This window comes from Lonchura striata, chromosome 2 (assembly GCF_046129695.1).
Source record: "Lonchura striata isolate bLonStr1 chromosome 2, bLonStr1.mat, whole genome shotgun sequence".
Lineage (NCBI taxonomy): Eukaryota > Metazoa > Chordata > Aves > Passeriformes > Estrildidae > Lonchura > Lonchura striata.
This window is the reverse complement of record NC_134604.1, coordinates 30,574,751-30,793,894: the sequence shown is the minus strand read 5'-3', so window position 1 is coordinate 30,793,894 and position 219,144 is coordinate 30,574,751. Positions and strand designations below refer to the sequence as shown.

General features: G+C 39.6%; 4 protein-coding genes across 11 annotated transcripts; 3 read left to right on the top strand and 1 right to left on the bottom strand.

Moving 5' to 3' along the window:
• The first annotated feature begins 3,681 nt into the window (after positions 1-3,681).
• Positions 3,682-16,837, top strand: PARP11 (poly(ADP-ribose) polymerase family member 11). Of its 3 annotated transcripts, none has more exons than XM_021549030.3 (8): positions 3,682-3,727; positions 7,214-7,342; positions 7,441-7,561; positions 8,782-8,857; positions 9,780-9,852; positions 9,940-10,070; positions 13,720-13,871; positions 14,311-16,837. In XM_021549030.3, the coding sequence occupies exons 2-8, from the start codon at positions 7,217-7,219 to the stop codon at positions 14,622-14,624; spliced, it is 993 nt and encodes a 330-aa protein (XP_021404705.1). In that variant the 5' UTR covers positions 3,682-3,727; positions 7,214-7,216; the 3' UTR covers positions 14,625-16,837. The 3 variants fall into 3 exon arrangements, with proteins under 3 accessions (XP_021404705.1, XP_021404703.2, XP_077637398.1); XM_021549028.3 differs by lacking the exon at positions 3,682-3,727 and adding an exon at positions 3,870-4,034; XM_077781272.1 differs by lacking the exon at positions 3,682-3,727 and adding an exon at positions 5,437-6,779.
• Positions 16,838-27,534: 10,697 nt separating this feature from the next.
• On the top strand, positions 27,535-79,551 carry CRACR2A (calcium release activated channel regulator 2A). The gene is made up of 18 exons (XM_031505338.2): positions 27,535-27,644; positions 37,348-37,586; positions 41,898-42,009; positions 44,369-44,537; positions 46,044-46,190; positions 51,668-51,758; positions 54,277-54,372; positions 58,785-58,972; positions 60,871-60,942; positions 63,089-63,134; positions 63,955-64,046; positions 64,776-65,100; positions 68,635-68,767; positions 70,743-70,824; positions 71,728-71,842; positions 73,434-73,535; positions 78,022-78,098; positions 79,112-79,551. The coding sequence occupies exons 2-18, from the start codon at positions 37,419-37,421 to the stop codon at positions 79,200-79,202; spliced, it is 2,106 nt and encodes a 701-aa protein (XP_031361198.2). The 5' UTR covers positions 27,535-27,644; positions 37,348-37,418; the 3' UTR covers positions 79,203-79,551.
• A 13,280-nt stretch (positions 79,552-92,831) lies between these two features.
• On the bottom strand, positions 92,832-149,541 carry PRMT8 (protein arginine methyltransferase 8). 3 transcript variants are annotated; one of them, XM_021548872.3, is made up of 11 exons: positions 149,472-149,541; positions 148,729-148,872; positions 118,453-118,638; positions 115,113-115,268; positions 110,137-110,200; positions 106,880-107,022; positions 106,409-106,496; positions 103,238-103,353; positions 98,598-98,748; positions 96,196-96,317; positions 92,832-94,459 (listed from the first exon to the last, which is right to left on the bottom strand). In XM_021548872.3, exons 1-11 carry the CDS (start codon positions 149,517-149,519, stop codon positions 94,376-94,378), a joined length of 1,302 nt encoding a protein of 433 aa, XP_021404547.2. In that variant the 5' UTR covers positions 149,520-149,541; the 3' UTR covers positions 92,832-94,375. The 3 variants fall into 3 exon arrangements, with proteins under 3 accessions (XP_021404547.2, XP_021404548.2, XP_031361204.1); XM_021548873.3 differs by having other exon boundaries at positions 106,880-107,004; XM_031505344.2 differs by lacking the exon at positions 149,472-149,541 and adding an exon at positions 127,293-127,362 and having other exon boundaries at positions 148,729-148,790.
• LOC110480718 (trypsin I-P1) lies at positions 147,916-207,895 on the top strand. 4 transcript variants are annotated; one of them, XM_077781271.1, is made up of 6 exons: positions 147,916-148,112; positions 204,657-204,746; positions 205,453-205,621; positions 206,222-206,475; positions 207,100-207,236; positions 207,633-207,895. In XM_077781271.1, the coding sequence occupies exons 2-6, from the start codon at positions 204,707-204,709 to the stop codon at positions 207,780-207,782; spliced, it is 750 nt and encodes a 249-aa protein (XP_077637397.1). In that variant the 5' UTR covers positions 147,916-148,112; positions 204,657-204,706; the 3' UTR covers positions 207,783-207,895. The 4 variants fall into 4 exon arrangements, with proteins under 4 accessions (XP_077637397.1, XP_021404551.1, XP_077637396.1 ...); XM_021548876.3 differs by having other exon boundaries at positions 204,610-204,746; XM_077781270.1 differs by having other exon boundaries at positions 203,438-204,746.
• Positions 207,896-219,144: the final 11,249 nt, after the last annotated feature.

Here is a 219,144-nt window from a genome sequence, read left to right as displayed (position 1 = left end):
CCTATAAAATAGCAGGACCATATTCAGGATCTCAAAAGAAAGGAATACTAGGATTTTTTAAACTCCATCTAAAATACTGCATCCAGCTTGAGGCTCATCAATATATGAAAGGTTGATAAAATTGATCAACTGAGGCAATTTCAGCAGAGGAGCGCCAAGACACTCAGGAGGCTGGAGCACTTGCCCTGTGAGGAGAAACTGATGGACCTGGACTTGGTTAGCCTGGAGAAGGCTCAGGTGAGAGCAACTAACTGCAATATTCCAACAGAAGATTCCTTCTGCAGAGGTTAAGAAGACCAGGCCAGGGTCCTCACAGTAGTGCATGGTGGTAGGAGAAGAGGTAGAAGGCTTAATCTGTGATGAGAGGATATAGGGGAAGTTTTTTTACACTGATGAGAGTCAAGTATCAAGCACTGGAAGAGGTTGGCTAGAGAGGTTGTGCGGTCTGTGTCCCTATAGGTTTCAAGACCTGGTTCTGAACAGTTCTGAACAAAGTTATATGATCTCATAGTTGACCCTGATTTAAACAGGAGGCTGTGTGAGATCATATAGAACAGTTGGGGTTGGAAGAGACCCTAAAGATCATCTAGTTCCAACTCCCCTCCCATGGGCAGGGATACATTCCACTGGACCAGGATGCTCAGAGCCCTACCCAACCCATCCTTGAACACTTCCATGGGCCACAATGAGGCCTCCCTGGATCCACCTCTTCTCCAGGCTAACAGCCCCAACTCTTTCCGTTTGTCTATGGAAAAGAGGTACTCCAGCCCTCTGAACACCTTTGTGGCCCTCCTCAGAGATGACCAAGGTGCATTCCCACTTGAATCCTCTTTTAATCCCCTGCCTGATACAATTAAAGAAGCACTATCCTCTGGTAATTGACTGTAATTTTCCTCTGTTTCAGGTAGGTTCCACCAGCTAGGAGACGCTGTGCCTGCTTATTTTCTTGCCCAGGGAAAGGTACTGCCAGGAAGACTGAGGGAGCTCACCTCACAGGGTTACACTGAAAGAGTCAATGTGCACAAGTCGCAATACAAGAAATTCTGGAATAGACAGAAGGACAAAAGCTTCTTGCCCTTGAAAACAGCTCAGAAGACATGCCTGGAGAGGGGGAAAAAAAAGTTTGAATGAGGAATTGAGCAACTTAATCTAAATTTTAAGTAAGGCCTGCTTTGGTAAGGAGACTGGATTAAAGAACTTCACCAGTCCTTTCAAACCTAAATTCTTCCATGATCCTACAATTTATGTACCAGGCAGTACCAGGGAGTTCTCTCTTTCACTTCTATTTGACCATTCCCTGTGAGAGCGGGTTTGTAACTCAAGTAATGTGGCCAAACCTCTCCACTTTCTGCCTTTTTGCTGCTTGAAGTAGAGGCTGATGAAAATCAATTAATGCAGTTACGTTTTCTTCAGACAGGCTGCTAGTCTGCACACAGTACATCACATAGCCACAGAAATATTTGGATTTGAAAGGGTTTTATGTTGTTGTTGCCATTAGAAGTCTGGCATTCGCATGTAGCTTCCTAAGAATACAGTCTCATAACAGGCTGTGTTTTCAATGCAATGAAGACATTCTTATCTCAAGAGAGGTTTATGCTCCATTATTAATTATCAGTCTAAGCATACAAAGAAAGGGAAGAAACACACAACAAAAAAAAATCTCAACTCTATCCCACACTTCAAGGCATAGCAGCAGAAACTCCTTTAAAACTTCTGGCTGCTAGAAAGCTGTGAGTTGTGCTACTGTAACTGCACATACACAAATTCTGCAAAAAGCATGACCCTTATTTCAAAAATACACAACAGACAGTATTAGCAATAGAAATAAATGATTCAAAGAGGCTCACATTAGACTTAAAGCATTGTCAGCATATTTTAATTAAAAAAAAGATGTTCAACAGACATTCAGCAGCAAAGGTGGTAACAGAGTTCTTCCTTGCTTCTAGCCTCTGTATAGATCCATAAAGCAAGGCAGGATATGTCCCAACAAACTTCATGTGATTTCCAACAATGTCAATAAAAAAACTTGAAAAAGATGGCTCTACCTCCAGAAAACTCCTTTATTCCAGAAGCATTATATTCATGCCAGTGAATTACCTCCAGTGATTCACCATGGGCTGCTTGACTTTTTAACTCAAATAGACAACCTTTTCTAACTCTGTATTCAGAGGCAAGGTCAGGACAGCCAGAATCTGGGTAAACATCCTGTTTGACACTCCCTCAGAACTGGAGAAATTAATCATTTTCACTCCACCTGTGTTGTTCTTGGCATGCTACTAATGAAAACCCTTCACTGCAGGATGTGCTGCAATGACTGCACACATATATGAAGACTGACTGTGTTTTGGAAGTTACCAGGCCACTGCCTGACAGCAGAATGCTGTAGCTGGTGTCACTGCCAGCTTCTCCACCCAGCAGCTCCCCTCCTAGAATGTCAGCACAAAAGCATTATCTGTGCTCAGCCCTGTGGCTTCTCTTACTAACTGGTCCCAGATCTGCTGCTGCTGCTGCTTCCAGACCTCACTGTGGCATGGAGCTGCTCATGGGTCCTGAGCGCCTGCAGCATGCTCTGAGTGCTGCCCTCTTTGCTCCGTGTGACCTACGCCGTGCACGGTGTGATGGTCACTTCTGTGCCGTGCCTGGCACCAGCACGGTGTCACGGTTCTGGTAGCACAAGGAACCGGCACCGGTACTGGTACTGGAACCAGCACTGGGACGGTTACTGTTACCGGTCCTGGCCCTGGAACTGAAACTGAGACTGGCACTGATACCGGGACTGGGCCTGGGACTCGAGCAGCTACAGGGAGAGGTACTGAACACATGCTGGCACCAGAGCTGGAACTGGGATTGCTACCAGTCCTAGTGCTGGTACTGGTGCTTGGACTGGGACTGGAGCTGGCCTTGGTACTCGTGCAGGTACAGGGAGAGGTACCAGAACTTGGTACCTTGGACTTGGTACAGGGAGAGGTACCTGAACAACTGCTGGCACCACAACTGGAACTGGGATTGCTACCGGTACTGGTACTGGCAGTGAGACTGGAACTGGGATTGCTGCTGGTACTAGCACTGGTACTGGTGCTTGGACTGGGACTGGAATTGAGCCTGGTACTGGTTTTAGTACTGGTAAAGGTACTTGGACTAGTTTTGGAATTGGGGATGCTGAAACTGGGACTGGGCCTGGTAAAGGTACTGGTATTGGCACTGCCACTGGGGCTGGTATTCATACTGGTACAGGTACTCGGACGAGTTTTCGAACTGGGCCTGGTGCTGGAACAGGGACTGGTGCTCGGATTGGAACTGGCACTGGCACAGGCAGTGGTGATGACACTGGAACTAGGCCTGGTACTGGTGTTGGTACTGGACAGGGGTTTGGACAGTTTTTGGCACTGGGGCGGGAAGCGGTGCTGGGGTGGGCACTCTGCGGTGCCGGTGCTGACACTGCGGCACCGGCACCGGCACCGGCACCGGCACCGGCCACAGGCCGCGGGCCTGGGCCCTCCCCGTCCTTCCTGCGCGTCACGACAGCGGCTCCGCCCCGCCCCGCCCCCGCCTTTATTTGCATGCCCACCCCCGACGGGCCAATGGGGCGCGGCCGCCGCGGCGCTGGCCCCGCCCTCCGCGGCCGCCGGTAAACGGAAGCGCCGGGAGCGGAGCGGGCCCCGCGCGCGCCCGGCCCGCGCGGCGCGGGCGGCCTGCGGGAGCGCGCCCGGCGCGCGCGGCCGCTGCGGTGAGTGCGGGCGGGGCGGAACGGCCGCCGCCGCCGCCCCTCCCCCCGCGCCGCGCCCTCCCCCCGCGCGCCCCGCGGGCCGCCGCCCGCCCCGCCCCGCCCGCCGCGCAGCGCCGCCCGGTTGGGCGCGGGGGTGGGCGGCGCCGGCCGCTGCGTGTGTGGGAGCGGCCTGCGCGCCCCATGGAGCCGTAGTGGTTCCGTGCCCGGCTCGCTCGCCGGGCCGTGCCCTTGAACGCCCATGGATTCGGCTCCGGCGGGCGCGGTTACGGGTGTGGTTGCGACGGCGGCCCCCGGCAGCACGGAGCGGGTGCGTGGGGGCGCAGGTGGGAAGGGCGTTGTCATTGCACCGCGTGCCCCGTGCCGGTGCTAGCGCTGGTCCTGCTCCTCGCCTCCCCTCCCGAGCCCTGCGGGCTCACCTCAGGCAAGTCTCCTCACCAGGCGGCGTGTTCCAGCGATTCCCTCGGCACTGCCTGTGCTCCCGGCAGGATGCTGCTCCAAGTCGATGTCTGTAGGGACAAGAGCCTTTGGCAATAAAGGACGGTGTGCCAAGTGAGCAGGCAGCACAGGAATCCAGACAGAGTAGTCCATTGGGACGCTGCTGTGTTTGTCATCATCTGGGTGGTGAGACCTGGCACAGGTTGCCCAGAGAAGCTGTGGATGCTCCGTCCCTGGGAGTGTTGAAGGCCAGCAACCTGGTCTAGTGGAAGGTGTCCATGTCCAGCAGGGTGATTGAAACCAAATGGTCTTAAAGTTCTCTTCTAACCCAAAACATTCTCTGAGTCTGCTCACTGTAACGGATGTATATCAGGAAAACATAAAGTACTTATGGAAAAAAGAGGAAGTGCATGGCCAGTAGTAGTAAAGCCATTCAGTCACAGCGCCCAACGAGCACTGTTCTTCTTTAGGAGGATGTTTTTCCTAAGAAATTTGTTTGAGCTGTTCTGGTAGCTCCTGAACCAATAGGAGCAGTGCTGATGATGGGAGTTGAGACCATTCTCAAAATGCTACCTAATGCTTATAAATGGTGTGCATTTTATTTTGAATTAGTCAGTAATTCCTTCAAATATTTTGGATTTGTGTCATCTTTGAGAACAGTTCACTTGTTTTTACGGCTTTACATATTCATGCATTCAGATGTTTCCTCCATAGTTTTAAAGTATCCTGGAATCTACTACCTGCTTACCCCAGACTTTGTAATGAGGGTAATATATGTAGGTTGAATGTCATATTTTTGAAAGCCATGGGAATAACTATCTCCTTAGTAAATGGTTTATTCTGGAGGCTGAGATGCCCCTGGAGGACTCTAAGTGTCTTGTCAGGCACAGATAATCATGCCTTCTCTGCTTGTACAGGCATGTCCTCTTGTTCAAAAGGCATCATTGGTTTCACTGAACTAATGCTGGGGTGTGGGGGGAAGCTGAGCTCACCACTTTAACGGGAACATGAGGAAACAAAACATTACCAGGAAAAGCCCGTGTTGCTTTCCTCAGCTTTAAAGAAGTGCAGCCTACCTCTGCCTGCTCTCAGTAGGATAGAACATAGTCAAATACTTATCCAAGAGGAAAAATCAAATTGAAGGTGAAAGATTTCCACCAAAAGGTGTTGGCCAGTTGTGGTTTTAACACCCAGGGAATGTAGGCTCTGTGTCTGTGTTGCTATGGGTAAAAGAAGAGATGTTGACAGATGCCCTCTGAAGCAGAGAATGGTTTTCTTATCTCTTTCAAAATAATTTTTCTGTGCAGCTGATGAACCTTTTGTGTAGTGCTGCTTGAATTTGAGGTAGCAATCCATACACGGAGCCTTGGGTAGGCTTTCATTTTCACTGAAATAGGTTTGCCCTCAGATTCTGCAATTTGGTGATGTTTTGGAGATCCACTTATGATTCCCCTGCTCTCGATGCATTTGGATTTTTGTAACCATTTGGAGCTTTTGGTGATTAGAGTACAGCCACTAGCTATTATCACAAAGAGGTTTCTCAGATTTTTTTTTTTTTTCCAAACAACTACAGAAACACAACTAGCTTGGGGAAAAATGGGGGGTGAAGGGTGTGCTAGAAGTGCCTCCTGCTCTGAACTGCTGCCCCAATAGCACTGGCCAGAACAGGGATGCCTACTTTTAGTATCCTGTATTTGTCTTCTTCAGGTCTTTATTTTTTTCTGGGTTGAAGTGACCAGGAAACAACTGAAACATCCAGGATGCTAACTGCACATTGTTTGACTTGTGCTGGAGGATGTTGTTTCACTTCTTGGAAGAAAAAGTGAACTTGAGGACATATTTGGATAAGAGTGCCAAAGTGTTTTGCTTAAACAGTTAGAGTGGATGAATTGCTGACCAACCTTTTCTGGGTGTGGGGCAAATTTTTTCTCTGTGAAGATTCCCTGAAACTTTCTTAGAATTTTTGCTTGGGGAGGTTGTTGCAGAAAGTTGACACATTAGGAAATACATGCAAATAGGGGTGAGCACTTTCAGAGTTTTTAGAATTTTATTGACAAACCAAGAATAAGCTGAATTCTGACAGGGACTGTTCTTCTAAAGGTATTCTGGTATAGCTCTAGGTAGACTTAAACTTGCCTAGCTACTTTTTGAACTTCCATAACATGAAAAGAAGTTCCATAGGTTGCCATCTGTTTCATGAAGTTTTTCTTTTACTTGCTTTGAACTTGACATGTGCAGCCTTCAATAGGTGTCTCCTCCATATGTCAGAAGAAAATATGATTCTTCATTCCCTATTTGGTTTTGTCATGATTTTGTAGACCTGTGCTGTATCCTTTCCTCAGTTCTTTTTTTTATTCCATCCTTCAGAATCCCCACTGTGGTAGTCATTGCTTGTGTGGGAGCCAGTCTTGCTTTGTGTGAACCTTCTCTATAAATACAAGTACAGAGTATCAGGAATTTTACTGTGCCATTTTTAAGTGGGTGCACTGGGGAGAAATTTTTTCAAGCAATGGAAAGGAATAATCTACTGTGGTCTTGCACAGTTAAATAAATGTATTATTTGTCTTAATTTGTTTTCTTACAACTATTGATGTCCAGTCTGATCTGTTCACTTCTGGTGAGTACCTAGTAGGTGTTTCCATCAAGCTGTTGGATGTAACCCCAACATCTCATTCTTGAGAAGTATGAATGAAGAGCCTGTTGTATATTTCTGAGTGGCCTTGATCCTACAACCATCAGTATGAAATTTAGCACCTCTCTCTGATCACATAAAGGTTATAGCTCTTGCCTTTACTGTCACACTTTACAGACAATTAAGATTTTGAAAGTATTTAGCTAATTTAAAGGATAATACTGGATAAGTAGCAAATTGAGAATTTTTCTGTGGAAAAGCAAGAACAGATCTGTCCTCAGCCTGATAGGATTTCTTTTTCTTTTTCTTTTTCTTTTTTTTTTTTTTTTTTTGGTAGTTATTGCAAATGCTCTTTATTTTGCTAGTTTTATAAGTTTCTCTAAACTTTTTTTTTCTGTGTATGTGTGTGAATGTTTCAGGAAATGCTTCAAGGACCATCAGAAGATGTGTTTGCAAAGGTGGAAAGTTCAGTTGAAGACATGGATACCTCCGATACCCAGTGGGGCTGGTTTTATTTGGCTGAGTGTGGTAAATGGCATATGTTTCAGGTAAATACCTATGAAGTTATATTGGCTCTGATGGATTCCATACATCAAATTACCTATGGCTGAGTTTGTCTTAACGTGCTTTTTCTTTTATTTTGAAGACCGACTCAAACAGTCACTGCAGTATCAGCAGTGAAGATATTGAAAGGAGTTTCCGAACAGACCCCCATGGATCTCTGTCTTTTACCACTGCAAAGTTTAACTACACACTGGACTTTTCAGGTATGTGTCTTGCAGAAGAGTAAATTTAAACAGCAGAAGGTCTCAGATACACCAGCACATTTGTTCATTCAGCAGGTTATTGTCCTCATATCTGGTACGAAAACACAATTAAGAATGTCTTCTTTACTGGAAGGTACATAGGAGTTTTTAGAAACAGCTGCCCTGTTACATTTTTTGTGTAGTTTATTAATGAAGTAGCATGTTTTGTTTAATAGCACTCCATTGGATTTCCTACTGCTTGCTCCAGCTGCAAGTGGCATGTAGGATACATCTCTTGAACTGGGAAGGTTGAACCTTTTTTCTTTCATGTGCAACTGCCTGTAAACTTGAAAAACCTCTTCCATTGTAAATGAGGTTTCCTGCAAAATACTGGCATCAAAATGATTTAATAATTCAGCAGGTAGTTGAAGCCAGTTCTATTCTCAGAATAACAAGGAGATACGCAAAAGGATTTACTAGTATATTGTAAAGATCTCCCTTATGCTGTGCTTGTAAATTACAGAGTATTACATGTTTCTAATGTATGTAACTAATTATAAATGTAATCTGTTCTGTGTTCAAAGGTGTGTTCTAGTAACTTTTGTTTTAGTTTTATATTCATAAATGGTTTGTTTTCTGATTAAATTACAAAACGGCTATATGCTTAAATATAGGAAATTAAGGAAATAAATACATATTCCAATATATGTATCCAAATTTCAAATACATAAAGTGGGGACTGAGTAAAACAGCAATATACTGGGAGTAAGGTGGTATCTAGCAATACCACAACGAGTTTTATGCTTACTTGTGTCTTTTTATAAAAAACTGTGTTTTGTATCCTGAATAAAAACACTACACTTATAAGCAAATGTTACAGAACAATTTTTATATTACTCTCTTTAGGCCATGATGTCTTACACTAAGGATAGTGTATTCTTTGTCATCCCTTTCAAGTCAGTGGAATTTCTTCCTGTGATTCAGTGGGGCTGAATGTTAGATAGATATTTTAAAAATAAATGTTTTCTATGTGTAATATTTGGACATTTTTCCAACTCATATAGATGACAATGCATTTAGAAACATTTATTGAAAATGCTGATTTGTTACTTGTTGAAGTAGGAATTCCTGTCAAGTAGCTTAGGGTGTAGTAACATTATTTTAAAAAATGATACTTAAATGTTTCATATGCTGTAGATGAATTCCCAAAAATTTCATCCTAATTCTTCTTTTATGCTCAGTGATGAAACAAATCAACCTAACTACCCTTAAACAACGTCCAATAAAGCGAGCTCCCTTTGCAATCAATTCATTCAGGTAAGAAAATAAGAGGAAGACTCTTTATTTTTCTTTTATTCCTGCTTCTTCTAAGTAGAATGAAACCAAACTGTTTTATCTTGATTTTTTTTATATTTATTTGTTTTTGGAGTTGCTCTGAATACCTGTTGAATCAGAATTGCTGCAGGGAAACAGCACCAAAAAATGGAATCCATTGACTCCATATATTATTTAGAAGTATTATTGTAACATCAAAAAGAGGTTGACTTACATGTTGTGCCTATATTTTACTCATTTACTCTAAAATGGAGTTTAAAAAATTGTGTTGTAAAGATTCTTTTATGAGTCTAATTGCTTTAGATAGTCAATTTCTTACCATTTCATCAGTCATTAGATGTAAAGCTGAGCTGATGTGAATCTGCTAAATAAACTGAGCTATGCAGTGTTACTATCACAGGTGAAATTGAGTACATGGGATATGTGTGGGTTTTTCCCCAAATAGTTTCTGAGAAAAAATTTAGTTCTGAATTGTAGTGTGGTTATACATTCAAAAAGAAATTTGTCATTTGTCATAAGAAATGTAGTAGCAATCTGTTTACACTGACTTTCAAGAAGACTTTGTTTTCGAAGTGCCAACGTTTTTTCAGTCGATATTTGCTAAATAGTGCATACAATGATGTAGAAATTTTCTTTGTTCTTTGAATAATTGCATCAGCACTCTTATTTCCATATGGTGACATTTTTTACTTTCAGGAGATTCCTTCTTTTAGTCCCAGTTTTAAGGCTTAAGAGCTTCAATATATGTAGTGCATGTGCTTAAACCACTCTTTTTTAGTAGCTCTGTATAAACTTCATGGGGATTTGCTTTTTTTGCATACTGTTTTGTTTGGAGCAGGAGTTTGACAGGAAGAAAATGCCTCATGTCTTTGAAGTGATGTGCTTTTACCTTTTTTGTTTGAAGTTTCATCTGTGAAAATGAGGCTATCCCTATGCCTTCACATTGGGAGAATGTAAATACTGAGGAGCCATACCAGGTAAGAGTTGGTAGGCAACTTGGTCAAAAACATGTGACAATGAAATAATGCATTGAATTGAAATCGCACTAACCTCTTTTTTTCCAGCTTATTCCATTGCAAAAGAAAACAAATGAATATAATGAAGTTTCTAGTCTCTTTGGAAAAACAATGGATAGCCACCGAATTAAAAGAATTAAGAGAATACAAAATCTAGACTTGTGGGAGTTTTTTTGCAGGTGAGATTATTTCTAAAACCAACAGTTTTAGGATTGTTAATGGAGAAAAGTTTTAAGTCATGCAGCAGAAATATGTTTAACTGTTTTTATTACTAATGAAATATTTTGTTACTTTTTAACTTTTAAAAATTTTCTTCTTTGTAGTTTCTCTTTATTTAAAATTTAATTTTTAAGACTGTATAGCTTCTACAGGTGCAGAAATGTAATATTTGTAGAAATGCGTTAGATAAAGCTGTAGCACAGATAATATGTTTAAGATGTTCAGAATATCTGTGTGATAGATGCCCATGATCCTTACAGTGAAGTAAGGAGAAAAAAATAGCTTTTTGTAAAATGATTCCTGGAGAGGCTTGTATTATTTTAATTTTTACTGAACAAAGCAAATTAATATTTCAGTCTTGTTAAATTTCTCAATTTTATAGGAGAAAAGCATAGGACAGAATTAGGTGTCTAATGAACACATATTCATGCAATTCTTTTAAGTTTAATGTCCTGCTAAACCGTCTTCTAAGTTCTCGGCTTTTCCCTCTTCATATTGTGCTGGCCTGGAAGAAGCAGGAAATGCCCAGTTTGGTATCCACTTATTTTTTGGCATCAGTCTTAAGCAATTGTACTTGACAAAAGTTATTTATGTATCTTGTAGGAAGGAGTGCATATCAGAAGGTTTAAAGATGTTTTACTCTAATAAAATAATCTAGACTAAGTTAAAGAGTGATCAAATAACAAATAACAGATGTATACTAAAATCTTGCATAAGTTAAACGATTTTTAAAAAATATATGTAATTTATTGTTAATTTAAAACTGTATCAACATGTGTGAGGAAGTGAAATTCCTTATATATGTTAATGGTTAAGAGAGTTATCCTACTTTCAGTTAAGTTTCCTTTTTTTCTTGATGGAGTAAGGAAGAGGGTCAGCAGAACTGCTGCCTTGGACTTCCAGAGGTCAAACTTTGGGTTGTTCAGGAGATTGTTCGACAGAGTCCCTTGTGAGGCAGTCCTGAAGGGCAGAGGAGTCCAGGAAGGCTGGACACTCTTCAGGAGGGAAATCCTAAAGACTCTGGAGCAGGCTGTCCCCATGTGCTGAAATACAAGTAGTTGAGGAATAAAATCATCCTGGCTGAACAGAGAATTTTGGCTGTAATTCTGACAAAAAAGAGAGTTTATGACCTTGGAAAGAAGGGGCAGGCAAATCAGAAGAAGTAAATGATGTTGGGATGTTTCGCAGGGAGAAAATCAGAAGGACCAAAGCCCAACTAGAACCTAATTTGGCCACTGGTGTAAAAGACAATAAAAATATTTTTTTAAAATAAGTCATCAGCAAAAGAAGGGCTATAGAGAATCTCCATCTTTTGCTGGATAAGGGGGAAACAGTGTAAAAGGATGAGGAGAAGACTGAGGCAACAAAGGCATTAATAGTAAGACCAGTTGTTAGCTGGGCACCCAGACCCTGGGCTGGTAGACAGATGTGGAGAGCAAAATGCTGCCTCATAATTCAAGAGAAAATGGAACCTGCTACCTCACACAAGTCTATGGGAATGGATGGGATCTACTGGAGGGTACCGAGGGAGCTGGGGAGGTGCTCACTGAGCCACTTCCAACCATTTACCAGCAGTCTTGGCTCACTGGGGAGGTCCCAGTTGGCTGGGGTTGAGAAAATGTGATACCCATGCACAAGAAGGGTTGGAAGGAGGATCCAGAGAACTACAGACCTGTCAGGCTGAGCTCAGTGCCAGAGAAGGTCAAGGAACAGCTCATCCTGAGCGCAATCACACAGCGTGTGCAGCAATCAGGGATTCAAGCCCAGCCAGGATAAGTTTAGGAAAGGCAGGTCCTGCTTGACCAACCTGACCTCCTTCTATGACAGGGTGACCCACTAAGTGGATGAGGGAAAGGCTGCAGTTATTTTTTACCTGGACTTCAGTAGAGCCTTCAACACTTTTCCCACAGCTTTCTCCTGAAGAGTCTGGCTGATCATGGCTCGGACAGGTGCACTGTTTGCTGGGTAAAAAACTATCTGGATAGCCAGGTCCAGGAAGTGGTGGTGAATGGAGTTAACATCCAGCTGGTCACCAGTGGGGTCCTCCAGGGCTCAGTGTTGGGGCCAGTCCTGTTTAATATCTTTATCTGGGATCAGGACAAGTGGATCAAGGACACCCTCTGTCAGTTTGCAAATATAACCAAGCTGGGTGGGAGTGTGGATCTGCTGGAGGGCAGGAAGGCTCTGCAGAGGGATCTGGACAGTCTGGATTGATGGGCTGAGTCCACTTGTGAGGTTCAATAAGGTAAAGTGTTGGGTCGTGCCCTTGGGTCACAAGACAGTGCTGTAAGCTTGCACATACTGGTGAAGAAATTATTGCCTGGTAGTATATTACAAAGAAATAGGTATTCCAGCATTTCAAATGCACTTCTTCGATGTCCCAGGTAGGAAAGTTGAAAAAAGGATGATACTTAGTCTAGAATCTCAGTTTGGATTTGTCGAGGAGTACAACAAGTAAAAAAAGGTGTTGGTCAGTGAGATTGCTGACCAGTTTTAGAAAAAGTTTATATGCTTACATAGGCACAAGGAGTATGTCTCTGGATATTTTGTTTTGCTGTAGGTTTTACCTTTTATTGAGTGAATTGGATGAACAAGAATTTTCACAGTGATGGATCAAGTTAATTTTGTTGAACTGGATTATCTTGTCACTGCTTGTACAAGGTGCTAAGATGATGCTTTTTAGAACAGTTGGACTCCTTGATTTCTGTTCCAACCTACCAAAGTGTCCTGCTGTGGCATTTCTGCATTCTGCACAACCAGCTTGCCAGTGTGCCCACTATATTTTACTGCTTAGGAGGAACAATTGCCATTTAAACTTTTATGGTTTTGAAAAAGTGTTTTGTTTAATTGATAAGGGATTACATTTGATCATTGCTTGAATAATTATTTGCATCACTGTAGTGGTCAGAACACATTTGCCTGTTACAATAGTTCCCATATTATGACAATTCTAAATTGGCTCTATGAAATGAACTGGTCAGAGATAGTAAAGGACTGTCACAGAACATCTTTTGTTTGATTATTCATTTTTTCTATAAATTTGTTCCATTCTCCTGTTTCAAAATAAGTTTCTCAAGACTGCATTTATATATTGCCAGAGATCAACAGCCAACAACAGAGGGCTTCTGGATGAAGAAATTTCTGATATTCAGCATAACTAGCCCTTAGATCAGTTTTTGCTGATTTGCCTTGATAATAGTGCTTTATAATCTACCAACTTTGTTATCCCTTCCACCACGACATTAAAGCAGGTGGAGGAAACAAAATGTGCAGATTTACCTTTCTTTTAAAGATGTATCTGCCGAAAATGACCACGCTGAACCTAATAACACATGAACAATGTTGATAAAATTGGTGTAGGAAAACCTTTTTTTCAAATCTTAGACTATGTTGGAAAATAGTCCTACAGCATTCAGAAATGTGTGATTTCTAAATATGTACCTTAAGAATCCCAACATGTTTAAAAACTAGAGTCATCTAGGTTCTTGTAAAGTGGAATGTGTTAGGTCTGTACCCCCAGCAGTGTTTTCACAGTAGTAATTTAGTGTGTTTGTACAACTGTTTATTTATTATGTGCTTATTTGTGTATTTATTGTGTGTTTTTTGTAGGAAGAAAGCTCAACTGAAGAAGAAAAGAGGTGTCCCAACAATTAATGAGCAGATGCTGTTTCATGGCACCAGTAATGAATTTGTAGAAGCAATATGTATTCATAACTTTGACTGGAGAATAAATGGGATGCATGCTGCTGTGTATGGAAAAGGTAAGTATTGCTGTCACATACAACAGTGACAGTGTAAATCGCTGAACATTAGGTTTTCCCTGTAGTGTGCACTTTGTGATGCATGCCTTGTGTTTACCCAGGAGCTGTTTAGATACTTTTTTCCTTGCTTTTATGGCAAGTATAACTAAGGATGCAGTAAGGAATGTAATTGTCACAACTGGTGGGTAGGGCCAGGGAGCATGGGGAGGGGAAGCCCAGCAAAGCAGTGTTGATCATAAGACAATCTCTCTGCTAAAATGTTCCCACTAAAAATGTTTGGTCATATTGTCTTAATACAACAATTGACAACAACAACAAAAAAGGATTCCTAATTAATATAAAAGAACTGACATTTTTCATGATCTTGATAGCTATCCTCTGGTAGTCATGCTGTCATGGTAAGAATGCCATCTAATTTTCTATGTTTTTTATTTGAAAGGGACTTATTTTGCAAGAGATGCATCATATTCCAGCCATTTCTGCAAAGAGAGCATGAAGCATGGAGATACTTTCCAGATTCATGGTGTGAACCTGCAGCCTCATCTGCACAGACCAGATAAAGTCATGTTTCTTGCTCGTGTATTAACTGGTGACTATATTGGTGGTGATTCAAAATACGTGAGGCCTCCTTCAAAAGATGGAAGCTTTGTGAACTTGTATGACAGCTGTGTGGATAATACCTGGAACCCAAAGATCTTTGTCATCTTCGATGCCAACCAAATCTACCCTGAGTACTTAATAGAATTTTGTTAAGTTTGAACTGAGTATTGTTTGTGGTTTTTTGATACTTTTGTTCCTTTTGTAAAGACAGCAACATAGAAATGATGGATGAAAGAGAGGTGAAAGAAAAGCGGGCACACATTTATGGAGGGGGGAAGCTATTAAATATTTAAGAGAGACTGGTTAACTGTTTTTAAAAGTCTGTAAACTTTACTAATGCATTTTTCAAATGTAGAGACTATTACAAATCTGAAGTTGCTTAGTGAGCCTTAAATACATTGAGAATTGGTAAGTTTTCAAAGGCAAGATTTATGTTTTGATTTTCTAAAGTATATTAAAAGTGGTTAGAAATATGCCTCTAATATAGTATGCATATGAGGAAATTAATCTTTTATAAAGATTGCCTATAAAACAGAGTAAGAACAACAACAGCAAAACCCCAGGGGACATGGGGTGTGCATGTGTGTGTGTGTGTGTGTGTGTGTGTCCGTGTTCTGTAGTACGTTACCTTGTTTGGAGGTCTCTTAGTTTGGATTCTAAACCTAAAAAAAGAAAAAGTATCTACAGCTCCTTCATCAATTTCCTCCAGATAAAGTACAACAAAGCTGTATGGTTTAACTTTTTGTACATTTTACTGTAAGCTTCAATTATATACTGGGAAAATAACAAAGCCCTTGCAGTAGGATTTGACCGTTGGTTTTGATGGAAATGAAGCCCATAAGCTTGTGGTTGTTAGTTGTTTGGTATGTAACTGTTGGGACATAGGCAGTACCATACACCTTTCTCAGTTCTTATCCTATGTAATTTTTGCCATCTTGTTGCAGTATTCATGAGCTGCTGTGATTCACGTCTGGTTAGAGTTTAAGATATACTCGGTGCTCACATACTTGGTGTTACTGAAGACAATGTTTATATTAACTTAACTGTAAACAATACAGTTAAACTAACAAGGAAAATTTCAAAATATGCCATCCTTTAGCTTTTAAACGTTACAATAGAAAACTTTCAGTAACATTTGTGTACATTCAAGTTTTCATAACTGGTATGGTTGTAAAGCTGAAGAGTATTTTTCACATGTAGAAAGAGCAAAAGAGACCAAAAATATTCAGGTAAAGAACAAATCTGAGAACCTAAACACATGAAGAGGCTGAGGAAGGGGCTGTTACTGTGAGATACACTGTTGTGTGAACGATCTGCTATGGAACTGTGTCCCTAGTTTGTCCTTTGTTAAAGGACCTAAGTAGCACTAATGGACAAATTCAAAGTTGAAACCTTTCCAGGCTTTTTCTTTGGCTATGGCCAGTAACAAGTCCCCCGTAGAATCAGTATATAATTGCAGCAGATATAGAATGATCTGTGTTGGTTTGTTATAGAATTGTTAATGGACTTTTTGGATCAAAGGCTCTGTTTAAAATTTATTGTGTTTAAAGTCACTGCAGCTGCTGGCATGACCAGGTCTGTTCCAAGTTGTACTAAACCCATGGAACTGGAAGCATCTGACATCGTAACTGAGGACACAAATATCTCTTCCTTCTCCTGTGTGCTGTTACCGTTGTCTGTCAGTGGATCTTGAACAAGTTGTTTATCTGTTTCTGTTTGTAATTTTATGGCATTTTTCCTGTCCCTAAACCATTTAGGGCTAAAATGCATTTTCCTTTATTTTAGGAAGTATGATTTCTGATCCCAGCTGGGAACTCTAGGTTCTACTCTTGTAGGTATGATTTGTGTTTGATTCACTACTATGCTAGCTCTGCAAAAGGCACTTTGTTTCCCACATTGTGTAAAATAATAGCGAATCACGCAGGGAATTTGTGTATTACTGAATCCTTTTTATTCTACAGAGCATACATTTTGTGGAACTAACAAACACATGTGCTGTTGTTCCTTTTATTTCTTCTGTAACAGATGTTTTTAGTTAAAAAACCTGAAGTTTCTTTTTTGGCACCTCATAGACACAAAGTACTACAATCTACTGATTTCTGAGACTTTTCTGACTGTGTGGTGGTGTCTTGTTTGCTGATTAATTTGAATTGAATGGCACAATCTTAATCTTACTGCATTACCTCTTCTTTCAATGTTCAATGTGTTCTGCTTTTTGTGCTGATCAATTTTGTTATTGAAGATGTCTGTAAAATAACTGTCCTTTCTCTGGCAAGGGGAGAATGATTATTATTGCAAGCAAAATGGGAACAAGTAGACAATGCAGGAAATAGTTGGACCTAATAAAAGGAACAGTGAGAAAGAAAGGGAGGAAAATAATTTCTTGGCCTTTAGAGTGTTAAAGAAAAGAGAAGAGATCTTGGTGTGATTCTGTGGAAGGAAGCCTGATATTTTCTGTTACTGTTTCATGTAGTGAAACTGTTCTTCATTTTGGTTTTACGCCTGTGCAAGATGGCATGCCACTCTTTCACATGTCTTGATCTGAGGTAGAGCTTTCTTAGTAAATTATTCTTGTGCAACCTGTTTTCACATGAGCACAGTACTTCAGGATGACATAGAAAAATAAGATCAGCTCATACTGGCCTCCTGGACCAGCTTTGTTTTTTACAATTGGTGTGTACTCAGTTACTGCTGAATGAATCTCATTTCATCCAGAGCAGTTTGGGAAAGTGTCTGTCTGCCTTCCAGTTCATTTACAGGGTCAGTTTGCACAAACTCTTGTTTTTAAGTTAGAATCCAAAGGGAGAAAAAAAGGATACAGCTCTGTTTTTTAATACATGTCCCAGTACACTCACATCCAAGCTAGATGTGAGACACATGACATGCTGGCTGGAGTTGGTGACTTAAATTCAGGACTACATTGGATGCCAGTTCAGCTTGCGGCTTGAGGACAACTCTCACCTTTTTAAAATATTTATCAGCACAGAAGATCATAGCAGGAAGGCTCAAGTGAGTCTGTGCAGTTTACATTGTGGAAATTACTTTCAGGAAGATGAGCACATATCAGTCTTAAAATTCCTTTGACCTAAATGTCCATCAGTGTAACTATTTTTAGGTACTGTCCAAAACGGCAGACTTGTTAAACAGCACAGGCCTACTACAATATAGCCACCTACTGTTCACAAGTCACAAAAAATACTATGGGGGCTGAGAGATGGAATACTTTGCCTCATTTTAAAGCCAGTTGGCCTCTCTTATGCCCCTCTCTGTTAAGCCCCTTTGTTCTCCTTGACTCTGCCTTCCCTTGTTCATTCCCCACCCCACTGATGTGTACAGCTCCGTTGATTCCTGTACCCCTTGCAGTCTGATCCCCCAATACTATTTCCAAAGTCCAGGATGAAATAAACTTTCACACACTTAGATGCTCTTATCTGTTAATATGACTGACCAGGTTTGGTTCTCATCACTGCCTCCCTTATCATGTCAGCCAGGTTTATCCCTATACATACTTCTTCTTGGCTTCCTCCTTGTAATCCCTGTTGTGTCAGAAAAGGTGGTAGAGGAGTTCTCACTCCTTCCACATACTCATATAGATAATTGTGCAGTTTTAGTGCCATGTTTGTCCTAACTTGGGGATTTAGTTGGCAGGGTCACATTTAATTCCTATGGTATTTAATGGACAAAAGACAGCCAAGGTGTACAGCACCAAGACTGGAAATTTGCATGTTTGAGTGGAGTTTTTAATTTGAAAGGACTAACTTGAATGTACAGAAATAGAAGAGTATTTGGTGTATATTGCAATAAGCAGAAAAAAAAAAAATGCAGTGTAGTAGAGAGTATAGGGAAAGGACCTGTTCAGACTGTAATCAGTTCCATGGAATACCATAAAATGAGTTTCTCTTCCTTGTGTGCTTTGAGCTGTTAAGAGTTTGATATTGCTGTCATGTTAAGGATTGCAAACCAGCTGGTTCTGGCTGTTTGCACACTTACTTGCAGACATTTGAAAATTAATTTACTGCTACTACTTTTAGAGTCTTTTGCGAAAGAGATTGTGACACCACTGCTAGAAACAAGTAGAAATAGCTCTTCTCAGCTATTGACTTTATTGACTAGAAATGTCATTCATTTCTGTATTTGTATTTTGTCTGTTACCTTTGAACATCCTTGAGGTGTTTTTGTTTCAGTATTTTCCTTTCTAGAAAAACATTTCTGCAATTAGAGGGATGAAAGAAGTGTAAGAAAGGATAAATGTATCAGCATTTGGAAGCTGCTGGGTTCATATCCCAAGACAGTGCCAATCAGGAAGGCAGGTAGTGGAAATGACATTGTGTTTCCAAACCCATATCAGTTACATCCATTTCCTGTTTGTCTTCTAGCCAATAAATGCCAAAGGGAATTAAATCCTATGGACACCAAAAGGAACAACCTCAAATTTTCTTATCTTTACTCAGCTTCTTCACCTATACCGTTTTCTTCCCTTGGACTCCTAAAGCAATGTAATATATTAACCAATGCAGGCAGTGAGTATCTAACTCATGTCCAGGTTTCAGGAACAACATAAGGCCTCGGTCTGCTCACCTCCCTTTTCCTGTTCCCATGCTTTGCTTGCATTCATGTTGCCATAAAGTGAAACAGATGAAGTATCTGGAGCATTGTTAAAAACTAATTTGGAGTGGGAATATGCTAATGCAGTGTATTGTATTAAGTGATGTGTTTGGTTACAGACCTGGAGGTGACCAAGTAGCTCATACATGTAGTCTTTTTTTTCCAGTCACTATCTACCTTTGAGCTGGTGAAAGCTGTCCAAGAAAGTAATCCCAGCTGAGAATAGTTGGTGCAAATAAGCCTTTCAAAGGATGATTGGATATTGGATACACTGTGTTGTTGTTTACATATTAACTAAGGAGATTACATTAAAAAGACTTATTTCTATAAAGAGACTGGCTGACACAAATACTATCATCACATATTTTGCTTTAACACAGCTGCTGAAAATACTGTAGCTTGACAAAGCTCTATCAGCTAATTACTGGATGTTTATGAAAGCTACTTAAATAGCAGCTCCAGGCGGATATTTTTAAATTGTTTTGATTTTTATTTTTAGTATAAGAAATATGACCCAAAACAATGGGATAAGACAAGGACAAGAGATGGAAAATTTGGGGGTGAGGGGGGAATCAATGGGAGGAAAATGGTTATGTAAGTGAAAGGACGTGAGTGTGCATGTTCACTGGGGCTGGTGATGCGAGAAGGGGACAGAACATAATAATAATACAGCTTTAAATCTGTCCTTCAGAACTTTAAAATTCAGTTTTCATCCTGATGATCTTCCTAGATATTTAGCAATTTTTATATATCCCCAGTGGGATGGAGTACTGGATGGTGAGCCAGGGGACTTTCCTGTAGTCAAATTTTTGTGACTTTTGACACGTTGTAATGAGAGCAGACGTACAGAAGTGGTGCACAAATGATACAGAGCTGTCAGAAGTGAGAGGTGTACCTACAGCACCTCATCTGAGCACTGTTTGCAAGGGGGTAGCCAAGTGCTGCTGTCTGCTGGAAACATAACTGGTTAGTTCTGGCTTCTCATGGGGTCACCATGCTTCCTGAACTATCCCCACTCCAGTGTCATTGCACACATCTTGTCATTGTATCTCTTCCATGACAAGTGTGTGGTATCAAATTTACTGTATTTAATTGACCACTGTAGTAAGACAAAAAGAGCAAAAATGTTATGGTTTGTTTTAACAAATCTGAGAAAACTGCTATTGCTCTAAATTGTCTGCTTCATAAAGTAATTGATTTCTGGAAAGAAACTGTCTTCTGTTGTGTATTACATGAGGTTTTGTAATAGATCTCAATCTTTTTTTGACCTTTAGCTGCTGTGGTGGTAAATATGACTGATTTTCATATTTCAGAATATAATCCTTTTGCTGTCTCTTTGTAAAAAACAGGTTTCTATCAAGCATGCTCATAAAGGTGGTGAGTTTCTGAAAGTTTTTCTTTGATGCACAAAATCCCTCACTGAGCAGAATTTAATAGTCTATCTATGAGAATTGTATTCAATAAGACAATATAATTCTCTTTATAGTAACTATTAATGTAAACTGAAAATCCCTGAGTGGAAGGTATGTATCTATCAGAGCCTTGAGCTCTTTAGGGCTGGAATCTATGTAATGCTTCTTCACAGATAGACAGCTTGTGGACAAAAATACAGTTTACCATTTCAGCATAAACGTGGGGAGAATTGGTAAGGCAGTATGTAATTAATGCTGGATTTGATCCAGGATACCTTTCCCTTAGGAGAGGAGATCAAGATTTTTAGTGACAGTCTTTAAAAGACTGGTTTATGGTTCAGCAAACTGTGGAATATTTAGTAAAATTAGAACTGTATCATGGCACAGACTGAGAGAGAAGTCCTTCCACTGTACTGCTGGCTCCACATCCTCACAGGGAAACATTCTAAAATGGTGTTTTTCTTTTAAAATAAAAATTAAATGCTAATTCTTTTCAGTTTGAGAAATATGAAGAGCGTGGCAGTAAAATGTGATAGGAAAAAAAAAACAAAATTGACTTGAAGAACTGGTTTTAATGTTCCCCTGGGAATGTTGTGGTTTTTAATATTTCAGAAATGGGTTTGCTCAGCCCTGAGGGAAAGGGATTGGAAGAGCATGATAGACATGAACATGCACGAAGACTGTACGTTCAGTATTAAGAGAGAAGAAATAGGTCACTGTGTATTAGATAGCTCATTTGGTTTCCTTTAAAGCCACAAGAGACAGCAACTGCTGAGCTGCAGTTAGGAAGTTACCCTGTGTTCTGAGGGACTGGGCAAATAAGCAATGTAGATGTCCTTGCTTTGGTTATACACAAATACACCTACCTGTTAATTCCTGCTTTCTTGTGGAGCTGATGGTGCCTTACTGGAAAATGTGCCCATTTATGCAACAGCTCTAGTTATTCATGTGCCAATGCTGAGCTGCACATGGCTTAAGGAAAACATTATTAATGCAGGTTATATGAAAGGAAATACTTCTCTTGTTATTTTTTAGTAGTTTATTGTACTTTATGCCTGAGAATGTTCCTTCCCAACACCCAGAAAGTCAAGCAGAAGTGTCAAGATGCCTTCACAGATGAACAAGGAGCTCCTGACTGATTTCAAACATCCAAAAGAAGCACACATATGATGACAGCATAGAAAAGTGGCTGAGGGGAAAACCAGCAATGCTGTCCTGAGCTTGCATGGACAGGGTGAGGAGTGCCAAAGCAGCTGGGAGAGACAACAACAACAATGCTGAATTATTCAACGAGGAATTGAAGGATATCTCTAGTTCATCTGCCCTTGTCCTTATGGAAGATTGTAACTTCCCAAGCATCAGCTGCTTAGAATCCTACAGCAGAAACAAACAGGTCCAGGAAATTGCTGAAGTACATGGAGGATATCTTCTTTGTGCAGGGACTAAGGGAGCCACCTAGGACAGGTGCCCTCCCAGCTTTGCTGTTTTTAAACACAGAGGGTCTCGGGGGTGAAGTGGTGACTGATGGCTGCCTTGATCACAGTGACCACCAAGGAGCTGTGTTTCAAATCACTGGTGTTTGGAGGAAAAAAACACCCGGAAAAATTTGTCCCTGGATATGGGAAGAGCAGATTTTGGGCTGCTGAAGGAGCTAGCTGGTATGGAACTCTGGAGATCTGCTTCTGAAGGTATTTGGGTCCATGCATGCCAGTCACTTTCTAAGAGCCATCTCTTAAGAGAACAGTAGTAATTCCAAAGGAAGAGAAGTCAAGCAAGCAGTGCAAAGGTCTGCCTTGGCTGAACACGTATCTTATAGAATTTAGGCAAAAAGAAACTGTGTAGACACTGGAAGCAAGAACAGGCAACACAGGAGGACTAAGGAGATCGTGTTTGGTATTGCCAGGAAAAAATTCATGCAGTCAAAGCTTGACTAGAGTTCAAGTGGCCAGCACTGTGAAGGACAAAAAAGTATTTTTAAAATATATTAACAGCAAACAGAGAACCAGAGAGAACACTGGTCTGTTTATTGATGGGGTCAGTCACCTCACAAATATGGATACAGACAATGCAGAGGTATTTAATGCCTTCTTTGCCTCTGTCTTTAACACAAATACTGGGCCCTGGGATCCCAGGAGACCTGTGTTGGAAGACTGGGACTGAGGAAATGTTGAACACCCAGCTGGCCCTGAATGTGTTCAAGAATAGTTGTTCAAGCTGGATGCACATAAATCTGTGGAGCCTGACAGGATTCATCCCAGGGTACTGATGGGGCTGGACAAAGTTATCACAGGACCTCTCTGCATTATTTTTCTTCAGTGGTCTTGGAAGTCTGGAGAGGTCCCAGTCAACTGGAAGCTGGCAATATTTCAAAAAGGGTAAGAAGGAAGACCCTGGTAATGATAGATCTGCCAGTCTTACTATTAGTGCTTGGTAAAACAGGGAAGGTTTTTTTGAGAGACAATCCAGTCATTGATTATAGTGAGCACAGGTTCACAAGGGGAAAGCCCTGCTTAACCAACTTAATTTCATTTCATTATAAGGTCACACACCTAATTGGCCAAGGGAAGCCAGTAAATGTGGAGTTTTGGAATTTTACCAAGCTTTTGATACTACTCTGAATCAACTGCCCAGCACAAAGACAGACAAGTCCATAAGATGTTGGGTAAATGGGGTTTCATCAGGCTGGCAGCCAGTCACCATCAGCATTCCCAAGGGCTCAATTTTACAGCCAGTGCTCTTCCATGTTTTCATAAATTATATGGACACAGGAATCAAATGTACAATAAGTAGGTTTGTACATGATACTAAATCAGGAAGAGCTTTGGACTCCTCAGGGGTAAAGAGGTCCCGCAGAGAGATCTGGAGAGCTGAGCCATCACCAACTGTGTGAAATTTAACTGAATTCTCCTTGTGGGACACAGTAATCCTGGTTATTCATACAAATTGGAGGATGAGAGATGGGAGAACAGCACTGTGGACAGGGACCTGAGGGACCCTGGCAAGTGGAACATCAGTCAGCAGTGCCCTGGCAGCCAGGAGGGCCAAGAATGTCCTGGTGTGCATCAGGCACAGCATCACCAGCCAGCCAAGGGAGGGGATCGTCCTGCTCTGCTTTGCATTGATGTGAGCTCACCTGGAGTGCCAGGGGCAGTTTTGGGTGCTGCAATAAATGAAGGATATAAAGTTGTTGGAATATGTCCAGAGGAGGATGACAATAGTGGTGACAGGTCTCAAAGGCAAGACCTAGGAGGAAGTGGCTGAGGTTGGCTTGGTTTGTTTAGCTTAGAGAAGGCTGGAGGGTGACCTCACCAGAGTCTGCAGCTTCCTGAAGGCAAACTGGAGGGGAGGGGCTGATCTCCTCCCTCTGGTGACAGGACAACAGGACACAAGGAAATGCAGTGAAGCTCCACCAGGTAAGTTCAGATTAAACATCAGGCAAAGGATCTTCCCTGAGAAGGTGGTTGACCTCTGGAACAGCGTCTCCAAGGAAACTGGTGATGGTACTAAACCTGTCAGAGTTCAAGGAGCATCTGGATGCTGCTCTTAGTTGTTTGGCTTAGTTTTAGTTAGTCCTGTGGGGAGCAGGGATTTGGTATTACTGATCATTAATGTGTCCCTTCCAACTTGAGATATTCTGTGATTCCAAGTCTATAGAACCTAATGCGATACATCCCCAAGTGAGGGAGCTGGCCAGTGTGATGGCAAGTTTCCTTGCAGTGGAGGAGTGTCTCTGACAGGATTGAGGGAGATGATCCTTCCCTTCTACTAAGCCCTCAGCCACATCTGGAGTGTTGTAGGCAGTCCTTGGGTTTCCCAGTATGAGACATGCATGTACTGGAGTGAATCCAGAGCACAGTTCCTAAAAATCATTAAAGGATAGGAACACTTGAGAAGATACAGAGACTGTTTAGCCTCAAGGAAAGAATGCCTGGGAGGGAGTTTTATCAATGTATATAAATACTTGCCCAGTTGGACAAGACCCTGGACAACCTGCCTCTGCTGTGACCAAAGGGTTGGTTGGAATAGATGACAGCCAGATTAATTTTGTAATTAAACCATGATTTTTAGAAAAGTCCTGCATTTACTTTTTATAGTGTAGCCCAATCAAACTCATACTGCACTGCAGGTGATGTGAGCAGGAAGTCTAATGTGTATCTCCTTTACTCTGTCAAGCAAGATTACTCTAGAGCTGATCAAGCTGGAATACCTCCAGTTTTCTACCTGTCACTTAATGCAATTTCCATTTTGCGATAAATTTCTGGTAAAGTTTACTGAAAATCTGCAAATTTCTTGCAGTCTCCAGTTCTGTAACTTTTCCTCTGATCCTTGAGCATAAAGAAGGAAAACACGATTTTGAATGTTAGTATGAAATTCCCTCAGGGTGGTGCAATTTCATAGGCAATTAAAAGCTGCATTAGAGTGGAAAGACAAATAGGCCTGTTACTGACAGCCTAAATGCAGAAGAAAATGACCCCTTGCATCCCAGCAGTACGATGGCTTTGCAGACTGAAATAAACACACATCACCCTGAATAAACTGTGAAATTCAGCCTGTTTTATTTAAAGAGTGGTGGTTTTATTTTTATATTGCACTTGGCATTTCCTGATTTAAAAGCTGCAAGCTGTCTTCTGCCTACCACATGTTTCTGTTTGTAGTTCTGGCATTTGTATAACCCAGTGGTAGAAACTGTCATCCAGTTTCTAACTCACTGTACATTAAACATAGCAGTCAGGAGGATCCTAGCTCCAGACAATATGTTTTGCACACCAGTATTTTTCAAAATCTCCTGCTTTTAGTCCTTGAAGAAAATCAAGTGGTATTATGTGGAGATTTCATAGAGGACAATTTTTAGACCCATATAAATGGGTTTTATTCTTTCAAGTATTCCATTTAGCACTGTAATTTGTGTTGAAGTGCAATATGTTTTAAGGAGTAGATTCATGCCTGTGCACATTTATTCTTGGGTTATTTTTTCTCTTTGCAGTTAGAGTCACAGTCTCTGACATCACAGTATATGAGTTTACTGCTTTTCAATCCACTTACTTCAGGAGAGAGATATGGTAATGAATTTGATTCTGGCTGTTCATGAAGAACAAATTGTTGCTGCTCGAGACCTTTAGGGTCTTTGGCTCTACCAGTTAGGGAATGGAATGCATATGAAGGTATATGATCAAAACTGCAGAAAGAAATCACAGCAGTACATGAATGCAACACAATCTGTAACTTTTTGCTATGAGAGAGAATAAAAAGAGAGCGATAGACTATGTATAGCTGGCTTTCTAAGTCTATACTCCAAAGTATTCACAGATCTATATAAGAACAGCATTAGCTGCCCAAACAAGACCTAGAAAATTTCATTGACCAGCTCTTCTATTATTGCTTAGTAGGCCCCACAATTTTCTTAGAGAAACTAAAAAGTCTAAATGGCCTCTTGTTGAATGGTAATGAAGAAAATGGAATGACTGGTTGCAACAAGACACCTAAGCAGTCTTCAATTTTAGGATATATTCCCTGGAGTCTTAACCCATGAAAGTTTCCACTAAGCCTGCAAATGCTATTTCAGTGAGCTTTTCTCCCCATGCATGCCACAAATTCTCTGTTGTTCTGAAACTTTCTATATGCTTTCTTCACAAGCTTTTGAATTATGTCTTAGTACTTTGTGCTTCATTTCTCTGAAAAGTCTTGTAAGATTGTCCACACATTTAAAAGAAAGGTAATTCTGTATTTTACCCGCTATTTTACTCGCTTAGTGAAAGGTTAAATAGAAAAGTTAGGCTGAGTCAAATCATCGTGTGCAGAGTATTATAGTATTTAGTAGGCTAATGATTTCATGATAAGTACTTGTGTGCCTGTTTTCACCCACAGTACATACAAGGCAGCTGCTGTGGTAAGCAAATTTCAAATACTTACCTATTTTACAGAGCATGGATGTGAGCAGTAACTGTCAAGTAGCACTTTACTGCATGCTAAATCCACACTCAAGCTTGCCTTGTTTGAGCCTACAGTCAATCATTGTAGTGAGTGAAATAATACTTCCTTTTGCAGAAGCTATCCTAGTTAAAAGCACATAATCAACCTGATGTTCAATAACTGTATTAAATGATTGTTGTAGTGCTTTGTAAGTAGTTTTATCAGGCTTATGTATGTGTCTGTATTTGGCAGACTACCTGCTGGTCTTCCTCATGCTCCCCCTTGTAGCTGCAAGATTTGCAGTTTACCAGGGCTCTGTGATTGTAGCTTATTTTAGGGAGATAAGCCTGAAGGGTTTCAGGCTGTTCAGGAAAGTTGGATTGGGAAGGCAAGTAGGAGGGCTTCTACACTGTGAAAAGGAGTGCCTTGGGTCTGTGAAGCTTTGCCTTGAGACAGTTGTTGAACCCGAGGACAGTGTGGATAAGGACATGACAACAGATAGTGCAGTTGATGTCACAGACGTGTATGCAACCAAATCGTCTGATAAGAAGAGGGAAGTGAAGCCTTCCTTGGCCATTGTGCCCGAGAAGCTCTTCTGCAGTTGGGAGACCTTACAGTGATGGGAATTATGTTGAAGTTTCTTCTCTTCTTTTGGGACTACTTGGAAAATCTGATTGCAGAAGTGGGTGTTTTTCAAAATTTACTTTGGGCTAAGTGAAATCTTTGAATCAAATGTGAACCAAGTCTGTCTCCCGCTGCCACCTTCTGCAAATAGAACTTGAAGAGTTTGAGATGACAATGTGGGGAGATCCTAGTAGGTCCATCTGGACTGATCACCGCCTTAGGACCTTGCTGTGGATGAGTGTTCTGTTGTCTTCCCAAACCTGCTCAGGTTTCCCGTACCCTCACCCCGGAAAACTATCACGCACGCAGTCCTGGCTGCAAGGGAGCCCAGGGAAGGCTCACCCTCACCCTCCTCGCCTTCCCCGGGCTCTGATCTCGCCGAGGGCGAGTCGCTCCCGCTCACGGCGAGGTGAGACCGGGCGGGGCAACCGGGCTCCGGCTGCAGGTGGAGAGAGGCCAGGCCGGGCCGGCCGTCCCGCCCCTGGGGCACAGCCCGCCTCGCCCGATTGTGTCACCCGTGCTCAAAACAAAGTGAGGAAAGTGGTTTCAGCCTTTCCGCGGTCTCGCTTCCAGCCCGGGCTGCGCCGGCCGGGCCAGCCCGAGGGGCCGGCGCCTGCGGCAGGTGAGTCGGGCAGGGACGGCGAGCTCCGTGCCCGGCCGGAGCGCTCTCCCGGCGGGGAGGCACCGGCGGCCGTCCCTGCGGAGAGCCCCGGTGTCCTTTGCCGTGCCCTGCGGAGAGCCCCGGTGTCCCCAGCCAGCCCCGCTCTGTCGCAAGCCGCGCTTCCTGCGCGGGGCCCGGCGGGCTCCGGCAGCCGGCACGGAGCGCGCTCGGTCCCCGAGGGGAGCGGCAGGGGCGGGGGGCTGCCCTTGGCTCTCCCTGCACTCGTTGCCAGGCTGGAAGGCGGCGGGAAGGTGGCTGGAAGCGGCCCCAGCCGGCCGGTGCAGCCCCCGCAGCGCGGCTGCGGCGCGAACGCCCTCACGGCGATGGAGCGCGCTCCGCCGCGGGCCGGGGCTCCGTGGGGAGCGACACTCGGAGCCGGGGCTGGCGTGGGCAGCCAGCCCCGCCGTGGGGAGCGACACTCGGAGCCGGGGCTGGCGTGGGCAGCCCGCCCCGCCGTGGGGAGCGACACTCGGAGCCGGGGCTGGCGTGGGCAGCCCGCCCCGCCGTGGGGAGCGACACTCGGAGCCGGGGCTGGCCAGCCCCGCCGTGGGGAGCGACACTCGGAGCCGGGGCTGGCGTGGGCAGCCAGCCCCGCCGTGGGGAGCGACACTCGGAGCCGGGGCTGGCGTGGGCAGCCAGCCCCGCCGTGGGGAGCGACACTCGGAGCCGGGGCTGCGGCTCCGGACTCCTCCCACGCGCGGAATGTTTCCGAAGGGGTGCCCAGCGGTGCCGGCGGCGGGCGGTGGTTGTGCGGCGCTCCCGCCGTGCCTCGTGTAGCTTCGTGCCGATGCTGTCAGAGAGAATCCCTGGATGGCCTGGCCGCCTCAGGAGCTGCCCCGCTGGTTTTCGCTTCCCTGCAGATACAGATGATTGAGTTTCTGGCTGGTGGCTGCCTTCATGCTCACCGAATGCTTGTTGAAGAAGGCAGTGCTGTTCCTGGTGGTTGTAGAAATGATTCCTGTGTCCCCCTGCAATAGTTTGGTGTCACTCTTACTCTGCTGTAGCACTTATATGGTCTCTGATTTCATTTTCTGTCTTGATACTGAAGGCTTATGATGACTGTAAATGACAGTTATGAAAGAAACGTGCTGCTACCAGGATAATAGATTGATTTCTTAATATACACCAGGAGAACAGATTATTACTGCATGTAGTGAAACGTGGGTAGTGTCACAATCGGGAGAATGGTAAAATCCCTCTGGAACACGTTGGCTAATTTAATGCACTGTTCTGTTTCCTTAGTTGCAACTTTGTGGTTTTCAACAGTAGTTTTCAGCTTAGTTTCACTTTTCTTTTTAGAATAAGTGAATTATTCCGATGCATGGGTAAAAATTTATTGATTTTCTCTGGGTTGTTCTAAGAACTCTGGTCCCTGTGTGTGAGCTTCAGTAATTGCACAGATCAAAAGGGAACCATTACACCCAAAAGTACAAGAGTAAAAATTAAATGTTGGTCTTCTCTAAACTGGATTCTCATTTTTCATGAAATTGAGAAAAGAAATCAAAAGTCAGAGTGTGAACTACAAAAAGGAAGATACATTTCTGTGAATGGATTAAGTAGCAAACGAGATTTAGGGCAGTAATACTTTACAGTTTCATGGTCTGCCAGCTCTCAGAGACTTAAGCTCACTGCTGCTGAAAAGAATGAGGTGTGTTTGGGTTCTTGTGAACTGTCTCTGCCCTCACCACCACTCTTTCCTCTTATCTTGTGGCGGACTAGAAGATAACAGTAAAACAAGTACCAGAAATAAACGCACTAAAGAGCACCACTCTACAAGCTTTGCTTGTGGTTTCTTCAAACCACAGGATGAGTGTGCTGCTTCTAACAGGTCTCTCTTTTCTCCCATTTCTGTTCATTGACAAATGATATGCCATAATGATTTTTAGGTGGTTAAATGGAGGAGTAAAGAATAGTGGTCTTCCCCAATTCAATCTCTACCATTTGCTAATTTGGAGTCTAAATATATATGGGAACATATATATAGTCCCAACATCTGAGTTTGGAGTAACACATCTATTTTATTTTTTAAATTTTAATTCTCATGTTGAGAAATATGCTGAGAAATATTTATCATGTTGAGAAATAGCATATAGGATTTAATTTCTCATGTTGAAAAATGCAGATGTAGTCAGTTCAAGTTAAACCTGATGTAAAAACATAACTGATTCCACTGTTCATGACCTAATTAATGCAGAAACAACAGGGTGTCTGCGTCTGAAACTGAGTTTAAAGATTTTGGACTTATCTTATTCTTCACAGAGGGGGTGTCAAGGAAAGTGAAGGATCTTTCTGGGGAACTTGCATTAACTGAAGAGCAGCACAACCGAAGTCAGGGATCCTGCACAATTGTGAAGATAACTTTCTGAGTAATTGGATCACAGAGGAAGGGGAAGTTGTATGTCTGTTCAAAAGCAGTAGTGAATTAAAATCCAATTTAGCATCTGTAATGATGCATTTTTAATTGTTTGCGTACTGAGACTTTTTCTGTAGAACTGAACAGGATGAAGTACACCAAGCCTCCTAATCAAACATAGATAAGTGGATTTGTTTATATGTGTTTCCAAGGCCTTGGAAGGGAGCTGAGCAGAGCAGATAGCATGAAGGTTATTTTGTTCTGCATGTAGGTAAATATGACTCTTTTAGTATCACATTTTACCATTACTGTTTTACAGTGGAAAACCAGTGGACGAGAAAACTAAATATTCTTGTGCCTCACTGACATGCTTTTGCCCCATAAAACCTGTCCACTGACTCAAGAGAAGGTATTTTCCAAGGGCAAGTTTTTGGTTTTAGAAATTCTGTAAGTTTTGAAGACAATAATTCATGCCAACCCGGCTGCAAACCGAGTGCCAAATAACTAAGGAAACACTTGAGATATGTCTCTCTGCCTTCTAGTGGAATCTGCATTGACTTGGGTCCTCTAAGGTCCATGGCAGTGTAGATTGAAATTTTATACTAACTTTTTTTTCCATGAAAAATGATTCTTATTTGAAGAGCATATTTAACTTGCATCTCAAAATTCTTTGGCTTAGGTTAAAGATATAACATTCCTTGCAAAACTAGAAATGGAGAGTGTATTTTAGACTTCAAGCCAAATTGTTGTTGGTTTTCAGGCAGATAAAAGGTTTTGATTTTTTTCAGAAGTTAAATTTTAGCAAGGGCTTTTAGAGGAGGAAGAATATTTCAAGGCTTTTTTTGTGAAAATGGTGTACTTTAAAGATGTTCTTGTCAACCTGATTTCACCAGCTGAATGTAGCTCCATTTAGCAGTGAGTCATTAGGAAAACCTGAAAGATAAGACAATTAAAAGGGGTTATACTATTTAACTTAAACTTTTTCCAGATCTTTGCACTTCAGGGGAAGGGGTTATCAGTGCAAATAATTTGTCTACAAATAGAACAGCTCATGTGAATTGGCAATATCTCCTGCCAGAACGTCATGTTACACCACTTACTAATATAATGCTGTTATCAATATAGTTAATTGCATTTAATTTCAGTACTTGGAACAATGCAGCACAATAAATTGTTCTTAGAGGCTTTTTCCAGCATAAATGATTCTGTGATTCTTTGCAGTCAGATGGACTCAGCCCAGTTTTGACTTTACTATGTTTAGAAAGTGTTGCATATGTTGTAAGATGCTCCTTAACAATAGTTTTTACATCCCTGAATTAACAAATGATGTTTTAGAAATAAGTTAAAACAATGGTAGGATAGTTCTACATAGTTCTGGAATCGGTTTTAATGCAAGTTCTGTGAGTGCTAGTGTCTGTACAGTTTACATGCAGACATTTATAAAACCTCATGCTGCAGCCATAAATGTTAGCCAGAGTTTTAGCCCAAAATAGGTAACTGGCCGAGCTGTATTTGTATGCAGTAACAATTTATTGGTAATTTAGAGAGATAAAGACAGTGAGGTGAGGAAAACACCCACTCAGATACTCATGCACACATGTACCACCATGCTGCTCAGGTATTGCATAGGTCAGCAATTTCTGAAGACACAAAGTTTTGCAGCCAGCAGCCAGGTGAGGAGAAGAGTTCTTCTTGGAACCAGTTTTCTTGAAATATGGTGGAAAGAGCAGAAGGAGGGAGAGGAGACTCTGCCTGCAGAGACTACAGGCAGGGTGCTCTCAGTTCTGATGATCTTGTGATTATTCTGCAACAGTGATTTCCATGGTGATGGCTACCCCTAAATTCAGTGTCCTTCCATAAGAAGTTTGCATTTCCAGGCAGCTCTTAGCTTTTGACTTCTTAAATACATTAAAAAGGAAGCATCCAAAGCAATGAAGCAAGATGAAAAGATGTATTTCTGTTAAAATCATTATCTAGAGTAGCTTTACTTCTCAAGGATCCTAGCAGCACTTAGCAGGTCGATTTTAATTTAATCCTGCCTTTTCAGTATGGACCCCTAAGAACTGCTTAGATTTAGGCAATGAACATCCTGTTAGTTGTTTTTCATTAGTGTTTCATTTGGAAGAGCAGGATGGTAAATAAATGAATATGCCTGCTTACCCTTGGCATCTGAATTTTAATACACTGATAGTTTTATTTACTACTTGTACAGAAGCCAGCAAGAAGCCAGCCAGGAGATCTTTTGTATTCCTTTCCCTCTGGGGAAGCTGGCCTTTGGGAGGAGAAAATTTCTTACAAGCCCAGTGAAAACTAGTTACTTGAATGCAAATGTTAAAAATAAAAGTTTAATGAAGATATGTTAACCAGTCAGAGTTGGAATTCTGCATCATAGTGCACAGAATTGATGTGGTTTGTTTATTTCCCCAATGTGTGTATTAGTGGATTAATCTAGGGACAAATGCCCAGTGGGGAGTGAGTGGTCTCTGTCCAAAGTTTTTGGCTGTCTGGTTTGGAGTCTGTAATCACTTCAAGCATATTTTCTGGTTTCCTTTTGTTTCACAGTTTATATTGTTGATACACTGCTTCAGATATATAATCTGCATTTTTATCCTTCTTGTTTAGATTTAAGGTTTGTTTGTTTTGGTTTTTTTCTTCCTTAACAAGTAATCTTCTGAAAAGGAGAAATTTCATTTATATGACTCTGGTTTAACACACAGTATCTTCTCCCAAGTCGTTTCCTTCTTGACTTCTGCTGAGCTCCCTTACCTTGAAATAAATTGTAAGTAATTTTTAATGCCTTGTGATATAAATGAAACTTTAAGCTTGCAGATAACAAAGTAGGTGATCCTAATGGTTCCCTTAATCTTTAAAAGCTAATCAGGTCTGGCTGGAGAGTTTCTGTTGAGACTGAATCTAAACAGTCTGCCAAGACTGATTCTAAACAGAGTTTAGTTCTCCCACACAAATCTACTTACACAAAAGGAATTTCTACGTAACTTAGTTTTTCCTTTTACAGGCCAGTGGATGTAGGATTCTTGTCTCTGCCTTTGCTACTCCCCTGAAATTATTTTCATGACACATTCCTTTCAGACTATGTTCTTGTGGTCCTTCACAGGAACTCCAGCCTGCCTCAGATCTCTCCCTCCAGAGTTAAACTCCTCACACCCACTCATGGTGTACAATCTCCTAAGATGAAGAGTCATGAGAGATTGTGTATATCATGAGAGAAGTGAATTCAGGCTGTGTGGAAGAGGCTTTGATGATGATACATTTCGTCATAAGATTTTCTAACTTGCACATTTTTACTTGAAAAGCCAAAGCTGGAGGAATCAATGTCCCCTTCCTTTTTTTCATCCACTTGTGTCTAGGTGTCCATATGGTTAGGCCAAGTTTTATAATGCTTCCATGAGAGCTTAAAGGTTAATTGTCTTAGTTATAATTGAGAAAAACTAGATATTTTCTTGAGCACGCAACTTTGTATCTCTGCTAGTTGTTTTAAGTGTGGGACCTGAATTTTTAGTTGGATGGTCATAAAATCTTTTTTAAATGGCTAGAAGTAACACTCAAGTTCACTGATCTAGTAGTAGTTCTCAGGAGTAATCTCCTCTGCCATTATTTGCAGATCTGTTTGCTCTGTTCTTCCATGATGACAGAACCACACTGCCTTTGCAGCCACCGGTTCAGTGCTCCACCTTCTTTGTCATTGGGTGGGTTTTCATGTCTAGCTTGTCTGACATGTTTGCTTCTTGTGGATTGTGTTATATGCATAAGGGAGCATTTTTCTTCAATCCTGTACTAGAAAACTTCTATGTACTTGAGCTTGGTTATTGTGTTCTCTTTGGTCTTAGCAATCCCATTCCTCTGTCTGTAGGTCCTGCATTTTTTTGATTCTTCCTTGATGGACTACTTGGGCTTAATTAAATTAAATGACCTATAACTTCCCAGTTGAAATGGAAGGGATTCTACAACAATATTCAGTGTCTAACTGGATGAATACTTGTTCAAAAGCAGGGCAGAGCAGTTGGGAACAGAATAACTTCCTTGTGTTGATGCATTTTAGCTTTAGGAGCTTTTCAGCACAATGCTGAATAACTAACTCTGATAACTAACTCTGACATGAAGTTATTTCTGAAGAGGTCCCCGTTCATGTGTCAGGCATGCTACACTGCAGCTGTGGGTTATTTTAACAAAGATCATTTGGTTGTAGAAAATAAATATTCCTTGTAGAAAAAGTATGCAGTCTATTTCTTATTTTGTAGTATTTGTAAGATGTGTTCTCTCTAATAACAGTGTTTTGGATAAATCCAAAGTGACCTTGGTATTAAATAAGCTTATGATATTTTTCAGCTGATGATGTGTTTTGAAGTGTGCTGCAGAAAATTTGTACCTGTAGACACATACTAAGAAAAATATTTAACTGAAACCTAAAGCCAGAAGAGATATGAAGGCAGGCAAAACAGCTGTCTAGGTTTTTAACTATCACAGTTAGGGAGAATGGGGCTGTCACACATCATGACTTGTGAAATCTATGGCTGAACACTGCTCTGTACTTCTAGAGTTTGGTGATTTGCAGTTGACCTGGTTGGAAATGATGAAAATGCCTTTTGGAATATTAACAGTGACCTGCCTTTTGCAGACCTGTCCAAAATTTACCTCTTGATTAATGGACAGAAACCTCATGAATCGCACATCCTTGTTTAGTATTTGGAGCTATGCTTGTTTGCATCAGATCATTATATGACCTATTTTGCATAGTGAAATGTGTTTGTAGCTAAAAGAATGGAAATCAAAGGTCTTAATAGAATTGATTTTGTAAGCTGTTCATTTTCTAAGGGAGATGGATAAGTGAATTGAACTACCTATGTTATTTGAAACTGGCTTTGAGGTAATTACTGAATGCTGATTCAGTAATGTGGGACAAATTGCAGTTTTAATCTTTCATGTTATTACCAGCATTTGCAACATATCAGGGCACTGTAGGAATTATAATGAATTCTATCAGCTTTATAAGCTGCCATAAGGATTAAGAATTTTTGCAGATGCTCTAATTTAATTTTCTGCTGTATTGAAGACACTCACTGTGTAGCAAGTTTTTATGATGTTTATAAAAGGTGGGGCAACTTATAAGAAGGTGAGGCTCTCATGATGCATGTATTTTCATTTTGTGGTAAGGAAATATTTAGAAAGCATGGTGATGTTTGCTGAATTGTACTGTTTGCTAACTGCAAACAACTTTATCAAAGTGTTTTTTTGTACCTTTTGTTCCACCATTTTTAATCTGTTTTTGTATTTCTGTTCTTTCACTAGCAATGTGTTACTTATTCCTTGCATAGTTTTTCTTTTATCCTAAGGAAGTCTAATGGAATGTGCAGAGGCAGGCACTAACAGCACTTATTATCTTGGTTAGCTTGGCCTGCTCCTGAAGTTGTGGCCTTCTGTGAAATGATTGAAATAAAAAATTTAAAAAAATACTGAAAACCATTTTGATTCTGGGTCAGATCTTGCCAAAAGTTAATGAGTTAAGCTGTGCTTGACTCATTGATTTTTGGTATTTTTAAGTTAGCATCATTGATAAGTGGGAACTGATGGTCTGGTTTGTTACCTCATACACTGGTGTCAGCCAGGAGTGAGCTGTATTGATGTAATGAAGGTTCAGGTGTGTAAAAGCAGTATTAAGGGAGAATTTTATCCAGATTATTACACCTGTGTAGTTTGACTGTGGCTTTCCATCTCACCCACTTTTGGGTGCCTATATACAGTGAGAGCAAAGATTCATCTGGCTCATATACTGTTTTTAAGACTGTTGTTGGAAACATCATGGAAGGATTTAAGAAACAGGGCAGTTACGGAGCAGTCTTTTTGTGTATCTTCCCAGCTACTGAATGTTGGTCAGATTTTCTGAGCTAGAAATTTTCCTCATAAGAGATTACAGCTGTTCAGGCAGCTGTAATAGGCAAACCCCCCTTGTCATGCGTGACCAGAATTCCCTGTGACAGCATTTTCTAGCCTTCTTAATTATCCAGGGCTGCTGGCATGGTTGCTCTGGCAGGCTTTGGTGCCTCTTGTGGTATAGAGTGTGGCTTACCCCAGCGGAGGTCTTGGAGTTTATAAGGCACCCCTGACACCTGTACATTAAATTTCAAGCAAGACTCATTATGAGGACTTTCCTAAGGTGGCATGGTACTGAGTGGTTTAGACGTCTCTTGGCCTCTCTGAGAGTGTTTTTTATTCTCCTGCTTATAACACTGTTTAGGAAGATTCTGACATTTTTGGCCATGTAGCCAAAGTTATTTCAGTTCTGGAAAGTATTTGAACAAGAGTCCTGGGGTGATTTGTGTGATAAAAGAGAGGAGTGGGGGAGGGAGGGAGAGGAAAATTACCTATGTTTGCAGATTTTTTCACATGGTTTCAGAGGGGCTGAATGATTTGCTCACCAAAACCTTAGTTTGGTTTCAGGTCATTGGCCTACTTGCAGTAAATTTACACTTATGTGCAATGTGGGAAGTCCAGATGCCTGGCCCATGGCTATCAAAGAAATCACTTTGTCATGGGAAGCTGTGTGAGTTCTGTGAAGATGAACACATCTTAGAAGATGCTGTGTTCCAAGAGTGCCAGGTTTGAAATTAAGCATAGAGTAAAAAAGGCTGAGTTGCTCTATGTGGTCAGAGCCTTTTCACCTTAAGAAGCTGCATAGACAAGCCTAAGGTCTTGTTTCCTCATATTCTACCTTCACATCCATGCAGTGCTGAAGTATTTGCTCTGAAGACAACATAAGTTTTGTATTTAAACAAATTTCATTGGCCTTTGTGGAGCTGTTCCAGATTGTGCCAGTCATACTGGATCAAAATCAGAATATTATATTAGTCAAACATCTTGAAAAATTATTTGGTTAAGCATCTTCAGACAATTTTTGTCTACTTTAGGTGGACCTGCTTAGATAAGAAGTACAAATTCAAAACAAATATTTGAAGTCAAGTTGTAGTGACTTTAAGTTGCTCTTGCCTTTACCTGTATTTCTTATGTTTTCTTGTTCATGTTGATTGATTGTCCGTATTTCTTGTCAAACTGGCTGATTTTACTTTGAGATTCCATTTCAAAGCTAGTTTTGTCTTCTTTCCTCAGACTCCTTCCTTGTTCATCATCCCATTTGCAATGTCTTTAGTGCAGCCCATCAAGGGTAAGCGTTTTCAAAAAGCTTTTTCTTCTTTTAAGTTTTGGTGCCTAATTAAAGAGATGGTTGCTAAGAGATTGTGGAAAGCATCATTAAGAGGGTCTGATTTGCTTTTTTCCTTACTTTTTTTCTGTGCACAGGTTTCAGATCAGAATTTATGGGTAAATGGGATAGCAGTATACCAGGATACTCCTGAGCTGAGATTATAACCATGGACAGAATAAAAGGAGACTACACCAGTCCTGTGCGACCAGGAGATGCAGAGAGGAGGAGCACAGGAGAACAAGACCCAGAACTAACTGTGCTGGGAAAAGCACAGGAGTTCTTTCAGATTTGTGATCTGGAAGGCAAAGGCTTTGTCACTCGTCAGGACATGCAGGTAAAACAAAATTGGTTATGTGAAAGGCACAATGAGAGAAGCTCCTGAAGACCTTAATGAGTTGAGACTGATTATTTTAGAGTTAAAAATGTTAACACCCTTCTCATAACTTTAAAGAGATAGGTGGTATTTAAAATAATATCTTTGAAGTCTTACATAATGCTTGCATTTTTTTCTCACAGACAAAGCAACAAAAGAGTGGAAAATCAAAGTAAATTAAGTTTAAAAAACGCCCCAGGAATTCAATTCTATTCTTGTTGAAAACATTGAAACAGCATTAAATTCATTACTTTGTGATTTGCCACAGTGTCAGGAGTGTATTCAGTCTGCCAATTTTATGATTTTTTTCAGCAAAGTTGTGTAAATTAAGTCTTTCACCATGACTTCACTGTCAAACAATGGTGAACTCTCATCTGGATCACATATATATGAAGGAAGTACAGAGGAACAGTATTTTTAGCATTATTCAGTGTTGGCAGCAATCTTAGGAAATTGTGCTTAATTTGTTTGAGGGCCCCAAATCTGATTTGCTGAATATGCTGATGAGAAAAAGCAAGTATATATAACAAAAGCTTTTGAAAATGTGATTGTGGCACATTACAGAAGTGATAAGATGATTTGAGCCAGTATGTGGCAGAGAAAAGGAATGTACTCATGCTTGATATGCAGAGCATAATTTGTGTTAATCCATTTCTACTTCAGTACTTATTGATGAAACAGAATTGGGGAGCAGGAAAAAAGCAAATTCATCATGATCTACTGCATCTAATAGAAAATTTAAAACTTCCCCTATCCTCAGAAACAAAGATGTCTGTATGTATGAAAACAAAGTTGAAACAATTTTAACTACCTATTCTGGAAAAGCAAAGCCCTCCTAAGTAAACTGTTCAGTTTACTAGTCTCAAGAGCTTTCTTCACAGTTGTGTGTCGCTGTGTTTTCTGATGACCTCTGTAAATTATGCAAAGTTGAAAAAAGGGAGGAATGCGGATGCTTGCTCTGCTGTAGAATTTGCCAGTCTACATTATCTCACTGAAGTAACTGAATTCAAAAAACCAACGATATTGCCAGTGTACTTTTTGGTAAATCCAAAGCCACAGAGAGTTTAATGGCTTACAATTTTACAGTCATTAAAAAAATTTAATGGTATAGGTTTTTACCAAATGGAAAACCCATTTATTTATGTTATGTATGTGTATATAAAAAGTTCTAATACCTGTTTTTGCAAGGAATGTAAAATTATTTGTTTCTGTTTGATTCTACATTTATGCTTAGAGTACTGCTAAATTTATACTTCAGGTTCTAAAACAGATGTTGCAAAAGATGCAGTAGAAATAGTGTTGCAAAGAACAAATAAAATTCTATTTCATTCTTCTATTTCATCATGAGTGTTTGTTTACTATATCTGAAAACTTCATCTCTGTATGTAAGTGTATATAAGTTGTTTAATACAGAAATAAAGGTGTTCAGGACATTTGATATGGTTTCTTTATACTTGATTTTATTTCCTGCATTTTTCATGATGTTTTCTCCCTATAAGGAAAACAAAATTCAGTGAAATAAATCAGGTTTTTCCTTAAAAGGTACTAACTAACAAGGTATTGATCACTTTTGCATTGTGCGGTATTTGGTAGGTCTGTACTGCTTATCATTCCTAAAGCTTTGCTTCAAATATAGGATGCTAATGCTAAGCTTTTTAATCCTTAGGCATGGGATACAAGGCATGATTTCAACAGAGAGTGCTAAGTATCTGCAATTTAATTAATCTTGATGGAACAAATCTTGCAGTGTTTTCTCTTGTATCTATAACTGTAACTACACTAAAGATTTACTCCTCCTTGATTATATCATGTTGTTTATTGTGAGAGGATGTTAATAGCTGGAGATTTTTAAAATTTTTTATTCAGTTTCCGAACACCAAATTTACCCAACTTTCAAACCAGCAGAAGGTTTTCTGAAATGGCAAGAAAGACAGTTCTACCTTAGACTTGAAACCACAGTTTCATCTCTTGGTCCTTGAGGTTATAATGAATAATGAGAATTAGTGCTGTAAAGTGTTTTGTTCTAATGTGGGAGGATTGGGTTCAGATCTTGCTCTTAGCTATTTGACCGCTGTCCTTGTATTTAGCTGAGTAAAAGCTTGGTATTTTGAGAGAATTAAGCACAGATATCATGAGACCACAGACCACTTTTGGTGGCAGTGCAGACACCTTCTTTTGAAGCTCCAGTGGTATCTCTGAATATGTTTTATTTTGTTTTATTTTAAAAATTTTAGGAGCCTCATGTTGAAAGGGCCTGTGTATTTTTACAGTAAGCTTGAAATGAGGAAATAAACAAAAACACATCTATGAGACCAATAACATTCTGCTTTCCTAGCCACAAACCACCTTAATTTTTTATTAAGAAGAAACCCAAGAGGTTGGGAAAACACTGACTTAATCTTAGTAAGTGTGTCCCAGCTCATAAAGGTCTGCAGATTATCTGGAGGGAATTTTAAGGAGCAAAATGTTCATACATTCCTTAGAATCTCCTATTTTCATACCTCCCCCACACAAGAAAACACAAGTAATTGTGGTGTTTTTTACTGTAAATTTAGTGTAATTCTCACCAGAATTTGGACACTGCATTAGGTCACTGCAGCTGAGGTTGGAGAAGCCCATATTTGTCAGGTTTGCAGCAAGACCCTCAGGCCATTGCACTGGAATGGCAGCTGGGTCTGGGTTTTTGGGACAGTCAAATTGGGTGCTCCTTCAGCAGGTCCCAAGGTGGTAAGAGTACAGTTTCTGTTTTTCTGAACGTAAAAAGAGTAAATTGTTTGAAGCACTTTCTCCGTCATCAGTGCAGTGTTGGCTGTAAGAATTTTACAGAAGCAGCTGATTTTAAAAGTTTCCCTTTAGATCTTAGAGATTGAAATCCAAACTTTGGGGAGATGGGTGTGTTTAAGTAAGAAACTGAAGAGAGGTATATCACTGATAAGTAATTTAAACTGAGTATACATCAAGTTTCCCTAGGTTTTATTTTTGGAAGCAGGCAGCAATACACAACTAATCCTGCTCAAAAATCTGTTAGTGACTATTCCAGATAGTTCTGTGCTGTAGGATCTCTGTTGCTTTCATTTCTCAGGACCACCTTGGAATTCCTTTTACCACTCTTCCATTTAACCCATACAGTTCATAAAGCATACCCTAAACCCTTTGCGACAACCAAGGAACTCCTGGTTATTGCACTCGGCCAATTCTTACCTTGCCTGTATGGCTTAGAATATTGGATAGTGATTTCTGCTGTTTTGCATTGCAGGAGAAACTATTTTTGGCCATAAATCCCTCCCCAACAGTGGAACAGATCACGACTTTTAATCTAATGAACTTTATCAACCTACTAGCTTGCAGTTTTAATAGGTTGTATATATAACAGGAGTTTGGGGGGGGGATTAAAATGTTAATTAATAAAGCAGAGGAATGAGCCAGTGTGCATTTATATTGCTTCTTAAGCTGAGGAAAGGTGTTAATTTTCCTAGTGCTGTCTCCCAGTGGAAATACTGGTTATTGGGGTTGTTTGCCACTCCAGTTTCCTTCTGTTTCTGGGAATCTGTCTACACTGTTAAAAGAATTAGAGTAAAACCATTAGAGTCAGTTTTACAGAATTCTTCTGTTTTATGCCTGTCTTTAGATCATCAGGAAAAAATATGTGATATCTGTGGAGCTGGTTTTTTGCAGCTGTGTCTTTTTTGGTGTGAGCATGCTGCATTTCAGAAGTAGAGAGTAATGAACTCCATTGCACTCATTGTGGGAGCAACAGGTTTGGTCCTTAGACCATGAGGCTTTCTTAGCTTTGTTTTATTTATTTATTTATTTATGTACACTTTTTGAATCAGCTTGAATTAGGACAGTATATTCTCTATACTGCAGTCATCTAGAGAGTCTCTTGATTGACTTTATGACGTGGAAGGAACTAGTTGTATAATTCTGCTGCCAAGTTTGTCCAGTAGCCTGATAACCAGGGTTTTTCACCAAGATAATCAAGCCATTTCACCAGGAGGCTGAGACTCCACCTCAAGTTCTTCCCCTTCCCTGTGTGATTGGAATTTGTGGCACCAGGCAGTTGTTCTCCTGGCTTTGTCAAAACAGATTCATAAAGACAAATAAAGGAGTTATTAAAGCAAATGTCCCTCACTTGGTCTGGTTTTGCTCTGTAATTGGGTTTTCACTCAGGGAAGCAAAGGACCTATCCTGCTGTAGTATGGATGTTTTATAGAACCCAGTCTTCTTATCCTGTAGTAATGGATAAAGTTGCTGCGTGTTTTGTCATTACAGAGACTACATCCTGAGTTACCTCTTAGCCTGGAAGAACTTGAAAAAGTTTTTGTTACATTAGATGCTGATGGCAACGGTTCACTTACCCCAAAGGAGTTCATCACAGGATTCAGTGAGTTTTGGAAAGCATGTCCCCTCTTCTGAGCTTTATTCATGTTCTGTACTCTCCACATCAGTCGAGAACTTTGTCTTAACAGGACACTTAATATTGCATACAGGGAGCCAGACTGTTCCCTGAATGTAGAAGATACATGTAGCAGAGGAAGAAGTGGTCAAATTATGTGAATAAATAGACAAAGGGCTATTTAAATAAATAGACAAAGGGTCTTTCTCTTCTGTGTAAAATTGCATGCCTTGACACAATATGAAAAAAGGATGTAATTATCTGAATCACACCTGTTTTAAGCTGTTGAATAAATCTATGTACAATTTATTGAAGGTTTCCCTTGGGCAAGGGGGGTGGGGAGTCTTCTGTGTTATTTCGTATCAGGTAACAGGACATGGAAGATAATTAAAATTATCTCTAATCTTAATGTTAGACAATGCTAGGAATATATTAATGCCACTGTCCTTCGAGCTGTGGGAATGCTTTCTACAATTAATTAATTCTTCAAGTGGTGCTAATTTATTTCAAAACAAACCAGGATGAGGCACTTACTACTTTTGTAAGATAGGATCTGATAAGTTCTCTGTAACAGCTGTTTTTCAACAGCACTCTTACTGTCATATTCTCTGTGTTTGTCACAGGGTGGTTTTCTCCCCACATATGACATTCCAGATAAGATGACAATGTTAGTTAAACTGTGCTTGGTTGTTTACACAGAATCAATTTTGTATTTAAACCTTAGTCAGAAGAGCTAAAATTAAGCATTTTCTCTAGAAAACTGAATCTCATCTAGGTGTGAATTGTAACTGCAAATCTCAATTTAGTTACTATCTACAGCTCCCAAACAGGACCTTCATTTTTGTTTTCATCAGTAATTTGAAACCCTAATCCTTTCATGTCCCAGTGTTCTCATGTCCACTTGAATTTCTTTTTCTAGATAAAACCCCTTTAGAGGTTTTTCTCCCAAAATTGCCCTCAACCAGGACACCCACCTCTCCCATTGTAGAGGTAGATCAAGTATCTTCACAGGGTATGCTCTAATCTGAAAGTTGACATTATTAAAAAATGAAATAATATATACTTTTCATGAGTTAAATTAAGATTCCTTTCATAAGCAGTCCCTGCATAACCAAAACTCTTTCTTAAGGGAGATTGTATTTGGCTGCCATCTCAAGCAGTTCCAGATCCTGGGGATTCCTCCTGCTCAGGTGCTGGAGCCCTGTCCTGAGGCCCAGATGGATGTGGCCACTGCTTTCGTCTTTGCAGGTTCAGCTGGTAGTAAAGTTAAACATGTACCCCAAAGACACCCACACAGGCACACAAAGGACATGGGCCACATCATGTAAAAGATAAGGACAGACAGTATGAAGCATGATACTTTTTAACCTGCTACACAGCATTGACAGATACTTTCCAGGCCAGGTAGTCCTACATTTGGCTAGGTGATGATGTGGCATTCCTGGTAGAAGCAGAAGCTGTGGTGGATAAAATCTGCTTGGGAAGGTGGTGTCTGGATAAAGCTCATGCCGCACCAATTACTATGGGAAAGTTCTAAATGGTGGCAAATCTGAAATTAACTGTAACCCCTCATTGCAACATACTCCGTTCTGTTGCCAATATGCTCTGTTGGGTCCAATGAGAAAAAACGCAAGATGGAGTTAATAAAAATATAAAACCACACCAGTGTTTCTGTTTTCTTGGATCTATAGTAATTTCTATACTGAAACTTAGAATATAACAAAAAAATCCTCTGAATAAAATCACAATATGCCCCACCCCCCAAAAATTTTTGACATGTGAATGTTCAAATAAAATAGATGTCACATTTGGAATTTGATGGAATGTATCTGGTCTGTGGCAAATGAGCATATAGGTATTGATTATTCTTGTGGCAGTTTCACTTCTGCATCCTCACCATACAACTATTGTTAATAAAATGTAGCTTTCTGTATGCAATTTATATTGGAATTGAATGTGTATCTTTGATCATGCTCTAAAAATAATGTTAAATTTTATTTAGTGTACATTTTATCAGTACTGATATTTTAGATTCCTAATCTGTTTAAACCTATCAAGAAAGAAACGCACAATATTTATGAAGAGTTGTTACTGGAATTTATATCCTTTTATGTTTTTGCTTAGAGATATGATTTTTAAAATTGTTTCTGAATTTTGATGTGGATGATTTACTGAAGGTTAGACATTAAAATGGGCACAAAGCCCACGATAGAACTCGGGGATCCTTTTGGCATGCCCCATCCTTTTGTTTATTTACCATAAAATTTGAGGTTTAGTATGTTTAGTATGACATTGCTTCTTATAGGAATTTCTGAAAATGCTAATGTGTGTAATTTCTAATTCTTAGGCCAATTTCTTTTGGAGCAGATTGCTTTGAAAAATGATACGGTGCAACTATCAGAAGGTGAAACAGCCTGCCCCGTTAGATATGAAGAGACCATGACTGGTGATGAGGATGAAGAATTACAGTTCTCAAATCTCATGGATCGGCTTGGAGCTGCAAAGGTTTTGGATGAGTGAGTTCTCACAGCAATAGTCATCAGTTGTATGACCTTTTATGATTCACCTCTGGGTTTGATTTTAATGGAATCCAAGATGAATAGTGAGAACAAAAGCTGCTCAAAACTACAGAGATTCTTGAAAAACCTAATTTTCTAAGTATCTGTCATGATATAATGCCCTTTGACCAAAATTTTCAAGAACAAAACTGTTGTACTCCAGACACATGAAATGTGTTTTTCTGCCATGTGATCTGAACATAGAAAATTACAAGCATGTAATCCACAGATGTCACTGATTTTCAGTCAATGCATGTTGACTGCTGTTTTTGGCAAGGGCTACATTTAGAGTGCACCTTAAGTAAGGAACATTTCTCCACTTTTTCTGCTTTTTCTCATCTTTATGCCTAATTGCATATTGTGATTGCTGTGGTAATGCTACTTCTTCCAAGGCCAGGATGGATCACTCTGAAACATGGAGCATAAAACCTGCTCAAAGAGCTTTTTGTGTGCTGGCCTCACATTCATTGGTCAATCACAATGAATACTGTAGGACAAAAAAAAGGCAAAAATGGGAGAGAATCTGGGCAAGTGGTACAAATATTTAAGAAATACTGCAGTGATTCTTACTATGGAACAAAAGTGCTCATCTGTCTTTCTCTCCCCCTGACCACCTGTTCCAGGAAACAGTTCATTGTCAGCCATCCTGAAAGTCTTTTCATTATGAAGAGATATTTATCACTCACCTTTTCTCTCCTTACCCTCATTTTGTCCTTTAAAATACAGCACTCTTTCCTGACTAGGTTCAGGATTGCAATGCTCATGGAAGAGAGTGAGTCAGGAAGAAAAAAAGTGGTTCAGGAGAATATTGGCAAAGTATTAGAAACCCATTATCATTTACAGTAGAGCTGTCAGTGTCTGCTGAACAGATTTGGAAACACATCATTATCTTGGTAAATCTTCAAATCAAAATTTCAAGATGTTTTGTTCTGCTTCTTGTAGCAGAATCACCGTGGAAGAAAATTGTATCAAAAATGAAAGAATGTGGTACAAATGCAATTTGTTAACATATGTGTATTACTTAGGAGTCTGAATCTCATTCATTTCTTATGAGGGAGGGATTTTCATGAGTTTTCCACTGCCCTCTCCCCTCTAGATCTGTGGGAACTTCTTCTATTAGAAGTGATGGCAGGGCATAGTGTATCTCGTCTGTCTCCTTTCTTACCTATTTCTGTTTAGGTGGAGTGTCTGGCAAGGCACCCACTGAACAAGCAGTTCCTGTACTATTCTGCAGTCAGGAATGGCCAGATGTTACAATACATTTTTTAAAAAATAAATTCAATCTCCATCATTTCCCACCCCCTCATCCTTTTCAAATCTTGCACAGTTTATGTTGTTTTTAATAAGTTTTGTGTTCTGACTAATGTTGCCCTGAAGCCTCCATCCACTAAGGGTGCTAAGGACATTTACTGCAGCCTGGAAAATGTTCTCTCTTAATGAATCCTTTATGATATTTTCTTTCAGTGAGACTGATGTGAAGCAACTTTGGTTGCAGCTAAGAAAAGAAGAACCTCATTTACTTTCCAGTTTTGAAGAGTTCCTGGTCAGAATTTTTTCACAGCTCCAAGAAGCAGATAATGAGAAGAATGAGTTGGAATGTGCTCTAAAAAAGTTAGTACTTCTCTTTGTTAGACTGATTGTGTAGTTTTACAACTATTTCACCTGCTACTTGAACTTCTGAAGGACAAGACTTCACATAATTTCCTATAATGAAAATTTTTATCAGACATTAAGACTACTGGTAGAACAATTCATATGGCAGAACTGAATTAAATTAGCTTTTATTTTTTGGTTATGATTTTATTGACTGAAATTCTTTTGCAGATATCTGTTATTGCATTGATGTTTAAAGACAATATTGAGTGATTCCAATCTAGTTAATCAGTTTGATTCCAGAGGAAAGTCGTATTTAACAGTAAATCTGGTAAATTGTCTGTGTGCTTTGCAAGCATTGCGTGCAGAAAACCTATAAACCTGGATTAACTGGCCAGAGACATAAGAGGTTTAAGATGTTAGAGCAGCACAAAGCACTGATACTAGTGAAAATGTAAGCTAACAAATATATATAAAGCAAAGCTATGAAATATAGTAAATAACGTGTTTTATATACAAAACATATGAAATATAAATAGAAATGTATAAATGTAAATATAAACAATAAAATTATGTGTTTTATAATACATAAAATACACATACAAAAATATATATAAGAACTAAAAATTAATAGATCTTTCTTTTATATGCAGTTTTCTAGAGGGAGAAACGTTATGATGCTAAATCTTAACAAAATGCAGAATTATGGGTGTAGTTGAAGTTCCACTATGTTTTTTATTTTAAAGTGTTACTTCTGAATTTCAGATTTTTTACAGACTGAGCAATAAAGGCAAATATATTGTTGAAAATTTACTTCATTTGTTCAGCTTTCTCCTGACTATTCTGAAAATGTGACAAGGCTTATGAAGAAGGAAAAAACCTAAAAATGTATGATCATTAAAGATAATTGGTTTGTATTGGTAGTAGCATTTGCAGCTAAGACTCTGTGTGTGGTTTTAGCCTTCAGGCAGCTGGAAACAGCATACAGAGAGTTTTGTTGTCTGTTTTAGTCTAGAGATTGTTAACTACCATATGTGGTGAGTCGTTTGTTCTGTGAGGAGTTTTGGGTTTTTTGTGAGTGTTTTTTTGGGAGCTGAATGAATAACTGTGTCTCTTTAATAGCTCTGATCAATGCAGAGGTGTACAGAGAATACATTACCATTATCTTTTCTGGCTGATGTGAAATCTCTACCTTGAAAGTGTGTTGGATTTTTATGCCTTTGTAGTAGACATATGTTTTAGCTAATTTCTTCTTTTTGTTGCTCCTGATAACACCACAGATTTCAGCACATTGATTGTTGTTTTGTTTGTAGTCGATTGCTGGAAAGAATCAGAGTAGTACTGTTTTCTTTGCTAGTAACAGTGGGAATGAATAACCTGTTTCTTTTAAACTATGTACAAATAACAGCAAAGCTCAAGACAGCACCATATAGGGGAGAAGATTATTTTTTTTTTAATACCCACATACTCACTAGCACTAAGATGCATGTATCTGCAGAGACTGGCCAGGACTTACTGTGGGGTCACAGAAGAGAGAGGATGCTGGGTTTTGAGGACCTATAATGTCTAGTGGGTTGTTCTTGATTGGTGACAATAATACTTTTTGGAAATTGAATATGAATTTGATCTTTCATCTTTCCTTCCTGAGTCTTTCCTTCCTGACTCACCTCTGTGAGTCATTAGGCAATCAGGCAGTCTACTCACAGCCTTTTGTCTCCTTTCCTGGGTGTAGGCTGTGCTTTTGTCTTCAATTGTTCCTTTTTCTTCTATCCTGGATGCCTTCAGAAGCTTCATGTGTGTTTGCTGGGATCTTTATGCCACAAAAATCTATGCTCTCCCCCTGTGATGTTCTTCTATGCATTTTTTTTTTTTTTTGTCTTTTCTTCTGGACCTTTCACATGTGTATATTTTCATTCTTGAACCTGAGTCCCATGGACTGAGAGATCCAGGAGTTTCCTCCTGTTCTGGTTCAGTAGATCCAGTAGGTTGTTGCTGTTCCTATTTGTAGGTCCAGGCAGCAGTGAGGATGAACATATATTCTCAATACGCAAACATGCAAATACAAAACACATGGGGGACTGTGCAGGTTAATACTGATGTAACTAGAGAGAGGAAAAAAAAAAGGGGGTTTTAAGTCTAGACCAAATACGATTTTGTGGGTACGATAATTATTTGCCAGGGTAAGTAAGTTCTCCTTGATGTTTGGTATGTGTTTCATTTTAAGTGCTAGTTTAAAATTAGATGGCTTCTTAAACATAGCAGTAATGTTTTTTAAAGTAACAGAGTGATGTGTTGAGCATGCAAAAAAAGCAAGGGATGAACATTAGGAAGAGAAAACAAAAACTTGTTTATGTGATGGGCAATTACAACTCCAGAGAAAGCCCATGGGGGCATTTCAGAGAGCTTCCCAAAATCAGCCAAAAGAGCCCAGTAAACTGCTGGCAGTACCAGGGAGGGTACTGAGCATGTGGCAAAGCAAGCTTTTGCTTGCACTAAGACATGGAGTCTTAGTGCACCCATGTTCTGAGTGCACTGTGGGAAGTTGTGGTCCCTGCAGCACAGTAAGAGTGTAGTGGGGTGAGGAAAAGTGAAGGGAATGGCAACTCAGTAGTTAAAAGAATAGAACAGCTATTCTGAGAGAGCTATTTTTAAAAGGTTGTATCTCTTGAATGAGGAGGCAAAGGCTGGAGTGGAATATGACAGACCTTGTTATTCTTCAAATCCCTGGCAGTAGAACCAAGGGGTTTTTAATAAGACTGATAGGAAGTAAGCCTAAAAGAGATGAGAAAGAACTTTTTCTTCTAATAGCAGATAAAATCGTCAACTGCCATTAGCTCTGTCTGCTGCTGTGCTTTGCATTTGAAGGACAAACCTGATAAAAATGTAGACTGTGTTTCAAACAAGAGTTCTAATTAGGCAAGATAAACAGAAGGGTAAAGGGGAAGGGAAGGATGGGGCTTAGTATGGCATAGTGTCAGAATCCATCTTTGTGGAAGAAGAGAAGAATCAGCATCTCGGGAGATTAGTTCACAGTGTGCACAAATCACTGTATTTTTTTAAGGAGAAAGAACCATTATGACAAGCTGCACAGACAGCAGTTAAGAAATCAAAACAGTTCGCATTGCAGCTACATGAATGGGCAGAAATTAAACACTTTTAAGTATGTTGATCCTGAATCTATCATCTGAACTTAGTGAACTCACATTACAGTTCATCTTTATCTGTTTATTCCACAGTGTTACTGAGAGACTAAATTATCAAATATGGCTGAAATTATAAAATTATGTGTTAAGTAAAACTTGAAGGGATAATCTAAGGGAATAGAAAAACATGTTGCATTTTTCACATAAAAATGATATATCCTTATCGATTCAGTTTTTTTCTCCTGAATATACGTGGGAAATATTTGCCAGCTATTGTATCGGATTTTTTTTTCTTCTGCTTGTTAGTAATTTTTCTTATAATTGTTAGACTTTTGATTACAAGGGGATATTATTTTCCCCTTCTGTTCAATTTCATCAGAGATAAGAATGGAAATCCATGAATGAAATGCTTGGAGGGTATTCAGCCTGCAGAAATGGCATGTGCTTGTGTGCCAGAGCAACTGAGAAGATTGCTACATTCATTAGTGCTTTCAGGATGTAGTCTTCATGGTGTTACCATATCCTTTGCTTCCAAACACATTAGAGGAAAAGAAAAAAAATCAAAACAGCAAGCTAAAACACAGGACCAAAGTTATTCTCCCTGTCACAGAGAAGCCCAGGAAGTCTTTATGATTCCCATGGAAACACTGCTGTGCAATGTGTTCTGCCTCTGCAAAGTTAGAGGGCTTTTCAGTAGTCAGTCTAGTGCCGGTCAAAGTGACATTTTACTGTATGAATACAGTAGGTGTATGGTCCTAGCATCTCCGCCATGCCTTTCTAAGTAGTTGTTTTTTTCTCTATGAATTTATGTAATTTAATTCCATTGATGAGTGCTAATTTAATAAATTAGCATTTTATTAGTTTCAAGAAAATAATTTGAGATCAGAACATGATGGACCTTTACAGCATAAGGGGAATAAGGCAGCAGAAAGGGTTTCTGGATTTTCTGGCACTCTCCATTTGAAATGTTGCAGTCACGTGGCAGAGAACCTTTTGGGGCCTGGTTTTCTCACCTAGTCAGAGTTTACGAAAGTCTGACTAGGTGAGACAACCATTGTTTTCCTCCAATTCTTGTAGCTCCGCAGTTGTTTATTGCTTCTTTAAATCCTGGGAAATGTCTCCAATTTTTTTACCTGTGACTGAAAAAGCAAGCTGGCAGTGTCAGGTGTTCTGCTGTTGAAAGAGGGAAAGACAGACTTGTTTCTGGTTTTACTCACTCTTCTTAGATCAGGTAAAGTTTTTGAATTTTCTTTAAAATTGGCTTTGTTTTAAATTAGAAGAGAACTGGACCTTCAATAAGGGAAACCTTAGAATATGTACAGCATTGGGTTAAGAAAAAAAAGTAGATGCAAAATAAATGTTGGGTTTTTTCCTACTGCACATTTCTTGTCTTGCTCTTGCTGATGTGAATGCCCTCAAAGACTCTACTTTATTTTTGACAGATGCATTATGCAGATTGCTCAAGGAACAGCTATGGCAGGAAGAATATGGGGCAATATACAGTACTGTCAGATACAGGTCCTAATAATCTCTATCAAAAATCATTCCAGGATGCCCCCTTAGTTTGATACAAAGATATTTTTGCTTTTCAGTGTCTGGATTAATGAGCATAGAATAGAATAGCAACAGAACAAAGCAGATACCTTGTTCCCTGTCAACAGTTTTAATTTTTTCTGTCCAAGCTAAAGCATTTGCTCCATGCAATCCTTCATGGATCAAACTGCAGTGATACTAATTGCAATTTTCCACTGGGAAAAATTGAACTTTGTAGGTTCTTCTTTTTTCTTCCTACAGTCTCATACACTTGTGCATAGCATATTTATTTCTGTTCCTTGTCTGGGCTTTTTCAAATTTGTTCCAGCAAAGCAGTTAGAGAGACAGTAAGGCTGCTTTCAAGAAGATACTTCAAGAATTCTGTTCTAGCTAATGTGTCTTAAATAGAAGTACCTCATTCAGTACCCTTGAATGGCCAACAGTGCAGTTCAAGAGTAAAAAAAAGGAAGTTGCTGTGAAAATAGTTTTAACTGTCAAATTTAGGTTGTTGGTATTGTCATTAGGAAACTCTCTTCCTTTTACCTAAGAGCTAGTAGCCATTAAAATTGCATAGTGAACAGCTGCTTTATGTGGAAACATCAGCTTTATATTAGCTTTTGAGCTATTGAAGCTTTACTTCAATGAAAATAAAAAAGTAATCTGTGGGTTTTGCTGCACAAAAATTTCTTTTTCCTTGAAACCAGAACATTCTTTGGAGTCTTGTGTTAAGGCAGAGATGTGGAGCTTAGCTGGTAATGTGGGCCATGACTTGAAGTAATGCTGCAAAGACCCACTTGGTGTGTTTTTATCTCTTATTAGGAAAATTGCTGCTTATGATGAAGAAATTCAACATCTCTATGAGGAAATGGAACAGCAAATCAAAAAGGAGAAGGAGCAGTTTCTCTTGAAAGTGAGTGTCTCTGTTATAGTGGCCATGGATTCTGCTCTCCCTTCCAGTGGTTTTAAACTTGTTCTGGGTGTGAAATTAAAGCCCACAAAATGTGTTTCACAACAGAGGAAGAAAAAACATCTTTTACTTCCCAGCTGCTTTTGTGCTGCAGCTTCAAACTTTGTGTCTGCAGCTTCAAACTAAGTGATTTGCTGGATGAAGGAGCTGTGATGTTCTGTGCTCAGTGGCTGGCATATAGCACAGCTGGCATTCTTTTGAAAGTCACTTGAGTTACAAACATTTTATTGTTGGTGCTACTCTATGTCCAGCTTCTGGTCACAATGAGGAAAAACACTCTGTGACTTTGTTCAGAGCAGCACAAATCCTATTGAATTCTGCAGTCTCTGATTTTGGAGAGAGGATAACAACAAGAGATGAATCAAGTGATGGAACAACCGCAAGTTATTTACAAAATAAACATAGGGCAGAATCTTTGGTCACTGCCATGGTGCTTCCAAAACACCTGAAGATAAATTCTCTTTTCTTGGGAAGGCATCTTTAAATCTCCTCTACTGTGTCCTTAGTCTTTTCTTTGGATTTTTCTTTCCTGTTTTTTCTTGTAAAACTAAGAAACTAACAAGGACTTCCAGCATGCTCCAGGAAAGAGTCACCTTAGAATCATATATGTAGGAAGGTGACACCTTCCCTCCTAGCTAGATCAGACTGCTCAGGAACTTGGCTAATTACATTTTGAGTGTTAAAATATTGGGAGTTCCACAGCTGCTCTGGGTGGCCTGGGACAGTCAATCATGAGCTACTGGCTCATCCCTTTTTGTTGTCTTGGCATCAGTCATATAAATGAAAGAAATAAAAGATTTCAGCAATACGTGATAGAAATAGTTGCCAAAATAGTAGTTATTGCCTCCATTCTCAATGAAGTATATATAAATATATCTAGACAATATAATCAAATATATCTCAAGCTTCCTTTTGGGATGCAAATATTTCAAGTATTTTTTGTTTCCTGGCAACCAAAATAAAATAAAAGAAAAAGAAAATAGTGCCTTTATCAGCTGTCTAAGGAATTACTCTTTTTTACTTGCCTTACTGCATATTGAATCTGACTCAAATTTTCAAGTTTTTTTCCATTCCAAGGTGAGAGCAGTTTTTAGTGGTGGATGAGATGAAACCTTTAAATAAGGTTTATATGCTAGCTGAAGGATAAAAAGTATTTGCAACTTTGCCTGGCAGCACTTTTGTGGAACAAATAGTTTATGTGCTCTTAATAGTCCACAACTGAAGTGGTACTGAATACCCCCAAACAACAAAGACTTTTCCATAAGCAGTGATTATTGGATCTCCTAATTAGTTGTATATTTGAGGTTAAGCCATTTCTTTCAGGCTTTTTCATGAAAGCTTCCCACTCAAGCTATTTACAGTTTAGTCAGCAGTCACACTAAGGGCTGCCAGACACTCATGAAGTATTGTTTCTTTGCATGACTAATTTGAGATCTGGGGAGATCTGACTGTTAAATTTTTTCTCTAATGTGAAGTCTTACAAAGACTTTACAGCCTGGAGAGATGCATTGATGCCATATAAAGGGGAAATTATTGTGGCTTGAATGAAGAGCAACTCTTGAAGAATACATTTAAAGAAATGGTAAGATGCAAATAAGTACAAATTGTAGCTATTTACAATACTTAATACCCTGCTGACTGAATGTTACACAAAAGGGGCAGTTAGTGTGTTTTTTCACTTGCATATATATTCTTCCCCAGAAAGAGCCAGTTATCATGCATTTCATTACCCCATTACATGTACTGCTTAAGGGAAAACACTTGTAAGAACCACTGCTGTCATGAGGGGATTTTTATTTTTGTTTAGAGGCATTTTCTTGGGGACCTTAGAGGATAGAAGCCTGATTTTGGAGAAACAGAACAGATTCTCAGCTGATACAAACTGCTGGAACCTGATTCAGGAGAGGGCTGACAATTTTTCTCAGCTGAGGAGTGTCAGGAGAAATCGTAAATGTGACTAGGAGGTCCCAGTGACTACGGGATACTTAGAAGTAGACAGGTTAATATAATTGCTAAGTGAAAGGCAGATCTTGAAGCCCCAGTTGCTTGTTTATACCAGTGAAACATCTGTGAAAAAATGTTATTAGTGATGGGTTTGAAGCGTGGCAGTTGCTGTTTCTTTCACATCAGCCCGAGTTGCTGTGGCTGGAGACGAGAGGCTACGTTCTGGCTGCACTGATCTAGACTGGGTCAGCTCCTCAGCCTCGTGCCTGAGATGTCTGCCTCCACTTTCTAGACTCAATACCTACTCCTGTGCAATCAGCAATTCTGTAGCAACCAAGCCATGGAAGCTGCTGGACTACAGCAATTTAGAAATTCATGAGTGATACCATCCCTAAACTGAGTACTACCCATGTCTTGTTATGTTCACTGTGGGAAGCTCAATCACTGGTTCATTATTTCTCCTCCTGCAAGGCAATTGTGCTGTTCTGTTAATCCATTTCCTCTTGGAATTTTGCAGGACACAGAGAGGTTTCAGTCCTACAGTCAAGAGCTGGAGTGCAAGCTGCTGTCAAAAGAACAAGAACTGGAACAGTTGGTTCAAAAGCAGAAAAGGGTACTAACTGATATTCTTCGGAGTTAAAAAAACAGATAGTTCTTATTTGCTCATATGTTTTTCTTTAGGTACTATTTTAAGTTCCAAAACTGCCAGTTGGTGTGATGTGGTTCTGCCAAATTGCGACCCTCTGTTGTTTTTGTGTCATGTTCTTAGGAAAAAATGTTAACCTCTATTTCTAAAGTAGTTTTCCTTTTATGTGGTAAAATAATGCTTTGCATATTCTCCCCAGGTACTAGGTTAATTTTTATGAAAATGTAGCATTATGAAAATGTAGCACTGCCTTCAGTCTTCTAGGAACTGGCTTAATACACAGATAGCTTAAGAGCAGAGAACAATGATTTGGCTCTTCTAGTGCACATCTCTGCTCAAAGCCTGTACCAGCCACTCATTTACTTGTTTTGGACTGATTCAGCACTATGAACTCAAAATGCTCCCTCCTGAACAACTTGCTCCTGATACATCTCTGTGATAACGTTTTTATAGCAGTACATGTTTCCCTTGCATTGGTAACAGCTTGTCAAGTTCCCATAATAAAACCTGAGGTGTTTTGTTTCTAAAATGCATGGCCTGCTTGGGGGAGCAGAGAACTTGCAGTAAAGTGGCTCCAAGGTCATTGCAGGAAAGACTAGCAATAAGGAAAGGAGATAGCACTGGAATTTAAAAGGCTGAAATTGAATGCTGTAAACACAATTCCCTCTGTAGAATATGAATATGTGGACAAAAAGAAGAAAGTTTTTCACAATGAGAACCATCAACCGTTGCAATAAACTTCCTGGGGAAGTGGTATTCCCCAACACTGGACACTAAAGATTTAGCTGGGCAGGATGCTGGGTCATCTTGGCTAAACTGTGTTTTTGCTAAAAAAGGTTGGAACAGATGAACCTTGAGTTACCCTTCCAACCTGGTACTGAAGTTTAGCTGGTAAGAATACAGGACTGAAGTAAATGTCTATTCCACAGTTGAAATCAACTGCCTGATGTTAATTACCTTTGTCCAATGCTACTGTGAATCAGAATATATGTGGTTTTATGCAGGCTATTTACCACATTGCAGCACTATAGTGGAATAATCTATACTTTGAAGATCTCTGTGGGGGCACACAGATCAGGCATTTTTAGTCTGAAACTAACTGCGAAAGTATAAGAAATTACTTATTCTAATTTAGTAATAATTATATTTCATATTTTCCTTTGTTTTTGCTTTGAATCTCTGTTTAAAACTTGGTTGTTAGCCAGTAATTCTGTAAAAAACTCTTATGTTTTTTTCAAGTATGTGTTTTCTAAATTTGGTATAAAACCCACATAAGCTATTCAAAGGCTTTCACTCAATTTTAAGACTGATATAATCAATCAATATAGGCAACAATACCAGGAAGTCTTACCTTATGATTGCTGTCTACATTGCCATTGTCTACTATTGCCTGTCTTGGAGAACATAAAACAATGTCTGTGCTATTTTTATTAGTATTGTTTTTTTATATTATTTTATATTCTCTATTTCTATTCACTGCATTGCTTATTATTAATAATATTGCTGTGGGTTTTGTTGTTTTTTTCTTTTTTGGTATTGCTTTTCATTCACTGAGAATGAAAATGTGTGGTGTCTAATATTTGCCTCATCCAGAGATCTCTCGCACTTTTGCCTCCTCCTCTGGCATGGAAATGTACTTTGATAAATCTCTTCTTGCAGACAGTAAAGGTAGCTTGATTTAATTATGACTTCTGTGCCTGGTTGTATGAGAGAACCTCTTGGCCCACAAGGGAGCAACACAAATGCTTTTTTCCAAACTCCATTAATAATTTTTTTTTTTTTTAATTTAAAATACAATGTAATTGTTTTTGTGTTGGAAATCATTAACAAAAATATGAACGGGAGCTTTCAAACCAGATGAGCTCTATGTTGTTTCTTCTGACATAGCCAGAGGGATTCTCCCTTATGAGGGTTGTCTGGCTGGCATTGCTTCTCCAGGGAATGAGTTGGAACATCTCAGGATGGGGCCAGATGATATCCAGCATAACCTCTAGGACACAGACTCTTGTGTGAGAGAAGAAAGTAGGTGTGGACCAGGTGAAATGCAGGGGAGTTACTGGACTTTTCACATAAAATGCTGGGTTCTGTGCTGATGGCAGCTGCCAAAGAGCACGATCTTGGAGTTAAGAATGAGATGCATAAAAACATAAATCAGTAGCACTCAAGTACCTTATGGCACTGTATAAATTTTGCATCATTCACATGCTACTGAAATAAATAGGGAGGAAAAAATATAAAAACTACATGCTAAGGTTAGAACAAGGGATTGCATGGAGAGTGTTTTATGTGTGTGTCTTTTGGGGACACCAATAAATGTCTTCAGCAACAGCTTATTTGCATTTGATAATCCCAGTTCTTTATTCAACTTAAACTTGATTTTTCTCTCATCTGTGTCAAAAAAAGAGAATATGCACCATCAATTACTGTGTCTGTGCTTGACCTGTGGAATGGGTTAATTCTCTCTGCTACTTAGATTTTCTTAAGCATGTCTATGGGCTCTAAGTCTTTTCCCCAGCAGTTTCCATCTACCAGATGAACATAGGAGCCAATTTGCAGCTCTAATAAGCAGCTAGAAGCTATAGGATCTATGCCATTCTATTACCACACAAGCATTCACCTAATGAGTTATTTCTCTGTATTGGGAGTTGTTTAGATGAACGCTTTAAAAGTAGTGTTTGGCATTTCTCAAAGGATTGTATGGGTAAAGTGGAAGAACGGAGAAAGTATGCTGTGAAACAATCCTTTCTCCTCTTGTTGTGTTCTGGATTTTAGATATTATATTATCATTTTTCTGATAATTATTTTAATATTTTATAATATTATAGTTATAATTATTATCATTATAACTTATTATAATATTATATTATTATTATTTAGACATTATATTATTGTTTTAAGAGTGACCACCAGAATGAGCAAGCAGGATTTATAGCAAGTATTTCTAACATCAGTGTAGATGATTCTGAGAGCTGATGTTGGCTACCATTGCAGTTACATTTCCAGAGCAGTCTCTGTAAGTTTTCAGATGACCATACTGTTCTCTAAGTGAGGTTTTTGTCTGCAGCTTTTTGTTCCTTAGATTTTTGAAAGTTCGTCTTTGTGTGGTCACTTTTTGCTTCTCCCAAAGCCCCTCCTCTGGATGAGTCTTGTCTTAAGTACTTGAAGCAGCTGATCTTCTGCTTAGAGTGGGTAACTTTGTTCTGTCGAGGAGTGAAAGCAACATTGAGGAACTGATGTAATCTACCCATGTAAGCCAACCTTGTTCAGCAGTAATCTAATGCCCAGCCAGTGTTTCTTGTGAAATCTGAGCCTGCTGAGGCTACAGTTCAGCAAATACATTAAACTGCTGCTGCTGCTGCTGCTAAGTGCTCCCACTCTACATGTGTTCCTGACTTCTCACAGTCCAGGCTAGAAAGTATTTTCTGCATTTATTTTTAACCTGGGCCTTGTTCAAAACCAAAACTACAACACAGCCGTGTTCTAGGGTAGGAGGTGTTTGGAAGAGCTTGGTGAGGACAGATTTTGGTTGGGTGAGCTCTGCTTGTTGAGATGGGAAAAATGGGAGTTCTAACGTTGTTATGTCTCAGATACGGAAGATTGAAATGGTATCATTGTAATGCTCCAAGTATGTTTTACATCCCTTAAAATGAATACAGGGGGAAAAAAGCCCAAAAAACAAAACTTTTGTATTTTAAGGTCAGCAATGCTTTCCCTAATACGAAGTTTTTCTCTGCTGTCTAAATTTGCTCAGTTAGCCAGGAAGAAGCGGGTAGAACTTCTTTATGTACCAGAAACCACTATCATCTGCTGTTGCTTGTTTTACAGGGAAGTTGTATCTTTCCTTTGATGTACATTGGAGAGGGAGTATAAAACTGAATAAAGAAGCTCTAATTCACACTTCTTGTCAGATCTTTCTGAGGTGGCAAAAAGGTCACTGCTTGTTCATATTGCTGGGGATGGGAAGGTTTATCAGCTATCAGATTTAAATCTAACAGTTTTTAGGTAGATCTCTGAATCATTCTGTGTAGGCCTGGTCTTTGTGGAAAATGGTCTAAAATAGCAGTTGTGAATATCAGCTTAATGCTACTAATCTGCTCTGTAGCACCTTTTTTTATGGCTTGTAGTGGTGTGTTCTTGAATTGGATAAAATTCAGTCATAGAATGGAATGACTTTGTGTAACATAATTATATCTGTATAAAGAAGAGTGGAAGAGCATCATATGTGTTTAATTAATTTTTTGGCTTTGATAGAAATAGCTCCCTGTTCAGCTAACCTCTAAGACCCAAACTGAAAGCCTCAAAACCAAGATCTTCCCAAACTGAAATCCTCAAAACTAAGTCAGGTGTAATGCTTTCCGTTCTCTTTTCTTCTACCCCAGTTAGAGCATCAGTGTACACAACTCCTCAGTGGTAAAGAAGAAACCAAAGTAGAGAACACCAAGCTGAAGCTGACTAACCAGGAGCTGCTGAGAGACCTGGAGAGAACATCCCATGAACTAAACCTGGCTCAACAACAGCTGCAGGTGCTTCAGGAGGAGGCATCAAGGCTCCATGAGGAGAAGGAAATGTAAGTGTCCAGCTGCAGCAGTTTTTGTGCATTTGCTTGGTGTGCCAGTGAGCCCTCTCAGGGTACCCAGTGCTGTGAGTTAAGCTTGAGTCAAAAGCAGAAATCACCTCCAAAGCCAAGTGCAGTTCTAGATGCTTTCCCCCGAGTAATTCAGCATGTTTTCTCTAGCATATCTGGCTTTTATGGAATCTTTTGCTATGTGTTCAAAATTTCAGTGTTCTCCCCGCTGCCATTGGTTGAGGGTATTTGGAATTAAAAATCCATGTAGTCTCTCAGTTTTGAGGTAGAAATAGAATTCTTTATGGAAATGCCCTACAGTTGTAGCAACGATGCTTCATCCTACTCAAAGCTGAGTCTATCTGAAACTTGCTTCTCAGAATGCATTCTTGACTGAGATACTGAGGATCTTCTTTTTTTCCTTCATCAAAGTAAGCCTACTAAGGCCAGCAAGATAAAATTTAGCTTATCCCAATTCCCACAAGGCCTTCTGGCAATTAAGAAATATAATTTTCGGGTTTCCAGTTCAAATGTTCAAGGTTTCAGATTCTGACTCCAAAAAAGAAAAAAAATCCAAGAAGAAATATTTACAGTTCATATTTTGAGGGTTAAAATTGATTTGTGACAGTTCAAGCTACCTGTCTTGCCCCAGCCTTCTTCACAAAGCAGAAGAATTACTACCCTGAGGATGTAATTGGCAGAAATGTTCACTGAAGTCCATTTTAAAGAAAATGCTCAGGGATCTGTAGAAGCCTCTCATTGCCAATAGAGAGCACATGAATGACAGATGGACCCAGCCATTGCAGCAGTGAACTATATAATTCAGAGCTGTTGCTGTTTGACATATATCAGGATAGAGAAGAACATTAGTTCAAATGTCACATTCTTTTTCTCTTAAATTTTGTGCCAAGTTCTATTAAGTTATCACTTCTTAAGTTTTTCTTGAAGGTAAAAATAATGAGCTTTGTTGATAAATTAGTGTTAAAGAATGGCCACCGTGAATGGAATTTTTAGGTTTGCGTGTTTATTGTGTGTTTTGGAAGTAGACAGTAGAAATACTCCTCCTCAAGGTGGTTTGTTTCCTCTTTGAGGCCTCTCTTTACAGATCCAGAGCAGAGACTATGGAATGATCTGATTTAAAAGCTGCAAAGGAAATCTGCCCAGTGGTCAGACTGCTGAATAATACTACTGCACTTACAAAGCACTTTGGATTCAATAGTGGTTTATGGAGCTAGAGCTCAGCCCTACTCAACTGCACCTGCAGTGTTGCTTTAAACATCTGTATCAGTCTGGTAAGACCTGAGCTGCTGAAGCAGGTGTAATGTTCAGACAGTGCACAGGAAGAACTTGAGGCTTCACTGAAAGACGAAAAAAACACATTAAAGGCCAGACACCAAATTGTGTTAAATCAAAGTAAATGGTGTTAAAATGGCTGCATAAGTGTCAGGATTTGGAAAGAAATTGTAGGGATTGTAGACGTGAGAGCCTGACATATGGTTCCTACAGCAGGATAAGCTCTAATTTTGGATAAAATGTCACCTGTTTTTTAGTGGCCATAAGTGAGAGAAGTATTTTAGCAGTGTATCTGTTCTGAATGCTCCAAGTGCCAGTATCAACATATATTAAACTCTCTGGATGAAGAAATTAAAAAGCAATAGTTTTTGAAAAAAGAACCTCTGCTCCTTCCTCTGCCAACTTGTACTGCTGTGCTACTGTGGGGGCCTTACACTGAATAAACTTCTTTAAAATATTAACCATTCATGCAGAATAGAATCTACAGTTTGGAAGAAGCTGAGGTCTCAAACGTAGATACCCCTAGAGGGAAGCATTTTAGCAGTGTTCTTACCATGGATAGAACAAATTCTTTTTTTTCTTCTTTTTTTTTTTTTTTTTTTTTGCAGGGAGGTGTACCGGGTGACAGAAACCTTACAGAGAGAGAAATCAGGACTTTTGAAGCAGCTAGATTTTTTAAGGTAATGTTGATCTTCTAAAAACTTCTTATATAATTCTAAAGAGGTCCATTAAAGGATGAAATTATGTTGGGATATGTAGTGAGTGTAGGTGTTGACAGTGGGCTTCCACAGGGCAGCCTTTGTGCCAGAGAGAAGCCAGGGCTGCCCTCTGACAATGGACACAGAACAGGGCACAATGGAACCCCACAGCCCCCATGTGCTTCTGGAAAAGCCTCAGTAAGAAAGGGTGGAAAACAATGGAGCAGTTGGGAAAGAAGAGAGAAAAAAATGGGTGAAAATCCCTTCAGACACCAAGGTCAGTGATGAAGGAGGGGTAGGAGGTGCTTCAGGCACTGCTGGAGCAGGGTCCTTGTAGTCTGTGCAGAGTCCACACAAGAGCAGGAGTTTGGTGCATGGAGAGGAGCCCATGCAGGGGCAGGTTTTCTGGCAGGAATTGTGGTCCATGGAGGACCCATGCTGAAGCAGTCCGTTTCTGAAGGATTATTCCCCATGGAAAGGATCTGGGCTGGAGTTTGTGAAGGGCTGTAACCTGCGTGAGAGAACTCACACTGGAGGGAGAAAACTGAGGAGGAAGGAGCTGCAGAGAGAAGCTGTCATGGACTGACAATCCCACTATTCCCCATCCCCTTGTGCCACTCAGGATTGGTTAAGAAGGTAGAAGAGCTGAGGGTGTAGGAATGAAGTTGAGCCTGAGAAGAAAGGGGATTGTGGAGAAGGTGATTTTAGTTTTGTCTCCATTTCTCATCATCCTACAATTGAATGTTTAATCTGTAATGGGTAGCTGGTAAGTTACCTTTTTGTCTTTATCTTGGCCCACAAGCTTTTCCATGTTATGGTCTTCCCTTGTTGTGTTGAGGAAGGAGAGTGAGAGAGTGGCTGGGTGTACATTTGGCAGCCAGTCAAGGTCAACTGCCACAAGATAATGACACAAAAATAGTAAAAATGGTTACAATGGTTGGTTCTTGCATAGAGTAGAGGGCAGCACACCCGAAAGATATGCTCTGTTTACACAATTCAGTACTGTAGGACAATCTCCTTTCCAAAAGTCAAATGTAAAACAGAGCATCACTGAGCAGCTCTAAGCTGATTCTGAGGTAGAAGCCTGGCTGCAGGAGCTTCCTGAAAGGCTCTGTTGCTTCTCAAGCGCTGGGAGTTGAGCCAAAATGAAGATTATTTCCCCAAAATATTTGTAAAATTATTCCAAACTGTACTTAGCTAACATTCCTTTACTGATAGATTTCAAGGTTTGGAGCTGTGTTCAGACACCTCTAGCCCTCTTTTAAAGGCGAAGCAGTGCTGGCTTTTGTTTGCTCAGTGGTCAGTCAGTGTGGGCTGTAGGTTGCACCTGCCTCTAGGCCTTCATTGGTTGCCTTTCCTTCAGGAGGCCTCATTTCAAAGTTGCCTCAAAATTTCCCAGGCTTGAGGAAAGGCTCTTATTTTGCAGCATGTGTTTTCTGTAGGCCACTCTGTGATCTTGCCTGCTGCAAGTTTTGGGGACATAGACAGAAACATCTGTCAGCAGTGTTTTTTTTCTCTTTGCCCTGGCTGCTCCCAGTCTCTCCTGTGGCCAGGCCAGCAACAGATGGAGACAATAGATGATGAACTAAGCAGGTGTGCTGTCAGATCTGATCAGAGCTTGCTGATTGCCTGGGGTATCTGTTTCTTGACGCTTTCATTGCTTCTGCACAAAGGATGGAAGATGGATGTTTTCCTAGGGTGACTTTTCTGTGGCAGCCACAATTGCAGCCCTCAGAGGGGCAGAACTGGCCTTCACAGCTGTCAGCAGATGAACAAGAGATGGTGTTCATCACACCCTCTCCACATTAAGAGGTCATCTTTACTGTGAAAATAATTAAACATTCTAATTTATGGTATGTGAAGGCATATTGACCACAAGTGATTTCTCTGTGTTAAGACATTTGTTTAGATGAAATACAGGAAGAGATCCAGATTCCATATGGCTTTAATCAGCATAGTCCTGCTGGAGAATCAATAGCCCAGACAAGGAACTGGCTGAGGTGAGAATATAAATAAAGGGTGATGAAAGGTTTGCACTGCCAACTGTCCAGTCTGTCTGTGTGGAGTAGAAAAGTCAGCAGTGCTAAATACTTGGCTTCAGTGTTTCTTTTGTTTGTTTTCTTTGCAGAGAGAGGAACAAACATCTCAAGGATGAACGTGACATATTTTTGCAGGTAACCAACTATTAATTTCAAACCCGGTGTTGAGCAGACACATATGAGAACAGCTTCAAAAGGAGGGGAGCAAAAGGCTTGCAGGAGATAGACTTTCATGGCACTTAAATCTTACCCTGTTCTCAATTTGTATTGTCTTTTCTCACTTAAAAATAAGATTCTTTAAATTTGCTAAACAATTTTAAGAGCTATATGTTGAGAATTATGAAGTGGGAGCTATCTGAAGAGACATGAATGTATTTTAGAAGAAACAAAGGATGCAATCATGAAAGGATGAAATAAACTAAAATTGGAACAATTAAATTGTGTTAATTTACCCAGTCAAGAATCAGTAATATCCCAACACATTTTTACAGCAGTACAATAACTGGTGTACCTGAATCAGTACCTGAGTACCTCAGTACCTGAGACTGAGGTAAGAGCAGATCCTATTAACTTTTCTAAGCAGCAGTAAAGTATGGACCCCTAAGATGTTTTAGAAGTACCCTGGTGTAAGGAGACTAACTTGTGTTCTTATATTTGCTTGTATCCTTAGTCCTATAAGAAGCTGCTTGTGTGAAAAAAAAAAACATTACCCATTTACTTTTTTTTCATGACATTGTGCTGTTTTCTTTACAAAGCAGATGCATTTTTTCAGGATCTGGAGTTCTCTGTTCTGATTATTTATCAATTGGAATTCTGAAGCATTTATACCTCTAGGATTTTCTTCTACATTTTTTTCTTTCATTTACATTGCATTATTTAAGTATTTAGAATGAGAGTAGTTAACCATAACAAACACCAGAAGCTAATCAGTAAGAAGTATTCTGTATTTCTGCAGAAATGCAAAACAACTGTTCCAAAAGCCAGCTGGAAGCAAAGATCAGGGTCTATCATTGGGAAATACATAGAGGGCAAGATGCTGCCAAACAGGTAGGAACTTTTTTTTATATGTTCCCTGTTTGAGTATAATGAGGCTTAGAGAAAGATGTGGAATGCTTCCTTTCTGATACTTTTGAACTTTTCAAAATGTGTGTTTCTAAAGTCACTATAATATTTCTGAGCTCATTAAGAAATTTCAAAATGAAGAGCCAAATTTTAACATAAAACAAGTGTGCTGTCTGCAAAGGCAAGAGATTTCCCCACTGTGGAAGACTGTAGGCTGGGAGACACAAAAACTTGCCCATGAGCCTCTGTTAAGGTGGTACAATTTTGAGTCTCCACTTGGACTTTTTAAAATATTGAGCAAACTCATGCCCCTCCTATCTACTAAAGAGAGAATCAGATTGCACATAGAAAGGATCTCTTCTGGGGGGAGTTCCTTTCTTCCTCCAGAATAGGAGTGAAGGTGGGAAAGGAGAAAGTCACAGTAGAGAAGTTTGCTTTAGTTCTTCTATGAGGTTAGAATTAATGTTAATCTAATATTTTCCATTCTGGTTCAGGTTTCTCCTGTAAGTTACAAGCTTTCCCTATGATGCTTATAATATATATACACATGGTATGATGAGCTGACTTTTCAGCAGACACTGGAATAACTCTCCTCTGCCTGCCATGACTAGTCAAAAAAAAGGAAGATTAAATTCAGTTATTCAGACTAAATTCAGAATAGAATAGCAGGTCCATTATATTTTTGTGATGTACTTTCTTTTTTTCTCTGTCTAGCCATTCATTTGAAGAAGATGATATTTTCAGTAACTCAAAGAGAAGGAATTCTGCTGGACTGAATGGAGTTCTCTCTGAAGAGCCTGATGCTGGAATCACTGGAGGAATGCCTAAAACATCACATCTCCAAAGAATAATATCAATTGAGGAAGACCACCTACCTCAGCTTCTTGACAGGCTGGTCGATAAGCAGCTGAGCAGATGGACTGGAGAAGATGAAAATACTTTTGAGACAGAGATTAATAACAAAGCCAGGGAACAATCAATGGAACACTCATCATCATCTTCTAGAGAGCAGCCTGTAGGGAAGGAAACACAGTCAAATGTAAGAGGACAAAGGAGGTCTCACCTTGAGTAGAGTGTGAAGTTCTGGGCCCTATGATTTAAGAAGAATGTGAAGGTCCTTGGATGCATCCAGAGGAGGGTACAAAGCTGGTGGGAGGGCTAGAAAATGTCCTCTGAGGAGTGGCTGAGGGTTTGGGTTTGTCCAGTTTGCAAAAACAAGCTGAGGGACATCTCCTTTACTCTCTGCAGCTTCCTGAGGAAGGGAAGGGAAGAGGGAGGTGCTGATCCCTTCTCCCCAAGATCCAGCAATAGGATGTGTGGGAATAGTTCAAAGCTGCCTCATGGGAGGTGCAGGCTTGATATTAGGAAGCATTTCTTCAGTAAGAGGATGGTCAGACACAGGAATGGACTTCCTAGGGAAGTGGTCTATGCCACAAGTCTGTCAGTGTTTAAGAGGCTTTTTGATAATGCCCTTCATAACATGCTTTAACATTTAGTCTGCCCTGAAGTGGTCAGGGAGTTGGACTACATTGCTGTAGGTCCCATCCTACTGGAATTCTTCTATTCTATTCTGAAAGACCTTGGATGCTGTGAAGTGGTGTCAAAGGTTAACACATTATTCCTAGAATCTAAAATTACTTAGTTTTCTGTCTTTAAGTTAAAGCATGACAAATTAAGCCATTGCATGAAGTGGAGGATGAAAATGTACTGCAGACAAGCACTGAGAGTGCAAAGAAGGGAAACTCAACCTAAAGGAGTGGTAACTGCAGACGATGTATGTGTAGATTTACATTTGAAGGACTGTATAGGGAAAGTGAAGTTAAGTGCTGTAATAGTTGATAAAAGAAGATCCAGTGGAAGGCAGAAATATTCTTTAAAAAGAACCAAGTGTTTTTTTAAAAAATTGGTTGTTTTTCTTTGGTTTTTTTTTTAGCCACAAGGTGGTATTTCTCATATTCTGGTACTTTTAAGTCAGCTATGGTAGCTGTTACATTATCTGAGAAATAATGAGAGGGTTATCATTACTTTTTAATTATTATTGGAAATACTTTTATTTAGCAAATCAAAATAATGTATTTTTTCAGCTCTAGCTTGCATATGAGTGTTAGCAATGAATTCACCATTCAATAATAATCCTTAGAACAGTATGCTGGAAGGTACATTCCTTTGGAGTATAAAGTTCTTTTTGCACTGCTATTGCTGCAGAGCTAGCTGTGCTTGTTTTCTAATTTTAGAATCATTGTTAAGGATTGCTCATTTTTAGATTCTTGAAGCACATATTAAAAAGATTAAAGTATAGGAAAAATTGGTTTGCTTGGTCATAATTATATGGTTCTTTTAGAAGAAGCAAGCATATCTTAAAAATTATGATAGAATTATGCCATGGTTACATAATAATTTCTAAGTGGTACCTTTTAATAAGACATTGAGGGTACAGAAAAAGCTTCATATTCTGAAATTGTTTAATTCCGTGCATGCTTTTTGCTTGCTGTATGACTTATTTTGTGTCACATTTTCAAAGTATGGCATCACTGGACTTTAGGATGACAAAAGCCAAGTAGATCATCCTATCCAGCTAGGACAAGCTTGAAGGAATATATTCAATACTTGAAGGAATCCTAATGGAAATTAAAGCAGGATTTTCTGTTCAAAACTTCTGTATGAGATTCACTTTTGATACGGAGTATGAAACATTATGTTTGTACCTGTAATCTCCCACGTTTGTGTTAAATTGTACAAAAGATAGGTGTGTTACTTTACCTGGCTACTTTTTATATAAAGACTACATAAAAGACACATCTAGGGAAGACTCTTTCAGACTGCATTGTAAACTAAAATAAATTTTCATCCTACTGTTATTCCATTTTCCCATCAGTCCTTTGTTGAAGCAGACTATGGAGTAGCTTATACCCTAACATAGTGTTCACATGCAGATTTATAATCATTATTATTAAGGTTATTTTCATGACTGGGCTTGATACATCTCGGTGAAAAATGGCTTCTTATTTTGTTGGGAGCTGAGCTGAAGGCCTTTGGGGTCTCTGAGTCTTAGTGCTACTGGAGTGCGTATGACCACCAGGGACAAAGTATTTCAGGTCATGTAGTCTGTATATTTAGCTATGGTTCTCAGAAACACTGTGATAATACTGCCAAGCTGATGATTGCGTGTTAGCTTGTTTTATTTCCCAGAGCACACAGACTAATAAGCTGGGAATGGTTTTCATCAGGACTGAGAATGTGCTTTGTATAAATGCACGCGTGGTACTAGTAGCCTATAGTTGCCGTGGGGTTTAGAATTTTAATAGAAAAGAAAATAAGAAACCCCTCTATAATTGTGGTGGGCTATAAGTCCAGCTCATGAAAGAGATGTGTATTTTTTGTCCCCAAAATTTACAGCATGTATGATTTTTTTTTTTTTTTTTTACATGAAGGGAGACAGCAGTTCAAGCCTTTATTGTTTGGGTTTTTCCCCCCCATCAAGAGCAGCTCTCTCTCTCTCTATTTCTTCTCATTTCTCTAAGACTTCTGTATATTTGTAGAAAACACTTCCAAATGCAGACTTAAATGTCTCATTCAAAGGACTGTCAGGCAGTGAATTCAGTTCTGATGTCTTCATGAAGACATGGATCCTGCACATCAAATGACTGGCAGAGGGCCTTTCCCTCCTTTCCCTCCTTTCCCTCACCACCCACACCTTAACAAACTAATGTAGGACCATCCATGATCTTGCTCTCCTTCTGCAGCATTGAAAGCAAATTTTCTACCATCTCCCTCTTCCTTCAGCTTTACACAAAATAGAAGAGACCACCAAGGGCACCCCCTGAAAACCAGCTGGTGCTACATAGTGCTTCCCTAAGCAACTCCTGATTTACATACAAAAGAATGATGACCTACTTGATAGAGGATATAAATATTCTCTCCAGCATCCACTTAGCTTAGCCTGCAGTAAACAGAACCTGGATAAGCAGAACAAATTGTTGTTCCTTCTGCTTAAAAAGCAAAATGACAGAAACATAGCTGAATGTTTACAGCCTGATTAACTGGTCTAATTCTCTGTCTGTGTCTTTCCTCCGTGCTTCTGCCTGTAATTTTAAACAAATGTAGAAATGCAGTAATTGGATGGAGGTTCTTGGCTCTATGGTAATAGCAGAGAGAAGAACCTGGTGGCATAAGCCCAAAAATTATGACTTTGCTTCTGTTATTGAGATGAAGGTGTACTGCTTCTTCTGTGTTACTGGTATAGGATGAAACTACTGAGCAGAGCTGTGTGAAGCTTTATAAATTTTGATTTGTGGCCATGAACATAAACTGTTTTATTTTGTCAGTTTCATGTAAAGGTTCATATTCAGTATACTTCCAGAGCTCAGTGCAAATCTCTGCACTTCAGATGATCTGGAATGATGCATGGCAAACATCTGAAATGCTGAGTTATTTTAAGAAACAGAATATTGCTTCATGAGTAATGAAGAAAATGATAGGATAAAATCTATTATTTTCCCCATATCAGCCTTAAACTGAAGAGGCAACAGGATTTATGGAATAGTTGGAGGCTAATTTTTGCTCTTACTTGAAGGAGGAGAGAATAAACTCTGTCCCAGAGCGCTTATTCAAGATCGTTTTTGTGGGCAATTCGAGTGTTGGAAAGACTTCATTCTTAAGAAGATTTTGTGAAGATCGTTTCTTCCCAGGCACAGCTGCTACTGTAGGTAAGTTTAATAATATAACTATTATTATTTTTGTTTTGACAGTAGTTAACAATTTCTACTGGGATCGGACCTTGTATTATAAAACAAAAACATACAGATGTTGTAAAAGTAGGACATGCAAAGTAAGTTCTCCTAAACTGGAAAGCACATAATTGATGGAGAAGTTTCAGAGTAGATTCTGTATTGAAATCCTGGCCAGCACTGAGATAAATCAGAAAAATTCTACTGATTTCTGTGAAGCTAGAATTTCCTTGTAGATCTCACAGTTCTGAAACAGATATCCTGTCCTCTGGACTGCACTGTACTAACAATCCCACCTTCAAATCTCATTGCTATCCCTCTAAGTAATCTGATTTTGTTTGAGAGAGAAAGTAGAATATCTGAATCACCTATTTTAAGATTTAGCATTATACTTATCACCAAAAAAACATGTCAGGTGGGTGTTTCCAAAGACAAAATTTTCAAAGCCTACCTTCCTACCTTGCCTGAAGTTGTAGTCCAAGCTTTCAAAAGTCAGACACAAAACTGTGGTAGAAGAACTCAAGTATAGGTTATTGCAGTGCAGCTGGGTTAAATGACCAGATTCTTTATACTTAGCCTGTATTGAGACCTTACTTATTCTGCAGGATATATGAAATGAAACATAACAACTTCAAGGTAAGCTTAGGAATGTCCTAGTTTTTCACTGACTGTATCTTCATTAACTCAAATGGGAGCTTGAACACCTATCTGCAATTGTCTGTTCATGTAGCCTATAAACCTAAAGGCTGTGTCCTGTCCATGTTTTCCTGTAGTTGGCTGATACACTTCTCAACTCTCTGAGGTCTTACACAGTGTGTGCAATTTTCCAGAGGAAAAACAGAGGGATGAGGCTGAACTTTTTCCTCTTTTGGCTGGTCATCCAGGGTTCTTGCAAAGAAAACGGCAAGAAGGCATTTGGCATAGCTTTGATTTAGTGTTCACATCAATGAATTTCACAGGTATGGGCTATGACTGGCAAGGTACAGACAATGGAAGAGTCAAGTGAATAATATGGAGGGGAGTGTTCTCAATGGATTTTTACAGAATAGTTCAAGCTTCTTCCCTTAAGCAATAGATCTACCTTCCATACAGTTTTTTAAATTGCCTGTTGAAGGAATGCATGCATAGATGCTTCTCCATTAATGCCACTGGTAAAAATCCCATTTTTCTGAAAAATGGCCCCAAAGATACTGTTGCTGATCTACTGAGATCCCTTCTAATCTGAATTATCCAATGATTCTGTATTTTATGATACAGTTCAATATGATACAAAAAAAAATGTAGGTTGTCATTTGGAGGAGGTAGTGACTGATTAACATTTTAAATTCTAATTACTATTATAAATATCCAGAAAATACATCTTCACAGGTTAGAGGAATCAGGAGAGGATTAATTTAAAAGTTTAAATAAATGAATTCATATGTCCACTAACCTAAGGGAAGTGAGCTCATCTTCTGTGTTATAAATAGAGGAAGAGGTTCTCCACGTGTTCAGTCCACATATCTTCAGCATTTATCTTAGGTTCCACTGTTCCCTGTGCCATGCCTTGTGTTTTTCCACTAATTGTAGAAGGCTCCCATGTGGTTAGCTCAGACTAAACTAACACATTTCACACAACTGATGTCACACAGAGAATTCCAGGCTTAGACTGCTGTGGACTGTCAGATGTCCATTGACTCATGATCTGTGATTTGGAAAGTAATTTTTTTACAATATGCTTTTTGGAAAGCATATTTTACAAAACTGAACTACTTTACTACCATTCAGTATTTTATTGCTGGAGGACTTCAAGCAAATAAAAGCTCTTGTTTTCTGGTACCTGGAGACTCTGGACATAATTTTTAATGCTGTGCCTATCTTTTTACTTTTCTGGAATTGTTGCTATTTTCTGGATCCAGTTTTCAAAGATCAAACAGCTTGTTAAGAGACAGCTTACCTTGCATTTCTGTTGCAGGTGTGGATTACAATGTGAGGACTGTCACGGTAGATCACACCCAGGTAGCGCTGCAGCTCTGGGACACAGCTGGCCAGGAACGGTGAGGAAAGTTCTCTTGTGGTTCAACCCTGGTTGTCAGCCCAGCTTTGTAGCTGCTCCCTCACTCCCTCATCTGCTGGGATGGAGGAGGGAATTGGAGGGATTGAAGTGGCAAAAGTCCTTGTTTGAAATTAAGACAGTATGATGAAATGTAACTCCATGCCAGTCAAAACCCATACGCATTTTAAGGTCTCACTTCCTTGAATCATGTGTTTGAAGATCATTAAGTGTGGAACCTAATCCTGCTTCTTGGGAGAGGAACAAATACAGCATCATTCCTAATAGAGCCAGTGGATTCACAGTTTAGCTCATTCTCTTGAAGCACTAATTAAGCTCTGAAAAGTTTAGTGTTACACTGTTTCTTTAGGAGGAAGACTGATTTTAAAATGCACCTAGAATTATTTCTATATCAGAAAATACCTTAATGGATAAAAAAAAAGAGTTTATTTTTTGTTTTACTAAAGCAATGCCATTGTAGTAGAACTCCATGTTTTTGTAAGATTTCAGTGGTCATTTCCTTCCCCATCTCCTCATCTATTGTGTGATTTTCTATTACTATTACTATTTCTAAAAGCAAGGATGATAATGACAAATCTGCATTTTCTACATGAAGTTTTGGAAAAAGGCCTAGCTAGCTTTAGAAGAGCGAGGGGGAAATTTCTGCTCCAAGCTTAAAATTAAAGAGGTGAGAGAAGGTGAGATATGCAGCTAATTATCCTGCCTAACCCAGAATCAGTTAAAAAAGGCAGGGGGAGCTTTTCCAAACACTTTCTTTTAAAAAATACTTTTTTTTTTTTTTTCCAAATAATTTATCTGCTTTTGTATGGAAGAATTGCTATAAATTTTAACTTGTCAGAGTGTTGCTTGTGTTGAAGAGAGCTGTAACCAAGATTCTTACTTGTAGGTACCGAAGCATTACCAAGCAGTTTTTCAGAAAAGCTGATGGTGTCATTGTGATGTATGATATAACAGCAAAAGACACATTCACAGCTGTCAAGCAGTGGCTGATAAGCATTGAGGTAACTTGGCGTAACTTGAAATCCAAACCCTGGTGTTAATTTCTACCTTCTGAACAAGGGCTGTTGTCAAGGTAAAACAGAGGGCGCCATGTTTCTTGTGTTGTCACAATTATATTTTTGCTTGTGAGTTCAGTCTGCACTGTTGCCAGTGAAGTTGTTTTTCATCTCTGTTTCTACAGAAAAAAATCATAGTTCCAGGGTTTTAAGGACTTTGAATGAGTGGTGGGAAAATCCCAGCATGGAGTCCTGTGATTTCTCACAAAGAGAGCTTAGCTGAGGACCCCCACTGGATCACTCCTAGCATTGAGAGGTGTTTTGGATCAATGATGGTGATCTCGTGATCACTAACATTTGATAACCAAGTGTGTAGCTAGTGGAAAATAGATTATATTGTGAACATAAGACATAAACTTAGAGCTACGTAATCCACTCCAGTGCAGTGAAACTGCCTCGTGAAAGACAGTTCAGTTTCCTGGGGATCATCCTTTCAACCACTTCAAAAGAAAATTGTAGTCCATGCCACTGAGTGACATCAATCAGTTAAAAATGAAAACATATGTAGAGCATAAGCAATGGAATCTGCTTGTGGCCAGAACAAAGAGTAAGAGCAGCTGCCACAAAGGGCTGACTTGTGGCAAGAATGAAGTGTGACTTCCTCTTTGCACACTGAAAAAGTAAGGGACAAATTAATCTGCAAAGATCATTTAGTCTGATTTTATTGGGCATGTGCTCTAGTATAACACAGTGTTTTCCAGAATGGCCAGGAGGTGGCTTTGGGAGTTCAGATTAGGACTCAGTCATTTAAATGCCTCCAGTCATAGTTATTCCAGATATTAGTAGCCTTACCGAAGTACTATTAGCATGCATTTGGGAAGAACAGGCCCTTGCTAATTATATTATCTTAATAAATCAGTGGCATGCTTTAATTCAGCATGGTAAAAGCTAGAGGAGCATGGCTGATATGATTCAGAAAAATGGAATATTGTGGTCAAAACTTCTTTCCAAGCTCTAATAGTTCACTCTTTTTTACCAACTAATTTTTGTTGCAAACTGTTGCTAAATTGGACATACTGCTGTAGCATTCAGCCCACCTAATGAAAGCACTCACTGTGATAATTATAACCCTTTTCAGAATGGATTTTGATTTCTGTCTATTCTGTGTATTTTTGGGGGCCTATTTTGTGTATTTCTTCACTATTTTGTGTAATTCATTTGGCATAATAGTACCCAGGTGTTGCCATTATTTTTTCCTGGCCATGTAATTAGAAAAGCAGTGGCTGTAAACACATAATATCTGAGCCTGTGTAGCATGGTGGTTTTCTCTCTCCCATTTTAATATAAAGTCTAATGAGCTTCTGTGCTGTTATTAAAAAAAAAAAATCCCTAGTCAGTGTAATCTTAGCATTATGTCTTTTTCATGTCTTTTATCCAGCTTCAATTCCTGACATGTTTGTAAGCAAAGTGGCACATACCTAGTTTGTGTGAAGTCTTAAATGTCTTGTTAGAGTGTGACATTTGTTAGCTTTTATCCTCTTCATCTGTGATCTTTTGAATTCAGTACTTCAGTTGATATTCACTGTTTATTCTGCAGGAGGCAACTGGGGAGACAATGCCTGTTCTTTTGCTGGGTAACAAAACTGATAACGAAAAGGAGCGCGAGGTCCCGATGGGAATGGGAGACCATCTTGCAAAGGTACTGTACTTTGGGAACTCCTTACAAAGCTTGAAGGTGAAGGTTTTAAAATGGAGTTTCAATGTGTTTAAATTCGTAGAAACACAGACCAGTCTTAGTCAGGTATCTTTAAGTATTAGGAACCCCGTCACACTCTTCAATTCAGCTTTCAGTGATGTAAGTTCTGATAATTATAGTACTTACAACACTGCTGAGATAAAGAGAACACCCTAAAACCAAACAAGTCAAGTAAAAATCCCTAAACCAAACCAAACCAAAAAATGAGTGGAGAAGAAAATATTTAAGAACTCACTCTCATTGTGTCTCCTCTCTCTTTGTTCTTTTTCTCTATTTTTTTCCCTTGCTGTTTCTTTTCCCTCTCTTTTTAACTCCCTTTTCCCTGTGAAAGGATTCTTAACATAGAGATAATCTGGGGACCTTTTCTCCCTCCTACCTCCTGTAAAACCAAAGAAGACCATCTGTTACTCCTGTGGTAGGAGTAGAAAACATGTTTACTTTTAGTAACTTTCCATCAAGGAGATAAAATAAGTAGAGTTAACAGTCTGAGAGCACTGGTGATCCATGGGCATAATTTAAGCAATCAAGAGACTGCAAATACCAGATACTTGTTTATATTCCTGTGTACCATGCCCATCAATTTTTCCTTTGAATGTCTTTATACAGTGCTTATAGTTTGAACGTGAATGCCTGCAGAGTATTCATTTATTTAGAAATAAGTAATTGAAATATTGCTGAAATATTCACCGAGCTGGTAGGAACATACCTAAATTAAACACTGTGCTAGATTTCATATATTTACCTCTTTTGCCTTTGAAAATAGATTTGCTGCCAGTAATAAAAAGGGTATTTTCAAAATTTGAAGTGCAGCTGAATTGTTCTTCCAGGAAAGAAGAATTGTTCTTCCAGGTGCTGTTAGGCACCTTTCTGTAACTGAAAGAATTAGGGCCAGATCTCTTTTTACCTTATTTTGATTATTCACATAGCCTTTTGAAATTATACCTCCCTATTCAGGTTTGTGTCCGTTATTTGGTTTTTGTCAGGGAGGATTATCAGCCTTGAACTTTATCCCCCAAAGGACCTCCCTTTAGGAAATCAGCTCTATTTTCTTGCATGCATGGAAATGCAGATAACTTTGAGACCCTGGAAGCTAGGAGGGATTCAGTGGGTAGCACTGAATCCTTCTGTGAAAAAACAGGTGACACGTAACTGCTAAATGGACAGAGAGTAGGTGTCTTGCATGTCATCTTGCTCTAAAAAAACTGTGCTAGTAAAGCAAAGATGAATCATTCCAGCATACAGAGCTCACAGCCCACCAGGCTATTAATTCTAACATGTCATGCAAGAAAATAAAATGTTTTGCATAAGTAAAACAAAAAGTTGTCAAATAAGATGGTTATAATCAAATGAATGGATCTGAATGACTCACTTGAACGTTTGAATGTGCTGCCTGAGGTAGTTGAGAGAAGGAGTGATTAATGGCAATGGATTAGTTGAAAAGTAGCATAGATATAATTAAATTACAATAATTTGCTTGCTGAGCTAATAATAACCATGAATTTTAATGAAATATTAATTCTTGCTAAATGGCCGTGTAATTCCAGTGAAACCACATAGCACTGTCTCTGTTAGTGTATGCAGCTGAGTTGCTTATTTTGTGAATAATCCCATGAATTACTCAGGAATGATCCCAAGTACACAGGGCTAGGTGCTGAGCTGATGCTATTTTGTATAGCCATATTTGGTGAAAACAAGCTCTTCTTGTGCAAAGAATCAGTTTAGCCTGTTGGCCCTGAAGTCCGGCAGTTTTAAGGACTGTTTCCATGTCTCATAGGATGGGGTTGGTTTTATCCAGTTTTTTATATAGTCAGAAAGGGACATAACTTCTCTGCAAGGTGGGCAGCACAACTCATTTTTAAAAGGAATAATGGCAGCCTGAAGGGAGTTATCATTTGACAAGACTTTTAGTTCCAGTACATTCCCTGTGAAAAGGAAGCATGGAATGAGCACAGGGATTGTGGAAGTCCATTTGACTTGTTTTAGCAGAGGACCCAGAAGGAGCACTCCATATAAAAAATTTCTCTTTAGCTTAGCTTGATCCAATGATCAAAAGTTCATATGAACACAAGAAGAGAGAGTATTTAGATTATATTGTGAGTGTCCAGGAACAGCCAATGCTTTGTTTGAGTACAGAAGTGTAAGCAGTGCCAATTATTTCAATAAAATGCCTTATGATAAAGGTGCTGCTCAGGCATGCTTATATCCGCATGATTTTATTTTCACCCTGCACACACTTCCTGAGTGATCTTAAATGGGTCAATAAATCCTTCTCTATAGCTGTTCCCCAGCTATAAAACAAGATAATAATGCCTTGTCTGCCTTGGCTTTGCAGAGTATATGTGCTTCATGGAATGAGGATTGTTTCTGTGTATTCATACAGTTTCTACTTTGTCAACTTGTCAGTGCCATTCTTACACAAATACTGCTAATGAGGCAGCTATTCTGAGAGTGATGCTACTTTACAGGACAGAAAATTGCCCAGCTCTCTCTGGTAATAATTAATTTTCCTCCCTATTCTTTCGATGTCTGCTGATTTGTAGATAAGTTTTTAAAATGAAGTAATTGCCAGTGGTCTCCAAGGTTCAGTAGCTGATTCCTGGATGGAGATGGATGGCATTTCCTAGTTCAACAATTATATGTGTCCTGCCTGTTCTTAGTTTGTGAGCCTTGTGTTTTCTATCAATTAAAATTTCCTCTTTGAATCAGGTAAATGGCATATTGTATTTCCAGACCGTCTCACCTTTCAGACAAGAACCTTTTTGCTAGACTGAGAGAATTAAGCACTCATTATTAATTGAGTTTAAATTGTTATCTTTCCATCCAAGCAATTTGTTGAAAAATCCATTCAGATTTATGCCAGCATAAATGAAGTTACCACTGAGAGTTCTCCTCTGGTGATACTCTGTTGTATGTAGAGAAGATGTTGGAGTGGTATCACTCTCAGCTTGACTGACATGAAATACCTATGAACTGACCACAGTAGGTTTTCTATAAGAGTTCTGATCAGCAGAGCAGAAAAAGAGAGTGTAATTTTGATTTCAAGCTTCTGTCTGCACAGCTAGCAAGAAATTTGACCTAGTCAAATTTTATCTTAAAATTTTTTCTAAGAAAAGCAAGAGAATCATAGAGTTGCATTATTGCAAATGTTATATATGTTTAAAAAATTGATAAAATGTCTATTCAACACTAACATTGCCTGATTTCTTACTTCTCTGCTTTTCTGTGCTTATCTGGTCATCAAGAAATTATTGCATGTTGTTCAATTCTGTTTTTCATTGGAACAAACAATATAACCATTGACAACATGTACAAAACTGTCATTAGGTAACTCTAAAGCACTTTTATTAAAGCTGCTAAAATAAACTATTGTATTTATGAAATTCTTTTCCCCACTTTTTGTCTCTGAAATTCCACAAAGATGACAGAAATTTCCAAAAGCTGTGCAATTCTGGAAGCACAGTATATAGAGAAAAAAGAAATCAAATCAAAACAGAAATACCAGGTCATCTTAATGGAAAGTTTTGAAAACTGAATTATAAGTGTCTTCTGAAGAGTGGTTAAATAAGTATAAGTGCAGTAACCATAGTTAATAATAAATAAATGAAACTCTGCAGACGTGATTGTAATTTTCTAAGGTACTGACTTACTTGCTTGAGTTTTAAGCTACTGCTATAAATAGCAATAAGACACAGAGACAGGTGGAAAGTGCATAGAAATTTGAAATCTGGATGGGTAAAAGGACAGGTAGTAATACCACAGAGGCAGTGTAGATGACCTTCATTGTAGTAGGTTGTGAAAGTCAACAGATGTCCATTTTGGAGGATAATCTGTCATTCCCTTTCCAACTTCTCTGCCTTCAGAGCTGCCAGGTCAGGCTTGTGTGCAGATGATCTTTTGCCTTTGCGTTCATAAGACTTCAGCTGAAGGACTGAGAATCTCTCCCAAGACTTGATCATTTACCCACTATTCCTAATTACAAAGCTCCCAGGGGAGTATAAAACTGAAAGACGCAGGCTGACTGCAAAAGAAGGTGCAGAAAAAATTCACAAGTACAAAAAGATGAAAGAAGAGTTACTGGGATTCTTTTCACCTGCTTTGTCCAGCACTCAGTGATGTGGGAATTGCTTGATCATCACAAGGGAAGGTCACAAGACTTAGTACCTTACAAGATCTGTTTTCATTTGAGCTCTTGTATCAAAAGCTATTCTACAGAAAAAATACCTGCTAAGAGAAGCATGTAGTTGTTATTTGTGAGGCACACTTGGACTTCTTTTGTTACTCTTTACTGTTAGCTCTAGAATTAAAATTCTAAGATAATCTATTTCTCCTTCTTTATTTTCATATTTCAGTATATCTGTGTTGCTCTTTTTACAGCTGGAGTGAGACATTGTGCAAAAGTAATTGAAATGTTTTTTCTCTTTTATTGTAGGATTACAATTTAATTTTCTATGAATGCAGTGCATATTCTGGGTACAATGTGGAAAATTCTGTGCTTCACTTAGCTAGGTAAGAAGAAAACACTAACAATGAGTTTTTTATATGCCTGACTGCCCTGTAAATGATGACACTGTGAGTTCTCTTTGTTTAATTAGTTTTATGTTATAATATATAATATATAATATATAATATATAATATATAATATATAATATATAATATATAATATATAATATATAATATATATTAATATTAGCTTTATATTTATTAGTTATAGAAACTCAGGGTGATTAAATATTTGTTGCCTTTCAGCTGCTCTGTAGCCTGACCCTGTTGCTCTGACTGAGAGTTGCTTAGGTTCCTAAAGAGTTGTGCTGGTGAAACTCTGTATACATTCAGAAACATCTGTATTGTTGCTAGGAAAGCTGAGGGTCTTGGCTGTGATAATTCTTGCAAGAATTTCCTGAAGGTTTGGAGAAATATACTTGAAAATGGATGCTGGTGACTCCTTGCAGCAGGACACTGGATATACTTCCTTCTTCCTTCTTCCCTCTGCTCATTACAGCTCAAATTCTGCTGTCTGCCATGGGGCTGGGAGATAGGAAGAAGTGGATTTTTGAAGTCAAGTAAAGGCTAGAGGTAAAGATACAGGAAAATATGGCCCCTCTGAACTACTTACAGAGGTGAAGACACACTGGTAATGAGTTGGCAAATCTCTAATATTGTTGCTGAAATCAGTGAAATTTTGTGAAAGTGTCAGTAATTGGTAAATGTCTAGGCAGCCAGATTCGTTTTAGTTTTGTTCCAGCCTTAAAAGTAAGAAATGAAAGTCACTGTTTGAGTCTGTGTAATATGCAATAAATGTTAACAATCAGCACTAACTAAATTTTTCTAACTAAATGAACAAAAGCAGTTGTGTGATGGGGCCACCATAATTGTACTTCTTTCTTGTTTGTTCACAAAATTTTGTCATCTTCTGTTAAATCTCTGGACAATTTTCTACTCTTGGGAAAATGGTTTTTTGTTCAATCTCTTGTGGGTTTTATTGACTTTTTTTCTCACAAATATTCTTTCTTTTCTCCAGGATTTTAAAAGAACATGAAGATAAAGTGAAAGAGAAAACCATCGAACTTCAATCTGATACAAACAAAAAGTCATGCTGTATGAAGCAATAAAATGCTGAGGCATGTTTAGACAAGTCATACATTTATACAACACTACCTGGCACTATCAGACTTGCTTTTATCTTCCAAATATTTCTTCTGATGTGTTTTGACTGTAGGTGTAAGTGAAAGTCAAAATCTTTATATGACCTCATCTTGCTTTTATAAAGACTATCTTTAGTTAATTGACAGTTTATTTGGGGCATTAACAGTCTTTTATTCTGTTTGATGCCTAACACCACTGAATCCTGCTTTGTCATCAGGCTTGTAGAAGCTGCCACATTATTGATAAGAAGAAATAATTTTATAGGAAGAAAACTATTTTGAATATGAAGTAAATTCTACTTGTGTGAATAACCAATCCTCTGAATACTGCTTATTTCATTTCTGTTCAGACTCTTAGATCCTGATTTTGTGCTAACCTCTCTCTACAGTTTTTTAAAAATTTCCATAGGTGTAGTTGTTTGTAGTTCAAAACCTGTTAAGGCTAACTGACCAGCTCTTTGTCTCCAAAAGGCTGTCACAGGAGGCGTCATAGAAAATTTTGGAGGTAGAATTTTCAGAAACAGTGGATCTTATTTTCAGGAATATCAGCATTTAGTGAGTAAAAAATCTCACTGAAATTCAGTGAGATATTGCTCTTTTAGCAATGCTAAGAAAAAATGCCTCCTCATGTAGCTAAACACATGGCTGCTTTTTCAAAGGCTGCTGCCATACAACATTCCTCCAGGGTCTGATAGCACTGAGACACAGTTTACCCATGGGGATGTGTTTTAGAAAATCATGGCCCACCCCGGATCATAAGAAACACAGATGTCAATTATCTTTGGAAGCTTTTGTGGAATATAAATGGAAATAAGAAACTAGAGAGTGCATCACCCAGCTACCACGTGATAACAATTATTCCTAGTGAGACATATCTTCACTGCATCCAACTATTGTGGTAAACATTCAAGAACAAGTATTCACAATGGTGAGCTTGTTAGGAAAGTGGAAGGCATGGCATAATTTATTTCATTAAAATATCACATAAAAGATGGTAGATTTCATTATATAAAACTGTTACCGACATTATGTTTTTAATCAATTTGATGAATGTTTTTAAAAAGTTATTTTTCATTTATCTAATGAATCAATTTGAAACGAAAGATGAATGTTAAGCATTAGCTTAGTAAGTAAATCTGTTTTTGGATAAAAACTTTGTCAGTAATTAATTGTGCTCTTGGGATTCCAGTCTGATCAAAGGTGTTCCTCTAGTTCCAAGAACTGCACAATAGGGGTTTATAGACTTTGCCCTACAGCAATTTCTATATCTATACCAGCACTCAAATGCCCTTTCTTATGAGTTTAGGTCCAAATGTGACCCCTTTCTTATCAGGTAGTATAACCAGGGGTTTACTTCTATCAGGAATGATGGATAAACCAAGCAACCCAGTATAAGCTGATTATTAAGAGTTTTTCCCATGTTGATTCTTGAGAATCTGCTCATCCAAATGAAAAAAAAAAAAAAAAACAACTCCCTTTGCCTTTAGTGAGGTGCCTAAGAACCTCTAAAAAACTAAATGAGCAAAATGAGTGTCCATTACTGAAAATCAGTAGGTTTTCTGTTCACTGCCCAGGGTTGCTTCTTGAAGTCCATTACTGGTTGAGCCACCTTATTGACCGTGGCATGTTATCCATCATGGAAATCTTAGAATTGAAACATCTGTTCAGTCCTGGCTGGAGCTGAACTAATACAAACCATTAATTTAAACATCAACAAAACCAACACTTTATCCCAATTTCAGTTAGGAAAAAAGTGTCATCAGTTTAAATATTGGCTCTGCTAATTGACTTTGAGTGATCTGTTCCCCCATTGATATTGGAATCAGCAATATTTCCTCTGTCAGCCTCAGGAAGACAGTTTGAGTCCTTAATTTCAGCTTTACTGTCCATGATTCTAACCCCAGAGATTTAGATCCTCAATTTCTTTTTCCCTGAAGTTCATCTTGATTTTGAAGGACAGTGACAAGTGAAGTGGATTTTCTTTCTGTGACTCCCATGGGATCATTTTTATTTGGGTGTCTTTTAGCATGCACTGAGACCCTGCCAGCAGGATGTACACAATTTGAGAACAATGCTAAGATGCAGCTGAATCCTGGGATGAGGGGGATTTCTCCTTCTACAGACAAATCTGGTGCAGTCTAGCACCCAGGCAATGTCTTCCATCTAGCATTGATAGCTGTGGCTGCGGATGATCCTTTTTGGAAGTCCAGCCAAATCTGAAGCAAAGGTGCAGGTACACACACAGCACCAACGTCATCATCCACACAGACAACACAGAGATTGATGTCTTCACTGCTTGTCACCCATATATACACAAGCAGCATTCCTATAAATAGGAACACAAATAACCTAATCCTCCTCTTCCTTTCCAGCAGATCAAGACTGAAGTTTGCTGATGAAAATGTGCATGTACACAACTCCTCTGACTTGCAGTGCTCTCTTTCTCCCATTCTGCCCTACACCTCTCCCCAAGATCAAGCAGGAAATAAGGTTTAATGAAAAGACTGGATGTCCTGCAGCTATGGGGCACAAGGCTTATTCAGATTAAATCTGACCAGCAGCTTGCCTGCATACAACTGCTCTCTTTTATTCTACCTTCTCTTGATTTTTTTTCCAAGCTTATTCTCCTTCCATCTACCCTGACCCCTTCCTTTCTCTGTCCTTCATATCCCAAAGAAACAATTTGTCCCTAGTTGCCTTTTCCCTGTTAGTCCCAGGTTTTCTACATCTGTACCCACATATATATTTCTTCTATCATTCCTAAGTCACCTTGACTTTACATGCTGTTATTGATACAGTTACTGAGGTGCTGCTGGCCTTGCAAGTTTCCACTCCCAAAGGAGTCCCAATTATTTCCCTCCAATTATCTGTGAAGTTAATGTGTAACTCCCCCTTATCCATCTGGGAAGTCCAAGGATGGCTCACAGTGCCATCCATAACAGCTTTCAGCTTCTCATTCTGTTATTTGCAGTGTTCAGAGTAGCTTGTGTCATGTCCAGGGTTTCTCATGGTCTGTTTGGTTATCTAAATCTCAGGTCAGGGCTTATTCACCTGTTGGTACACCCAAACAAACAGCAGGTACTGGTGGACTCAAGCTCACTGAAGACAGGCATGAACAAGATGCTACAAGGTTCTACTCCTGGATGGATTCTGCTCTCCAGCTGGCCATCAAATTGGTGTAGGAATTGTCAGGTTCCCACATTTCTTGATGCTGGGTTGCTCTCTTCTGACACTGTAGCAGAGAGCGACCCTCCTGGCAATATTTTTATCAGCTCTTCAAAAAGTTAAAAGTGGCTTAACAGTAGTGAAGCATCCTTTTCCTCTTTTATTTCCACACCTCCCCCTTCCCCCCCCCCCCCCCCCATTTTTCTGTTTCAATTCTCCCAGTTTATCTCTGCCTGGTCAGATAGCCAGTACTGACAGATCTTTGGATATGCACAATACAAAGTCAATTTGCATGGATATAACACAGTGCTCCTAACCCTTTGGAAGTGGATGTCCATGAATTACTGTGTGCCAGTCGAAACAGGTTCCAGTTTGTCCAGATATGAATGGAGCAACAGTGGAAAAAAAATCATTGCACAGTATAACCTTCCTGAGAGAAGTGTACAACACCTCCTCACATACCAGATTTAAGGAGTGATCTGCAGCTGTTAAAAAGGGAATGCTCCACACACAAGGAATATGTGATGAACAGACCACACTGAAGCAAGTTTACCTCTGAAAGGACTGCAGTCAGTGTCACACCCCATACTGGAGCAGGGACAAATGCGGAACAGAACAGCTGGCATCCCAAAGCCCTGGACAACTGGAAGCATTGGGATTGAATGGCTGAAACCATATTATTTGGGGTGGCAGGAAGCATTACACCCAGCCCCACAATTTCCTGTGCTGCCTGTTGGCTCCCTGGACAAATTCTGACAGACAGAATTAACCTCATAGTGAAAAAAAAGGAAGCTGAAACTCAGGAGCAGAGGAGAGAGAAAAAATGTACATATGTACATGAATACATTTGTCTAATGGTTTACACTCTTTTTCTTTCCCCAGAACCTCAATCATCGAGAAAAGATTTGTGTACTTTGGTAGTAAATTAACTCAAGTAAAATTTCCCAACTTGGGACCATTTTTGTTTGCAGCATCCGTATACTGGCAGAATATTCTACCATGTGAGATCATTTTGGAATAAATCCACTTTATCATCTGCACAAGTGGAAGCTTGTTTTAGAAAGCAGAAACACGCTCATAAAGCTCATCAGTGGCAACTTCCTGAATTCATCCACAGCTGTTAAAATAATGGGTCTTTTTTGATTATTGAAATTAGAGGAATTGCAGTAGGACTCACATACATTTCTGGAAAAAGGAGAGAGTTGGGCACTTTGGCCTGTTCACACATCAGACAACTGAAATTCTTTTAATATGAAGCTAGTAAAATGCACATGGTTATTGTCTGATGAAAATGGGCTTCTCAGAGGGGAAAAACCCAGTAGGTTAATTTTACAGGGCATGTATAAAAGTTCATTTCTAATTAATTCATTACTAATCTGAAATACTGTATGTAGTGACACTGAATCCTTCCAAATGTACTAGAATTTGAAGGACATTGGATTAGTCAGAGAAACATTGCTTATTTCCTTTCAAACACTGAAGAGGGAAGTGTTTCAAACAAGTCCATCTATGCTGGACAGCTGTGTTTAGCTCCTGCAATTGTCAGTGCCTTTTCTGCCACATGCTTCTCCTGAGCACAACAATCATTACAAGAAAAAGCCCAGATTCAGAGGAGCTTTCTCACTGAAATGTCTGGTTTTCATGGGTTGAACAGGAAGGGAGTAGGGAATCTGTGGAACCGAGACATTTGAGTAACGCGTTCAGTGGCTCTGAATCTTACTCCAGCACTCTCATTACATGAGGTGCTGTTTGTGTGTGGGTAATGAGCAGTGAAGACCCTGCTGTGTTTTGTGTGGCTGATGACATTAAGTGTCCTGTGTGTGCATCTGCACCTTTGCAGTATGTACTCAGCTCAAGTTTTGGCTGGACTTGCAGCAGTGAAGAGCAGCAGCCACAGCTACCATCCCTCTATGACATAGTGTGTTGTGCCTGGTGTTTTGTATCATCTTTGCCTTGTATCATCTTCGCCTCGTTTCATCTTTGCCTCACGTTGTGAGAGCCATCTTTTTTTTTTGCTCAGAGGATACATAATATGCTTTTTTAGGTCTTGTGTCACTGTGTCTGGCTTAAGCTTTTTTTCTTTTTTTTTTTTTCTGTATACTTAATGACCTCCTTGTAAACACCAGTCTGCCTATTTGCAGGATTCAATGCTGCTGCAGCATTACACTTAAATTTTACCTTTTCACAGCAAGTCAAGTCTATGAATCAAGAATGTGAATATTGCTGTGACTGTATAGCTGCTGTTAAAGCTCAGGTGCTGCTCTTTTCAGAGGGTAGACCACTGGGTAGGTTTGCAACTCTCCATTCTTGCCAGTTGTTACTCTTCCATTTTACCTTTGGCAAGTTGTTAAAACCCTGCAACAAGCCATTTTGAACCTTGGCAGAATCTCAAGGAGAAAAATAGTACAGAAAAGAAGAAAAAGACAGAATTCTCTCCTTTGTTAGTAAGCTGAACTAGCCCAGCAAAATCTGACAAATACCACAGTTAGTGGGAGGATATGGGCGGAAAACACAGCTAAGATCACAGTTTTGAGAAAAGAAGTCTAGAGGGGTGGGCAGCCCCTTTTCAGTACCAAGAAGGTGTTTAATTGTCTCGCCTCTTTTTAACCTCATCTTTAACTATTAATTAAAGACACTGGATGTGAACCCTATTTCTCAGGCAGTCTGGGGAGCTCAGTATTGCTGAAGCCAAACACCAGTTTGGGTGCCTCTGATGGGGACTGGAAAGCCTCAGGACTAGCAGTGCATAGCTCAGAGGTAAGGAAGGCTCTCAGCTGCAAAACTCTGATGCCTCCCCTGAGAGCCTGAGTGAACCACTCCGTTTCTGGAGGGCCTTCTCCCAGTTCTTACAGGTGCAAATGACTGAACTGCATTGAACTGCACTACTTGACAGCTTTGAACAAGGTCCTTTGAATCTAGGATATTAAGGCTCATCAGTTGTCATAGCAACCCTGTATTGTATGGATTTATATTATGAGGCTGTAATAAGGCTGTTGCTCATCCCTCTGAAATGAGGCATAAATCACTAATGCAGTTTTTCAGTGACAGGACTTCTTTAAGTATTATTCTGACAGAGAACCTGATTTGCATTAAATGACATTTCTGTCAGAAAGACAAATGAGTGATAGGAGTGAAACTTTCTACAGGTATGATTATAAGCATTTTTATTTGTAACTCTCTGTAGAGTCACCTTTCACACTGCAATAATTTGTGTCATTAGAAGCCCCAGGGGAGGTTGTGCAGGAAATTACTAAACTTAGGTAAAATGTGTGAAGCCCTTGCTCTTGGCTTGTCCCATGCAGGGAATGCTGCCGAGCAATCGAGTGCGCTTAGATGATTAAATAGTGAATTTTTTGTTTAATATTTGTTCCTTGCTGACATGATTCTTGTGTAGAACAGTAGCTAAATGTACCTTTCTGTCATTGCTATGCAGACAATGCAGCTGTGCAAACATGGTATGCTTAGATTACTGTAGGGTGCCATTGGTCAAGAAAGTTAAGTCATACAATTACAGACATCTATCAAATGATTAAAAATTAACTTCTGGCAGATTTCAAAATGTAATGCTAAATAAGCTAGGCACGGTTCATTGTGAAGGGGATTTGTATCCAATTTGCTGATAACTTACAAAGTCCCCATCCTTGGAAGTTTTCAGAACAGTTTTTGCACAAAGCCACAGTGATTTGACACAGCTTTGAGGAAATTTCTGCTTGGAATAGAAACCTCCAAGGTTTCCTTACAACCTACATTTTGGTGGTACAGATGGAAAAATCCCTAAACAAATATCATTTTAGTTAAGCAGACTGTTTTGAATGTCTGCTTTGTATACCAACATTAAAGCCTAGCAGTTAATTTAAGATCACCACAACACCTGCAACAGAGCATTTAAGGGTGTTATGAAAGCACTCTGTGGTGCAAGACATTTCTAAGAAAGCAGCTGTCCATCTAGCCTTCCACAAGGGCAAAAAGAAGAGTCCAGACAGCAATGAGCCTTACAAGCCATGGGAAGGTGATGGACAACTAGTTCTGGAAACCATTCTGAGATACATGAAGGACAAAGTGGTGATCAGGAATAATCAACATGGAATGACAATGGGGAAATTGTGCATAATGAAGCTGATAGTTTCCACAATGAGATGTCTAGCTTGATGGATGAGAAGAGATTAATAGATGTTGTTTAATTCAGGTTTAGTAAGGCTTTTGACACTCTCCCATAACATTCTCACTGACAAGATGAGAAAGTGTTAGACAGTTGGACAGGAAACTGCTCTGAAAACCAGCTGAATGTCTGGGCCCAGGGGGTTTAAAGAAGAGAAAGCTCAGGAGGGATCTTACCAGTAAATGTAAATACTTAAGGAACTTTGGGAATGAAGAGAAGGGAGCCAGACTCTTCTCTGGAGTACCCAGTGACTGTAGAAGAGGCTACAGGCACAAATTGAAACACATGAAATTCCATCTGAACAGAAGAAATTATATTTTCTTTTTTCCTGTAGAAGTTCTGAAAAAATGTTTTCCCAGAGAAATTGTGGAATGTCCATCCTTGAAGATACTCCAAACCTAACTGTAAGTGGTCCTAGGCAACCTGTTCCATCTTGTCTTGCTTCAGCAATGGGATTGGATTTTTTCAAGAAATTGGTAAACTACAGTGGTACTTTCTGTCTTCCTCAATTCTAGCTGTCTATAAATGTTCAAAGTGCTGTGGGACTGGCAATATCTCCAGGCCAGCTAGATTTATCCTCACTGTCACTGGCATTTACATGAGTGGACTGCAGGAAAAAGGATACATGACACAAAGGCCAGTAACAGATGAAGACAGCTTAGTAGAAATGTTTGAGAAAGGTCTAGTTTTGGTTTATAAGCGGATTCCACAAAGGGAATCCTATATATCCCTGAAATACAAGCTAGAAACTTCTCAAGATGAAGGAAAAGAAACAGCATATTATGCCAGTACTGTTGAAGGAACAAGAATGGAGAGAAGGTAACACAATATCAATGTTCTGGCAAGCAAAAGTGAATTTTGTATTCGGACCCATGAACATGAGGTTGTAAGGGTCCAGGAATTTGCCCAGATGGAGAGCAGGCATCCTGCTGCTTAACAGAATTCCTACTAAACGGTATCATTTAGCAAAAGAATTCAAATGGAAATTCCTTCAAGAAAATTACCTTATTGTCTTCACTACTTTTGTTAGTGGGTTGTGTCAGGACAATTTACCCAGTCTTCTGAGTGTTTTCCAATTATTTTCTTAAGTTCTTTTCTCAGTTACCTGCACATCTGTACTGGTAAAGGATACCTTCCCTTTTTGAATTCTGCTCCTTCCATACCCTCAATTCATAGCTCAAAATGTATTGTCATCATGTGTTTTGTTGTTGGCTACATGACATACAAATGTTATCCCTCACACGCTGCTGCTTCAGCTTCACACAGCACTTAGGTTTCTTGCTCTATTTCTACACTCACCCCATAGGAATGCAAGCAAAATAATGAGCTTTTTTTCTGAGATACTCCCTTGATGTTGATAATAGCAATTATATTTGCTTTAATCATATCTCATTAGCTAATGACATTGATTTTTCATGCCAATAAATGTGAAAAATATGCCACAATGGTGATAAAGTGCTTCTGCTAACTGATCAGCATTGCAAGTTCCTGTTAATGAGTTACACATGCCTTTCTGGGCTGCCTGTTCATATTCCTGCATCAAAATGGTAGGGCAGGTATGGTTTGTGATTAAATTCAGGGGTCCATTTCTGGTGCTAGGGCTGTGTTGTACTGGAAATGATGATGGTTCACTTACATAAATGGGAAACGGCTGGACACAAAAGCACAGAACCGAGCTGCAAAAGAGGATGTTCTCTTTTCCACATGAAGACTTAGGGGTCAGCCCAGGCTTGATCTTGCTGATTGCTGTGCTTTTAAAAGACTGCACTTGATGATTCAGAGGAATGACTTGGATTGCAGCCCAAACCTATGTGCTGTTTGAGGAAGTATGACTGATTTTGTGGTGCAGTTGTTATCTCAAAGGTAACATGGTTTCTGTTTCATAATCACACTACAGTATCTGCCCTAGCTTTCTCAAAAAATACTATCTTCATGTTGTTTTCATCATCACAAATCTCCATTGTTGGTTTCCACTGAAAAATGAGAAAATATAAAACATACAAAGAAAAGAGAAAGGGAAGGGAGTCAGGGAAATTGTATTGGTACCTGTAAAGCCTGAAAGATATGCAAAGAGAACAGCAGAGATTTCAAAAATTTTGAGATCATAAAAATCTTTTTCTTTCCTGTCAGTTGTATCTGCACCCTAAAAGATTTTTTTTTTATTTTTTTTTTTGTCTAAGAGACAGGTGGTCTGCTTTAGCAGTCATCTGTGAACAGTGGTCTGCTTCTTTCTCTACCTCGACTGTGTAGAACACATCTTTTACCTTTTTTGTGCTTATACCCAGAAGCAGTAGCTATTTTCAGGGAACACTCTTGTTCCCTGTAGGTGTACTACTGCCATGGCTCACCCCACCTGTGCAGAAACACCAGTTTTCTGGGAAGTCTCTAGCAGATTAGGATCTAAGATGATCTCTAAGAAATGTTGAAAGAAATGTTTCATAAAAAGGTAAAAACCTCCCCATTTTCTAGTTGGAACTAGTCTGTGAATGCTTCATGCCTACTGAAAAAGAAATCACCTGGCTTAGTTGTATATTCCAACCAGGCAGATGCACACACTGGCATAAACTTAGACCTTATAAGCCAACAGCAATTGCTCATAAAATGTGCCCTCCATGGCAACAACACAGCACAGTAAGAAAACTGAAGTTCTGTTTTAAATAGTGATCCTTGGGATGTCATTTGTTGCAAAACCCTTAGATGCATTTGTTAAGCACTGTGTTACAGCGGCAACATAGACTGTTAGGGGGAAAAATGGAGGAGGAGGGTTTATAGGTACATAGGAGGTGTAATTCTTATAAAAGGCTAGGATGCAATCATGGGTTGTGTAGGGAAGAGGGGAGTTACCATGAGTGGCGTAAGGTAGGAACTAACTGTATCTTCCAGTACCTAATGGAGAATTACAGTGAAAAGATAGCCAGGTTTTTCTCGGGAGAAAATAGTAAAATAACAAGAACCAAAAGTCCTAGGTTAAAACAAGAGAAATTCCACTTGAACATTAAGTTCAACTGGAATTTCTCTTGTTTTAACTCTCCCTGTAAGATTATCACAACACTGGAACAGCTGTCCAGAGAGGCTAGGGGGAGTCTTTGTTCTTGGAAACCAAAGAATTTCTGAATGGTTAGTTTTGGAAAGGACCACTGGAGGTCATATACTCTAACCCCCTGCTCAAGCAGGGTCCCTTAGAATCCATTACTCAGAATTAATTTCCAAGTGATTTTTAAATATTTCCAGGAAAGGAGATTCCAGAACCTCTCTAGCCAATCTGTTCCAGTGCTTTATCACAGTAAAGTTCTTCCTCATGAAATCATAGAATAGCTTCAAGTGGAGGGGACCCATAAGGATCATTGAGTCCAACTCTTGGCCCTGCCCAGCACAGCCCCAAGAGTCATATAATTTGCCTGAGAGTGTTGTCCAAACACTTATTGAACTCTGTCAGGCTTGGTGCTGTGACCACTTCCCTGGAGAGGCTGTTCCAGTGCTCAGCCACCCTCTGAGTGAAAAGCCTTTTCCTGATATCCAACCTAAACCTCTCTGACTCAACTTCATGCTGTTTGCTTGTGTCTTGCTGCTGGCTGCAAGGATGCAAAGGTCAGTACTTTCCCCTCTGCTTCTCCCTGTGAGGATGCTAAAGACTACAATGGGGTCTCTATTCAACCTCCTCTAGGCTGAGCAAGCCAAGTGACAGACTCATGTGGAACTTCTTGCTCATCAGTTTCTGCCCTTTGCCTCTTGTCTATTGGTGGGCACCACTGAGAAGAGTCTGGACTCATTCTCTCGGCACTCTCCCTTAAGGTGCTTACAGACATCAAAAAGGTCCCCTCTCAGTCTTCTCTTCTTGAGGCTGAGCAGGCCCAGCTGCCTCAGTCTTTCCTCCTAAGAGAGATGCTCCTGTACCCCAGTCATCCTCATTCCCCTCTGCTGGACCTGCTCCAGGAGCTCCATGTCTCTCTTGTACTGTGAAGACCAGAACTGGACTCCAGATTCACCTCACCAGGACTGAGTGGAGGGGCAAGATCACCTCCTTCAACCTGCTGACAATGTTCTTCCTAAGACACCCCAGTACTATTGACCTTCTTGGCCTCAAGGACACACCTCTGGCTCATGGACAATTTGTCCACCAGAATCTCCAGGTCCTTCTCTGAAGAGCTGCTTTTCAGTAGGTCAGCCCTGTACTTTCTAATCTTCCTAAAGTAGGGACTTAATCTTCATTATATACATAGAATACCATGTATCCTTTATGAACTTACCTTCTAAGTGAATGGAGTTATCTATAATCAAATCTGTATGTGTTAAATTAATTTCTGAATTAATATTAAATTTAAAACAAATCCTGTTAGAAGTGATCTCTGAGAAGGCTATTCAAATTAGCACTGTGGTAAAAACATGTCTTGGGTATTACTGGGTAAATATTACCACCTTGGGTAATATTCTTGTTCCCATTTTCAATAGTTTCAACTCTTATTAGAAGTCTAAAACAGTATTAAAAGGCTGTAAACCCCTAATTGTGCACATAGAGAGGTCCTCAGAACAAGACCTGCAAAACCTAAACCTGAAACTATTGACATCTGGCAAGGGTTAATTGGTGCTGGGAATAAGAAGCTCTTATGAGAATAGGGCTATGCCATGCTGTTCTTTAGAGAACCTTGGGAATACAGAGTGACCCCCCAACACTAGGGACTACTTCCTTAATCCTATCAAGCACTGCAAGTGTGAATTTCCCACTGTGCCTTTTAGAGGCATGCTCAGCACGGAGCTGTTTTTGAATGGTTCTTTTTGTTTCAAGTGACAGAACAATCCCTGAGAAGCTCTTTAATACTTTCGCCTTAAGATCAGAGTCAAGGCAGAAGCGACCTGCTTTCTCTTTTCTCCAGTGCTGTGTTACTCATCAGGGACAGTCTTCTGTGTAAATACTGTATTTCTGTTTCTTTCTCATGCTCTGTCCTCAACTCATGATCTTCTTTTCCTTTCTGTGGGAAGGGAATTAAATCTTTTAAACACGTGCTCTGTTTCAGCTTTCAAGCGTCATTTTGTCATTATATTTTAATGTAAAGCTTTGAAAAATCAGTGGCTTGGGTTCAGTCCTGGAGTCCACAAGAAGCCTTCTTATTAATGACTTGAGAAAAAATGAGGCTCAGACTCTGTGGTATTTACCCAGACTTGGATTGCTGAGGAAAACCTTGTAGCTGATTGCACCTGACCTGTAAGGTCTTTGCATACCTGTTTCACTAATGCTGACCTAACAGATGCTGTGTGTGCAGAACTCACCCGTGCTTTCACAACCTTGTTGGTAGGTAACAGCTTTAATGGCCTTGCAAGGTTGCATTTGTTTTTTGATCACTGATTTTAAGGCACTTAGCACTCTGGTAGACACTCTCAGTTCTTTCTGTCATGAAGAAATACATTATTATTTTTTTTTTTTAAATGTGAAGAAAAGCACAAGCTAATTTTCCAGGATGGAATGTGTCTTGAGGTGTGGTGACCACCTCAGAACTGTGCCATTAACAGTATCACTATGAATGTAATCCTGCAACACAGAAGTGAATGGACACTTCAAGTACTAAGGCAAGGTGGCCACTATTGAAGAGAGACCAACACTTCCCTGTCAGCAGTTGAAAGATGAGGCAGAAAGGGCAATTGATGTACAGCAGTTCTTACATACTTCTCAGATTGGTTAATGAGCTGTTCTGATCAAGTGGTGCTTTCCATCAGGCAAAAATGACACATTCTCAGTAAAGACCATTGGAAATATTTTTTTTCTCTTTTCTTTTTTTTTGTCTTTATTTTAAATAAGGTATGAGAGTCCCCCCCCCCCCCCCCCCCCCGCCCTTCTTTGTTATTTTTTTAATATTAAAGTTTTTAAATATTAATGTTGTGGGTAGAGAAGTGGATGGTTTGAAATGCTTTCAAAGTATAATTTAGGCAAAAATAGTAAGAGTCTTTCCTCTTTCAGTAATAGTCGTCTCAGTGATTAGTGGCAAAGAAGAAGGAGAAAACATTGTTTGAGTAGATTTTTATATAAATGGAGGGCCTGAGACAGACTGTGGTAGATTTCCTCACCTTAAATTCCTAGAATCACAGAAGTGTTAATAGAAAGCGACTTGTAGATGTTTTTTTCCCAGTCCATTACTGAAAGAGTAGCTGAAATCAATCCTTGAAAATGACAGCAATATTTCACAGATAAACTCAATTTTGTAAGGTAAGTTGTACATCTTCAATCCAAAAATATGAAAGAAGCTTTAAAACAACAGTGATGAACCAAATTGCAAACAGTATCGTTTACTGCTGAATTACAGTTTAATTTCACTCTACATAGATACCATTTGATAAAATCCCCAGATCATATTCTTTAGACCATAAGAAAATGGAGGCACTGTACAGTTTCTGTGGAGGGAAAATCAATAGAAATCGGTTTCTAAAAAGCGAGAAGTTGACAAATACTGGCAAAATACATCTTCAAGTATGCTTTATTTGCAGGTGATTAAAAATATTTTTAGGCAAAAAACTAGTCAATCTTATCCAGTACAAGATAGAACATGATTTAGTGCCTAATGCCAGACAGACTGGAAAATGTGTCGATAGGACTGGTGATGCAGTTGTTGATGAATTACATGTGGTTAAATGGCTCACATTCATATAGTAAAAAGACCTGATACATATATATGAGGAATTATAAGCACTTAATATTTTAACAATTAGCAGGAGATTTTGTACGAAAAACAAGGGACTCAAGGGGACAGGAAAGCTACAGACATCTTGGTAATATCAGAAGCCATCGACATTTTTTTTTTTTTAAGACATTGACTTGCTCCTGCAAATTACTGCACTCTTGAGAATAATATTTGCAATTTAAAACTTATCTAAAACATCATCAAAAGGTAACACTAGTTCCTATTTTTTAAAAATTATTTTGTATTAAGAATTTTGCAAAGAACTGAAATATGGCATGGCAAGAAGCATGAATTATCCACCATTTCAGAGACTTTGCATTCATCACATTTAAATACTAGGTGTCTGATTTCTGAAAGTCTCATGCAAAATCCAGCTATAAAAACTCACCACAGAATATTTTCAAGGATAAAAAGCTAATGTTTTTTAAAGCTCTGACAGACATCCAGTTGTGAAGGTGAATTTCAAAACTAATGGTCCACATTTTCAGAGGACATTCAAAAATACAGTTGTTGAACTTCCTGTAAATGCCCAGCTCTTATCTACACTTTGCATGGAATATTTACCAAAGCTATAACATTGGACAGTTAATGGAATATATCACTGCCTAGAGTAGCGCCAGAGGTAACATCATTATCTTTCCATAACTGCGTAATGAGAATTAAAGAATCACAAAACAAATTCCTATTATGAAGTGACTTTTTTTTCCGCATGTACAATATATATATTCATTTATATTGAATATAAGTCCAGTAATACTATCACAGTAATGTGCTGTAGTAGTCTTTCATAGTGAGAAAACTGCCCTAATCATCTTTAACATGCAAAGCTTGGAAGAACCAGAAATTCACAGTAAGTAATACAATTTGTATAAGCATCTTCTGCCACCCTAAAGTTAACCAGAACACTCAAGACTGTTGCTTATTTTTTTCCTATGTTTAACAAAAGCTACAGTTCTGTATACTGTACATTCACAGTGGGATCCCAGCCCCCTGTACTATCTGCAAGAAAGATCAGGTTACCACCCTCCATCAGAGTAAACATTCTAGTATTTAATATAATAATCTTGTGAACAGTTGTTCCTAGCTTGAAGCTCAGCAGTTCAAGACTTGATAAAATTCACCTTTTCATCTCTCTGAGAGGTCTCTTGCTAACGCATTTTGTAGTCATTAGATACTGACATTTCACATAGCTGTCCTTTAAAATCCAAGTCTACTGTGAAATCCAGGTCACGCTGTAAAAAGATTTAAATGCAACATGTAAGTAAGACCATAAGTTTAGTGTATTAATTCAGTTATCATTGCTTGGGTTGAAAAGACCAGCAGATCCAAGAGATTCCTGTGGTGGTTTCTAACTTCTGGTTTTAAATGGTGCTAACACTGAGAAAGCAGGCTGTAATATGTTTAATAGTATTCAGCATACAATCTGTGCTTAGGTCATATCTCTGTACTCTTCCAGAGGTGGATTTAATGTTCTAGTTATTTCCTGGTTCAGAAAGCTTCTGAAATGCTGTTATCATATGTATCCTATGAACATTTTTGTAGGGTATCCCCCATTGAGATGCTCTTAATTTAGGCTAAAGGGCTTTCCCACTAGGGGTTGTTCCAGAATAGATCTAGTAAACTTCCCATAATGACACATTTTTAGGGAAGAGGCACTACATAGCCCTACAGAAGTAAGCTGTGTCTATGCAAGCTTTAGAAAATCTTCATGCTTCAGAAGAACAAAGCACTAGCAAATCCTTTTGAACTGAGGTGGTCTCTCTGTCTTACAACAACTATCAAGAGCACATTTATTTTAGCACCCAAATCTGCATTCAGGTGCTTACTGCTGTGCAAACAAATTTGAGATATTTTATTCATTTTTCCCCCTCAATGAAAATTAATACATTTAAACCAAAATAAAATATTCCAGTCCCCCTAGGACGACATAATGGTGGGGAAACAGATTATTTTCCTTTTGCAGCAAGTAGCCTCAGGGGTGAATGTGTTTGTTTTAATGCCAAGTTTATTTTGTGTTTATTTCTCCCTCTGTATCAACACCACAATATCCAATCTGTGTTTGGTATAAAAATGGAAAAGCAATGAAAAAAGGGAAGACAATGAAATGTTAAGATTCGTTGCAGTTAACAAATGCAATTTTTCAACAATTACAACAACTGCATAGATGGATAACAGGTTATTTTAACTGCTGTTTACTGTAATAGAAAATGAATAGATTCTGCTCAAGATGTTTGGCAGAAAATGGTCCAGTGTTTCTCCCAGAAGGTATAATTCTCATGTCTTGTTCTACCCAGCCATAGGTTATCTATCAGACCATGTCTCACAGTCTCCTTACCAGTTAAAAGAAGCACTAAGGGGATTCATTCCATAGCAGAGGAACTGAAAACGTTTTCAGCAGTCATGGTAGTGTCATATCCATCATGCTTTGGTCGTAAATAAAGCTAAATCTGTATTTTCTATGGAAAAGCACAATTTTTAAACAGCCCTTTCACTCAGTGAGTTCATACCAGCATTCCTCTGAAATGTGTTACTTAATTTCCTGTTGGACTGTTCTTGGGCACTGCATGGCAAATCACTCAGTGCCCATAGATGTGGAACTGAAGTACTTATTCTTGTTCACCCTGTGCTGGCAGAAGGGATCTTTCCACTGATTTCAGTGACACTGTGAAAAATCTCTTGCCTGCATGTGTCACAAAATGTGAGTATAGCTGATTGCAGAGGGCAGCTGAGTGATGTATTTGAATCCTTTTTCTTTTCCCATGCTAGCCTGCTTGCTGGATGACTTCTGTAACATTAGCACTGCTTTACCATTGCCCCATCAGCTTTGGTGAGGCTGTGACTGGAGCTTTTACTAATAAACATGAATGTCTTTAGCACACTCATTGTTTTACTCCTGTGTATTTTCTTTATTGGTGATCATGGTTTGTGATCAGTAGAGATGGAATTAGGATCAGGGATGCTGACTTACCACATTTTTTGCATTTGGTTTCATGGATATAGTCCCATAGATTTCTTCTCCTCGTCTCACAGTTAAATAGTCCTCCAAGTAGAAGACAGTTTGCTTCCAGTGAGTATAAGGAGCATCAGGTGCTAAAAATACAAATATGGGTGTCACTTATTGAAATTTCTTAAATGCCTTGCAAATCAAATTATGATTTGAAAACAATTGGGAAAAATCCTTTCTTTTAATAGAATGCTTTATGTCCTATATTAGCAAACATACTTTACAACACAATTCTATTGCCTGTCTGTGAGTTGTCTTCTAATTCTTACTGGAATATGTCAGATATGAATCACACCCAGCGAGAAAGATTCCACAAAAGGGCTTACAAGGCGAGATAGGCACATTTTTCTGCTTTTCTTTCAACCCACGCATGTTCAAATTGGGAAAACCTTTACCACTAAGTGCTTTGAATTTCAGAAATCTAGATTAGTTCAAAAAATTATGTTGCAAAAGCATGAAGGAAAGGTACATCAAAAATTATTAATCACAATGTTGCAGATGAAACATTTGACTAGTGATCCCAAACCAGCAAATTTTATAGTTTCCAGGAGGAAAGAATGGATTAAAGGACACTAGCACCTTGATCTTTTTTGGGACTATTAAAAGGCATTTTGGGCAATTTTCCAGAGATGGAAACTGGTCTAAATTGATTTCTAGTCTTGCTTAGCAGAATCACTTTGATGACCTTTTGCTATTTTAGGCTTTTAATTTACTTATTTGGTTCTATTTCTGATTTAAATTCCAATCTTTGAGCAGTGCCTAATGAACTTGTATTGGTCACTTCTTGTTCCTACCATTCTTGCAGTCAAGAGCATCTAGGACCTAAGAATAGCTGTAGGAGCTCAAAGACTTCCTAACCTGGCAAAAAAAAGCCTCTGATAAATTATTTTTTATTTTATTTGTATCCCCCAGTCACATGAGGTCACTGTACGGTATCATTATTAACACTTTAATAAAATAATGATTTTATTTCATTTCAACATCAGTGTTCCAAAAAAATTATTTGGCTTTGAAAATTGTTTGTGACTGGGGAAATACTGATGCTTTTTAAAAAAACCAAACTGGCAGGACAGGAATTTTTAACTCTTCTAAAATTCTAGAATCAGAAGACTGATACAAACCAACTTTTTTTCAGAAACTGTGCTGGCAAACTGGTATTATCAAATGGAAAATGAGCTTACCAGATAATTTCTGTCTATGTGTCCAGACAGTTTAATGACTGTTGTCCCAATTGTTAAATGAGATACATTCTTGTAGGAGTTCTGATCCAGACTGTTTACTATTTGGACATAGCTGCATAACATTTCTAACTGAAAACATGTTCGACCAAGATGAAATTGAATTTATATTCTAAATCAAAACTGCTGCCTTGTACACACCCACACACTTGTGCACATGTCCCCATGCAGGGCCATGTTCCCTAGAAAAGCCTGGCATAACTGGAAACTTGTGCCCCAACAGCAGGGGGTGTGTGTAATGCAGGCCCAGGTCTCCATGCCCACCCCAAATTACACATTTATTCATAATTTATAAAAATACAACTCAATGAAGCAGCATTTTGACATGTCCTACAAATGGGTGTATTTTACTGAATTCAGTGCAGCTTTGCCAACAGACACCAGGTGAGAATCTTTACCAATCTTCTAGCCAGTGGTAACCTTCAGCAGCAGATGGCCAGACAACTTTTTTATGGAGTTATTCTTCTGCACCTACCTTATCATGATAAACTGAACAGAGGCAGAGAAACACTTCACCCTTCTGTCTACACAAAGGCTGTCTACAGGATGAGGTTTTTTGCATTTATTGCAAGACTCTCTGGTTTATTCAGTCCGGTAAACAATGCCTTAAGGGAATGGAGTTATTCCTTTAAATATCCGCTCAACAAATCAAGTTAGAATTTCACATCTGGTTTGATAGAGACAACTCATATAATCACTATGTGTGCTTTTATAACTTGGGAAAAATGGTTGTTTTGTTCTAGACTCTGAGGCAAGCTTTGTTGGGTTTTGAATTTAGGGAAAACTAGAACGCAGAGCTGCTGTTTCTTTCTGAGCTGATAATTCTCTGCCTAATCTGAGAAACTTGAAAAAAGGATTTAGATATAACTGGTGAGGAACATAAGTTCACAGGTCATAATTCCTGCTGAGCTCTAAGATTGATAGCCATTATGAAATCCTGCCCCTGTTTCCACAGAATTCCTACAAGCAGTTGTCCCTTCCCCATCCTGATCATCTCCCCTAAAGTGACAATAGTTTTTTTCACTGTAATTCAAATATGGTGGTACATTAAACCTTCTTGTACGATCTAATCAGCAGCACTGATAGACTGATAGCAACAGAAATGAAATGACAAGAAATACAGATTACCTGTAGAAAATCCCATCTTCTTGTGGCACTTCGTAAATTCAATATTAAAATAGGTGACCAAGGCATGAATGTAATCATTGCGTTGAATTTGGAGGCAGAATGCAGAAGTAAATTCCAATTCTTCTGTCTTCACTGTATAAATATCTACTTCCTGTTTTGAGGAGAAAGAAATGACATTTACATGCAGAAATATTCTGTGACTGTCAGATTAGTGTTAAATTAAGTACTTTAGTATTTCATTTAATGATCAGACACAAAGATGACTGGCAGCTTTTAAACACTGTTAGAAATCAGAGGCATATTCTAATAAATCATGAGTAAATGATGCAGTTCTCTGACTAAGCTGACAGAGAGGACACTCACTGAAGAGTGTGTGTTTGTGGGACTGGCAGGGAGAGGCTGTGGGAGCTGGGGAAAATCAGCGTAAAAAGGTGCTCTGATAAATACAGGTAGATGTTGAAATGGAGATACAGGTCCAGTTCAAAGACCTTTTATCATCAGGAGCTGTCAGCATGAGGAAAGATGTCAGAGTTGTTTTTTTAATAAAAATAAACTTATTTGGTTTTGCATCTCTGGAAAAGGAAGTGATTTGACTGTGTCAAGCACTCAAAACATTTGAGGAGTGCCTGCTTTTTGATGGTGAAGTTTTCTAGTCCTGTGTCAGGACTGATTCCAAGCAGTGAACACAGGGACCTTGCTCTTGAACAGAAACAAATTATGTCAACCGTACTATGGCTTGATTGCAGTAGTTGGAAAGCACAATGTAGTCTTCAGGATTGCTTACTTCCATTAATATTTAAATCTCACAGTTCAAGGCTTAAACTGTGTTTTTCAGATAGATCTGATTTTCCCAGCTAGGTACTGCTTTTATCTAGGTTGTTTCTAAAAGTTGTAGTGATGATAGGGAGGATGGTAAGTCTGAAGTACTATTCTAATGCTGTGGGAAATGTTCCCTATGCACTTTCTGGTACCTTCATTGCTCATTCTCATTGCTCTGGTTCATGCATACAGGGAAACAGAATTTTTGTAAGCAGAAATCCAAATTTTCTTTACCAGCTGAAGTCAGGAATTATGTCTCTGACCTCACTAGCGTTTCTTAAGACTTGCACTGCAAAATGGAGAGCAGAGTCTAGAGCACCCATTAGAGGGTTCTTTTAGCCTCTTTTAGGGCACTTTAGAGGGCTCTTGTAGAAATTGCCTTCTGTAATCTAAGGTAAGACTGCAAAAAGAGACATAGAAAAATGCAGCCATATTTCAGTTACTGAGGTCTATGCATGGACCACATATGTGTTTCTGAGACTTAGAAAACTTACAGGGATATGATTTATGCAAGCCATAGCTTTGGCCTGTCTGGTTACCATTATTGTTCAAGAACAACTTAACCATAATGAAAATTACTCTACTGCATTGCAACGACACCCTGAGGCACTAGTGTTTGTCCTATGTGACATATGCATATAACTGGTCACTTAAAGCTGTGATAACCTCAAAATGTTTTTTGTTTTTTCCCCCCTCAAAAGATGGTAAGAAAAAAGCATGGCAGGAATGAGAGCTTCTGAGGTCTCCTGGTAGAGTTCCATAGCAGCCTGCAAAATTTGCTTTGCTAAGCTAAACTGGACTGGTGGGTGATAGCTGCAGACTTCTGTAATTTTTGGTATTTTTCTAGTGATCTCACTGTGGGGAAATTGGGAATTAAGTCAAGTGATGAGGGACATAAAAGGGAGCTAGCTCCCTCTCTCTGAGCTGTGTTGGTTGTGCAGGGTAAAGTGGAATCAAAAGCACTAAGAAATATTTTCATTAGAGAAGTCAGTAGAAATTTCTCAGAAATATTAAACAGATATCCTGAATAAACTGTTGATCACTTTCGCAGTCCTTTTTTTAAGGACAGAAACATAGCTTTTATACAATGCATGGTAGGAGACAAAAGTGTGGTGATTTTTATTCATTAATACAATTCTGAGAATGGCCAAGTCTGGTTTTGGTGATCGCTTTGCATTGTACTCTGGCAACTACTTATTCTTATATAAAAAGGCAACACTCATTACAGCTACCTGCACAGGAGACAAATGATAGAAATTGGAGTTAAAATTGCTTCTAGAGTGCCACGGCACCTCTTTCCTGATCTCCTTCCCAGTCAAGTTACTCAGCTAGGATTTTGTGAGCATGACAATAAACTAAACATGCAAATCTCAGTGGATGTCCAGGTTTGGTGGAGTTCTTTCATTTGTTTGTTAATTTGTTTGTTTTTGGATCAGAGAAGAAAACAACTGTTTTACGAAGTATGAAACAAACTTTTCCATAATTTTTGGCAATGCTACTGAAAGCAGTAGGCCCCCAGTAGGACACCTGTACACTTATTCCTGAGTTCACTTATTGATTCTGGTGGTTTTAAGATGCTTTGTTCTCACTACTCTTCCTGGCTGATTTGCTGTGGGAGTTATACAAAGGACTCCTATTTGACAGGACAATTCCTGTGCCCTCAGATGTATTTAAATCATGCAAAAGAGAATGGCTCTCACAGCAGAGAGGATGGCACATTCCCTGCATGCACCACCCCTAGTGCACCTATGGTCCAGTGCCTAAAGTTCCTTAAAGCATTCAGGACTTGGGTTACATCCAGTTTCTGAGGAGTAAAAAAGAGGAGATTTTACTCAAGTCTCCAGCACATCAGATAAGTGCCATGGCTACACAGCATGCACAGTTGGTGTCTTATTTTGCTGATTTTGTAGAAACATTCAGAGCATCTAAATTGGAAGTTGAAACAACTGCAGAAGCACAAGACTCTGACTGGTCTCTGAGGAATGTATCTAGTGGTCCATCCACTGACTAATGTAGAGAGAACCTAGACTCATCTGGTAGGCACCCTAAATTAGTTGGCTTTGGGTTGAATACAATCCTAAAAATCCCCCCATGAATCTAATATGAACAAGCTGTGCTATCCAGAAGTGCTGTAATAAAACATTTGAATAATTAAACATTATGGCTTTGTTTATTCTCAAATGTTTTCTTAGGCTAATATTATTCTCTGAATTCACTAATATTTTCAGGAGGAAAGAAATGCATTTCATATAAATAAACCATGTGCAAAAGTAAATTAAATTTAAAAATATATAACTACAGAGTGTTTTTCCTGCTTCCATATTGCTATCTTGAACATAAATCTCCCTCCTTCATGCTTTTCATTGACAATTTTCTCTTTTCTTGGTGATCAGTTTGTGAGATTAGTAACTGATTCTGGAATGGAGGGTGGTTTGTACTTTGTGCTTATTACCTGCTTTGCTCTCATGATGCCTCTACATGGTACAGCACCATTCAGTTTACGGACAAAAAATGTCAAAACTAAATATAAAACCTAAATAGAAACACTTTGAAAATTGTTGTCTGTCATCTCAAACCAAATTACTTTCAAAGACCTTCTAAATAAAGCATTGGATTTGCACTTCAATTAAGGGCGTGCAGCTTTTTATTCCAGAGCAGCCAACCCATTTTGCTCCCTGATCTCTTTCTCTCTGGACATATTTCATAGAGGCTAAATAGCTGTTTCTTTTGTGTGTGCTGCAATTTTAAATTGCCCTGGTTGAGGCTGTTTTCAGGCACAGCCATGTGCTCCCCTCAGTGCAGATGGACTGTGCATGCATACGTACTCATGCAGAGTTTCTGCTTCTGTTCCTTTTTGCTGCTTTCAGTAAAGGTTTTGCAGACTGGAGGCATGGCTTTCCCTTTTACACATGGGAATATTTAATGCTGTGTTTTTCACTGGCAAAAAGTGAAAAGGAAAAGTTAGAACTGATTCTTTGGGATAAGTGAGCTCTTGGATTCATGGACCTGGTAGTATCATTACTATTGATGCAGACAGCCTTGTCCAGGACAGTTGTCCCACACAAGGAGGATTCCTTCATGTGAAGGGAACTTTAGAGCTTTCAAGTGTTCCTGCAGGCAGTTCCTTCATTGTTAACATGATCTTGTGAACAGGTTTAGTGACCTTTCTCATGTAGAGCAGGGTACCAGTTAACCTCTGAGTGCAGATGTTGGGGCTGAGAGAGAACATTAACATTCTATATGAAGCTAAGAATTAGGAAGTCAGAGAATTAAATTGAGTTTGAATTCTGATCACATTTTCTGGAGTTAATTATTTCATCATCAGTTCAGAACTGATGCTTCAGACTTTATTACTGCAAACAAAATCATTTACCCCTTCTCCTCAGCAGCACTCAATCAGTAATTTCCAACCTCTACTGGAAAAAAGGCGGGGCAATTCAAATTCATATCTAAGTATACCGTGTCTCTCTTCATCCACTATTTGCACATGTAAAATTTGTAAGAATCTTGAGTTACAGCCTGCAGATGTAACCAGATGAGTAGACACAGAAGGAGCATCTTGCTTTTGGGAATTCCATGAGAAATCAAGGTATCAGTGTCCATGCTCAGGTCACGTGGCAGTATTGAGCATGTGAAACATCCAAGAACTGGCTAATTTAAAATTGCACAATTTTCTTAGTGTGACAGCATTCTGCAATGATGGCTTCTGTAGCTGCTCCAAAGCATGCAAAGACAGTAGCAAAACATAAGCAGCAGGTACCAAAAGAACCCTGCAGTTGGGTGTAAACAGTCACAATGAGGTATATTCAGAATTACCAGACCTTTATTAAGCAGGCGTTGGTCACCACTTGCTTTGGATCTACTATGTCCACCAAGGGCTCCTTCATGGCAACATCCCTAATACAGGTCATGTCAAAGCCGTACACATTCTCCCACCCTGTCAGTGCAAATGGATTTGTCAACAATAATATAAAATATTTTTTCCTTCTCAAAGCATTTTTCTTTTGAAAGAATTTCTACCATCCCCTAATTTTCAGATGTCCCCTTCAGCTCTTTGCTCCCTGCCCTAGCTGTCTGTGTCCTCATTTTTATTTTACAGATCATGCAGTTCTGGCAAAATAAGCCCTCATTGTACATCTTTAAACAAGCAGCCCTCACTTTTTGGCATTTCCAAAACTGATTTATATGAGATTTGTCAACGATTTTTGTGGCTTTAGACTCTTGTGATTGTTGCCCAAAATCATCTGATGTCAGGCTGAGTGTTGGGGTTTTTATTTTTTTTTTTTCTCATAGGTTGCCAATCAATTGGCAGTTTACATGGTCTTTTGATTATTTAAGCAGTTTTAGTTCCAGCAAGTAAATTACTGGCAGGAGTAAAATTGCAGGTGTGTTTCAATAGCTGGAACTCCAAGTTTAAATCTGCAGGTACATCATGACAGAAAAGCAAAAAAAGTAATTTAAAAGCCATGCCAATCCTCTGTATTTGAACTGTTCTGATTGTTCAAACAGATGCTTCTTATCATGTTGAGGATTTTTTGCACAAAATGAAAACATTGAAAAATGGACAAGTACACTGGCTTTGCTTTTAAGGTTGCTTAACAAGAACCTTCAAATAAGTGAAATCTTAGCATATAAATCAAGGTCCATTCAGTGCTTGATCTCAAAATCTAAACTGAATACTGGGAGTGTTTTATAAATGGCTTGAACAAAAAACAAAGTAAACAGATAAACACATTTGTGAGCATGTTTGAAATGTCTCATTTTTTTTCAGAGCACAGCATTTGAGCTACTGGAGTTTCCAGAGGAGAATGACTGAAAATGTTAAGTGATATAAAAATCTGCATATTCCTGAATTGGAAAAAACATGGACATAAATGATTCTTTGATATCTCTTTATTATCTCTTCAATGGGTTGTGAGTTTTTCAACATTTCAGGGAGCTGAAACTTTTGTTTCAGGCATCATGAGCATGTGAGAACCTCAGATTACATTTTAAAAAGTCGTATATTTTTATGTGATAAATCAGAAAATATTAACTAGGAAGCCTGAAGAAACAACTTATTAATTTTTTATTTATTTCTGGGGCCTCCATAATTTACTGCACCTCAGCCTACATGGGATACCTTAGAAATATGTGGCCTAATTTTTCTTAGGCAGAGAGCTGTCATGGGAGGGAAAAAATAAAATTCCATGTTTTACATTTTGCAGTAAATCAGAGTAATTGACTGTAATAGTACTCTGTGGCATTAATCTTCAGTTAGAAAAATCAGAAGTTAGATTTTTTTTTTTAGAAACCTCATATTGCATTATTTCTTTATCAATATAATGGTTCTTGAACGCCCTTTAAAATGCTCAATCTCACATTTCATATGAAGGAAAGACTCCTTAAGAGAGAAAAAGATGAAAAATAGAAATGTAAGGAGCAATGTAGGATTTATAAATGGAAAGAAGAGACAAGGTGGTGGTGCAGATAGATAGTGGGATGGAAATAACTGAGGACACAGAGGTATATAAGGTATATAAGGTAAGGGGGGAAGGGAAATCAGAGGTGAAATCAGAAAATAAAGTGTCTTAAAGGAAAACAACAATTTAGAAGAGGAAAAAATATCTTCGTACATTTTTTTTCAAATGGCTCAAAATGAAACAATTTGAAAACAGATGTATTGTCTGTGAGAAAAGAAAAAGACTCGAGGTCTAGAAAGAAAGGAGTTCAACAGCAAAATTAAAGATTTCAGGCCAAAATGGCTCTGGTTCCTTTACAGAATGGATAACTCATACATCCTTTTGAATCTGTACATTTTGTAAGGAGTTTAACTGTCAAGGTCATCACATAGCTGAGGAGAAAAATGTAGGCTGTGCTTGAGGAGGAGTTATAATCCTTCCTGACACCTACAGAGACTTCCTGTCACTGCCCCACTGCACTGGGCTCACTTTTGACCCAAAATAGCAATTTTGACCAGCTGACAGTTCTGTGTATTAGCACTGAATTTGATTACAAAAACACCAAGCCTTCTTTTCTGGGAGGAGGTGAGAGTCAAGGAATGAGGAGTTAGGCATTTTTATTTGAAGGTTGTCTGAACCCACTAATTTAACCCAAATTTTCACATGTATTTTTGGTTGATAAATCTGCTTAGGAATTTTGTGGTTCTTTTTTTTTTTTTCCATAATGGATAATACCTTTAAGTGAAACTGACCAGCTCTGAAAAATAAATAAAATCAAAAAATGTTGAAAGGAAAAGAAGAATGAAATAATGTAAAACTTGTTCATTTGATCACAGTAGGAGCCTGGACTAGGTCACTTGTAGATGTCACTAACAGCACCAGTTATTCAAATGATACTTCAAGGAAACTCTCCCAACATTTTAAAAGCAAAGGAAAAGTCAATTTTATGCATCTATGAAGTATTAAAAAAACCCAAATTAGAACCCTTTTTAAACATATAAGTAAAATTTAAATTTCTGATCCTTATTTTTAATTTAAAAATTCTTGCATAAAATGTTTTTTAAAAAGCTACACATGTTGTGGATTTTTTTCTTTTTGGCAGGCCATCATGGAGATATAATTTTTTTCTAGGTTTATATCTTAACATGTACAATTAATTTGCATCTTACTGCTTTTATGTTTTTGTATGTTAAAAACAAAAATAAGGACCTGAATAGCAAAATAATATTACTGGGCTTTGTGGCTGTTATGATGGATTATATATTTATCAAAACAACAACAAAACTAAATCTCCTTTAATCCACATTTTAAATATAGCTAGAGGTATTAATATAACTCTAGGCAAAATCTTCATCAGTTTATACATGCATCTCTCCTTTGCGCACTTTAAATCACTGCAAATTTCCTGAATTTATCAGCAGACCAACATTTTCTCAGAGTTCACATTCATATTGGAATTCTGGCCTGCAAAGAGATCACAGTAGGCTACTGGAAATGGAAGTTTTTAGGGAAATAACCACAGAAAAGTGTTACTGGCAGGTGCTTACTCACAGTGAATTTTGAAGTCCTTGTACTGTCTGTCTTCAATTGCTACCACGTACAAAGCAGCTCGGTCTGGAAACATTAGCCCTCCAGGTTTCTGTTGATGAATTGTGGGGAAATGGATCTCGTAATCTATTCACCTGACAAAGACATCACATTTTGAACTGCACATACAAAAACCAGACAAGCACCCCTTGCATGCCTTTATTGTTTTCCTTCAGATTTGCACACCAGGTTTAATCTCGCAGCCTGCGGCAATGTCATTAGACAGTGTCTAGGCAAACTTGGCCAGCCAGCACTTAATCAAAAGCAAAGCTCTTTCACTGAGGTTCCCTTTGTTATCTCCTCATTAAGGCCTAAGAAATGGCACTTGGAGATGTGGCTGTGTCTCGTTTTGGTGGCAGTAGGGAAGGGAAAGCTTGTACTCAGCAAATAAATGGTGACTGCTCCAGCAAGGAGCACGGCATGCAGAGCACCTACCAGCCACTTGTCTCGTGCGAAGATGACTGTGTTTAACATTGACTCATAGAACAGACAGTAACCCATCCACTCGCTGATGATGATGTCTACTTGATCCACAGGTAATTCAACTTCTTCCACTTTACCTTTAAATATTGTGATTACTGAAAAGAGAATCCAAAGAAATACGTTTCACATAATAAAACACCTGACTAAGATGCTTACTGGTGAATGTCAGGCTGACCTTTCCAATATGATTATCTTCTTGAATGCCTGTGCGTAAAGCTTGACTCCATGTGATTTTCAATGCATTTCACACTTTTTAAAAACTATTCAGAATACACATAATAAATAGAACTTTTAGTATCAGTATAAAAATAAAAAATACCAACCCAAAATCCAAAGGCCAAACAAACAAAACCCACCATGTCTAAAAACAACAGAAAAACAGGCCTTACCTGGTTACCTGTATGACCTTATTTTAAAATACCCTTTGGAATTTGGCAGATTTCTAGATCATTGACCAAGTATAGCAAAGAATACACTTAGAAACATTTAAACATCCCTGCAGGTTTACACACTAATATTTGAATGTTAGGCCATATTTAGTTCATATTTGTACAATATTTAGTACATATTTGTAACAAATAGTTTTGTTTTAGGACCACTACACAAGTCACCAACCATTCCTGCTTTTAAAAAAAAAATCCTATTTACAAATGTATTTTCAGCTTGTGCTAAATAATTTTCAGTGTGTGTTTCTCTCATGTTTATATTGTTTGTTGCAGTGGATAAAGTCTCATGGTTCTGGATTCTTCCTTGAAAAGGTAGATGCACTTGAAATTTAAGATAATAAGATAAATATTCTACTTTCCATTACTAATTGATAAGATTATTCCACTACTCTTAATTAATGGTAATTTTTAATTATAACAGTTTTTATTGATTAAATGGTCAATATTCAGTTTCAGAAAAATGAAAGTAATTTAACTTCATTTAATATAACTTAGCTAGAACTAGGTTAGCTGACTGAGTGTGGAACTGTGGGTTGAGTGATTTTTAGAACTCAGCCCAGGGAAAAAGAGGTTTTGTCTTTCCCAAACACATGCAGTACTAGTATTACTGTAACCAGATGTGGCCATTTTATTTGCATAGCAAATTTTTAATCCAGACTGTCCCCCTAAGAAATTGGGAACTCTCTGACTCAGACTGGTACCACAAAGTATCAGCTGATAAGAGCAACCTGACTGGAAAAGAGCAGAGTTCTTTTGCCATTATTTAAACTAATTTCTTTTATAATAAATTCAACAGTTCATCTCTTGTTATACTGAAGACTCTTCATGTCTATAAGCTCCAACCATGAATTCTCTTTGGTTCTCTTTTCTCCCAAGAACTTTCACTGCCCAAATATTTTTGAAATGAATTTTAGCAGTGTTGACAGCTGCCAGAGTGACACACGTGGCTTTGAAGCCCCCTGTTTATCCCTAGAACAGTCACAGTGTGAGCAGCAGCAGCAGCACCAGTTCCTCCTACCTTCCTTCACTTCATAAGGCATCATGTGGGGACAGATCGTGCTGTCCCCGATGTATTGCATGTGTCTGTTCTGGAAGCAGTGGGTTTTCCCTTGCTTCAGCCCCTTTTGCTGACTCTGCATTGCTCAAAACACTTGGGGGTGGAGTGGGTGGGAGAGGAAAATTTCCATGAGCAACAAGATCCTTTGGCTCAGTACCTGGCTGCACTAAAATAGAAGTGAATGTGGGTCAGTGTGGAGTGTGAAAGTGTAAATGTTGGTTCAGGTGTGCAGTTTGCAGACCAAACTTGCAGCCAGGCAGACTGCTGAACCTCGCCTGCCACGTCTCCTCCCAAAGGGACGGGGCTCTGCTTCTGCCTCCACACTTTCCCACTGACTTTCTCCTTGCTGAAACAGGAGGAAAAAGCAGAGATAAAAACCTTCTGCACCTTCTGGAGAACACTGGAACCTTCTAATTTATTCTGACAATGGTCCCTTCACACACAGTTCCTGCTGCTGGAAATCCAAACACGAATTGATTTGCGGCGCGCTATTTGCGTCTCTCGCAAATGAAAGCCGTTCTGGGAACACACAGCCTCTGCATCCAAGGTTCAGGACAACCACAGAGGTCACACCTCACTACTTTAGTGCCTTATCCCTACTGTGGGAAGAGTATTTTCTGTCCCTTTGCTTCCTTCTTTTCCTGAGCCAAGAGTTGCATATGCTGGCTGGCCCCTTGTGTCCCACATCGCTGCTGTTTCACACCACAACACTTGAATGCCCGTGATGTACAATAAATATTCCTCCCAGAGAGCTCAGGGTTAGTCACAAACTGCCAGTGACAGCAACAAAAATTAGAGCAGATCTGAACCAGAACACAAACCCATTCCTGCACATGTGCAGGCAGAGCATCAGCACAGACACAGCCAAAAGTGGGGGCACTTGGTACAGCCCAGCCATGACCTGCTCTGCAGTAAAGGCAAGCTCTTCACAAAAAAAACCACTTTTAAACAGGAGCTGTCTCACGGTCTCAGTTAAAAAAAGACTGATTTTTTAGATTGTTACAAAGATATCTTGAGTGCTGTGGTTTGGAGGAGGATTGAAGGCATGAAATAGAACTTGTTGGGGATTATTCTGTGCTAAGGGTTTTCAGTAGCTTGGGGTTACTTCTAGGCTTTTGTTGGGGTTTTTTTGTGGTTTTTTTTTTTTTTTTCTTCAATTTAGAGTTTCCATGTACTTGGAAATTTCATCAGCTTTCTTTTTAATCAAAAAAGAAGTTTTATATATTTTTATTTTATGATTCGAACATTTTCATTTGTGTGTGTGTTTTGATAAGGTTTTGAAAAAAGTATTTTCTTAAAGTGGGGAGTCAGAAAATGTAGTGAAAAATTTTTGCTTTAAACCTTGTTTCAGTTTGGATGTCAGTATGTATGTGCGTTTGTATTTCTCTTCTGTTTAAGAGAGAAGGTGGAATTCTAATGGCAGAATTTGATAAGTTCAGTTCTAATAAAGGGTCTTCCTTCTGCTTTGCTAAACCAAACTTCCCATTGATCAGTTCTATTTCCCTTTTTTGTCTCTGATAAATACAGAAGTGACAGTAATTCCTGTGAGGAATTGTTGTAGTGCCTAGAAAGAGGTGTTTAGTTTTGCATTTACATGAGTAAATTCTGAAGAACTACCATTTACATGTAAAACACAACATAAATTAACCAGAAAAAGCAAAATTGTTATCTTCTTTTTTTCCTGAAAAAAATAATATATGTCTTACTGTTGTCCAAGTGGTTGGCCTTGATAATTTTTTCTGAGTAGTCAGATATACTTGAGCATTCAATCTAGGAAAAAAAGAAAAAAAAAAAAAAGAAAAGCAAGATAAAGAGCAATTTATCTGTTATAGGGATCAGCAATGTGAATGAAAACTATTCACTGAAGGCAGCAAAGACTCTACAAAGCATGTAACCATTGACAAAGAGTAAATCAAACCTGTGGGAAGGATCATAATTAATGATACTTTAATATTTAAATTGTAGTCTGTGTCTGAGTTAAAGTGGCTCCTGTGGAAAAGATTGCTTTCAAAATTATTGAAATGTGAAAAAAGAAGAGGTTCTACCTGCAAAATGTACATTATTAACTATATTTATTCCTGATACTTTAGAATATTGCCTCCTCCCCCACAAAAATCTGCTGAATTGAATGAATTAGGATGATGCTACATTTCCATATATATTTTAAAACAAAATACATTCAAACTTTGTGAATAATAGTAAAATTCAAATATGCTAATACTGGTCTATGCCAGAAGCAGTTGTTTTCTATGTGAAAAATCTGTATTCTTTAGAAAAGCTGCTATTCCAAAAGAATGCAGTAATTTAACATATAAGAAAGGACTGAAATTTTTCATTTAAAAGAACATCCAGATATACCTGGCTTTTTCTCTGACCAGTTCTGTGTTTTTTCTAGGAAAATAGTTACAGAATGCATCCTTTAGAATTGCCCTTATACTTGGTAAAATCTGTGTACTAACATAAAAGCAAGTTTGCAATGATGTTTAATATCTTTCAGAGAAAAACTACATTCCATGAATCTCTCTGGGTTTTGTGCCCCTTGAAAATCATGAGAGCCAAAGTTGCTTGTAGTCACTGAATCAGTTCTTAATTTACCTCTTCCAAATTTGGCATTAAATAGACGATACTACTTTGCATAATCCTTGTCTCCCTAATTCCCCTGTGGGAATGTCAAATAGAACTATATTATCTCTAATGAAGTGGTTTATATATCCAATGAATCCCATTTAATCTCTAAAAGCTAAATTGTGCTTGACCTCTGTGACAGCACTCACAGATGGCAGGACAGCAGATACAAGGACACACAAATCCTTTACTCTTTTTATATTGTGAATGAAACACGTAATAGCAGGCATAATATTAACCCCAGCCCCCATGGGAGCACATTGATTCTGCTTAGTTTGCCTGTGGATGTAAACCATTCCTAAAATATCTGGCTCAATGGCCTGAGCATAAATCAAAACTGGCTTGTGGAAAGGAACACCTGAGTGGCAGTCCAGGGAGTTCAAGGAAGAAATCCTTTGGGGTGAGGGCTGTGCTTTTGCTCCATCCAGGTTCTTCCCTCACTGTAAACCATATAGACTGTATGCCCTGTCTGTAGTTACTGCCATTATACTCATTTTCCCTGTCTGGTATTTTCAATTCCATTGCCCATTTTGGATGGTTTTTAAATAAAGCAGGCGTAGGTAGGTGTTTGGAGGTTGCTTTCCAAACGTTCTAAAGAACAAGGTACAAAGAAATAAGAAGTTCTTTCTCATGAATGACAACAAGTTTCCAGAAATCTGCTTCAGATGCAAAGAGGCAAAAGAATAAAATCCCCAACATTTAAATATTTCATTAAGGACTACATATTTCAGAAAAAAAAACTTGCTTTAGGGTGGCTAAAGCTGTGCATCTGCATTTTGACTTGGACTCTATACTGTGGTGTAATTTTATTTTAAAAAGCAACTCATTTCAGAAAAAAAGAAAACTGAATTCTGCAGGTGAAGAAATAGAAGGAAAATTGATGTTGTCAGATTTTTCTTCCTCAGTTTTCTTTCAAGCGAGTGATTTGCTCAAATCTGTCCTATTTTGCAAAGCATTTGGATTTTATGAAAAGCACATGTTCCAATAAAATAAGTCTGTACCTGAGTTTATAATCACAGAATTGTAGGATGGCTTGAGCTTGAAAAGGGCTTCAAAGGATTGCCCTGATTCAAGTGAAGGATCCTGTTCTTGGCCATGCTGAAAATCACAAGGTTGACACAGACCCACTCCTCAAGCCTGACAAGATTCCTTGTTGTGGCCTATTTTCCCTCAAGTATACCAGCTGCACAAAGCAGTTTTGTGTCATCTGCAAACTTGCTGAGGGTGGAGTCAATCCCACTATCCATTCTCCTAAATGAAGATCTTAAATAGCAGTGGTCCCAGCATGGACCCTTGAATTGCTTCAGCTGTATCTGGTTCTGTGTGTGTATATTCACCTCTGCTTTCATTTTACTTTTCAGTCTTCAATCTACTGCTGCAAATGTCTCCTCATTTACTGTGGTCTCCTCCTGAAACAGTCACAAGGTCTCCAGATTTCCCCTGGGCTGTGTCCTCATCACCACCTTTTTATACAAAGCAGCTGACATCTGACATCAGCCTTCATTTTGTCTGTCTGTTTAACTCCTTCTTCCCTGCACTGTCTTGTTTGTCTGAAAATACCATGGAATTCAGATAGTTCTACTGCAGTGACTGTCTTGAATTTTGTATGACTAAATGTAGCAGATGAACCAAGGCTTCAAGGGATATTTTATGTATTTTTGTGTCCCTCACTGACCCCTCCCAAGCACCAAGAGCTATGTGTCAATTCTATCTCTACGTTTCTTACTGTTAGATGAACATCAGTGCATGGCACATTGGTACCCTCCCAATGGGTTAGGGCTCAGAGCAGGTGAAGAAAGAAGAGAAAAAGGAGAGGGATGGTTCTGTTCAGGTTGTAGGAGAGATCCCCCCACAATCCAATAGCAATCTAAAAGTATCCTAAAAGGGCTTGCAAGGAAAGTAAACTCTTTTCTGAAATGCACAGGGACAAGAAAGAAGTCAGTAATCACAACTTGTGGCAAGGGAAATTCCTGTTGATTGTAGGCCTGGAATAGGTGCTGAGAGAGTATTTAGAATCCCTATACTTGGAAATTTTCCAAATTGGACTGGACATATTCTTGGCCAACTTGATACAGCTTTAAGTTAATGATTCTATGATTTACATCTCTTGAAGACCCTGAGATAATTCTAGTTGTTGGCTTAGGTAGTGGCAAGGAATAAGTTCCAACAGTAAGTAAGAAGGGAGAAGAAGAATCAGACAGAGTAGTGGATGAATTTGAACCCAAAGAGAGAAAGTGTGAGTAAGAGGAGAGTGAATTCTGTAGTCAAAAAACCAACACTCTGCATTTGTCAACAGTTCCCACATCATGCTATTTGAAAAATCACATTTAGCTGTAGAGAAGAAACTGGAACATTGCAGCTCTGTGAAATAACTCATGGCAAATGTTTGCTTTTTAAATGGAACACTTACAGTTTCCAATGGCAAATATGACCATAAATTCTCAAATTGACTATAAGATTGCCACTGCTAGGTTTGAAATGGCTGCTTGTCCAACACAAATCCACTCTGCAGCTTGCTGTGTACAGGGTTCACGGTGAGACAGCTCATCTGACAAGAAAGTTGAAATTATTTGGCTGTAGCAGAAGAGTTTCACACCTAAGGGAGTTCCTCTGAGAGTTAAGTTCCATGGATAGCACACCCACCAGCTTCAGTGATGAACAGTCCATCAGCGAGCTGGCACTGGTGTGTCACTGAGCTTTATAAAGTCCTGAGGTAAAGTCTGAGCTCTAAAGAAGTCCAAAGGGGAAAAAAATAAGAACCAAAACCCAAACATAAAAACCCCTCACAACAACAAATGTGGGAAAGTATTTTTCTTTTACTTGGTGAATTTTCTGCCAGTGAGCTGGCTCACTGTAGAATCAGATAAGCACCAGTTCCATCACAAGGGAGGGAGGGAGACCATATGGCCAGGGATCTGAGAGATGGGAAGGTGGGATCACATCACCATCATTTTGTATATGCTTATACTTCTAGAGCACTGCAACATCTTTGCATGAGACCTGCATTTCTGCATCACAGAAAGCTGCTGGTTTATCCTCTCTGAGGCTTTGAGGTAATAAATCATATTAGTAAGTAATACTTGCTTTACAAGAAAATACATTCCAGCTGCCTATCTTGAGCTTAAACTCCAAAACTTTTTCCAGCACCTTTTGATTTCAGCTATCTAGAGTTCCACACTCTAGTCTGATATTCAAATGAGGTACTCAGAAGTTACACTGGATTTGAAAATATAAGCCTGAGAATGGAAATGGCATTTCATGTATCATTACCAGTGATAAAGACACACAGTTGGGGTACTTAGTGACATCAGTGTCTTCAAATGCACAGATGTACCCAATTAAGTTTTAGTAAACAATTTTGTTGAAGTACACTGAGAAATGGGATCTATTTCCCCTTTTCTATGTTGCATTGTGTCTTCAGGGCAAACAGAAGTCCAAAGCAAAAAGAAACTGCATTTGTCATTTTAGAGTCAGTACAAATAAGTTTGAATATACTTAGTAAGCAAATCTATGTTCTCCGTAATGACTTCTCTGCAGAGAACAGCATATTCATGCTCTTAAAGTTCAATGTATTTAAGGTAATAATTTCCTTCTGCCTCTGAAAAGTGTTATTGTTGGCACAGAAAACATGCACATGCTTTCTTGTACAATTTGCTGAGTTGTAATATGCAGGGAAAAGTGTATTAAGGAAATGTGTTTCCAAGACTACAAAGTTGCAGACCCTGAAAATTTAAAAAGCAAGATAGTTCCCTTAACCCCTCTGAGTAGGAGTGAGTCTCTTTAACATTTTTTTTCAGCCAAGAAGAAATGTGAATATGTACCAGAACACCAGAGGTTCCACATTTGAAAAGGTATTTACATCCCCATTTGGAAAAGGTGCAGTAGTGCAAGTCACAGAATACAACAGAACTGCACTGAAGTCACCATAAACCAAGACACAGATGAGCTTGGAGAGTAGAATTTCGAACCAAGACATGTAAGAAAAGGTAAATCACGAAGCCAAATTGTCAGGCAAAATGCACAAACAAATTCAAAATGTGAGATAAAGTCTTCTTACCCCATATACCTTCTTGGCTCCTGCCTTTGCAGCAAACATGGAGAGGATTCCCGTGCCACTTCCAACATCGAGGACAATCTTATCTTTAAAAACATGTTTATTGTGATACATTGAGTTTCTATAAGTTAATGTGCGCACTTCATCTTTTAACATTTCCTGTGATGAAAATAAAAGGATTGTGTCACTATTTGAAATGCTTATATGCATTCCACACTGCTGCTGAATGCATTCCCTTGCTGTCATTTAAGCATTATTAACACACAACATGAAGGGTTTCTCAACTACTTTGGGGTGCACACATCAAAGCAACTGTAAAACACCAACTACTTAGAGCTGAATTATTAAGAAGCAGCATGATGTCCCTTGTATAATTTTATTCTGCTATTACTTCACTGTTACGATCAACAAGCAGAATGTAATCTAACCACAGCACTGCTCTGGGAATAGACAGAAGCCATACAGAATCCAAACATTCCTTTACTCCTAGGTCATGCACAGCCCAGAGCCTCAGTGGAGGGACCTTCTGAGGTTCCTCTTTGAACAGACAAGAAATTCCAGAAGACATTATACAACAGCAGGCTTGACAGCCTTGCCCATGTGAGGCAGAAGCCCATAGCAGAGCTTAGAAATCCTGTATTGTAAGGTCCTCCCTCACTGCTCTTTCCACTTATTTATCTGATCAATTTCCAGAAGATATTAATGTATCATCTAGACTACTATCCCACTAGTTTGAGTTGCCATTTTTAGGTGCTGATTTTTGATGCACTGATAGCAGCAGTGCATGCATATAATTCCATTGATACCTTGCTTTCTCTTGTACATCCATCAGTCAAATTATATCAATGAAAAGGACCCAGCTCAAGACCCAGGTGCCACTTTTAAGAGAAGTGTAGACCATTCAACACAGACTTTAGTTTTCTGAAAATGCTTCTGTTATGTCAGGAAGGCTGAAGGTTTGCTTATGCTATTGCCTAATTTCATAGTTTGAACAAGTAGACAAATGAGTTTTTCAGTTTCAGGATGAAAAGGACCTGTTCACTGCCCAGAAGTCTGAGGCAATCATGAACTGGATTGTTGCACATACCAGCTGCTTACTTGCCTGTCTTGGCAGGACACTGTGTGCTCAGTAACTGCAGATGAATAAAAGACAAATTTTATTATAAATCATGGTTTGGTACCAGGCAAAGAGCAGTCCATCACCACTGGAAAGGTGTACGTACACCCTCGTGGAAACTGCTTCCACACATATTAAGAACAAGAAGGTGACTGGGAGTGTTCAGCATGGATTTGGAGATGACTGAGCATTTCGTATCTTTCTATGGTGAAATAATGAGCTTTGTGGATGAGGGAAGGGGAATGAGGAAGAGGAATGTTTTTTATCTTGATTTTTTGACAAAATTTTCACCATTTTTCCCATAACATCCTCATTGAAAAATCGATGAACTATGGACTGCATAAATGTTCAGTGCAGTGGTCTGAGAACTGACTGAACTGCTGCTCCAAAAATGTTGTAATGAGCGGCACAAAGTCCATCTGGAGGCCAGTCACTAGTAGTATTTTCCCAGGTGTCAATACTGATGCCTTTTGGCCTATTTTTCAGGTGGATTCATGTCTTCCTAGCAGACCTCAATCCTCAAAGAGGGCCTCATAGTTATAAAAACCAAAAAACTTATCAATTGTGGACCTGTGGTAACACTTCTCAAGTCCTTGTTTGTGCTGTTGAAATTGAGGAAAAATCCACCTGGCACACCTTGCTGTTGATCATTGTTCTGAGAGCTGCCCAGTGACACTTTCTATGCTCCAGGTCCCACTGATGCTCATGTAGAACAGCAGAAGGCTCTAAGGGCTGCTCTAAGGGATGGACAAATGTCAACAGCCTCTCCACAGCATCCCAGAACCTAATGCCTTGGCAGAAGGTCTTGTCAGCAGATGGGAGGCTCTGTACCCTGCAGGTGAGAGCCTTTGCAGCTCTCACTTGTCACCTGCTCCCAGTGCTTCTGCCTGGCTCAGAGCCCACTGGTTCTGGAGGTTTTTTGGACAGAACTTCCTGTCCCTCAGCTACAATGAAGACACTGACCCTATTCCGTAGCCAGAGATCTGCAGGTGGATCAAGAGACTCCCTCCTGTTCCCAGCAAGCACAAATCTCCAGCCTTCACTATCAGCAGAGTCCCCACTTCCAAACCTGGTAAGTACAGACTCTTACTGTCTCTCTTTTCACTGTGGTTGGGGTTTTAGGCTCTTGTACCTTCATGCTCTCAGACAAGATCCAGTCAGTCTCTTCCTCATGCCCCTGATGCTTCAAAGTCTGCCAGCCTCCTCTATCAGCTCCTTTACTTGTTGACACTGATTTTTACAGTGCACACCTCCTGCAGGCAAGGAGGAAACTTCACATCTTCAGCAAGAAGCTCTTTGCAGTCCCTGAGACCTACAGGGCTGCATCCTTCCACTAGGAGCTCCATTTGATTTATGTTCTCTGATGTGTCTTCAAAATTTCTCCTAGGTCTCCTCCCCACTCAATTGTTTCTCTATCTTCTCCCATTCTTGGACTGAATTTCTGAATGCTACAATGGCAAGATGTTACTGGCAGATAGAAATCATTTATGTTTACACCCCACAAACAATTACTAGAGTAGTAGAAATTTATATTGTTTATTATACTGTTTGTGAGGAGTCCACTTAGTCATTTCACATTTGTTTTTTTGCATCCTGCTCTTAAAGATCTCATCCTCTTCCATCACAAAAATATCAGCAGGGCAAGGTATCAGTGACTCCTTTAGAACTTGTCTACAGTTAACATTTTGATAGTAAATGGTCCATCAAGTATTTCAAATTTTTTCCAGGAGTGTATTTAATGGAGGTGATTTGGCTTAATGCTCCCATCAATGCAGCCTGTGCATTTAGAAGTTACATGCAAGAGTTGAGAAACTCTTTGGCTTCTCATGTCAGCTGAGCAGCTGTTCTGCTGATGTCTGTGCTCAAACACGCAACAGAACAAAATCCCCAATTTGGCAATAAGGGGCTGCCCATGGTTGTGTCTGGGCTTGATTTGCAGCCCTCATAAATGCACTGCATTGGTGCACTTGTGAAATTCACCTCTGCACGGACAGCTACAATAAGAATCTAAGTGGGACTGAGGTTTTGAGTGCAAGTCTCTAGAGAAGTGGGTGATACCTTTGGCACTTAACCAGACTACACAGTGGTCTGAGGAAAGGCAGAGGAATATAATAATGAGCAAATGGGATACAGATAAGGAAGTAAAAAAAATAAGAGAAATAATGGGAATTATTATTATTATATTGTTAGTTATTTAACAATCACTGAAACAAAAATAAATGTTACCTCATGAATTCCAAAGTGAGCATAGGAGTCAAAGTAATAATCCCTGGATGTCATCTCTTCTGGATTGATGAGCTTTGCCATCTTGCCTCGGCCCGGGCAGCTTGGTTGCAATGGAACATGGATGACAGACTGAACTGGCTTTGGAACAACAGTAGGCTGAGGAGGCTGGGATGGAATGGTGCAAACCTAGGAGAACATGGAATATTGTTAAGAGGCATCATTAAAAGAAAATATTTCTCCCTGTGTCTAGCATAGTGGTATTATTGTTAGAACTATTGTTGTAACTATCCAGCAGATAACAAATCCAAAGACACCTGGTGTATCATAAGTGAAATTTAGGCTGCCTTCTGTTCCTGGATCTTTAACTTATTTGACGTCTTGTAATATTTCCTTAATGGATTTTTTCCTTAATGTTTCTCTGCAGATAACTAAATTAGTGCAGAGTAATGGTAAATTATGGGTGTTGGCTGATAACCTATTGACACAAAGCAGTAAAGTGCTACTTTTTCTCCATTAATGTCCTATTCTGTCAAACTGCCACAGCTTTGTGAGAGTCAGGTTGCAATAAATAAATAGTTCCCCTGAACAGAAGAGCTCACAAAAAAAGGATTCCACACACAGTGTTGCCAACAAGGGCAGTATTCACAATCAATTCTTAATTATCAGGTAAGGTACCTGTCTATATTGATGAGCTAGGTCTGAGAAGGCTCACAATATCTGAAAGTCCCTGATGCTATCTGAAAGTCTCTCAGCATATCCAGGAAGCACTGTAGGGAGCTGTGTGGCATATTTGGTCCCTTCATGTCGTTGGGAGATGCAGGAGTTAGGTGTTTCCAGCACACCATGGCCCCCAGCACTTAATTTTTAATTGCGTCCTGCATCTCCAACACCAGCATTTTGATAAACACAGAATTCTCACACCCCCTTGGTTCAGATTTGATACCTGTAGCACATAAGACAGAATGTTTTTCAAATATAAGCTAAAACAGACCCTGGTCTGGCCCATGTGTGTATCTACATTTTGAATTCCTAATATGTAGCAAAATGCTGAAAACTGGGACTGAGTAATATGCTACAGCTTCACCTAAGCACCTGCAAATTATGGGTCAACAGCTTCATATATTAAGGTCAATCCTACTTTAAATATATCATATCCTTTTGTACTTAAAAAAAATCTTTTTAAGACTCAATAGTTTCCCAGTGGGGACCAGAGTTGCCTGAGCCTCTCCTCACTACTTTCATAAAGTTCGTGCTGTCTTCTATAGCTTGGTACTGTGAGGTGTCAATCCCTTGTACTGTCTCTGAATAGCATCAATTAGCCTAGTTCAGTTTGCTTCAATTAAAAAAAAAAAAAAAGAAGAAGAAGAAAAAAGCCTCCACATTTTGTAGATTTCTATGTGTCATCTTTTGATGGCTTTTTTGGTCCATCTGTTAAAAAAGTAAATACCCTTGGTTTATGTTCCTGTAACATTTTTCATCTGCAAAGATACAGAAGTACTTTATTTATAAGTATTTTCTATTTCTTACACTTTTTACTTTGTCATCTCACTCTGTTCACCTCACATAGTTCACCTCCCATGCAGAATACTCTTGCTCCTAATTGGTGTTTGTATTTCTGTTTGGTCTAGTTTCAAAAATGTCCATCTGCAAGACATTGCTTCATTGCCTTTCCATTGCAAGCAGTAACACTGAAAACTTACTCTGTCAAAGTGGTTTTTTTTTAATATTAAACTCTTTTAAATATAAACCTACTTTTAACTACATACTTGAGGTTATATCTTAACTTTTTTCTCCATTGGCACGCACCCTATGAAATTTTTTCAGTTATCTTTTTCAGCAGTTCTTTCTGTATTTGTCTGTTGGATTACAAAGACTGAAACTGTAGGTGTTTGAAATTCTGTTTTATTATAATACGAAACCTGTAAGGTCCTACACTTTCCTCCTAAATCTTACCCTCTGCATCATTTTACAATCAAAATACATAAGTTTATATAAATTACAAAATAAAACAGTCACTGAATTCTGTTCCTGTCTTACGTAAGGATGTCTCCAGACACACGACAGTGCATCACAAGAAATTGCTCAAAAGATATGTAAGGGAGAGGTTATATCAGTTTGTGTAAATGAAATCAGGGGGCTTCTAGCATTTCTGCTGCTGTCAAACTACAAATTTAAATGTGGTTTACTGTACAACAGAGAGCATTTGCTACAGGAAAACAAGCTGGTCTTGAAGGCAAATCTCCCATCTGGATCTCAGGTAGTATCAATTCCGTTCCTGGCTGCATGGAAAGGTCCAGACAGGATTATGAGAACAAGGTTAGTCTCACTAAAGATACTGAATTAAATTAAACCTAACACTTAGGCTACGAAAGATCATTCAATTTCTTTCCTGTAAAAGAATTAACATCACTGTTTCCTGGTCTGCAACTGAATTCTGCTATGGCCAAGGGGTGGCAAGATAACTTTTATTAAGCTACTGAGACAGTATTGCACCTTTGACTTGCAGTACTTCTCAGATTTATCCAAACTACCTGAAGACTTATTGCTCTCTACTATGCATCTACATCTTTGCCAGGAAGAACATATCCCACCCAGCAGAAGAAGTAGAAGCCTATTAGTTCTGCTTCTCAGCTGTCTTAGTTTGCAGCCAAGCAGCCTGTGAAAAAACGTGTTGATGGTGATCGTTTAGCAACATTTGGCTCTGAATGCCAATAGGTCCATCCTGTACTGTGGTAGCACAGCCTCATGCAGCAGGGGCAGTAAAAAATTGTATAGGAGTGGTGATCTTCTCAGCCAGCAGCACTCTGTCACAGGGACCTTAAGCCAGCTGCCTCATTTCTGCTTTAGGCATTCTAACACAATGCAGACCTTCTGGATTCAAACAGTGTAAATTTTGCAGCACCTGTAATACCTCCTGCTGAAATTTCTGTGTGTAGCACTGTAATTCTGGAATTCCAAAATAGTATCACAATTATAAGAATTAATTTTGTGAGTGGGGCTCAGGAAATCCCTCTGTCTATAACTTGCCACATGAAAAATTTCACTTGAGAGCGACTTATGCCCTTATGCAACAAATATCTGGGGAAAACATAAACATAGTGGACAACTGCAGAATAAAGAATTGCAATGAAATCTATTATTTGTATCAGAAACAATAAAGTCTTTCAGTGTACGGCTCTGAGATTGTAAACTAGAAACAACTATGCTTTTAGGGATATGGTATAATTGCTTAGGGACAAAACATGCTTTAGAACAACAGCTATCAAGGAAAGACAACTTCCTATATTCTTCCCAGAAGTGAAAACAGCCCTTGATGTGATTTGCAAGCTTAGCATATATATATATAGCCTACATGAGGAACAACTCATCTTTTGAATAACACCTGAAAAGGCAAAGCATCTGAGCTGGGGCCAAAACTCACACCAGTGTAAAGAATCTAAAAAACTCTCTGCAGAACCCATGTATGGATTCTGGCCAGCTGCACACAATTCCAGAACACTGGCTTGCTGCTAATGCAGATGAAGTCTGAAAGAATGGAAGCAGCTGCTTCAGAATTCATTCTTCACAGTGCTAAACAAGCAGCCCTCCATTTTTCCATCTCCCATGTGGTACTGAAGGTGGAGATGGGGGTCTGAAGGATCTGAGAAACCATCTATCACCTCTTTGCGACTGAAATCCTACCTTTGTGTACCATTTCCACATTTAAATAAAATTAAATTAGAGAAACACTTTCTTACTTTTAAAAATCAAATAAAATTTATTTCCTCTTTCTTTGTGGACTGGGTTGGTGCACTGCAGGTGATCAAATGTACTAGCACAGGACTGGTTTCCTTAAAAGTTTTGAATTCTCACAAAAGACAAGATTCGTAAACCTCATTGTTTCTCAAAATCCTACAACTCAGCATCCTGATGTAGGTTTTTAAAACATATACAGGTACTTCAGTGGCACCTCTGTGTGACTTGGGCATAGGGTTGCCCATGCGAATCAATGGGTACTCTTGAAGTTCTTTGAAAACTGGACCTAATCCAACATGGACTGACAAGGCTGTCTGGGTGTGCAAAATACACAAAATACTCCCAAAATACAAAAGAAAACTGGGTATTCAAAAATCATGAGCTATTTTTGAAAATTTGAGCCTTTTAGATATATCCATCTGTCTACAGAGAGACAAGATGGTGAAATATGCACAATTCATTTTCTAAGAGGTTTGTGACAAAAGCTGTGGTGTGTAGAGTAAAAATAAACTTGAATTTCAATTCTCCTTTCTTGATATTACTATGGAGACATCAGGCTGGAGGTTAAAATTCCAATCCCTGCAAAACTGTTGTTCAAGCTGCAGTGTTTTATTGACAAAATCTTAGAAATTTATGGCATTTTTATGAAATTGAAGTAGTTAATTGTACCTTCTGCTGGAAAGTGCAGAACTTTTCCTTAAGAAACTAATTAAAAATTGAATTACAGTTTTAAATTATTCAATTTCAGCATCATCTCCCTTTTAAACAAGAGATTTTATAATATATAAATGTCGATTTTGCTTATTTTTTGGAGTCAAATAGCTTTTTATGTCAGAACTACTAGAATAGAATGTGCCTAACACCATTTTAATTGGTCTGAATTTAATAATCAAGACTTCTGGAGTGCAAGAGGTTATCAACTGATATGCAATCACCATAGTGATTCCAACAATACAGCTTCTTCCTGTTGCAGATATAAAAGCACAGCCAAATATAAGAGGTATTTTCTATCCTCCTGCCAAAATTTAGGCTTCAACAAAAATTTCTTGGCAGTCATCATGCAAGTTAAAGCCTTCTTTGACTCATTTATTGTGTATTAAAGTCTTTGTCTAAGGCTTATCTTAAGTGATCTTTGAATAGGGCAAATAATTGAATCCATTATCAGAGAAGTTTTAACCTGATTTTGTGAGGAAATGAAGCTCTTACAGTATCTTGCCTATGCCTCCTATTAATAATATTTGAGCTTGTCCAAGCCAGTCTGATTGGACAGAAGTGTGGAAGTATCAAATACAATTGTATTTTGGTACATCTCTTGAAAACCAGAAATTAGGTAGAAGGATAAGTTATTTGATGATCCACTGAAATTGAAGCAACTAGATTTCAGTTGTCATGCTTTCTACCTGCTCTAGGTCTATTAAGCCACCTGGCTGTTGTGCAGTGTGTAACCTCTGGACTGGATGAGCAGTAATGAAGGTGTACAAAGACCAGGCATTGCTCCGAACTAAATTAGGAGCTGGGGGCATAAAGAGCACATACTTGCAGGAAAACAGGCTTTTTTAGCTCTTCTACACATGGGAAAACCTTTCCATGCTGAGGATGGGAAGTTCACAAGGAATGCAAAATGGCAGGAAAGTAGGGAGTTCCAAGATTCAACTGCAGAGAGCTGTAGCTGTTTGGAAAAAAGGATATCTATCTATATCATCTATCTATATCTATATCTATATCTATATCTATATCTATATCTGTATCTATATCTATATCTATATTTATATCTATATCTAGATATATAGATATATAGATATATGACCTCTGAAGACCAGTAAATGACATTGATTTAGTGGAAGCTTTCCCTTGTCCAAAAATCAGTATGAAATTGCCAATTCTTCAGCAGCTATAAATCTACTTTCTGCTTGATGAAAGTCAGGCTCAGTCTGTTTTAAGTTGCGCTATGAATTCAATGCAAATGCAAATCTAAACTCTAAAACTGAATCGAGTCAGACAGACTCTGTAAGAAAACTGGGAGAGAAAAGTGATTCTTAAAATTGCTTGCTTTGAGGCTAACCCTTGTTCAGCCACTTCAAAGTGAGGCACTGCTCTGAACTTTCTACATGGATTTTTTTGGAATGCCAGATCAACCTGTCACAGACAAACCTGTCCATTTATTAGCAACAGGAATTCACTTTCCTTTATACAGACAAGCATAGCTTAGAGTGTACTACAGCTGATATAAAACCCCTAAGTAATGGTGATAGGAAAAATATTGTGAAAACACTTTTAGAATAAAGCCTCTGTCCAGAACAACTGAGACTGATCAGCTATGCAAGGAACTAGATTATACCTTAGATGTCCAAATCCTCATAAAGTCAAAAGAAAGGATACAAGCTGGTCATCAGTATGATAAAAGTGTGGTCAGCATACTTAGGCTGCAGCAGAAATAACACCAAGTAACAAAAAAGGAATGTAAAGACCACAATGTTTGCAAAGTTGTTACTTATTGTGCAGAAGCTAAAAATAAATTTAGATATGTAAATGCAACATAGGTGCTGTGATACCTTTATGGATCTGATCCAGGGTACTTCATACTGTCAGTTTTTGATGGGGACTGTCTCTTGGGTAAAGCCAGAATTTTCTTAGTGACAGGTCACAAAATAAGCAATCCAATTTCCACTTTCCAATATTCCTGGGTATGCAGGAGTAAAGGAGTTTAAGCACTGAAATGAATGGTCTGTGGGGTCTCCAACTGTGTAGATTGTAGAAGTTGGATGGAGACTATCCCATACCAGCTTTTAAAGCTATATTTTATCTGAGCAGGGTGCTGAACTAGATGGCCTTCAGAGGTCCTTTCCCCACATATTATTCTATGATATTAAGACATAGTTATAGTTGCACTGTGCATGAGATACAGGTGGCAAAGTTTATAAACCTGAGCCTAGTGCAAATTATGAGGTAGGTTATAAATTTTGGGATAGTTTTGTACACACAATAAGAACAGAACGTGCTTTCATGAGATTAAAGAATGCCCACTATGAGAAGATGAGGATGTCACTCAGGAATGAAAACCTTCTAAAGCTACCTTCTAAACCTTCTAAACTTTCTAGCTATGTTACAGAACAGAATTGAGATTACAGGAAATGAGTTGACAAAATTTAAGGACTGGAATGATATTAAGTATTTGTATTATTTATAAATGTATGAGCAGTTCTAGACCATTCTGTGTGCATGTAATTAAAATGCTATTCATCCAATCTGCTCTCATGACTGCTTAGTGCCATTGGGGATAAAAACCAGCAACAAGTTACAGATGTTGACATTTAATTGAACATTTGTTACTTTTCATAAAGGTGGAGATTTGGCAATGTATGTAGAGTAGAATGTCCCATGCAGGGCATGAAAATTTTAGTTCAGCACAGAACAAAAGGAAAATATGAGAGAAACGTGTTTGTGTTAACTGAAATTTATTCTTTGCGAAGCACCTTACGGAAGGATACCAAAGCATTACTTTAAAAGTGCTGAGAGGCACCTTTCTTTAGAAGAAGGTTTCATTTTGATTATATTTGGCATTTAGTAGCTTTAATGCCTATTATTATTTTAGATTTAATATCACAGCAATACCTTCTTGGTTTACAAGATCCCTGCTAGAAGGAACAGCTGGAGAAATGCCTTGTGTTTTCACCTGTACTCTGTGGTGCTGAGCAGATGGTCTGTCAGTAGACTCTGTTGTCCATCTGTTTGTTTGGAGCCCCTTGAGCCTCATTAGGAGTGAGGTAAGTTGCACAGTGAGGAGGTTCTCAAGTTCTGGCTGAAGCCTCAAACCCTCTTCTCTCACAGCCAGGGATTCACAGCTTCAGCTCAGTGGGGGATTGTGTTTTAGAAGCCTTGTCCTCTGGTGGATAATACCAAAAGCAAACTACAGTTGGCAGATGGCTAAATTCATTCTTCTTTTCATAGGGTAGAGACTAATCTAACTGCTATCAATAACCTAGAAATGGATCTCCATGTATAACCCTGCTGTTGCCTCCACATTCACAGCATATGGATTTGTTGTACTTTAATGGTCTCTGCCGCCTAAGTCAAGAATCTGAAAGGTGAAGATTTAAATAAAGGAGAACTACAGATAAATAAAGAAAGCTGTGATGATCTGTGGCTAGATATCCTGTGGTTTTCTTTCCATTTTTCACCGTAATCAGGAATAGAAGAGGTGGATATATTCAAACATACTGGTTATTTTGACACAAGATTGATACCTATAAGTAAATCTGGCAGGTTGAGAATCCAGGCTAGACCACCACGGCTAGGTGTTCCTGAGAGATGTTCCAGACTTCTCAGCTTTTTCCTAACTCAGTACCATATATCAAGGCTCCTAGGAAAAGCATGCTTTTAACAGAGCTCTTCTGATATAGTGCCTTGTAAGATGTATGAGCTTTTTGGTTGGTTTATGCTACAGCAGCCTTTCTCCTGTTCCAGAATCCAGCCTAAAAAGTTTACTCTGGACCACACAGCAGCACACCAACAGCTTCACAAAGTGAATATCTCTTGCAGGCTGAAGCTTCTGGACTTGCACAGATTTACAGCTATGTCTGACATGGTAACACTGCAAGTCCCTGCTTTCTGTGGATTCAAGGATTCATGAAAGGCAAATAAAACCAAATGATAAAAAAAACCCTTCCTACCTTCTCGTAATTTTAAGTCTCTTCTCTTGTGACTAAAGATGAGAATTTAATTTAATTTAATTTAATTTAATTTAATTTTTTATTCAGTTGGTAGAAGCTAACTTGGTAGTGAAAAACAGGAAGGTGCCCTAATGTGTGCTCCCAAGCCTATCAATGTTGACTGTGAAATTCCGATATCCTCACAGGAATTTAAAATTTAGAACTGAGGTCAACTGTGAGAGTTACAATTGTTATTGACAACCATATGTTACATCATTGGTTTCACTTCTATCAAAATTTGAAGAGCACCTAACACCTAAAATAGCCAGTAAAGGCCAGGGAGCACTTAAATTGACTGATCACCATGGAACACTTTTCCTCTTTGATTCAATTATCCAGAAAAAAAACAAGCAGTAGGTATAAACTATGTTGTATGTTCTCCTGGAACAGATTTACCTTCTGAGATGTCTGGATTTTGGGAGTTTTGACAGATCTCTTGCCTTTAAAGTGCTACATCCAAAATTGTCTGGAACAAAAGAAATCAAGATGCACAGATATAAGAAGGGGAAACAGCCTGTTGTTCTGACAGAACTATTAGAGGCTTATTTTTTGTGGTTGTTCAGAGGGAAGGTTTGAGGTAAGACTACTGCCAGTCTATTGTTGAAACTGGAAAGAGGAAAAGCTGATAACAGTATTTTCCATTTGAAGTAGGCTACAGCCTCTGGGAAATAAAGAGCTTTTCCAAGTTTAATGTCATTTTATTTCTGATTTGCCTTTCAGGGAATTACACAAGGGAAAGAAATATCTCTGCATTAATAAAATGCATCAGGTCTTCCAGATGATTTTAAAATATTGGTCCCAAAAGGGAGAAATCTAAAAATAAACCATATCACTTTCATTCCTGGGCATTCATTGCAGAGTCACCTCTATATTTGGTAGTGATAATTGTTAATGTTATATGCTTACTAATTGCACTGATACTGATATTTAATGTCCCACCTGGCCTGACTGGGCAAGCACTTCTGTGCCAACAAGTAGGACACAGCTGTGGGGTGCTGTTCAGGGACTGAACTCCCCAGTACCATTTCCAGACCCTTTCAGGTTTAGCATGGCAGAAAGAGAAGGCTGCAGAAGTGTCATATTGCTCGCACAGCACTGGCTTAAAACAGCAGTTGTGAAGCCCTTCCCTTCCCTGTGTATTCTGCAATACAAGTAGTCAAACTGCAGCAGCCTTGTCTCATTTTTTCAGACAGGATGGAAACACACCCAGTTTTATGTGTGCCTGAGAGAAGTCACCAAGACCTGTGAATCCAGCACCATTTCTAGGGTGGCTGGGTACTGTGAAGGAGTAGCTGGAACAAGGGTAAGTGGTTCTTCTTGTGTGCACATGAGTGAAGTTCAGGGTTGCTGGTGAGTCATGTTCCCTGCTGCTTGGGTAGATTTGGCACTATGCAATCATACAGAATGAAGAAATCATTCCATGCTATGTTTCCCTGGGAGTAGCTCAAAGCCTATATCATTATTTAGCAAGTCACGACTCAGCTCCTTTTCCTCCTGTAATGTGGGCCTCAGTCTTCTAGGGCTGACTTTGCACCAACTTGGACTAGTTGGAGGATCTAGGTTTCTCATTTCTCTGTCCTTCCTTCTGCATGCAACAGACAGGACTCATCAGCATTGCCTGAATACTTCCTTTTTACAGTACAACTCATGGTGTAAATTGTTTAAAATACTGCCCTTGTATTTCTCTGTGGAGTCCAACATTCAGTGTGCAAGGCTCTATAGGAGAAGTCTCCATAATGTGTGCTGGGTCACCCAGGTAAGCTGATATAACTGCATATGAATTCTGAATTACAGACAATTTATCATCATGGCTGTGAAACCATGAATGGTGCATAAGGATCTACAGTCAGAACATTAGGGGCCTGTTAACAGATGGAAATTAGTTCTATTTTAAGGATGGCTAGGCAAGTCAGCTCTTTCTGTGACAGGACAAAAAAAAAGGACAAGGTCATCTTCTCAGGCATGAAACCCTAGCAGTTGTTTTCACTTTGTGATCAGCTATAACGTGGGGAAGACATGCTCCTGTTATCTGGAGGCAGTACACAGAAATGTAAATGTGACTGAAGGTTTTTATTGATTTTCAAGTGAAGAGAGATATTCATGTGCCAGATTACTTTAGAACGCCTCGCATCACAAGGCGCAGCTTGTTGTAGAAATAGCAACAGAAGTTTTAGAAGCCTGCACTGAAAATATCAAAGTTGAATGCAGTGAAGAGGAAGAGTTTGTTGCAGATGATTGCATAAAGAGTTATGAAGATAGAAAGCCAGAGAAGTGTGAACTTTCCATTGTGATTTTCTTATTGGTTTTTACTATCATTGCTGATGCATAAGTGCCTGCCTTGCTGAACAAGCAAGGCAATGGAAATGAATGGAAAGGAAACAAAAAGGACTTGGTACTTTCAAGCTACTTCACATCACTCTGGCAAGTGCATGAAAATCTGCTGAGGAGAAGTCAAGGGGAGTTAGAGTCTCCATTATCAATGCTCACAGTACCTTTCTTGTAGGGAAAGCAGCTGTATCAGTGACTGGCCTCTTCCTCTCCCCAGCATAATTTCAACTGACTCTCTAGTGACAAAGAACAAGAACCAGAAAGTGCTAATCAACTATAAAACCAGTTATTTATAGGCCTTTTCTCAGTATCAGGCAGTAAGCTGAACTTCACATGAAAAAGTAGAGCTCCACTATTTTTAGAGGCTAATTATTAACAAAAATAACCAGAGTATTCTAACTGTACAAATTATTTTCTTAAATTAGCAGAAAATTTAATGGAAGTCCTCCTCTGCTTAGCAAATTTCTAAGGCACTGATCTCTGAAAGTCGCTTTGCAGCTGATATACCAGTCTTTTCTTCCCCTCACACTGAGTTTCAGCTGTATAGGGCATTCTAGCGGGAAGGACTGCTACATAGGAAGCTCTATAGGAAGTTCTTTAGGAAGACATTATATTCTGTAGGCTTTCTGAGCCTTAGTATGGAGGAGGAAAAATATCCAATTGACCTACTCCATGTCCTAGCCAAGCTTCTGATCTACACTCAGCATAATTTCAGATGTACTTCAGCTCTAGAGGAGGTCTCTGCCTAAGAAGTGTCCAGGTTTATTATTTCTTATAGCTCTGCAGGATAAGTGAGGACAGAAAGAAGAACAAGACTGAGAAATGGCAGTTCCTGAGCTGAAGTGCCAGAGAAAATCAGCACAGTGACTTACAGTTCAGTGCTGCTGCAGAGCTACCAGCAAACAAGCACCAACATTGAATAGAAGTCCCACATTTGTCACTTCCATTTGTCAACTGGCAAAAAATAACATTTCCCTGCACAGAGCAATGACACCCTGCCACTTCCTTTGGAGCTGCAGCTCACTGGATCTTAATATGTTATAGCACAGACTTTCTCTTCATCACCTGGCAGTGTTTTTGTCCTCTGTGTTGGTCTTAAGTCCATCTCACTGTGTGACCTTGAAGGAATCAGCCATTTCTTAGTGTGGGTTATCAGAATTTTGCATCTCTTTGTGACAGATGAAAACCCTAGAGGTGGAATGTGGCTCTCTGAATCAACACTTACGATGGCTCACTGAAGATAGGCAAGGATGAAGTGCCTGTGAAACTCAGGTAATAATGCAGCTGCCCACAGCTGTTGCAAAGAAGCTGATTTTAGGTGAATCGATTGATAGTTTAAATGTTTCTCCCTGAATTCATTAAAAGAACATGATCACCTCCCTGAGTAAGCCAGACTCGTAAAGGGGACTGTGCTGACATGACCCAACAGAAAGTGGAAAAGTTGAAAAACTAACAGAATCATTTCAGTGAGAGCAATGGGGTTGAACTGCCTTCAACTCACATTTTCCTCCCCAGTAATTGGGGACACCCAGTGTCATGACCATGGACAAATTACAAAAACACACGTGTATTATGATTTAACTACAATTGCAGTTCTTATATTTTCCTAAGTTAAACTTTGGTTCATATTCAATTTTCAGTGTATTTTGTACCCCCCTGCTAAATCAGAAAGCCCATATAATGTCATCTGTTTTCAAAAGAGACAATAAGACATTTGATATTTCACGTTGCATCTTTCATGCAGGAATTTCTAGAAGAAACTGATCAAAAGCATATTGTACTCTGATGCCTCTTAGCAATTACTATTTTTGTTTGTAGTCATTAGAATACAACTCTTGTGATGACATTCAAAAGTTTATTTTTTTATGATCAGATGTAAAGGGTCCAACTGTAGTTAAATCACTGGGTAGAAAACTGGCAGAAAGCCATTTTAGCTTGTGCTCAGGATCCCCAGCTGCTAAAACCAAGTCAGTAGCTTTTTGGCCTCACAAACATGGTTCAGCCCATGAAAGAAGGAAAATTCTGACTCAGTTCTCTCTTGGGTACTTGCAGTTGGATAAGACAGTTCCCATTGAGATTTACCATGAGGAGTGCACCTTCTCTTTTCCCTCCAGGAGTGAGCATGTATGAATTTTATACTGACTGGTTTCAGGTTAGTTAAAATATAACAAAAAACCTACCCTGAGCCACTCCATTTCTATTCACCAAAGGGCTGTCTCCACCCTTGCTTTTGCTGCTGTAATTTGCCTTCGTTTTCTTGTTGCTGCCATTTTCATAAGGGGTTGGCAGCACTTTCCCTTTGTGCCTCAGCACTTCTCCTGATGCTGATTCATAAGGCAGCATATGTTATTTTGAGATGAGAGTGGGTACGCGCTTGGCTAAGACAGAATGGAAATCCTTGCCTGACTTATGGACACAAAGCACAATGCTTTGTCCACAAAACACAACCTGTGAATGTCCTGACAGTTTTTAGTGCCTCTTTTGCAACAAGAAAATGCTGCTTGCACGGCATGGGGTCAGCTGGAGTTGGGTCCTTCCTGCACATCTCAGACGTGCAAGGACAGTCTGCATCCTGCTCCTCCACTTCTGTAGTGGCCACACGCCCTTCCACGCTTCTCTGTTGACATCCTGCCTGGGCTCTGATTGTTTCTTGTTGTGTGAAAAGATCTGGCTCTGCCAAGAGCATCCACAGGAGCAGCAGGGTAACGAGACGTCCTTGTGCATGCATGAGTGGTTCATCCTTCCCATTACTTAGGCAGTAATAGAGAAGCAATAGAAAAGATTGGTGTAGAATCACTACAGACAGGAGAAGTGGCTCCACTTAGGAAAGCTGTAGAGCAAAAAGGAAATTACCAGCAACAACAAGAGCAGAAAATGTAACTGACAGTAGCAAGATCTGGATAACTGGGCTTCTGTTCAAATTAGTCTTCTGTTGATGCTGTGTAAATATCTTGATGAGTGTGAAGACTGATGTTTTCTGATTAAAGTCCTTCTGACCCGTGAATTTCACTGATTCATGTGACTTTTCTTAACCTGAAAAGCTCAGAGAGTGGATCTCAGCCTTAGAAAGGCTTTTACTATTCACAGTTGTGAAGAAACCTTGAAAAGACTGACTAAAAGTTTCTGGGTACAGAAATGCCTATAAAAGTAACACATTGACGCAGATTCAGTGTCTTTTTTTAGCCAGTCTTATCACCTTTCCACATATAAAGTTGGCATTATTGTTCTTTAGCCACAGCATGGGCACAGCATGATGTACAGCAATGCAAAATTCTTTGTTGCACCAACCCTATCTGTGTTCCAATGGCAAAACCGTCCTTCAGATTTTCTTGCCTTTTGATGTGCTGTTGTACTGCCCTAAAAACCCCTAAAATTAAAAAAAAAAAAAAAAAAAAAAAAAAGCTGTGGATTGCTTAAGATAACCTGGAGTTAAAGGATGAGACTGGAAGCTTCACCACTTGCTGCTTATTTGAACATTAAATTGATCTCAGAAACTGGAAGAAAAATAAAAGAGAGTAAAAAGTAAAAATAATATTATAGTGTTTCAATTCAAGGTGACTCAAGGTTTTATTGACATGGAGTGTTTTTTTTTTTTCTTTTTGGAACATATCAAGCTTGATGGGTTCCTGTTTCTTTAAATATTTCTTCTGTTCATGGAATGATTGACAGCTGAGTGGGATAGAGGAGGAGAAGAAGCATCAGCTCTCACTTTTCTGAACTGGCTGCACATTCAGAATTAATGGGGAGGGAGAGCTTTCTGACAAGGAGATTTTGAAAATGTAAAAAACACAGACAAAAAGTAGGATTTTTCATAGACATATAAATCAGGGGAGTATGCTCTCATACAAATATGCTGTCATACAAATCAAAAGCCACTGTGTTTTGTCTGTTACTATAACTGGAGTTTGGCCACCAAACTGCTCTAGGATCTGTCTAGGATCAATATAAGGTTTCTATAAAAGTATGGTTTGAGGTGGGCAGAGTTTCCATTCAGAGGTGTTTGTCTTTGCTCCTTAGACAGGACAAGCAGGCCAGCAGCTCAGATACCTTATTAAAGCATTTGAATTTATGTGAGCAGATTCCAGATCCTAGCTGATCCATTCAAAGTAAAATAATAAAAACAGAAAATAATAAAGATTTGTTGATTTAATGATAGAGAACATTAGGACACTATCCAATGAGTTGTGCATATTTCTTAAAATACCCTGGGAAAAAAAATTACTGTAATCAAGAAGATCCCCTAAAAAAGTCTTGTAAAAATATTTGGGATGGTTTTCTTGTTTTGGTTTGGGTTTTTTTTGGTGTTTTTTTTTGTTTGTTTGTTTGTTTGTTTGTTTTTTGAGCCACTGAATCCCTGGAGGTCAAATGATTCTGCACCACATAAAAAAAACCCCAGTTCTTATTTTTCTCTTTTTACTGACAATGCAGTGATTTTTAGCAGAACTCTGAAGCATGTTGCGAGTCAGAGGAATGCAAGGTTCTGCCACCAGAAGCAAGACACATAAATTATATCCCTCAAACAATAATGTTTCTTTTGAAGACCATACCGCAGAGAAAGATCTAAATGGTTAAAAGATGAAGGAAGAAAAATGAGAACTGACAACAGCATCTCCCCTAACTCATTAGGAAATCCCAAATAAATAATACTATCTTTATTTAACCTAGAATTTCACACTAAAACCAGATGATTAAGAAGGACTTTGATTTTAAGTTGATGTCAAAGAAAGCAAAGTCATATCCAGCAGTCAAAAAACTAAAATCAATGCAAAGTGAAAAAAGCTAAATATAGAATTGTTGCCTAGCACATTAAGTTAATTGATTTGACTTCCTTTGTTCTGTACAGTCTGTACAACCCAGTGACTTTAATAAATCATTGGTCCTTTTCGTTTTATTGAGACCTCAGTTCATCAGGTGTAAAAAACACCATACTGAATAGAGATGTGAACATACTCAGCATTTCACAGGACTGAATGTTTGAGAAAAAACAGAGGCTCTGTTCCTTTGTTATAGATCCCTAGATTTACCAGATTTTAAAATATCAGCAAAGAAGACAATTTCACATGTGTGAAATAGACATATAAACCACTTAGATTTCCAATTTTATTTACATGTTGTGTTCGATTTCACAGAACCACGGAGCAGGTGAATTTGGAAGGGACCTCTAGAGGTCATCTGGTCCAGCCCCTGTGTTCAAGCAGTATCACCTCAGGCCAGTTGCCTGTGTGTATCCAGATGGCTTTTGATTATCTCCAAGAAAAGAGACTCCACAATCAACCTGGGCAGTCTGTGCCAGTGCTCAGTCATCCTTGCAGTAAAACAATATTTCCTGATTTGAAGATGGAACCTACAATGTTTCAGTCTGTGCCCATTGCTTCTGACCCAGTCACAGGGCACAGCTGGCAGTGGGAGACCCTGTGGGGCAGGTAAGGGAGCCCAGGATCCAGGTGGGCATCTATGAGCTATGAGATGTGTAGGTGTTACAGAATTTAAGAAAACAAGACCAACTATATTTAATTGCTGAATCAAAGGTGTGAATGCTTCAAAGTGATCAAAACTCAGAGACAAATATATTTAAATGCTCCCTTTCTACATTGGGAGCTTGTATTACTACCAGCTCACCAAGTTAGTTGAATTTAAGATTACTTCAGCTCAGGTAGTGCTATATCTAAAATATGAGGTTGGTTTTGAACTTGAAATAGAATAATTCATCTTCATGTGATTCTCCACATCTAAACTGAATTTTGTCATAACACCCATACAGAGGGACATCGTGGATACAAAGGATGTAAAGAAATAAAAAGCTAGGACTTTTCCATAAAACTGACTTTTTAAACACAGCGTTTCTCTATCAACATATAAATGTATAGGCATACATATATATAAGAACACTTGATGTGGTATAAGACTTTAACCAGGATTTTATAATTTTATAGTGTTTGAGCCCACAGAGACATAGTTGTGCCTTCTCTGACAGTTTTAGTAAGACAACACAGGTGCACAAAGAAATTGAAGTCATGGCACAATATCCAGTTTGAATTTTATGTAAATATAAAACATGGCGAGTACATGTATGCAGACATGTATACCTAAAGAATTTTGTAAGCAAGCATCTTAAGGTGTCTTTAAGGAACTGCATGGCTGAAATGACAAGTTATCACAATGTCAAGGCAGTTATTGAATTATTAAGTAGCATAGTCCTGCTCTCAGAATTAGGATTATGTATTACATTTGCACTTTAATTCTAAGACGTGGAGTGGAGTAATTTCTTGTTTTGGAATAGAGTCAGAGAAGAAACTGTTGTGTGACTGAGTATCTTATGGCAGTTCATTAATGACCAGATTCTGGAACTATACTGGGTATTGATGGTTTTTTTTTAAATGGTGATGGTATTTTATAACCATGTTAAAGCAGCTAATACAATTTAAATCTAAGGTTTAAAATGCCTATGTAAAGGAAAACTACTTGCAAGATTTCCTCCTGGTTTCAGGTGGGACAGAATACACTTTCTTAGTAGCTGGCACAGTGCTGTGTTTTGGATTTAGTGTGAGAACCATACTGATGTTTTGGTTGTTGCTAGCTCTAAGCCAAGGACTTTTCAGTGTCTGATGCCCTGTCAGTGAGTAGGTGCAAAAGAAGCTGGGAGGAAGAATGGCCAGGAGAGCTGACCCCAGCTGGCTGAAGGGATATTCCACTGAACATCAGCTCAGTGAATAAACTGGGGTGAGATGGCTGGGAGCCACTGATTGCTGCTCAGGGATGGGCTGGGCATCAGTCTGTGCTGAGAAACTATATTGTGCATCACTTGTTTGTCTCTCCCTCTCCATTTTAGTAAAATTATTATTATTATTAGCAGTAATAGTAGCTGTAGTATTAATAGCACTGTTATTATTGTATTTTACATTCTTTCAATTATTGAACTCTTCTTAGCTCATGAGTTTTGCTTCTTTTTTTTTTCCTCCTGATTCTCTGCCCCATCTCCCTGGGGAACAAAAGGAGTCAAGGAACAGCTGCGTGGTACTTAGTTGCCAACTGGGGTTAAACCATAACAGTCTGCTTAGTAATGGACAAAGAAATACTGATCTTTCTGCAGACTACAAAGGCAATGGTGTGTATTGTGAGTCTAGTCCCCATTTATAGCAAGGACAACACATACGTTCATGGCCACCCTGTAAATTTAGCCTAATGAACTACACTTACTCATATTTGGCCATTAAGTGTTATTTGGTGTTAGCTTACCTAGTGTGAGAAATTTCATTGGAAGAGACTGAGATTAATAACCTGTCAATTCCAGGCTTGGTAATACATTTTTTCCCAGGAGAGCTGCATATGCATAATTGACTTCAGTGTGTTTTCAGCAGTCATTTAAGAAAATGGATATGTATCTAACATGCAGAACAAAGGTAATACCTCTAGTTTCAGCAGATTTACTCTTGCTCCATATTATACAAGGTAGATGAGGAGTGTTTTTAAATACCCTGCTGGTATGGACTTGATTCTACAATAAATAATCCTGCTGAGTGCTACTGACACACATGACCAAACCAGTGTGTTCAGCATTTCTTGCATTATTAATCAAACATTTGCTGAAATGTTCAGAGATCTTCAGTGATTTATGTTAACTAATGTTAACATAAATGTGGGTTCTGAACTACACTTGTTAAAAAGGTATCTACACTGTGTATTTCAAATGCAGCAATTGATAATTGTGTTGATATAACTCAGGCTTTTGTAGCTTTGAGTTAATGATCAAATAAACTTTTGGTATCTTACACCCATCCTTTAAATATGGTTAAGAAAGCAATACACAAAAGTATGCTCCTAATATTTTTATACAATCATGAAACAGAATGATGAAAACTCTATTCTTGAGCAAAACCACCGGTGATTCATCCTTTAAAATACAATTTATATATAGATGATAGCTGGTTTTGAATCTATATAAATCAAAAATAATTCTGCTGAAACTGATGGATTTACATGAGGGTAAACCTGTCATGAGCTGAGAATACTTTTGTTTTCTAGTACGCATGGTTAGAATACTCAGATTTAACAGGTGGAGATTCACCTTGCAAACAGAAATATTTTGCCTTCCCTTTTACAAAGCAACAAAGACATATTTTATGAGCACTGAGAAGCATTATTGGTTTTCTGTTGAGAAAGGAACAGATCTAAAAAGATAGAAAGATGGCATAGAGATTTCTTCATCGATAAAATGGTGGTATTAAGGCTATGAGAATAGTTTCACATTTTCATGAAAATCTCACCGTAAAAAGTGCAAGCACATTCTTTACTTGAAATCCTTATATAACTTTGCCTCCCATTAAGTTTATCTGATGAAAAATGTCTCTTAGAAAAGCAGGACAGAAATTGAATGTCAAATATGGAGAAAACAGAAATATAAACCCATTGGCCTAGTTTGACAATTTTGTTAGGCAAAACATACTTCATTAAGCAGCATACACCCTGTCATAGTGCTAGTATTCATGAAAGTATGTTTGAAAAATCTAAGAAGTGTGAGATGGAGTTTGGCACTGGAGGCTTGAATTAATCTCTTGGTGCTGAATAAGAAATTCAGACAGGTAGCAGGACACATGCTTTGAACAGTCCTGGAAAGTGCAATCAGCTTTTGGATTTAGCAGAATATAAAGATTCAGCAATTTAGATATTAATATAAGGATAATGTAGTTGAAACAGTGAGCTAGGAAAATGATCTTTACAGTAATAAGTTAAGCCCAGCAATGACAATGTGGCTATGAGGTGAGATGAGGTGAGTTGGAGCTGAGCTGCTGCTTACAATCCTGACATGGAGACCAGTGAGGAATATTGCACTCTGTTCTGTTCTGCTCATTGGAGTGAAGATTGAGGTGGGTTTCAGGTGTGTGCAAAGGTGTAGGAGCTAGTGATAAGTTTCCACTGGCAGAGTCTCTCTCACAGTATTGTAAATCCCTTATTTGTGAGATTACCACTTGATTTAATCATTTGTGAGACAACGCTGATAAAGGCAAATTTTAATGGAGAATTTCAAGGAAGCTTTAAAATATATACCTTGATTACTAATTTAAAAGAGTCTTGTTTTGTTCTATGTAATATTCTTTCTTTTTTCATGGTTGATGGGAGTGAATCACAGGCCTAGAACTACATATTGTCTCTTCTTATTTCATAACTGAGTAATCTGTCAAAGAGCAGTGAATGTTGGGCTTATTCACTTTGACAGAGAAATTGAGATTTGCATTAGATCCCCCCCCCCCCCCTTGCTATTTCCTATTGACAGCCTGTAAAAGGGTAAATTGATTCACTCCTCTGAAGGCCTCCTGCTACCTCTGCCTACAGCTCCTTAATTCCTGACATTTGTTAAACCTGACAATGGAATAATGATCTGCAAATACACAGGCACCAAAAGGGAGGCTAAAGAAAATGTGGGCCTGTGGCTAAATGGAGCAGGGACCCTGGGGACAATGGATAAGGAAAAGGCCAAAGTACTCAGTGCTTTCCTCACCTTGGCCTTTACTGATAAGAACAGTCTTCAAGGAGCCACAGAAAGATTTTGTGACTCCTTTAAGTATTCCTACTGTTCCTGTGTTTCTCTGTACTGTATTCTTTAAGTATTCCTACTGTTCCTGTGTTTCTCTGTACTGTATTTACCAATGTCTTCTCCTTCCTCCCTCCCTCCCTTCCTCCCTTCCTTCCTTCCTTCCTTCCTTCCTTCCTTCCTTCCTTCCTTCCTTCCTTCCTTCCTTCCTTCCTTCCTTCCTTCCTTCCTTCCTTCCTTCCTTCCTTCCTTCCTTCCTTCCTTCCTTCCTTCCTTCCTTCCTTCCTTCCTTCCTTCCTTCCTTCCTTTCCCTCCTTCCATTTCCTTTTGACCCTCCCTTCTTTTTTCCCTCCATCCACCTGCCCACCCACTTTCCTGGCTGCCTTTTGTCTCTCTTGCCTTTTCCAACTTCACAAAATAATTTCATTATATAGTTTCACCTCCAGTAAATTTGCAAAGCATTCTGTTACATGGCTAAATATAGTACTATCTAGATATAATATTTTCCAGAACAGGACTTTTACTTGAGGGTAACTTTACATTTGCCTCTTCTAATCCAAAGAATCTAAGAGATCAGCATACTTACACAAAGCTGAAAAGGATTCAGCTGAAATTTCAGTCTGTAACATACTTTCTTACACTCTAAAATCTGTTCCCTTTCTTCATCTCCTCTGCCCAATAACTGTTTTATATCTCAGTTTTGCTATTTTGCATCCTTGGTCTGCTTCAGGCTCGCAGAGGATTTACTGGGTTTTACCAAAGCCAACAAAACTGAAAGGGTAATGATGGCCCTTACCTTTTTTTAAGGCTTAACAATAGGCAAGCATCCCTAGCAACTGCGGAACACCCCCTGCTCCTAGTAAATTTGGCTAATCCTAATTAGGTGTAAAACACTGTGTCTTCTAAGGAGACAATTATATTGTGATGTGGTTAACTCGATCTCATTTTATTTCCTCCTGAAACAGCTGTTCCAGATGTGCACTTACATAAGATGCTAACTGTGGGTAAGAAGCAGTGCTACTTTTTAGATTTTACCTCTCTTTCTAGGGAAAATATGAAACTACTGACCCAAAATACTGAAGTAAAACATGGCAGATATACAGCTGGGCTCTGTCACAGGGGATTTCTGCAAAATACACTTTGCTGATGCTACTTGGCCATGTGCATTAATCAGTTAGTCTTCTACTATGTTCTTTCATTTAGGAAAAATTTCTTCCTTTCCATTCCCATAACAATTTCTGCAGAGTTTATTTAGTTAACAAGAGGTAAGCAGGATACAAGATACTATATAATGCAATGTTCATGGGACTGAGAAGACAAGAAGAGATATGAGAAGAGATTATTGTGTGCTGAACTTGATTTGTGAAAGAGGAGACTAAGGGACAATCTAACAACAGCCTGCAAGTACTTGAAAAATAGTTACAAAGAATATGGAAGAGAATTCTTCTAAATAGCAGAAGATGAGATACTGAGGTGAAAAGGTCACAACCTGCAACTACTGAGGTTCAGATAGGACAGTATGAAAAACTTGTCCTCTGAGAACTGGCTGAGGGTGCAGCCCTTGAAGAGGTTACCCAGAGAGGCAGTGGAATCTCTGTGCTTGCAGATTTTCAAGGCTTGGCCAGGGACAGCAATGGCCAAAATGACCTAATGCTAGTGACTGTTCTACACTGCATGTGAGGTTGCATGAGCTGGTCTACAGAAGTTTGTTCAAATCAACACGTTGGGTTTTGCCACACCACTGGGATCCCTATTTATATAGGACTCAGAGGTGTTACTCCTGATATATCCTAATGTAAATCATATTAAAGTAAAATAAAAAAGTACAAACTCAGACAGGTTAATGTCTAATATGGGGCACAATCATGAGATACATAGTCCTCAAATAGAAGTAGTTCGGAATGAGTTACAGTGTGTGACTAAGGAAAAGAATATAAGTAGCTGGTCTTTCTCCCAAGCTGGGGTCAAATTTTGCAGTGGATTGAAGAAGCACATGGAGACAACTAGAAACTAAAACAGATGGCAACGTCTCCTATCTTCCTAGCTAAATGAGAAATTAAGGTCCAAAGCAGAAATATATTTGAACTGGTGGATTGTTGTTGGAAGGCCCTGTCTTGGTCACATATTATTCTGGGATCTGAAACCAGGTCTGAGCCTTCCTGGTCCTATTGGAAGCAAAGAAACGTAAGTTGTCTGGCCAAAAAAAGGACAAGCAGGACAGGAGAACTGGAGGGCCACACATGACCCCAAGTGCTTTGTGGCCACTGAGGGAACACTTTAACACTACTCCTTGTAGTTTTACAATATATTACTGCTTCCCAGCCAGTAGATGCTTACTTTCACCATACTGACATGAGAGACGGAAGTGCTACTCTTTCTTCTAAAAAGGGGGACTGAGGGGAACTGTGGCAGAATAACTCAGATATACTTGGTAGCTTGGGACAGGACAAGGAGAGCACTAGGAACTGAAATGTGTGCTGTACACCAGCAGAATGCTGAATGGGAAGCTTGCCAGCTGCACTATGGTGAAGAGTTTGGGACCAGGAAAAGCTGAGCAGAACAGTGATAATAAACAATGTCTTAGAAAATACACACCTCTATGTCTCTCTTCCAAGGTGGGTCCCCATCCTCAAAAAAAAAAAAAAAAAATAGCTTAAGAGTTTAAGTAGCTCCTTTTCTGTGATCAACATTTAGAAAAAGTGGTAATACCTCTTTTTAAACAAGAATTCACTCTGTGAGGAAAGGACCCAGATACAGTCCTCAATACTCAGAAATTTCCAAAAGTATGTACTGCAGGACAGCATATTTTAACAGAGGGAGAATGGTATTCTCGTCACCTTCTTTATTGTTTCTCTGTCAAAAACTTCAGCTAAACAATTTTTTCTCACCTTAATATCCTTTCAAATGTTTTATTACTAAAATATTCTCTTCATTTTGGAAAGAAAAACATTGACATTTTATTTATGATCACCTAGCATTTCACACTGAAAATACAAAGGAAAATTATATTTAATTTCTGCACTTAACAGAATTTTCAGAAAAGCTAACTTGGCAGTGAGTACTTCTGAAAATGAGTCTGCCTTATTTCCAATTCTAGTCTTTAAATCTCTGAATTGTTGGTGAAATAAAAAAAAAAGATAAATAGGTTTTTTTATTCCATATTTTTAAAGTGAGTTTCCATTTTTATAATTATGTAGATCATGGAAAAGACAGCATTTTATATGCTTTTTTAAATTTGGGGTTTTTTTATTTTTCAGAACTGGGATTTAGCAAATCTAGCATATAAGAAATATGTAAAGCTATCATCCTTGACCTTACTGTACCTCTTAAATCATGGAATAATAGAATCAATCACAGAATCATAGAATAAACTGAGTTGGATGGGACCCATCAGGATCATCGAGTCCACCTCCTGGCCCTACACAGGACATCCCCAAAAATCACACCATGTGCCTGAGAATGTTGTTCAAACACTTCTTCAGGCTTGGTGCTGTGGCCACGTCCCTGGGGAGCCTGTTCCAGTGCCCAACAAAATTTTGGGTAGAAAACATTTCGTGATACCCAGCCTAACCTTTCCTGACTCAGCTTCATGCTGTTCCTTCAAGTCCTGTCACTGGTCACAGGAGTGAAGAGATCAGTACCTGCCCCTCCACAATTTTAATCCCAGCTTAAAAGTGAAACTATGAAGTGACTCAGCTCTGCAAGACCCCAAAAGAAATAACATGCCAAAAGACTTCATGAAGCCAGCCAGGACCTGTTCAAGGACACAGGGAAGAGCCAGGTAGGCTGTGATTAATCAACAATTGCTCCATTCTGGCATAGGGAAGACACCCTTATGGTCATCAACTCAGCCACTTATTGGGTAATCTCCTCTTTACTTCCTTGAGATGAGTGTTTATTGTTTCTGTTAATTAGAGGTTACTCCCAAAGGAAAAAGAAAAATATGGAAAAGACCCATTTTATCCAAAACTTCTAGGTCAAAATAAAGACAGAATTAAAGCTAGTGATCAGGGCAGGAGGTACACAGAATTCTCTGTGGAATCAGAGGTAGGAGCAACAAGTTTCATCACTCACCCACTTCAGCTGTTCAATATCTCACCTGTCAAGGGACTGAACTTTGTTGCAAACTCAGCAAGGCGGAGACAAAATTATGAAAAGAATAGTTCAATGCTTTTTTATGTTTAAATATTTCTCTGCTCTGCCTTTACCAGTAAAGGCACAAGCCTTCATCTTTCACAATCAGGATGGAGCTCTGGAAGGCATGCGAATCAGTCTTGCTAAGGTCAATTTTTGCATGGATGTAAACAATTACAAAATCTATCATCTACAAAATATCTTGTGCTCTTCTCTGAAGAATTTTCTGCTTTTCACAAACTGAAGCTGGAAAAAAATGTGTCATTAAAGCCTGGTCACTAGCATGGAAGTCCTTTTTTAACATTGGCACAAGGACACAATGTGATTTGGCCCATGATGTCACCAATATAAACAAGACATTTTCTACAAATCCCAGTCTTCTTGACACTAAAACATTACTCACTAAAACAACCCTATGCTGGCAGAGGATGAACCATGATAAGATATCTTTATCTTGAAACTCTCTTTGAGTGATTGCTGTTACTCTTTACTTAAGCATGAGTGTTTCTTCACCCTATCTCTATTATTAATGCCAACTAAAATCTATTTCTTCAATGGGGCCAAAATTTCATGGTCAATACCTTGAACTTTCAGTATTAAATCTGAGAAAGGAGTGGAATGCATTTAGATGTATCTTCAGCTAGCTAAGTTAATGTTCTGCACAGCTGAAGTTGTAGAAGGTGGCTCAGAGCCATATTTCTGCTTCCCCACTCTTGAATTGGCTAGAAACCAAAAAAAAAGCCCCTATGACTATGTTAGAACTACCTTGTACTAGTATCTTGTACTAGTCTAATAGCATGGGCAACTCAGCTCTCGTATTAGCATTGTAAAGGATCAAAATGTGTTGGAGGTGGAATATTCCCTGCTTTAACTCAGAGCTGCCTCTATAGCCCTTGTGAATTTGACTACACCCTCAGTGAAGCCCTGACATCCTGGGTCAGCTTTCTGATTGCCTTGTCAGCTGTGCAAAAACCTCTGGATCATGAGCCAGTGGCCTGGTCTCTGTAGCTCACCTACACCACTTGCACACAGCCTCAACTTTTCCTGTTCAAAGTGATGTGACACAGGCATGTGGCCACTCAGTAAGGTTGAAATTCATGTTACAAACTGCCTCCTCAGCTGGCTCTGTGACACCAGACCACACCTCTCGTGACTTCTGTTAGTCCAAGATGTACAACATACAGCAGTGCTGTTTCTCTCTTGGATAAACATCACCCACTCATTAATGTTCATTCATATATACTGTTCTAAGCAATCAAATAACACCAAATAAGAAATTTCTACAAGACCTCTCACTAATGAACCATAGAATCCAATATAATGAATGGAAAATCTTAGGGAGAATTAATTCTATCTGCAAGAACACTCAGCACAATAACCAGGAGCAAAACTTTGGTTTACTGAATAAATTCAGTCCAATTTTCTCTATTATACATGCTCCTGCTCTGCTTCTGTTAATTTCTGCTTTGGTAGTTTATTAAGAAGAAATTCCTCTTCCTACTCATAAATCACAAACAGAAGCTCATGGTTTTAACAGATTCTATAATATACTTTTTCCCCCTCAGTAGTTGTATGACTGGATTTCATGCAGATAGAACCCCACTTCTGACAACGGAACGGTCAGTTACCTTTGCTGATCCAGATCACACAATCCTGAATCAGTTTTATTCATCTGTTTAGGGAAGTACATCTATTAGGCAAGTTACCCCAAATCTAACCAAAGCCCAAGGTTTGCATAATAGGTCATTCTGGGAGGACTCCATTATGCTATCATAAATAAATTAACTGATCTCTCTATTCTTAGTAATGAGACAGGAATCTTTTCTTTCTACAGACTGTGAAGTCTTCTGCACAAGCATAGCTTTTTATGAAGTTACCGAGCATTTAGATTGTACAAAACCGGATCAGTTTCAAGCTCTAGGATCGTTTCAGTCAGACACTAGCCTGTTACAGGGAGATATCTTTTGGATGTGCACATAAACCCTGGCACTTTGTGCTGCTGCAGCACTTTGTGGTTATTTCACCTTCTCAGGACTTAAAGAGGGCCTACAAGAAAGATGGGGACAAACTTTGTAGCAGGACCTGTTGTGACAGGACAAGGCATGGCGGTTTTAAACTAAAAGAGGGTCAATTTAGACTAGACTTATATATAAACAAGACATAAGGAAGAAATCTTTTACAATAAGGATGGTGAAACACTGGCACGGTTGCCCAGAGAGGTGATTAACACCATATCCATGAAAACATTCAGTGTCAGGTTGGATGGGACTCTGAGCAACCTGGTCAAGTTGAAGATGTCCTGCCCATGGCAAGGTGGGGGGAGTAGATGACCTTAAATTTTCCTTCCAACTCAAATCATTCTATGATTTTAAGGTTGTGTCCCCTTCACCTGTCACAGACTCACAGGTTACAGTCAGGCACACTTCTTATGAAATCACACTTCTTCCTTTTTGCAGAACCTTTGCACATATTTTCTACAAGGAACAGTTTCTCTTTTACTTTGTTTTCTGTCAGAGTGTCTTTAATTATTTGCAGAGAACACAATTCTGCTTCTGTTATTATGCAAACAGTCTTGTTTTTGTTAGACAAGCCTCCTTTCGTGACTAAAGATACAGAAGTTCATTCTTGTATCTTGAGGAGAGATTCTCAAGAAGGAAAGATTCTTTTGTTCCAGTGGAACATCTCTAAATATTCATGTGATGGCCATGGGCAATAAATATTTTCTGCATCTTTTTTTTTCTCGTGTGCTGCACACACGGATCTGAAACCATTCTGGCAAGTTTCCTATTATTGGGACCTCATGGTATTTAGTGAGGGTCTAAACAGAAAAATCTTAGGGGTTTTTTTCCCCCCTTTGAGTTTTGTTTTTATACAAAACACTGTGTATTCTCAGGGTACTATAAACACATACAACAAACCATTGTTCCTACATAAACTCTACCAGATAGACTGATACCAGGCTGTCATCAGTGAAATAAATTGCAAAACCATTCTGATAGTTCTGATATTCTGATCCAAGGCCCAACAGCACCTGTGGCAATACTTGGACTCACTTGACCATGTTTTATATCAATATATAAGGCTGTGGGGATACCAATGATGTAAATGTCTGTACAGCTGGAACCATAAAATTAGAGCACACTCTAATTTTCCTGGTAACACAAGGTGTCTCCTTGACTGGAAAACAATTCTAGTGAGCAACTGCTTTTCTATTCTGTATCTTTGCTTGAGGAAAGAGTGAGTGTTGTCTTCCTGTAGCCTTGTTTTTTCGTTGTCTGTGCCTGTTCTCATCATTTCTTTAAGCTCAAGAGGTAGCATGGGCAACAGAGGGTAGTCAAGGGAATAAAAAGCTGTTTTTCATGCAGTGTCCATGTTCCTTGACTTAATGTATTGTTTTAAATTGCCCTACAACTGAAAGAGTATACTTGCCATATTTGACCAAAACTTTGATAAATGCTCTTAGTTGTGGTAGATTTTAAAAAAACCAAAACAACCCCGAAACATGAAAAATATACTATGAAGCTGTAACACAAGTAAATTGAGTGAAATCAATCTAAGCAAGAACCAGAAGGTCTTTGGAATAATTTGGTAGTAGGGCATTCTGACTAGTTGTTAAATGTTTTAATTCTTCATCTCTCATTACTGCTAATTTTGTTTATATCATGCCTCTATGACTGTGACATCAAAATTCTTTAGAAATTTATTATCAAATAATGAGTATTATTGGTACCCCATTTCTTTCAAATGAAACAAATTTATACCAATTCCTAATTTTCTCTGACACTGTGGTAAGTCAAAAAGTGAGATATTTTGTCCTGTATTCCTTCTGTCAGGCCTATTTGTTAACTTCAGGAGAAAGTTAGAGACACACAGGTTTGAAGGTCAAAATGGTATCATATGGCTTTGCTAAATATAGATGATTGACGAGTAAAAGAGCTTCACAGGTCTTGACATATTTTGCTTGGTGCACTTCTACCTCTGCACATATGCAGACAGACAACTTCTCTCAGACCATATCAGAAATAAGAATATTAATAAAATAGAAAATATCTATGCAGGGGTTACAAATGTATCCCTTCTGATTTTCTGAAGGTAGAAGTGGAGCAGGATATGCCTAATCTGCAATATTTTCACTCTCATTTCACAAGTCTGTCACTGATGGATACTCTGAGGAGATGAAGCACAGCATGTTAATATCCTCCTAACCTGTATGCAACATTGGAATAAATCTGTTTTTGTTAAAAAAGACCTTCTCCATAAAATAACATTGCAGTTTGTGCAGCATTGCACAAGCAGGAAAACATGATTAAACAACAAAAATGTGCTAAGAGTGAATGAAATAGAAGAGGAATATTTAAAGAGCTCTTTTCACCTATTTTCCCTGTCTAAAAACAATTTCCATAGACAAAAACAGCTTTAAAAGGAGCTGTCTGTGCTTGTACATTTTTTGTTGCAATCCTGTCCTGGGATCCTGGGACCTATAATGCAATATGTGCTGTCAGGTCTACAACAGTTTACAGATGTGCAGCCAGACTTCTTTCTATTTATAGATGCCTCTTCTGCAAGCAGTACTCTATGGGGTTGTAGCGCAGTAGCAGGCATGTTCTTTGATTTAGTGCTTACATCACATTCATTTAAGAAAATTTGGCTCTTCACCTGGCATGGCAAAGGAGGCATATTCATGAAGGTCAAGCAGAGAGAACACTATTGTGAAGAGAAATGTGGATGGAATTCATGAGCGAGCAGGACACCTACTGGGAGGAATAACTGAGAGAAGGAGACATTGGGCAGAGATGTGGAAAAAAGAAAGAATGAAATAGTCATGTGTTCACAATAGGTTTTGCTCTTTATTCCCTCTGCAGGGTAACTGGAGAGAAGGTTCAGTGCTGTCCCTGCAAGGCAAAGCTGTAAAGTTGCTTGGGGTGCACGTCCATGGGGTCTGTACAGGTCTGTGCTGCATCTTGCTTAAGCATGTGTTAAGTGTTCAGTCAGAGTGCTAGGCACAGCCTATAAATAGAAACAGGGAGTTTGGCACACGCTCGCACTTTCGCCTGTCTCCTTCTCACATGCTCGCAGAGATGCTGGGACTGCATCCTGCATCCTTCTGCTTTTCCAGACCTGAGACTTCGCACACTGCTGTATCCCCCGAGAAGTCTCAGTGAGGTCAAGACAGCCCCAGACAAGTAAACAGGGGCTGCTCAACCCCAGTGTTGAGGAAGCGGAAGGTAACGGGTGGGGGAGCGGCGGTGGGGGGTGGATTTCTTGCAGAAAACCTGAGACCTCGCAGGCTACCCTCCCGGCCTGAAGGCAGTGCAGAGCTATTTTCGGCACTGCCCAGGCCAGCCGGACAGCCCCCACCTCGGGCAGCTCCGCTCTGGTAATATCCAGGATGCTGCAGAGACGCGGATGCTCCTAAAGTGGCCCCGAACGATCCCGGCCAAGGCTGCCGGCGGAAAGCGCGGGGAGCTGGCCAAGGTGCTGCCGCAAGGGACGGTCCGTCCCTTTCGGCGCGCCCAACACCCGAACCGCCGCCGCCCGTCCCCGCTGCCCCCAGCCCCGCGGAGCCTCCGCGCCGCGCGGCCGCGCAACTTCCCGGGAAGCGGCCGCGGAGCAGCCCCGAGCGCCTGGAGGGCTCGGCGCGGGCAAACTTCTCTGCCCACGGGGAACGGAGGGATCGGGGGGAGAGGGGGGGCGAATGCAGGAAACCATAGCAGCACGGCAGGCAGGAGCTGGCCGGAGGGGCCGGGAAAGTTGTTCTGCACTTCCCGCTGCTTCTGCCGAGGGATCAGAGCTCGGCTCTGGGGGAGCGCGGCGCCGGCTCCGGCTCGCATCCTTACTCACCTCGGTGCTGTCGGCAGCGTTCTCCGCCATTTTCCTCCTTAGGAGCAGGCAGCGGGAGGAGTGTTTCATTCCCATAAGAGCTAGCCAAGGGGTTGGGGCTTCGGGGCTGGTGTTTTGGTTTGTGTTTTCAAAGATCTCCAAACACTGGTGTGCGCCAAAGGACAGGGAGAAAAAAAAAATATGGAAAACAGCAATAAATCAGTCAGCTTTGTCCTTTCTTCGTCGTCCACAGGAATGTTTGTCTCCTCTTAGCATCGGGAGCTCCTCAGGCACTTTCAAGTCCTCCTCTTTCTCCCCTCTCCTCCACCTCCAGCGAGTTCTTGGGGTGGGCAGAGAGAGGCGGCACACACTCTTCAGGTTAAACTAAAAGGCTGTCGGGCTATGAGTCCTCCCCTTCAGAGAAAGCAGTCAGGCTAAACAGGAGAGAAGCACCAGCTAAACTGAACTTGGGCGTGCAGTGACCAGCTGGGCATCTTTGTGTCCTGTGGCTACTCTTCCAGAGGCAGAGGGAGCCAGAGACAAAGCAACAGGACAAGGAAATCATAGCCCTTTATTTTCCTTCTTTGGGCTTCTTTCTTTCTCTCTATGTCCCAGGACACTTCCTTTAAAGACGGTCACAGAATTTGCCACCCTCTTTCTATGAATGTCTTCTGAAATAGAAATCCCTTCTCCTCCTCCTTCTCCCTCCCTCCTCCCCCCCTCTCCCCTTCCCTTCCTTCTCTTCTCCCTTTCCCTCTCCCTACCCCTTCTGCTCTTGGGCAGAGCTTGGTGCCCCTCACTGGGAATTGCATTCACGTGTCTTTCGTAGGGAAAAAAAATACATAATTTCAAGCTCCCCCCACCCGTCGCCTACACCCTCTCACACACAAGCACGCATTCACACGTACGCACACACACGTTGTCTCTCTCTCACACAGACATGCACAATTTTTTTTTTCTCTTCCCCATCCCTCCTCTTCTTTTGAATCAGCAACACTTTTCTTTGCAAGGACTCTCGGCAAGGCTCTTAGAGAGCAACCGAAGAAGTCTGCTCCAGCTTCTTTCCTCCGAGTTAAGTAGCAAACCTGCTTTCTTAATATATCTTCGTGTGTGTGTTCTCCCAGCTCCTGTTTTACTTGAAGTTTTTCAGGAGGATCCACGCTCCGTCAGAGAGCCGTGAACTGTAGGGATATAGTCCCGATCCGGCTGCAGCTCCTGCTGAAAAGGGGGGAGGAGGAGCTGGGGGGAGGAGAGGGGAAGAGGCGGAGGGAGAGGTCTTGCTGGGGAGGGGAGGGAAGAGGCTAAAGGTGATTTGAACTTGTTTTTAGCCTTTTCCTAATGACATCTTCCTCTGTAGGAGTGCATCGCCACCTTCCCCACACGTTTATTTTGCTTTCACTCCTCCGGGCACTTTCTAGTTCTGAGTTGTCAGCTGGGAGGATTGGGTTTACCTCACTCGTGTTGCTGCGGGTAAGGGCGGGAGAGGGGGCGTATTACATAATTAATCCTTCCAACTTCACTTTCCGCAGCTCCATCTCCAGCCCACTGTTCTCACGTTTCTGTTTTGTTTTTATACGGAGGAGGTGAGAAAATAATGCTGCTGTGTGGGTGTGTGTTGCTCGAAGGATTTCAAGGACCAGAACAGGATTGCTGCTCTCTGAACAGTTTGAAATTATTTCCTCTGGGGGTGCCAATGGAGACCTGAAGAAGAGGTTTGAAAGATTACTTTTGATGCATATTTTAAGGACATGGCCAGCCCAGATGCTTCATCAGTAAAAAATTTTGATAGATTTGGGGTTTTGAATTTTTGTCTCTTGCAGACTATTTTAATACCTTTCAATTAGAGTTTATCCTCATCTGACCTCTGGAATACTGACATACCTTGAAGTACTGCCAAAACCCAGGAGGTCCCTGGGCACTCGGGAGGCAGAAATATTCCTGGGGGTGGGGGACTGGAAATAGAGTATATGAATTAGAGAGTAGAGATCAAAATTATTCTTCTGCCCCATGGGGATGAGGTGGTGGGGCCAAGAAAATTAAATAGGCGAATTTCTTCTTTTTTCTTGAATGACCCTCACAAATTCTTGCTCAGAAACAGATTGGTAGGTATCCATTAGATTTCAGGAATTTGTAATAAATCACACAGTAATAAGTAAGAAACCTAAGGAAGCAGAACGTGTGTGGTATGCGGAAATGTCAAGTGGCAATGAGGATATGCCATGTAGGGCACAAAGGTACCATATGACGTGGTTTCAGAATATGAGAATATGTTTTAGACATATGTTCCAAAACTGGACCTCTGTGTGACACTTTGCAGGGCCATTTGATCACTCAGTCTTTCACAAGCTTCCTTTCATCTCACATTCATTTTGACACCTCAAGTTCTTTCATTAGCTCCACATCACGGCTAATTTTTTCAGTAATCATCCACACCTCCTGTGTTTGTATAGTAGAATTTAATTTCACACCTTCCAGGCATGAGACTTAAGTAATGACAGAGGTGGAAGCAGGTCATCTCCCTTTTTCTTTGTGACATTCACAGAGCTTTTGAAGGTCCTAAAACCCTTCAAACACAAAAACGTCTATAGTCATTGCCAGGTATTCCAAAGCTACTCTCATAATCATTGGCTATGGGCATCTTTCTCACCAAGTACTTAGATTTCTAAGTGAAGGGGTAAGGGTAAAAAAAAATAACCTTCAGATAAAAATTTAATGTCTCTGCAATCTTTGTCACAATGTTTTTCTCTGCTATGGCATGAATATCTGGTGGTTAGTGAGTGCATGAAGTTTTAGTCAGCACACATTTGGACTAACCTGCATAGTTTTAGTGTGTTTTTCCTATTTTCAGGTGGTACACACAGCTAAACTTATCCTAATTAAACATTTTAAAATAAACCAGTGTTCTATATAGAGAAAAAGAATTTGATTTTGAAAAACTACTCCAGAACATATTTTCCAGTTTTCTCTGACAGCTGGGTTTGTATTTCTGGTACAGCTCAATCACTCTTTAGTCAGCTAAATGAGGCATCAGATTTTCAAAAGCACTCGGCAACTAGCAAAGTTGGCAGGCAGAGATTTAATATAGCCTTCTCTCCTATGCTTCAGATACTGCATGACTTACCCTGGCACCTATTCTTGTCCTCCTCCACCTCTTTGTCAACACAGATGATACCTGACTGCTCATCCTTGAACATGGTGCTGATGTTTTACAGATACTGGGAAAGCCTTCCAGTCTCTTCATTTCCAGCATAAGGATGAATGTTTTGGTCCTGAGCTCCTTTGGAAATCTGCCAGATGGTTGGTGTCTTCACTCCATTTATGTTCTATATATGATTGAGGAAACTGCTTTGAAAACATACACACAGATTTCTCTAATCTGCTTTATTCCAAAGGGAAATAAAGTTCCTGTTGACTGGTCCTACTGGAACATTTTTTTTAAATCAGGTAGAAGTTTTCTTTGTAATAATTTTTAAGAGACTCAGAGCAGTTTGTTTACATACACAGATATCTGTGACCAGACAAAGACACTTGGCCAGTCCTTCAGTTTGAATACCAGGCTCAGTGCAAGTTCCTGTTGATGCTGAAATTCACAGCAACACTGAACTTGAGAGATGTGAGCTTTCATACTATTTAGGGGACAAATTATACTCCCATCATGTGAATACAAATCCTGCTGTCATCACCCATTACCCAAGGGTGATAACTGTTTATTGGAACTATCATGGGAACGTATTTCTGAGCCCCTGTTTTGTTAGATCTTGAGAAAAAGAAAACTGTCATGAAGAAAATGTCATGCTAGTAGAAGTGCATTTGCTACAAAGCCTGGAGGTGTCAAAAGAATCTTCTGAGTTTAAATATATCATGTGTTAGTACATGTGAAGGTCACCAAGTATTAGGAATTGAATAGAGTGGTGCTGAAAAGAAAGTGGAAAAGGAAGCATTTATTACTTCAGAATTCCAATAATAGCAGCTGTGGTTGAAGCTGCTGTGCTACTTGCTGAGTGTGGCAATAACTGTGCTGGCCCTCAGAAGATTCAGACTTATTGCCAGCTTTGTCATTAGCTTGGATGAAACCCAGATGTCTGCATCTGAGGTGGGGTAATCCTGTGCACAAGTGCAGACTGAGAAATTGCACAGCAGCCCTGCTGGGAAGCATCTGGGGGTTATGGGGTGGAGGTGCAGCAGGTTGGGTATGACTCATCACACGCTCTCACTGCATGAAAGGAGAGCTGGATAATTCATCTACCTCAAATGGAAAGCAGCCAGTGGGGTGAGGGAAGCATGACTCTCTGTCTCTGCTTGGAACTGCTGAGACTACATCACTGATCCTGTGTCCAGAGCTGGGTCCTCTGGTTCAGGAAGGAGGCTGGTACACTGCAGATGGCTCAGTCAAAGACTGCTGCAATGGTCTCTTAGGAGCTAAGCTCTGAGGAAAGCTGGGCTTGTTGGGCAGCTGGGAATGTATTATGACTATCTTTAAGTATTGTAGCTAAGATGACCCCAACTCCACTTGGTACAGTCAGATCATTTGAAATGGGCAACAGCTGCACGTTGTGGCTTTGGAAGTTCAGACTGAGTGTTAGCCAATTCTTGGACTATAAATCCACATCCTATTTGGATGGCAAAATATTGGATTCCCTATTGGATTGGCAAGCATCTATTCGTATTCCAATATCCCCATCAAATTTTGTTATCTAATCAATTTTGTTTGTTATGTGATTTGTTATTGGAAGGGTCCTCCTGTAGCATCACTTTGCATTGTTTTTTATTGCTCAAGAAGTCACAGTGACTTCCTTTGTCTCAAAAGATACCTTTGGCAATCTTTCCAGTCTCTTCACGCACTTTTATCCCTACTGTGTCTCTCAAAGTTGCCAGTACTTCAAATATTACTCTTATTCCTGAAACTAGCCTATGTTAATTCTGAAGAATTTGAAGTGAATTCTAATTCACAGTGCAGATTTAAAGATCTCATTTAATTTATGCTGTTCCTTCCTTGTCCTTTAGTTTTCTTCATTAACTTCTCTCCCCCCGCCCCCACAATCGATCATCTTTTTATCCTTCTTCATTAACACTGCATATTCCAGTCTTTTCCTGGGAATCATTGCTGTTTTCAACCATTGGTGTTAGGTTTTAGTGAGGAAGGATCTGTCAGAATCTAAGGTGATCTGAGATACCCACAGCTGCAGGCCAAGAATATGTGTCCAGGACTCAGATAATTCAGTGCCAATTTATAGGCACCTTCTCACAAACAAACCCTTAGCCATACTCACAGATAATGGAACACCCCAGAACTATTTCTGCAAGATATTTTAATTATTTTTTCTAAGATTGTAGACTTAATTTAAAAACAGAAGCTCTATTTTGCAGTTGGAAGCATGAAAACTTAATCTAAACTGAATCAAAATGTTCCTTCCATTTTTTTTCTTTCACGGAGAGTGCCAAACAGAATAAGTTGTAACTGGGTCAGCTGGAAGAAAGTTGCATTCTGACAACTTCTGTAAAGGTCACCAAAGTGTGTCTGCAGTCCTCTGTGGATTGGAGGAGCTAAGCAGGTTTTTGAGAATTGTGATTACTGCAATGGCAGATAAATGGACATAGTATCATGATATACTTTTTATACTCTGACCTTGTTCAGTTGCCACCTAACTTTTTGAGCATTTAGAAATCATGTACTCAGAACAGAGAGCAAAATACTTCTGAAGTTTGATGTCAAAGTTATCTTAAAGTTATGAGCTGCCTAAAAATTTTGTTAGGCAAAACTTTTCCCCTGGTAAGAAAAACATGTGTATATTGGGGTGAGTTCACTGAAGGAGCTGCAACAATTACTAAGTAACTGAGGAATTCTCTGGTGTGAAGGTAGGCTTACAGTGCCTGAGGTGGGTGAGGATAAAAAAGATGAAGCCAGACTCTTCTTAGTGGTACTCAGCAAAAGGAGAAGAGGAAATGAGCATAAATTATAATGAAGGACAAGAAAACATTAAAAACTAATACTTTTTTTTTTTTTTTTACTGTGAAGGCATTCAAAGATATTTTGTAGTTTCCTTCCTTAGATGCGTTAAAAACCTGGCTACAAATGGCCCCAACTGTAGCTGACAGTCCTTTAAGTGGCTGCTGGACTAGATGATTACTTGATGTCTTTTCTAACTTCAGTGATCATCTAATTCTGTGTGATTGTGGAAGAGCCATCTAAGTGATGAAAATCACTTAGATGGCTTTGCCAGACCTGGCAAGTGGGCATCTGTCTTTTTGCTTTCTCTTCTGTATTATTCCTGAAGCCTTGGAAAGAAAAGATTATATATGTATAATCTCATACCATTGTGATTTGGTATGTGCAGCCAATACTTTCACAGAAAAAAATATGCTGAGAGAAGTGACAGACTGTTGCTTGTATTCTATGTAGAGTTCTCACAGGAGAGAGGTGTGTAATATTGTTTGAAGATCTAAATATCATGAGCCATCTCCCATAAGCCATCAATGAGTGCAGAATATTGTACCCAGGCACACAGCTCATTAGAAAGAAAGTGAAGTAATACTCTCAGTGTCATAAACTCACTGAAAAGAAATGCAAATCATTAGAGTCCATCCTATCTTGTCACTTCTCTTGTGTGATAGCTTTAAGAAACTTCCTTTTCTGAGAAAAATTCTGCCTTATACTGTTTGCTGGAATTTGAGATGGAATTTCTACACTTAAAAACCCATTTCTTCTTCATCTGCTCTGCCTTTCTCTCCTGATGGATTAAAGCATGATTAACAAGTCTAAGATGAAGAGCAAATATGTAAAAATGTCACTATTCATTCAAACAAGATGTTTTATTGCTTTCTAAATATAAAATCTTAGTTGTTTCTTTGCTTCTTAGGGTAGAGTCTGTGCCTAAAGTTTGAATTGCTATGTCACATGAGGTTAGAGGAATGTAACTAGACAACAGATGAAGCTGCAATAATTGAAATTACACCTCTCTTTTATTTCTTTGCCCAATAGGAGGAATTCTGTCATCTTGGTTTCTGTCACTTTCTGTTTTTCAGTAAATGGATGAGGCATTTATTTGCCTCCTTCAGTGATACACATAACGCTTTGGGAACACTCCTGTAAAGCATTTTAACTGGAAGATCTATGAAAATAACTGAGATGGCTCTATCAGGTCTGGCAAATAGCTGTCTGTTCTTGCTTTCCCTTCCATAACTGTCTTATACAGTAAGGCATTCTGCTACGTTCCTCACGTTTCCCTGCTGTGAACAATTTTCTTCATGTTCAGCTGTCACTGTTGACAAGCAACCAGCGGTAACTATGATAGTGGGCTGGCATTTTTTTCTCCCCAGTTTGGTATTTTCCTTCCTCTTCCAATAAGGAAAATTGCCAAATCCTGCTGCCTCCCACTAAAATGTGAAAAATAAGTGTGATCAGTGCTGTGTATTTCATGAGCTGTGAACAATGTAGCTATTTTTCCAGAATTGTCTATAACAGCAAAAGTGAGGTCATATCTCTTCAGAATGTTGCTTGATGATGTTCCCCAATAAATTAAATATAATCGGGCTTTGGCCAGGTTATAGCATGGAGTCAGCATTCTGAGGTGCCTAAGTTGATGATTTTTCTGGCTGCAAACAGAGCTCAGCCTCTTGGATTATTGATCTGGTAGTAGACCTTGGCATCTGATGTGGCTGTGGACTTCAGCAGAGTTGGGAGACTCTGCTAATTCATCTGTGATCTCTGCCAGGGAGAAGATCAACTTATTTATACTAAACTCTCCATAATACAGGCATAATTGTGTGACCTAGGTGTTAATGGTCTTCCTTTTCTCTATTTCTTCTAACTACATAAAATAGAAGGGGTATGATAAAAGAGCCAACATTGATAATTACATTAACTTTATATGTTTGTAGTTTCTTTCAGGAGAAAACCAGTTCATAAGTAGTATTTAATTCTTTTGCTTGTGGTGTTAAGAAACCTGCTTGATATAATAAAAAGCCTCTCCAAATACAGATGTGTTGGGCATAATTTATCAAGCTAGAGAAATCAGTTTAGCAGAGTTCACAGTTTGGGTGAAAGCTTGCTTCTGAGAACATTCCTAGTACTTTTAAAGGCAAGGCAAAGGAAAGAGTTGTCTTCCTTAGGTAAAGTGTTTCTTACACCAGTTATTTTTGTTGCAGATGTGGCCTAGAGTAGCCCATCAATCTTCAAATCCCATTGTTCCAGGTATTGCCCTTCAGATCCTGCTTTGGTAATTTGCCATAAAATAGATGACAGCAAATCATTATTTCCCCGATTCTTGCATTACAGTTTCGCCACAGAGCTCAAGTGAATTACATGAAACATAAAACAAATTCCAGGAGGGCTGGGCTAGAGCCAGTTTTCAGGTCTATTTCAGTAGCTGACAGGATCTTTCTGTCCGTAAACCTAAGAAATGGCATTCTGGAAGAAAAAATGAAATGAAATTCAAGCTGCTCTATCAAAACAGTACATAATTAAAAACTGAGGGTTTAGAAAAAAGAAATAATGCAGAATTAGAACCTTCTTGTGACTAAGCTAGTTAGTGTGATCCATTCCTTTTCATTGGGAACACTACCTTCTTCAGTATGGAAACAAAAATACTGTTATTGTTTTTGGGGGTCTAAAAACTCCATCTTATTAAACCCATCTAGAAAATGGATGAGGCATTTATTTGCCTCCTTCAGTGATACACATAACGCTTTGGGAGCACTCCTGGAAAGCATTTTAACTGGAAGATCTATGAAAATAACTTATAAGATCTATGAAAATGGCTCTGTCAGATGGGTTAGATAGGTTTTCTAGATGGGTTTAACAAGAAGGGTATACCACAGCAACTCCAAATGAAAATCTGCTAATCTTTACTGCAGTATTGGAGCCTGCAAGAGTTTTGGAAAAATGTGTAATTTCTTAATAACAGAAAGAAATATAAGAAAGTTATAGTCTCTTACATTCTCTCCCTTGCACCCAATATCTTCTGGAAATACATAAAAATTATGATTTATAGGTAGTAAATCCATGTGTGTATAGCTTATAAAGAATTACCAGCTTGGTGGGGAGGAAAAGGGAAATTACAGCAATCTAAACCAAAGAAGATTTAAATTTGGAGCAAATGTAAGGCATGCTTTCAAAATGGCATATGAAAGGTCATGTTCATTTTGTAGGAGTATGAGCTCAGTATGAATTTGAGCTGTTCTGTCTTTTGATGCCAGGATAAATAAAAAACTGAACACCAACAGCCTTAAGCCACAATGAATCCCACAATGGTTCCTGGAAATTATGGTCAAATAAGAGTATAAACCTTGAATAACATTTTTAATAAGAAAGCATATTTAAATTTCTAATGCCTAAGTTAGAAATACACTCATGGTTAGAAGCATTAGATTTTCACCCTTTCTCTCTCCCAAAAAACTAGATGATTTTATCTTCAAATTTTGTGATCTATTATATTAATATTTAGGTTAATCTATAATATTACCCTGCATTTTTGGGGTGGGAATGATCAGCTGGCAGCACATGCTTTGTGTTGTACATGTTTAGAGACACCATAACGGTCTCCCTAAGTGCAAAGTATTTTTTAAAACACTTCTTCTATGTGACACAAGAATGGGAGAGACCACCTGGATTATTATTTCAGGGAGTGGATTTGTACATCATCCAAACAGGTATTACAATAACATTTTGATATAATTGTATCATATTACAATGATATTTGGAATATCATTACAAACACACATAGACTTCAAATTAAAATGATACAAATAATTTCATGCACTGCAAACCAAAATGCTTCATTATCCAGTACAATTTAAAATTTACAGTAACAAAGGACAAAAAGCCCTCAAAATGTGATTTGCAGGAGGAAGAAAACTAAAAAGATTGAAGATATGGTCAAGTGCACAACATTGTCAAATACAGTAGCCTAATCATGGTTACTCCATAGGGATTAGTGTATTTAATATATTTTTATATAAGATAGTTTAGAATAATTTTGTCTCTCTCAGTGATTATTTTGCCTTTCTGCTACATTTAATAGCTATTTTATCTTCAGTACAAATATAGTAGTGAAAGACACAAAACCTCTCACATCTGAGAACACCCCAAAAGAAAAGCAAACAGAATTCCCCCTTTGGAAAGAATTATGGATTTTTAAGTTTTAATTGTGACGTAAGATTGAAGTTTGCATTTGATCTATAATCTGGGACTATTGCAGAGGCCTTTGAAAGCTATAACATAATTGTATATAATTGTACTAATCAGGATATTCCAGCATGGCTTGTATTGTGCTCTCAATTCTAGTTATCCTGACTTCTGAGCTGTCAGGTCCATGTGTACTCATTGAAATTTAAAATACAATTGTTAAAGATTTAGACTTCTGTATATGAAGTGATTATTATCAGTATAGCAGAAGCACTGACTGTAGCCAAGAACTGCGCTGCTGATGGATGAATTTAGAAAAAAAAATTTGTTATGTCATTTAAAACTGGAACTTCTCACCCTGATCTCTCAGTTTTCAAAACATTGCCATGCCAGCAATTCCCTAACTGATATATAACATCCAGATATACTCATTTGTGACCAGTTGCAGCCACAGTGTAGCTGTGTACCCTGGCCGTGCCAATGTGCATACTCAGCACAATCACAAATTCCCTGGGTGGCTGAGGAACTCTGCAGGCTGACCCTGCTGCCTGAGACAACTCATTTGAGAGAATGGACTGGCGCCAACCAAACTCCTAGTTGCCTTCACAACAAAGTGACAAACCACTGCAGAAGCTTTCCAAGAGAGAATTTCAGCCCGCCCTGGAGGTTTCCTCGGGCAGCTCCTGCTGTTTACAAGCTGATTGATGGCACTATTGTCTCAGAGATGCTCCCAGGTAATTGATGCTGCAGGATCGGCCAAACTGTACATACAATTCTTGTAACTTGTCTTTGTAGTTACAGAAATGGTCAAACATAACCCTTGAGACATCTAGACTAGGTTTCCACATAAGACTGCCAACTGTATTATAAGAATTCAGCAGAGAAGCAATTCAGTGAGTCTCACAAGACTCAGCTGAAGATGCTTTTACAAAGACACTCGCAACAGAGACTTGCAGGGTCACTGATCAGATACTAGTTCACCAACCTGCTTGAGAGATTTCATTTCCTATGTGAATATTATCTTATGCAGAAAATAATTTTTTTATCAAACAATATATCTTATGATTGTCTGTGCAGCTGTTCTCAGGTACATCACCTCTGATGGAACTTTTAGAGGGAAGAATTGACAGAGGAGGGAATATAGGGTGCCGAAACCCCATGAGAAACTGGAACTTGTCTCAAAAGTGAACTTTCTTATGGAGAGATAAATCCCTACTGAGCTGACATGAATAGAATAATTAGATTGGTGTTGGAGGCCCAGAATTTGACCTTTGATATGCTGCTGTGGTGTTGTTAGGGATGTAACTTTTATTAGTTAAATTGTAGTTAGACAGGTATTATGAAAACACACGTAAGTGACAAAAATAGCAGAACTTAACTATTCATATTTGCCTGGCAACCTGCTACATTGATCAGCATATAACACCTCAGAGCAGCCCATCAACAATAATGTTGAAAGTCCAGAATTGCTCATCTACCTCTGTCTGAAGGGGGAGAACTTTACCTTCTGGAATGCCTAACTCTGGATGTACTCCAGGGATACCTGGGACCAAGCTCATGCAGCCAGAACCTACCCTTAACAGCCTGCTGCTCCAAAGCACTGACAGTCAGCTGCTGCTCTTGTCAGCAAGCAAAGGGGGAATAGAAAAACCGTGGCTCTGCAATGTTGTAGTAATGCATCAGTGTTGTAGTTATATGCATCAGTAACCACTCTTTCACAAAAGCAATAACTTCCCAAAGTCCTTCATGTGGATACAATTATTCCTTAATAATTAAAGCATGATTTGTTCTGTTCCTATCTATAGTGCAGCAAAATCCCATGCTCTGTGTTCTGGAGAAAGTGACAATTTGGGCTTTTCTGTTTTGTTTTTGCAAAATATGAAGACTTTCTGGAGCAGCTTGGTACTATTTAGGGAAGATCTGTTTTCTGGAAAGGTAAGAAATTTCTTCCATTGAGACTCCTATTTCAACATCACAAGGATCAATTTGACAGTGACACAAGAAGTTATTAAAAGAACACAGTTTTAATCCCAGATCACAGAACTAGAAATTTGCTGAAGCTGGTAGTTATAGAAGTAATTGTTCTCTAATGAGCATTTATGTGTACCAGTGTATGAAATTACTTGGTAAGTTTGAGATGCAGCTCAAGATGGCAATTTTCTCAACAGCAAGATTTGTTGCCCATTGTTGCTTTTTGTTTGCAAACTCACTTGTCTGTGTGGATGCAAGTTGATCCAGATCGAGGCACTGATTAAAATTACAAACCAAATTTTTTTTTAGGGAGTGTGACATTGTTCTTTTGGAGGGTTTACTTTTATTCCGTTTTGTTCACTGAACTAATTCATTGTATATCTGAAAAAGGCGAGCTGAACTAGCACAATACTGAGGCTGTTGGAGGGCAAGTCCAAGGAGAAAGGGACAGAAATTTTGCTTTTAGTGCTAAAAAAAACATTATTAAAACACAGCTTCAGTCATGTGTTTATAGTGGAGGTAGTGATTCATTAATGCCTGTATTAGCAATTTTGGTATCACAGACAAATATAGGCCTCTCCAATCTGTGGTCTGACTCCAGTAGCTGTTCTAAGGGTTTTATGTCAGTGGGGCTAATGGCCTGCCCCAGGAGAGGGTGTCCATTTCAGAGAAATCATATGTAGAGAAGGGCCTTTGAAGGATTGCTGGCTCTCCCTGCCAGAGAGGCCAAAGGCTGTAGTGAATGCCCTCTTATACTTGACGAAGGCTTTGGTGGCCCTATCTCCAATGTCACTGCTGGTCAACACTTATTCTCACAAGCAACACCTGTTTTACTTACAGCTACTCTTCTACTACTAATTGTAATCACTTACTGAACTGCAACGTGCAATATTTTGAAGTGATAATCAAAAGATGTAATGACCTCCTGGTCAAGAGATCAAGATCATGTAGTGATTGCAGCTGCAAGGACACTGAACTTGCATGCTGGGCATGGAGGCAGCACAGCCTCGAGGAGCATGGAGCACGATGCTGGCCTGCCAGGTGTAGGAGCTGAGGGGATCTGGGGCACCACACCAGGCCCTGAAGATGAGGCAGTCTCAAAGGGAACTAGTCCACCTGCCAGGACAAGGACATGGGGCAGCTTCCCCTAAAACAGAAAGAGAGCAGCCTTGAGGGAGGCAGGACTCCTGACTACAGCCAGGAGGTAGGGCAGCCTGCAGAGCCCTGGAGGACAGCAGGGCCCTCTGAGGGAACTCAAGGCAGGGCATCCTGAATGGCAGCAGGACACTCCTCCAGCCTACCAGACCTTGGAAGCAGGACAGCTAGGAGGGGAATGGGACCACAGTGGGACCAGAGCACTATGCTGGCCTAAAATGCTCAGCCTTGAGGGGAGATGGGCACCACAACAAACCATGGGGTCTCAGAGGCAAGGTCCCCTGAGGACAGGGGGAGCAGAGCACCATGCCAAGCTTCCCTGGCAGGAGGCACTTTGAGCAGAGCAGGACATCATGCCATCCTTCCTGGTCCTACAGGTGGGAGCTGACCTTAAAGCTGGAGCTGAGTTTGTTCATAATTACATGGAGGGCAGTTTAGGAGGATGGCAGAGGAAAACTCTTCTCAGGATAGATGATACAAAAAGGGCCAAGGGGGTGCAAATGGCTTGGGAACGCCCAAAAACATGGGGAAAGCTGTTTTTATCTTAGAGAAAATGAAAACATTCATTGAGTAGGGCGGCGCTAGATGTCTCTCAGAGAGCCTGAGTAATCTCCATGTCTGAGCCCTTTCGAGATTCATCTCATAGAGTGCTGGCAACAGTCCCACTCCAGTAATGAAATTTGGATGGAGACCTCTGAGGTTCATTCCATTCACTGCTTCTCTGGTTCTATAATTCTTGAATCATTAGCTGCTGTCTAACTGCTTCTTTTTTCCACTGATTCTTCTTGTTATATAACATTTATTATTAGTAGTTTTGAGCTTAACATTTTCTTACTTTGCATCACAAATTCTTGACAGAAGAATACTAGTCCACTGGGCTTAGTATGGCATGAAAAATCATATTTGGTAGGCAGTGGTATAGACAAATTTTGTTTATGAAACAGAAATAAACAGAAAAAAAGGGAAAATACTTAAATTTTGAAGCGTGCATGTGACTGAATTTTTAAGTACCTTTGAGTATTAGGAAGATCTGAGCTACAAAATAACCACAATTTACACTTTTTAACATCAGGGTCTGGTGATACTTAATTTATGTTCCTAAGCTTTCTTCTTGGACTGAGTGCTCTGAATCAAGGCTTATAAGAAAACCAAACAGTTTAAGGGTTATGGACTTTATCTTGTATTATCTTATTATGAATTTAACAGGTATGTAAGTGAGACACTATTGGGCATCTCACTGACCATGAGACCAATTTAATAAATCATCTTGGTCTTACTGTCCACATACCTTAAATTGAGGAATGTGGATTAAAATAAAAGCATGGACACTGTAATGAGACATCTCTTTCAAACCATTCTGACCATCTAAGAAATTATTATAGAATACCATGGAGACTAGCTTTTAAAATATGGCTAACAAAGCAAGATATTCCAATATGATTTTAAATTGTGTTTTATCTACTTTGGTTTCTTGACACAAAATGTTTTAAAATTCGGCTTTTTGTTGTAGAAGGTTTCAGTATCAAATGTTTCTGAGTGAAAAGAGTAATCAGCTCCTGTGACAGAATAAAAAATCTGCCAATCTCACTGCTTTAAATTTAGGAGTTTTCTTTGCCAGGTTGCAGTTTTGTTCCATATTGACATCTTAAAACTTGGGATTTGCATTTTCTTAGCTAGACACACTCTGCTGGTAATGTATGTTAAGTAATGTCAGTGTATATTTACCCCAAGAAATAATACCAGATCACTAAAACTGAATTCCCAGAAGTGATGACAAGTCAGTTTGCACCTTAACAAGAGAACATCACATTCCCAAAAGCAATGAAAAATTAACTCTGCTCATCGTGCCATATGCACTGCAAAGTAGAGCTGTGTCCTGGCAAATCTTATTATATATATTATCACATTATTTAATTGCATTACTATGATAATTTTCTTGATTCAGTTCAAGCCAGTAGGATATGGTTTTATTTTTAAATTTTAATGCAGGCCCATTTTCACTCACTTCAGCCCTACCTCTTGAGTTTAAGGCCTGCTAGGTATTTTCTGCTTGATGTCAGCCTCTGCTCCTTTCCTTTCTACAAACTGCCCTTGCTCCATGCAAAAACTTTACCACCTGTGACAGTTCCTGTTCCAAAGGTAAATGAAAGTGAGTAGGCTGATCTTCAAGAGAAATTGAAGATTAATTACTTCAAAGAATAATAAATGTCATTTTACAGTCAATTTTAAATTAAAAAAGAGACAAATGCAGCAAACCTAGTTAAACACGAAGGGCCTGATTCTCAGATCCATTGAGCTAAAATCCAAAGAACAGGTCAGACAGGACCAGAACTTTTCAAGGACAGCACTCCTGAGGAAATGCTACCATTGCAGCTAATAAGAGGTAGGGCTACAAAAGCCATCCACCAGAGGATGGTGAGAATTCTTACTCTGTTTCAGGATTACCCATTTTAATGCAGTATTTTAAACACTGACCACAGGTTCTGTAAGCCTTTTGCATAATAGGGAAGATGAGGGAATCTCTAGGTATCTTAAAAATTATAAATTACTATTTCTTTATTATTTTTACTTTTTCATATGTTTGACTTATACACAGTTTACACAGCTTACAAATCCCAAGAAATCTGTTTAATCTATTTATAAAGTGTGATATTAAAATCTATGCTAGAGAATGCAGACTAATTGATGGTGTCAGACATAGTAGATCTGCGTTTTGCTGATATGAAAGGGTTTAGTTCTGAGAAGGTTTTTTTCCCTGGGAAACTTCAATGGGAATAAGTGTTTGAAGGAAAAAAACAGGTCCAAAAATAAACTTAAGACTTGTTTATTCTTGGAAAAAATGTAGATACTTCTGTCCCTACTCCTTTTCGATGTTGTCTCAGTCAAGCAAGGCATTTTTATATCCTTTTTCACATATTCTTTCCCCATAAATTAATCCCTCCAAACAGAACCATCCAAATTTTTTTTTCTTTCTTTTCCTTCATCTTTCATGGGATTATCTGTCTTTAAGGACATGTCTAGAACTGTCCAGAGGACAATTCTGTCAGCACCAGGGGAAGAGAGACTACTGCTATGTGTTTTCAAAGTTCAATACCACAGGCCTTTTTCATTGGCACATTCCTTTAAAAAATTTCCTCATCTCTAATTCTTCAATGTAATATTCTCAAATTTAACAATGTTCAACACTTTTTTTTTCTGAATATTTCCTACCAATCGTGCATCTGCTTTTCTTCCACAAAACAGGTTATTTGAAACCTTATGTTTTTTGAACTTATCATAGTTCTAACAACTGTAATTCCCTTTAAAATCTTCCTTTTTATCAGTATCTTGCAGCACCTCATAAAGCAGATCTACTTTTGGATCTGACCAAATCCATTAACCTTTTCATACAAACATAATCAAGGATAATGAAGAATATAATCACAGTAATGAAAGCAAAGTCACTCTGAGACTCCCTTAGTGGTCCTTACCATCTTTCCTTTCACAGTCTCTTAAGTTTCCTTCCCACACTACTACAGCACTTCCTTTTTGTATTTTAATCTCTATTTGAATGGAGATTTGCTTCTTAAATAAGAACAGTGCAGAAGAATCTACCTCAAAAGGAAAACACAGACATGGCAGAGAAAAATTCTAGAGTCTTAAGGGTTCTATGAGCCACTGGCTAATGATAAAGTTTTCGCAACTGGTGCTCATCCAGTGAGCTGGGAAGATATACATTAAGTTTCTCTCAATGTCTATGCTTTCATGGGAATGAGGTGACATACCAGTGGCTGATCTTCCCAGTCTTTGAAATTTGTAACTTGTACCCCTGACTTTATGATTTCAGCAGGGGAAGTCGAGCCCATACTTCCAGTCTCTGTTAGGTGCTAAGGAGAGCTTTTTCTTCACACAGTTTGAATCCCTGTGTTGCAGAGTACTTGAAAGAGCATCTCACTTTAAACACAGCAAAAGCTGTAGGATGGGACAATTTCCAGTCTGGTCCCTTTTTTTCTTGTCAGAAATCATCACTGCAGGTGAGTGAGAAAACATGAATTTTAAAGAAATTTATATACAGTTCTGCTCTAGAAATGGCTATCGGAAAATTGCTTTTCCACAGCATATTTTTTCTGAGTATGTCACAGGAAAGAATGGGACTGTGATACTTTTGGCACAGATGTAAAATAAAAAGCACAAAGAAGACTATCAGATTCTCAATTCCTAAGACCCTTCAAAGCCCTGTGTCAGAATCATTAGTGCCTTGGGCTATTTCAAACCCAAATAAACTCCAATATAACTTCAGCATTATTGTAAATGTGCGTATTTGACTACAGGATAAAATTTGAATTCTTGGTTCTGAAAGAAAAAGCAGACTTACCAAAAAAGCTGAGTTAGGTCTTAAACTAAGCCAATATGCTAAATAATATCTCAGACAGAGCATTTTTGTTTCTCAATAGCATTGTGGAACTGTGGTCTGTGTGAAGATTGTGAATACAAACATGATTTGTGTATCACTGTCAGCGGGATGACTTCCAAGGATAATGATCGAACACAAACTCTCTTTTCCACGTGAAACTTACTATGTTTTTTGAGAGCATGAGTCTCCATCAGATTGTTCCATGAAAGAAAGCACATAACCCCAAAGAAGCAGCAATTTTTTAACACAGCAAATGAGCAAATCAAATTAAGCACACCCACTTTAACATACTCAAGAGAATCTCAGAAAATTTTCCAACTACTCTGCTTGTTCCTAACGCAAATATATGCATTTTTGCTTTCAAAAGCACTGTGAGTTCTGTTTAAAGAACAGAAGTACAATCTGCAGTACTAAATATCCAGCAAATAAATAAACAATAAATTTAACCTATGTGCCATAAAAATCATCAGCTAAAGAAAAGGAGAAGCTGGACAACCATAATGCAATACTTTCCTTTTTCAAGTTACTGTAAGTGCAAAGTGACACCTGGTTACATCTTAGTTAATAACCTGGGTCTACATAAGCAAGTTGTGGTGCTCCCTTTCTGAAGGAGTTTAGAGAGTAACCCAGCTGCCTTTTGTCCTTGCTGCTAGAAACTTTCCACTCAACCACAGAAGAAGAAGAAAGCAATGTCTGTTTTTCAAACTCTCCAGTTCATGGCATGATATTTTAGACCAAAACACTTTTCCTGGCAGAATGTGCCAAGTGATGAGATTTTTCCGCTGCAGTGGTTCATACGAAGGCTCGTGTTCCCTGGCATCTCCCTTCCTCCCAGAACAGACACGAGCAGCACAGTGGCCAAGAGGGAGAGACACAAGCAGCAATCTCTTGAACTGCAAAACAGTAGTCAGCAGATCGTTCTGTCCTAGACCTTAGACTCCCCAATGACTGGAGTTTCTCAGCTCATGTAACGCCAAGTTCGGTGCATATCCAAAAAAAGCAGCCTTTTACAAATGCATGTACTCCTTTGTTTCAAAAAGTCTGCTCCCAGGATATGTTATCAGATATAAATCTAAGCTTTTTTTTACCTGGAGAGTTATTAGCAGCAGTTTGTGACTCCAAACATGCAAGCATTAATTAATGTGAATCAGAGAAATCTGTTTTGTTTGTGAAAACAAATTAATCAATTAAAAATCATCTTTCTTGGGAAAATATATTGGGAAGGGCTGTCTTTTTCACAAAAGGAAATTTTGCTTTTGATGACGTGTGCATCCCTGAATATGTAACTCTTTCAGTTGTTAAAGGAAAACAATTTCACAAAAGTGGAAGTCAAAAGCTAAATATTAAGATTCTGTCAGGGAAAAAAAAAAGTTGAGATTATATAATCCAAATAATGTTTTTCTTTCAATGTCATGAGAAAATACATTTTCTTTTCAGCTGCAACCAGGCAAATGAAGCATTGATCCTAAAAATCCACCAATGGCAGTGGGGTTGGAATTATATGGTCTTTGAAGTTCCTTTTAATGCAAACCATTCTATGAACTTGTGATATTTTTTCCAGATTTACTCTTTGAATATGTCCCTAAAAATAAATTCTGAAATGAAATCTTTCTTCATTAGTGTTCTGTTCTCCTTATGAACATTTTAAAATGAGATTAATTTTCTCGTAACCTCATAAAAATCCATCAAAGCCAGTGATGATCAGATTTTGTGTAGAATGTTTAAATGACAATGCACCATTCATATGTCTCACTGTTTTCAGTTAAGGTTTCTCCTTTTCCCATCAATCCATGAGTTGCCTTTAGCAACTAATTCTGTATCTTCTGGATACAGAAAGAACAGTCGCTTCATTTGGGTTGATTTATCTGTGGCTGCTTGATATTTGATTTATCCAAAATGGAAAAACTGACAGATATTCCAAAACAACAACAAAATATCCCCAAACCTAGTTTTTCTTCTGTTAGATCAGGCATGGTGATCCAAAACAATGTATTTCTATTCTGTAACTGTAGCTAATAGTTATCTTTCTCACTAGAAGGATTCTGTTTCAGTGAAGGAAATTTGATAAGCTATTTTATTTCTGTATAGCAAACATCTTTACAGCAGCCTTACTAAAGAATAAAATCAATTAAATTATTTTTGAGTTAAACTCCATATCTTTACAAAAGCCTGCTTAACCTACACAATGAATGAGAAAGATTTTCATGGACCAAATAGAAAAGTCACCATTTCTAAAAACAATAAAAATGACAAAAGTAAGAATCTGATTTGCGTGCTTCATTAGTCATGTTTAATGCACAATTGATTTAGCAAATTTACAAATGCAATTGTCTAGTGAAAGGACTATATTATACAAATCTAGAAAGAAATAATCTTTATAAGAGAAAGTAGATAAACTTCACAGAATGAATAATAAGATCATATGAATCAAGCTTTCCTTCTTCCAGATATTTCAGACATACTCAAAATGAGTTGTTTGATTTTCCTGGATTTAATTTATTCTACTCTGCAAAATGAGATGAAGCAGTCTTCTTTACAGATCTCACTAAAGTGTTCTCAAATTTGTTTATTTGAGCCTCTTCATGCTGATGTTGCAATTTTTACATGAAGCAAATTTGACCATTTGTAGCTGTAGATCAGCAGCACTGTTAGATAGAAAAAAAATATGTTAAAATTGGTTGAACCTCTTTAAGAACTGCTTTAAGCTTTCTTTGGGAAGATGGGAAAAGGCCAATAAAGTTCCAAGTGCATATTTCTCATAAATCTGTGGAACAGACACAGTGGATTTGAGAGTCTGCACAGAAGTAGGGACTAAATTTAAATTTAACTCTTGGTTCTTATTTAAGTTTTAAGCAGTAATTAATCTCAGGGTAAAGAAGGATAAAAATCCATTTTCATGTTCTCTGAAATTGCATATTGCTTTATTTACAAAAACATTAATATCTCAGCAGCAAACTTAGCACTCCCTACTCCCTCCTTAAGTCATGTACTCAAGTGCAGCAGGAATCCTTGTGGTGACAGGACTAGACTTTGAGTAGTCATCAAAAACCTTGCATGAAATAGGCTTGGAGAATGAATGGAAGCATCCTGGGACAGCTCTGAGAGGATAGAAACAAAACACTTTTGCAGGAGGAAGGTAGGAAAGTCTGCACAGTTGCTTCCTTGTTTATTATTGAGTGGTTTCAGTCTCCAGAGCTGTCAGGCCAATGCATGGCACAAATCCTAAATTCACTTTAAACAGCCAGCTGATTTTGATATAAGCATGCTTTTCCTTGACTTGCCAAGAATGCTGAGGGAGTCTCTTAATTAAGAGGTACAGTTCATTTGTTATGCAAAACTCCTGTGGTTTTTTTACACCTGCTTTGTAAAGTAGCTCTCTCTAGGGAAAATCCAGCCAAAGCATTTTGCTCATTTTGAGATCTACTTTAGCAGTTTCTATATCACCTTGCAATGTGCTGCAAAGTAACTTTTTAAAGACCTATTGCCTTATTTGCAACTCCACTCCTTTCACTGTACTTAAAATAAACTTGTTGGGGTAATCATTAGCTATAGATTTTATCTTGGCATTCAGCATTCCTACTTAGTTTGCTCATCATTTCTTGTTTTTTTCTCATGCATTGAATCTCTATTGTCATATATGCATGTTTGATCTAAGCATGAGGACAGGAAAGAAAATGAGGCTAAGGACCTAAATTTTTTCTTTTGATAGTTCCTCCAGTTTTGCTAGGAATGTGAAAGCCATAAAGAAGTGAGCAACTGTTTAACCAAGAACACTTTCTATTGTGAGAGACCTCCCATGTAATCTTCATTAACAGAACCTCTTCCACATATTTGAGGGTTTTCTTAATATTTCTTTTCGCATATTCAATTCTGATGCTCTTAGGAATTCCGAAGTCATTATCTTTTAAAACTTATTTTTGAGATGCACTAAAATTTCTCTCTCAAGGGCCATAAAATTTTGGATTACGAGTCAATAATCTTAGCTTTAAGGACTCTCATCATTATCTAGGAATAAGAAGCAGTAGAAAGATGATAACATTGATATCCAGAAGTAAACCCATCTAATCAAAGTGCTGTGCCAATGATCTTAGCTAGAAAATGCATACAAGCTAAGTCTTTCATGAAGCATGAAGCACTTCTGTTTGGAAATCTTTGGTTTTTTGGTCTTGGTACTCTGATAATGTAACAAAAAACTTCTGTAATCATGCAAAATTAATCATCTTTAAAAGTTACAGAATGGCATATATAACTTGTCTTTTGTAATATACCAGAATTTCCATGCTGATATAAAAGGATAAACAAAATCCCCCTGGTTATCTAGGCCTCAATGCCTTTGAATGAGGATTTGTGGGCTTCTTTGAAAGTTCTGGAAAGTGTCTGAACTTACGCAGTCTTTGCTATTTCAAAGAATATTTTTATGCAAGATCTGGAGGGAAATATCTCTTGTTATTGACAGAATTTAGCCTGGATTGTTTTAGTCCAAAGAAAGGTTTAACAAAAGAGAACAGAACAATTAAATACAAAAGGAAAGTACTTTTGCTTACCTCTTTGAACTGAAAGTATGGGAGAGACATGAGAGGCAGAACTTTAATTATTAGAGACTTAACACGTGCTAAGTTTTTAAATAAAAGACACACAAAATATCTGTGAAATATTTCTACAGTGTATGACTAGCAGTTGTATTTATAATGGCTAATCCTTTATTATTTGCTCCCCAAAGTTTTTTAGAAACAACTGAAATTGGATGACTGATGTTATTTGTTGTGTACTGTGCTAGTGGATACTGCAGTAAGAAAGAAATCTCAAAGACAAAGCTAATGACCATTTAGAGCATCTCCAAAATTCTAAATGCATAATTCTGCAGGATATTTCTGCAAATACACACTCCTCTCAGAAGGTACAACTGTTTGAGGGTACTTCTAGTCACCTGTATGTCTCACAGACTTTTTCTGAGCCTGTAGAAATATCTGAAACATGCTAGAATAAAATAAACCTTGCTCCCTACTCTTTTGGGGTTTTCCCATGAGAACTTCTAGGTGTACAGTAATATCAAAGGAAAGCCACACAGGTAGCCAGTACCAAGTGGAAGCTGCCTGGAGCTGTCTGTTACAATGGTTGTTCTGTGTCTGAGGAATTTGTGTCCAACACAAGCCTGAAGGCCACTCTGTATGTGTGGCACAGCACAAACCTGGCCCTATTCAGGAGCCTGTTGTGTGCATCACTAACTCCTCAGTGCCTAGCAGTCTCACTGTCGGATCACTGCAGTAGAAATACATATTTTTATGAGACATTAATAAAAAAAGATGCATTAAGATATGTTTACCTGGGGTTATCTCCTACTTAAATTTATGTCTCTTCAATTACAAATACATTTTAGATAGCTGGAATTATCATAATCACATTTTATTTGCATTCCTCCTAGTTTTGAATTTCATAATGCATCAATAAATGCATGCAGTTTCATTCTTAAAGTTACCTCTGTTTTAACATCTGGATACTCAGTCGAAGTTAAGCTCTAGTAATTTCATAAGTAGCTACACTTGGAAAGGAGAAATTGCTTCCTTCTTCAAAGGCTAAAATTTTTATCAGAGATAGATAAAATCTATCTTGTCTGATTTGGATGTATACTGAGTTCCCTTTGCAACACATTGACTGTGAAGGAATCATAAAAGCAACTGCAGATACAAGAGACCTTTTTTTACACTGTACAAAAAACATAAGAATCAAAACATGGTTCTTACTCCCCACAGGCAGAATGAGTAACAAAAAATTTAAAAAGAGACAGGAAATAGAAAGAGGATAAAGCAAAAACTGTGTGCATGAGCAAATCAAAAATAAGGAATTAATTCATTAATTCCAGTCAACAGGCAGACGTTTTGACACTTTCAGGAAAGCAGGGTTTAATGACACACAATGGTTGCTTGGAAAGACAAACATAGTAAATCTGAATCTCCACCCTCCTTCCTTTTCCCTGAAGTTTTATACTGAGCAAGATTCCATATGTATGGAACACCTCTCTGGTTACTGTCATGGCTGTGTCCTCTCCCAGCTTCTTGCACACCTCCAGGCTACTCGTTGGCAGGGCTGTGTGAGAAACAGAAAAGGCCTTGATGTTGTGCAAGTGCTGCTCAGCCATAACACAAGTTCCATGTATTATTGACACTGTTTTGGTCACAAATCCAAAGCACAGCATCACATAAGCTACTAGGGAGAAAACTACCTGTGTCTCAGCCCAAACCTGCAGCATGCCAACAGATACCTGCATGTACTCCCCATGGTCCTCACAGTGAACTGGACTGAGATGGTAAAGGCTAAATTGTTCCCAGAAAAGGCTCTATCCAGGCACTGTCAATTATGGCCATGTGGTCTTGGAGCCTGTGTAATTTCTCCAGTCTGCTATGGTCCCTTTGGAAGGCAGTTCTATCCACCATCATAATGCTCTAGATAATCTTTGTCCAGGTTATCCACTCATGAAAGCAGAACTACTGCACAGAATTAAAAAAAAAAAAAATCTAAATAAGAAACAAATAATTGCATTTACAATTTTAATTTGTGTTCCACAGTGATTCTAATACTCTTTGCCTACACACAGTGATTTTAAACTGTATAAATAATTTAATTTTCCCTCCAGAGAATTGTACAATCCTTTGAGTAGACAGCAAGATAGATCAAAGGTATTTGGAATGTTTCATCTGGAAAAGGCAGATCAAGAAAGGAATGGTATAAGCCTTGTTCACATAAAAAGCCCCCAAAACCAACACACTAAAGATAGTTGTTAGCTGGCATAACATCTGCTGGAGGAGGAGAAGAAGGAGGAGGAGGAGGAGGAGGAGGAAGAGGAAGAAGAAGAAGAAGAGGAAGAGGAAGAAGATGAAGAGGAAGAAGAAGAAGAAGAGGAAGAAGATGAAGAGGAAGAAGAAGAAGAAGATGAAGAAGAAGAAGAAGAAGAAGAGGAAGAAGAAAAGAAGAAGAAGAAGCAACAGAAGTAGCAGCAGTAGATGAAGCAGAAGCAAAAGAAGAAGGAGAAAAGGAGCAGAAATGCAGCAGAAGCAGCAGGAGGAGAAGAAAAAGCAGAAGCAGAAGAAATAAAATAAGTAGAAGCAGAAACAGAAGAAGCAGAAGCAGATGAAGAAGAACCAGATGCAGAAGCAGAAGCCATGCATGAAGCAGCAGCAGAAGATGAAGAAGTGGAAGCAGAAGAAAAAGTAAAGGAAAAAGAAAAAGAAAAACAAAAAGAAAAAGAAAAAATAAAAATTGAAAAGCTGTTATTGGAAGTACTCCTGGAGATTGCTACATACTGGTTTTCACTTTCCCTTTACCCGACTAAGCATCTCCTTTGCAGATCATGTGCTCTAGGCCCTACAACATTTTAGCAACACTCTGCCAGACCCTTTCCAAGTTTTTCCACATCCTTCATTTATCATGAGTTCTTCAGCTCAAGACTGTCTGAAGTTTCCCCAGGTCATTTCCCTAATTAGATATATTTTCAGTTGTTAGGAAAGCTAGGCAAGATCCTAGGGACTCGGCCTTCCAAGACATGGATCTGGGTGCTGTACTTCATCCAAAGTAATATAATGAAAAGAAGTGGTATAGATCTTATAGAAGGGTTCTAGCTCATACCTCAAGATTGCATTTTTATAGACTGATAGTAGCTAAAAGATGCAAAGTGGTGCCTCAGAGGGCTGTCACAGTTTCCTATAGACAGATATGCATGTTTTAACACAGAAGAGCTTCACTTTCAAGATGGTTTTCTTGAACCAATATACGCTCCAGCAGTTAAAAGACTCTGTGATGGTAAAACAGATTTTTTTTTTTCAAATGAGAGAATTCTCATTGGATTTTCTTGCTTTTGTAGCTTAACTATCCATCAGAATATGAGGTTTTGCATAATTTTCCCTTTCTTTGAAAAGTAGCATGTACAGGAAACGTGGACCCCAATGCCTGGATTTTTATCAATGTTCTGAATTTTTGATGCTGCTGCAGTTTGTACTGTTCCTGTGAAATGAAAATACTTTTATCTACACACCTTAGTCAAAAACTTAGTGCACCGAAATAATTCACACTGCAAAATCATTCCACTTTGACCTGTTTTGTCCAGACAAAAAATAGTTTATCACAGCCACAGAGTTGTCACCTAATTAAGCAAACAGGTGCCTGTAAGATGATGGTGAAATCTTTGTCGTGGTTGAGGCTTGATTTTGTGTTCAGAGCAATGATGGCACTGTTACAGATTAACACATGTGACACGATATGTGTTGTAGAAAATAAGAGAAGGAGGTGATGTGGACTTTGTACGAGGATTTTTGTGCTCACATCCTAAAGGAGAGTTCTTCTGTTCTCCAGCCTAGTTTGTCTATTTTGACTGTAAATTCATCAGAGAATCGGCTTTCTCTTACAATGCGCACTAATATAATCTGATATTCCTCAATTATAATTTAGAATAAATAATAAACATAAACAAGCACACTGATGTAAAGTGTAGCTTGCTCAGTTAACAATAGAGGGTGAGTGTTTTGCACAGCATGTGTTACTCCTTCACTGACTACTCTGAAGAGGTGCATGATAGACTCAGAGAGAATCCAAAGACACACTTGCTGGCAGAGGAGAGAGTTTCCTTCCATACTTAGCAGTGTGAGGGAGAACCCGGGAAGTTACTAGAGTGTGTATGGTCCCTCTGATCCACACTGAAGAGAGTTAGAGGGAAACATCTCTGGAGGGGTAGCAAAGTCCTGGTGTCAAACTCTGCTTTATTTATTACATTAACTACTCAAAAAGGGAATTTTGAACTTTTACATCAAAAATCCTCCAGGACATAGCTCAAAAAAATCAAACAAGAGGACTTCCCAAGTTAAAGAAAAGGGTGCTACAGTAAAAAAGAAAAAGCAGAAAGGGGAAAATGCGGAACACTACCCAGCATGGACACCATCTATCTAAATATTAATGCCTTGAATTTTAATTATGAATATGAATATGATTCATTGCACTCTATATTATTTAGTTCTCAGAACAAAGCTGGAGCATTTTTAAAAATATGTTTACTCCTTACAAATATTCCATGGACACAGAAACCAAGCAAACTATATTTGCAAGCGATACCTAAAAGATTTTGTGGACAGCAAATTGATTGTATGCTTGAAATATGATATAAAGGGAAAGGGATGAAAGAATGTAATACTGAACAGCATCTTCCAAAGTATTATTTCTTACACAATTATGGGCTATAATTCTGCAAAGTTCATAAATATAAGCTTAGATTCCAGGGCCACTGTAGCTTTGACTAGAGTGTTATGTTAAGGTTTATCTGCAGGACTAGGTGCTGCAGTTTGTTCAGGAAGTATGGAAGCAAATAAAAAAAATAAATATTTCATAGTGAGTGTGAGATAAGAATCCAGGCCACCACACAACTAGATAGACACTTAATGAGTAAGTTTTCTTCATTCTTGTATAGTTTTGTAGAATACATAAGTAAATTTTTTGTAGACTAGGTAAAAGAAAAGTGAAGCTTGAAGCAACAGTGACATCACATGATACAGATCATACTTGTCCTAAAGGTATTAGTTGCCTCCTGATTCCTTTTTCAAATGAAAAACAAAATAACATAAACTAAACAAGAAACCAAATACAGATGAAACCAGCAAAACAAACACCCAGACACTCTCTTTGAAAACATTAATGTCACAACACCTCAGGTTCAGAGATTCATTTTTCAATGGTGATAAAACATGAACAGAGATACAAATGATGTGATGTAATCTGGTTAATATTTGTTAAAGCAATGAGACACATGACATTGCTTGAAAGAAATATGAAAGATTTGACAACTGTGAGAAGGTGGGATTTAGAAAATATGCAAATTATCTGTCATGAAATATTAAATTTGGTTATCATCTTTTGAAAACTTCTGCATCAGTCAAGAAAAATCCAGAGAATGTGAATTTTTGATTCTACAAAAAGCTAATAGTCTAATGTTCTGCTTTAATTAAAACATTAAGCTGGGCAGATATCCCCCACTCATATATCAGTATGTCAAGTTGTTTAATGTAAGATTTCTTTTTGGCAGTTGTTTGTCACAAATTATAATGGTTAACAGCTCTTGCACTTTACTGCAGAAAAATAGGGGCAGGCATACATGAATGTCAGTATTTTTCCAGTTACAAAAACACTGTTCAGTGAGAGGAAATTCCATAGGACATAGTGGCAAATTTGCATTTAAATGAATGCCTTCTATTTCTGCATTCTAAATAAAATGAACCATCTGCAGCTAGACAATATATCCAAAGTTAGCATGATCCAAAGAGTTCCAAGGTACAGTATAACAGTTCTCTTTGATAAAAACAAGCAGCAGACTAGGTTTGGTCAATAGTTAATATCTCTGATAGAAATGCAAAATCTGTTTGTGCATTTCTCCTTTTAGAATGGGAAAAGTATTTGACTCTTAAGGAACTTCTAGAAGAAAATTCCATGATCTTTATGAATATTCATTATTTGCAGATGTTCCACTAAAAACTAATAAGATTAAAATTTTATAAATTCTCATTATTTGGGTTAAGGGAGAGTTAATTTTCTTCGTAATAGGTTATGGTGCCATGCTTTGGATTTGTGGCCAAAACAGTGTCAATAATACACCAAACTCTTCAATACTGCTGAGTAGCAATTACACAATATTGAGGCTTTTTTTTTTGTTTCTCATATGGTCCTGCCCATGAGTAGGTTGAGAGCGTGGAAGAAGTTGGGGGAGGACAGAGCCAGGACAGCTGATCCCAATGACCAAAGGGATGTCCATACCATATGGCATCATGCTGAGCAATAAGAGCTGGGGAAAGAAGGAGAAAGGGGAAAGATCAGAGTGCTGGCATTTGTCTTCCCATTATGTGAGATGGAGCACTGCCTGCCTGGAGATGGCAAAATATTTGCCTGTTGATGGGAAATAATGAATGAACTCCTTATTTTTGCTGTGCATGCAGCCTTTGCTTTACCTATGAAACCATCTTTATCTCAGCCCATGAGTTTTCACACTTCTACCCTTCCGTTCATCTCCCCCATCCCACTGCAGGGGAGTGAGCGTGTGGCTGGGTGGTGCTTAGCTGCCTACCCGGGTTACACCACAACAGTACATTTTTAGTTATCTCTTCCCCCTCAACACCAATATTTCTTTCATAACTGTTCCCAATCCTGCATTATGTTCTTGCACCAAATATTCTTGGTATGCCACATATGCTTGGATAAGGACACTCATAAATACTAATTAATTAACCAGTTAGCTGTGCTATTGAAATTTTATCATGAAAACAAGAATCCTTCCAAATCCTCCTTCCAAGTTTATTGTATTAAACACTGTGGTTTCTTTCTACGACGCTCTCTTCTAAGCCAAGTCAGTCTAGCAGGTTAACTCCTTCTCATAAAGGAATATTCAGCCTGTGGTCCCCAACTTCCTATTGTTTTTATTGCATGCCTCTAGATGCTGTATATGTGCTATTTTGGGGTGACTAAATAATTCCTAAGAAATGTACACTGCCATACTCCAAAGACACAGTGTTGTCTCTAAGATTATCTTACAGATCACTCCAGATTTTATGTCCCTTTGAGAGGGCAGAAGTAGAAATTTCACTTGAAATACTGTGTGATCCTACATCTCCTATTTTACCAATTCCAAACCCTTACATCCCATATTTTTACACCTCCTAAATAGAAATCCAAACCCATGTTCCTGTCACTGCCACTCAACTCACCCAAAAGATGAATTAACCTTATTCACTCTCACCTCACACTGCTGTTTCCTCAGTTCTTTTTCCTGTGCTTCCCTGCTTCCATGTCTGGAATACTGCTGTGCTTTAATTCCAGCCACCCAGTAAGTATCACACAGCCATGTGCTCCTTCCTCTCCCCTCAGCAGACTGGGGAGGGCAAACTTGGAAAAGGCAAAATTCACAGAACGCTTTAATTATTGAAATAAAGTAAAAGATAACGATGATCATAATGATGATAGTGAAAAACTATTTAAAAAGTGAAAAAGGAAAACAAGTGATGCACAACACAGTCACTCACCACCCACTGACCAATGTCCAGTGCATTCCTGAGCAGCACTTGGTGGCTCACAGCCAACTCCCCTCCATTTAAATACAGAGAATAAATTTGTCTTTGGCCAGTTCAGGTCAGCTCTCCTGGTCATACTCCCTTCCAGCTTCTTCTGCACCTGCTTGCTGGCAGAGCACAAGAAATTGAAAAGGTCTTGATTTAGAGTAAGCACTACTTAGCAACAACTGAAACATCCATGTGTTATCAACATTATTTCACACTAAATCCAAGACACAGCAATGTGCCAGCTACTAAGAAGAAAATTAGTTCTATCCCAGCTAAAGCCTGTAGTACATCACTTGTTCCATAAAATGTATGACATGCCACACTTCCAATACCCTATCTTTTCTGGTTTTGGGTATATGCACACAGATATATCCTCTTAGTGTATGGACCATTTATTGAGTTCATTTAGTCCATGACACTGGCCTCCATCTGTCATAACAATCTTTCAAGGCAGCAAGATGTTGTGTGAATTGTTGCATGTTGAAGTCAGTTCTGATTCCATCACTGCTGCACTTGTCCAGTTTCATAAAAATTCAGTTTTCATTAATGTGGCAATCAAAACTAAGTGGGCCTCAAATCCCAATGTGATGAGCATACAGCCACTGCACAGGTGAGAATATATAGTGTTATCTAGCAATTAACATCATGCAATTTAATTCTTGGCTGTTCTTACCCCATATCAAATCCCTCTGAGGCACACATCAGACCTACCCATCCTCCTACTTTACCCACCAAGGGCACTCAGGCTCCTGAGTAAAAGCAATTATATGGATGGATCAGCCTTTGCCTGAGGCAGGAGGGAGGAAGGAAGGAAGGAAGGAAGGAAGGAAGGAAGGAAGGAAGGAAGGAAGGAAGGAAGGAAGGAAGGAAGGAAGGAAGGAAGTTAGTTTGTCCCCTAGGTTGGCTCTGCAAGGAGAAAAGGTGGAAAGTGTAATTATTAATAGTTCCCAATAGATGGCTCCCGAAACACAGAGGTGACAGCAATGCTGAGCACACGGATCACAGATACCAGATTAGTTTCACAGCCAGTGAGTCTATGTAATCATAAGCCAGGATTGCACAGAACAAAAAAATTACAACCTTGGCCCAGACCTCGAGAAGTATAGACAGCACCACAGGGAACACACACATCAAGTGATGTATTACATGAACACACATGCAGAAACTCTGAGAGCAAACAAATCAGCAGTGTGGCCAGTGACTTTGAACTAATAAAATGAATGCTTAAAATAATTTTGTTTTAATATGCTCTAGTCAGATCTGTTGTTTCCTCGACTCTTTTTGCTCCACACTGGGCATTAAGAAGGACTGGCATGGTTTAACCCCTGCTGGCAATTTAGTACTACACAGCCACATGCTCATGCTTCTCCCACACACAATGGGATAAGGAAGGCAATTGGAAAAACGTAAAATTCGTGGGTTGAGAAAAGAGCAGCTTAATAATAATAGTCATGGCAAAAATAATTTTAAAAGGAAAAGGAGAAAGCAAATTAAAACCCAAAAAACAAGATGATGCACAATATTCACCACCCACTGAATCCCCAGCCTACACCTGTGCAGCATTTGATGGCTTCTGGCAAAACTCTCCCCAGTGTATGTTCTGGGCATGATGTTCTCTAGTACAGAATATCCCTCGGGCCAGTTTGTGTCAGCTGTCCTGGCCATGCTCCTTCCCAACTTCTTGTGCATCTGCTCACTGACAGAGCAGGGAAACTAAAAATTCCTTGATTTAGAGTAAGCTCTGCTTAGCAACAATGAAAACATCAGTGTGTTATCAACATTATTGTCATACTAAATTCAAAACACAGCACTGTGCCATCTACTAAGAAAATAACTCCATCCCAGCCTAAATCAGGACAAATATCCTCCTCTGCCTGAACATCACCACTCTGTCATTACCTGGATGTTCAAGACCATCTGAGTTCCTGCAGAAGCTTTAAGGGATTTAGAGATATCTGCTCACATTGTGAAAGATTAACAATGAGCAGTGAGACCTTGTCTCTGAGCAAGGCAGTCCCTACACTTCAACAGCTGATAAAAAACAAGGTGATGTGGGACATGTATGAGGGTTTTTGGTGGCCTTTTCCAGGACAAATACACTAGAAACAAACCAGAATTTACTGTACAATAAACAACTACATGTTCATTGCAATATTCTGCCATTTTCCCTTCCTTTCCACTAGCACTGTTATCCCGCACATGGGAGACATCAGTTAAATACAAATTCACTGCATGTCGTTGAAATTTCACACCAAAAACTAAACTAAACCCAACCTAATCCAAACCTTTATGAGAATTTTCTGGAAAATAAATACTGGGAAAATTTAAATATCTTTGCTAACTAAGCCAATTTTTAAAGATATTTTAAAAATTCCTGATTTGATATTTGGTGCAAGAATATTTTGGGCTGTTTATAGTGAAGGTAGGAGGTGTTAAAATTTGTTTCTGTGCTGAAACCAACTACAGAACAAAGGATCTTTCAATTCCTAGTAAGAGCTGCACTGTCAGAAAACTAGAAAAAATTCACCCAGGTATCCCTGCATGTATTGGCAAAGGTAGGAGTAGGGAGATTGATTTGGGTCCATGTGAGAGACTGGAAACAGACTAGAAGTTATGGACAAGAGCTTAATGTTGAATTTTGTGAAGGTAATGCTAGACCTCCAGTTTATGCAAATTAGACCATGAAAATTAGTTAATGTTGCAGTTAATAGAAAACAGGTGAAGTCAACCAAGTGTAGAGAAATGAGGCAGACAAGCAGATTCCACATAGGAACATCTCTTTGAGAGTTGCATGCTTGAACAAAATAAACACCCACAGTTAAATATGAACGTTTTTTACCCGTCAAATGTAGTGGGAAAGAGGAAGAATTGCATGCAGTGGTGCACTCTGGTTTTTGATTCTGATCTCAGGCACACAGATCAGAGCAGGCAAGTGCAAAGAACAAAAGGTTGTCAATCTCAATGGCAGTTTGTTGTTCTGCATGAGTTATGTGTTGTTTGAAAGACATTGTGCATCTTCAGTGGGCAAACAAAAACCAGACAGCAAGCCAAACAAAGGGATAAAGAAAAAAGAAAGATACACACTTCACAATAGACTCAAGTGATGCAGTCTTGAGAAGTGCTCAGGAAGAGATGGCAATGCTGAAGTTGTGAAACCCTAAAAAAGTTGACAGTAAAATTTAATTTGGTACTATAAGAACACAGTGATATGAGGAGAGCACTCATGTTTATACTGAAAGTTCAAGTGGGAATGTTGAATATATTATTTTGCAGAAAATACTTTAAATGGACATTAGGTACTTAAAGCCAGATTGTACTCACTTACTTAACTGAAAACTGGATGACTGGATAGAATATTGGAAGTTCTATTCCAAAAGTGATTACATAAAACCTGCACCTTCCTACTCAACAGATTTGATTGCTGTGTTTATTCAGAGTCAGATCTATTTACCTCAAAGACTAAAATAGGCCTTTACAACTTTTATTCCTGTCCTGTCTCCTTGCAGAACCCACACAATTCAGACAGGGGTCTAGATGTTATTCATTCTTATGCAACAGCTAAATTACTTTGCATCTTTCCACCAAAAATACCTGTAAGAAGAATCAGAACAGCTTCAATGCAGATATCAGGGAAATAAATTTTGCATTCTACATTTTGGAGAAGACCACAAAAGATTATATTGGTTCCTCCTGGTCTTAAAAAATCTGACTAATTTGACTAAACATTATTTTAAAATACTGACTTCCCTAAAAGTCATGGGGTTTTCCACTGACTTCAGTCAAACCTAAATCTGTGAAGACATAAACCAGTTCTCAGTCATTTTCTGTCATTTGTTGGTGTGAGTGCAATTGACCTCTAGGAAATAAAATTCTCTGGTTGGTGCTGTTGCTGCTAAAGAGGCTTCATCCAGATTCTCAAATATCTGTTCATAATGTTATGTAAAGATATATATACACGTTTATATACATTTGTTATACAAAGATACTTACCTAGAAAATATCTAGACTTGACATCTCAGCAAGGTTCTTAAATTCAGATTGTACTCTCATATTTAACTAAAAGCTGGATAAATTGTAAGTACTCCAACTACCTATGCAATGGGAACTATACAGATTCAACCCTTGATTCTCCCCATTATTCTCTGTTCAGTCTTTTAATCTTCCCAAACTGAAAAGTGAGTTCAGTTCAACTTACACAAAGCTCTGGTAGTGTGATATAAGCTGGAATTAAAAGTGAACAAATTTTGTCTCTTTCAGATAAAAACTTCTGCTTAAGTCTGAACAGGTCAAAGAGAGCAAATAGAGCAAATATCTGAAAATACTTCTCCCAGGAGCTAAAAAAAGCTAGTAAAAAAGCAAATCTAAAAGGCAAACAACTTGTTCTGCCTCAAAATTACAGTAGAATTGTGCTTGAATGCAATCTAATGCCAAAAATAGTGTAATTAAAATGGTAAAAAAATGTTTAAGAAAATGTCAGTGAGTTTATAGAAATAGGTATCTTTAAAGCAAAGTAAAGCATAAAACCTGTATTAAAAAGCTGTAATATAAAATGTGGCTGAATTTCCTTTAAAGAGGTCTGAAAAGACCCTTGGCCACAGTTTCAGTGATGTAAACTGGAACAGCACTACTAGGAGTACAATTCATTACTATTTTTTTTAATATCCTATGTAGCATGGTATGATCTATCACTGCTAAAGGTATTGGGCTATGTATAAAGAAGGCATATGTATGAAGGGACCATGACGATCATAATAACTTCATATAAAAATGCCTAATAGCTGATAACCTCTAGGCTTTAAAAATACATATATATAATTTATGAACTCAGAGAATATTCTAGTTAAAGAAGAAAAGACACAAGTTCTACAGGATGGTGCCAGCACACATCACAACTAAACAGCAAACTCTGCCAGCAACATGTAGGGACACTAAATATTGTTGAATGGAAACTCTAAAGAAGCAGAGTAGGAATAACAAATACCATTATGATGCCATAATCAAAATGGAATCTGATAATTTTAATTAAATCCAAAGATGAATCTGGGGCAAATAAAAAGGGTGATGGTTTTAAACAGTTTTTTAGTGTCAGCACCAAGTATTTACCATTTTCATAGCACTCAGCTTAGACAATAAAAATAGGGCAGTGAGTCAGTCTTTACCTTCAGCCATTCAATGATGCAATAGTTCTGTTCAAAATGCCTACAGAAAAAGGCTGAAATTGAACAAAACATTGTTCTTTAGCTTGATTACATTCATATCTGAAAATATATACCTGTTCAGAAAAACAAAACCAGGTGAAGAAAAGGAAGAGAAAAAGAAAAAAGGAAAAAAACCAAAAAATATTCCTGTCCTAAAAATGCAATCTTTACATTTTCTAAGCTTCTTTTTAATTTACTACCTTAGCAACTGATTTCATTTCATAGGGTCTGAACTGGGAAACATCAGGGTTTGTATTCATCACAGAAGGTATGAAACAGGATGTGTTTAACATATAAAATTATTGTGGTTTAACCCCAGTCAGCAACAAGGTAGCACAGCTGCTCTCTCACACCCCAGCTGCCTTGGCCCTACCTTCCCCCTGGGGGAGGAGGATAAAGAAAAAGCAAGATAGGAAAAGTTTTATAACTGAAAATCAATTAAATTTAAACATACTACAAGTGATGCACAATACAGTCATTCACCACTTCCTGACGGATGCCCAGCCCATCCCTGAGCAGCAATCAACAGCTCCTGGCCAGCTCTCCTCAGTTTGTGTGCTGAGCATGACATTCCATGGTGTGGAATATCCCTTTGACCAATCCAGGTCAGCTGTCCTGGCCCTGCTCCCTCCTAGTTTCTTGTGCATCTCCTCGCTGGCAGAGCAGGGGAAGAAGAAAAGTTCTTGATTTAGAGTAAACACCAAATAGCAACAACTGAAACGTGTGTTATCAATATTTTTCTCATAAACCCAAAACGCCTCCCTGTGCCAGCTACTAAGAGGAAAATGAACTCTTTTCTATATGAAACCAGGACAAGAACTCATTTACAAAATGCCATACACTACTGTGGTGTTGCTGAGTAACTGAAGACATTTAATTAGTAACACAATAAAGCTGAACACTACACATCATAGGAATAACTTAAAGGAATTAGAAAAGAGCATAGCTGCAATCAGCAGCCTTTGGGATTGGGCAGAGATGAGTAAAGAATGGCAATTTAATCTAATATTTAAAATCCTTGCAAGTCAATAAATAATGGTCAGCAGTACTGAAAACAATAAAAGGAAATATGCTGTAGAGAGCAATGCTGTAGCATTGAAGAATGGAGTAATCTTCATGGTTTAGGGTTTTTCCATGTATTATTTGTGTTATTCCATGTCAAATTGAACGGTGGATTCTGGATTCTTGGCCTAGAGCTGCAGTTCCTTGTAGACGATTCACTGACACAATGCAACTGCTTTCTCTCAGCACATTCAACTTCCAGTACTGACTAGAAGGCATCTAGGATGCCAAGAAAGCTGAGTCTTTCTGGAGTCAGCCTGTTGCCATCTTTACACAGTAGCTCATCCAACAAGAATGAGGGACTTGAGAAGAACACATAAGCATTTTTTGCATTATGAGGGTGGCACCAAGCTGAATATCACACACTAACAATTGTCAGTTGCTCATTGTTGACCTTGTGAGGTGCAGCATGTGATGTTCCAGCTCCCTATAAGAAGGAGTTCTGATGCAAACTTACATAGAAACCATGGTAGAAACAAGATGTTTTCCCTGAAGAGAGATCACAGGGAAAAGACTGCTGCTCCTTGTTGCTGTCCCATATTCTGCAGTCACCTCATATTCTCAGTTATCATGTTCAAAATCCTGGTTCTTAGAATCATAGAATCACAGAACCATAAAGGTTGGAAAAGACCTTTGGGATCATCAAGTCCTACCCAGCAGCACCACCGTGATGACTATAGAACATGTTCTCAAGTGCCACATCTACACGTTCTTTGAACACTTCCAGGGGTGGTGACTTCACCACTTCCATGGGAAGTCTGTTTCAGTGCTTTATAAACCTTTTGGTGAAGGTTTTTTTTTCCTAATATCTAATCTAAACCTCCCTTGATGCAATTTAAGGCCATTTCCAGTAGTGGCAATACTTGCCAAGATTGCTCTTTTTCTTTTTTTAGTTCTGCTGATTTGGTATCTCATTCTTTTGTTGGTCATAGTTAAGCAAACTGCAAAAACACTCCTTGCAGGGCTCAGAGACCCTAATACTTTACGCTGCCAACAGTGACAGTAAACAGATAGCTACTTCCTTTCAGCACTCTCCCTGTGCTCTCTCACAGATGGAGCACTGTTTTCACCACAAGGTATAGAAAACTCACCATATGAGAGAAAGTTTTCAGGCATGAATCATGAAGTCAGAACAAAACAAACAAAATAAACAAAAACAAAACAAAAACCCCCAAACAAAAGGAAAACCAAACCAAACCAAACTAACAAAAAAAAACAAAAAACCAAAAAAAAAACCCCAAAAAACCCCAAAAAACCCCAACAAAACAAAAAAAAACCCAAAACAACAAAAAAAATTTAAAAAATTGCTCTTCTTTTAGTCTATTAGAAGCTTGCATGGGCAGGAACAAAATGGGTAATTTCCACTAATAGACATGTTCAAGAGTGAGCTGTCTGCAGAGGAAGTTCCACCTGAACATTAAGAAGAATTTCTTTACTGTGCAGGTGACTGAGCATTTGATTGCTCAGAGAGGTTGTGGAGTTTACATCACTGGAGATATTCCAGAACCATCTGGATAAAATCCTGTGCCATGTGCTCCAGGATGACTCTGCTAAGCAGGGGTTTTGTTTAGATGATGCACTGGTGTCCTTTCCAAACCGACCCATTCTGTGATTTTGTGAACCCATGTCATTCTTGTGACAGGACTTCTTTTGCTTTTCCATTTCCAAGCAGAATGGGTTGCAAAGGCATGGACTTCTCTCTTGGACTCTATAAGGGCTATATGTATTGGCAGTATGATATGATACATTAACCAATATTAACAAGAATTTATTGTTTATCATTCATAAAGCTTTGTTGTATTCTAATTGCACAAAAAAATTATCAAGTACCAAGATTGGAAATCTTTAATCTTTACCTTAAGCTTAAGGCAAAAGAATAGTCAAAATAGTTTTTGCTTATAGTTTAGGTGCCATTCCTTGAAATACGATCTGGAGTCCGAGCCAAACTGAGTTTCCTTTCTATTACCACAAGTAATAAAATTCTGCAGATAAATTAAGATGCTCACTGGAATCTATGTAAATGTGTTAAAGAAATGTCTTCACTGTAGGTTTCCCACAGCAGAATCTCAGATGTCTGAAACCAGGAAAAAATAATTTAATATTTGAGTGGTACAACAATAGGGTTGGCTCAAGCTGAGTACCCCAAACAAAGCAATCGATAGGAATTATGCTGTTACAATCTATGTTTCCCACCCCTCATGTGACAGTTTGGTCCAATATTTGTATTAGTGCCTGAAGTTTTCTTATTCTTTGCTTGTTGTCTTCATTGTCTCTAGGCAGACGATTTCTTCTCCTTCTCTAAGTCTTCAGCCCCTGCTGACAGAGGTAGTGACCTTCCTTACTTTCTGATCTTCCTCTGTGAACTAGCTGTGGAGCCTCCCTTTACCTAAGTAGATAAAAAACTCAGCATGTTTAGGAAAAAGTTTCCAACTTTTAGCCTGAGCATGTCCACCTACTAATGCCAGTAAGTTACACAAAGTGACTAATTCCCATTCTTCTTCACAAATGTACTACCTCAGTCCCATTCTTGTAACAACTCCCAGAGAATTCTATTTAACTTCTGCAGTAAGTGATTTTCTACTAGGTCAAAAAGACTGATAACATGAAAGCAAGCATATCATCACTCTTTTCAAGTCTTCTCATTGCTCTCTTCAGGCTTTGCAAGACAAATAGAGATAAAAACCAGCAATAAGAGATGTTTCACTAAAAACAAGGAGGAAAGGAAAATACACCGGGACCACGTCTATTCAACAAGAAATCACCACCTTCACACAGACATTTATCACAGCAGATTTGCTACCTGAAAGTCTCTTACAATAATACAACATAATGAGGCTGGTGGGAGGCAGTGATTTGTAAAGTAACCAGGAGAGAGAGATATGAGGTCAGACACCCATGTCCGTGGTCTGGTATCACAGCAAAATTCAATTTTAACCTATATATTAAGACAACATGCAAGACCATGAGACAAAGTGACTAAAATTGCGCCCATCCATTTTTTCAGGCTCTATCAGAGAATGTTAATGCCAGTCAGAGGAGCATCATGTGCAACAATTTGCATGTCACAACTTGTTCATGAGAATCAGAAAAAGATGGTTCAGTCTTGTTTATCTTAACAAGGTAGTAATTTTAGTTAGATCACACTTGAAGGGGGAAGCCAAAGTAGTGATAATTAGTCAGAAAATTACTTCTGGAACTATATAATTTAAATATTATCAATGATGTCTGGACTTTTAGCTGCTATGTGCAATGGAAACTGGGCATAGATTAAGTATTAAATCAGATAATAAATAAGAATCCTGCAAGGTAGGCTGGCAAGTGATGAACAGCCATAAAGCCAACATTATGTTCCAAACTCTTTCAACAAAAATCTTATAAAGTTAATTTCTTTTTCACCATTAACATGTCTTCTAGATAGTTCTTTATGCAGAGATTACCATTGATTTTTTGTAAACAATCTCATATTACTCTTAAATTTCATGCAAACACACACACACAAAAAAAAAACCCTTTCCAAATAATTTGAAAATGTTTTTAAAACTTGTATACTGATACTGTAAATTCTTGTCAGGTCTTAAGGAGTGTTTTTCTCTATATCAGTCTGGCCAGGATGCTTTTCTCTCTGACAATAGTCACTGAAATTAATCTCCTCTGAGCAGACACCTTGCACTACCAGCTCCTCAGATGAAGTTTTTCAGAAGACCCCTTTGCCATTCTCTTGAGACTCTGCTGGGCATTGCAAAAGTGGTCCAGGTTCCCATTAAGACTTCATAAATGGGAATATCAGTCTCTTATTCACCACTGATTTCATAATCATCCTTAGCATAAAGACTTCACATAATGAACCTCTTTACAAAAACGTTAAATATAAGCACTATGATTGCAAAGCTGTCATGCTCCTGGAATACTGACTGCCCCCCATCTCTTTAAAAATAGTAAGGGAAGCCAGATGCAGTCACATTCCTCTCTGAATTTAGTGCTTGATTAAATCATAAGCAAATCATCAGACCATGATGAGCAAACCACCCTCTATACCAAATGATGTTGTAATCATCAAAGCAATGCAAAAAATTAAAATCCCAAAGCAAAGACTGACTGATTCTAGTATTTTCTAAACATGCATGGATTGTTGATTAATGTATCTTATACAACCACCAAAAGTAGACCAAAGCATATGATTCATTAAAGTCTGCTGGCTGGAACTGCTGATTGATTGCACTCACATCCTGAGGATCACAGTCTGAGGATTTAGAGCAGCTGACTCTAACTCACTTTTTAATTTGATAATATTACAACTTATTGGGTCAAAGAACAAATACTCAATAGGCAGGAATACCAAAACACAGGCACTGACATCAAAGTATAATGAACACACATCAGCATCAATAAAGATGCATAAAAAGATTTTTAAGCAACTGAGGTACATAAAGGGAGTAAATAAAACTAGGCAATTACTGGTGGAAAATATCAGTTATATGGCTTTACAACAGCTGCCTTTCAGTCGTTAGACCTTCAAGAAGTTACATTAGACTAATATCTATTCAGACCTATATTCAGTGTATTTCAATTGCTGCAAAACACAAATTCAGTGTAATCAAACTATGCCCTCCAAAGGGAAACAATCCAATAAAGGTTTATTATGCCTCTAGCAATTAGAAATCAAGTATATAAAGATCTCTGGAAAAGGAAAGATTAGAAAAAAAAAATTGGCAGTAATTACAGTATGAGTAGACTGCCACCTTATTGGTCAGGCTAGCCAGGTTTGGTGCAAAGCTAAGCAATAAAAGAGCATCACAATGTGCACACAATACTATATATGGAAATTTTTACAGGTGAACAAACTGAGGAACCCTGCAGTTTTGTGGTGGCTGTAGATTAAACAAGCAAGTGACCAGAGCGGAAATAAAATGCAAGATTTGTTGCTCTGCATTTATTAAAAGGCTTAACTTCAGACTACTTTATTGTCGCTTCTTTTTCTTCTCAAACAAACTCTATTTTTGGTCTTTCATCACATATTCATAATCATAGTCATATAACAAACATACATTTGTGTATCACAGCATTCCGCACAGCTGCATTTGGGCAACACCTCTTTCATGCACTGCAGCAGGGCAGTGGTTGGTTGAGATTTTGTCATGCAAGCCTGTGTTTTCAGTTTGGTTGTTTGGAACACTCCTGCTAAGGAAAAATCACTCGAACATACCACAAAAATAATAAATACTCTATACTAATTTAAGCCTGCAGTCTAAATTAATTAGTATAAAATTAGTAATTAGTAATAATAATTTTTATTACTAATTTATTAATTACTAGTACTTATTACTAATGCATTATTTACTAATATTACTTAATACTATATTAGTACTTTATATTAAATTAAGGCCTACAGCAGATTCCCAACAATGCTGACTATGTAACATTCTTATATCCATAGGAGACCTATGCTGTCCCTCCTTGTCCCTTGCTTTTGGTTCTTTTTGGAACCCATTGCTGCAAACTGAATTTTATCAATGCCAGTATTTTGTCAATGCTTCAATGTTTCATTAAAATGCTTTCTGTGATCCCCTGTCTCTTTGCACCTCACTCTGCCTTGATTAGGAATTGCCCAAGCATAAAAAGTAATAATGAGCCCCCAGGTCTTGGAAGTTAGGGCTGACTTCTGGTTTCTGCTGAGTTATAAAGACCAATTGGGCAAGGCAAAAAATTAAGCTTGGGAACTTCTTAGACTTTTTTCAGATGAGCTTGTGGCAGAAATTGTCCTGCTTGCTGTGCACCCCTCTTTCACTCTGTTGAGGCTGGAAAATGCTACCAAACAAAAAGAAAGGGGAGTGTGGGGACACAGTACTCTTCTTTCCTGATTCTTCTGAAGTATAGCACAAGGGGAATATGGGAATCAGTCACATAGCACTTTCTGTCTAGTTGATATGCTGCAGGGATTAGAGGGAGTAAACAGCTGTTATCAAATTTTCCTTTTTAAGCATACCATCCTCAATGAAGGCAGCAGCAGCATGGAATAAAGAGCTACATCAATACACATGGGGAAACATACTTCGTCAAAGACATGGAGGCACAATCTCCTCAATGCACAACCCTGCACAAGAAGTATGATAGTTCTCTTGGCTCCAGAAAGTAGCTATTAAGAAAACAAATATTGAAGCTACCAGGAGAATATCCCATTAGTGATGTGCTTAAAATTAATTTTAAGTGAGGTCTCTCTGTTTCAGTTGGCAAGAAAACCTAAGGCACCAAATGATTCTTTTGTTTCTGATGAATCCCTTTAATCTCATGTGGCCAGGCAATTGCGAACTGCCAATGCTAGAGAGCACAGAATTCTGGAAGTCATAAAATATTCCTAGCAGTGATGTCTGGAGTTTTGAAGAGGATCAAAGTACGGGTGTTTCCTAAACATCCCCTAGGTTAATGGATCTAAAGCAGAACGTGATGGTTTTCATCTTCCTTCACTGCAAACTGAACATGGGATAGCCATCTAAATGAGGCAAGAATAAATGCAATTTTGCAGCAAAATATGCTTGGCCTTTATTTTTCTTCAACTCATACTTTGACACCTAAGGTGTAAGTACAGACAGTATATTTTTGTTGTAATTAGGATGGCAAAGGAAGTAAATGCACGTTTCTTCCACTTCTTTTTAAACCTACAGCCAACCAGAAAGAGTTCATCACATGCTAAGGATAACACAGAAGAAATAGACTGACCCTGCGGCCAGTACCTGCTGCTTCAGAAGCCTCAGATGAAACAGCTACAAAATGACTTTCTCAAAGGGAAAGTTACTAGTTGTCCTGCAACTTTTCTCTCATCCTGGATTAAAGGCGACTTTTGTCCAGAAACACATGGGTTTTTAACTCTTTTGTAGTTCTGATTCTTAAACCCTCCACGTGTTAATCAAAGCCACTGCTTATCAAAGAAACAAATTTAGAAATCCTGTCACTCTTTATGTTTTGGTTTGGTGGTTTGGGCTGTTTTAGTTGGTTGGGGTTTATGGAGTGGTTTTTTTTTTTGGTTTTTTTTTTGTTCTTCATAGTTGAAGTCTGTTTCTACTGGTCACTGTTGGCTGCAAATCTTGTGCCTTGGCGGAGCCAAATTTTGTTTCCTGAGACACGATGTCTATGACAGCTCCCTAGAAGAGCTGCAGCTGTTACATACCTGTGAGTAGGTATGTAAATATGTAAGTACATCAGCCCTGAAGAATGTGATCAGTTTTTGTAAACATGAATATTGTCTTTGTAATATTTTCATGCTTTAAAAATAATGAAACATGGAAATAAATTCTGCATTCACTATCAATGTTTGTGTTCTGCACTGGCATTAACATCAGCCTCACCAGACTGCTTACCTGAACTAAGAACAGTATAGTCAGGCAAGGGAAGAGACTCAATAATGCTATCTGTCTGACTGTCAGATCCTCTTGCCAGAGATGTCTGACTGAGAGACATAATAGGTTGTTTTATTATATTTTATTATATTGTTTTATTATATTATTATAATGTTTTCCAAATTAAAGTTATTATTATTATTATTACTTTTTTTTTAAATTGGTGTGGGCTTGTGAAAAAATACCTTCCGTAACTGGGGAAATCTATGAAAACTTCTCATTTGAGGCCTGAAAAAGATATCAGTCATACCTGATCTCTGAAAAACTGAGCCAACATACAGCAGCTTTGATTTTGCTGCTATTTGGTCCAAGTCAGCTTCTCTTCTATATTTGTCTAGGGAAAGCCAAATTCTCCATTTGTATTGGAAATCAACAGCATCAAAAGAATGATTCTTTAGTAACATCAATGACAGGATAAATATATATCCTATTTGATGTACACTTCCAAGGTCTTTAGCCCTGTTTTAGTTGTCTCTGTCAGTCAGACAATTCAGAAGGTACACAGAGCACATGTGTGACATGCCTGTAAGATTTAATGGCTTTCAGATAGCTAACTGAGCCAAAGCCAAATCAAAAATTTTCTTGGGTTCTTGAATGCATTGCTCTCTGGGGCTAGCTTGCAGCAAACATTTCTAATGGCTTAATAGTATAATTCAATACATATGAATAGTTTCATAAGTCTCAGGTTTCTGTGAGTTCTCTGAGTCCACCTTGTTTAAAATCTCAGTGAGTCATTGAGTCACCATGTGAAAGATCAAAGACCTTGTTATGAGAAAGAGAAAAATGAAATGCAGTAAAAAACTAGCAGAAAACTGAGAAAAGAGAAAGGAAAGCTGTTCTTAAATAATATTTGTAAATATTCAGTAGGAGCATATAAAGACTGGACATAGCATGAACTGACCACTGACAAAAGCAGGATAATATGCAGTAGTTACAGTAAAGGACTCTGTTGACTTGGCCAATTTCTGCTCTGAGCTTGACAAGTGTAAAATGCATGCTATTGCAATGCATTGCTAATGCATGCTAATGCATGCAGCACATTGCAAACTACCCATCTAAGCATGCTCTACCTGTAACTACTAATAAAAAACTATGGGGCTAAGTGGTAAGTTCCACCAAAAAAGTTATTGGCCATGCACTTTGCCGTGCCTATACATTTTACTGGGAGAGGTGGAAATACAATTGTGCAAAATAAGTTGCTTTAAAATAAAGATTTAATAGCAAGACAAACTTTTCTTAATTAAATGGCTTTAAGTTTTGTCTTACCATGGACTGCCTCTGGATGAGAAGGTTTTTGCAGCCTTGAGATTAACAGTTTCTGTGATCAGGCTCAGTCCTATGTTAACATGTATAAATGGCTTTGGGAACAGATTTTGTTTCATGTCCTGCCAAGAGTACAGGCAAGCCAAGATATTTTTTGACCAATTATTTCCAGCTGCGCAGGAAGTCCACGTGAGTTTCTGTTCCAGTAAAACACCATCCTCCTCAGAGAGCATCCAGAATCACACACATTATTAATATTTTGTTTTGTTTACAGTTACAAAGAGACACATTTTAGCATCCAGGAATGAGGAAATAAATAGGGTAATAGAATGTAAAGGGAACACTCCAGAGACAAGCACACCAAAATATTACCACATTCATTGACAACTGCAATAAAACATCATAGCAGTGCCCTTCAGTATGCCCTAAAGCTGCAGTATGCTGCACAATAAAATATTTAATAATGATCACATTTAGTTTAAAAAAGGCTAGAATAACATCAAGTGAAAGCCCAAACAGTGAGAGCAACTCAAATAAAAAAGAGCTCTGAAATCACAGGATGTGACCCAGAGAGTATTTTTATTCTGAAGACATTAATGTGTTGGTCAAACTGATTAAAGTATCATCTTCCTTCCAGTGACTTCCTATGGACCTCAAATAACAGAAGTTCTGCCTGATATGTTGGGTTATAATACCATATAAACCCAATTATAGAACCTTGAAATCAATACAGAGCTGTAAAGAATTGTGCTGTCCAATAAGAATAATATTTCCAAGTCCCATGAGCACTAGCTCTTAATACAGCAATAGAGTGAGATAGGAATAATAAATACCCTCGAGTTTGATTCCACTGTTAATTGACCTGCACTTGCAGAATTGCAAATGGAAATGTTGTCTCCTTCACAAACAGATTGAGTCAAAGCATTGTCTTTCTGTATCTTTGTCTGCCTTTTAAGAGAGTTACCTACAACTTACCTGTAAAGAATATGGACTAGCTCTAAATAGTAGCCTTGCAACTCAGGATGCATGCTAGGGCTGGTACAGCTTTTATACCTTAAGATTACTCCTATCCTGAAGACTGAAATAGCATTGAATTAAAACTGTGATCTTATTTTTAAAAAATATACCATCCTTTGGAGTACAGGGGAAAATGTCAAAAACTGTGTCAATGTTTTTTTCATAGCAGAGCTAGCAATAGTCTGTGTCTGTAAGACTATGTATCCACCAGACATTGTGAATGGGATACTCTCCTTATGTGGGGTGCAGATCATGAGATGCATCCCAGAGGGGAAGGATTTACTTTTCACTAAGATCTGTTGATGCAGAGGAGCTCTAGTCCCTTAATCAATTAGGTCTAATGAACAACCTTCACTGTGCTCCTGTTAACCAAATCATGGAGCTTGAAATAATCTCATGAACAGACTCTGGGGCTTGGAATTGTGTGGACTAGGATAAATATGACCTGAATAAGATTGTGCAAAACATTTGGTCTGCGACACAGCTGTTGAAGCCATTATCATTTAGCAATTATATCATCATAAAGCTGTCAACTGTGCAGTGCTTACTGGTAGCATTCCAGATTCTGGAAGCCCATGCCAAACACTGACCTTGCTTGCTTTGCCTCCACAACTAAAATAATTTTATGCTGAGTGACTCTTTTCTTGCAGCAGCTCAAGAGTGAACTGCCCAAAGAAACTTTTTGAAGAGACAGTGAAAAAAATAGGGAGTAGCAAGAATCAGAATGGTTGAGCTAGGATTTCCATATCTGTCCCCACAGAATCTCTCCTTCAAACCCATCCTGGTTTCCTACACATTGGCTTCAGGAAGTAGTGAGATGAATTCTTCACAGCTCTGTTCTCTGTAGGAACTACAAACACTTTCAACTGTTTTTATTTTCCTCAGGCATTTTGACAAGATTAAGGAGGAAAAAAATGCAGAAGAGAAACAGAGAGATGAAGAAAGAGAGCTGCTTAGTGAATGAATGGTGGCCCACAGGATAAGTCTTCTTCCTGCTTAGAATTAGTTTAGCTTTAATGGTTGTTAAGTGGGATTTGTATAATAGGTTGTGTCTTTTAAAGCATTTAATTTGCACAAGCTTAGACATTTAAGAAGGAACCATTATATACTTAGCAGTCTCTTCTATTTAGGTTCTTCAAGAGAAAGTAAGAAGCAAATTAGCATTAGGATTTGAGGGGGAGCTATCACGTGAAGTAGTCTGGGCTGGGATAGGCATATCCAAAATTTGATGATAGCTTGTATGTCTATAGATTAGTGAAGTTTTTACTTTGCAGTGGCCTATGTAATTTTTTCTAGGACTAATGGTGACAGAAATTACACTTTTGCAGCTAAAATGGCACAGAAAATCTCTCCTAGTTGACTTTAAAATCCGTAAATGGAATATAAATTTCTGGTAGTTTCAGCAGGTAATAGAACTATTCCTATGAGACTAGGACTGGGATTTGCTTCTTCCAATTTATTAAGAGTGCTAGGAAAGCAGCACCTCGATCATAAATCTATACAGTTTAATGGAACAATTTTATTGTTTTTAATATGTATCTTAATTCAGTGCACTGCAGGCAGCATAACAGCAATCTCCAAAAGGAAAGTTGAAATGTAGTGCAGATACAAAGAGTCAACTTATTTGGTACAGAAAAACATATCTTCCTCTTTACTGGGTGTGTTAGAATCAATTTAGAAATTACAATTAATTTATACAAACATCTCAAAAATTAAAAGAATATTTAAGACTCTTCGGTTTTGAGATTCCATTTATGGAATCACAGTGAATATCTAGAGGTTGGAAGGAATCTCTGGAGATTATCTAGGCTGACCTCTGCTCTTGAATAATAGTCAGCTAGAGCAGCTTTTTCAGTATTCAATCAGGTTTGAAACATCTCCAGAGATATTCAATATCCATATCAGGTTAGACTATCCTTACAGTAAAAAATGAGCAGGGTTATTTTTAAACAGAATTTTCTGAATTAGTTGAATTTATGTCTCTTACACAACTGAGAATCAATAAGGTTCTTCCTGAAATTTCTTTTTAAGGCTAAATAATCCCAGATCTCTCAGCCTCTCCTCATATGAAAGGTGCTCCAACCCCTTCATGATCTTAGTGGCCTTTTGCTGGCCTTTCTCCAGCATGTCCCTGTAATTCTTGTGCTGGGGAGTCCAGAACTGAATACATATCTCAGATGTGATCTTGTTGGTGCATAATAGGGGTATTCCTTAGTACAGTCAGAAATGCTGTTGGATTTATTTGCTGCAAGGGCATGTTGCTGACTCATCTTCAACCTTTCCTTGAGGACTCCTACATCCTTTTTTTTTTTTTTTTTTTTTTTTGCAAAGTTGCTTTCCATCTTTGGTACATGAGGTTATTCTTTCCCATGTACAGGATGTTCCCTTTGTCTCAACAGGTGTATCAATCAGTCCTCATAGTTTTATATCATCTGCAAAATTGCTGAGGGTGCACTCTGTCCATCTGCCCAACTTATTATTGAAAATGTTAACTTGTGCTGTACAAGAGATGGATGGCACCAATCATCATTTTCAGCCACTGCAGTGAAGAATTATAGGTAAAAATAGCGAAAGTTCTCCATAGCAAAGAGTATTTTAGCAAATAATCATCTATTTCACTGGAAAACATGTCTTCTGCAGTGACAGTTCTCTTGGGAACAGTCTTATAAATAAGAGCATGTTCCTCTCAGAAAAAAAACAACAAAAAACCCAAATCTAAACCAAACCAAAACAACCCCCAAAACAAAATAAACAAACAAAACAAACAAAAAAACCTCCCAGAAGAAACACCAAACAAATTGGTGGGTGCAGGACAAAGAAACTGTGATAAAGAACTGACTTGCAGAAAAAAAGGAGTCAGCAACAACTCTTCCAGGCACTGATGCCCTATGCCTACTTATGTATCTACACCAAAAAGGTATAAAATAACTAATTGCTTACTCAAAATGAACCTCTCTGTGAGAGCTTCATTGCATGAGATCTCTCTGACAAGACAGGACTCATGCTGGGGAAGCCTGGCTGACTCCAGACTTTGTGATATTGGTAATATTTAAAGTTAGACTTCTGATTAGCCTTACTTCTGGGAGAATTTTCTTGAGTGTCATACTAGTAACACCTCATGTAATATATAGTAAGTAGAAAGCAATTATCTGAGTTTCAATTCATAGTCCTTAGAAAGTTAATAAAACATTTGGGCAGGAGGAAGAAAATAGTGAAAAGGCCTTACAAAGACAGAATAGTTTTCTGAACTAATTAAAAACTTAGGAAATGTGTCCTGCTGGAAGTTTTCCTAACCTCTCTGCAGATTTATACACTATAATAAATTATCAGCTGCATTTGAAGAGTCCCCTCTATCTCTACAACTGTAAAATGACATGTTATCGCTTTGCTGGAACTGAGATACCAATGTTAAGTGCAAGATCCACAACACTCTTTAAGTTTCACTTTTAAATTTTACTGAAACTCAGAACATTTCAATACCACTTTCATCTCCTGCTCTAAAGGAAGACAAGTCGCTAATGAGGAGGGGTGAGAAGAACCTGTGTAGCTGAGTAGCATGAGAAATAAAGTGCTAAACTAGTGACCCAGAGATATGGTGGGGGATGAAAAGGCTTGGGACTACATGGTCTTTAAGATCCATTCCAATCCCATAACATTCTGTGATTGTATGATTCTGTAATTCTATGGTTCTGTGCTGTGTTTCACTGGAATTGATCTAGTTCTTGATTTCAGTCAAGAACCATATTTCCATTTTTTGAAAGCTCTAGTTTTCACTTGCCCTAAGTGAGTTGGTGGCTTACAGGCATTATCCTTCAGAGACAGAGGTTCCCCTGAAGCACCTGCAGGGAAAATGCATATGTGCTCCTCCCAGTTCAGATGCTGGTGCAGCCAAGAGGATGGATTTTTAAATCAACACAATGCAATTCAACAAAAATCTCCTCAACTTGTTACTTGATGTGCATTTCATGGAATGCATCTCATTTTGTATGTGAGCAACAGTGACAACAGACTCTAGTAAATTATTTGACTCATACTGGCTAATGAAAATGCTTGTACAACTGTCAAAAAACTGGGACTTGGACCTGCCCATTCTCTTATGCATTTCAAATACCAATGTTACTGGTAAACAAGTACACACTACAGAAATAATCTAGTCTGCTAAGATGCTATAATTATTATTTGTAGATAAAAACATCTCATGTTCCAGGACACTGGCACTCTACAACAATTTAAATTTCTGGGAAAAATGCAAAATTACTCTTACCCGGCTTCCTAGGCTAGGAAAAAAATTAGTCAAATTTCTTTTGCAACATGTAAAACTAGTGAAAAAATTATCTGTCCCTTTGATGATTAAGGGCAAGATGGACTCTTTATCATTGCTAGGTCAGTAGTACATCTACTATGTCATTAGCAAAAAGCATTTTTGTCCATTTTCTGCATTATCTGTGTTACTGACTGATGACAAACCCCTTCTGCTCCTTTTGGAGACCTGACTATTGTAAAGGGCTGAATAAAGTCCAATTTGGTTCACACCTTCCACTCCATGCAAAAGTAGTGTTAAATACCTGAGAATTTCCAGCAGATGGCCAACAAGTTGATTAGTGTCCTAGATGATTAGGTGGCACATGACATACAAGAAAAAACAGAAGACTTGCTATTCTTTGGCTTGGAGAGAAGAAAGCTAAGGGCAGGTGGGTCTAGGGGAGGTGTAATTCCAACACTTCACAACCAAAAAAGGCAGCTGTAGGGAAATAGAGACAGTGCATGCCATAATGACAAGTTGGAATGGTTATGGGTTGCAGGAACAAAATGAGAAGAATTTGCCCTTGAGGGTCCTACTGTGCCAGAACAGAGAATCCCCAGGAAGATTGTAGAATCTCCCTTCTTGGGGGTTTCCAGTTCTCAGATAGGTAAGTCCCTAAGCAAGCTCTTCTAGGTTACAAAGTGGAATTTCTTTAAGTTGGATGTTGGACCACAGACCTCCACCCAGTGGACGTTCCTTCAGGCAAAAAATATCCTGTGGTTCTATGAAATCATCTCTTCATTGTCAAAGCACACAAAGTATATAGGCATTTAAACTGGATATGACAATTCAATACTAATTTCTGTTATAAACATCCCATTGTATTTCATGCTGGGCAAAGTGAAAATAACTAATGTAAAGTGTCCCTGTCTTAAGACCTCCACTATGTATAGCTAAGACACACAAAAAAGGCAGGAAGATAAATGGATTGAAGGGTAATATTATTTACTCAAGGATCAGTGGAATAGTACAAGAATACTGTCAGAGGCAGAGTTAAAACATGTATCACTGAGCAATAATTTAGGCAAAAAATCTTATTTTCTTTATCCTGTTAAAATGTAACACTTCTCTCACAGGTATAATTAAAATTATAAGCTTTCCAATGTAATAATTTGCCAATGAGCCAATAAAGACATTCCTATACAGTCATTAACAACTACAGTTACAATTATTGGGTTTGCCGATTACAGTTTCATTAGGATCTCTTGGAAATGCAGAAGAAAAGGAAGAAATTGTGGAAGAACTGGCAGAAGCAAGGAGTGGCAGTGGGCAGCAGAAGGCCATAGAGGAGAAGGAGGAAGCAATGGAGAAGGTGACAAAAGAAGTTGCAAAAGGCTGCAGCAGAAGCAGATAAGGAGGAGGTGACAGAGGAAGTGATGTAGAAAAGGAAGCAGAAGAAGGTGGTGGAAGAGAAGAAGATGGTGAATGAGATGACAGAATAGGTGACAAAAGAAGCTAGAAGAAGGTGGTGAATAAGAGAAGGTGGAGGGAGTGGAAGGTGACAGAGGCCAAAGGTGGAGTCATACAGTGGCTGAAGGGTGGAAGTCATGGAATGGTGTGGTGGTGAAATACAGTGGTAAAGGCAGTGAGACAGGAGGCAGCTTCAGGATATGGAGGCAGTGGCTGATTAATTCAGCAGTGGAAGGTGGCAGCAGTGGGAGGTGGCAGAAGGCAGCAACAGGAGGCAGTGATGAAATGTGACAGCAGACTGCACTGACAGGAGCTGGTGGTAGCAGAAAGCAGTGGAGGAAGACAGCAGAGACAGGCAGCACATGAAGGCAGCAGTGGTGGAAGGAGGCACCAAAAAATGGTGGTGGAAGAAGACAGAAGGTGGAGGTGGCAGAAGAAAGGCATTTGCGTTGGAAGGTGGCTGTGGCAGATGAAGGCAACAGAAGCAGGCAGAAAAATAGGAGGAGGCAATGGTGGAGGAAACAAAAAAAAAAAAAAAAAAAAAAAGGCAGAGGAAGAAAGCCATAGAATAAAGAAGAAGGAGAAGGCTACAGACAAGGCAATGAAGGAAGGTGGCAGAAGACATTGCAAGAAGAGAAAAAGGAGGCTATGGAAGAAGACAGTGAAGGAGGGGGAGGAGGAGGCTGTGAAAGTAAAGAAGGAAGAAACAACTGGGGAGGCAGTAGAAGACAATGGTGAAGAAGGTGATGGAATAAGCAAGAGACAGCAAAGGCGGTGAAGGCAAAAGGTGGCAGAAGAAATAAAGAGGGAGGCAATGACAGTGGTGGAAAAAGGCAGTGAAGGAAGAGAGGGCAGATAGAATGCAGCAGAATGCAGCAGAAGTGTGTGATGGAAGAAGAAAAGGAGGATGTGAAAGAAGGCAATGGAAGGTGCTAGAATCAGGAATGAAGAAAGTGATGAAGAATGTGGTGAGGTAAGTGATGGAAGAAGACACCAGAAAAACGTGGCGGAAGAAAAGGAGGATGTGATGGTACAGGTGACAAAAGAAGATTGCAGAGGAAAAGAAGGCAGAATGAATGGAGAAGGTGGTGGAATAAAGTCCAAGAAGAAGGCAGCAAAAAACCAGATGGAAGACTTTATGGAAGAAGGCACTGGAAAAAGAGCAGGAGGCAATGGAACAAGGCAGAGTGAGGAGAAGGCCACAGAAGAAAGCAGAGGATGAAAGTGGTAGAAGAAGATGGTGTAAGAAGAAAAGGAGGAGGAGACAGAAGAGGTAGAATAGAATAAGGAAGTGGAAGAAAGAGGGCAGCAGAAAAGAAGGAGGAGGCAGTGGAAGAAAATGTTGGAAGATTAGGAGAAGATGAAGGAGGAGACGGAGGAGGTGACTGTTCTTATTTTGCCTGGCATAGAGTTAGCTTTCTTCTTTGTAGTTGGTACAGCACTATGTTTTTAATATGACACCCTGATGCTTTGGTCATTCCTATGTAGTGCTTACTCCACATCAAGGACATTTCAGCTTTCCATGCTCTACCAGCAAGAAAGTTAACATGAAGCTGTGGGGGAGATAGCAGGGAGAACTGACACTAACTGGTCAACAGGATATTCCACACCACAGAATGTCATCCTTAGAATGTAAACTGGGAGGAGTTGGGCAGACAGAACTAATCACTGCCCAGAGACAGGCTGAGCATTGCTCAGCAGGTGGTAAGCAATTGAACTTTGCTTTTCTGGTGTTTTCTTTTCTATTATTATTATACTGTTTTCTTAAGAATTAAACAATTCTTATCTCAAGCCACAAAGGTGTTTTTTTTTTTTTTTTTTTTTTTTTTTTTTTTTTTTTTTCTGATTCTTCTCCCCATCCAGCTGGAGGATTGGAAGTGAGGGAGTGAGTGAGCAGCTGCAGTGTACCTAGTTGCTGGCTGCGGTTAAAGCACAATTATTTTTTTGTGCCAGTGTGGGGCACAAAGGGTTGAAATAACTACAGATCTGACCAAAGTGCGATGAAACAAAATAATTTTTGCATATTTAAAAAAAAAAAAGAAAAGCATTTTTATCAACTTATGATACGATAGAATTGCTAGTCTTGAAACTAATCTGATCTGTGTGCTCAGCATTGCTGTCACCTCTGTGTTTCGGGAGCCATCTATTGGGAACTATTAATAATTACATGCTTTGCCTTCTCTCCTTGCAAAGCCAATATAGTGAGGAAATTCCTTCCTTCCTTCCTTCCTTCCTTCCTTCCTTCCTTCCTTCCTTCCTTCCTTCCTTCCTTCCTTCCTTCCTTCCTTCCTTCCTTCCTTCCTTCCTTCCTTCCTTCCTTCCTTCCTTCCTTCCTTCCTTCCTTCCTTCCTTCCTTCCTTCCTTCCTCCCTCCCTCCCTCCCTCCCTCCCTCCCTCCCTTGCTTCCTCCCTCCCTCCCTCCCTCCCTAAGAGACAATAAACAATCAATCGTTCCCCAGGCCACTCACAATTTAATAAATCCCTATCATGTCCTGCATCCTCTTCCTCTCTAGGACACTAAGAATCCATGACTTTGGCAAGGGCAGATATATAAGAAAAGCATTGTGACCATAGGTTAAAAAGAAATACAGGCACAGAGAACAAGGCAAGAGGCTGTGACAGCAGTTTTGTTCAGGTGTGCAGAGCTGGAGGATAAGAAGATTTGGAGAATGTACCAGCTTTTCCCAGAAAGGAGACATGTGGGAAGAGAGGATCAATGCAACCTCCACCACCAAGTTCTGTGAGGTATAAGAGGACTACCCTCAGAAACACCTCCTGATTTATGCTTCTAGGAAGTTTATCTCTGTCAACCCACAGTTTTACCAGGTTTCTTTTTCCCAGGATCTTGCATCAGCCTGTACAAGTATAATTCCTGTATCTGAGTCCCGTGATGATACAGCTGACTGAAATATTTCAACTAGGAAAATGAAGTTCTACAAGTACAAGCTGCCATTGCTTGTCCATTAATAATACCTAACACAGTCACCATCCCTCCCCCTTTCTGTACCCCTGGAGCCCCCAGCTTTCTACTGCAGCATCACTGCATGAAATGAGAAACTTGTTTACAACAACAGATGTAAACCCTTGTGTGTATTCTTTGAAAGAGCCTGAAAAAAAATGTTACACTGGGTCTGTGGAATGTACAGCAGCATATCTGATGACAGCACATGTCTCTGCCAATGGGATGTTTTGGACAAAGAAATTAGAAATTTCAAACTAAACACTTGGATAATAAACTGGAAATTTTTTTTGCTTCACTTAGTTGTGATGGGATTGGACAGCTTTGGTAATTTTTGACCCTCTTTGTCCCATTATGGACATTTTCCTTTCCTACACGAAGCTTCTAATTCTTCTTTCTTTCACAGAATAAAACATGCTTGTAGGAAAGCTGTGCATTAATACCAGTTTAAAGGCCAACAGAATTCATGCACCACCTTGGAGAAGTCCCTGACCTTGGACTTGTACTTCAACATGAAGGAAAATTTCCCTCTGGACAGTGACACAGTGCATATCAGTCCTCCAGGGTCCATAAAAAAATTAACCAAGAAATGGAGATGAAGAGTGTTCCTATTTAGTCTCTCAAGCTATTCCAGCATCTCAAAGCATATGGCTTCTCTTTAATGTCTCTGGAGAGAATCCTGTGTCTTTCAGGAGCTAACACAACAAAGTTGGCAGCTGCTTGGAGAATGAACACAATTATTCAGCAAAGCATTAAGCTTTAGTAAACTTTGCATTGTGACAGAATTCCCCACTCCTGCAGAGAGGGATTTCAGAAGATCTCACTATTTGTGTTCACAGGATTATTGCTCATCTACATTGCATTCATAAGCATCAGCATTGTACTGAAATTCTTGTGTGGCAAAAGTCAGTCTGTAGAATATTCCAAATATGAATAAAAGAATGGTTTGGTATTTAGGCAGACATTTAAATACAGGTTAGCAGAGAGAAATTTGAAAAGGGAGATGCTGAGCATTCCCACATTTGAACTATTTAACTTGGGAAGCAGTAGGAGGGCACAAGATCATTTCTCTATCCTCCCTTTTGAAATTAAAGTGGAGGAATTTTATTTAGGAAAACACTGTGTTGCATAAGATAAAACCACATATTATTCAAGACAAGAAATTTGCCCAAATAAACTGAACAAAGTTAACCACTGGGTTTGGTGGAGTTTCGGGTTTTTCCCCAAATAAATGCAATGTAACTGTCTGTCCACTACCTAAAATATTCAACTTTGGGTAAAAATGTGCAATTTTAAGAAAGATGCCATCAGCACAGAGGAGTCTGAAAGAGGTTTGAGAGTTGTTATTCCTGTTATACAGGTGCTGTGTATAAGAATGAGACAGACAAACAACTACACATCATCCAAAGCCAAAAGGTATTTTTAGATTGAAGGCTACCTTACAGAATAATTAAAATAGCTCTCTATCTTAGCAGAGGTTTATGATTAACAGCTATGATATTTGAACATTCTACCAATACTTGATAATGCCCACATTTGGATCTTCAAATTTTCCACTGTGTACTTTTTTTCCTGGAGAAAACCTTGGACTAGAGATAAGACCAACACCAAGAACATATTTCTAGCAGCTCCCAAGTCAAGTCAACCAGTCTGGGTTTGAGGTTGAATCAAGACCATGAAGTGCCTGCTACTTCTCGCCTTTATTGGGGTGGCTGGTGAGTATATTTTTAATTTTTATTTCTTTCATTTAATAGGAAGCTGTTTTTTGGAGCAAAACTTCAAGGTAGTCTATTGTGGGAAAGCCAAGTCCAGTTTTAACTTGCATAAGTCAGACTCCTGCACCTTCCATCTCCTGTCTGTTCATAATGCCCTGTGCCACAAGCTGGGGAATGAATGCTTCATAGGGGCTCCTGACTTAGCTATGCAGATGTGGCCACAGCTTCAGGAAAAGGCTGCCTCCTTCTTCAGGACTGTGGAGTGCACAGGGAATAGTTCTGGCCCAGGAAGTTCTAAAGCAACTGCAAAATTTTGGACTCCCAGTGGGTGCTCCAAGAAAATATCACTGCACACTTGTTTTTACTTTTTCCCTCAGTCAACCCTTGACTGTTTCAGTAGAAGGGATCCAGGGAAAGACACACCTGTGATCCGATCCAACAAGAATGTTTCTGTGTCCCTGTGTCCCCTCAGGGAGCAGCCAGCAGGGCTTTACTTGCAGATACGTGAGGCACCAGTGTAAGTCTGATCCCCTTCTTTGAGGGTGCACCAAATGCCTGTGCCTTAGAGCTGCCCACCAGCGCTGCCCTGAGTGTCCATAGAAGGGGAGTCTACAAGTGAGGGGCTTCAGACAGGCAGTCACAGGGCAGATTACAGGCCACATTACCTTAGGCCAGCTGTTGACACGTGGCACTTCTTGTCCCCCAGTTGCCTTCCCCACCTTTGCTGAAGATGACGATGACAAGATTGTGGGAGGCTACACCTGTGGAAAGAACTCTGTGCCCTATCAAGTGTCCCTGAATTCTGGATATCACTTCTGTGGAGGTTCCCTCATCAGCAGCCAGTGGGTCGTGTCAGCTGCTCACTGCTACAAATAGTGAGTGGAAAAATTACATCCTTCTCTAACCTACTGCTGTCTCCCAGTTCACCTCTAGCAGGAATTCTAAGCTATGAGACAGAAATATGTAAGTGCCTCCATACTTACTGGAGACAGCCAAGGGATGGGTGGACCATTCAGGAAGCCAGACCGAGGCTTCCTGACGGGTTTTCCATTCTGCAAATGTTCCTGTGAAGGCAGAGCATTTTCTGAAATAACAATGGGATAATCAAGGCAGAGAATTCTGGGCTGTGATTTCTTATCAATTGCATGAATCTTGCTAAGGAAATCTCCCTGGAGAGCAGGAAGAGGATCGAGGTCAGTCTGGAGCTGTTTGCTTTGTCCCAGAAGATTTGTATCTAGTGCTGCTCTGTATTCAGCTGCTGTTATGTATTTACAAACCTGCAGAAATTCACCACCCATGCTTGGAGTGGGTTAAGATCTCAGTGTGGATCCCCAGGGCTCCCTGCAGGACAAGAAAGATCCCCTGCCCCAGAAGGCTTCTGTGGCAATGATGTTGGAGCAAGTGCACTCAGTGACAGGGGGTTTCTCTCAGCCTGCTGTAGCAGTAAAGGACACGCTGTGCCTTCTGTTTTCCAGTCGCATCCAAGTGCAGCTCGGGAAACACAACCTGGAGGCCACCGAATCCACGCAGCAGCTGATCAACTCTGCTAAAGTCATCCGCCACTCTGGCTACAGCCCCTACACCCTGGACAACGACATCATGCTCATCAAGCTGGCCACCCCAGCCACGCTCAACAAAGCTGTCCAAACCATTCCTCTGCCTACCAGCTGCGTGGCCACCGGCACCACCTGCCTGATCTCCGGCTGGGGCAACACCCTCAGCAGTGGCTGTGAGTACTCTGGGGGAACGTACAGACCCTTGGGGCCCAGGGCAGCCTCTATGACCTGGCCATTAACACCCAACAGGACAGGCTAAAACACAGGGAAATGCTGTGGGACGGGTTTTTTGAGTGATGCAACAGTGTAGGGACTGCACAGTGGATTCAGCTAATGTCAACAGAGTTGTCAGTTCTCTGAGAATAAGGGTGAAGTCTGAGACTATGGATCTAGAATTCCTACTAGAGATCCCTGTTCTCTCACACAGGTGGTCAGAGATGTGCATGGCGAGTGGTGTCTATTCCACTGATGACATCTAAACCTGCACCAGGGGAGAGGATGGTTTTCCTGAGGCTCAGGTTTCTTCCAGTGTATATATCACAAGAGTGGCCCCTCTCTTGCCAATTGATGAACTTCTAGGTGCCAGAAATTTAAGGTGGCTGCAGTGTAGAATGGTGGGCCCATGGGTAGAATTCGTTCCATCTCTACAGAGGGGACCCATGCTGTACTTACTGTTGACAGGAAGCAGGATGGCTGCTAGAACAGGGTGTCCAGCATTTGCTTTTCTGCTAAGATCTCTCTGAGCTCTGAAAAGGACTCAGCAATGCCATCAACCATCTTTGCCTATTTCTTTGTAGCCAACTACCCGGACCAATTGCAGTGCCTGAATGCTCCGGTCCTCTCTGCCGCCGAGTGCTCTGATGCCTACCCTGGGCAAATTACCGACAACATGATGTGTGTAGGATTCCTGGAGGGAGGAAAAGACTCCTGCCAGGTAAATCATCTGCCTCTCCTTTCCCAGTCATTTCTCTCCTGCCTCTTCCCAGCTGAAGAGGTCTTCACTTTACAGAGTCAGCTATACTCACTGCACTGGTAAATCTGAGTTTTTGAATGACAGCAGAGGCTTCAGGCACACAAATCCTGAAGGTTTGCCATGTACCGCATCTGGCAAAAACAGGCAGCTGGCTCATCCTTAGCTGTGATGCCCTTGGAGCTCAAGTCAGACATGGTAGCATCAGGTGGAGAGTGTGAATGAGGAGCAGCCTTTGGAGAACTTTTGTGCTGAGTACACCAGGAGGAGCTTCCTGCAGAGTCAGTGATCTCAGGGATCTCTGGCTCATTGCTTAGGCTGATGCCATTTGCTGAATATCCATATCCTTTGTGTGCACAGGGAGATTCCGGCGGTCCTGTGGTCTGCAACGGAGAGCTCCAGGGCATTGTCTCCTGGGGTTTAGGATGTGCCCAGGAGGGCTACCCTGGAGTTTACACCAAGGTTTGCAACTACGTCTCCTGGATCCAGTCCACCATTGCCTCCCACTGAGATGCTTGTTTGGTTTGATGTGTATTTTCTCATCATCATTTCTGTTCTTTTGTGTCTGGACAAGCAGAAATTATGAGAAATTAATAAAGACTTTCAGGCTTTAACTTTCCCTACTTTGTGCATTGTTTCTCTGGGAACTTCCAAAGGTTTTTATATGGAGCCCATAAGTAATGAATTCCACACAGGAGGAATTATTTAATATTTGCAGTGCCAGTAGAACTGAAAGCATCTTGGAAAACTTTACAGACTCATATTTAGAAGACTTTCCATCAGTTATTTTCAGTTGTTTCCGAAACTTTTCATTTATGTCAGTTACTCCACATTTCTACTGTTGAAAAGGCCACTTCAGGCTTCTGCCTCCTCCTTCTGTAGCTCTCTAGTCCATTCATTGTGAAGGATGCTGCTTGCTTCTAGATAGGAGGGCTTTCCTGAATTGTCTACACTTCGTTATCCTCAATGCAAAGGACAGTGCAGGGGCTCAGAGTAATCTGATACTCACCTAAATCTTCATAATCTATCAAGAACAGAAGCTGGAAATTCCTTACTGGAGTGTGAAGAACAGGCTTGGTCAGGGGAGCTGCAGCTCATGCCATAGCTGTGGGGACACAGAGATGCTGTCTGATGCTCAAGTTCTTGTGCTTTAAGCTGTAACTAGGTGTTACAGGCAGTCCCTCACTAGCCCCTTCCCCTGTGGGATGGGAAAAAGGGTAGAACTTAGACGTTGAGATCCAAACAGAGCAATAATACAAGTAAATAACAAAAAAAAAAAGAGAGATAAATAAGTCATGTAAATCCATGTGATGCACAATACTGTCACTCACCACCCACTGACACACTGCCCAGCCCATCCCTGAGCAGTAACAGGCAGCACCTGGCCAGATCCCCTCAGTTTCCTTACTGAGCATCAGGCTGGCAGGGAGGAAATATCCTTTTAGCCAGACTGGGTCTGCTCTCTCAATAATGTTCCCTTCCAGCTGCTTGTGTACCTGTTCTATGGCAAAGAATGAGACACTCTAATTTCCTGAATTTGCAGTAAGCAGTGCTTAACTACAACTAAAACTCTGTCAACACCATTATTCTCATATTGAATTCAGAAGACAGCACTCTGCCATAGTCTCCACTGCAGGATCCTGTCTCCGGCTTAGCACAGTTTTCCTCAGGACTTGGATGGAAATTTTCCCATCAGTGAAACACTGAATTGGGATACACCCCATGAGCCTTCTCTTTCCCAGCATTATGAGGTGCAAGTTCTATCAGGGAATCTAGCCCAATTCCACTTGTTTGTCCTTCCCTATTGGCAGGCAGTCATCTAGGCACAGTAAGGAGAAGGATGAGGGAAATGTGCTCCCAGCAGACCTAGCCAGAATGGCCTGTCACTCCTTCCCTGTGTCCCTTTTAACCCCTTGCCACTGTCCCAGATGTTATTTATCCCTGTGATCATTGGGTTCCCCAGATATCCCATGCAGACTTTGTGGAGCAGAGGACACGTGGATTTTCTTCAGAGCAGAAACACCTGAGGGCACAGTGGAGAGGCTGCAGTGGCCTGGGTCTCCTCAGCCTGTGAGCAGAGCAGCACAGAGGAGTCCCTGGCAGAGCAGGGGTGAATGAATTTGCACTGTACAGCTGCTTTCTAGACCCCAGTGCTCTCACTGCCTGAATCCCAGCGGCAGCCTCCAGACCCCACTGGAGGACAAGCTCAGTCCTGCCAGGAAAGCAAATCTCCTTGGAGAGGCCAATCCTCAGGCAGGAGGGGGCAATGACACAGATGCTCTCTGTCATTCCCCAGGGTTCCCAGCCAGCCAATGCCTTCTCTCACTTCTTGGCCAGCGCCACCCTGAGATGTCTCACACTCACCCACTGCTCCCTCTCCACATGTCTTTGGGCAGCTACCAGAGGCAGGTTGCTGAGAGGGTAGGGGCATTTCACCCATGGTTCTCTGCTGGTTCTTTGTGGCCATGCTGGCCCCTGTGGGTAAGTGAACTCAACACTGCCCGGAGCTCCTCCACTGATCCTGCTGCTGTTCTCCCAGCTGTGTAGCCAGTTCCTGTCAGTGTTTTATTCTGTAGAGCTTTCTGCATTGAGGCTAAGCAGTGAATGTGTTGGGCAGGAATCCCTGAATCTTCTGCAATGGACATCTACTTGTAATTGTTTTTGCAGCCCGTAGACGGTTCCTGGCTTTGGACTCAAACTGCTCAGGAATGCATCTTGCCTATTGAGGAGAGATTGGAAATTCACCTGCAGATCTGAAGAGCTTTCTCATCCCTTGGCTGCCCTATTTCTCCTCCCCCTTTCCCTACCAACCCACAGTGCCTAGTTCAAATTTTCCTATTTTTTTCCTTCTCCTCACTGCTCCTACTTTTCCTTTCCAGTGTTAGCCCTGGAACGGTCTCCAGACATGGTGATAAAAGAAGGCCAGTATATGAATCTGGAATGTTCCATGAAGAAATATGCCAGTACAGCGATGTACTGGTTTGTGCTGCCTTCTGGGAAGAATTCCAGTCTGACCCTACTGGCTTCTGCAGTACAAGGTGCTAACCCAGTGGTGGAGAAGAGTTTTGAGAGCCATTTCAAGAGCAGCAAGATAAAAGGAGATAAGATCACCCTCTCAATAGAACATGCCTTTCTCAATGACTCTGGCACGTACTACTGTGCTGAGGGCGAGCACAGTGCTGAATCTTCTGAGGGAGCTGAGCACAAACTTCTCCCTGTACATACAGAACGTGCTTTCTACCTTGTAGGTACTGCAGGAGGCTTCTCACTCATTAGCTGCTGTGATTCCTAGCCTTGCCTTCCTCCTCTTCTCAGATGCTAATAGTTTGTTTGTCCATATTTTTCCTTTTGATACTCCAGGCCTCCTTCTGCATTTAAGTCTTACTTGCACTACAACTTGATTCTGTCAGCCCTTCTTCTCCTCTCTGTCTCCCTTCCCTTCCCCACCCTTATCTTTCTGTCTTCAGTCTGCTCTCCACTGACATCCTCTTACTTAACTCCAGTCAACCCTGCTCATAATTCTCACTCTCAAACAGGACAAATGCTTGTGTGGCAAGTTCTTGGTGCACCTGTAGGTAAAGCCAAGGCCTGGCAGATGTGGAAGTAGCCATTACCATGTGGGAGCTACAACACACTCCTCTGTTACAACGATTTGCCTGTGGTTGTTCTGTGGCCACAGATATGAACATTAGAGTACAAGTCTGTGCTTACTCATTTAAGGTGTTACATGGTTCCGTAACTCTTCCATGTAGAGTGTTGTCTAGGGCAGGATCCACTGAGAGGGCTGTGCAGCTTTTAAGATTGGCTATGACAGGATGGACTGATGCACAGAGAGGAGCTTTCTGGAATTCAGTAAGGCAAATGCAGGGTATACTACACCTGGGGAGAAATAACCCCATGCAGCAGCACAGGCTGGGGGCAGGCCTGCTGGGAAGCAGCTCTTTGGAGAAGGATCTGGGGGCCCTGGTGGACAAGAATATCCCCATAAACCAGCAGTGTGTCCTGGTGGCCAAAAAGCCACTGGTGTCCTAGGATACATTAGAAAGAGCAAAAAGACAGTGGTGTCCTGGGATGCATTAGGAAGAGCATTGACAGGTGCGGATCCATTCAGCCCTGGTGAGGTAAATCTGCAGTGCTATGTACCTTTAACCATGGATGTGAAAAAGAGAGTGCAAAGGAGACATGGATGTCCTGGAGAAAGTCCAGGACAGGAGACAAAAGATGATTAGTAGAGTGGAGCACCTCTTTAGTGCACAGTGATTAAGGGAGCTGGGCCTGTTTTGCCTTGAGAAGAAAGAACTAAATGGCTACCTCATTGATGTCTACAAGTATCTGAAGGGAGGGTCCCAAGAGGTGGAGCCAGGTCCCTCACTTTGATGCCCAGTGCTAGGTCAGGAGGCAATGGGCAGAAAATGAAGCACAGGAAGTTCCACCTGAATCTAAGGTCAGAGCTTTGCAATGTGAGTGGCCGTGCACTGGAACAGATTGCCCAAAGAAGTTGTGGAGCCTCTCTCCCAGGAGATATCCCAGAACCATATGGATACAATAGTGTACAGTGTGCTCTGGAATGACTCTGTGTCAGCAGGGAGCTTGGAGCAGTGGCCCCCTGAGGTCCCTTCTTAGCTGGCCCATCCCATGATTCTGTCTTGCATAACACAAACCCGTGGACAGCACAGTCCTGCATGGGGCACTCCAGGTGGTTCCCACCCTGCAGATTCCATGCTAATGTCCATGCTCCTCAGGACCTAAACACAGGGCCCCACATAGCAGCCATGCCTATTCAACATCAGTAACTCTCTCAAATATAGTGACTTCCTCAAGGTTCCCTCTGCACTGCCCTCTGCACACCCCAGGCCATTGAGGACCCTTTGCATGAACACATCAGGCACAGCCTCCTCTGAGCTGGAATGCTACTGGTAGTATGAGGATTTGGTATTTCTACAAAGTAGCCCAATCCCTTTGCTTTTTTCTCCCACTTCATTATAGGAATCTGGAGTCTTCTCTGAATCTTTCTAGGCAGCTTAGGGATATGAATGAAATGAGACAAACTCTGAGATGCAGCAGAGTTTTTGGGAAGAGCTGGAGGCATTGCTGCTCTCCTCTGCTGACAGGACACAGGAAACATCTTCACTGCAAAGCCCAGGACAGCCTTGAGCAGTCACATCATCTTGATTTCCTGCATGGGCCAGCCTCACTCTGCCGTACACACAGCTCAGCACAGATGGGCAGAGCCTCTGTCACACCTCCGTACCCAAACTCAGTACACACAAACTACGAGTGTCTCTTCCTGCCTACAGGGATGTCCCACTGCCTTGGGCAGGGGAACAAGGCACTGTGCAGAGAAGAGGACATGGTTTTCTCCAGTTTTGTCCATTTGCATCCTGGGGCTCTTTTGCAGAGTGCTGCAGTTAAGAGGCAAGGAGACGTTCTGTTCTTCTTTGACATGGAGAAGGTCAGTGTGTAGCAGCGAACAGCCCTGAACCATGCCACCTACTGAAGTCCCAGCTACTCTTGCACAGCCACGTTCACACACAGCAGGCAGCCAGAGGAGCAGGGTTCAAGCACCTCATGACTGCCTGCAGGTGTCATTCCCCACCGTTCCTGGACAGCCAACAGCCTTGTGACATTTCAGACTCCTGCTCACTCCCCTGCCCACCCACAGAGAGACGGATCTCTTCCTCTCCACCTCTCACTTTTACACATCTCTGTGTCTGTGCTGTCACCGGGGGCAGGTGGCAGGAAGGAGGGGACCTTCTCTATGGATTTCCAGTGGTTCCTTGTGGCCATGGTGCTCCCTGTGGGTAAGTGGGCTTCCCTTCCTCTTCAATAGCTTCACTGGGGCTGCTGCTGCTGCTGCATCCTCAGCTGTGCTCCCAGTTGCTGCCAGTGCCCCTTTCCCAAGGCTTCCAGGGGGGAAGGTGGGCAATGAACCAGGTGATCCTTTCCACCACCTCTTGAATCAGGAAATTCTGGAAGACTGAAAATTTGTTTTTTCCTGCCCCTTTTTAATACTTTGCTTAAGAGTACCAAAGTAATTTCTTTTCAAATGTTGCATTTGAAGCTGGTTTGTTTGGGGTTTTGTCTTATATGTACCTTTTTTCAGAGAAGCAGGGCGCTGTCCCCAAGCTTTCTGATATGCTGGTGGCATTCTGTTAATATAAAGATGTGTATTTTTGTCTTCTTCAATGCATTTCACTTCCCACCTTTCATCTCCTTTCTTTCCAGGCTGGGCCCTTCAGCAATCCCCAGATACAATTATCCGGGTGGGAGACACCGTGACTCTGGAATGTTCTGCATCAGGGAAAGATTTCGTAAACATCTACTGGTACAAGTTACCCATGGAGAAGGATGCCAGTATGCAATTGGTTGTATATTCAGTGGAAGGTGGCAAAGCAGATATTCAGAAGGAATTCCAAAATCGCTTCCAGAGTAATGGGACTCGGAACAACCATTTATCTGTGAAGATACAGCATGCCCAACTCAATGACACTGGAACATATTTCTGTGCTGAAAGTAATCCACAGTGACTCAAAGACAGGTGCAGCATAGCACAAAGGTTTTCAGGCAAACAGGGATCTGCCACCAGCACACCCTAAGCCCTGTGTTTGACAGAACCCCATTTTCTTACATGCCCTTTTTCTCTTGAGGAAAAACACGGCATGACTGTCTGTCCATCTGTGCACCTACCTGTCCATCTGTTTGTCTTTAGCATGGTCTCTAGCTGCTTTTCTGTTCTTTCCCATCTCTGAATCATTGTCTAACTCTGCTTTCTTGTTGTCCTCACTGTAACACCTCATTTTTCTGCCATTCATAGACTGTTTCTCACTTTTCCACTTAGCGGTTAGATACAGTTTTCCTCAGGACTTCCTTCCATGGAAATTTCTGCTTCACTGAATTGGTTGACACCTGATGAGCCTTTTCCTTCCCACCGTTATGAGACAGAAATTCCACCAGGGAACCTAGCCCAATTCCACTTGTTTGTCCTTCCTATTATCCAGCAGACATCAAGACACAGGAAAGGGAATGATGAGGGAAATGAGCTCCCAGAACACCTTGGCTGGAAGTTCTATCAATCCTTCCCTGTGTCCCTTTCACCCCTTGCCACTGTCCCAGACGTTATTTATCTCTGTTATCATTGGGTTCCCCAGATATCCCATGCAGACTTTGTGGAGCAGAGGACACGTGGATTTTCTTCAGAGCAGAAACACCTGAGGGCACAGTGGAGAGGCTGCAGTGGCTTGGGTCTCCTCAGCCTGTGAGCAGAGCAGCACAGAGGAGTCCCTGGCAGAGCAGGAGAGAATGAATTTGCACTGTACAGCTGCTTTCTAGACCCCAGTGCTCTCACTGCCTGAATCCCAGCGGCAGCCTCCAGACCCCATTGGAGGACAAGCTCAGTCCTGCCAGGAAAGCAAATCTCCTTGGAGAGGCCAATCCTCAGGCAGGAGGGGGCAATGACACAGATGCTCTCTGTCATTCCCCAGGGCTCCCAGCCAGCCAATGCCTTCTCTCACTTCTTGGCCAGCCCCACCCTGAGATGTCTCACACTCACCCACTGCTCCCTCTCCACATGTCTTTGGGCAGCTACCAGAGGCAGGTTGCTGAGAGGGTAGGGGCATTTCCCCCATGGTTCTCTGCTGGTTCTTTGTGGCCATGCTGGCCCCTGTGGGTAAGTGAACTCAACACTGCCCGGAGCTCCTCCACTGATCCTGCTGCTGTTCTCCCAGCTGTGTAGCCAGTTTCTGTCAGTGTTTTATTCTGTAGAGCTTTCTGCATTGAGGATGAGCAGTGAATGTGTTGGGCAGGAATCCCTGAATCTTCTGCAATGGACATCTACTTGTAATTGTTTTTGCAGCCCGTAGACGGTTCCTGGCTTTGGACTCAAACTGCTCAGGAATGCATCTTGCCTATTGAGGAGAGATTGGAAATTCACCTGCAGATCTGAAGAGCTTTCTCATCCCTTGGCTGCCCTATTTCTCCTCCCCCTTTCCCTACCAACCCACAGTGCCTAGTTCAAATTTTCCTATTTTTTTCCTTCTCCTCACTGCTCCTACTTTTCCTTTCCAGTGTTAGCCCTGGAACGGTCTCGAGACATGGTGATAAAAGAAGGCCAGTCTATGAATCTGGAATGTTCCATGAAGAAATATGCCAGTACAGCGATGTACTGGTTTGTGCTGCCTTCTGGGAAGAATTCCAGTCTGACCCTACTGGCTTCTGCAGTACAAGGTGCTAACCCAGTGGTGGAGAAGAGTTTTGAGAGCCATTTCAAGAGCAGCAAGATAAAAGGAGATAAGATCACCCTCTCAATAGAACATGCCTTTCTCAATGACTCTGGCACGTACTACTGTGCTGAGGGTGAGCACAGTGCTGAATCTGCTGAGGGAGCTGAGCACAAACTTCTCCCTGTACATACAGAACGTGCTTTCTACCTTGTAGGTACTGCAGGAGGCTTCTCACTCATTAGCTGCTGTGATTCCTTGCCTTGCCTTCCTCCTCTTCTCAGATGCTAATAGTTTGTTTGTCCATATTTTTCCTTTTGATACTCCAGGCCTCCTTCTGCATTTAAGTCTTACTTGCACTACAACTTGATTCTCTCAGCCCTTCTTCTCCTCTCTGTCTCCCTTCCCTTCCCCACCCTTATCTTTCTGTCTTCAGTCTGCTCTCCACTGACATCCTCTTACTTAACTCCAGTCAACCCTGCTCATAATTCTCACTCTCAAACAGGACAAATGCTTGTGTGGCAAGTTCTTGGTGCACCTGTAGGTAAAGGCAAGGCCTGGCAGATGTGGAAGTAGCCAGTACCATGTGGGAGCTGCAACACACTCCTCTGTTACAACGATTTGCCTGTGGTTGTTCTGTGGCCACAGATATGAACATTAGAGTACAAGTCTGTGCTTACTCATTTAAGGTGTTACATGGTTCCGTAACTCTTCCATGTAGAGTGTTGTCTAGGGCAGGATCCACTGAGAGGGCTGTGCAGCTTTTAAGATTGGCTATGACAGGATGGACTGATGCACAGAGAGGAGCTTTCTGGAATTCAGTAAGGCAAATGCAGGGTATACTACACCTGGGGAGAAATAACCCCATGCAGCAGCACAGGCTGGGGGCAGGCCTGCTGGGAAGCAGCTCTTTGGAGAAGGATCTGGGGGCCCTGGTGGACAAGAATATCCCCATAAACCAGCAGTGTGTCCTGGTGGCCAAAAAGCCACTGGTGTCCTAGGATACATTAGAAAGAGCAAAAAGACAGTGGTGTCCTGGGATGCATTAGGAAGAGCATTGACAGGTGCGGATCCATTCAGCCCTGGTGAGGTAAATCTGCAGTGCTATGTACCTTTAACCATGGATGTGAAAAAGAGAGTGCAAAGGAGACATGGATGTCCTGGAGAAAGTCCAGGACAGGAGACAAAAGATGATTAGTAGAGTGGAGCACCTCTTTAGTGCACAGTGATTAAGGGAGCTGGGCCTGTTTTGCCTTGAGAAGAAAGAACTAAATGGCTACCTCATTGATGTCTACAAGTATCTGAAGGGAGGGTCCCAAGAGGTGGAGCCAGGTCCTTCACTTTGATGCCCAGTGCTAGGTCAGGAGGCAATGGGCAGAAAATGAAGCACAGGAAGTTCCACCTGAATCTAAGGTCAGAGCTTTGCAATGTGAGTGGCCGTGCACTGGCACAGATTGCCCAAAGAAGTTGTGGAGCCTCTCTCCCAGGAGATATCCCAGAACCATATGGATGCAGTAGTGTACTGTGTGCTCTGGAATGACTCCGTGTCAGCAGGGAGCTTGGAGCAGTGGCCCCCTGAGGTCCCTTCTTAGCTGGCCCATCCCATGATTCTGTCTTGCATAACACAAACCCGTGGACAGCACAGTCCTGCATGGGGCACTCCAGGTGGTTCCCACCCTGCAGATTCCATGCTAATGTCCATGCTCCTCAGGACCTAAACACAGGGCCCCACATAGCAGCCATGCCTATTCAACATCAGTAACTCTCTCAAATATAGTGACTTCCTCAAGGTTCCCTCTGCACTGCCCTCTGCACACCCCAGGCCATTGAGGACCCTTTGCATGAACACATCAGGCACAGCCTCCTCTGAGCTGGAATGCTACTGGTAGTATGAGGATTTGGTATTTCTACAAAGTAGCCCAATCCCTTTGCTTTTTTCTCCCACTTCATTATAGGAATCTGGAGTCTTCTCTGAATCTTTCTAGGCAGCTTAGGGATATGAATGAAATGAGACAAACTCTGAGATGCAGCAGAGTTTTTGGGAAGAGCTGGAGGCATTGCTGCTCTCCTCTGCTGACAGGACAGAGGGAACATCTACACTGCAAAGCCCAGGACAGCCTTGAGCAGTCACATCATCTTGATTTCCTGCATGGGCCAGCCTCACTCTGCCGTACACACAGCTCAGCACGGCTGGGCAGAGCCTCTGTCACACCTCCGTACCCAAACTCAGTACACACAAACTACGAGTGTCTCTTCCTGCCTACAGGGATGTCCCACTGCCTTGGGCAGGGGAACAAGGCACTGTGCAGAGAAGAGGACATGGTTTTCTCCAGTTTTGTCCATTTGCATCCTGGGGCTCTTTTGCAGAGTGCTGCAGTTAAGAGGCAAGGAGACGTTCTGTTCTTCTTTGACATGGAGAAGGTCAGTGTGTAGCAGCGAACAGCCCTGAACCATGCCACCTACTGAAGTCCCAGCTACTCTTGCACAGCCACGTTCACACACAGCAGGCAGCCAGAGGAGCAGGGTTCAAGCACCTCATGACTGCCTGCAGGTGTCATTCCCCACCGTTCCTGGACAGCCAACATTCTTGTGACCTTTCAGACTCCTGCTCACTCCCCTGCCCACCCACACAGAGACGGATCTCTTCCTCTCCACCTCTCACTTTTACACATCTCTGTGTCTGTGCTGTCACCGGGGGCAGGTGGCAGGAAGGAGGGGACCTTCTCTATGGATTTCCAGTGGCTCCTTGTGGCCATGCTGCTCCCTGTGGGTAAGTGGGCTTCCCTTCCTCTTCAGCAGCTTCAATGGGGCTGCTGCTGCTGCTGCATCCTCAGCTGTGCTCCCAGTTGCTGCCAGTGCCCCTTTCCCAAGGCTTCCAGGGGGGAAGGTGGGCAATGAACCAGGTGATCCTTTCCACCACCTCTTGAATCAGGAAATTCTGGAAGACTGAAAATTTGTTTTTTCCTGCCCCTTTTTAATACTTTGCTTAAGAGTACCAAAGTAATTTCTTTTCAAATGTTGCATTTGAAGCTGGTTTGTTTGGGGTTTTGTCTTATATGTACCTTTTTTCAGAGAAGCAGGGCGCTGTCCCCAAGCTTTCTGATATGCTGGTGGCATTCTGTTAATATAAAGATGTGTATTTTTGTCTTCTTCAATGCATTTCACTTCCCACCTTTCATCTCCTTTCTTTCCAGGCTGGGCCCTTCAGCAATCCCCAGATACAATTATCAGGGTGGGAGACACCGTGACTCTGGAATGTTCTGCATCAGGGAAAGATTTCGTAAACATCTACTGGTACAAGTTACCCATGGAGAAGGATGCCAGTATGCAATTGGTTGTATATTCAGTGGAAGGTGGCAAAGCAGATATTCAGAAGGAATTCCAAAATCGTTTCCAGAGTAATGGGACTCGGAACAACCATTTATCTGTGAAGATACAGCATGCCCAACTCAATGACACTGGAACATATTTCTGTGCTGAAAGTAATCCACAGTGACTCAAAGACAGGTGCAGCATAGCACAAAGGTTTCCAGGCAAACAGGGATCTGCCACCAGCACACCCTAAGCCCTGTGTTTGACAGAACCCCATTTTCTTACATGCCCTTTTTCTCTTGAGGAAAAACACGGCATGACTGTCTGTCCATCTGTGCACCTAC

Excerpts from the sequence above, each read along its gene's own strand:
- PRMT8 (XM_021548872.3), bottom strand. The coding sequence starts at position 149,519 with ATGCAATTCCCAGTGAGGGGCACCAAGCTCTGCCCAAGAGCAGAAGGG. Across the intron at positions 115,269-118,452 it reads CTCACTTTGGAATTCATGAG|GAAATGTTAAAAGATGAAGT; the intron begins GTAACATTTATT and ends TTTTCATCACAG. Across the intron at positions 98,749-103,237 it reads CCAACGCCTGCTTAATAAAG|GAAGTAGATATTTATACAGT; the intron begins GTCTGGTAATTC and ends TCCTCAAAACAG.
- PARP11 (XM_021549028.3), top strand. The coding sequence starts at position 3,966 with ATGGATTCGGCTCCGGCGGGCGCGGTTACGGGTGTGGTTGCGACGGCG. Across the intron at positions 7,343-7,440 it reads GTAAATGGCATATGTTTCAG|ACCGACTCAAACAGTCACTG; the intron begins GTAAATACCTAT and ends TTTATTTTGAAG. Across the intron at positions 13,872-14,310 it reads TGCTGCTGTGTATGGAAAAG|GGACTTATTTTGCAAGAGAT; the intron begins GTAAGTATTGCT and ends TTTATTTGAAAG.
- CRACR2A (XM_031505338.2), top strand. The coding sequence starts at position 37,419 with ATGGACAGAATAAAAGGAGACTACACCAGTCCTGTGCGACCAGGAGAT. Across the intron at positions 42,010-44,368 it reads GGAGTTCATCACAGGATTCA|GCCAATTTCTTTTGGAGCAG; the intron begins GTGAGTTTTGGA and ends TCTAATTCTTAG. Across the intron at positions 65,101-68,634 it reads GGAAGGAAACACAGTCAAAT|GAGGAGAGAATAAACTCTGT; the intron begins GTAAGAGGACAA and ends TCTTACTTGAAG.
- LOC110480718 (XM_077781271.1), top strand. The coding sequence starts at position 204,707 with ATGAAGTGCCTGCTACTTCTCGCCTTTATTGGGGTGGCTG. Across the intron at positions 204,747-205,452 it reads CGCCTTTATTGGGGTGGCTG|TTGCCTTCCCCACCTTTGCT; the intron begins GTGAGTATATTT and ends CTTGTCCCCCAG. Across the intron at positions 206,476-207,099 it reads CAACACCCTCAGCAGTGGCT|CCAACTACCCGGACCAATTG; the intron begins GTGAGTACTCTG and ends ATTTCTTTGTAG.